This window comes from Malaclemys terrapin, chromosome 10 (genome assembly GCF_027887155.1).
Source record: "Malaclemys terrapin pileata isolate rMalTer1 chromosome 10, rMalTer1.hap1, whole genome shotgun sequence".
Lineage (NCBI taxonomy): Eukaryota > Metazoa > Chordata > Testudines > Emydidae > Malaclemys > Malaclemys terrapin.
This window is the reverse complement of record NC_071514.1, coordinates 3,707,975-3,970,078: the sequence shown is the minus strand read 5'-3', so window position 1 is coordinate 3,970,078 and position 262,104 is coordinate 3,707,975. Positions and strand designations below refer to the sequence as shown.

The 262,104-nt window shown below is 45.6% G+C and overlaps 2 protein-coding genes across 5 annotated transcripts; one reads left to right on the top strand and one right to left on the bottom strand.

Annotated features, from left to right (window-relative positions):
• The first annotated feature begins 56,584 nt into the window (after positions 1–56,584).
• Positions 56,585–182,421, top strand: CORO2B (coronin 2B). Of its 3 annotated transcripts, XM_054042036.1 has the most exons (13): positions 56,585–56,797; positions 59,595–59,689; positions 120,081–120,281; positions 153,064–153,180; positions 165,155–165,304; positions 166,551–166,715; positions 167,672–167,788; positions 169,899–170,003; positions 174,988–175,084; positions 177,027–177,139; positions 178,606–178,696; positions 179,551–179,690; positions 180,892–182,421. In XM_054042036.1, the coding sequence occupies exons 3-13, from the start codon at positions 120,081–120,083 to the stop codon at positions 181,021–181,023; spliced, it is 1,428 nt and encodes a 475-aa protein (XP_053898011.1). In that variant the 5' UTR covers positions 56,585–56,797; positions 59,595–59,689; the 3' UTR covers positions 181,024–182,421. The 3 variants fall into 3 exon arrangements, with proteins under 3 accessions (XP_053898011.1, XP_053898010.1, XP_053898009.1); XM_054042035.1 differs by lacking the exon at positions 59,595–59,689; XM_054042034.1 differs by lacking the exons at positions 56,585–56,797; positions 59,595–59,689 and adding an exon at positions 119,324–119,393.
• A 13,970-nt stretch (positions 182,422–196,391) lies between these two features.
• Positions 196,392–222,557, bottom strand: ANP32A (acidic nuclear phosphoprotein 32 family member A). 2 transcript variants are annotated; one of them, XM_054041730.1, is made up of 7 exons: positions 222,159–222,557; positions 203,218–203,367; positions 202,934–203,056; positions 200,870–201,068; positions 199,150–199,247; positions 197,948–198,008; positions 196,392–197,730 (listed from the first exon to the last, which is right to left on the bottom strand). In XM_054041730.1, the coding sequence occupies exons 1-7, from the start codon at positions 222,540–222,542 to the stop codon at positions 197,669–197,671; spliced, it is 1,077 nt and encodes a 358-aa protein (XP_053897705.1). In that variant the 5' UTR covers positions 222,543–222,557; the 3' UTR covers positions 196,392–197,668. The 2 variants fall into 2 exon arrangements, with proteins under 2 accessions (XP_053897705.1, XP_053897704.1); XM_054041729.1 differs by lacking the exon at positions 222,159–222,557 and adding an exon at positions 219,240–219,311.
• Between the last annotated feature and the right edge of the window lie 39,547 nt (positions 222,558–262,104).

The following is a 262,104-nucleotide window of genomic DNA, read 5'->3' as shown; positions in this document are numbered from 1 at the left end:
AATTCCTAACAAAGAGAATGTATAGACAAATGCTGGATGCTGCAATATAAAGCTACTTATAAATGATGAGGGCCACGTTTCCCTCCCTTTCTTTTGATACCAATTAATTGTGGGTCTCTAGTCTTCGTTTGTCATGCCCTCCCGTCCAACGCTCTCTCTCACTCTAATGAGCGTGACCCGTGTCTAGGGAGCAATGAATTGACCTCTGAACTGGCCCTGTCAAACTTTCCCCACCGCTCCACTATTTTTCTAGGATTCGTAGAAATGCAGTTGGATGTGGAGATCCTTGGCTAGGAGCTGAGATGACTGTGTCAATCCGAGACATTTTCCATTCTTTTAGACTTGTAAAACACTTGAAAATTGCTATAATCAAAGCCAGACCCATTGCCCTTGAAGACCATTTATTTAAACCCTCTTGACTGTTCACCAAAGCATGTGGCAGCGGCTGCCTCTAAAGAGGATTTACAGGTGGATTGATTTTGGCATGTGAGCGCTCACTCATCAGAGAGCGAAGCCTTGGAGGCTAACCTGGGGAAGTCACAAAGGAGAAATAAAGACACCGGAGGGGGCTTTCCAAGTGAAACATCTTTTCCAGGGATTCCAGATCCTTCAGGACTTGGTGCGTTCCACAGCACTTTAGATCTACAGCTTTTCTTTATGGGAAATGGAATCCGGACAGTTTGGGAAGATTGTTACATGGCATGGGTGAGTTGTGAAGGATGCTGGTGCTCCTCCGAAGGCAGACATGATTCCTGGGATGCTAATGCCACAAAAGCCACGTACATTAGCACGTCCTGTTAAAACACTGGCTAATTGGGGCTTGAGCCACACAAGAAAAAAAAATGTCGAGGAAATAAAACAGAGGACTGGGTTCAAACTTGAAAAGCATGCAGCAAAATCAAACAAGCACTGCTGCAATACAGCAGCTTAATCACACTGTGCGGATGCAACATGTTTAATTTCCTCTGCTTTAACTGTACTTCTTGGCCGCTGCTGACGGCAGGTGGAAAATGTCTCTTCCTACGTGCTAGACTGAGCCCCCATTGCGGATGAAGCAGAGCCGGTGGGGCAGAAGGAGCTGAGGGCAGACATGCATGTGACAGAAGATCTGTCACAGAGAACTTTGAAAGGCAGAAGCAGAAGGTTGAAATGTATATGGAAGAGGGGAAACCAGTTCAGAGATTTAGGCAAATGGGAGACCTGGTCAGAGCTGAGGGGAAGGGAAATTATCATGTGGAGGCATTTTCAACAAAAGCACTCAAAATATATAGGCAAATTCTTTGATCACGCGGTTACACTAAACGGTGCATCTTTGGCTTGGAGACAACAGGCCAACATCGCCCCTGCTCTAAATCTAGTGAAGATACTGGAGTCACACCAATGTCCGACACAGATTTCATTCATGTGTGCAAGTCTGCACGTGCGACTCAAACACTGCACAGCGACTGCAGTATCTCAGAGAGGTACATTGAGATTAAAATCAATCTTGCTACTAATTGGCAAAGGAAGGAGGCTGACTTCATCCATGTTGACACTCAGCTCCCGATGTGGCTAATCAGTGCCTTATGGTGTTTGCACAGACGGCAGTCGGGTAGAATTCTTTTCATGATGGACATTTTAAAGCAAATACGTTTCCTTCCAGTTTCCTAGGTGTTTATTTTGGTTATGCTTCTAGTTGGAGTTTCCATGCCAGTTTGGATGATTCTGGAGAGGAGGTTTTGTATTTGCAGCAGGTTCCAGTGTAACTGGAAGTGATTAAGTGTCTCTAGTTCAGTTATTAATCCTGTCAGTCCTATTTTTACTTAATATGGCAGCAACTGCAGGCACAAGGTAGACTCACAATATCCTGACTGATACATTTCTCTTCAAAGAATTTTTTTTGCAAATCACAGCAAAATATGCAGAAACAGGCCAAGATTTTTCGGACTGATTCAGGGCAGGAAAATCATCTTCATAATATATTTAATCTTTTATATGAACAAACCTTATTCTATGGGTTATTGTTTTTTTCAGCACCGATATTTCTCCCTGGTACATTTTTTTCCAGTCCCATTCCATCCATTTTTCAGTGGTAGATGGAATTTATAGTTGGCTTGTTGAATTATTTTTCCCTCTTCCCCAAACCAAAATGTCAAATCAATTTTCAAAGCAAAAAACAACAGGTTGCATCAAATAAAGAATTTCAACAGAGGCAAGAAGTCAGGATAAACGAGCAGTTTTGGAATGCATCTAACTCAGCCCTTTAGAATAGCTGCTAGCAAAACTCTATTTCCCCTGGACCGCAGTTTGACAGGGCTGCCCTGGGTGCCAAATCATACGTGTTACAATGTGATTATTCATATCGTCTTCCAGACCTTCAACGGGTAGTCATTAAACTTCATTCTGCTCTCGCAGGGCCCAGATGAAATCTTTGCCGAATGCCAGATTAAATCCGTGCCACATGCCAGGAGAATTTGAAGTGTAAATTAATCTGCCCTGATCTAAAAAACAGGGTTCCCAAATGATTGGAGGTGCTTTTATTGTATTAACATCTTGCACACTTTCAAATTCAGCACCTGGGGGAGGGGTTTTGTTTTTGTTTTATGAGCGAATGCAGTGACTACACACTCACTTAAGCAATGATTTTCGTGGACACTTTTCAAGTGACACTCATGGGCCGCTCAGGAGGTCAGTAGGAGCACTGAACAGGCGAGCCGTGCGATTCACTGCATAGCATTGTATCACAAGAAGCTGGTTGGAAGGTTTAGAATTATTCATCATTTAGGCTCAAGTCGCCCTGCCCGTGTCCTGCCCCAGAAGCTCGTCTGGGAACGGGGCAGTAGCTGAGGGGCAAAGAGACAGGGATCCTCTCAGACTGAGGAGCTCAGGCAGCGCTGGACCAGACGAGCCACAACAAGCAGATGGCCTCAGGGGCGATAGTACTGCCCACCTCCAAATCAGCAGTCAGACCCCCCCAGAATCATGGGACTGGCCCCACAACCAGGAGGTTGTTTTTTAAAAAAGATTATAGGGTGTGGTTTGCTCGGTCATGTGAGATACACCAGCTCCCCCACTTTTACTCCAAGTCAGGCGAGTCCGGCCCTGGTGCAGGAGCTCTCCTGGGTTAACAATGTGGAACTTCCCGCATCCCCCGAAGTCCCAACATCCCAATTCATTCTGCATCCCCCTCCCCCCTGCCCAGCAATTAATTATACACCTTCCCAGCCCACTCCTCAGTTCTGCCTCCGGCTTCACACCTGCCCCTCGGCTCCCCGTGCAGCTCTGCGCCTCCCCTCTCCCAGGCCTGGTGGGGGGAGCAGCTGCTGCAGGGTCCTTTTCTCCCCCTTCCTGGGCTTGGGAGCAGCTCCCTGGGTTCATCACCCCTGCCCCATTCCCATGCCTGGTGTTGCAGGGAGGGGGAGGGAAGGAAGGCGTAGACTGACCCACTGGTCCTAGACCGATAACATTTTAAGTGTCTACATTACAAGTTTTTGTAAGGATTACTTAGTAGAGCTGTCTGAATTTTCTGTATTGAATTCTGACATCTTTCATCAAAATTTTAAATATCATTGAGAAAAAAACAAAACTTTGCAATTTCAATAAAAAATGCTGCATTTCAAAATTTCAACCAAAAAGGAAATGTTTACAAAAATGTACCAACTCTGTTAATGCTTGCAAATGAGAAGTTTGACACTAGTGCTAATTATTATCCAGAGCTATTTGACAAAGAGTAATCAACCTGTTCTAATGATTGTTGATTAGAACAACCCATCATAGAAATTGTGCAAAAACACTGTCTCTCTCCCAAAGAAACAGAGCTCACCAGAGCATTAGAATAATAGTTTTCCTACCTTCTCACAATAAAATGTTTCTTTATTGAGAAATAAAACACACTTTATCCATGTGGCTAGAGAAAGAACGTTAGTGTAGTGCCTTGAGACAGTTAAAGACAGCTGCAGTGACCTAGAAGACAAAACACCGCAGACATCATTAGTAGTAACCAGCCTATTTATCTACATTGATGGCATCTTCGGGGTGAAATTTGCTCTTCTACAAAGGGGCGTTTTTAGGAGTATTTCTAGATTAATACCCCAAGCCCAGACCTAGCTGATTGTATCAATTTAATACACTATATAAGTCATATGGCCGGAATGACTTTTGCAGTCACCTGAGTGTTCTCACTCTCTGCTCAAAGTGCTACCCATATGCCAATGGCAAATTTGAAGCAGATTTTGTTATGTCTAATTGAAATGCCAAATACACAGAACCTCAGCTTTTCTGATGCTTACCAGTATCAGTGCTGTGAATAAAAATCGAAATAAAGAAATGGCAGCAGATCCCAAAGGACCTGCACTGTAATAAGGAGTTTGGGGCAAACTCTAATTTTCACTGTGCTGATGTTTTTTGTTGCAACTTCCTTTCCATATATCATTGAACCCCAAGTCAGAAGCAGCGGGTTGGCAAAAGCCTATCACCAGTTGCATGGGACCCACCTCCTCCATCTGGATGAGATTTGCCTCACTACTGAAATTTGGAAGTTTATAAAAGGACTTTACACTCACAATCTACGACATCACACCAGTTAAAAAAAGGGCATGGTTGTATGAAAGGCAAAGGAACGCTGTTGGCTTGAGATCTGTTGATACTTTGGAGCTCCATTCACCTTTCTTCAGGCCCCCTGACGAGGCCCATGAATGATTTATTCCTAACAGTGACCTTCATTACTAGAGCTACTAGTAGCAGCCGGGATCACATCATCTTGAGTGAACTAATCCCTCCCCTGGCACAAGAGACTAGCTCCCATCATGAATAATCCTTGCACGTCAGGCGGACGCTTCAGTCCATCTTTATTCAGCAAAGCATGTTTTACTTTACATACGTGCTTAAATGCCAGTGAATTCAGCACATACTTGAAAATTTAAGCAAGTGCTTAGAGCCGAGATTTTTAAAGGTATTTAGGCATTGCTGTTCATTAGGCTCATTAACTGCCTAAGTCACTTTTGAAAATGAGACTTAGGCATTGCAATGCAAAATGCAGCAATACCTAAATGTATTTACAAATCTGGGCCTAAGTGGTTTGCTGTATCAGGGTCTTATTTGAAAGTCCTTTGCCAGGGATTTAGAAAAATATTTTTACAACACCTAATATTTGAGCCCCCCAAAATTGCAGAGTTTTTCCATTTAAATCTGGATTTCATATTGAATCGGGATTCAAGAAAACACGCGATGGAGCAATTCTCCCTACAAGTGGCACCATTTATATTTGATTATTCGAATGGATTTTTCCAATGAGTGGCTAAAAGAAGAGTCTATTTTCTTCGTATTACACTGACGGATAAACAAAGAGGCTGCCTAGGCAAACAAGCCACGTCTCGATACCAAGGATTTCATTCCAGGACGGAGCCTTGACAACTTCCTCTTGTTCTGCAAGAAACAGTAAAAATATTTGCAAAGCTTTGTGGCATCCTGAGGGCTTGGCTCACGGGCACGGAGGACGTTGCTTGCAGAGCATGGTAGATTTAAGAGACTAAAGTGTGAACTTCTGGTCAGGATGAATTTTGCAGCAGTGCTGGCAGCATTACCCAGAACACGATACACTGCTGATATGTTGACTGCTGGGGGAAAAGGACAGTTGGGAAACAACAACTTTGCAAAGAGCTGTGTATGGTGAGGAGTGGGTGGTTTTCTGAATCCAAGCCTGCACTACCATTTCTCTTCCTGTCCCATCAGTGAGAATACCAGGATTGCAAACAAGCAATGTTCTGTTCAGAGAGGCAAGGATTTTTTGGGTAGAATTCCTAGACAGGGTGAAGGGGCAGAAGCCATGCAGAGGGCTCTACACTAAAGACCAAGGTAAATAGTATGGTGCAATATTCCCAAGTGGTAAGGCACACCATGAATGGCACAAAGAAGCAGGTACAAATCCAGACCCTGGCCTGGAAGGTATTGAGTTAGCTTGATTTTCAAAGGTGTTGAGCAGCCAGAGCTCCCGTGTGATTCAGCGGCAGGTGCCAGCGCTCATGGGCGCTCGGCCCGTTTTGAAAACGAGGGCTTTATTATTTAGAGCTACCCGGGAGCACAAAGCTTAGAAGTGGGGACAGCCAACTAGCTTCTGCTATAAATCAATCACCAGTGAAAACAGCCGAGAAGTAGCTGCTTTCCTACAGGCCAGTGAATAAAAGACTACAGGCAGGTGTGTTAACAAAAGGAACCTCCAGCTCTTTAGCCCTCAGTCGCCACATGCTTTGCGTGTAGACTCTGGACCCCTTTCAGGAAAGCAGCTCTCTACAGACAAGCTTGCCATGAATGGAGTTTCACTATATCCCTCTGGAAATGTGGGCTGGCCCTTTAGGAGATTTGGGACCAGCCTTTTCCTCAGGTCACAGTTGATGGGTTTGGGCTGAGTAACAAGGCATCCTGAGATGGTAGCCTAGGAGGCATTCAGGGTCTAAGAAAGGCCATAGAGAGGGATCTCCAGAGATGCCCAGAGTTTGGGGTGAACCCAGCGGACAAATCAGGAAGCTGAGACAGATAATGGGGCCTGAAGCCCCAGGACCAGGGTAAGTGAGGCAAGACCTCAGCTGAGAGGCTCTTAGAAGATGCTCAGGTCAGAGAGGAAGGAGCTCTCCACACCACCCACACGGAAAGGCCTGGAGCAAAACTCACTGGAAATGTCAGGCAGCAGAACCTGGCGGGGGGGGGGACGGGACGTGGGAGAAGAGTGTATGATCCACAAAGGGCTGAAGAAACTGTGGAGAGGGAGAAAGCCCTGTTTCGATTTAACTTGCCATTTGAACTGTGGTGCTGTAATAATAAACCAGATCCTCAAGAGCAGACATTATTGGATTTGCATGTGTGCCGGGGTACTGTTATTGGGCAACTCAAGAAAGGGAAACCGAGGCAGTGACAGGGTCTGATGCAAGACTGGGTAACACCCTGTTACACCATTTCACTGTAAAGGGGGTTGCAGTGCATTATAATTAGAGCCATCAAATCCACAGAACCCTGCAGAGAGCTTGGGGTCTGTCTTGGGCCAGTCTCTGATTACAAGAGGCAGCGTCCTCCCAGTACCAGACAGGTATTTATTTGCCCAGCTGTCAAGCCTTCTGGGTCACCTATGATTGAAAGGAAATGGAAACATGAAAAAGGAACTCAACTTTCCCTAGTACAAAAGCCAGTTTCTATCCCTTCCACCAGAGGATTTCTTGATTTTGACATTTGGTTCTGATTGGGAACAAACCCCAAGATTTTCAGCATTTTCCCTGAAATGGAGCTATCGTCTCTGCCCAGCTCTGCTGGGATCGCTGCCCTGGAGCTGCAGATCCTGGAAGCCCTGAATGCTCAGGCTGCCAAAGAGACACCAGCTTGCGCTTGCAGGGTTTGGCTCCCAGGTGAGTTGTTGAGGTGCCGGGAACCCGGAAGCCCAGGTTCCCCAGAAAGCTGGCAGAACAGCCTGAAGCCAGGCAGGCAGGATTCCATCGGACGCCTGTGCCGCTTCTGGTGGCACTTCATCAAAATCAACAGGGTCGTTTTGATTTTGATTAATCAGCAAATTCGACAAACTGTTTTGTTGACATGTTCCCAACGAGATCCAGTGTCGGTGAAATTTGGGGAGTGCTCCAAAGCCTTCTCTTGCTGACCTTTCCCCAATCCTGAGGCCGGCCCTGTACGTATCCATGTGGTCATGCTGAACAGGAACCCCAAAATGCTAACGCTCCAATAACTGATCTGAACAGCAGCGAGCAAATAATCTGCATGTAAGACACCACTGTGGAAGGTTTAGGCACATAACTTTGGCATTTCACGTGTATGCACAGACACACTGTGTACACAACATTGTACACAACACAGTGTACATCTTTGATTATGTATAGGGCTTCTGATTCTTGGTTTTAAACAAATACACACCAATACAGCATCCCTAGAGTTCAAAAAGAAAAGTGAAACTGGTGCTTATCCAATACAACTCTGGAAAAACATCAGAAACTGTTACTCGTATATACAGCCTTGTCTACACAGGGCAATAATGTGGACCCTGGGGGTGGTATTTTTAAAGCACATTTAGGTGTTGCGCATTAATTGGTCCATGTACCCTGCTGCTGTGCACTAAAGGTTCCCTAGTGCACTTTAAACACAGTGCTGTTTGAAACAGTGCTACGTGAAAGAGACAGACTGTTGTAACAAGCAAAGAGCAATCTACTATCATGTGTAAGGTAAGAGAAAGCCCAGAAAATCCTGATTTTTGGATAAAAACTAAAACATTACTAAAAATAGCCCCCCCAAATGAAATTAATAATCCCTGAAAAATAGAAGCCCTAATTGTGTAGAACTGTCAACGGCATCCTAAAGTGTCTGACTTGCACCGCTGTAAAAGAATAGCGCCGCTCAGGTGAGGCTAAGAAATCTAGGATGGAGCGGGAGGGGAGAACATAGGGACTAGAAATCAGACCTTAGACACAGAGCTCACTGGCAAAGGTACAATCTTTCCAGAGCATTTGGGAGGCCCTAGTGGGTGCCTACGTAAGACCACATAGTTATAGGCCAGCTCGGTGCACCACTTGAGTATGCTGAATTGGTGATGTGGTCTTAAATAAATAGATCACATTAATTCAGGTCAGCTCCACCCCAGGCTGACCATGGTTACCTGGCTGCTGTGGTGTAGGTGTTGCCCCAGTGGTGGGGCTTCACAGGTGGTGTTTGGAGGAGGCGAGGGTAGCAGCCTGATTGGTCAGTTTGAGGACAGTGTCTGCTCCCTGCATGAGGCGTGGCCTGGGGGAAGCGGGTGCTGGTGTCTGGCATTACTGATGGGGCAGAGGAACAACTCCAGAGCCACAAACCTGAGTGAGAAGGAAAGGGCAGAGTTATGCAGGCCCCTGAAGATGGTGTCGCACGGAAGGGGGAGCAGTGGAGGGTTCAAAGAGGAACTGGGCTGTGCAGACTGCCCAGCTAGGGAGATGCTCTTGGCTTGTAAGTTTTGAGAAAGATACAGTGGCCTGAGCAGAAGACAGGCTAGAACGCCTCCATTCTAATCCTGGTGCCGATGCTAGCGCCTTCTGTCCCCTGGGCACCTCTCTGCCTTGGTTTCCCCATCTGTAAAACATGGCTCAGATTTCTCACCCCACAGCAGTGTCAGGAGAGGAAAAGCGCCAAGGATGAGACTGGGAGTCTACTCCAATGTGCTACCTTAAAGCAGACGGCACTCAGCAGGACCCTCCCCTGGCCATTCATTGCTGTGGCACAGAGACACGTTGGAAAGAGTCGGTGCAGACCCACCGATTCTCGCCAACTCTCGGCACACCGCGGTCTCTGAGAAAGTCACCCTATGTGCTGATAACTTCTACAATAGGCTTGAAATTCGACGAAGGTTTCTGACCGTCAGAGGGGTGAAATATTGGAAAGGCCTTCCGAGGGAAACGGTGGGGGCGAGGGACCTGTCTGGTTTTAAGATTAAATTAGATAAATTTATGGAGGGAATGGTTTAATGGTAAAACATATTAGCTGAGGAATACCGAGCAATAGCAGGTAAATAGTATAATGGCTAACAAGGGTCAGGCTGGAGACTCTTGCCTACATGCTCGGGGTCTTACTGATCGCAATATTTGGGGTTGGGAAGGAATTTTCCTCCAGGGTAGATTGGCTGAGGCCCTGGAGGTTTTTCGCCTTCCTCCGCAGCCTGGGGCAGGGATCGCTAGCAGGAGGGTTCTCTGCCAATTGAAGTCACCAAGACACAGGATTTGGGGACTTCATCAGCAGAGTCAAGGGAAGGGTAGGGACGGTTTTGTGGCCTGCGTTGTGCAGGGGGTCAGACCAGATGATCATAATGGTCCCTTCTGGCCTTAAAGTCTATGAGTCTATGAGTCTAATACTAGAATTGAAAACCAGATAGATATTCACAGCAACAAACAGTGACAGCAACACGAGATTAATGATCATTGTAACAAAGGGGAAGAACAGGTCCCTGCTGCACTCCGCTGGCAGGGCGCTAGGCTTGCCACACATGCTCGGACAGCAAACTGCACACTTAGAGTGGAGTGCGCTTACACAACCGCTCAGCTACGTCCTTTCAGCTGTGAAAGTCTGTGCACGTGCCAGCCTGATGCTAATGTGCTGGGAGTGGAGATTTCCCAGCGCTAGCCACAGCTGCACTTTGGGGACTGCGCCCATCCCACAGTCCTTCCTCATGGGATGGGCTGCCTGCAGCACCATGACCTCGGGCAGAGACGCAGGGCGTGAAGTGAATTTGAGTTTGACACATTGATTTATGCTTACTTCTGCGCTGGCACAAGCATCTGGAGCATCTTGATGTGATTACAAAAAAGTGTTTTGAATCCAAACAAAGAGGCTCTCAGAAAACGAATGCCGCATGTGCCTCCTTCCTGGAGAGCAGTTCACGACAAACAAAGAGCAGGGAAATTGCCTTGGCTATTTGCACATGTATGTTTTAGAGGAAGAGTAAGTCCCCCGCAGGTAAGAGCCAGGAGTACAGGATGCAGCTTCTTGGACTCAATCTTTGTCCTTTTTAGCAACAAGGATTTTGTTTTCGGCGCATGGCATCATTCACCTTCCACTGGAAGTCCTAGGAGTTGGGCACCCGGCTCCCATTTGGGCCTTTGAAAAAATCTCCCTGCTAGGTCTCTGTAGAGGCACCTGAGACTCACTTGAGGCAGCATGTCACAGGGAAGGGGCCCACATCATGCTCTTGGGGAGCCTTGACTTTATTCATTCTCACTTTGTCGCTTCCCTCAATCTCCAGTAGAATTAACCCAGGCTGAAGGTACATGGGTGTCTTTTGTGTCGGGATAAGCGTAAGAGTCTTGACTTGCAATGCCGTGTCAGGGCCCGCATGGGAGATCTGTCTTCACGCCGGCTCTCACCTGGGCGTTGTCCCCAACCCTCTTCCCGTCCACACACACAAACCCTCTCACTGAGTTTAGTGCAGCTTTCATCCTGGGCTAGCTGGCACAGCTGGGGATACAGGCCAGCGCCTGGGTGGTGCTTTCCCACAGGCTGGTACCCGGCTCACTTTAGCCTGGATCCTCACTGCAAACTCCTTGAATGCTGACAGTCCTCCAATGCCTTCCCACAATGCCGCAACCCTCCTCTCCCCTCCCCCGAGCTCCTGTGTCTCCTGAAGGACAGACAAGTTCTCACCATTCACTGGGAAAGAATTGGAGCCGCTCAGCTTGCTCCAGCACAAGGGACCGTGGGATATGGCCCCAGAAGTCCAAACACACCCCAGGGAAGCAGAGCACAACAAGGACTCAGTAACATGGCTGCTGGCACCTGGGCTAGGCCAAGCCGGGTGCTCAGACTTGGTATCCCCTCCCATCCAGCTACTGCCTGATCTTAATCCAGAGACGACGATGATTCTAGTTTGATCAATCTCTGGTACAAGCAAAGTTCACTCATCTCTTCTTGCTCCTTCACTGAAGTCAGGTCACTTTCCAACCTTGTCTGTTTCCTCTCACTCAATCTCCCTGTACAGAGATAAGCAAATTGCATACTGGCCCCACAGCCAACATCTGTCTCAGACTTTCTATCTTCTCTTGGGGCTTCACAAATTGCCACCAGAGATCTGGAGGAGTCATGAGTTTACCTCCCTATTGATCATTAGCTACCCAAGCCTGAGAGACAATTAACCACGTCAGCGAACATGGTGGCCAAATCCTGCTTCGTGCTATGTGAGTGATATGGGGTCAGGAGGTAAGAAAGAGCTTCTCTGGACAAAGCTCAGTTAACTGGGGGAGGGGGGGTATGCTACATAATGCTCAAGATTTAGGGCCTACTACTCAGAGGTGCTGAGTAGTGTTGTGACAATTGGGCCTAGAATTTTTGCCTGCTTGGGAACGGAGGATTAAAAGTAGGTCATGTTGTTTTCAAAAATGAATGTTACAAACATGTGCAAGAGAACCAGACAGACAAATTGAATTAGTCCAAACAAAAAGACCTAACTGAACGGCTCAAAGGACTGGGCTGAAGTTGGACTGAATAAATAAGAAAATGTGGGAACGAAGTTACCTGTGCCAAGTTTGGCTTTATGGCAGTGGGTTTAATTAGTGAATTAAATAGTGAGAAGATGAAGTAGGCCAGCCACTTTCCACCTCATCCCCTTCGTTGGGGTTCTTGAAAGGAGACTTTGAAGAACTCCCATCTTATCTTCCCGCATCCCGGGACAGAGGAAGCAGACCACACTGAAGGATTTTCTTCCTGAGAGGAGGGCCACCAGGTCTTGCTCTTGTTTATTCCTCACCTTTATACACCAGTCACCAGCTCAACCCTCGCAATTCAACATTTTAGAGAAATGTAGCAACTTCAAAGAGGGCAGAATATTTTCCAGAGCAGAAGAATGCGCCAAGATTTCTGTGGTGAAAAAGCAAAACAATAGAAATATGGTTTTTATTTTTTTGCTCCAGTGCAGAGATTCACTGAGCTACCTGGAAATAACCCAAGTGGCTAGAAGATTGGAGTTCTGTCTGAGGAGAACATAAGAATGACCTTACTGGGTCAGACCAATGGTCCATCTAGCCCAGTATCTGGTCTCCTGACAGTAGCTAGTGCCACGGAACAGGGCAATTACTGAGTGAGCATTACTGTCTTCCAGTCCCAGCATCTAGCAGTCAAAGGCTTTGCCATCTTGGCTAATAGTCATTGATGGACCTATCCTCCAGAAACTTATCTAGTTCTTTTTTTGAACCCAGTAGGAATTTCATGAGAGGTGTCTGGGAAATAAAACACTCACGGCCCTGGCACACCACCAGCCCTCCTTTCACCACCTGATGCCATGAGGAGAGTTAAACTAAAATGTTCTAAGCACCAAACTCTGCCTGAGCGAGTGATGGAGCAGTAACTGGTGCTTCTAGCCTAGCAAACCTGTACCTTTAGCAAACTCAATTTTTAATATTTTCATACTTTTAATGGATATCAATGTTTATTTTTAAACATCAGAGGGGTAGCCATGTTAGTCTGAATCTGTAAAAAGCAACAGAGGGTCCTGTGGCACCTTTAAGACTAACAGAAGTATTGGGAGCATAAGCTTTCGTGGGTGAATGCCCACTTTGTCAGGCTTGCGTCTGATGAAGTGGGCATTCACCCATGAAAGCTTATGCTCCAATACTTCTGTTGGTCTTAAAGGTGCCACAGGACCCTCTGTTATTTTTAAACATTTTTTCAATTTTAAATTTTCACAGCTGTGGGAAATTGGGAGGAACAGACAATTTAATGACAGCAGACACTGAGAATAAAAAAATTAAAGCTTTGTAACCATTAATATACAAATCGTCAACATCACCTGTCAAACTATACAACGTAATTAGCCTTAAATCAAACTCTATGTTCTCAAGCAGCATTTTTCCTACTTTGCCTGTCTGCACATTCCGATGACTACCGATGGAAATATTTGTGATTGGTTTGTCTGTGTACAGTAAAAACCCAACATCTACTGCTAAAAATCGAATCTTTCCGAGGGTAACTAGCCGTAGCATTGCTATTTTGGAGAGCAGTGTTGACAAGGGTGTTTCCATTCAGTGCATTAGTAACCTGGAACTGGGAGGCTACCTGTACTGTGGGCTGTGTATTTCCATACAACTGGAGGCTTCACAGGAGCAACTGGAAATGATTCCGTGGATTTTAAGGCCAGAAGGGACCATTAGGATCATTCCTAATACCCAGGCTAGTCAACCTCAGCAAATCTCACAAGCTTGCTCAGAGCATCAAATCAAAGTCCGGATAGAAGTCTATAAAAAGTGCTGCACACTGCTTAGAAAATTCAGCCTTCCTCCGCAAAAAGCTGTCTCTAGGAAAACATTTGGCTGATGGTGGAACAACCAGGTCTAAAGCTCACTGAGTATCCTGGCTGTGCCATGAAGTGTCTCACTGATCTGAGACATGAACACAGCAGCAAAGACTTTCCCTGGGACCAACAACAGCACAAGAACCTCTCTAGTTGCTACACTCTGCCTTATTGCCTTATTTGAACAGAGCAGTCCAAAGGGTTTTCACATGGTCTTGCTGTCAGGGGAAACTTCTTCCTGGGTGGGAGATGTTTAGTTCATCCGTCTCCTGTTAACTGCATCTGCCGGGGCAAAGACTGCACTACAGTATCTGCAAGGAGTCTGCAACTGGCTGGTTGCACGGGGATAACGCCTCCTCCTCTCTCCAGCTATTAAAACATATTAAAAGGCAGCCAAAGTACGTCAATACGCTCCTGACATTACTTTACTAGGTATGCAATTGCTGCCACTTCCAGAGGGACGCAATGGGATTGCAAATTGCCCACGTGATGGCGGCCGGGAAGGTTTCCAGGAGACTATTGCGGTGTGGTCTCTATTCTAGAAGAGTCTGAGAGCCCATCACCCTCACAGATGCTGCAGTGCAGTCTGAATCCCTGGAAGCTGAAACTGAAGAGGGAGATCAAGATGCTAAACATCTCAAATTGAGGAACACGTTTCCCTGGAAACAGACCCATGCAACCCCCACCCCCACCGGCAATTCTATCTCTCTCCTTTCGTATTTCCTTTGATCTCAGAGGGAAAGAGGAAGGTGTTAATGGGGGAAATTACTGGATACCAATCTCCATTGCTCAGGCACCTGTGGTGGTCACTGACAAGCTCTGCACCCCACTCTGCTGGGATGGCCATGGGATCATCAGTGAGACTTCAACACAAACAGGATTCTGGGAACAATTGACTAGCAGGAGGCACCAAAGGCACCCGTTCCCCTCTAGATGATTTGCACTGCATGGCTGTATTTAGGGAAATCCATCTCCCTCTGAGACAAGTGAATGCCATTCGTCAGCTTTACCAATGGAACCCTACAGCCAGCCATATACAAGAAACCCACAGATCACCACAGCTACTTTCATAGATCCAGGAGCCACCCCAAACACACCAAGACATCAGTTCTCTACAGCCAGACACGTAGATACCACAAAATGTGCTCTGAGGAGACAGTCCAGATATACACCTTAGCACACTTAAAACCTGCTTCATCAAACAAGGACCCTCCACCAGAGAAGTAGATCGCATCATGGAATGAGCTACCCAAATACCCCAAAAGAACCTGCTACAATATAGAAATCAAACCCCCTCCAGCCACACACTCCTAGTTGTCACCCACCACCCCATATGGGTCCCGGTGTGGGGTATCAAACAACTACAACCCATACTCAATGGGGAACTCATCCTGAAAGAAAATCTTGCCTGAACCCACACTTCTGGCCTTCAGACAACCCTCCCCTCCCAACCTCTCCAAGCTCATCAGAAGCAAGCCCCCAGAGACCAGGACACCAACTCAAAGTGGCACCAGACGCTGCAAGAACAACAGATGCAAAACATGCTGACAAATTTCCACTGCTACACGGATCAAACGCACCTTTCACGCTCCATGGGTCCTATATGTGCCTATCACAACCTGTGGCGTACCTCATCCAGTGCACTGAGTGCCCCAACGACAATTATGTGGGTGAAACCAGACAATCACTAGGCACTTGAATAAACACACACAGGAAAATAAGACAAAACCCCCCACACACATACACACACTATCACCTGTGGGTGAGCGCTTTCCACTGAGCCATCAGCCTAGATGTGACCTATCAGTCCTCACCCTCAAGGAAACCTGCGCAACACTTTCAAAAGATTATCCTGGGAGTTTAAAATTCATAACTCTGTTAGACACTAAAAATCTGGACTGAACAGAGACACTGGATTAACGGTTTATTACAACAATCTGTAACCCATTAACCCCCTCTATTTGTCCTGTGACTGCATAGGTGGTAATAGGCCACTCGACCTCAAACGGTCCCTGTGATGAGGTCTACAAACCCCACACTGGGCCACAAGGGGCTACGGGATTATTTTGGGCCCATCCTGCCCCACCTGCAGCAAAGGCGCCATCTGGTGGAGGAATGACAAGGCAGGGAAACAGCTCATTTGGGGGCAGATCTGGAAGAGAGCAGACCTGCAACCCATGGCTCCAACAGCATAACTGCTGACATAACTGCCCCAAAGGGCCCTCCCTGAGGCAAGGGAGGACCCATCCCCCTCTCCTCTGCATTTGGACATTGGTAATCCCCTCTTATGTTGTTGGTTTGGACTTGCCAGCAGGGGAAAACCTTGGACTGACCTGGCGGTGGGGCGGGGAGAGAGGGGAGACAGGAAGTGGCCCAGGGAGGGCAGTTTTAAGCAGCCTTGGTTGCCAGATCATTGGTAGCCCCAAAGGGCCCTGTGTCAGAGCCCAGTGGAGAGGGAGGGCCTGGGCTCCCCTACCAACAACCCTCCTGCCGGTCATGGGTTGTGGCCCTGACCACTAGGCCATGCTTCCCGACCAAGCCCCAAGTGAGAACCATTACAGCCCCTTGGAATAGGTGCTAACGACGTATGCTAGGTCTGTTCACCTTGCATTTAGCGGTGATGCTCTGGGTACCGTTCCCAACCTGACGAAGAGCTCTGTGTAGCTCGAATGTTGATCTCTCACACACACAAAAGTTGTCCAATAAAAAGACATTACCTCACCCACCTTGTGTGTCTATTTCACAGAAAAATCAGCCTTGCTTTTGTCCATCAGTGTTGGGCAAGTAGCATCAGCAGGTGCTTGAGAGAGGAATTCAGCGAAAGGGAATTACAATGCGGTCATCTCATTCTCATCCTAATAAAGAGCCTTTATACCTCAGCAACGCAGGCAAAGTAAAACCAATACTAACGGTCATAGCCAATAAGTCAGCCATCGGAGCAAGGAGTCGCAGCCAGTTTTGTGTATCTTCTTTACAGGCCTTTTGTAATAGGCACGTTTTTAACTTGCTGTTATGAACAATGCTTGAGGGCTGCCCTCTGCCAGGAGCTGTGCTTGGGACTCCATAGGATTTGGTGGTTGGTGGAGGGTGGGCTCCACATGGCTTGGTTACCTGGGTAAATTGTAGAGGGAGCCAATAGATAATGGGCGAGGCCCTGGGAATTTGCACAAGTGAGGTCTGGATGAAATAGAGTAGCGATCCCAAGATTTGGCCCTATGAGGTTACAATGAAGCCTTCTAGGGAAAAGGGGACAATTTAATCTGCTCCTTGTGGGCAATTTTTTCTTTAGGGTTTTTGTTTTTTGTTTTTTTTTGGTGTGTGAAAGTGCTGGACACTACTACAGCCACGGGTGCCAGATAAGAGACATCAATAACCCAGGATAGTGATTAGAGAGAAGCTTAGATTACTGTTAAATTGCTCTCCATTGTTTGCAGGTGCGGAAGGGGGAGCTGGCAAGTTTGCATGTGGGTGACCCAGGATAAAATTCCTGTCTGAATTCTGGAGTTTGTTTAAATAAATAATGAAGAAGCAAGGAAAAAAGGCTGAGAATAAAAAGGAAGAGAAACAGAACAAAATTGCAATTTACAGTGCTTTTCTCAGAAATATTTGGCAGAGACGACATTACATAAGGATGTGCTTAGAACATGAATCACCACAAAGGGATGTGGATGATCCGAGTCTGATATCAGAAACATCTCTCTAACAGATGCCATTAGAATCCACCAGAGGTTTGACTAAAGTCTGCATGGCTTGGGAATTGCGTGTTAGACATTCTTAGCGTGCAGGGCTGGACATAAGTGCTTTTGACATCAGAATATGAAAGAGACAGTCAGCCACTTAAAAATACAAAGCATGTGGTTTAAAAAAAAGCCTCTAGTTTTGCACTTATCATTTATTGCAGGCAAAAGCGATAGAATTTAGACATCGGACTCCCTAACTGCAGCCCCATGTTGGATGTGCCGATATCATCACTTGCATCAACACCATCTACTGCAGCAGCAGAGTTACTGGTGCAAAATCAGAGGCCAGGTAAAGGCCCCTTTCAAAATGTGGCCTTGGGCTTGTCTACACTTAAAATTCTGCAGCCGTGCCACTGCAGCGCTTCAGTGAAGACGCTCCCTACGCCAATGGGACGGGTTCTCCCCAGGAGGCGGTAGCTAGGTCGACGGGATCTCTTGTCAACCTAGGGCTGTCTACACCAGGGCGTAGGTCATTTAACTGCATCGCTCAGTGGTGGGGATTTTTCACACTCTTGAAGGACATCGTAACTATACTGACCTAGATCCCTAGTGTAGGCCAGGCCTTAGCGATTCTTCAAGAGAAACTTGGCTAGGACTAGTCATGCACCCTACATAGGGCTATGTTCAAAGTACTTCTCTGCAGAGCAGCGTACAATGGGATATGAAGTGGGCAATTTCCAGCATGGCAGGAAGAACATCTGCTAATGAGAATGTCATCTGCTAGTGCTGGCAGGGTTAGAGATTAGGGAGGCTCAGTTTAGCTTATTAAAATCACCCAGTTCTACTTGGATGGCCTGGAATTTCACTAAGAACCAGCCAGCTTTAGTTTCCCACTGGCAAGAAACTCCTTTAATGCGACTCAGGTCCAGGCCCTGTCATTTTAGACCAACTGGCTAAGCGGCAGTTCTGCAGAAAAGGACCTGGGGATTACAGTGGATGAGAAGCTGGATACGAGTCAGCAGTGGGCCCTTGTTGCCAAGAAGGCTAATGGCATATTGGGCTGTATTAGTAGTAGCATTGCCAGCAGATCGAGGGAAGTGATTATTCCCCTCTGTTTGGCACTGGTGAGGCCTCATCTGGAGTATTGTGTCCAGTTTTGGGGCCCCCACTACAGAAGGGATGTGGACAAATTGGAGAGAGCCCAGCAGAGGCAACAAAAATGATTAGGGGGCTGGAGCACATGACTTATGAGGAGAGGCTGAGGGAACTGGGATTGTTTAGTCTCCAGAAGAAAAGAGTGAGGGGGGGATTTGATAGCTGCTTTCAACTACCTGAAGGGGGTTCCAAAGAGGATGGAGCTCGGCTGTTCTCAGTGGTGGCAGATGACAGAACAAGGAGTAATGATCTCAAGTCGCAGTGGGGGAGGTCTAGGTTGGATATTAGGAAACACTGTTTCACCAGGAGGGTGGTGAAGCACTGGAATGGATTACCTAGGGAGGTGGTGGAATCTCCATCCTTAGAGGTTTTTAAGGCCCGGCTTGACAAAGCCCTGGCTGGGATGCTTTAGTTTGAGTTGGTCCTGCTCTGAGCAAGGGGTTGGACTAGATGACTCCTGAGGTCTCTTCCAACCCTGATATTCTATGATTTTACAGCATGGCTGCATCTCAAGCCACAGGGACACCCAGGTCCAGCAATTGTAAACCCCAGTTGGGACGCTCAAGGGCAGGCTTGGAAATCCAGAGTCCACAAGCACGGGTGCCGCAGCCCCAGATTCACCACGCAGCATGGACATATTTAGTCTTTACTCTCAGGTAGAGGGTCACCTGGAACCTGGCGGATTTCCCCAGTTTTGGGCTGGTGGCTGAGAGGCAGGACCTGGTTAGAAGCCCGGCTTGCAGCGAGTCCCCACCGGTCCATTGCTCCCCTATTGTGCATCATCCCAGCAGGGTCTTGCTCTCTGCATTCAGGCCCCCTCCTACCAGCAGGGGAAGCCCAAAGGAGAGCGAGCACTGGGCATAGAGAGCAGCACAGCCCTTGATTTCGAGGCAGCTGGCAGGGAGCACAAGACTTGCTGACTGCTTGGGCAGGACAGTCAGATACTTTCCGTGCTTATTGAAGGGAAGGAAGGAGACGGACTGGAGAGGGGAAGCAGACCTCATGAAGAGCCATGAGCTTCTCCGGAGGAGTATGGTGGACCTCAGAAGCTCTGCGGAGAGGCTCATGGACATCATGTTTACTCACCTTCTCTTAGCACTAGTAGTTTTATCCCAGAGGATCTGACTTCTGCCTGCACGGGAAGGTAGGAGCTACAAGTGAACCCAGCACCAGACGGTTTCCTGGATCAGTTGACGAGAGATGCACGGTACACAGGCCACAGCAGCCCCCTTGCAAGCCGTTCTCGAAGGAATCCGAGCGGACCCCATAGTGCAGTGCGCAATGTTAAGTGAGATCTACACCTCCTTCTGCATCTGTGACTGCTCCACCCACCCTCCGGAAACTACCAGTCTGACATTAGCACCACGGCTACTGAGTAGGGGTCTGTGAGTAGTGGAGGTTTTGGTTTACTAGTAATTTGGGCCCAGTCAAGTCTTTCATTTGACCTGAATCTGAAGTTTTCATTTCAATTGGGAGCTTTTTTACAAAAAAAAAAAATTAAAAGGTAATTTTGAAGCCAGAATATTTTGTTCTGAGAAAGTCAAAACAAAACATTTCAACTGAAACAATTCGCTGAAGTCCACACAAATCCGTGAAATGTCTCCATTGACCTAAATCTGCATTTTTTGGCCACATAAAAAAGTGTTCAAGCAACCTGGCTCAGCTCCCCTGCTGGGTTCTATAAACGCTGCCAGGCAGGAGCAGGGAGGGGAGGTGGTGAGTGAGGAAACTCTCTGGGATGGTCCCTTGCTAGCCAATGGCTCCAGCTTCAGGTGAATGGGAAAGGAACAAAGGCTGAGCAGTGCGCAGGGTATGCAGGACACAGAAGCCAGACTGTCCATTGGCCGTTGTCTCTTGCCACCAGCTGTTTGGCAGGAGGGCATGGAAGTCACCAAATAACTGATGTCCATCAGCTCTCTGCATGGGGCAACTACATTGGTACCATAAGCCCATGGGTAGTGCTACCTTGATGCAAAGACGTCCAATTGGAGCAAAATCTACAGTGACAATGCACAGACGGACTGGATAAAACAGTTCTTACAATGCAGCCCTTACCCCTCTGCTGAGGGAAAGCCCATTTGATGGTATTTGGTAGTTTCCAGTTACACTGCTGGATGGCGCACTGTATTTCTATCTAAATTAAGCGTGCACTGTTTGGCTGAAGCATCTCCAAGCCATTGATTTTTCCTCCCGGAGAATTCTGTTTTCTCCATTAGCATGCAGCTGGGCTTTTCAAGCCCCTGTTTTTAACCAGGTCAGTTGCACTGACATACTGTCTGCTTCTCAGGCGGACCTACGCTTGGCTGGAACCAAATCTCTGGCTTCACCTCTGCTCTGGATCAGCAAAGGATTTGTTCGCCAACTCCATCTAGCTAGAAATCTAACAATGTTCAGACTCACAGGCACTGCCGTTCCTCCAACAAGCTCACAGCACCCCTGGGAGGGACGTATTTCTCATTACACGTTTGGATAAACTGAGGCACCAAGAAGCATTGCCTAGTAAGTCAATGGCAAAGCCAGGAATAGACATTACAAAATTACATCTCTGTGGCTCCTGCTGTAACCACCAGGTGCTACTTCCTATCTGCAGGTGTGAACCCATCTGATGTTCTGTTAAACTGGCAAATCCATCCTTAAATTACCTGCCTCTCAAAAAGTCATCTGACTTCAGAAGCTACCCTTTAAAAAACTGGGTTACATATTTAGTCAGGGTATTTGTTTGTTAATATTTCTGGAACCCTTCTGCCAGGTGGTGTAGCAGCATCAAGAACCGGGTTCAATATTTAGGTGTTCCTTTTAACATTAAGAACATAAGAACGGCCAGACTGAGTCAGACCAAAGGTCCATCTAGCCCAGTATCCTGTCTACCAACAGTGGCCAATGCCAGGTGCCCCCGAGGGAGTGAACCTAACAGGTAATGATCAAGTGATCTCTCTCCTGCCATCCATCTCCACCCTCTGGCAAACAGAGGCTAGGGACACCATTCCTTACCCAGCCTGGCTAATAGCCATTAATGGACTTAACCACCATTAAGAAACAGAACCAGCTTAAACCCCCCCCACCCAGAAATCCAGGAAAGTTAACGACCACCCGGGCACCTTTCAGAAGCAGTGCTTCCCCCCGTACAAGCACTGAGTTGGTGTATAACAAAAGAAATTTTTTAGTGAGAGATGAGGGAACAGCATTAATTTGGGAAAACACCCACCATGATTCAAAATTACACCAACAATGAGTAAACATCCATCCCACAGTATCTTGGGCAGCAGCCCCTTGCCTCAGTTTCCCACCTTTCATTGTGAAAATTCAATGGATCAATGGCCCTTTAACACCACTCCCCCTTGCCTCCCCATTCCCTGCTTTCTCTGCTGTACCCCGATCATGGTCTGTTGTCTGATGCCAGAAACGTCTCGGAGTCCAGGGATGTGTGCACTTGGGTTCACCTTCCGGCCCACTCAAGAGAACGGGCCAGGAGTGATGTCTCAGCCTTTGCTCACCGCCGATGCTGCTGTCTGTAGCTGCAATGCAGCGTTCCAAGCGTCCACCAGTTTGCCCAGTCCCTAATGGTTTCCCTGGTTAATGGGGAACCTCGCAGCTGCTGCCACCTCTTCTGCTGTCTCTTTCACTGCAACACCGTCCCCACACTTAGGCCCAAGCCTCAGTCCCCCCGAGACCGACTCAGTGATTTCAGCTCTAGCGATCACTGGGGAAAAACAAGAACTCTCACTTCAGTCTAATCAGCTCTGTCTTTAAACACTGGCATCAAATGGCATCTAGGACCCACGCCACCACATAGGAACACCTGCCCGCCCCTCTGACTTTCACTTGGATTTGGCTTAGTGAGCGAGGTTATAGATAGGGGACACCCAGAGAGTCATGCAACAAGGATGAGATTTCATTACCCCTGCATCTGGGACTTGAGTGAATTTTAACCCCAAAAAACAGCCCCGAACAATCACTTTGGCAAAGCTGGTCTGTCTGCCGATCACCTAGGCAAAGTACCGCGCAAATCCGATCTGTTCTTGAGGTCTTTCCCCCCTGTTCAATAGGTAGCAGGTGAGAGCTCGTTCAGATCGCTGGCTTGCATTTGTACAAAGCTTTGGAAATAGAAATTGCTTCATGAATTCTCAGGGCCAGATTCAACCCAGAATTACACCCTGCATCCCCATCAAACTCAGCTGAGCCGCACGGGGCAAAACTTGGGACAAAGCCCCAATTCCCCACCCCAAGCTGATCAGCAATGTTATTTAGGAGTTATACCGCAAAGGTGCCACAAGATGGCAGTGCCTCAAGTCTTTTTTTGAGCAGCTGTCTGATAGATCCAGGGTTTGTAGACTGATTGAATGCAGCAGTTGTGGGGTGTGGGGCGGGGGGGGGGGGGTGGTAGCCTGTGTGTATGTGTGAGTGAGGGGGTAACCTGTGTGTATTTTCTCTCTTCTGGGCCCGCTCTTGAATTCACTTTTCAATATCACCAGCACAATTCAAGGTTGAGCGTACAAGAGTTTGCTCACTCTTCATGAACATGTGCACAGCCCTCTCAACACAAAGATCTGGGGTACCAGGAGCTGACAGAATCCACACTCAGGGGAGAAAATGGATGGTCTGAAACACTTCATAGCAGATCTGGAGTGAAGTAATTTGTCTAATTCCAAGGCGCCGCCCTGCCCATGACATCAGTGGCATGGAGAATGCCATTAGAGGATGGAACTCGGCTGTTCTCAGTGGTGGCAGATGATAGAACAAGGAGCAATGGTCTCAAGTTGCAGTGGGGGAGGTCTAGTTGGATAATAGGAAAAACTATTTCACTAGGAAGGTGGTGAAGCACTGGAATGGGTTACCTAGGGAGGTGGTGGAATCTCCATCCTTAGAGGTTTTTAAGGCACAGCTTGACGAAGCCCTGGCTGGGATGATTTAGTTGGGAATTGGTCCTGCTTTGAGCAGGGGGTTGGACTAGATGACCTCTTGAGGTCTCTTCCAACCCTAATCTTCTATGATTCTATGTCAGGAGCTAATGTCTAACAGATTGGGGCCATGCTGTGAGATGTCCTGGCAGGCAGCTTTTGATCATACAGAGGGTGTAACATCTTACTGACCTCCCCACCCCGCGCCCGATGGGATCAGTGGGTCACTATGGCCTGTAGTTCAGAGTTAGATCAATCCCTGGGTTGAGACACCGTGCCTCGTGCATAGGCCAGCTTTGAAAATAGCTGGGGTGGAGTGGGGTGGTGGTGAAATTATTCCTTCAAAATGCTTTATGGACCAAGTGGTGGGTTTTTTTAAACAAAAACTTTGCAAAAAAAAATGTTAAAGATTCACAAGGGGGAGGTGGTCAAAGACCAAAGGTTTGAGTTTGACCCTCCGTTCCTCCCCATGAATGCAATAAAATGCATCCCCTCCCCTTTTCTCCTTTAATTTATTTTTACCACCTTAATTTAAGACTTCCCCAACTTTGGAAAAGTTACATAGCAGCAAAAAGAAAAAAGGTGGAATGTCCCCCTCCCTCGGTATATATAACACACTCCTGCCATTTTCCCAGCGGCCTGGGGGGCACCCAACAGTTATGGCTAACCAGGCATTTGGATAAACAGAAATGTCATTAATTAACATAGGGCTACCCGGAGGGCACACTGCGGATTAGGATAACTAGGATTTCTGGACAAAGGGAATTAGATAATTGGAATTACAATATAATTCCAACTATTACATTTTGTGGCAAAAGCCAGGTAAGAAGAAAAGGGGCGGGGGGGATTTAAAATTCTGAAGTGTTGAAATGTCATTTAGAAAGCGTTCAAACCACTTCCAATCTGCCAAAATGAGAACAGCTTCACACAGCCGGTTTTCCATTGGTAGCCAGCTCTAATGATAACAATCTACTCTTCAGGGTTGTCCTGCCCACCCTCAGGAGGCATTTCAAGGGACTGGAAAGGGAAGAGGTGGGCAACTAGAACTCAGTCTGGAGTTCCCCAAGCCCTCTCTGGTGAGGCTGCTGCAGCCGGACGCACCTTTAATGCCACCTGCTCTGGAGGGTACAGGTAAGGAGCGAGCTGAATCTGAGCCTCAGATGTTAATCTCTCCTCTGCCAGGAGCCTTTGGAGAGTCTGGGTCCAAATTTGGCAAGTTAGGCCCGTCTTGATTCTTGTCCCTTCCTGGGCTCTACAGCCAGTGCCTCTAGGGCAGTGACAAAGTTTAGCTGTTGTGGTAGCAGAGGGGGGAGGAGGAAACCGAACACGGAACGGGGTGGGGGGGTGAAGAGGACATCCCTCCATCCAAGGTACTTCTCCAGCGTCCATTACCATCATATTGGAATGCCTCTGCCTTTAGTCTCACGGCACCCCCCCGGTGAGGAAAGGAAGTAATCTCCATTATACAGACAGCTTACAAAGGCCTGTGGAGACTAAAAGGACCTTCCCAAGGTCCCATAGGAAGCCTGTGGTAGAACAGGGAATGGGACCCAGGTCTCAAGTCCCAGGCTAGCGCCCTCACCACTAAACCATCCTTCCTCTCTCGACATGTGGCTTTCTGCAGCACCAGAGAGGACACAGCACTGCCTGCCCCAGGGCTTTGTCTCCATGCCCTAGAGAAGACCTAGGTGACTCCCATCAGGACTGGTGGGTAAGTGAGTTGCCTCAGGGAGAAACAAGGACACCCAGTGGACAACACTTGGCAAAGCATCCCTGACCGTGGGATCTGCGCCTCGCAGCTCCAGAGACATTTTTAGCACAAAGCGGGGATTAGTGGCAGCGTCCGTCACTCCAAGAGCTGGAAATCTAGTCAACACCCATCTTCTTACGTGCTGCAAGCCACGTGTGGGGCATGAAGGAGCTGAGCTGGCAAGCACGGGCCCAGATGGAGGCCAGCCTGATGCTCGCCCCCAAGCACAGCGTGCTAAAGAAAATTCCTCTCTCAGCGTCCCTTGGAGGAATCCGACTCTTAATGGGAAAGATAAACTATTCACAGCGTGTGCTTTCCATTAACAACACTGCCCTGGGACCCCGGCCCTGGCCAGCCACGCGGTTCGGCGTCAGCTGATCTATTTACCATCAAATCTTTAAGCCGAGCTTCCCATAGTAGGGTCTGGTGTCTGGGGTTTTATGAACCGACAGCCCCACTCATGCAAAGCGCCTCCCGGTGTGTCAGGAGAAACGGTTTGCCCACCAGAGTCTGTAGATCAAAGCCCGACCAAAAAGGTGCAGGGAGAGGAAGTATTTGACAAGGCTTCTGTTTGGAGGTTGCTGGTTAAGATTCAGCAGCTGCGGCTCCAGATGAATTCAGACAACTTGTTGAAGAGCTGAGTGACTGCACATTAAACTACCCCCTACCAGCAAGCTCATTAACCATCAATTAACAGTTGGTGATTAGCATTTAAGCTGCAAGCCCGGGCTAGAACACTCCGATGTGGAGAGAGGGAGAGGACCATTCCGTATATTTCAATGGATCTATTAAAGTCATGCTCCATTCTCCTCATCCCAGAGGCAGGCGCTCGGTTGTGCTTGGCCACTTGGATTCAAGGAGATTTTCTCCAGAAGCTGCTCAGTTGACTCTGTTTGAGTTGGTTCTCTTCTGACGTCTCCGCTGCAGACACAGGGTCCCCACAGCCACTGCTGCTGACAAACGTTTCTGCTGGGTCTTTTATCAGTCTGACTCCCCGGCTCTCTGACCTGTGACCGTGGATGGAGTGAGGCAGCAACTCCTAGCTAGCGATGCCCCTAGTCGCAGGACTTTGCTGTAGGGAAGATACTCACACAGGGATACCCCGCTATGTCTCCTGATCATTAACATCAGAACGTCCAGACTGGGTCAGACCAGTGGTCGATCTAGCCCAGTATCCTGTCTTCCAACAGTGGCTGGTGCCAGATGCTTCAGAGAGAAAGAACGGTACAGGCAGTGGTGCAAATATGGCAGTCCGGTCTGGCATGCCGTACCAGTAAGATATTTACAGCCGGTACCGCACACCGCAAAGACACAGGAGGAGCCCGAGCCCAGCCCTTCCACGCAGCTGCGTCTCCTGCCTGGGGTCTGTACAGCAGAAGTCTCCGGCACAGCGGGAGGAGGACAGTCAGAGCCCTCCCTCCCCCAGGTAACGTGTGGGATGGATATGGATCATGGGGAGGAGACGGGAGTGCGCGGGTGGGGGGCCCAGGCTAGGGGCAGGGAGAAGTCACATGGGGGGGGGGTCAGGTGGGGAAATCACATGCCCCCCTCCTTTGTGTCCCTCCCATGAGTGCAGCATACCGGCAAGAAATTATTTCTACTTGCACCACTGAGTACAGGGCAATTATCAAGTGATCCATCCCCTGGTGTCCTGTTCCAGCTTCTAGCAGTCAGAGGTTTAGGGTCAGCCAGAGCATGGGATTGCATCCCCGACCATCTTGACTAATAGCACTGAGTGACCCGTCTTCCATGAACTCATCTAATTCTTTTGTGAACCCAGTTACACTTTTGGCCTTCACAACATCCCCTGGCAACGAGTTCCACAGGTTGACATAGTTCAGAATGAATACGGAAATCTCATTTAGAAATGAAACAGACCGCTTTTTACAGCGGGAGAAGGGTATTTAGAGAGTTCTCTCGGGTGGGGGGTGACAAGATAATGAGCATATACAGCAAAGGGTTAACCGCGTAGCAGAGATTTCAGAAAGCCCCATGGCTCGGCTGTTTAATGGATTTATTATATTTCTTAGGACGACTGGTGAGCTATTTCCTCAATACCTGCCAGTGCGTTTCTGCTGATATGATTCAGGTCTGGCTTGCCATCCCTTTACTAAGAGGTCCATGGATGTGAACCTAGAATGGTCTCCGCGGCTTCTCCATGTTAGCTGGTCCTGCCATACACATCGTGGGAAAGGCCCAGAATGAAGAGTCGGGTTACTAACAAGTGCGTGGCTGAGCAACTAAACCCCAGGTCCTATGTCTACATGGCACTAGTTCATGCAGGTGGGACTCCAAGTTTGGAAACCAGAGTGCCAGGGCTTGGGGCAGCACATATTTTGCTGAAAACCTTAACCTGTGTTTGCTTATCCAGCCAAGCATCAGTGGTGTTCAAATGGAATATTCCTACAGGAACAAAAACCGATCCGTTGACGGTGGAAGGGATGGTCTATTTATAGTCTCCTGCCCCATGTCCAAAATCTGTTGGCTTTGAAGGTGGACTGCAGGGCCATATTTGTTCCCCCTGGCCCTTGAGGGACAATTAGGGGTTGCCAAGGCGTCCCTTCTGCTCCAGGTAGGTTCTGATACTGTGCTCATCACCACAGTGTCTGAGGTGCTGTTAGTTGTATTCTGGGATTAGGATTTTATTAAGCCCCGCTGTTTAGGGGAAAGTGAGACCCCGCCAAAGCTGTGCATTTGGAGATGTATTGGTGGGGTGCTCAGAGCCTGTTTCTAATTGTCAGACGTCAAAAGGAAATGGCATTCCAACAATAATTAGGTCCAAATTCTGCTCTCAGATTTAAGGGCACAAATTCCATTCGGCTTCAATGGCTGCTGCAGACAAATTGTATGTTCCCACCAACTCATGAACAACAACTAGAAGCAGAGCTCAACCACACCGTGGCACTGATGGATACGCTGTGCTGTGCGATGAAAGTGCTAGAATGTAATTTCTCTCTTTCATCTAGAAATGACAGTGCAAAGGCGCCCGACTCCAGGCACTGCTGGAGTGTGTCATTTTACGGCACTGTGTAAGCCGTGTCTGGACTGGACTGGAGAGCTGTTGGAGCAGTGTAGTGTTGTGGGAGTTCTGTGCTTTAATTAAAGAACCCAGCACCATTGTACTATGAATAGTTGGACACTAGAGGGCACCCTCTGCTTCCCAAACACTAAAGGACGACACACATCCCCTTAGAAGTCAGCTTGTCCGCAGACAAAGGGTGAGGCTGTTTAGACAAAGGCGGCTTTTGGGAGGGTGGGAAGGCAGTGCCCAGAGCCCCAGAGAAAGAGAGAGCGTGAGCCCCCAGTAAGGAAGCCTAGACCAGCCCTAGAACTGGTCAAACAGACAAACGTGGTCACTACCAGAAGCACCAGGCTCAGTTTGCTCCGGTTTTGCCATCAGGGCACCAGTTGGGAATTGTGAACGTTTTGTAAATGTCAGACGAAGTATTTAGCCATTCTGAAATTCACGCAGGCCAAGGCGGTTATCCACTGGCGGAGCAGAAAGAGAATCGTCAGATAGGGTGACCAGATGTCCTGATTTTATGGGGACAGTCTCAAACCGAGGGTTGTGAGTTCAATCCTTGAGGGGGCCATTTAGGGATCTGGGGCAAAAATCTGTCTGGGGGATTGGTCCTGCTTTGAGCAGGGCGTTGGACTGGATGACCTCCTGAGGTCCCTTCCAACCCTGAGATTCTATGATTTTGGGGGTCTTTTTCTTATATAGGCTCCTATTACCCCCCACCCCCATCCCGATTTTTCACATTTGCTGTCTGGTCACCCTATCGTCAGACTTAGTTGACTCACCACACAACTCGACAAAGAGTCAACGCAAACAGCTCACAAGTACTCCCGAAGCCAAACAGGACTCAACTGTTGGACAAATGTTCTCACTCGTGTTTTTAAAAGTTGGGCTCAGGTGGCAAATGACTGGCTAACACGGAGAGGGCCTGCTTCTGTAACAAGTGTTATTACCCAAGTAGCCTGAATGTGTCTAGTAAAGACCCTAGAACATCCCTGTTAACGGCCTCCATTCCCTGCCCAGAGTTCCTCCTGAGGGCCATCAGTGGAGTTCACAGGAACATGGGAATTGCCAAGACCGGAGCAGACCTGCTCCATCCAGCCCCATACCAGCTGACAAAGGCCAGTGCCAACTGCCTCAGGGCATCCATTGACAACTGCAGGAAGCGGCTCATAACCAGTGATGCAAACAGCTCCTTGGCTCCAAGAGCAGGGCTGGCTTCCCCAAGCCGCTGGTCAGTCACATGAGCTCACCGCAGCCGCAGAGGACACCGGATCTTTCATACTTTTCCTCCCAACAGCTTGTTCAATTCCCAGACCAGGGGCGAGAGTAACATCCAGCTGCCTGCCCTACGGGAGAACGGTGGGAGCTACACAGCCTGAGTCATTTAACACTGGACTGGGGAAGGAACTAGAGAGCTGGTGATGAGGGTGAGGGAAAAGCCCTATAGGCAAATCAAATATATGGGGCAGGATGTGGTGGAGGAATCAGTGCTGCTGGGGCCTGGAGATTTGCCAGTAGTCACGTCCCAACTTTCACGGCTATGTGTGAGTAACTCATAGGGTCCTATTGCACTGTCCCTGGTGCAGGTGCGCAAGGACATGGGTGGGGGACACAAGGAGGTTTCCCCCCCAATATGCTTCCTCCCTCCCCCTGCCCCCACTCACACAATCACGGCCACAGCACCCTCCCACGCACCCGGCCAGCTCCATGTTGGGACATCTGCCTCCTCAAAGGGGGCTTGAAGGCAGTGAAGCCAGAGCTGACCAGCCACACGAGGGAGAGCAAGCTGTATTCTACTAGGCCGAGTAGGCCAAAGGCCCCCAGTTGAATCTTGAGCAGTGCCCTTTTCTTCCATAACCCAATGTGACTGGTTAACCCCCCATCCCCAAAACACTGCTTCTCTGGCATGGCAAGCCACCACCATTCCCATGGATGGCAGTGGAGTGGAGAGGAGTACCTTACAGGACTAGACCCTTCATACTTTTGGTTTAGGGACTACTACAAACGTGGAGCTGAATTTTGGTAGAATTCTACATAACATAAGAATGGCCAGACCGGGTCAGACCAAAGGTCCATCTAGTCCAGTATCCTGTCTACTGACAGTGGCCAATGCCAGGTGCCCCAGAGGGAGTGAACAGAACAGGTAACCATCAAGTGATCCATCCTCTGTCACCCATTCCCAGCTTCTGGCAAACAGAGGCTAGGGACACTTCACAGATGTTCAGAACACAATTTTTAGTATATGACACACAACTCCTTACAACTACCAAGCTCTTCCATTCACATCTTCTTTTACAGCTCCTTTCCATAACTCCCCGAACAGTCGCTATTGTTATTTCATCAGCACCGTTTTCCAGCTACCAACAGGTGCTTTTCCAAGACACAGGATCCCGTTCTGAGTGACAGGACTGTATTTGTGAGGTATAGCAGAGATCCTGCCGGTGAACATGAAAGTTTCAGAGGAGAAGGTGACCTGGGTCACTGTTCACAAGAACCTCCTCCCGTGCAACACGCAATGAAAACATGGCTCATTTTTAGAGAGCCTGCATCTCCCATTGACCTCAGTGAGACTGGAAAGTGCTCATATCTCAGGGGGTGGTGGGAGGGGAGTTCCAAGTTTCCCTTTAACGTGGATTGGGCCATGCTGCCAGACATTCATAGACTAACCAAAAGCTAGAGTTGGATAACACGTCTTAAATCATACAAGCCAGCCACATCCCACCCAAATCCAGGATTCCCGTCAAGGCTCAGCTACAGTGCTTCTTTCTACGTTCTTCTGGCATCCAGGAACAGCTCACAAGTCAAGCCCCCTGTCGTTGTTACACTGCAGCCGTAGCTCTGTTTCCAAGTTAGATTTATACCTTTTCCCAGCAGGAGACCTTACTCGGCGATGTTTGAGTCTGGACCCATTTAATCAAACACCAGCCATTTTGGGCAGTCTTCACAGCAGGTCAGGACTGAATGGGCCCAATAAGTTACCCTCAAATGCCCACAGACGGTTAGTCTGACATGTGAGTGGTAACTTGGGGAACCTTGCACTGCCCCAGTACGTGGTCCTTGTATCTCTCACATTCAGCGTCAAGGCAGCGGGTCAGTATTGCACCTTTCACTAGGATTCCAAGAGCAGAACTCTCATAGCTACCTAGGTACTTACACGGGCCCTGGTCCCCAGATTATCTAAGGCCCTATCGGGAGGGAACAGACCCGCAGATACTAGTGAGGGGTGCATCCTGTAAACCTGCAGAGACAGAAGAGTTCACCTGTCTCTGTATAAAACTGGGTGACAGAATTTAACAGACCGAGGTAGTAGCTACACAATCTTTGTTCTAGCAAGAGGGAGGGGCTTTTCCCAAGCAAAATACAGGGATCACCATAAAAAAAAAAATCAGCATTGTTCAGCATTCCTGGAATTCTCCTGCACAGTTAGAATACTTGCTAAGGGTGCTATCCATGTGTGGCCTTTGAATGAGAATTGCTGAGGAGAGAGGTATGCAAAAGCAAGCACCTCTTCAAACCCCAGGGCCAGGGCCGGCTTTAGGAAGTGCGGGGCCCGATTCGAACAGTTTCGACGGGGCCCCGGCAGGGATGACTAAAAAAAAAACCACGTAAAAAAACACGTGGGGGCGTGTACTTACCGGGCGGCGCTCCTAGTCTTCGGGTCTTTCACTCGCTCCGGGTCTTCGGCGGCACTGAAGGACCTCCTGCCGAAGTGCTGCCGAAGACCCGGAGCGAGTGAAGGGCCCGCTGCCGAAGTGCCGCCGAAGACCCGGAGCGCCACCGGGTGAGTAAAAATTAAAAAGGAGCCTCTAGCCAGGGAAGGGATTCTCGGCTACTTCTTTCTCCCCTCCCCTCCAGCGGCCCTGCCACTGGGCGCGGGGCCCTCTTAGGCGCGGGGCCCGATTCGGGGGAATTGGTGGAATTGGCCTAAAGCCGGCTCTGCCCAGGGCAGTGGCGTAACAGTGCTGGGAGGAGGCAAGAGCAAAAGCTATTGTTCTGACCAGACGCTGCAGAGCAGTGAAGCCAGGAGAGGGCTGCAGTGGGTGGAAACCCAGAGTACAATTTCTCCAGTCAACAGGGTGATTTTATTCTGGCTATACGCAGACAGAAGCTGGATGCTATCGAGCTGTTTTTATCCACCCTGGAGCAGTTTGAGGTGTTTGTACTCTCCTCCGTCACTGAAGTATTTGTTGAGGAACTGCATCTCACGTTTGGACTAAAGAGCTTTCAAAGATTTTTACTGAAAGTTTAAATTTAGCAACATTTAAGTTTTACAAAAATTCTGCTCCCATTTCACTTGGCCGAGGAGTTGGAAAGGTAAAATTCCCTTCTCACCATGAATGAACTGGGAACTACATTGGGAAATTAAGGTTTGGAATCTCCGGTGGTTGAAGTCAATCGATCTACACTGACTTCAATGGAGCTACACCGGTTTACATGAGCAAAGGAACCAGCTCTGTGCATTTTATTGCCAGCTGGTATTTCCTGCAGACGGTGACCATCTTACTGAGGAGAGGAAGCAGATAAGAGGAAAACCACTAACACTCCAGACCTCAAATTTAAACCTATGTTGTCAGGACTCACAACAATGGGAGGGGCTCTGAGCCCGATGCTGGAAATCAGCCCACCTCAAGCCTAGCAGCCCCTGGCCAATGGGATTTCTGGTGACCAGCATCTGATCTGTCCTCTAGAGCTAGGGTGACCAGACAGCAAGTGTGAAAAATCAGGACGGGGGCTGGGGTTAATAGGAGCCCATATAAGAAAAAGACCCAAAAATCGGGACTCTCCCTATAAAATCGGGACATCTGGTCACCCTATCTAGAGCAGTGTTTCCCAAACTTGGGACGCCGCTTGTGTAGGGAAAGCCCCTGGTGGGCCGGGCCGGTTTGTTTACCTGCCGCGTCCGCAGGTCCAGCCGATCGCAGCTCCCAGTGGCCGCGGTTCGCTGCTCCAGACCAATGGGAGCTGCGGGAAGCGGTGCAGGCCAAGGGACGTACTGGCCGCCGCTTCCTGCAGCTCCCATTGGCCCGGAGCAGCGAACTGCGGCCAGTGGGAGCCACGATTGGCCGAACCTGCGGACGCGGCAGGTAAACAAACCGGTCCAGCCCTCCAGGGGCTTTCCCTACACAAGCGACGTCCCAAGTTTGGGAAAGACTGCCCTAGACAACCAGTATGCCTAGTTTGTAAACCACCCACACCTGGCTCTCCAGATCATCTATAGCATTACAAAAAAACCATGAAAGGGTAGGAGGATATTATTGCAACACCACTGGTAATGGATGACCAGAGGAAACGGTTAGTAACACCTGAACAAGTGAAGGAGAGGTGGAAACACCATTTTGAGTCTCTTTACGGTGGAGCTGCCAACTTGTGATCCTAATGCAATGCCTAAGGCAAACATAACAGAGGAGGAGGGGAGGAGAAATGCAGTCCAGGAAATGAAGAATGGGAAGGCAGCAGGACCTGATGAAGTGATGGGGGACCTGTGAAAGTCCTGAGTGCCAGAGGCATAAACAGAGTGGTTAAAGCCATATGGTGAGAGAAGACTGGGATCAGGATAGACTTGCACCAATAAGTAATAAGGGAAGCATCCAGGATTGTGGAAATTAGAGGGATAAAGCTATTGTTGCATGGAATGAAATGCTTGAACACATCTTGGAAACTGGGATTAGGAGAGTTGTGGACAAGAACAAGAACAGTTCTGCTTTAGAGAAAGATGAGAAGTTTCCACCGATGCCATGTTTGTAATTCAGCAGGGGATAGAGAAGCAGTACCAACACAATAGCTTCTGGGCTTTTACAGACTAGAAGAGGCATATGATAAGCAGATGGAAAGATGCTCACACCAGTGCTGAGGAAAAATGGAGTGTCTGAGGATTTACTATCTATGGTGAATGAACTACATAGGTCACCCAAAACAGTGACCCAAATACAGTACGTTTTGAAATGACAAGCCCCTTTGAAGGGAAAACAATCGAACTGCCCCGGGGTCAGCCCTCAGCCCATTGCTGTTTAGGGTGTTGATGGATTATGGCAGCAGAAAGAAAGGTGAGACGCCGCTGTATGCGGATGACAAGGAATAAGGGCATCTTCGAAAGAGGATGTGGAGGAAATAGGAAGCCAGTGGTATGACCAGCTAAGCAGGCATGAGATGAAATTGAGCATGATTAAGATTGAGGTCTTGTGGGTTTGTAGAAGTGCCACAGGGAAACTGGCCACAGAGATTAATGGAGATTAAACAGGACTGCCTAGTACCTGGATTGGCTGGGTTACGGTAGAGAGCGAGCTTGAATGTGAGATGCAATCCAGACTGGGAGTGCTGGAAGAGGTGTGGAACAACATCTCAGGTGTTGTGAATGACAAGCCTTTGCCACTGAGACTAAAAACCCAACTGTACAGAACAATAGCATGCCCCGCAGTGCACAAAGTGCAGACGCTTGGGCAGTAAAGAGACAGCAGGTTCAATGCCAACGGGTGTGTGAGATGAGACGTCTTCGTGCAATAAGAAGAGTTACATGAAGGGACAGAATGCCAAATGAAAGCATTAAGATGGAAGTCAAAGTCCATTGTAGCTGACAAATCCAGGAAGCATGACTTGCTGGTTCAGTCACGTACAGAGGATGAATTAAGAAGCCCTGGTGAAGATAGCATGGAAGGGGAGGATGGTAGAAAAGACTCAGAGGAAAACCAAGGAAGCAGTGGATGGATGGCATCAAAGAAGATAAGCAAGTGGACTTTAGTGCTGCCTTAGACAGATGAAGATGGTGCATGTTTGCACAGTGACCCAACCCCAGATGATGGTATAAGGAGGAGAAGTTGTCAGGCCTCACAAAGTCAATCTGGATACTGTGGATATACAGAATCTCAAGAAAGTGGAGACACGGTGATGGGAACAGGCAGGCATGGGAGAAGCTGTGCTGGCAGCTTTGCATAGCAACCCTGGCACCAGAGTGAATGTCTCAAAGTTAAAAAAAGCTTTTCCTTTAGGTATCCTGATCTCCAGCTGCGGAATGTGCCACGGTATAAACTCAGCTGGACCGTTCCTGCCCAATCGACCTGGCACATCACGAAAACACTTCTAAGAATTGTTATGATCCAATTAGTCCCAGCAAAAAAATTCTATAAATACAAACATCCAGACATGCTGCTTCTGTGTCTGCAATTTATGCACAATTCTGTAAGGGAAAATGACACTTCTGTGGATAAGTGGCATGCAGATGTTGCCACGCTTATATGCCCAATCTTTAGGTAGACAAAGATCGCTCTTTTTCTGGGGTTCAAGCAATCGCATAATTCTGAATGGCTGAGTTGTGTGATATTGCATTTAAGAGACCCAGCACTCAATACCACGCAGGATTTTAGACAGCAATTTGGCAGGAAAGTCGATTGACAGCTAACTGATATGCCAACAGCTCAGCACATAAGACAGCTAGTGATTAATGCCAGTCATTCACTGTTTGCCAGTTCAGATTCCCATACTCCCAGGGAGGCCATCCATCCAGACTGGCACGGAAAACAAAGGGACAATGTTGCTACACTTTGCAGATGAACGTAGCATGGCTTTGGGAGGCGCCCAAGAGAAGCAGTAGAATGAGGAATGCAGATCGCTACGGGTTGCTTGCTCAGCCGATGCAGAAAAGCTGGAATCAGCCACGTACGGCAGGCTCCATGGAGACTGTTTGCCAAAGCAGTAACCAGGGTGTGAAACAATCCCCGGGTTACTGCTTTGGGGCCTCTGGAGGTGTTTTGTCCAACCCACTAGAGCAAAGGGCAGGGGGGAATGGAATCCCCAACTTCCTGCTTGTGGAGCTCAAGAGGAACAGGGGGCCTCGTTCCCGAATCCCTTTACAGCCCAACAGTTTCAAATGGGAGTGCCTAAAATGAGGCACCCACATCCATATTTAGGCAGCTAAACAAGAGCATGTCTACACATGAAAGTGAATCTGGAATAAGGTAGGGTTGAATTTAAAGCAGATTAACTATTCCTGATTTATTCCAGAATAAGGGTCCACATGTAGCTAAGAGTGCCCACACATACGGCTTGTCTTCACTATAGGGGTAAGTCAACTTAAGTTACTCTACTCCAGCTATGTGAATAACGTAGCTGGAGTCGATGTAGCTTAGGTCAACTTACCCCGGTGTCTTCACTGTGTGGAGTCAACAGGAGACACTCTCCGGTCGACTTCCCTTCCTCTTCTTGTTCCCATGATGTACCATGGTCAACCGAAGAGCGCACTGCAGTTGATTTAGCAGGTCTTCACTAAACCCACTAAATCGACACCTGCTGCATCGATTGCAGCAGTGTCGATCTCCCCCTTAGTGAAGACCAGCCCATAGAGTTAGTCGGGAATAACTCCCCATGTAGACAAGCCCTAATAGGCCTGATTTTCAGAATCACTGAGCCCACACATGTCTACTACCGAGATCAGTTCAGGGAAGACACAGGGAGAATATGGCCACTTTATGTTCTTTCCCTGCCCAAAGATTTAGTGCTATCCGAGGCAGGTGATTGAGAGAGACTCTCTCCTTGAATAGGAAATAATGAACAACTTGACATGAAGTCACATTTTCTTTTTTGTGACCAACAGTGTTGATATAACCCCCAGGTCTGAAGAGCTCTGTGTAGCTTGAAAGCTTGCACTTTCCAACAGAAGTTGGTCCAATAAAAGTCATTACCTCACCCACATTGTCTTTGATAGAAGTAGTAGTTCTTCATGGAAGAAGATTATATATATGGTTCTTAATCCTCATACCAGCAGCCACTAGTATTACTGATGTAGATGGCCTTGTTGGGAGTAGGGCCATAAAAACACAGCACACCCAAAACATCAAATGAAACACTCTGAAGGACATTTTAAAGTCTTTTTCCCCCCAGGGACAAAGAGAATCCCCAGTCCTCCTCCTGCAAACTTATGAGAAAAACCGAAGAACCTCATTGGGTTTTCCACCCGACTTAGCCCAAAGTTCACAAATTACAGCATTTACTGGGTGTTCTGATAAATAAGAGAAAGAACTTTTTGGCCTGAGGGCCACATCTGGGTATAGAAATTTTATGGCGGGCCATGAATGCTCATGAAATTGGGGGTTGGGATGCAGGAGGGGGTGAGGGCTCCGGCTGGGGGTATGGGCTCTGGGGTGGGGCCAGAAATGAGGAATTCAGGGTGTGGAAGGGAGCTCCGGATTAGGGTAGGGGGTTGGGATGCGGGGATGGGAGCGAGGGCTCTGGCTGCAGGGGCAGGCTCTGGGTTGGGGCCAGGGATGAGGGGATCGGGGTGCAGGAGGGTGTTCCAGGCTGGGACCGAGGGGTTTGGAGGGCAGGAGGGGGATCAGGGCTGGGGCAGAGGGTTGAAGTATGGGGAGCAGGGATCAGGGGTGAAAGCTCTGGGCAGCACTTACCTCAAGCAGCTCCCGTAAACAGTGTCATGTTCCCCCTCCAGCTCCTACACAGGGGCGCGGCCAGGCAGCTCTGCGTGCTGCCCCGTCTGCAGGCACCACTCCCACAGCTCCCATTGGCCAGGGTTCCCAACCAATGGGAGCTGTGGGGGGCGGCGCTTAGGGCAGGGGCAGCGTGCAGAGCCCCTTGGCTGCCCCTACGCCTAGGAGCCGGAGGGGGGACATGCCGCTGTCTCTGAAAGCCGTGCAGAAAGCTCCTGACCCTGCTCCCCAGCAGGAGCTCGAGGGCTGGATTAAAAGGTCCGACAGGCTGAACATGGCCCGCAGGCTGTAGTTTGCCCACCTCTGAGTCAGAACCAGGCCCACTGCCAACAGCTGGCACTTTTGTGGGAATTGTGGAAAACAAAATGAGGCAAAATCCTTCCTGGCTGGGATGTGAAGAAGATACAAGAAAAGATTGTGTCTCCTGGACGCAGGCTCCATAATGAGCTAGAGCAGTATCTCCACCAGCATTTCTCTGGCTAGTAACCTGCGCCCGATGAACAAGAACTAGTAGCCACTAGTACTGCTGCCAACTCAACTTCAAAGAAAAGAAGCATTCTTCAGGCAACTCCTCTGAGAGTTCTGGTTAAACCTCTCTTTATGGTCACCTGTTTTGCTCTCTCTAGAGCTAAACCTAGGAAACAAAGAACCCTTAACAGGTAACCAGCAGCTGAGGTCACTTTGGTTACAGACACAGCTTAAGGCTCCAGTTCAGGACAGCACTTAAGCACGTGCTGAGTTAACCACATGTTTAAGTCCCATTGAAGTCACTGACACTTGAGAACATGCTTAATTGTTTTCCTGAACAGGGGCCTTGGAGCGTGGGTTCTCGAAGGTAAATGAGCACCCCATATTGGGAAGTGGAGGCAAGTCCAAGCTAGAGGGGACAGGAGGTATCATAGGACCCCTGCATAGATAGGGGAGAACTGTTGTGTCTTTTGCTCTTTACACAACAAAGATTAGACACAGGCACAATGGGGCACCAATATGAAATACACCCAGCCACCACCGACCTACGCACGCTCTACTGCCCTAGCTGATTTCTACATGGCTTCTACCACAGAACACATGAGCACCACTAGAGGACTCACAAACGGTTTCAAGGGATACTGCTCTAGTCCTATAAACCCCACTCTTTTAAATAGACTGTCACATGGGACCTCTTCAGCTACCCAGTGAGCAGCACTGTCTAGCCTTCTGCCATGGTCTCTCAGCCACAAACACACAGTCTGTTTCTTTTCCACCACACATACCTCCAGCCCTGTTCCCCAAGCAGGGCCAGCCATGACACAGGGATGCAGCAGATGGCACCTTTCGTGCAGTTTCTCTCCTCCACCGGCTCACACCTCTGAGCTCCACCTGCTGCCTGTTCCTCCCGGTGATACCTCCTCCCAAGTACTGAGCCAACTGTCTCGTTAGCCCAGCAATTACTCTCAGGGGTCAGTAATCCCCACTAGGAACTGGTTGATTGGCTCCAATTAAGACTGCAGCCTTCTCTGCAAGCAGCAGCAACTTCAGTGACCAGGTTGCTAGAACTAGCACTCTGTTACATAGCCCCTTGCAGGCCTACTATCCATACTCCCCACCCCCCCACCACCTCCTTCGTTAGCACAGAGCTGAGGCTGCCACGGGTATCCTGTGCCCTTCCAGAGCGTGAGATTCAGCAAAACTCACCCTCTGAGCGCCAGGAAATACAGAGTGAAGGTGCACACCAAGGCACCGTCAGCTCCGCCCTCTTTGCACGATGCCCCGCAATACCCAGACTCAGATAGTCCCGTGACTCTGGGATCAGGCCCACTGGCTAATGCCGTCTCTTCGCTACAGCCCAGCTTATGTTTAGGGGAGCTGCACTGCAGACTGCCCTACACTCAACACTCCTACTCCACAGGAACAGTGCTGCACCTGCTAGATTTGACAACCCCTTACGGCTGGCCTGGGGTGCCATTTGACACCTGGAGCCCATCAGGAAACCCACACACCTTGCTGCGGACTGTCAGACCACCCCTGTGAACTGCTGCTGACAGCCCACAGAACTCAGCACTGCGACAAAGCATATATATATATATATGGAGATATACCGACCTCATAGAGCTGGAAAGGACCCTGAAAGGCCATGGAGTCCAGCCCCCTGCCTTCACTAACAGGACCAAGTACTGATTTTGCTCCAGATCTCTAAGTGGCCCCCTCAAGTTGTGAACTCACAACCCTGGGTTTAGGAGGCTAATGCTCAAACCACTGAGCTATCCCTCCCCGCATCTCTCGCTACACATGCACCTCTGGCCTTCAATCACACAAACTGGGGGGGCCGGGCGTCAGGGGTAGGGCCCTCCCAAATCTCCTCATCTCACAATCACAGCTCTGCCAAGCTGCTCCAGCAGATCCCTCCACCCTTCCATGCAGGCCCGGGTTAACCACTGTGCACCCCGTGAGCTTGCACCGGGTTCCCGATTTCCGCTTTGGGCCCGTTGTTGCCACCTGAGGCGTTTTTCACTGGCCCGGCTGTTTCTTTCTCTTGCATGGTCGGTGGCAATGTGCTGGGGGTGTTTTTTCACGTGTAACTTTGGACGGTTACATGTGGGAAACCCAGCACATGGCAGCCATCCAAACCCCATTGCTGTGTGCCCATGGCTGCTTCATTACAGCACGCAGGTCACACGGACAGCACCGGGTCCCGCTCTGCCTGCTGGGGCCTCAGTGCCGACGGGGCAATGAAGGCGCCTGCTCCTCTCTGTGCTGGAAAGCAGGATGGTTCTGAGGTCACCAGCAGGGGACGAGGGGAGGGGAGGCAGAGGCTCCTGGGAGGGGACAGGAGGGGGACTCCCTGGGATAAGGCTCCTGGGAGAGGGTGGGAGGGGGTCAGGCTGCTGAAGCTGGGGAGAGAAAAGAAGGGTTTGGATGGTATGGGGGGGAGAGGGGCCAGTTTTTCTGCCTCTCAGAGGAGGCAACCCTATTTGGACCCTGGCCAGTTTGGCCTGGCTGCCACCTCTTCCCGCTCCCATCGTGAATCAATGAATTGTGATGGGGGGACTGGCAGGCCAAAATTCAGTGTGGGGCGTTCGTTGTGACCTCACACACGGGGTTGCAGTGCTGCTCAGGTTTGGTGCCCGAGACAGCTGGGCCTCTTCTTGGTGCTCTCCTAGATGGCCACGGCCATCCAAACCCCATAAGAATAGGGAGGCTTCTAGGAGAGGTTCAATTTCTCAGGTCCCTTATGGAAGCTGGGGGGGAATTTCCATAATCAGAGGGTCCCACATTCTCTGGTCCTGAATACAGCTACACTGAATACAGTAAATACATCTGGAGGGCAGGCAGATAATTCCCAGTGGTTATTGCCGGCTCCAGGGGGCAGAGTTAAGGTTGTGTTGGCGTGTGCCCCGACTCTTCATTGCCTGGTTTTCAGAGGTTTGAGTTTTGCTGAACTCTGTGTTCTGGAATGGCACAAAATATCACCTGGCACCCTTAGTGCCGGCTCAACAAAGATTTGTGTGTCAGTGAGTTGTAATGATTATTGTGTGACTCTGGGGTTGAGTTGTCCTGCTTTAGAGAGAGAGCTAAAACCCCACCAGTTGATCTACTGTGCTTTCTAAAGTTAAACCTCACTGCGCTTTTAGAAATTGTTTTCCACAGGCAGGAACTGAAATCTCTGTGATTTCCTTAGCATTTTGGAATTCATTTCTACAGTGCATTCAGTTCATACTTGGAACGAGTCGAAACAGCTCTAAGTTCTCCTCCGAGCTCCCTGGCTATTAGCCAGTTCTAATTTGAACCAGATGACAACAGGGAGTTAGTAAGATGGGACGTTCGTTCTTGCTAGGGTGACCAGATGTCCCAATTTTATAGGGACAGTTGCGATTTTTGGATCTTTTTCTTATATAGGCACCTATTACCCACCACCCCCGTCCCAATTGTTTACACTTGCTGTCTGGTCACCCTAGTTCTTGCTAACAACATTTTAAAATCAAAACATCTTGCTTTCAAGCAGAAGGGTTTGGTCGATTGGTTTGTTTTCCGTGCAATTACAAGCATCAAGTTCCCTCAAGGAGACAATAGGTATTTGGCATGAACCCCCAGAAATGAAGATGGCAGTCATGCTCTGGGCTTGTCCACACACCAGCTGGAACTGAAATAACTAACTTTGTTACAATTCACAGCTGTAGTTGTTTAGGTGCAAGGCTCGCTGTAGCCACTTGTCTTGGATTCTGAGTGCTGTATTTCGATTCAACTTAAATCAGTAAAAAATGGACTAAAGTTGATTGAGCTAAGTGTTGGCTTTTTGACAAAGATTGGGTGCTGTATCAGTCTAGCAACTGAAGCATCTTCTCTAGGGACTACGGTCTGCCTTGGAAGGGGCAAGGAACTGAATGATAGGAAAGACACTGAGTCCCTACGTTAATCCTAAGAAATAAAGACACAGCAACACACAAATAAATACATCACACAAGGAGATAATTGTTTCTCACAATTCTCCTACCCCAGGCAATACGAAGAGTCATAGTCAAATGATCTGCTGATACTTCCTGCATCTGAGTATTGGACCAATGGAGCTGGATCTGTGCTCACATCAGAGCAAGTCAGGTGTTATTTCTCTAACATCACTTCAGTGACCCTGGGGTAAAACCGGTGCGAAGTGACATCAGCATCCGGCCCATAAACATCTGAACATTTCCCAGTCATGTGAGTATGGGTGGCATGGAAACAAACCACGAGTCAACTGACAGAGCCAATTGTTTCAGCATGACAACATTTGCAACAACGAAATAGAAGAAAGTTCCATTTTGAGATTCTAGAGAGTGGGCCATCCAAACTCACCCAGGAGTCGTCTTGCCATGAGAACTTCCTGGTGGCACAATAATTACGTGTTACCTGGTTGCTTGGCTATTATTCTCATATGTTTACACATACACCAAAATCCCTGTCGCTAAGGGTATGACAGACATTTGAATTTCCATGAGCTAGATTAGACCAAAAAGCAAACAACTGACGGATGGATCGATCCGAAGAAATTATCCCAGTTGCTGTGATTCAGGGAGGTTTGTGCTATTATTCCTCTCGGAAGATGGGGTAGCCCATGGTGATATATTGCACTGACTGTGTCTGCAGCATTGCACACAGTGGATCTCTTGGGCACGACAGCTCCAAGCCACGCTGCGAAGCCAGGCTCCGCAGAGACAGCCTCCCACGCCACTCCAAGCAGGCAGGCTCTGAGAACACTGATCAATACGCGGTAAGTGCTCACATCCACCAAGACAGCCTCTTCCCTTCATCTGGATAAATAGCACTGCTAAGAAACAGCACAAGGGCCTGAAATGCAAAACGCTTCTTGGCTGGGCTCCAGATGCAGGGATTCTAGGAGACCCTGGGGGGAGGAGAGGGAGGAAGAGAGGGCACACTGAGTGGGTTTATTTCTTGGGTTAATTATTATTACAAAGCCTACGAGCAGGGTGTGGCGGAGCAGCCTCGGACCCCCACAAGGCTCTGTTGACCTGCAACTTTTGCCCACACAGTGACTGCGGTTACAGGGACCATGGAGGTAGCTACTGCTGTTGGGCCACGGCTTTCATGAGCGCTAGATGTCCAAACGGGGCGTGGGGGGGAGGGATGCACAGTGCGCTGCCCAAACTTTACCATGGTGCCCCCCAGTCCCCGATGCAGGCGATCCCATCCCTCCCCCACCCCGACACTCCTCCAGTTACCCTTTCCCTCCCAGCCCAGCCTCCGGCAGTTGTTCCTCAGGGCAGCAGAGGTGGTGTCAGGCAGGTGGTCCTGCAGTTTCCAGCTGGGGTGCTCAGACTGGGGGGCTGGGGTGGGGCGCCAGCCGAGGGGTGACTGGCCATTGGTTCTCGCTGGGAGTGGAACGTGGGCTTCCCTTGCTAGTTTGGAATTTGGAAGGACAGGGCTGCAAGTGCCTTGCTACCAGCTCAGGGCTGGGGACAGAGCTGCTCTGACCCCTCTCCTCCTTGCGTGCTGCAGGATCGCACCGGATCTCCGGGAGCAGCCGCAGGCTGGGTCCCAGCAGAACATTTAAGGAGCAGAGCCGGGCTAAGCATTTTGGGGCTGACCTGTGAAATGTTTGCCCGCAAGGTGCTGCAATTGGGGAGGGTGAGCGAGGCAATTCTTGGGGGCAAAGGCCCCGATTCAGCAAAGCACTTAGGGGCACGCTTAAGCCCCGTTCAATTTGGTGGAAACTGGGCATGCGTTTAAGGGATTTGCTGAATTGGGGCCACACCGGCTTGATGCAGAAGTGCATGTGAAGAGGGCTGGGGCTGTCAGGGGGAAGGGTGGAAGAGGAGCCCAGCTTTCATTTTATCTCCGTGAGGAAAAGGGCTAGAAACAGCCTTTACTGGAAGCTTGAATTCTCCACACACAGCCCAGGGCAGGCTGAGGGCCTGCGTGAGCCACCAGCTGGCAGAGAAGGCAGCAAGCTAAAGCATTCCTTTGCAGAACCCTGGAATGCCCGGAATTCAGATGAGGATCTCTCAGCCCCGCTCTGCAAAGTTAATTTGCAGATAACACCCCTGGCTTGTTCAAAGCTCCCTGGCCAACAAAATGCACTAGTCACAATTCCAGGAAGAAAGGCTCCCAATCCAAGCATCTGGCCCCGGAGCTCCTGAGGAAGTGATTATTTGTTCGATTTGGAGAAGCGCATGGTTTTTTTTTTTTTTGGGGGGGGGGGGGGGGAGATTGTCAGTCATTCCCAGTTTCACAAAGAGAGGGCAAATGTCACCAACAAATCATACAGCAAAATATGAACGAAAAGCCGCTGCTCCGGAGTGCTGAGAAATTCAGTTATCGCATCTGTGGTAGGAGGGAGGGGAATGCTGCCTTTTCCTGGCCCAATGGCTATCCATTGTCGTTCATAGTTATTCATGAGGACAATGAATAGCTGTTGGGTTAGAGGAATGACTGGATAGCCTGGTGGTTAGGCCTGTTCCTCAAGGATTTTGGAGACTCAAGTTCAAGACCACGGCACGGCAGAATATCCTACCGCCCAGCGTCTAGGGCATTCTCTTGCCATGTGGAAGAGCCAATTCCAATGCTTTTCCACATCAGGCAGAGGGGGAAATTGAGCCCCACATCCCAGGTGAGTTCCCTAGCTATTTGACTAAAGCGCACAAGTAAGGCCCCACCTCTTCCTCTCCGGACATTTGGTGAGTCTAGTCTGCCGTTGCTTGTGTCAAAATGCCCAAAATTGCAACACAAAACTTCAGGTAGAGACAAAACGTTTTGTTCCAACCTGACCCCATTTCCCCCCCTGACTTTTCAACCCTCCCAATATTTTGAAAAAAAAAAATTGTTTTCACTGTAACCAATTTTTTTCAGAATTGCTAGTGCATCAAAAAATCCATTATTTGCCCTGCTTTCGTGGTTACCGGGCAAGGTCCTCGTTCCTTCGTTGTGAAGCAACCCAAACCATGTCTGCCTTTTGGTTGTGTGTGTGTGTGTGTGTGTGTGTGTGTACACAACACGTAGCACCCGGCTGGGGCCCACAATACAAATCAGATGGGCCTTCTTTGCTTTGTAAAGTGAAATTCTCCAATAGCACTGGCGGGCATTGATCCTGATGGTCCCGGCGTGGTGCACCGTAGAGATCACCGCACGCCATCACGAGTAGAAGCTATTCCCATGCATACGGCTAAGCATTAGGCACAGTCTTTTACATGGCAAGGAGCAGGCCAGAGACCTCCCACTCACCTACTCCCCGGGAGGAGGGGACGGGTATGGAATGGGCATGCCAGAGGAGACACGGACCTGGATGGGATCCTCGGTATGCCAAGTTAGGCTGACAAAGGGCATGCACAGCTAAGGGCTATCTTCTGCTGCTAGGCAGGTGATGGGCCAAGGGACACGCGTAGCTAAGTAGGCAGGAGCCGCGAGGTGGATGCTCAGCAGGACGCCAGGATCATGTTTCCTGCATTGTCCATCCTGCTGACCGCTGCCTACCTTGTGCGTGTGTCTGGCGCCCCACCCCAGCCCTGCGCAGGACCAACCCTGGTGCGACATTCATCCTCAAACCTATTCGCTGCTTGAACCTCACAGCGCCCCCTGGAACGGGCAAGGGGACGCTCGTCCCTATTTGAGAGAGCAGGGAAGGGACGCAGAAAGGGCAAAATCATTCTCGCCTTGCTCAGGCCTGAGGGCGCTGGCCTCTCTCACAGGCCTCGTCAGTGTATTAAGGACTGCGGAGGTTGTGCCGAAGCCAGGGTTCCAACTCAAGATTCAAAGCCCTGCTTGCAGTTGCCCTGTGGTGCTCCCTCCATCTTCTCATTAACCACTCCTTAAAACTGGCTTCCCCTGGGAGCCCTTGCAGGGACTACCTGCAAAGACATAACCCCAACCTCTGAAAAGAACCGCGGGCCACCTGCCTGTTGGCCCCTCTGCCTATGCACCATATGTTTGAACAGATCTGCCTGTATCTATTGCAAATTGTAAACTCCTTCTACATTTGTACAGCCCCAAGCACGCTCTGGGGTGCTATAAATAAGGCGAAGAATTATGGACACAAGAGGCACAGATCATAGGTTTCTTGGGGCGACCGGTCCCCATTTTACAGCAAACTTCTTATTTTGAAAAGCTTCAGGCAACAACAGCTCGACAAACCTAAATGCAGCCTTGCAATCTAGACTGCAATCTTCCTTTGCCGAAGACATTCTTCAGCAATGATCCAAACCACCAAAGCTTATGCTGGGGTCTCCATTCAGCTCTCCAAAACAAGTCCAAAACAAGTCCAGAAGAGGGAGCTCTATTCAACACAACAGCCACTTCATTCCAGAAACATTACAGCACCATATTGCTCAGCGAGTCAGAAGCGATTATTTAGCACAACCTAGTCTGAGGAGATTTTGTGTCATTGCAGATTTCTGCTTAGGCATGGCTCTCCGAGTCACCACCGGGAGACACGCTGCAGATGCCAGAAATAGGATCCCACCCGGCAACAGCACTTACAAGTGCAGTTCAGGACTCCCAACCTAAAAAATCTTCACAGTAAACCTAGTTATGTGCAGTTCAATCTGGTCTTTGCAATCAAAGATTACATGCAAAAAGAGGACTGAATTCCCATGATGCTATTGGAGATCCCAAGACAGATACAAAGATAGTTGTATCCCCTAAAACAGCCAAACCTCCGCAAAACACTTCCATAATTTTAAGATGACAACATTTATACTGAGCTCCGTGGGTGTCATTAACAAGGGAAATTTACTGCCTGCTGCAGCATTTCCAATACTTGAGGCCAAATTCTGATCTCATTTTCACTAGTGTAATTTTGGAGTAACTCCATCGTAGTTCGCATCGCTACTCCGGATTTACACTGGTAGAGGAGAGAGACCAGAATTTGACTCTTAGGTAGGTAATTTAACTCCTGCAGTTTATGTTTTCCATAGTGCCCATTATGGGTGTGAATACTGTACCTACACATGTCATTAAAGGACACCTCATATGCCGCTGGGAGCAGGTGGAACTCAGTTAGTTCGGTTCTCCAAGGCCTATGCAAACCATGCCTCCAGTCTCACTTCGGCTGGGTTGGCAGCCCTTGAGTTACAGTCTCCATTTGGGGGTCGAACGAAATCCATGCAGCCCCCCCAAAGCAAAACTCAAATAAAGTTCTGTGGATCTATGTACTGGAATTGTTCCCACCCAAATCCCCCTAAAACCAGCTCCGGTCTTTCTGTTCTAATTAGTACAGCAGCAGCAGCCCAAGGGGGACTGGGCCCCTGACTGGGGCTCCTATGGGTTTCAATAATACAAATAAATACAAGAATAATAAAAGTCCCTACAAGGAACCTGGCTTAAATTTGGGGTTTGCTGGGTTTGCATAGCTCTGACTGGAAGCTGCTGCATTTGCACCCAGTGCAATTAGAAGCCCCCTGGCTATTTAATGGAAGTCACTTTGAGTCTCAGGAAGGGAGGATTTTCTCCCAGCCTGAATGTCAGTTAAAGCTAATACCTCGGCTGTGACCGCAAGGATGAGTCTGGCTGGGCTCATCCTCCCCCCCTGAGCAGCAGGACCTGTACAAACGTGCAGCAACGCACAGATGTTTTCCCACGTGCCCTGACGTTGTAGGACCCTGCACACCGCCCGTTCAGTGTACCCAGAAGGGTGCTGTGTCCCGATGCCCGGAGCCAGCACTCCACTATTCTGTGCAGTGAATTCCCCTTGTTCTAGTAAGCTCAGGCCCACGGCGGTTTTCTGTGCAGCTGTACGTTGTCCCCTTCCTCCCTCAGGGAAGGAACGTCTCTTCAGAGTGCAGCAGCTGCGAGTTGCCACGGTTTGCCCTGCGAACCGGGTGGCTATGTTGCAGGCCTCGCTTTGTTCACAACAGGCCAGGAAGTGTCACTGGCTGACTGAGCTCAGACTCAAGGCTGCTTATTTGGCTGGAATCAGAAAGAGCCAAGCACTTTAGATCATGCGCCAGGGAAAGCTAGAGATAGGCCTAATTGGCGCAAACACTGGTACCACACAACGGTGAGCATTGTGTCTGTGGGGGAAGCTTGGGAGGGGCTGCTGAACAGAGAGGAGGGGCTCCTCAGAAGCATCCATCAGGCTTCCTGTTTACAAGGACTTAGCTGGCTCCGGCTTCACTGTCTGCACTGAACCTCTGTATTCTATTAATAATTCTACTGAAGCTGCAGCCATTCCAGAGCCGGGAAGTTTTCAGGCACACACCAAACAATAGCAATGATCATTTGCGGCGAGCTGTGCAATGTTGAATAATTATGTAGGGAGTTGTTGTTTTTTTCCCCCCACGCCACTGCGGCCCATTTACTGTCATTCTGCCTCTGCACACTGTCCCTATTCACTGCACCAAGAGGAAGGAAGGCGCTGGGTTGTCTCAACCAGTTAAGTGGTAATAATTAATTCCAGCAGATCGATCTCAAATACACCCAGGGAGCAGCTGAGAAGAAATTCTGATAGCCAGCATTTCCACATCTAGGCCATCAGGGTGCAGCAGGATTGACAGCACCAGGAACTCTGCAGCAGAAGACGTGGGGTAGATCCCTCTGAACGTCCAAGAAGAGGTCTCAGTGATGGAGCAAAGGAGCTGGTCCACTTTGAACAAGCTGCAGAGCAGACGGACTCAGCGCGCTGGGGCTTTTCATGTCAGTCGGACCATTTCATGTAATGTCTGTAAATAAAAGCTAACAACTCTCCTTCAAATTGCCCCTCAAGCCCCATTTCTTTCACCACTTCTGATCAGCTGCAAGTCTCAGCTCGCACCCATATGCTTCGTGCTCCTGGCTGTCTGGCGTACATAGTTTAGCCATCCAGTTTAGACCATAAGCTCTAAGAGACGGACCTTGGGTGGGATCCTGGTATTTGCTCCAGCTTCTTTATGGGATTCTGGCAGGTAACAGGGGCTCTACCCCCACTCCACATCCAGTGAGGGAGAATTCCCCTAGTGCAGGGGGCTACCAGAAACAGCCATATACAGGGCCCCATTCTCAAGCTTTGGCACAGGAGGTGGAAGGGGCATTTCTGGCCGCCACAGAGCAACTCCTGCTTCTGTTCTCTGTGCCGGGGACCACCCGGGGCCTCCGAAAGGCCAAGCATAGAGATTCTGATCTTGGCACAGACACCAGCTCTCCGGGTCGCTTTGGGCCAGTCAGTTAACACGTCTGCAAAATGGGGTTAAGAACACTGATTTACACCCATGGGGTAGCTAGTTAGCAGCTGGACGTAGCTCTCTTCATTGCCACAGATTTTTTCCAACGGTGTGAAACGGTGGCTTTGCTCACCCCTAGCCAACAGGCCCTTTTGAGAAGTCAGCTGCTTATGCCAGTCCTCTCTGCTTCTTGTTCCCTAAATCCGGGGGCAGGTGAAGGCCCAGGGCAGGAGTAGTCACCAGCTTCCAACTGGTCTAAAGAAGGAACAGCCAGAGATGAGCCAGAGGCGAGTTTAGAGTTGCCAACCCTCCAGGATTGTCATGGAATCTCCAGGAATTAAAGATTATGTCGTGTGATGAGACCTCCAGGAATACATCCAACCAAAACTGGCAAGCCTAGACGAGTTATGCCCAGATCAGAGAGCACTGCCGGCTGCGGGCAGGGTGCAGAGGCACAAGGGTTCCTCTAGCACTTTCTCTCGCTGTATAGTTGCAGACTGGTGGTTTCAAGAGAGCAGGAATGGAAGGAGCTCGCTCAGTTCCTAATCCAGCCAGATGACCTGCACGGGTGGCTCCCGTGTCCCTGCAAGGACTGCTTCAAAAGAGTCCCATTCCCATCTATGGAGAATTAGGGGGCCACCTGCACTGATCAGCTGGCAAGAGCTGGACCAGTAGTATGAACTTGCCACAATGTTTGGAAGCAGCATAGGGTTTATTGATTCTGTGTGAAGGGCAGTGGTCTTCCACCTCAGGCCAAACCAGCCTTCCTTCCGCTGGATCAAACTGCCACAAACCAGATCTTTCATGGCTCGTACCCGTCAGAAAGCCACAGATCCAGCCCCTTCCTCAGGATCAGGCCAGACGTGGATTAATCCCCCTTGCTAATGTTATAGATGCCCAATTCTATTTGCTGTGGCACTTCCACTGTTTGTTTCTGGTACTAGCCCTGTTTCCCTCTCAGGCATTTCCATTCATAAACAGACTGAGGAGTGTTTTATTGTTTGGTTAATTAAGAACTCCCCGCTTCTTATAAGACATTGTAAGAGGCTGTTTTATCCCTGCCTGGCTTATTAAGCAGTCTAATTCCCCTGTCTTGTTAACAAAAGTGTTTTTAGTTTTAAACTTAATCTTGGTTTGCAATGATCCTTGCATTTAGCCTGCCAGCTTATAGGGGGAAATGGGGGTATTTGTTTAAAAGAGGTCATTTGTAGATAGTTGAGAAATTAAAGGTGGCTTGCTCTAGTGGTAATTAACTGTACATTAAATCATTAACCTTTCTCATGATTTCAAATCCATCTCACAGAACTTGTTTTATTTTTGCAAGCAGTGTTGCTTTTAGAAGAGTGTCAGAGGACGAACATTTTTTTTTTTATTCCCTTGGTACTCATGTTATCAGAGCCAATAATATTTTATGGGAAGCATCAGCACTGGGAAGATAACTGTGGTCTGTTCATCAGACTCTTGGCTGTATGATCTCCTTATAAAAAGGAAATCCTTTGTTTCCTGGCAGACTGCTTTTCTTTAAGGGGAAGTGGAAATACACATTCTTTGCCTGAAGCGTTTTTAATTCAGTAGCAATAAAATAATTTCATATAGTGTCTAGTGTAGTAACTGGATAATTCTGAGAGTAAGCCACAGAACACTCTGCATTCTTGTAATTAGTTAGGAAACAGTCAGTGAAAGTTAGTGTTTCCAGTTACTACCTCTTCCACGTCAGAGCCACTTGAAAGATTTGACCAAAAAGCCCTACAGTCATTTAGACACCTTAGCGGGGTAATATGTATAGTGGTTAAACCAGGACCTGGGATATGGTTACATAGATTCTAGTCCTGAGTCTCCCCCTGTATCCTAGCGCCTCAATTTACTCATCTGTAAAATAGGACTAATGATCCCAAATCATTGCTTCGTGCTGACAGGTATCAATCTATGACCAGATTATGGATTTCCTCAGATGTATTCCTTATTGTATGAAAGTCTTCTCTACTGTTTTACTCTCTGGTTTGACTGCAGATGTGCAGAATTAAAAATGTGTTGCAACACATTAGCTAAGTCAGACAGTTTTGAACACACCCAGAGCAAAATCCTGCCTGTTTTGGTTTGCGTTGTGATGTAAATACACACACACTTTCATCAGTTTTCAAAGTTCACTGTCGCAGCCTTTATGGTTCCCCCCAAATGACACCTCAACCTCTCACTTGCTAAGATGTAAACAATCATGTAATTCACCTTGGTCAAAACAGTGAGTTTCTTTGAGGGGTCGGGGAGTTTCACTGAGAAATTGATTTTGACAAAAAAAATGGTGAGACTCAAAATCTGGTAAAATTCAGCCAGCTCTGCCTGTGAGCTATAGGGGCCGAACCAAACCTCTCACCCAGCCCCATTCCTCCCCATGCCAAGTCCGTGTGGTTTTCATAGGGTCACATGGTTTATTTTGGAGGGAAAAGAGAAGTCGTTTCTTCTCCCACAGGAAGCTAAGCATGCAGGCAAACAGCACTGCGGCCAGGGGGTGGCACTTCTTTATTCCAGCACTTAATTTGGAAGCTGCATCCCAGAGTGTATTTTCACATCCCTGTGAAGTTTGTCTCAGCCCTCCAGTGTGTTGGCGGTTTTGGAGAACATACCGAAGCGGAGAGGTTGATACAAGAAGTGGGGCAGTGCCCTGAAAATATTGGCTTCACCTCAATGAGAATCTGCTGAATAAATCCAGCAGGTGCCTCCTGAAGCAGCATGCCCTGGATTCCTGGGGGGATGGAGAAGAGTGGGACAGAGAACTTACTCCTCCACCCAAAAAAAAGTTGGCGTAAATCACTAACTGCCAGGCTGGGCAATGGATCCAATCCTGCAAAGAGCTGGGTCACTCCGCTCAGCATTTCCTTAAAGACGGGGGCCAGAATGCTTTTTTTTCCCCCTGCAGAGGGGAGGGGGGAATTGAATTCTTCTTACGCAGGCACTGATCCTACTAAGGCTCTCTCCCCGGAGCAGCCCTTGCTTAGAAAAATCAGTCATTTGCAAAGTCCTGTTTGCGCCTGTTGTTAAGAGCTGCTCCCATGATCAGGGATTTGCGGGAACAGCCCTCAGCGGAGTCACGAAGCCACGTATAGAACTTGAACCTGCAAGCTCTTGCTCACACACAGTAACCTCTATGCAAGCCAGGAACCAACAGGAGTATCTGCATGATTAAGGGGGTTTAGCATGGCACCCTATCATGTCTAGTAAAAAAACCTACACACACCGTTCTGAAGAAAAGTCTCTGGTCCTGTTGGAAACGGATGAGAGAGACTAGGAGGCAGGATTGAAGAGGAAGGTTGTTTTTAGAAAAAAAGGGATAAGTATTGAGGGTTCCCATTCATAAGTACAGGGCTGTTCAAGACAGCCCTGTTTCCAAAGCTTGTATTGACGCATAGTAATTCCTATTTAAAACAAACCAAGTTTGCTTTGGTTGTGTCTTTGCATTGGTGTCACTGTGGCATCACAAAGAATGGATTTTTACAGAACTCTTTAGTAAGGTATAAGGGGTCAGACTCACCCCTGCAGCGCCTCCTGCTGGTCATCTGGGGAATAAGCTCAATCCAGCCTGGAGCGCCCTCTGCAGGCCAGTGATCCACCTTGCCGTTCACCCTGGCCCCCCATTTCCCTCCCAGGACCCCAGTGCCCCTTGCTCTGGGTGCTGCCCCCTGGCAGTACCCACACATGCTGGGTCTCCCCCGCCCACTAACTCCACCTCACCTCACCTCAGAATAAGGCTACTGCCAGTCACCAACTAGCCCCCACTCCCTGGGGCAGACTGCAGTATCAGCCACTCATCACAGGCAAGGTTGGGTTTGGACCCGCTGCCTTTGCCTACCCCTGGGCTGCCCTCTGCAACCCCCAGTACCCGTTAGCCTTCTGCTAGGCCACAGCCTGGGGCTTTCCAGGCTGGAGCTCCCCAGCCTTTCCCCAGCCCTGCTCCACCCAGGTACTCTATCTCTGCTCCCTGCAGCCAGGCCCTTCTCTCTCTGAGTGCAGAGAGAGACTACTGAGTCTCTGGCTGCCCTGGCCTTTATAGGGCCAGCTGGGTCTGTTTGGGGCATGGCCACAGCTGAGGCTGTTTCCCCAATCAGCCCGGCTTTCCCTGCCCCAGCCTTCTCCCAGGGCTATTTCAGGCCCTTCCAGGCAGGAGTGGGTGTCCATCCTGCTACATAAGGGTTTCCACCAGCTAAGGCATTTAAGCTCAGCTTGGATCAAACACTACAGAACATAGGCCATTGCGTTGGGGGGGGAAAGGGGAACAGACCTGATGACATAAAAGGCTCTAGCTTCTGCTTTCAGTCTTTACACACTTCCAATTTTATAAAATAGTTTCAGATAGTTGCATGAATGAGACTGTGTATTTGGAAGAAACAAGAGGGAACAAGGCATGCTCTAACTACTGCAATATCCATCATGAATAAAAAAACTATACTGTTGTAGCATAGCAAATAACTACACAAATGCCTTTTAAACAAACAGATATCAACCACCAATTCTAGCCTTTATAGAGGATCACCATCCTAGTACTTCAGCGAATAGGTCTGCTGTACACTTCTGCTCCCTGCCTTAATAGGTATCTCTTCACTTAAAAATACCCAGGTATTTAGCAGAATAATAAACACAAATGGACATTTAGCTGGGTGAGTTTTATACAGTGCTATTTATTGCCTCTTTCTCTCACCCCCACCCTGCAATCGCTATCTCAGCTGCTTGTGTGGTTGACACCTGTGGCTTGTTAACAACGTGGCAGAGTGCTAGGGGCAAACACAACTGTCTACATTGCCATTTCATTTGTGGTTTTTCTCCTAATCTTTGCATAACTCCTACAACAGATGCTCTTGCAGCGCGATCACCTTTAAAATCTTTTAGTGTCTCCCACGTGCACTAAATACAAATTCAGAAGACCAAGTATCAAAATGGTTATTAATCCTCTTAGTCATGACTACTGCTACTACGCCAACGTATAAAGACCCCCCCAGCCAGGATCAGGCCTCTTTGTGCTGAACTCCGAACAAACGCACGGATAGAGCTAGCCCCTGAATTTTGAGCAAGGAACTGTGAGGTGGCATACCAAGGGGGCGGAGGTTTGCTCACGCCTAGTGGAAGGGATCAGTGCTGGAGGAGGCATCTAAACAGATGGGAAGGCTTTTAAAAGGGAAACAAGCTGCTCTTTCCTTTGATGACTCACATTTGGTTTGGATACCAGGCAAATGTTCCCATTTAGCGGTGGGAGGTCAGATGTTCAAACCCTGGCCCCAACTCTTTCTCTAGTTTTGTCATGTTCTCAGTCTGCAGAAGCCTTCTGCTGCGCTGCAATGGTTGTCTTAAACACACGCAGGAAACTTACTCTTCAGATGAAGTGACTTTTCTTATTGATGGAACCCTCTGTTCTTTCCCCCTTCTCTATACCAACTGCTCATTGTGCTGGGTTGTAAAGGGTGTGGGCGTGGACCCCTTTGCTAACTTTTGTGGGAGGAAAAAGCAGTGGTATGACTTCCCTGTGGTGTCTAACGATTCCAGCAGTTCCTTACAGCAAACGAGTGAGCTGGGCACTTATGAAAATCAGACCATGCAGTTCTACTTCCAATGGATTTGTGTAGATGCACGTACTTTGCAGAAATCATCCAGGTACTTGCCCATTGCCCCTGGGGGTTTATGGATTCTAATTTGAGAGTCTCTTCTGTATACAAGAGCAGCCTTGTAAGGCTGTCACGGAAATCTTCCCAATTCTGGCACAAAGGCCCAGGTCAATGGGAGGTAGGCACCTAAATACCTTTGTGGATCTAGGCCAAAATCAACTTAACCATCCTTTCTGATGACTGTATGAGAACAAAACTTAATGATCTGTAGCATGACTATCCAAAACTATTTTGCAGACCCTTGCAATGCTGCACATGAGGTGTCAGGCTCTTGGTACGATGTTCATAAACAAGCATTTTTGTTGTCTGAGTGACTGTAGCTCCAAACCATAACTCTGTCTCTTATTGATCACTATGAGCTTTACATAAATCACAAGCCACCCGTTAAGGTGGCCATGTGAGAACTGACTGTCACAGTTAACGATGTCTGGTCACAGACATTGGTTATTGCTTTCATCCATCTGTGTTCTGAATCAAATCTAAGTAGCAAAAAAAAAAAAAAAAAAGGGGGATGCCTAAAAGGTAGGGTTGGCAGAATTCAGGGTTTTTTAGATATAATTTTGAGGGATGATATACATTTTTAAGCACTTTTAAATTTTTGATTTAAATTTTCAGAGTTGCAGTCAGACAATTATTACTTAATGACAGTCGACTGAGATTCAAAAAGTTAAGGGGTATAACTGCTGAATTGTCAACCTCACATATCAAAACATGCCAAGTAAATATCTTAAAACCAAACTCTAAGTTCTCAAACAGCATTTGTCTTACTTTGCCTCTCTGTAACTTTTGATGATTAATGGCTGGAAATATTCGTTAGCTGCTTTGTGTGTGTATGGGGTGAAATCGACATTTACCCATTAAAAATGGAATCCTTCCAAGCCTCCTAACAGGCCATAACAATACAATCCTCGCATTTAATCTACTGCATTAATAATGAAATGGGGACATGACTTTCTTTGAGTCAGTTTAGTGTCTGTGGCATGTGCTTGACTTACCCTTCCATGCATCTGTTCATAAGGGGCCCATTGTGCCAGTAGCGTAGAGACCCAGGGGCGGGCATGAAACGATCGCCACAAACCATCTTTTGGAAAAAGAACAGGAGTACTTGTGGCACCTTAGAGCCTAACAAATTTATTGTTATTTATTTAACAAATCTCTAAGGTGCCACAAGTACTCCTGTAAAAAGCAACAGAGGGTCCTGTGGCACCTTTGAGACTAACAGAAGTATTGGGAGCATAAGCTTTCGTGGGTAAGAACCTCACTTCTTCAGATGCAAGACAAGTACTCCTGTTCTTTTTGGGGATACAGACTAACACGGCTGCTACTCTGAAACCTGTCATCTTTTGGAAGTTCAGCAGGTATCTCCCCGTGTCCTGCCCCCTGCCCTTGGGAAGTTTTGTGCTCTTCACAGAGTTAAAGAAAGGACCTTTCCCCCTCGAAGCTGAACGGCAGCGTGTTCCCTCCTGGACTGTGCACCACCACGATCAATCGCTGCTTCTTCCCCCCCCCCACACACTCCCTTCAGTCTCCTTGGCTCTCCCCCTCCCTTCCTGTCTGCAGAGAAGGAGGCTCATGCATTATAAATGCACACGCTGACATCACTGCAGCCATCAGTGCAAGGACAGCTTCATCAGCCTGCCTGGGAGGGAGGCGGCGAAGGAGGAGGGCTGGTCCCCAGCTCTTCCTGTAACCACTGACGCCGATTCCTCTGCAGGGGGAGAGAGGAAAAAAAACCCTCAACAACCCCACCCCAGCCGCGGCTTCACTCAGGCAAAGCGTCCCCTGCCTGGTTTGCTTTGCCTGCTTCCACCGGGGCCCCACCGTTCCTGCATGACTGTCACCAAGGTAAGCGCAGCTGGGGCGTCTCTTGCCCGGGGCGCGGGGCGGCTCCCTGCGCTGCAGTGGGGACCCGGCTGCCGGCTGGCCCAGCAATGCCAGGGGGCGCAGGGAGGGCGGTCGTTATTCCAGCCCCAAGGAGCCGCTTTGCGCCCGCACCCCTCGATTGCTCCCTCGCCTAATGAGCTTCATGCCTGCTGCATTTTTAACCCTTGGAGAGCTGGCAGCCAGGGAGCCCGGGGGGGGGGGGGGCTCCCTGGCTTTCCCGCAGGGAAGACCCTCACATGGGCTTGGCTCTTGCTTCCCTTCCTGGCTGAAGAACGGGGATGAGAGGTCACTTGAGAGGCTTCTGCGTGTGGCGAGCAGGGGGGGGCTACAACCACCCATTGTGGGGCAACTCCGCCGGCCCCCTGCAGAGCTCACCCCAGGAGCCGGTCCTGGCCCAGCGCATGTCCTTGGCAGGCCCCTCACCGGTATCTACAGGTGGCCACCAGGTTGTTTGCGGAGAAGCGAACCTCAGTGGGGGGGGAGCTGAACTGGGACATTGTAAAGAACTGTTTCATCAGGAGACCCTGGGCGATGTCATGGGCTCGCTCTCTGCACCCATCTCGGCAGGAAAAAGCAAACCTGCTCTAATGGAAAAGAGCAGGGAAGTGCCATGGGCCGGAAGTTAATTTTCTTTAATGTAAAGCTTTGCAATCTTCTATTTATCTGAGGTCCTTTCGGATCTCTCTTTGGTCATAAAGTGGGGTCTCTGGTTTCCCACATTACTGTTCTAACGGGGACCAGGGTGGCTTTCTTGGCATTTTACTTTCATATCTATAGTGACAGTACCTGCAGTGCCGAATACTAGGGATCCAAGTACTTTTATTTCCCATTCACCTTGGTCCTTGGGTCTGGGATTGAGGAAATAAATATAATTTAGTTTTTGTAGGGAGGATTCAGGTGAAAAGATCTAGTTGGTGCGGTTGCTTTGTGTCAAATCGGCGTTTGTGTCTAGCGTTGTCAGCACAGGTAGCCTTGTCCGCTAAGGCCATGACTCGACAAGTGAGCAGCCGTGCATCACACACGTTAGCGGGCCAAACACCTGCTTGGCCCAACTGCACCAAGTCACTCCTTGTCTTTGATCTGTGGAGTTAGCTGAGCTGATGCACGAATGTCAAAAGACACAGAAATCCTATACAGTGAAAAGTCTTAGCAGCTACCCAAAAGCCAGAATAATCAGTTGTAGAAGGGAGATGGCCTTTAATAGTTGGGGAGGAAGGAAGTATACTAGTAAGTGTAGAGGCATGTTAAAGTGGTTGTCTCTACAGAGCGTTGCCAGTTGGAATCATACTACAGGATTTTGCTACATGGTTTGTTCCATGGTATTGGTTTGTGCTCCATTAATCAAAAAGCTGTAATATAGTGAAATTGTTCAGGGCAATCCCATGACTGGAAAATCAAGATACAGTTAATGCAAAGACTTACACTCAGTAGGTACAAATGCACAACGGGGCTTCTGGTAAGGAGGTGGGGAATAACTGCTACTACAGGCTTTGTAAACTTGAGCTTTGAGCTACCGAACTACGTTTGACAAGCCAAAGACTCTAGAGAGTAAGGAGGCAACAGGCACACAGTTCAGATCAACATTTGTTTAACAGCTGAGGAATGAACTGACTTCTTCATGGTGTGTGGGCAGGTGTCAGAGGCCAAGCGAAGCTGTTGCCCTTTGTTCCATTGATGCGACGCAGGTTAGTGGAGCGTGGCTTTGAATTAATGAAAGGCTGGGGTAGTGACCAAGCTTCCTACGGCTGTTGTTTTTCTGCATACGGAGCAGAAGCAAATGGGAATGAAAGATGGGGTGACTCCTATGTGGGTGACAGCCTTGCCTGGGGTTCAGTGAGGTCTTATTGTTATACTGCCAGAATGCCGCTTGCTACTTTTCATGCAGAATGTCCTTGGCCTTTCTGTTCAGAGAGATGCATTGCTGATGGATTTTATTTCTACAGCATAAAGGTATTTAGAGACATACAGAGCTCCCGGCCCCAAAAGTTTACACTCTAAATCGAAGACTAAACACAACTCCCAGTATTGACATGGGCCTAGATGCACTAGGTTGGACAAGCCACGTCACTTTCTCCTAACCTAACAGGAGAGTGATCTGCTGAGAACCAACTATTCTTCCAGACGCTGAACAGTGGTGCCAACGCTTGCATGAGTTTCTTGTGAGTCTCTCAGTATATAGTGTGATTCGTAAAGTCTCTGCTCCTGGAGTGGGATGAATATCTCAGCATCTTAACTTTCATTTGGAACAACAAAAGTATATTTCTAGCCCTTGTGGCTGTAGAGAAAAGCTTGAAAATGTGAACCTGTAAGTTAAGAAAAAACTCCACATTTATTTCTGAAATAAATAAATTTTTAAGCCAAGAAGTTGTTTTTATGGGGGCTCGAATAATGTCTTTTGAATGCTTGGAGTTGGCAAAACAGATTCAATCACAACTGAGTGGAGTGAAGGCCTGGCTGGTGCACGTTCCTCAGAATTACAGAAAACAAAACTTCCAGGCCCATAGATAGAGCACTCCTTTATTTCTGTCTATTGAAATAAATGGTAAACTAGAAGTCAAAGTAAAATACAAATATGATACAGCAGCCCTTGGGGTGCTTTAAATAAAGCATGTTCCATATTTGATTTGATTTTTGTTGTTGTTGTTTTCCCTTTCCATATCTTGTGTCCCTATAACATGAAGGGTTATAACTCCAAGGAAAATTCCCAACTAAAGCCCTGAACCTGCTGTCAGATTTACACATGGGTCTTTCCATGCAGATCCCAGTGCAGGAACTCAGTGCTTGAAGCTGCTACACTCGTTCCATGCTACGGCACATCCAGCCTTTCCGATATCCAAGTACACCTTCTGCAGGGTAAGAAGCCGGGCAACATTTTTCAGCTGAAATTTTTTCCCGCCAAACTATGCAGACTTGGGTTGACCAAGACATTTTGTGTCTTTTTATTGACTTTTGCCATATTGGTTTGGCTTAAAAAAATTCTAAAAAACAGTAAATGTTTTATTTTGAAAATGTCAGAAGAAAATATCTTGCTTTTCCCCCCAATTAAAATACATTCACAATTTACTTCAATTCAACTTAAAAAAAAAGTAAAGAATTTTTTTTTAAAAAGATCAAGACCAAAACATTGTTTGTCTCAAAATGAATTAGTTTTCAACTTTTCAGCTTGCCAGAGTTTTTTAAGTTAATTCTCTGTCCCCTTATCCCGGCCCCAACAATTTATTTTCAGAACCGCAATTGAACCGAAAAAAATTAATTATTTGCCCAGCTCTAGCAAGGAGTTGGATTTCATCCATGCTGTGTGCCATGAATGCAATATTGGTGTGTATCAACACAGCGCGGTGCACACTACTGAGCCAGTCCAGGGAGAACTAGCATAGTGGCACGATGTATGATGAGACTTCATGTGTTCGTTTTCAAAAGCACTTGCTTTTTATACAAAAAATAAAACCAACCACCATCCAACACACAAAGACTAAGCTAGCAACCATACAGGAAATCCTCTGTAAACACATACTCTTCTCTCTCTCTATGGATGAGTGTTGCCTTCTAACAAAGATACGAAGTATGTAACTGTCACTATAGCACATGACCATGTGCTGTAAGGATGTCCTCTAGATACCTGTCATGCTTCTTGTAGGAAAGAAATGTGATGGCAGGGTGAATGGTGGTGGCTTCTCTCAAAGGAGATCAGCACTTGGATCTAAGCTGTCAGGCATTAGTAGGGGCCTGTCCCCCTGGAAAAGGCTTGGGTTGTTTTCCTTACCACTACAAGGTGGTGTGTTCAGTCAGACGTGGAAAGGAGGGGCAGTTCTCACAGAACAGCGTGCCCTCTGGACAATTTGAGTGGTGTTGATTACTTCCGAAGGGAGTCTCTTCCAATCTGTCTGCTGTGATGCAAGGACTCGGGGTGGGTGTTCGTGAATGGGAGTTAAGTTAGGTCTGAGAAGGCTCCTGAGAGTATCCTGGACATGGGTGAGGCGAATAAGTCCTGAAAAATAACTCCTATACATTCTTAAGCACTGAGCAACTCTGTTACTGTAGGTCTGTCAGGTATTCAGCATAGGGGTGGGCATGCTGCCCCCTTGTCAGTCAGACACAGAGTGCCTTCACTCCAAGTCAGAAGGCGAAATCCTTCTCTTAAAGGTGGGAAGTGTACCATGGGGCCTCAAAATTGTGACGCAGGATCTCCTTGCCACAAGCATTGAGCCCCACATTTTCAAATGTGAGTGCCTAAACCTAGGCACCTACCTCAACGCTGCCTGAGAGGTTGAGTCCTCACAATCCCCAGTGACAGAAGAGTGTCATTTGGTGAATTCCCCTAACTTCAGTGGTTGCTGTGGGTGTTCATCAGCTTTAAAAATCAGGCCACTTTTAATATGGTGCCTACATGTGGACCAATGGGTCTAATTTTCAAAGGCCTTAGGCACCTAGATACCTTTGAAAATCTGACCCTAAGTGCCTAGCTTCAGCATCCTTTTGAAAATGTAGACCAGAGTTTCCAAAATACAGCTGAAGAACTTACTGTCTCAGAGCTTGTGGGGGTTTTGGTATATTGTGGTGTTTGTTAAATCTTAAGACCAAATACTGAAAGGCTCTTAGATGTGCTAGACTAGCATGAAATGCTTTTGTTATGGTGCCGGTCTGTGTGTGTGTGCGTGTCTGTGAAATACCTGAAACAACCTGGACGTCGGCCTTGTCTGAAACAGCCCTCTGTCCTTCTCACAATAAAAGAGCCAAATGGCCCATAACAAATTCAGATAAATGCATTCTCACAGCTTGAGCCCTCATCCTGTATGCCGACTTTCTGGCCAAGGAGAACTTGGTCAAAGTATAACCAGGGAAGGGAAGAACTGACTCAAATGTAGAGAGAACCCAAGAACCACACCCAAACTCCAAGTAAACCTTTTTGGGGGCTTGGAAAACCTTCCCTCTCTCTCCCACCTCCATTATTTTTCTGCCCACTTAACACCATAGTGAAAATTCCAGCTGAAAATGTTCGGCTGGTTCCAACTGGCAATGAGTCTTTGGAACACAGAATTATTGTCCTAGTGGTTCCTGTTTCTCCAATAGAAGCCACCAGACACCAGCAGAAATCAAGAGAGATCAGCTAAGGGATTCTAATGGAAATTACTATTTAACCTAGGGATGAGTCTCAGTCCTCCTGGCTCCAGCCAGACCAGGAAGATGACTTGCAAATATATCAATAGCAAGGCTTTGCTTATGCTATTCTTCAGCTCAGTTCTGGAAACTCAAGGGGTTGGTAAAAGTTTTGGACCCAAATCTCTGAACTTTTGATGTTTGCCCATCACGCGTGTGTGAATTTTAGATGCCTGTTTCAGAAGGGCTCATAACTTCATGAGTGTTTCATAGAAACTCAGACTGACCAGTAATCATTGCCTTTGGGGGATGTTGCCTGATGCCACAGCAGTAAGATTAGATAAAGGAAAATTTGGTGCAAATTAAAGCCTGGTGTACAAATTCTTCCCTGGAGTAACCCCATGGCGGGCTGATGATACTACACAATCTTATAAATTGGGTTTGAGTACTGTTATCTTTAAGACTTTGCACTTAGCCTGCTCTATATTTTTCCAAAGTCTGTTATAAATATTAACTTATCAACTTTATCAAAATGATGCTTCACTAGCTTCTAAAGAAGACTAAACAGACTGCTGGGGAAAGGATTCCTCCCTGAATTTTTAACCTGGAGGGTCCCATCAGCTGCATTTGTAGTGGAAGGAGCTTCCCTCACTTCCAATACAAATTGACAGTTGCACTTTGTAAAAGAATGTAATCTTTTAAAAAAAGCAATTAAAGTAAGAACTTTAATCCGGCCTGGTCTATTACCATTGCTTTGAAGTTTAAGGTCTGAATATTAAACATTAAAACAAGTCATTAACATAAATGTCCATATCTTCATTTGAACAGTAAAAACTGTCTTCCCCACCTCCCTAATACGTTTATCCATTTTTCAACACGCTCAGGTCTGTGACAGCAGAATTACATACTGACAAAACGAATGGGGTCAGTCTATACAGTTACTCTTTGCACACAGGCCAAGCCTACCTGGATTCAGCAGTGCAGAGAAGCATGCGGCTCACTAATCCCAGAAAGGAGGTTATGTCCAGGGTGGAGGTTAGGCTCAGCTTGGTGAGGGAGAGATATGATGAATCCTTCACAGCCAAACCACTGTGCACCAAGGAGCAGGCAGAAAAATTATTCCTCTTACACTGGTTCAAGACTAAGAGGCATATGCACCAAGCCATGTTGTCCAGTTATACATGTATGTATCACAAGTGCCACCCGTCTGGTCTCATAACCATTATTCTGACCAAATCTTCCCTTGTGTGGAATTGGCCAGTTCTCCAAGATAATGCATTGGAAGAGTGAGCACGTGGCTGACTGCTGGTCAGTCTGTGTTAATTCGGGAAGTACCTTTCAAATATATGGGGTAGGTGAAGCCATCCTTATCTTCAGTCTTCAGCTGCTTACCTAGGAACAGAATAGTAGCTTTGCATCAAAAATGGAACTGCCCCTTGCAATCTTTCCCTAGTGAACTTATGTACATCCAGAAGATCTCATCTATATGGGACTTCATCTTGACAGATAAAGAGAAACTGCATACTGAACTAAAAATTAGTGGTTGCTTAGGTGCAGGTGATTAGGACTTGATTATATTGGTTGTGTGCAAGCAGAATAACGTCCAAACCACTAATTGGTGCTTTAAAAGGGCCAATTTCACAAAGCTGAAAACAATGGAGCCAAATAAGGTGGGAGAAAGAACTTGAATACACAAAGTGAACAACTGGGAACTGTTTAAAAACATTTTTTAAATGCTCCAAAATTCACAAAAATCTTCTAGAAGGAAGACTACAGCAGTTAAAAATGAACCAGGTTTTTTTTGGGGGGGGTGGGGTGGGGGGAGGAAGGGGAGTGAAAGCAGCTATAAATAAATTTTTATAATATATAAAACACAAATGGAAAAAAGGAGATGTTAATAGCAATGAATATAGATTAGAAGCTAGGAATTGTAGAAGACTGATATGGGAAGCAAAAAGGCACAAGGAGTGATCAATGGCCAGAAAAGTTAAGTACAGTAAGAAGGAGTTTAAGTACATGGAGAACAATGGGAATCCTAACAATAGTATTGGTCCATTACTAGGTGAAAATTGTAGAATTGTCAATAATGCAGAAAAAGCAGAAGCATTCAATGAATTGCTTCTGAATTTGGGGAGAAAGGCTGATAATGTATTTGTAGAAGATGACGATAATGAAATACTGTCAGAATGAAAAGTAACTCAGTAGGATGTTTAGTAGCTGCTAAATTAGACATTTTTTAAATCAGCAGGTCTATTTAACCTGTATCCAAGGATCCTACAAGAGCTGGCCGAGGTGCTCTCTGGACAATTAATATTGATTTTTCAATAAGTCTTGGAACCCTGGGGAAGTTCCAGAGGATTAGAAGAAAGCTAGTATACTACTATTTTAAAAACATAAACAGGATGACCCCTGTCACTAGAGACCTGTCAGCCTGACATTGAACCCCAGGCAAAATAATGGAATAATCGATATGGGATTTGATTAATAAAGAATTGAAGAAGGGTAATACAATTAATGCAAAAAAACATGGATTTATGGAAAACAGACCCTGTCAAACTAACTTGATATTTCTTATGAGATTACACATTTGATTGATAATGGTAATAGTGTTGATGTAATATATTTAGACTTCTATAAGGATTTTGACTTGGTACCATCTAACATTTGTATTTAAGAAAATAGAATGTTTCAAATTTAACATGGCACATATTAAATGCATTAAACACTGGCCAGCTGATAGGTCTCAAAATTAATTTTAAATAAGAATCATCATCTATTTTAGTAACTATTTTGTGTTAACCCAAAGAAGTCAAACATGCCAAGTAAAAGATATGAGAGAATAACTTGCTGTAGTCTAATATGATCAAATACTAATTACAATGGAACCCACTTATGAGCTGAGATACAATTATGTTATTCTGGTGGTAGGAACAGGACTCTCTAAAAGAGAATTATACTGTAGTTTGTAATCTAGTTAAATGCAGTTCTAGAGTGACTGGGGCAAATTATGGTCTTATGGAAAAGGTGATACAGGATTCAATTAGTGATCATAAAGGATAGGAACATAATTAATGCCGGTCAACCTGGTTTTATGGAAAATAGGTTTTGTCAAATAAATTGATTCTGGTCTTTGTGTGATAAAGGTGACTGTAAACTTCTGTAAGATGTTTTGACTTAGTACTCTGAGACATTCTGATTATTGATAGTGTATAGTGCTTTTATTTTAAAGCGCACTCTGAATAGGTCACAAATTGGCTGACAGATGTCAGAATAGTTGTCCATGGGGAATCCTCATCAAATGGAGGTGGGTTTTTTTGTTGTCTAACTCTTTATTAAGGCAAAGTTACAATAAAACATTAAACATGCTAAATCATACATTGCTTGTTCTGGATCAGTTTATACTCCCAAATCCTGACTACAGAGTCTGACTTGCTGGGTGGAGAACCCACCTCTGAATATGCTAGAAAGGGTAACCACATTTCTAAATAACTGTCCTCTTTTTGGTGCAACTCTTGTGTACCTACTTGGTGTGAAAACTTTTCTATTACAAGAATGGTCCATATTTTACTATACCACAATTCCATAGGAGGAAAGGGTCACATTTTTCCAGTATGTGTAACACAGAGTCTAAGTGCTAACAATGAAAAATAAATTAATTTGTTTCTCTGTTTAAAATGCCGAGCCTTTACTAGAGCATTGATGAGCAGCTCAGGGGATTTCTAGGAAGCTGGCATTTTGTCAAAGATGGTTCTCTTTAATAATTTCTTCACAATTTTTGCATTTTCCCATGAATCTTAAATCTCATTCCCCTGCAGTATACTATTAACCAATTTAGTTAAAATAGGTACCAAAACTGACTTGAGAATTCTACAATATTCCCCAGGAAACCCCTGGACTTATATTGGATTTTAAATTCTTAAATACCTTTTCAACTTCCTTTGCAGCAATTTGCCTATCAAGAGCTGCCTTGGCATCCTCTGAAAGCCGAGGCAGTTTCATACTTCTCAAATATTTATTTACAAGTTCGGGATTTAGATGTTCTGAGCCTACAAAATATGGAAAAAATTGAAAAAATTAGCAAAGTTTTCAGAGATCTGTCTGATGCCAGTTACTAAATCTCACTTTTTATTTCTAATCAGAGTGATGTCTGTCTTATCCTATTTCTTTTTTAACTTTCTGGCTAAAAGCCTATTGGCTCTATTGCCCTGTTCATAATATGTTTGTTTACTATAGCTAAGTGTTTGCTCAGCTTTACCTGTTTGTAACAAGTTAATCGTCCCTCTTACCTCAATTATTTTCTCGCACACACTTTTAGATCCCGGAGGTTTGTCTACCTGTCAAAGCAGGAAGTTCTTTAACCAAACTGTCTTCTTCAAGGAGTTCTCACTTTTTCAAGAGCTGATGCTTTATTTATGAGGTCCCCCCTCATTACCACCCGGCCATAATCCCAGAGAACACTTTTACTGATCACTTCCTTCTAAATGTTTCTGGAAATTTTCTTCCAGCTCTTGAATTCTAAGAGGATCGTACAACAAAGCTCTATTCAAGGGCGGGCTCTTTTGTTTTTCCAATGAGTCCCAATCTTCTGATCTAACATATGTAGGGGCATGGTTATAAACATCAAGACTAGCTTTTTTTTTTTTTGACCAAACTAGACAAGGTCCTAGAAACAAAAAAGAATATAAATTCTGAATAAGATCCAGGAGTAGCAGAATATGTATATCCCCTGACATCCGGATTTATCTCCCGCCAGATGTCCACTAGATCCTCATTTTCTAAGTGATGCAACAAATTTGCCCTTGCTCCTCCCAAATGCCTTCTGTGTACATTCGATCAATCCAAAGAAGGATTAAGCACCTCGTTAAATCCCCCCTGGAATATCCCCTTCCCTAACAGCTCCTAAATCCCTAAAAAAACTGATTAAAAAAACAACAACTTGCTCTTGATTGGGAGCATATACATTGTCAAAGGTGAGACGTTTACCTTTCAAGGACCCCTTAATTAAAATGTATCTGCCCCCTGATCAGAGTTGTGCTGAAACATAAAGAGATGTGTTTAGCAAAGAGTATTGTGAGCCCTCTTCAATTAGATTGCTCTAGTAAGACACGTGGTAGCTGTGTCCAAGAAGTCATCAGTTATTTGTCACTTTTCTTCATGTGTGTTTCCTGTAAATAAATCTTACGAGGAAAATCCTCTGTGAGCTGAATACCCTTTTCCTTTTTGTTGGGTTGCTCATCCCCTTTAGTTAATGGTCATGACATTAACAAACTCACCCATGGGTACCATGTCTGCCCTCACCCTTTCTTGAAAGCAGCAAGACCTCCCCAGCCAGATGCCAGGTCTCCATTACAGTTGTACCTCTTCCTTAAATCAGATGGTTGGGAAAGAGTTCCCATCACACACACAGTCATTTTAGAACTCCCACATCTACTGCTTTTCCTCTTTTAACACCTATATTGTACCGGATACTGAGTCTGATTTACTGTACATTCTTAAATGGAGCTCCAGCACTTAATAGAATCCTTTCTTTTAAAGCATGTAACAATATTTAACATCTGTTCCGTTCTCTTATCCCCGTGTCCCTCCCTATGCTTCCCCTCACTGTCCCCTGCTCCCCTTTCGCTGTGGGAACTGGGCTCTCCTTACGTCCGCCAGGGCGTCTTAGTTCCCTGTGGGAGGTGATAGAGATAAACAACCCCTGCTGGAAGTTTTATGTATAAACTAGACTTCCCCATTTCACAATGCTTGTGATAGTCATTATGGAAGGGTCATGATGGAAAATTTAAAAAATAAATGAATTCAAAGACTGTATAACAATTTCATAATGTTAGATAGTATAAGATGTTTGATAAGATTCGATAAGGCTTGGTTCTTAAATATATTATAATTATACAATATATGTTGCATTTGTATATATTATGGTTAGATTCTCCTCTATATTGTCTGGATAAGAACCAGTGGTGGTTCAGATCTCTCTCTTGTTTCCCTCAGTATTTTATTTGTCTTGATAGTGTAGACAGACTATATAGTAGTTAAGTATCAGGGGGTAGCCGTGTTAGTCTGTATCCACAAAAACAACGAGGAGTCCGGTGGCACCTTAAAGACTAACAGATTTATTTGGGCATAAGCTTTTGTGGGTAAAAAAACCCCACTTCTTCAGATGCATCTGAATAGTAGCATATATAGTAGTTAGTGGCAGCAGGGACGTGACTTTCCCCTAGGTATGCTGCATTGGTGAGACCAATACTGCAATATTGCATCCACTTCTGGTGTCAACATTTTTAAAAGGATGTTGAAAAATTGGAGAGGGTGCAGAAAAGAGCCACAACCGTGATTCAAGGACTAGAGGAAATGCCTGTTTGGCTTATAAAAAATAAAAATAAAAAACCTGAAAGGTGACTTGATTAGTGGGTAAGTACCTTCATGGGGAGAAAAAATACTGGGATCTAAGGGGAACTTTAATCTAGCAGCAAGAACCAATTGTAACCCACTACACTTGGATTACACAAGTACCCACTATAACTCCATTTTACTGCAGGAATAGTGAGCAGGTTCAGTCTGGTTTGACAGGAGAAGTCCCATCCGTGGATGACACCACAAGAGAAATCTGCAAATGTGGACAGTTCTGGATGCCCATACCCTGAGTTGCTCCAGTCTGGAATAAAGATTCTGCAATGTAGTAACGCTGGTCAGAATTAAAAAAACAAAAGCTTTGTTTACAAGAGGACAATTTGAGGGTTAAGACTCCTCAAATCTAAACGCAATCTTATTCCACAAATACAGTACTGTGGAAACGGTATCAAACATACAGATTTCTTCAGTATCAAAGTGTATCCGGGCCACAAATCCTACGCATTTAAAACGCACACCACTGCTTTGGCATTTGTCACCACACAGGCCTGAGCTGAACACACAGCAAGCACCCAGCTCTTTGAATAGGCCGCTATCCTTCTTCTTGTGGTTATAGTCTTGTGGAAATTAGTAAAAGCAGGCCTGTGAGCATCAGCCCTCAGGGTAGAGATCTTCACCTTCCCCGACAGTCCTATAAAATGTTTACCAGTCATTTGGGGGTACTCAAGACAAATCAGACTCCTGAAAGGGGTACAGTAGTTGGGGAAAGGTTGAGAGTCACTGGTCTAGCTCGCCCTCTGTGCATAACTAGACTGATCCTCCTTATCACCGTTGTAACAGAAGAACCATGGATTGTTTGCAATAGATTCCTCAGCAGCGGAGGGTGTTTCCTGAAATTTCGGAGAGCTATCCTGTTTTGTTGAGTGCTGCCTCTTTGGAGTGGCAGGTCCTTCCATTAACTTAACTGTGGCTCCTTCAAGTTGAGTTGTACGGTTTTCCATTTTCTTTGAGTCTCCCGCAGCAGAACTTGAGCCGCGGTTAGCTTCTATGGTATGGCATGAGCTGCTAGGCTTAGACTGTTGTTTTTTTCCCCCAGCTGCATAATCCTTCTTTGCTCTGTCTTCTTCAAAGTGGTGGATTTTGTACAGCAATTGGAGAGTCGGATACCTCGGAAATAGCAGTAGTATCCAAATGGTCCCTCAGATGGAGATGTGTAATCAGGGACTCATCCCAACATCTATGAATAAATTGCTTTACTGGCTGTACGTTAAGGTTTTCTTGAATGCATGTCTTCTGCTCCATTCCCCTTCTCAAATAGCTGTTTAATCTCCCCAAATACTCAGAAGGTATTTCCATGGACTTCTGAAAGGTCTCTAGGAATTGCACATACACTTCAACACTGCTGGAAACAGGGCCATTATTCTTTCCCAGCTCTGTCAAACAAACATTGTTCCGCAGGGTAGATTTCCCTCAATTGAAATCTTCATTCGCTGGAGGTGACAAGCTTTCTATTAACTTCCTTTGCCTTCGCTTGGAAGACAATTCAGGATCATCTAGTAGCTGTTGTATTTCTAGCTTCCAGGTATCAAAATCTACCTCACCACTGCAGCATTACCTGTCTGGTTAGTATTAATTGTACTGTCCTCTGGAATTGCTCCTGCTATTAACGAGTTGCCATCTTTTGGATACCTGTCATCAGAAGTATTAGGGGAATTTCTCACTATAATGGGAATTACATTCCATTTACCATTCAGTTTAACCTCTTTACATTCTTTTCTTACCATTTGAGCTGCACACTTCTCACTCCATTCTCAAGTTGCAGTACAGGCGAGTCTTATCTTACCCTCATTTAACATGCGCAAATTCAGCTTTGCGCGGTTGGCAAAAACCAAAAAAAACAAAACCAAAAAAGAAAAATAACAATTTAAATCCTGTACCTGTAGTGCGGGCGATTCCGCCCGCCATTACACTCAATGGAATTTTGACTATACGCGATTTTTGCTTTACGCGCTGACAGCGGAACATAACCCCCGGGTAAGATGAGACTCGCCTGTACCTAGGTGGTAGCTTATATTCTCTTAAGTCTGGTTACTGTCTCTGAAAGCCTGGGTCCATTCCTCATTTGTACCAGTAGGGTGAATCCCGCTCAATCTCACTGAGCTGTCTGGATGAAGCTGATAAAGCCAGCAAGTTCCATGGTCACAACAATATACAGTCTTCAACTGCAGGATGGTGCTGTCCCTGTTTGGGTGCCACAATTTTTAAACGTATGTCGCCTACTACACCAGTGGTTCTCAAACTTTTTTTTTCGCGGACCACTTGAAAATTGCTGAGGGTCTCAGCGGACCATTTAATGATCTTTCCAAATGTTGTTTGTACCGTTAGCTAACTATTGTAAAGTGCTTTGGATAAAAGCACTATATAAAAAAAATTAATAATTAACATTTTTGTTCTACAAATAAAAGCACACAACTCCTATTTTAGTATCAGTAGTCTTAACTTTCTAGTGCGATGGATGTGCCCGGTCTCCCCCGCCACAGCAGCCCCCGAGCTGGGGCTGGGAAGGAGGGGGGGTCTCTCCCCCGCCACGGCAGCCCCCGAGTTGGGGCTGGGAAGGGGGGGGTCTCTGCCTGACAGCTGCAGCCATGGAGCTGGGGAAAGTCGCCACTTTCTTTAGCCGCCGCAGCCCTGCATGTCCCAAATTCCCCCCACCCACTCTTCTCACCTTACTGCCCCCTCCCACCTACCCCTACTCCCCCCAAGGCCACCACCTCACCTTACATGTGCGTCTTCTCCAGGGTCCAGGCACCTAATCAGTGGAGCCATGCCTGCGCAGCTCCACTAATTAGGTGGGGGGCCCTTCATTGTCTCGTACGGCCACCCAGGCACGCACCTTAGAGGACCACCTGAATGGAGCTCGCGGACCACAGTTTGAGAACCTCTGTACTACACTTTGAGCACGCAAGTGCTCATATTAATTCCGTTTTACTGCAGAAATAGTGAGCAGGTTCAGTCTGGTTTGACAGCAGAAATCCCACCTCTGGATAACACATGATAAATATGCATATTTTGGACAGCCATATGTGCCCATTCCCTGAGTTGCGTCAGTTTGGAATAAGGACACCACAATGTAATAAAGCTGCTCAGATTAAAAAACAAAAACTTTTTTCTAATGAGAGAACAATTTGAGGATTAACTCAGACTCCTCACATCTCCATGCACTCTTACCATCACAGCCGTACAGCAAATACTACACAAACCAAAACAAACAAAAAAAGTATCAAGCATACAGATTTCTTCAGTACCAAAAGGTACACAGGCCACAAACCCTATGCATTTAAAACATGCACCACTGATTTGGCATTAGTGTCACCCCACAGTCCCGAGCTGAACAAGCAGCAAGCACCCAGTTCTCGTGGTTATCTGCTTGCTGCAATTAATAAAAAGAGGCCTGTGAACACCAGCCCTCTGGGCAAAGATTTCCACCCTCCCTCTGGTACGCCTGTCTCCCTCTGGGTCTGCTGGAACTAACTGAAGAGTTTGGTGCCCTTTTTTCTTTATACTTGGGAATGGAATTGCCCCCTCCACACCTTTGGAGATGTCCTACTGAGCATGCTCCAAGGGTTTGTGTCCTTTCCCCCCCTTTTTTGTTTTCCTGCTAGTCCCCACTGGAATCAGTGGACAGCTGCTCTACTCTTCTGGGGGGAAAAAACCCAAACTAAAACCAAGCTGACTACTAGTGTTTAAAAGGAGCAGCCGCTGAAGCCCGGGTTACACAAAGACCGAATGTTAAAGCCAGACAAATTCAAAGTTAGAAATAAGGCACTAATTTGAACAATGAGGGTGATTATCCATTAGAACAAACCATCAAAGGAACTGGTGGACTCTCTGTCTCTTGATAGCTTCCAATCAAGATGGCCGCTTTCAGGAAAACATGTTTCAGCCCTGCACAAGTTATTGAGCTCAATACGGGGGGTAACTGGGTGAAATTTAATGGCCTGTTAGATAGAAGGTCAGGCTAGATGGTCCCTCCTGGCTTTAAACTCAATGAATCTTACGCCTCCAAGTCCTGAGTGGCTCCAGGGGAATTCTTAAGGCCTACAAGTGTCCATTGACACCAGTATATCTCACCCACTATTTTAACATTTGTTTGGCTAAGTTATGCAATATTGAACATGTCAACTAACTTAGATTCTGCTTCCTGTTTTGGCTGATAGAAGCAAAACATATGTTGAAGTGAACAGCCAGGTCCTCTCTCACAATAATGGTTATTTTCAAAATGGAATGGGGAATAATCATAGAATCTCAGGGTTGGAAGGGACCTCAGGAGGTATCTAGTCCAGCCCCCTGCTCAAAGCAGGACCAATCCCCAACTAAATCATCCCAACCAGGGCTTTGTCAAGCCTGACCTTAAAAACCTCTAAGGAAGGAGATTCCACCACCACCCTCCTAGTGAAATAGTTTTTCTAATATCCAACCTAAATCTCCCCCACTGCAACTTGAGACCATTGCTCCTTGTTCTGTCATCTGGTACCACTGAGAACAGTCTAGATCCATACTCTTTGGAACCCCCTTTCAGATAGTTGAAAGTAGCTATCAAATCCCCCCTCATTCTTCTCTTCTGCAGACTAAACAATCCCAGTTGCCAGCCTCTCCTCATAAGTCATGTGCTCCAGCCCCCTAATAATTTTTGTTGCCCTCCGCCGGACTCTTTCCAATTTTTCCACATCCTTCTTGTAGTATGGGGCCCAAAACTGGACACAGTACTCCAGATGAGGCCTCACCAATGCCAAATAGAGGGGAATGATGACATTCCTCGATCTGCTGGCAATGCTCCTAGCATCTTTGCAAGCAGATATATACTTGCCTTTATTTTCTGGGGAGAGAAGTCAGTCGGTATCACCAGTGGTCGCAATGCTGGTAGCTGTTGTTGAACCATCTCTGGATTATGACAGGGCACCAGCATGGACAGCACATCAGATAGACTGGTATTTTTACCAACATGATATCTAACCCTGCTCTGAGTAGGTGTTGTCAACGCTACTGCTTAGGACTCCAGGCATCTGCTGGCGTTTGTTTATGTTAGCACCAGTGGAGCTGCAACGGGGGACTCTTCTCCAGTAAAAAGGTTACTATAGATTAGGGTTGCCATATTTAAGCAGTGAAAAAGGAGGACACTCCACTGGGGCCCCTTCCCCGCCCCCATTCCAACCCCTTCCCCAAAATCCCCGCCCCAACTCCGCCCCCTCCCCTGAGCACCCCGCATTCCCCCTCCTCCCTCCCGCCCCCTGGGCCCCGCCGCAGTGGAGAGTGGCGGGAGCCGGGAAAGTTGGAGCCTGGGGAGGAGGCGGCTGCATGCTCGGATGCCGCCGCCGCCTCCGTGCCCCGGCAGATCGGGGGAGTTGTTAGTTTTGGCTTTGCTGCAGCCACTCACACTCGGGGTCCCCTTACCCTGCCTCCCTATTTTCCCGGATATGTTCGGCTTTTTGGAAATTCCTCCCGGATGGGGGTTTGAGGACCAAAAAGCTGGACATGTCCGGGAAAATCCGGACATATGGTAACCCTACTATAGATGGAACCAAAGTCTCTGTTTTAAGAGTGGGCCCATTTGGTTTGTATGTGCTGCCTGGTTCTGTTAACTGAATTCTGGCACTGCCGTTGGCTGTTCTGTGGGATTGCTGAAGAGTTTATAACTGCTCTTGAATGAATTGCTTTGGCTGTTTGTTCATAAATTGTGCAAAGCGGGTTGCTAGTATTGGGACTGGAAACTACAAATGCTATGCACTTTAGTTTTTTGACTAACTGTTTTGCAGCATATGACCTGCTGAGATCATATGAAGGGACATGTTGTTCCCAAGGGAAGGAGGGAATCAGATTTCTTTACTAAGCAGAATTATAAAGATGAAAATCAGAGCTTCTCTTTCAACAGAGAATAAAATACAAAATCAAACCCCTTCTCCTAACAGGTAGGAGCACCCACCACTCTCTGCTTCTCTGAAGTGCTCACAATCTTTCAGGATCAGGCCCTGAGAAATTGCTATGAATCAAAAAAAAAAAAATGGAAATGCTGCATTTCCAAATGTGTTTGTCAAAGGTGATTCATCTTGCTTATCTTTTTTAATGGATTTTGTTTGAGTCAGTAGCATTAATTCTATGCTTTAATATTCTAGTTTTGTAGGCAGAAGGCTCTCTATCTGTAATGTGTACAATACAGAATGCAACAGAGGGTGGGATTTTGGGTTGGGGGGGTTTAAAGAAAAATCTTTCCAAGTGAATAATAATTCAATTCATTATGCAGTTAGAGAATCTGAAATAGTAGAATTATGGATTCCTGTCTTTCTAGTCAGTGTGTAATTACTGAAATCTGGCAGAAGGCAGAATCTACGTGATGGAGCCAGCTGCTGCATTCCCCCACAAATCTGTGAATCGGATCTTTCACTTACTGGAAATGTACTAGGAGCCTGCTTGGTTCCAAGAAATCTTTTACTCCTTTGTTCCTCACAAAGCCATTAGAAAGCTTTTTTCAATGCAGCTTTCAATCAACAAGAACAAAAATGTTCAATAGCGGGTTAGAATTCTGTCTACCGACCCTTGATTGCAATTGTGAAAGTCTTGGTGTAAGCTCTTCCCAGGGAGAAACGTTGATGGAGAGATGAGTCTCAAAGTCTGGGGGCCCAGTGTGTTGGAATAGGACTTGCTAAGGTGGCTGGCTGCTTCTCCTTCAGGCCCTCATGGGCCACGAGATTAAAATACAAATTAGAGCTCAAGACAGGCACCAAACTTCAGACTTACACCCCACTGAAAGGAGGGGCATGGGTTTGGATCAGGACACCCAGAGCTGCATCTAGTCTGCTGGTTCCGGACCTAGACTGCAGACCAAGTTGGGTAAACAATATTTTCTGGTACCAACAGAAATCTCTCAGGGACTGCTAGTGAGAATCTGGACCCAGACAAGGCAGCGTCATTGTGGGCAGCCATGGCTTGGATGTAGCAGGTCTGTGACCTCTATTGACCTCTAATTCTACTGCATGAAAACGTGACCCAGTTCCTTTGACACAAGGAATTTAGAAAACGCAGGTCTGTTGGAAGACTGTGTTCTCTCCAGGAAGAGCAGGAAGCGTGCTGTGCTTTTCAGAGTCCCTCAGACTCCCGCACTAGAGGGAAATCTCCATCCCAATCTGTATGCTCGGCAGAGATGGATAATGGGGCAGCCAAATTCCACAGTTCCCTTTTAAGCAAAACACTCGGCCAGCTTCCAGGCCTCAGTACAGGTGGGAAAGCCATTGCCAGAGCGAAGCCGTGGAAAAGCGTGTGTGGTTTCATCACCACTGGCAGCAGCTTGCCTGCTGTCGCTTGTCCTACCTGACTGCGCTAATAGGAAAATGGCTCCGATCACCACTGCTGTGCTAGAATTGAGGCAGCGCAGGGAATAATTGCCCCGGACAGTCAGTCTCCTGGCCAAAGGCTGCTGAGGAGGACACAGCCTCGTTTGAGTCTAGCTCGTGAGAACTGTTGCCAGTGGCGGGGAGGGAGGGATTTAAAAGACCAGGACCCTGTATGTGACCCGCTCGTGTCGTTACTGCCGGTTTGCGCTAACATGCACCAACCCAGACAGCACCACCACCACCTGTCTGTATTACTGAGGTAGCTCCTCTCCTGCTGATGGCGTCGCTGTTACAAAACGACTTCCCTTTCTCCCAGAGGCAGGAAGCGCAGACGCTCTCCTGAATTTCCTCAGCCAGGGGATTTTCCATCTAGGAGGTTCCATACCCTTCCGGAGCTTTCTCTGGGCAGACCAAGACAGGCCTGCTCAGCCAGCCAGCCCAGGAATTATTCTAGCTCGGTGACTGAGGGACTCGTGAAGACAGGTCACTGGAGTGTGTTGTGGCATGCCAGTCACTGAACGTTTCTGGTTAAGAGAAGTGTTTATAGCGGTGTGGGCTAGAAGTCCGTCATGATTCTGGATGGTGCTTGTACAGGAACTCCTCACTTAAAGTCGTCCCGGTTAATGTTGTTTCGTTGTTCCGTTGCTGATCAATTAGGGAACATGCTCGTTTAAAGTTGCGCAATGCTCCCTTCTAACGTCGTTTGGCAGCCGCTTGCTTTGTCTACGGCTTGCAGGAAGAGCAGCCCGTTGCAGCTAGCTGGTGGGGGCTTGGAACCAGGGTGGGCCGGCAGCCCCCCATCAGCTCCTCGCTCCCGTAAGTTCCCTGTGCAGCGGCTGCCGGCAGTTCAGCTGTGTCCCTCCCCCCACTGCCATGTGCTGCTCCTGCCCTCTGCCTTGGAGCTGCTCCCAGAGACTCCCGCTTGCTGTGTGTGGGGGGGAGGGAAGGAAGAGGGGGGCTAATGTCAGGGTGTCCCCCTCCCCGCTTACCCCATCTTCCATAGAGCAAGGGGGACAGACCAGGACGGAGGGAGCTTGCAGCAGCTGCCTCTCAGCAAGTTGATCTGACTGCCCCCCTCAGAACCCCTGACCCATCCAACCCCCCCTCCCCGCTCCTTGTCCCCTGACTGCCCCGACCCCTATCCACCCCCCCGCCCCCTGACAGGCCCCCCGGGGCTCCCACCCCCTATCCAACCGCCCTCTGCTCCTCGTCCCCTGAGCACCCCCTCCCAGGACCCTCCACCCCTAACTGCCCCCTGGGATCCCACCCCCTTATCCAACCCCCCCCATTCCCTGTCCCCTGACTGCCCTCCCGACCCCTATCCATATCACCGCCCCCTGACAGGCCCCCCGGGGCTCCCACTCCCAACCCTCCCTGTTCTCCATCCCCTGACTGCCCCCCCCAGAACCTCCACTCCATCCAACCGTCCCCTCCTCCCTGACTGCCCCCTAGTACCCCCCGCTCCCTTACCCAACCCCCTCGCTCCCCGCCCCCTTACAAGCAGCAGGAGCTCGCAGCCGCGACACCTGGCCAGAACCAGCTGCGCTCCCAGCTGCCCAGCGGGAGCGGCGGGCCAGAGCACGGGGAGGGGGGTCAGCGGGAGAGGGGCCAAGGACTAGGCCGGAAGCTCGGGGGCCGGGCAGGATGGTCCCGTGGGCCAGATGTGGCCCGCGGGCCGTAGTTTGCCCGTCTCTGTCCCAGACAGCTTACAATATAAGACGAGAGGCAGGAGGTCATGCAGAAGGTAACAGTTCCATTATGGTTAGGACTGTAGCAAGCAGCATTTATGGAGCACTAATTGCCTAGCCACTGTCAAGGAGTTTGTTTTGGCAAAGATGAGTTGTAAGGACAGCTCTGAAGGAGGCTGGTGTAATGGATTTCTACAGGGAACTCCTCCCCAAGGAAATTAAGCACATCAGAAGATGCTTCTTTACCAGGACAAAGCTGAAGTGCACCTAAAAGCTGGATTGGAGGACTAGGCTGCAAGGGAGGGGGCAGGGGGCTCTTAGTGCAGCTGTTTAACAATATTTCTATGGTATGAAAACTGCTGTAGTCAGCATGAGGGAGATTCTGTGATGGCTGAGGACTTGTATGACACTGTTTATCTAAATAGGCCGTTGTCCTAAGCTAACCAGGGCACTAAACCCACCAGGGTAGGATGGCTTTATCGTCAAAACACAATGCTGTGGGTACTGACAGCCTGAATATTAACCATGTGGCATCAGTAGTGGTTTAACCCTGAACAAAACAGTCATCTTAATTAAACTGAGCTAGGCCCTTGACAGCAGACGCTAGCTCCTTCTGTATGTGGCTGTCACTGAGGGGCAGCCAGCGAGCAATGTGGGGAGTGTATGGTACGACCTTAGGAATGCCCCCCGGGAGCAGTGATGCATGGGAGCAGAACAACTGTCTCCAGCTGCTGAGTCTGTAGCATCTGCAGTGAGCTCAGGGATTCAAGGTGAAATAGATCTGCAGAAGGCAGCATGAGTTTCTCCTAGAAGCTTGGGAAGGGAAGACTCTCAGCTCTCCTGTGGCCTGCGTTTCTAGTAATAGTAACTTCCTGAAAAATGTAAACTCCCGGAAAATTGCAGTTATGTTCTTCCCGCAATAGAGCACTTATCCAGCCAACATGGCAAGTGTCTTTAAAATACAACAAAAAGAGAACCAAAAAACCCAACCTGTTATGCTGTTTTAGTTTCTTTCCCTAAGCAACGTTAATAAGACTGATAGCTATCAATCCAGGGGTTATTTAAAGGGTTTCATTGGACCTCTTTACACAGTTGGTTAAGTTTAAAGCTTTCTGTGCCTCTGTTTACTTATCTGCCAAATGGGGACAAGTGACCAGGGCCACATAACATTTGAATGGCAAAGCTTGGAGGAAAAATCTGGTCTTCTGACTCCGTCTTGTGTGCCATCTCTTGGGCTATGCTGTACCTTCCACTTCACATCATCTTGCGGTGAGCATGCCAGCCCATAGTCCTTTCTTCATTATTGCAGTTGTGTAGAACTCCATCCTCTCACCTGACCTATAGAGGGGTTCAGGTTGATCTGGATTTGGTCTTTATGGCTCATGCCCATTTCCTATAATAGACCAAACCAGAACACTGGATAAGGACCCCCTCTGAACTTTTGGGGATGCTCAGACTTGAATGTTGGTCTGTTCTCTGCCACTTGGGCCCATCTCTAGTTTTGAGTCTTCTCCTTGAGTAAACAATTAAGGAGTGGAATCAGTTAAAATACATGAGTACAGTGGGTCTTGAACTTTGTAAAAGATTCTTGCAAGGACCCATTATCCCTCTCCACCCCCCATAGCACCTAATCCCTCTCCCCCAGCTTGGTTCTCAAAGTTTAGTTTTGTAGAACACTAGGTCACAGTTCAGGAACTACTGATATAAGTGAAGTATGCAGGAACCTCTTCTCCCTGGGAGTCCCACTTTCACCTGCCTATGTGTTGCTACCCTGTAGCTTGTTAGTGCATATGGTTACACCTGCTTAGTAATATTGTTCCATCATGTGAGGGATTCTGGTTCTCTTCCAATTGTCACATAACCTCTGCTGTGCTGTTGTAATAAACCAGAAGCATCTAAAACCTACTTTGCCCCTGTTCCTAAATGTACTAAATCTAATCCAAGAAATAGAGCCTCCTCCATCTTTATTGCCTGCATGTTTGGCAGATACAGCATGAATTTTCCTTTTCTTATACGGACGCTCCCCGACTTACGCAAGTGTCCGGAACTTACGGAACTTTTTCCGTAAGTGCAGATTTCCGTAACTCAGGTTTGCGTAACCCGGGGAGCGTCTGTATTTAAAAAGAACTCTTACATCAGTGCGTTAAATGTACTCATAATGGTGATATATGGCAGCTCAGTCTGCAACCGCTAGATTTCCCCCCTCATCCGTGAGCCGAAACTGCATTGTGGGGCTCTGCATGCTGAATTAACACAAGTGTTTCCGTAACCACGATATACTGGGAAAAACCTCGCACTCAGGATCTCACCACAGCCCAGCTTGGTGTGCTGGTCTAGTGACAGTGCTCAGCTGATCTAGAAAACACACTACTATTCAATTTTTTTCCCTCTCGCAGTAGGGTAAGTTACCCATTTTCTTTCCCTCACTGATGTGAATAGCTCCACTGACTTCAGCACAAGCCAAGTGGGTTTTTTCAGACGGGAGTACAGATATTGTGTTGGGTTTTTTTAGTAGATGGGAAGATTTTATCTACTTGCGGGTAAAGGATTCTTCCTTACTGTCCGCATTGTTTCCTGCTGGATCAGGCTGGATGGGGGCAGGGTTAGCAATACTTTCAATCTATAACTGCTAATAATTGCACATGGTCTCACCCCAAAAGCCCCTGTTCAGGAAATCATTGTAAAAGTGTCATCTGAGTGTCAGGATTCTCCCGCGGGGGAGGCTGCCGTATACAGGGCCTCCTTATGCACTCTGCTGCAAATGCTTCCTGCCTAACTGTGCTCAAAGGCAGGCGGATGGCAAAATTAATCCACTGACTGTTAGAGGTGCATCTGTTTTATAGTGTAACCATGGAAACCAGACTCCAGAGCATCCTGATTAACTGCCATTAGCCTAATACAACAGGGTTAATCTAGCAGCCCGCCTCTGAAGAGCTCTGATGCTGAAACTTGCCTAAGCAGCTGGCTGGGAGGGAGAAAATAACCAAGTATACTGACTACAGACTTTAAGGTGACCCTCTCAGCATCTTATAATGAGACGCTCACTTCTCTTACCCCTTACAATAAACAAATGCTCATCTCTTCATTTGGGTCCTGGCTGAGAACTAGGAAACTCAGAACAGCCGTTCTTCTGGGAGAAGCACATATTTCCTTCTGGGAACGGACTCTTCCAGCCCTGCTTTGTCCCCCTGAGATCTGACATCAAGGCGTGGGATTCAGAAGGCCCGGCAAGGTTTGCTGCTTGCCTTGGCATCTTTGCTTTTTGCCTGCTTTAAAGTAGTTCAATGTCTGAGCGGGATATGTGGAAAGCGTGAGGATGGCCAAAGCACTAATGAGGTATGGCTTGTAGTGTGATGATTGAATCTGCCAGTCCTTTGATGCCAGTGGATTATAGACAAACAGGACTCAACTATGGTATTAATGACACTTCCTTCACAAGACAATTCAAATCTATAAACTAATCAAGTAATCTAAGTTACAGCAAATGGGCAGAAACAAAAATAGCTTTGAAAAACCACCTCACAGTGAATTCCACCTCTGAAACCCAGGTTTATTTTTCACTTATCATATTTCTCGGACTCTAAACAGGTCCTCTTCTGTTTAAATGCCAAGGGAGCCGATGCGAAGAGATTATAAATAGTACTTCTGCCACTATATCTGCAAGTCTGTATCTGCTAGTTCCTCAGTGGAATTTACAGCTTTGTCACGAACTCTGAACAGTGTCTTACAATCAAAGCTAGAGATTTAATGGCAGGCAGGAGTCAGCTGCATTTACTAGACTTCACATATTTTATGCAACTATAAATCATCTAAACTTTCTCTTGCCCCAATTTGCAAATGACAATGAGGACATTGAGAATTTGTGTAGGAAAGGCTAACTGGAGGGCTTAGTTCACCAAAGAGGAAGTTATTCATTTTGGAGGGACATGAGATCATCCCTACCTTAAGGAGGGCTATTGTTGCAGGGCCGGCTCCAGGGTTTTGGCCGCCCCAAGCAGCCAAACAAAACAAAACAACAACAAAAAAAGCCGTGATCGCGATCTGCGGAGGCAATTCGGTGGAAGGTCCTTCGCTCCGAGCAGGAGTGAGGGACTGTCCGCCGAATTGCCGCACGTGCCGCCCCTCTCCGGAGGGGCCACCCCAAGCACCTGCTTGGTAAGCTGGTGCCTGGAGCCGGCCCTGTATTGTTGGCAAGAGGAAATTTTCTAATAGCTCTCTTCCCAGAGAGAACATTGGAATCGTAGAAATGTAGGGCTGTAAGGAACCTCTAGGTCCTCTAGTTCCTCACCCTGCACTGAAGCAGGCCCAAGTACATGTAGACCATTCCTGCCAGATTTGTCTAACCTGTTCTTAAAAACCTCCAATGGTGGGGATTCCACTACCTCCCGTGGAAGCATATTTCAGCGCTTAACCATCATTATAGTTAGACAGTTTTGGCTGAAATCCAACCTAAATCTCCCTTTCTGAAGATCAAGCTGATTACTTATTGCCTTACCTTCAGTGGCCGTGGAGCACAATTGATCCCCATCCTTTTTAGAACAGCCCTTAACATATTTGCAGACTGTTCTCAGGTTCCCCCTCAGACTTCTTTTCTCAAGACTAAATATGTCCAATTTAACTTTTCCTCATGGATCAGGTTTTCTAAACCTTTTAATCATTTTTGTAGCTCTCCACTGGATTCAGATTTGTCCATGTATTAAAGTGTGATGCCCAGACCTGGACACAGTACTGCACCGAATAGAGTGGGGTAGTCATCTCCCATGTCTTACATACGATACCCTTCTGCTCCCAGACAGCAACCAAACTGCTCTGGCCCTGTAGCTCCTTTTAACTGAGCCCGCTGGGCTGTGATTGGCTGCTTCCCTGCAGCCTTTCTAGGCAGGCCTGGAGGACCCACCTTCACTGCTCCTTTTGCTGGGATGGGTTGAGGTAGGACCGCAAAGTCTGCAGCAGGGGGGCCTGGTAAACCCTGTCACACAGACCCAGGACAGACCCCTGCAGGACCTTGCTAGATAAGTCCTCTGAGGTTGGCAGGGAACCATTTATTACTGTGATTTGAATATAGTCATTCAACCAGTTATGCACCCACCTTATAGTAATTTCATCTAGACCACACCTCTCTAATTTATTTATGAGAATGTACTCGTTCAGTTTGAAAGCTCCACTGACCTATTGTTTCAAATATAATAAAAAGCTTAAGTCCAAGCCAGAGATGGGGCAGAACGGAGATGGCTGTTCTTCCTGGCACTGAAAAAGAACAAGTCCAAGGCATAGTACGGTACACGCTCACAGCACTTGCTCTGAGCTAGATTTGGACTATGATCATTTGGTAGAACTTGAGGGTAGTGGAGGCCAGTGAGCGTGACAACACAGTAAAGATTGGGATTTTCAAAAGCCCTCAGTGTTGGCCAAACTCTTATCCCGCTGGAGAGGGATCTCTAAATATATCAGGGGAAGAAGAGGTGAACAGTCGGAGGGAGAAGAGCTGCTGAAGCTAAAGGATAATGTTGGCACCAGGACAAATGAGAATAAATTGGTCCTGAATAAATTTAGGCTGGAAACTAGGTTTCGAACCATCAGAAGAGTGAAGGTCAGGGGCAGCCTCCCAGTGGGAGTAGTGGGGGCAAACAAGCTAACTAGTGTTAAGATGGAACTTGATAAGTTTAGGAGCAGGATTATATGACTGGGGTTCCTGGGATAGTGGGGCACTGGACTCTGATCCAAGAAGTCCCTTCCAGTCCTATGTTCTGAAATCTATGGTAAAACTACCATTGATTCCAAGTTAAGCCAACACTGAGGACTTTTGAAAACCTCACCCGAAGTATCTAAGCTGGAGCTGTATCTATTGCTAGTATGCAGGAAATCCACTTACTAACTGCTGACTGGAGACAAAGTAGAGTTTGACTGCACCATGTTGCCTGGTAGGGTGTGAGCCAGAGAACTGTGTGTGGCTTTTTGGCTTTTTTCTTAAATGGACATAACATGTTTCAGACTTGCTCTCCTCTTTCCTTTGTACAAAGCACTTTGGAATCTGCTACGGGAATATTAAAGTCAATATTTAAATAGGAATGCTAGAGAAGGCTTAGCATGCTGGTAGGGCTCAAAGTGGAATAGGGGGAGGGATAGCTCAGTGGTTTGAGCATTGACCTGTTAAACCCACGGTTGTGAGTTCAATCCTTGAGGGGGCCATTTACAGGTCTGGGGCAAAATCAGTACTTAGTCCTGCTAGTAAAGGCAGGGGGCTGGACTCAATGACCTTTCAAAATCCATTCCAATTCTAGGCAATAGGATAGCTCCAAAAAAAAAAAGATATTTTTCTACAGCAGTTTTGTTGTTTTTGTTTAACACAAAGCAAAATAAATGGAGTCCCATGTTACAGGTTAGGACGGTGTTTTCCAGAGTAGGAGATGGGACGCCCTGGGAGATACCAAAGTAGTCCAGTGAAGCAGATGTGGGGTGGGGGGGGGAGTGGTGGCAGGAGAATTATGCCATATAACAAAGGCTGTCATGACCTCTAAGCCAATTTAAAAAAATCTGCTCACTAGCTCCTTTGATTAAAAATATGGTGGTTCCAGGAGAAAGGATTAGGGACCCAATTTTATGGGGCTCCAGGGGCTTCTGTATAGATTCTTTAGGTTAATCTTTCTATCTACCCAATGGGACTCAGTGCTCAGTCTAGAAGATACCATCAGAGATGCTTAGTTTTGCAGTTCTCAAACTGTGGATTTGTGTCTCCAGAGGTAACATGCTTGTTAACAGCAAAAATGCTTTTAAATAAATTAATATAGAGAGGTGAGAAATAACAGACCTTAACCCTACTGTCCCTCTGCAAATTTGTGTACACAGAGTCAATCCCTTACCTCTCTCTAAAAGTGCAAAGTTTCAAAAAGTTCAATGAATAGAAGATTGGTGGTGGTGAGGAATAGATCTGGACAAGGAGAAGAAATCTGGAGATAAATGTGAGAAGGGAGGAACAGGCAGTAGAAACAAAAGTGAAAGTGATTGAGCAGCATATTCCAGAATGCACTTTTATGTAGAAATCCATGATTGAATTGAGTCTTCCTGACTAGTGAAAATCTACCCTGCTGGTGTCTATCCGCTTTATACCAAAGGTTGCAGGTTATTTATTTTGGATATACTGGAAACGTAAGCTAGGCGATACTGTAGGTAAAAGAGACTTTTTTATACTGCATGGCCCAACACTTCCTTATTTTAGTTTCACGCTTACCCTCCTGACTGGTCCAAAACTCCTGAGACCCAAACTGAAACGCTGAGATAGCAGAGCCAGGGGCAAGATGAACCTTTTAATAGTCCCCAGCAGCTTAAACTTCAAGGTCACTAAAAAGCAATGTCAGAGCTAGTGGCCTTAATGGCTCTAGTCTGGCGTTGTGGGCGGTACCCAAGCCCATTTGAAGCAGGGGCATCAGAGGACCGGACGGAGCACACACGAAGATCTCGGCATTGCTCAGAGTTGGTTCTGTTCTGTTCCTGGCACTGAAGGGGAAAGCCCATCTAACTTAGCTGGTAGTGAAGAATAAGAATATATGAGACTAATACTGTGCATAGGCTGTGCTAAAATTCCTTTTGTTCCTGCTCCCCTTATGCTATTTTCCAACTGCTAAATAGAAACACTTTGCTTTAAGGAGGCTATTGGTCACTATGTCACTGGTCACAGGTTTCCGAAGGGAGGAAAAATGGGTGCCCAACCCCTAGCTTGGCCTGCAGGGTGATAAGTAGTTGGTACACACGGCTCAGCGTACCCAGTCTGAGGATGGAAGCATTGCAAGAATCCACTCCCAGACAGATAAGGGCAAGGAGCCCCAAGACCTGTGCTGTTGGGCTAGACTTGGACTGAACCAGTTTGGTGGATGCTTCTGAACTCCGGCGCATTTGAGGCTGGCGGATGACAATACCCAAGGCTGGGATTTTCACAGCACTGAGTGTTGTGCTGTAGCCAAAAGGGCAGTCAGAGCAGAATGGGGGCAGAGGTGTCACTGTGACAGATTCTCGAGAACCTCTCGCCTTGCTGAGTGCACTCCTCTGCCAGTGGCTTCAATGTGCTAAGTCCTATGAATGGTACAGAGTAATGATGGGTTTTTACTCCGAAGTGTTCCTCTTCAAATTACATGAAAGGAGCAATAAGACTATTAAACTTCTGGTCCTTCTCCCCTAGAATTGACACTACAAATGGAAGGTGTAGTCTAGAGAAGTTAAAACAAAGCATGAATGTTGTGCAGTTAGCCTCTCCTAGAGCTTTTCAAAATGTGCAGGACACAAATGAGTGCAGCACGCAACAGCCATTTACCCGCTCCCACCAACCCCCAAAGAATCATGGAATCTTAGAATATCAGGGTTGGAAGGGACCTCAGGAGGTCATCTAGTCCAACCCCCTGCTCAAAGCAGGACCAACCTCAACTAAATCAAAATCACAAGAGTACAAGCTTTGTAGAAATAAACACTGAAGCTGACTCGGGAATTTATCAAAACCAAAACTTTTTGTGGGAACGTTATGTTTTGACACAACTTTCTCGGGCCCAAGAGGTACATGAAGGAGTCACGCGGCCTGGGGAAGACCAAGGTTCACGTCTGTGCTCTGCCTGATTCGGAGCCTGGGGGTCTCATGCCCGGTGAGTCCCATACCACCAGGCTGTCCTGGGGTGCGTCTCTTTCTCCTTTTCATGGGAAAAATTTCCACAAGGTCTCTGTTGTTGTTGCACATCAGAATGAGAACAAATGCTGAAGCATCAACCTTTTTCACAAAAACAGAAATGTTTTCATGCCAGCCCTGCTGAATAGTATTTCCTGGGCAAATGGACAAAGGCAATGGAAAAGGGGCTGGCAAACTCAGTTTGGCAGCAATAACTGGTTGCCTTCATAGAAAATAGGTTGGCCTAGGTTTTATTGGCTTGGGAGTAGCTGGCTACTGATTTGGGGGCCCCGGGGGAGCTTCCCTCTTCCTCTAGACTGGTGCTGTGTCAGTCCATCTGTATGTTAGCCTCCACCAGTACAAAGTTTAGGGCACAGTAGCTGTCCTGGTCTCTTCCATGAACGTTACACTGTACAGTCAGTCTGTTTGACAATATGATTGTACGGAGCAGGGGGAAAAAAGACTGTCTGATGTGGGGAGTAATGATCACACTTACATTTAAAAGCTCCTTCCGAGCTGTCAGCGGGATTGAAAGCATTTACTGTCAGTCATTAGTAATGCAGGATGAACCGCAGGAAGCAGACACATTGTGCAGGAGCAGCTCGGGGGCCATGTGGTGGGGAGAGGAATGCTCCTGCACCTCCTTCCCGGCATTTCTCCTTTACATCCTCCACGTCCTTTGGCGCTTCCTCCCCTTGCAGCCCCATGACACCTCCATCAGCCGAGGTCCCCTGCCTTTGTCGCTCCAGGGGTTTCTGAGGAGTGAGGGGAGGCCCCATCGGAAGGACTGATCACGGGCACAAAGCAAGCCAACAACTGGAAATCAAGCCCCGGTCTCCTGGGTGGCACTGAAGAGAGTCCCTCAGGCACTGGGCTGGCTGACCGTGGTTTTGCCTGTATGTGATGTTGTGGTAGCTGTGTCGGTCCCAGGATATTAGAGAGACAAGGTGGGTGAGGTGATATCTTTTATTGGGCCAGCTTCTGTTGGGAAGAGGGACAAGCTTTCGAGCTGCATGGAGCTCTTCTTCAGGGCTGGGAAAGGCACTCCGAGCATCACAGCTCAGTACAAGGTGGAACAGATTGTTTAACATAAGTGGTTAAGCACAGGCACTGACTTTTCTTTTTGCCCGTGGGTGCTCCTCTCCGCGCCCCCCCTCCCTCGGTTCGAGCAGCGGGCAAGGCCTTGGGGACAAGGTGGAGCGGGGGTGGGGCCTCGGGGAGGAGCACAGGTGAGGCCTCTGGGGGGGGGGAAGGGGCTGAGCAGTGGCAGGGCCTCGGGGTGGCGCACCCCCTATTTTTTTTTTTTAGTGGGTGCTTGAGCCCTGGAGCACCCACGGAATCGGCGCCTATCGTGAACACGTTTCAAAGGGCTATTCAAGGTGAAGTGGCCTGTTACCAGCTCTCCAGTCCATGAAGACTATTTTTAAAGAAAAAGACAACTTTTTTATTAGTGGCAAAATCAAAGCCTCCGGGACAAGCCACGTGCCTGAACGGGGGCTGTCGGCAGCCCCTGGTGGGCTGAGGAACGCTGAACAGCATGGACTATCTCTGCTCTGCAGGCAGGCCTTCTCTCATCTCATGAGTCCCTGCACCTGGCACTCCCTCTCTACTGGGGACAGGCCTTGTCAGTGGCTGCCTGCTGTCGGCACTGGTGACCAGGGCCGGTTGGGAGCCCTGTATTGTTGTGGCCGTGGTTCCTCCTCTCCCTTGCAAGGGATTAGACGGCAAGGGAGCAGTAGACACTCCAACCTCGGAGGTCCGTTTGCTCTTAAGGGATGGGCACCCTGTCCGTTCCTGTACCACCCAGCTGTGCGCCCCTATAACCCTACTCCCAAAAGGGGAGGACCCTGCCTTGGTCACAGGAGCCACTTCCTGGCAGAGGTCAAAGTGAAAGGAGGGGAGAGTGAGTAGCTGGCCAGCTCTGGAAAAAGGAAACCCCTTCTCCCAGAGCGGGGGGCACCCACACCCCCATGACCACAGCACACAAGCCTGTCGGTACGACAGCAAGAGTTGTCTATTTGTGGGCATGCAGGTGAAGGGTGGCTAGACCTCTGCATGCTGCAAACCAGGGTCTATCTCCGTCTCTTCCATCAGTTAGGGAAGGAAGGAGGCTTCTTTGGAAACAAGACTTCAGCTGGAGAGAGTAAAGCCAACTGTGGCAGAAAGATGACGCCCAAACTGCGCTGGTTCGATTCTTCATCTCCTGTGGGTCCAGGAGAACACCCTGTCCTCTTCCCCTCCCTGGCCCCGCAGTTCCTCAAAAGGTTTTCTGTCCTATTGCCCCCTGCTGGGGCAAAGCATTCAACCCCACCATGCCATTGGTTCTCCCCTTCCTCTCAGCCTCTTGACTGACAGTGCATCACTCCTGGGTGGCGCATGAGCCTGGGGTTTGTATGTGCAAGCGAGGGAATGAGGGAGGAAGACCTGCGGGCTCGCAGTCGGAAGCAGCTTGCAAATACCGACTGAAATAGGGAGCAAGTCTGGTGAAGCATTCAGGGTCGGGTAAGGGCAGACTGGTGTCATGTGACAGATCTTATATGTGCTTTGTAAATGAGATTATTCCACTGCATGCTGCTTGCATGAAGGGCTGTGCGGAGACTGGTTTAAACAAGGCAGGAGGCAGCTGCAAATTGTGATGTCTCCATATTCAGGAACATTGAGAAAACTGTTATTAAACGACAGGCCTTGAACTTGCAGCTCTCTGCGGGTAGATCAATGCCGCTTTGGCTGCACGGCGACTGCAGGACTGGCCCTAAGTGCAATGCTCCGAAGAGGTGCACCCATACCCTACTCTAGAGGATGTTATTAGTCTAGTGTGTGTCATTGCAAGAACTATCCTGCCAGATTTTCTTCCCCAACACTTCTGTTATAGTTTATAATGTTGAAGCACAAATGCAGATCTGCAATGGAGAGCCTGGACAAGAAGCTCAGAAGTGTCTGGCTGGCTCCCTGTGATGGCTGGGAGAATCGTTTCTGAGGCTGAGAGCAAGAGCTGGTTTGTGATGTCTTGGATTGAGCTCTTACTTGGATGCGTTGGTGCTTAAACCGGGTCGTCTGGGCATGAATGCGTGCGCCTTAGCCCTGCCGAGAGTCCCGGGAGAGAGCGTAACGACCTGTCATTTTCCTATGACTCTGCTAGACTTCTCTCCTGGTGAGGGCTGCTCTGAGTCTGAGAGCGTCTGCTCTGACTCATGTACCAAGGCACTGGCGCCGCAATATGTCATCCCCTGGATAATAACGAACCATGGCTGGTCTACACTGGTGGGGGGGTCGATCCAAGATATGCAACGTCAGCCACGCGAATAGCGTAGCTGAAGTTGAAGTATCTTGGATCGAATTACCTGGCGTCCAGACGGCGCGGGATCGACGGCCGCGGCTCCCCCGTCGACTGCGCTACCGCCGCTCGCTCTGGTGGAGTTCCGCAGTCGACAGTGAGCACGTTTGGGGATCGATATATTGCGTCTTAACGGATAAATCGATTGCTACCCGCCGACGTACCCCTGTGTAAAACCTGTTTGATACCCCATTTCTCTCACTTGTTCCCCCAACTCCTTTATACAGGGCGCTTGCTTGTAAAAATGTAAATTGGAAAAAGAGAGACTTTGGGTTGAAGGGGTGCGGGGTACAGAGAGAGCACATAGTGTGGGGAAAGAAGAGTACAGCAGGGAAAAGGTGGGGAGGGAGAAGATGTGCGCTCCTCTGAGGAAAGAAAGAGAAGTAAAGGGTGGAAGTTATAACAAGAGACACATGCCATCTTTTCAGCAAGGTATTGAAGCATGGGCATAACTTCAAGTATGCAAGTCATTCCCTTGGAACCTACAGGTCTAGTACTGGGGTTGCCACCTTTCTAATGGCTGGTAACTGGACCCTCTCTTCCCACCCAGGACCCCAGCCCTGCGCTGCCTCTTCTCCCCCAGATAAAAACAATGCACACGAGGACTTGTCAAATGGCACCCGGACACGCAAGCTGAAACCTGGCCTATCCGGGTGAAAACCGGACAGGTGGCAACCCAAGGTGTGTCACCTGGGTGAATCAGGGCCACGGTAAACTGCACTTTTAAAGATGAAAAGATGGCTGATGTTACAGTTAATTACAATGCACATCTGTTTTATTCCTCTAAATAGCAGGGGTATAATAGGTGTTCGGTAAGCTTCTCCAGCCCTGCTACCTGTTACATTTTAAATGCCAAGATGAGATCTGCCAGGCCGTCCTTTACAGATTGATCTCAGGTCTGACTTCAGAATAAAGTAGTTTCTGATGCAATTCAGTATCTGCATCTCTTAATTTCTTGAGAATGACCACGTTAGACCCCAAATTGTATTTAAATGATTGTGCAATTGTGAGGCACCAACAGAAGCCCAGAGCCCTGTTCCCGTAGAGCCAGCCCTCTCAAATTAGTAGGTTGAAAAGTGGCAGCCTTGCTAATTACATGGGCTTGAATGTTTTGTTATGCAAGTGGCTGTCCCACAAATGTCCTAGTCAAAGGCCAGCTCATCTCCTCAGGGAGACCATGTCGCTATCAGGCCCTGGGCTATGCCTGTGGGCAATGCCTAGCTCAAGTCTGGGAACATCCACAGCTGGTGAAAATGGCAATTGTCAACTTTACTAAAGAGGTCTTCCCTTCTCTTCTATCTCTAGTTCCCCAGGGCAGATCAGCAATGGATGTGAACTGGCATAGTTGTATTGACTGCATTGGAATCATGCCAAGTTACTTTCTGCTGCTTATTTGACATGAGCCTCTCGAATAGCATCCTACTTGTTATGTCTATATAGGCAAAGCCCCATCTGCCCCTGCGGTAGTTTTCTTCTGGGTTCCATGCCTGACCTTTCTCCAGCACTTACTTGGTTTCTTGGCTGTATTAAATTGCTGCTCTGAATACTGAATTTTATGCAGATAAGCAAATTGGTTTGCACAACTTTCTCCAGCAGGAGCCTCTCCATACTGCTCCGGTGCTGACACGATGGTTGTGAAATAATCCGTCTGGAATGGTCGGCTGGTTGTGTCAAGCCAAGTTAAATTTTTGCCTCCCCAAAGCTTTTTTGATCAGCTTATAATATAAACATAGAACAAAGTCAGCCAGAAGTGGCTTTTCATGATTTGTTTTGAATGCGGTTCCAGTCCATGGCAAGCAGTGAAGCTGACAAGGTCCATGCCCACTTGGCATGCGGACAAGACTACTGACTTGCTTTAGGGTTGAATGTGGTCTGATACAAGCAGGAGGGGAAGGGTTTTGTTCAGCCTGCCTGTGACAAAGATTGCGCTCCAGTGGCTTTTGGCAGGCTGCTGTTCTGTGCTCTGTATGGTGTACAAAGCCATTGTCTCAGCTTAGATTCAGTTTAATAAAATCAGCTTTTATATGAAACATGACTTGATTTTTTTATCCCACGCCAGCTTTAAATGGGGATTAAACCCCAGGGAAGAACAGGAAAATACCCTTCTTTCCCATAAAAACAACAAGGAGTCCGGTGCCACCTTAAAGACTAACAGATTTATTTGGGCATAAGCTTTCATGAGTAAAAAACCATCAAGAAGTGGGGTTTTTTACCCACGAAAGCTTATGCCCAAATAAATCGGTTAGTCTTTAAGGTGCCACCGGACTCCTTGTTGTTTTTGCGGATACAGACTAACATGGCTACCCCTCTGATACTTGGCTTCTTTCCCATGAGATTTATTTTTCTCACCCAAATCTCTGTCAATTCCCATGCTGGATACTCTAGTTCTTTGTCTCATGGTCTTTCAAACTGCCCTTTTTTAAGCAACTCCAGTTGGTCTTCACCACTTCACTGGCGAAGTTAATTGCAGAATGCAAAACATGCTGAAGGGTACCTGTGTGCTGTACTGCGAGACTTAAGGAGCGCAGGAAATGGAGCTACTGCGTGCAACTTTGTGATCGCCCCTGCCGTCACAAGTCCAAGAACATTCTTTCATTTGCCATCTGGTTGTGGAGCCTTCAGAGTGCAGTTGGATCATGTTTTCAAGCTTTTCCCCGCTCTCATGAAGGCTAGAAACGTACCTTTTCTTTTAAATGACCACTGAGATTTTCATGTAACTGGCTTAAGAGGCTGGGGCTCCAAGTGAAATATCCAATATTGTGAGTTGGGATAAAGTCCCAAGCACTGGCAATGCTGTGTTTGGAACTACAAAATCTTATCGCTTCTACTCTTGTGAACGGAAGGGAACATTTACAGTCTTCCACAGACAGTAGCCAGGGAATACAGAGTGCCATCTGCAAAACAGATTAGGCCCTGGCTTCCTCAGAGTTTGGGGGTGTTTCGATTTCCCTCTTGATTTCATAACCTCTCTAAACTAAACTAAAAGAATGAGGCGTCTGGTGTGCCACTAGGCCAGTGGTACTAGGTCAATAAACGCTGGTTCCATGTTAGAAAGCCGAGGAATTTTGTCTGATCTCAAGCTTTTCAGCTTGGCTGGATCCAATGACTTCTTTTTTGGGTGTGGTCTGCCGTGGGATCATTTTTTATATCTTGAGATGTTATATATAATATCCGATTATGAGGACACTAAAAATTTAGCACTAAGTCTCTCTTCTCATCCAACCCATAGGAATCCAAAAAATTGTCAGACTTAAAACTTTCTTTCAGATGTGTCTGACTCTGTGATATGAAAACGAGCATGCCAGAGTCTTAGTCATTCCCTCCAAAATGCACTCCAGACAGTCTCCTCTTGCAAAAAATTCATTTGGAGAAAAAGGTAACTTGTCCAGCTCTAAATTTATACAGTGAGCAATGTACAAATGATGACTGTATATAAAATAGCACTTTCTCACCTAATGAATCTATATGACTTCCTGCAGTAGAGTAGATTTCCCCTAGTGTTGAGGAAGGAAAACTGGTCATTGACATGGAAACAAGACTTCAGCGGGAGAGAGTAAAGCCAACTCTTAAAATATGGAAACTTCAATTCTGACTAAATTGTAGTGTATCGGAATAGGGGAGTAGTCTTTTAAATAGTTCGTGAGCCTTCTAGTGGTGCTCACTGTGTTCTGTGATTTGGAAGGCACCAGAAACCAATCAGAGCAGCGGTGTGTATGTCTCTGTCGCTAGGCCTGACATGTTTGTGCATATTTAGTACACTAGGTTATGTGTGACCCTCATGTGCCTGGGCAGTTTCTGCCTATTGTTTTCTTATGTAAAGAGCAAAGGTCTCGCAATGTGCCACACCATTACATTATCCTGTCTTGCATTCTGACAAATAGAGCATTAAAACTTCAGTCCTTCCCGCTTCCCTGATCTGCCTCCTACACCTCCAACTTGCTCCCTTCTCTCCGTTCCGTTTAAGAGGATGGCCATTGTGGAGGATGCTTGGGATAGTACGAAATGTCTCCATTAAAGCCAATTCATTACTCACATGCTACAACCAGCTAAATATTGTTGAGTACTTTATCAGAAGCAGCAGTGTACTTGCCTACCACAGACTTTAGTTATGGTCACCACTTCTGTTTTCTAGACCGGTCTGGGAATCAAAATATTTTTTTTCTCTTCTTGGTCCTACTGCAATCTCCTTAAGGGTGGTGTTTTTTGTGCTCAAGGTTTGGATCTGAGTCGCTACTAAATAAAAACAGTATAGCGGGAGGAAAGACGATCTTGTGACTAAAGAATGGGGAGTGAAAAGATTTGGGTTCTCTTTTAAACAGATTTCCTAAGGGACTTTAGGCAAATCACTGTCTTCTTTATGTCTGATCCTGCTCCCTAGATCTGTGCTTGGAGGAACACTCCTTTCGTGCATCTCCTCCTGCCCCATTGCTGCAGGACCACGCTGGGGAGGGATGTGGATGTAGATTGTCCCTCCTCTAGTCCTGGGCAGAATCCCCAGAGGCCTGTTACCTCTTCCACCCCAGGGACAGGTCTCACCAGGGGGAGTCTCTGGCTTTGGGGTACTGAAGCTGAGGGGGTTCTGCTGGAATTCAAAACCTGGATGGCCCTGACCTCCCATTGTTTCACTATTGGAGCGTTAGCCCCTGCGTTTTCTTCTATGGGGTGGGTCAAGCCCTAACTGGGCGACGTCAGGATCATCAGACTTACTGTCCCAGAGCCCCCTGTAGTGGGCCGTTCAGTCCGAGGAGGTAATCGAGCCTTCTCTTCTCCCATCTGTTCACACAGGTTTCAGTTTTAATTAATCTCAAGATCCTCAGATGGAAAGATTGGTTGGAATCTAAGCAGCCCAGACCTGAAGACAGTGACTCAATCAAATCCGGCCTGAAAGGGTGTTCTGGCTTTCAGCATTTCCATGAGCATTTGGGGTCTGAAAGTGGAATGTTCCCTCACAGCTGGACTCCATTGAGCCAGTACCTTAAGAGTGATGGTTCTTAAACTCTTCAATTCTGCCATTTGATCAATACTTTCTCTAGGACTGTAGATGTTACCAGGAATTATAAACTATCGATTAATCTGAACTGTTCTTTTTTTTATAGCTGTATATAATTTTAATGGAAACCTTGACTTCCCATTATAGACAGATTATTTTGTAATAAGGCATGCTGTTTTGTCTGAATCATAAATCCTAGCGGGTTTTTGAAGAGGCAAATATGTAACTACAATACATATCTCTTAATGGCCATTAGTCCCTCTCCCCACCCCACTCCACTCCACTCCACTCCACTCTCTCAAGGACTGTCCATACCAGGTATATAACTCTTTATTGTCAGTACTGATGAGAGCAGTATGTGTAATAAACCCAGCCATCATTTTTTTTTAAGAGGGCAATGACCTGAGAATGGATTTGTTTTCTTTGCAGTTTGCATTCTGCCTTGAGCTGCTCATCAAAGAGAAAAGCACTCCAGTCACATGGCTGGAAATGTGCTCAGTAAGCCATGAAAATCAACATGTTTAATTTATGCAAACCAACTTTTTTAACCACTTATTGCCCTTGATGCAAAGGGCCACAAAGTGTTTTGTATAGCTAGAGCTCTTCACAGATGCTGGGGCAGTGATTCTCATCCTGCAAAAGACTCCTATAATTAAGAGCCTTCAGGTTTTGAATGTTTGAATCCATAACGGAATGGGCAGCAACTTCACAGTTTTTAAAAATGATGCTTGATTATGACTGTTTTTAAAGGCTGCCCTTTTTGTTTCTGGTGAATGCCGATCATACTAAAATCCGCCGGTGGAGAGCACCACCTTTGCTGCATTCTTAGACTTAATGGATTGATTTGGGGCGGGGTTGGGGAGTTTAACAACCAGTCCTCTGACTCTTCATAAGTACCTCATCTGTATGTCCACCTACTCCATCCTACTTACCACTTTAAACCAATGTAATCTAACCTTACCACCTGGGGCTGGAAGCTTTGCAAGACCAAAGTGTTGCTGGCAGGGGGACTATTTAAAATTATAAAGGAGAGCTACAAATCTTCGCAAAGATACTAAAGGAGCGGGTCAATTGTAATGAGAGCACAAGTCATGCATGTACACTTTTAAAGTTGAGAACATGCATAAGTGTTCCATTACTTCCTGCTATCAGTCCGGTTACTTTCTGGACAGATCAATATGCAGTTTAATTAGATGCATATGAGTCAGATAATATATACTGTACATAAGTGGTTCCATTTGCTAATGGTTTAAAGCATGAAAGTTATTTGTTAGAACGACTTTGTTCTTTAAAGGAGGGTGGGTGGTAATGTGTAATTACAACAAAAAGCAGTAGTTTAAAAGCTGTCAGTCTGAATCAAATAAGACAGTGGGATTAGAGTGATTGCTCTCTGCTGATAGCTCTTGGGTAGGCAGATCCAACTTCAACTGTTCTGTAAGAGCTTGCAAGCTTTTGCTTGAGTCCCCTGTTGATACGAGTGATTCATCTAATGTAAAACTTCCCTGTGAAGAACATTTATAAAGGGGTACAGTTCAGGCCTGATCCTAAGAGGTTCTGCGCCTCAGGAGCGCCTGGGCACCAGTGGCATTTGCTGGTGTTCGGCAGCTCTCTGGAACAGACTCCTATGGCTGTGTAGTGCACTACTCAGAAATCATTGGGCCAAAACATACAGGCCACTGGCCAGAGGATTATAGAGGATTTTTTTCATTCCCTTTCTGATGATTCTTAGGCTATTCCTTAACTCAAGGCCATGAACTTTCTGCATCCAATACACCAGTTAGACTTACAATCCACATCTGTGTGTGTAACTCCTTGGGCTGAAAATATGCTTATTTCCTGTTACTTAAATCAAAAGCCACCGGTTTTAGCTAGGGTTTTAGTGTGGCAACAATCAGTGAATGCAAGGAATTGACTCAGCCTGGAAAAAGGGCAACATTCTCTCAGATCCACACAGTGAATTTTAATTTAAATACGTTGCATTCCCTCTCTGGACAGCCTTCTTGTTGAGTGAATGAGAGACCTGCGCACTTAGAGCAGAATGTCTGAGCTGAGATCTGAGACACATGAGAGAGGGGAAGCCACCTGCCTTTATAAATGAATAGGAATGAAAACATACTGTGTCCCTTCTTAGCTATTTCCTACTTCTCTGCATTACAATTCTGTGGTTGCACAACCTTCCTTTATTGTGACACTTTCTTGAATCAGAATTAAAAACAAAGTAGAAAGAGAACTTGGTGCAATGTCTCGAATAACAAACTACCTGATGCACAGCTAAGAACCCATGTCCCATGACTATCCTTGTACCTATGTGACTTGAGCCATCGCTTCTCCCCTGACTTTGCCTGAGGGGTGGATGGGCAGATTGGGGCATATTTGGGGCTGGGGGGAGAATGAGGCTTGTCTGTGTCTGTCTCCTGTTTAAAAGGTCAGGGCTCAAGGTCTCAGACAGATCTGCCCCTAATTTCTTGTACATGATTTAGACAAGCAAATCCCTGATACATAAGTGGTGATTGTGTTGTACGTGCCTTAAGCATACCCTGTTATACTCTGGGCCCCATCTGAGTAGGTAGAATCAACAAACCATGCCATAGCCATATAATGGAATCGTAGCCTTGTAAAGGTGAGTCCACTTTTTCAAAAACACCTAAATGCTATTTTCAAAAAAGACTTAAACACTCTTAAGTCCCATTGAGTTTCACTGAGACTTAGGCTCCTATGGGCCAGACTTTAAAAGATTGCCCCCTTTAAAAGTACTAAGAGGCCTAAAGATGCAAAATAAAGGGAATTTCAAAGGTGAAATCAATGGGAGTTAAAGTGCTTAAACTACTTCAGAGCTACATGGGGTTTTCAAAGTGCCTGTCTGCACCTTTAGGGACCTAGATACCTTTGAAAATCTGGCCTTTAGGAGCTTACATCTCTTTTGAAAATGGGACTTGACAGAAAAACCCACGGTGTCCCCACACGGTGAATACTGTGTCCATTTCTGGTTGCCCCATCTCAAAAAAGGGTCTGGTGGAACTGGAAAAAGTTCGAGAGGGGCAACAAAGATTAGTAAGGGTTTGGAATGGCTCCCATATGAGAAGAGACTAAAAAAGTTAGGGCTGTTCAACTTAGAAAAAAGGGATGACTAAGCCAGGAGATATGCTAGAGGTCCATAAAATCATGAATGGTGTGGAAAAAAGGGACTAGAAAAGTGTTGTTTAACCTGTCACACAATGCAAAAACCAGGGGTCACCCAATAAATTAAAGCAGAAGGCTTAATGGGGAGAGATAGCTCAGTGGTTTGAGCAGTGGCCTGAACTGTAAGTTCAATCCTTGAGGTGGCCACTTAGGGATCTGGGGCAAAATGAGTACTTGGTCCTACTAGTGAAGGCAGGGGGGCTGGACTCAATGACTGTTCAGGGTCCCTTACAGTTCTGTGAGATAGGTATATCTCCATATATTAAGACAAAATAGTTTTTCACACAACTAACCTGTGGAACTCATTGCCATGGGATGTTGTGATGGCCAAAAGTATACCTGGGTTAGGAAAAGAATTAGATAAGTTCATGGAAGACAGGTCCATTAATGGCTATTAGCCCAGGTGGTTAGGGATGTGACTCTAAACCTCTGACTGCCAGAAGATAGGGGTGGATCTCTCCAAAATTACCCTGCCTGTACACTCTCCCTGAAACTGTTGGAGACAGGATACTGGGTTAGATGGACCGATGGTCTGACCCAGTACGGCAGCTCTTACGTTACCCAAGGTCGCAGCATGATCATGTCACAACAAGCCCCTGATACAGTATATAGGCTATAATTTATAACTGCCTGATTGCCAGCTAATGGACTCTCGTGTCTTTAAAGTTAGCGTAATGTGGCTCTGATCTCTAGCAGGCCTTTTTATCATAAAAATAAATGAGTAGCTATCTGGAAACTTTAACTGACATTCGTGAAGATAACTGCTTCACTAACCAGGTCCGTTTACTCTTCCTTTTTAGCAAAAGAGAAATTACTAAAATTAGAGTGAAGGTCTGACCTTAAAAGCAGAAATTCTGGAAAATGTCAGGCTTAAGGCTGGATATGTAGATCTGTGCCCTGGCTATATCAACAGCGCTGAGTGAATAACCAGCTGATTTTTCAGATCATTGGCAACTTTGAAAAGTTTAAAAAAAAGTTTTCAGGTCTGACTGGAAATTCATTTTTTTTTAATTTCTGGTGAATCACGGTTAAAACATTCTGGGTTGAATAAAATGTTTCATTTAGATTTTGAGCATTTTTTAACTTTTTTTTTTTTTTTTAATTCAGAAAGAAAATCTCAAAAGTTGTTTCGAACCAAAAATTTGTAACATTTTGTTAGTAAATGTCAAAATAAAACATCTCGGTTTTTTTGGTTATTTTTCTAAATGAACAATTCAGCAAAACTGAAACAAATTCACAATGTTTTATTGTCTCCTAACTGGCATTTTCCACCAAACAAAGTGTGGGCCAAAAAGTTCTTCCAGCTCTATATGTCCTATCTTTTCACAGCGCTAGAAACTGACATGGAATTGTGCATGTAGATTTTCCGAAACTTTCCATGGCTTGATGGTGTTTAACTTAAATGTGTACATTTGGAGGTTGGACTAGATGACCTCCTGAGGTCCCTTCCAACCCTGATATTCTGTGATTCTGTGATTACAGAAAAGTGATGTTCTTTGCTGCTGAATTGTAATGAAGCTGAGGAATCAGATGTGCCTATGTATTAAATCTTTTTGAGCTAACTTCATTAGCTCCAAATACTTTAATGTGAGCAAAAGGAATTTACAAGGTTGGATTGTGAAGCATCACATGTGTGAAAGATTCTGTATGAAATGAAGCTGATCTAGATCTTTCAAAAACTTCATCTGAACCTAGTTTCAGACTTTCACATGTGCCAAACTTCCCTTCACGCACACGTACAATGTTTTAATTAAATGCACAACACTAAATGTTCTCAATTATTTTGGTATTTGGAAAATCCTCTTAAATAGCTAATACAGTGAAATGGGAAAATTTGGGTTGCCTTGGATTCAGATACTTTTAACAGATTTTGCAGCATCAAGACACAGGTAATTTCATGAGCACCTCTGATAGCCTTGCATATCCGTCACAACCTCCTCCTGGTTGAAGACTTCAAAGGAAGACACCACAATGATAGTGAATCTAGAAATACCTCTCAATAGGTTGTTGAAGTTTAAATTATATCTTGTACTGCAAGAGGAAAACAGAAGTGGAGGATAGTTAATTATCCTAGCATAAATAATCATGGTAAAAAGTTAATATTCAGACTCTATTATGACCTCAGTTAAGTGTGCAAATTTGGCCCTTAATTTTGGTTGTCTGGCTCTAGCAAATGTAGATGTGACTGGATGAGATTCCTGTAAAGCATGCTTGTTCCCTTACTTAGCCATGTTTATGATGGGAGGAGACTTCCTTTTATTTGGCTGTAGTTTGCAGACAATACTACCTGTACGGCTCATAAAATGGAAGCTTTTATTACAGCAACATGAACTTAAGTCTTCCAGGTTAACATGAAAAGAGACCATGACTGGAACATTTCTGCAAATACATGTTGTCTTCATTATCTCCTTGCATTGACTAATTAGGAACAGCGCCCATCTACATTTGTAATAGCACGATAAGTGTTAAGTACTTAACAGTTTCCTTGGTTGGAATGTTTAAGAGTAAACGTTATGTGGTGTACACTCAACAAGTGACAGCTCTTCAAAGCTGTTATAAATCTAGGGCTGTATGTGCTCTATGCTTAATGTTTTCAAAGGTGCCTAAGGACCAAACGGAAATTTGAATCCTAACTCACTGAGGCCTTGGCTTCACTGGTAAGGTGCGTTTTCTGCCTCTGGGATAAATAACACATGGACACTGTCCTGAGGTAAAAACACAGCAAACGCTGGGCACTTTAGTTTTCTCATGAAGTAAATTTGCCAAAGTCAACCCCTGGAGGCGGTATTAGGCTATTTATCTCACAGAAAAACTTGAGTGCCTGATCTGCTCTGTGTTGGTATCTCCGGCTGATGCATGTTACTTACCCCAAGGTATAAAAACACACACTTTTGTTTTTAAAGCAGTGGGAACATGGCCTGTTAAGCAATACATGATCTAGTCTAGCGTGATAACCTAGAGAGTGTCTGCGACTCTGAAACCTGTAATTTGAAAATGACTTCTGGAAACCTGTTTTGATTCTCAGTCCTGGCCTTTTGGGGGATGTCTACACAGCAAAACCCGTGGCAGGCCCGTGCCGGCTGACTTGGGCTGCTGAGTTGTTTTATTGATGTGTAGAAATCCGGGCTCAGGATGGAGCCCGGGCTCTGGGAGCCTCCCACCTTGCATAGTTCTAGAGCCCAGGCCCAAGCCTGGAAGTCTACACAGCAATGAAACAGCCCTGTGAGCCCGAGTCGGCCGGCACGGGCCAGCCATTGGTTTTTCTTTGCTGTGTAGACATACCCTATGTCCCTAGAAAACTAGGGGCTGGGAGTGCTGTGACCATAGCATTTGCCCACTGAGTGGGGAGTGTGCAGACATGCCAAACCCACGAAAAAAACGCAGAAATTGGGCATGTTTTTGGCTTAATTGGCTTGTGAGTTGCTTGTTGGCTAGCTTTTGGCTTGTTGCTTCCTTTTTTTGATCGACTCCCGGCAAGCGGGGGCAAGGGGGGGAGAGAGTCAGGGGTGCACAGCAGGCCCACCACAGTCCCAGACTGCAGGCTGGGGGGATTTGGTCACAGAGTGTTGGGGTTCTTAGGGATTGGCTTGTTTTGGCCTTGTTTTGAAATGGGATTAGCTTGATGATTGGCTTATTGTGAAAGTCGGGGTGTTTATTTACCGCGTGAAAGTTGGCAACTGTGGGAGTGTGGCCTACTGAGAAACTGCACTGACTGGCTCCCAGAAGAGTCCTGTCTGGGTTTTCTCTAATCAGGAAGACTGGTTCCCCTCAGGGTCCTGATATGGGACTTATAAAGTAAGGAATACTGGGGGTAACTTCAGAAAAGGATGTGAAGAACATCTCTTCCTTCTCCAGGGCCGGAAGGGGGGAACATGGAAGAAAGTACTCCACTTCCTAGAAATGGCACTTTTTTTTTTAAAGTGGTCTGTTTGTTGCCTGATCAGAAACTAGTACAGACCTTTCTCTTTTTGCATGATAAATTTTTCATTACCTTAATGGATGATCAATATTCTAAATGTCAAACACAGACAACACTGACCTTTCTGATGGAAAAGTACTCTGTGCAGTCAACATTTTAACTTTGTGCTGGAGAGGAGAGATGGCTATAACCCCACGTGAACCTTTCTGCTGAAAAAACTCTCAAACAAACCAGTTAGAAAAGTTCCTCAATTTCCTTGGGAATACCTAGCATCAACAGAAATGCAGAGTTGTGTATCTGTCCGGTACCTGTCAGCAAACTCTTGGGCTAGATGCATTAATAATTTAAATGATATATAGATTCTTAAAGTGCTTTTTGGGGGAGTACAACTGTGTGTGGGGTCGGCTGAATCCCAGGAGCCGGAAGGCTTTCTGTAGAAAGTGTTTTTGGAGTAGCTTCAAAACTGGCCAGTGGTGACTGAGCTTGGTGAGATGTCTCGTTCCCCAGCCCTTGCTCCTTCCACATGACCCTCTGCTGTTTTTTGTATAACTCTGTTTTCTGTTTAGCATCTGCTAATTAAAGAAAGGCCACAGTAAATATTGCCCTTTCCTCTGGCAAGCTATGCAGTACCGATCTATATGTTGCTAGAAACTAAGAAACTAGAAACTAGAAACTTATTGTCTGAACAGCCGGAGACTAATATATTAAAAATCGATTTTATGTGGGTAGCACGTGGCTTTGACCAATGACCCTTAAATAAAGGTGAATCAATAGGCAGTGAAAGAAATAGAAAATATTGGCAACCGGGCGGTATATCTAGTGCATTTATACACAATGGGGCTTGGAGGATGTCTACTGGGCGCACCCTGGTGTTTTTATATAGGTTCCCTTTGCTAGATTCTTCCTGAGGAAAAGGGGGTTCTCTTCTGTGTCCAGAGAGGTGTCCTTGTTATAGGACTCTGTTTTGCATGGCTTGAATTTTAGGCCTGGTGAGTAATGATTAGAGATGATTGAATTTACTTTTTCTTTTCTTTCTAGGACAGAACATTGATTTTTCTGATTGGAAAATAAAAACCTAAAAATTTAATTTTTGAACAGAAATTCTGAAACAAATTTTTCTATTTTGACTTGAAGTGTTGTCAGTTGGGGCATTTTTGGATTGTGCTTTCCTCCCTTTCACCCCCCCCCCCCCTTCCTTTGCAAATAGGAATATAAGAATGCCCATACTGGGTCAGTAGGCAGTCTTCCATCAATGGCCGGTGCAAGATGCTTCAGAGGGAATGAACAGAGCAGGGCAATTATCAAGTGATCCATCCCCTGTCATCCACTCCCAGTTTCTGGCAGTCAGAGATTTAGGGACACCCAGATCATGGGATTACATCCCTGACCATCTTGGCTAATAGCCATTGAATTTATCTAATTCTTTGTTGCACCCTAGTTGTACTTTTGGCCTTCATCGTATCCCCTAGCAATGAATTCCACAGGTTGACTGTGCATTGTGTGAAGTAGTACTTCCTTATGTTTGTTTTAAACCTGCTGCCCGTTAATTTCATTGGCTGACCTGTTGTTCTTGTGTTATGTAAAGGGGTAAATAACACCTCCCTAGTCGCTTTTTCCACACCATTTGTGATTTTATAGACCTCTATCATATCCCCCTTTAGTAGTTTCTTTTCTAAGCTGAACAGTTCCAGTCTTTTTAATCTCTTCTCATATCGAAGCTGTCTCCGATACGTCGCCTAAAAAGAATGCCTCAGGTGAGGGAATCTCCCTCCCAGCCTTTGCAGTGAATACCGATGCAAAGAATTCATTTAGCATCTCCACAACAGCTTTGTCTTCCTTTAGTACCTCAATCGTCCAATGGCCCCACTGATTGTTTGGCAGGCTTTCTGCTATTCCTTTTTATGTCTTTTGCTAGTTGCTCTTCGATGTCATTTTTGGCCTGCCTAATTATACTTGACTTGTCAGAGTTTGTGCTCCTTTCTCTTTTTCTCAGGCAGACTTAGAATAATAGAATATCAGGGTTGGAAGGGACCTCAGGAGGTCATCTAGTCTAACCCCCTGCTCAGAGTAGGACCAACCCCAGACAGATTTTTGCCCCAGATCCCTAAATGGCCCCCTCAAGGATTGAACTCACAACCCTGGTTTAGCAGGCCAATGCTCAAACCATTGAGTTATCCCTCCCCCCAGCACAGTATTCTACTTCCTCTTTTAAAGTATGTCGTTTTGTCTCTAACTGCGTCTTTCAGTTTGGTTGTTTACTGTCCATACTGACATTTTTAGGGTTGTTTTGCTGTGGGCTTTTCTTTTAAATTTTATTTGGAGTATACAGATAGTTTGAGCCTCTATAATGATGATTTTAAAAAGTTTCCATGCAGCTTGCAGGCATTTCACCCTTATTACTGTTCCTTTTAATTTCTGATTAGCTAGCTTTCTCATTTTTTTGTGTGGAAGAAAGAGAGAGGGAAGTATTTAATTAAAAAAACAAGAGGGGAGAAAAAATGCCCAACCAGAAATCTTTATGTCAAAAAAACCCCAAAGGGTACTACATTTTAAGATGAAATGAAAATGTCATTTAAATCAAAACAAAAATGTACCTTTTGCTCTAGAAATGAAGCCCTGCAGAAAACTCAACATGTTCTCGAAAAAAAATCAGACACTTTTCATGCATAAATTATTCAGTGGAAGAGTTTGGCTTTTTCCAACCATCTCTAAGGTCTTATTTAGGATTTTGAAGCAACAAACTGGAGCGAGTCAGGATAAAAGAACATGGTTTCATCAAGTAACCATTCTCTGTGACATGGTAACGAGCTAAAACTGCTGTTTGGAAATGCCATGAACCCTTCTATGTTTCATCAGAGTGTTGGTTTGACTGTGCCAACAATAACTTTTTTTTTTCTTTCAAAATGAGACAAATTTGAGGAATAACGAATTCTCTATGTGCACTGGAAGAATTAGAAGATTATCATCAAAAAACCTCTCTTACCCAGAGCTGAAAATGACTGTTTCATACAGGCTGAGCAACGAAGAGTGAGGAAGAGGCTTTTACAGTACATTCTCTAAGAGCTTGTCTGATTGAAGCAGATTAAAAGGGCCTGTATATTGTTATTTAAAAGGATTACTGTCCACTCTTCTGTGGTGATTGCATGTTCTAGTGCTGTGTGGATTTTTGCAAGTGCTCTCCTTAACGACTGTTGCCAAGGCTCCCGACTATTCAAAAGATCCAATTATAATAAATAAAAATTGAGACACGGTGCGCCCTGCTGTTCCTGTTTGGGAAAAGCTGGAGCTGCCATAGACTGGAACATCTGAAAAGGGCCCAAGCATTTTTTTTTTTTAAGCCATTAAATGTGACTGCACTGCAGTTATCAGGAGATGGTGTCTCCTAGGATTTTCCGTATTCTGCCTTCTGCTGTACTGTGACATACAGCTTTAATCTCTGTCCTACTATCCCCCTCTTTTCTGATGGTCTGATATACTGTAGCCTCTCTTTGAGTTTTGTGTGACCTTTCATTACCTCAGTACAGCTCAGCCCAAATTTAATTTCTTCACTAATTGACTGGAGGCAAAAAGACAGAAAATCGAGCGTTTATATTGTCTTCGTTACCTCCAGAAGTAGATCTAGGCTCCAGCACGTCCTTTTAAAATAGGAATAGTGATTTATTCTCTTGCAAGAGGAGAATGCCAGCCAGGGAAATCAAACTTTCCTTCAAGCACATGATCCAAGAGAACACCAGACTAGAGCAACACAGAACGTGGCCAGATACCCACTCCCATTTTTTTTCAGCACAGATGCCTCCCTCAAACAATTTACTTTGTACACTTACTGCCCTGCTCACTTACTCATCCTAGCCTCCTCATGCAGCCACCACTGGACAGTCGTTAAAGAGCGCCATAACCACTTCCACACACTGAGCAGAAGGCATTGTTCATGCCTGTTTCTCATATTTGATTGAACAGCAATACAAATATTGGGAGAAACTTACGTTCTTTGTGTATGAAGTGAGAGGAGAGAGACCCTTCCTCCCACCTTCACCTCTAGCTCATGACCATTCTCACATGGATCTGTCCTGCGATGTGCTGAACACCTCTTGCATTTCCCAAAGCCAGTGAGAGTCGAGGGCACTCAGCACCTTGCGAGGTCTCGTCCTAGCACAGTATCCTAAATCTCGCTGCTCTTCAGAAGCATTCTGAAGCCTTCAGGATGGTTACACTGTGATGTAATCAGCTGACAATTCTTTTAAACTTCCACTGCAGGACATTTTGATTTAAAAAAACCAACAGCCTAGAATGCTATAGCATTAACATAGCACACACTGAATGTCTTAAAAGCTGGCTAACTGACAGGTGTCAAAAGGTAATTGTAAACATGGAATCCTCATCAAACAAGTGTTTCTAATGCGGTTCCTCGGGGATCTGTTCTTGGCCCTATGCTATTTAACACTTTTATTAATGACCTGGAAGTAAACATAAAATGATCACTGATAAAGTTTCCAGATGACCCAAAAATTGACGCGGGGTAGATAGCGAAGAGGACAGGTCATGTGATAGAGTGATCCGGATCGCTTGGTAAACTGGGTGCAAGAAAACAATGAGTTTTAATACGGCTCAATGTAAGTATATACATCTAGGAACAAAGAAAGAGACTGTACTTCCAGGATGGGGGACTGTAGCCTGGGACGCAGTGATTCTGAAAAAGCTATGGGGGTTATAGTGGATAATCAGCTGAATATGAGCTCTCAATGTGACGCTGTGGCTAAAAGGGCTAATGCGATTCTTGGATGTATAAATAGGGGATTTCTGGTAGGAGTAGAGAGGAGATTTTACTCTGTGTTGGCACTGGTGTGACCACTGCTGGGATGTGTCCAGTTCTAGTGTCCACAGTTCAAGAAAGGGGTTGATAAATTGGAGAGGGTTCAGAGAAGAGCCATGAAAATGATTAAAAGATTAGAAAACCTGCCAAATAGTGATAGATTCCAGGAACTCAATCTGTTTAGTTTAAGAGAGAGAAAGGTAAGGGGTCACTTGATTATCGTTTGTGAGTGCCTGTATGGGGAACAGATATTTGATGGTGAGCTTTTCAGTCTAGCAGACGAAAGGTATAACATGATCCAGTGGCTGAAGTTGAAGCGAGACAAATTCAGGCAGGAAGTAAGGCGTACATTTTTAACTGTGAGAGTAGCTAAACGTTGGTATAATTTATCGAGAGTCATGGTGGATTCTTCATCACTGACCATTTTTAAATCAAGAAGAGGATGTTTTTCTAAAAGCTACAGGAATTATGCTGGGCAAGTTCTATTGTCTATGTTACACAGGAGGTCAGAGTAGAATCGATGATCAGTGGTCCCTTCCGGCCTTAGAATCTATTAATCTATGCTAGGGCCCTAACCTGGCAATGGAGTGTATGGGAAATCATTTGCTAGTCAACCTGTATTCAAACACAGGGCTCTTATTCCCATCCCCAATCCATTTCTGCTCTTATGAGTTGGGGCACTAGTAGAACAAGTTAATGATCCTTTACTACAGGTCATGTCAGCTGCAGCATCCTGGCCTGAAATTGCAAAACCCAAACTCCCTGCTCTAGAGCCGTCCCCTAATATGATCTTTTTGGGGTTCAGTACAGGAAAGACCCAACATACTTCCTGGAGACAATTTATTATTCCTCTACTTTTCTCTTTCTTCCAAAGAAATATTTGCATGTAATGCTCACCTTACATGGATCGCGTTTTGTAGTGTATGACTGGTTTAATATTTAGAAACCTGCTGACTGCAACTCACTTAGCCCCATTATTAAATCTCAAACCATTTTTATCTAAATCTCAAATTTAAAATTACTAATATGTGTAAATCTTGGTAAGAAAAATCACTTACTCTGCTATTCACTAGGTAATGCAAAACTTTGGTGCTGGAAAGCAAAGTATTTTAAGGAAACATCTTATGTCTTACAGAAGCATCTGGTTCTAAGCAAGATGAAACTAGAATATACAGAATAATTCAAAATTACTGCAAAGTCAGATGTCCAATGTATAAATACTGCTGCTGTGCCAGTAAGATGGCTTAATTCTTCGTGATTGTCAAAAATATCTTTTTTGTATTTTATGTATCTTTACTGAGATCTAACTCCCATATAACCTCATCGATCTGTTGCAAATTTGCCTCTGCAGTTTGTGCTATTGTTCTAAATCCTATGGAGTCCAATTCTCATTCAAGATACCAAGGTGCAGGTCCCATTGGGAAACGGCATTAGGAGTTGTGCAATACACATGAGGATGAAATAAGCCCCACTGTCTCTTTTGCTTCATCTTGTAGCTAGAATAACAATGAAGATGTATTTGGGCAGGCATTGGTAGTGGCATTTGTCTCCTTTATATTAAATATTCTTGTTATGACCCACGGATTTTTGTGCTTTTCCTTACTCTCTGTGAAGTTAAAAGAATTATGTTCTTTATCTCTTGAGCGATTGGACAAATGGTGCTGTCTGAAGACCACATTCTGCTGGCAACGTCTCACATTTTAATGTTTTCCCAATTGCTATAAAAACAGTTCATCTCCACACACTATAACCTGAGTAGAACTTGCTGCGCTGTCAAGATTATAGCTTGGCTGTGACCACTGAGGCAGTCATGAGAGAGTCCAGAAGCAACACTCCTCATCCCAGGGGAAGTGGGGGGAGACGGGGGAAGAGTCAGGGATGTTTTGAAGCTCCGTAGCTTGGTCATTGTTGCCAGGGCCTGGTTCCAAGCGTGTCTGCAGTGCTATTGGTGCCACCCGTGGTTATTACTATGTACTCCTGTGGAGCAGTTTACATAATTAGCTGCATACTGGACATTTTTAAGTCTGAAAATTTTTGCAAAACTCTACTTCAGGGTCACTTGGCATTGCTGTTACAAATAGTTGTTCAGCTGCTTGAGATTAGATTACTATGGAAGGTCATAGCCAAGCTAAATTTGTTCACATATTTCTATTTTTTGTATTGATTTAGGGCACTCTTTGTAGATTCACTGATTAGAAAGCCATGAAGGGACCATTGTGATGATCTAGTCTGACCTCCTGTAGAACACAGGCCCGACGACTTTCCTGAATCCCTGTTCAAACAGGGCTGTATCTCTGAGTTTTAGTTCAGTGGGAAGGATTGTTTTGTTATTTAGTGGCTGCTAAACCCCTTTCACTCCATTGGATGTAATTTCATGCACTGAAATGCTGCAAGCTGGATATAGGCAGGAAGACCAAATACGATGCAGTATCTCGACCCTGCTGCCGTAGGCAGCGAGTTCTATGGGCCCGTGGTGCCTGGGCACCAGGAATATTCCTGGTCTGGGGCCCGGCTCCAGCACTATTTGAGGCCGGGTCTCTCCCTCGGCCCTACCTTGCGCCCCCGGACACTCCCCCGGGTGATTTAAAATGGCCCCCACCCCCCACTGGCAGTGCAGTGGAGCCGAGCGGCTTCCTGCCTGCTCGCTCTACATGGCTGCTGGCCCCTCTCTGTGGCCCCTGGGCAGGGTGGGTCGGATCTGTCCCCACACGCTGCTCCCGCCCCAAGCACCCCTGCGGCCAATAGGAAGCTGCAGGGGCAGTGCCTGGGGGTAGCAGTGCGCGGAGGCCCCCCGGCTCGCCCTACCTAGGAGCCCTAGGTAAGCGCCACACCCTCCCAGAGCCTGCACCCAAACTTTGTCCCAGAGCCTGCACCCCTCACCCCCTCCTGCACCCCCACGCCCTGCCCCAGCCCAGAGCCTGCACCCAGCATCCAAACTCCCTCCCAGAGCCTGCACCTCCTCCCGTCCCCAAACTCCCTCCCAGAGCCTGCACCCCTTACCCCCTTCTGCACCCCTGCCCCAGCCTGCATCCAGCACCCAAACTCCATCCCAGAGCCTGCACCCTGCACCCCTCCTGCACCCCAATCCCGTGCCTCAGCCCAGGGCCTGCACCCCAGACCCCCTCCCCCACCCAAACTCCTCCCAGAACCTTAGGCAGGTGGGGCGGGCGGAGTTTGGGGGAGTGGAATTGGGGGGGGTGGACTGTGGGTGTTGTGAGCACCACCAAAATTTCTACAAACCTGCCACCCCTGCCTGCTGCTCACCAAGGTATCATTGGCTCTTTGCCAAGTAGCATCAGATTTTTAGGGCCTTCTCTAGCAGTTTCGGTTTGGGGCAGAAATTGGTGATGTGGAGTCAGGTCATTTCTTCGTGTAACTTTGTTTGTTTCTTGGGGCACAGGTGGTGGTGGCGGTCTACTAGGGTTGACAACTTTCTAATCACACAAAACGGAGCAACCTGCCCCGCCCCCGCTCCTTCTCTGAGGCTCCGCCCCTTCTTGCTCTATCTCCCCCCCCCCCATCGCTCGCTCTTCCCCACCCTCCCTCACTTTCACTGGGCTGGGGTAGGGGTTTGGGGTGCGTGAGGGGGTGAGGGCTCTGGCTGGGGGTGCAGGCTCTGGGCTGGGACTGGGGATGAGGGGTTTGGAGTGTAGGAGGGGGCTCTGGGCTGGGGTCGAGAGGTTCAGAGTGCAGGAGGGAGTGTGGGCTCCAGCTGGGGGGTGGGGCCAGGGATGAGGGGTTTGGGATGTGGGAAGGGGACTCTGGGCTGGGGCAAATGTTTGGGATACATGGGGGGGGTGCAGGGTCTTGGCGGCGCTTACCACAGCTCCGAGGAAGCAGCCACCAGGTCCCTGCGGCCTCTAGGTGCATGGGCGGCCAGGCAGCTCTGCGTGGTGCACGCTGCCTTCGCACCAGCAGATGCTGCATCCTGCAGCTCCCATTGGTCATGGTTCCCAGCCAATGGGAGTTGCGGAGCCGGCACTGGGAGCGGGGGCAACACGTGGAGCCTCCCTGGCCACCCCAATGCCTAGGGGCCACAGGGACCTGGCAGCCGCTTCCGGGAGCTGCGCAGAGCCAGGGCAGGTAGGGAGTCTGCCTTAGCCCCGGGCCCCTGCTGCGCCACCAGCCGGACTTTTAACGGCTGACCGGAGCCGCCAGGGTCCCCTTTTGACCGGGTGTTTCAGTTGAAAACCGGACACCTGGCAACCCTATGGTCTACGCACAGACAATTTCCCCCTGGCTGGAACAGCCAGTAAAGCACAGCTGCCCTGTCCCCAGGTGCAGCTGTCTTGTGCCTCTTTCTATCTTCGGGGCCTCACATAAGTCTTGCTGCCTCACAAACTCTGTGCCTTTTGCACTCCTGGCAAACTCCTAAGCCTGGGCCCCGCAGGGTTTGGAAAGGAGACTTGGCCACTGGCTGTCTTTGTATGCAACTCTGCATATAATGCAAAGAAGGCTCAGAAAGGGCTTATGGCTTGGAGACCGTGCTTTAACTCACCCAATGACCTTAACAACCCATCGGTTGTGGCTACTGCCCACATCTCTACCTTTCCCATCCTAGGGGCTTATGTGTCACTGACCCCTAGTGGGCAAGAGACAGTTGTTTGCCGTACCCATTTTGTCCCCTTTGCTGCCTCTACTCCAGTGCGCTGTCTGTGCACAGGGGAACAAGCCAAGGCAGGGGTGTCCTACCCAGAAGCACCCATGAGGCAGCGCAGGAATCTGGGGTGACCTGCCCATGAGAGGAGCTGAGATTCTCTGAATGAAGACGTTGCAGGTTCTCGCTGGGCACTGAAGTCTGCTTACGAAAGCATGTAACTGATGAACAAACGAGAGAATGGGTGGAATGAGGCTCACCCTGCTGCTCTGTGCCGGTACAGCTTGACTTCTATTTTCTGCTTCATGTGGCGATTGCATGAGGGGAGGACAACTTGGAGAGATAATTAGAGGAAAAAGAGCAAACGTGTCTCAGGTCCGCAATGTATTATTCATCGCCAGACCTACTGCATTACCCTGTTGAAATGCGAATAATTAGGACGATTTCTCACTTCCATCAGCTGCACTGCTGAATCCTGCTTCCAGGGAAGCCATTCCTACGGGGATGAAGGTCCGCAGCGCCACAGCCTCTGCTTAGGGGCCAGTCCAGCCGGGTGCTGAGCAACTCCCCTCCCATTGAAATCTGTGGGAGCAGCGGGTGCTTGGAATCTTTCAGGAGTGGACCCTTAGTTTATAACAGTTGCAGGACTTAAACAAGCCAATTTTGTGATGTACTTTTATTTTAGGGCCAGATCCTGTTCCAACTGAAGTTAATGGCAAAACTCCTCCATTGGTGATGGGCGCTGTGCCAGGCCCTTTATTTGGAAGGCGTAAATCAAGTAAAATAACTTGTTCAAAAAAGTAAAACTGTTACTTTAAATAATAATAATTTTTTTAAAAAGTAGAAAGTACCCTCATGCGATTCTGTGCAGATGGAAGAGCCCAAACTCCTCCTCCTCTTCCTCAAGTGGTGGCTTCCTTTGGTTGCTCCCCCACCAGCAGATGTGATGCAGCCCTCACATCTGAAACCCAGGTGTTAGTGATTCCTCTCGGCCCTTTCTCCAGGGCAGGAGGTGGGTGGGAAATGGTTTTCCTGTCTTGTGAGAATTTGACATTGTGAAAAATTTTCCGATCTCGAATTGGGCCGGAAAGTCAAAACTTCAGCTTTTCACAAACTGAAAACCCAAAAAATGTTTAGGTTCGGGTCAATGGAAATGTTTTTTGCTTCGATTTTGCACTTTTTTCCTTTCGGTTGTGTAAATTTACTAAAATTTCTAAACGAAAAGTTGTTTCGATTGTCAAAAAAAACCCTGACCCTCTGGTTCGACAACCTTGAAACTCTTTTACCAAAAAATGTTTCGAGTTGGGTGGCTTATTGAACCTGGCACTGTTTTGTGACATTTCAGTTTTGACAAATCTGGTTGGGTTTGGGCGGGGGTTTGTCAAAAAAAAAAAAAAAAAATTCCCAACCAACTGTACCCTCCAACTTTCCAGCAGTAATAGCAGAGAAGGGATTTGCTAAGGACTGATGGGAAATGGGGACTCCACTGGCCCAGAGGATTTCTCCAGAACTAGAAGCAGCCTGTGTGGTAGGCCCCAGTGTGATGCTGCATATCAAATGGTCCTTCTGTTGGCTGGGGGTTAACAGTCCCTCTTTGCTCAGCAGTGGTGCTGAGACAAGACTGGGTGGAGCTGTAGTTTTCTAGGTTTTTCACGACTCCTTCACCAGCTTTCTGTGTGTTGAGCATGTCCGTGAGGAAGAAGATCAGGTCAGCCAGAGGGCAAAGGTCCTACCGGAGCAATGGCCCCCCAAAGGTGCTTTGGCCCCAAGCTTCCCAGCCACGGCTCTAGCAGCTCCTTGTTTTTCTCTGTCATCTAAAGCCGCCGGGCTGCCCTGTCTAATTCTGTCACAGGAAGTGGTGCACCTGGGAGGTCTCTTCTCAAAGCTCTCTCTCCTCCTGTCACCCGAAGAAAGGTTCGCCGAGATTCAGGTCCTGAGCAATTTCAGGGCTCGGCTCACCAGCACTTGCAGTTATAGGTAGGATGCTCTCTACGGAAATAGCACCATTTATGCTCTGCGGTAACATAGTACATCAGCAAATTCAAGCGCTTCTTACTGTTTCCTATGTCCCTACTGTTCCTTCTGTTTCTTACGGCGAAGGCTCCTTAGGGGCGCAAAAAGGCAGGAAAATGAGCGAGAGCACTTCTTGTATTGCCACTGACTAGGCAACTTCAGCAAACCCATGTATTTCTATTAATCTCTCCATTCATCTTAACAGGAATAGAGATGGAGTTTTGTATCCTTCGGGGTCTTGCTTGTTAAGTGACTCTTGGAAGAGTGAGAGCCCTTGACCCCTTCCACTTAGGGTGGCATCAAGTTCCTGTCAGAGCTCTAGCAGGATTTAGAAAAAAACTTGCAAGGCTCTCCACTTCTTCCCTTTATCCTGAAACTACATTCATAGCAGGCGATGCCTTTCAGACTGCTCTGTGTGTCCTAGACAGAGCATAGCCAGGTCCTCTTCTCCCTCAGAGATGAGAATCTGGGCTTTGGGACTTGCATTCGGGATAAAGAAAGAGGAAAAGCCATGTGCTAGCCCATACTGTTAATCCCCAGAAGAATTCCCTCCAGCCCTGCAAGTCTTACATCAGACACCTGCCAAATGGTCACGACCACAGTTGGAAATCAAGGCCTGCAGCAGGGTGGGGCTGAAAAAGGAACTCACTGTTCTGAGTCTGGAAAGAGGAAACAGCCCACAAGTCCAGGAATTCTCAGTTCCCAGGGATCCTGACATTTTTCCTGTTTGTACCATGGGGCTGCGATCAGGAGAAAGGTGAGAAGCACTTGAGTGACTGCCGTGTCTGACACTTCCAAGTGTAAAGTCCTTGTAGCTGACCTTGGTAGAGGGGCCGTCCCCAGGATATTGAATCTTCCATCTTGCACTATGATCTCAAAACACTCTTGCTTTCACTGGAGATAGTTAGATGGAAAATAGCCTTTTTGCCCCCAAATAAAAAAAATGAATGGAATCGTGTTTTCCCCCCTACACTTCTTTGTAGCAAATACTTACTATTTTCCAGCAAGCTTGACCCAAGCCGTTTGCAGCTGCTCTTCGAATGTGTATAACGCAAAGCATGGTAGCCGAATAGTTGCAAACAAAGATCTAGCAGATGCCTCATTGTCATACTGTATTGAACTTCCAACTTTAAAAAACAATCAAACTGCAAATACTGGTTACATATGGCTCTTAGAGGTAATTTTAGAAAGAAGACAGAGCAGTTGATCATCTTAATTTCAATATGTTCTGAAAAAGATTCCCAAACTTACCAATGTCTTGCAAGCATGTGTCTGTCTTGCACTTGGGCATAGCTTAACTCCCACTCCTTCCATACACCCCCATAATTTGCATTTTGAAAAGCTTATGTGTATGTCACCCTGTCCCCTGAAAATGGAATGGAACAAACCTGGCACTGTTACGTTTTAGAATTCACTTCTGTGAGTCGCCTCTGGGTGAGTATTTCCTCCATCCAGGTGAAAACACTTGCATAAAGATCGTGGGAAGAGTTGGTTACACTATGGTAGCTCACTAAACCAGCGAAAGCATTTACTCTCAGATTTTTGGGGTAAAATGTTAATACCAGGAAGACAAACCACAATTTTCAGGTTGAGACCAGAACACCTCAATGTGCATGAATTACAGAAATGCAATTAGTGCTGCAATGCAGGTCTTACTTTCCCGGAAAGTTCCAGATGGGAAAGCTTAATCTGCCAGAGTAATCTATTGAAGGACCAGGACTGGAGAAGCAAAGTATTTAAAACTGACTTTCCAGCCAGCCTTTAGCATCTCGCATTAATCATGGAGCAAAACAATGACAAAAGCATACTACTGCTTATGCAAGACGGTCATGGAGGAAAGAATGGCTTTTAATATTTTACTGTTTGTTAACGTGGATAAGGCTGCACTCAACTCTTTGTGTCACAAATCAGCTATAGTACAACACTCCTGTAAAGGATTTGGGATAGCTGACTTACAATTAAATTTGTTTGTCTGAAAGAATAACAGCTCAGATCAAAACGATTTGGGACTGATTCTACGCTCATGCAAATTGGAGGTAACTCCATTGGCCTTACATGGGTGCAACACTGGTGTAAGAGGAGAATCGCTCTCTGAATTCCAGAACAGCTGCAGAAGGTACGCTTGTACTTCACGGTAAGTGGAGTCCAATAAGTGGAGAAATAAAATGCAAGACGTTAGAGTTCACTAATGAAAGATTTTGTGATGTGCACACTTCAAAATTAAAGTCAACAGCAATCCCTCATGTGTTACCTCTTCGAAATAACTTTGTTGCCCAGAACACGTAGCTCATGATAGCAAACCAAACCAAGCAGAAACAAGCTGAACAAGTTCATAGAATTGAGTAATACATGTAAAAAGAGTAACTCCCCCAGGTTGGAGACTGTCGGACCCTCAGCCCTGATCCTGCCCCTCTAGCTTTTACACACACACACACACACACACACACACAGAGTCAGGGTTACTCACATGAGGAAGAGGGCATGGGGGGCCCCGGGGAGATGTTTCACTTCTTTCACACACTAATGATAATGATAGCTTGATGTGAAAGAAAACGCGTACAATTTTCCCCAGAAACCTTGTAAATACCAGACTTAAGATACATCAAATAAATCTTGTTTGAAAGGAGTCCACAGACAGCTGCCACATATACTGCTGAAGAACTGTGTTTCAAAATGGTATTGCTGTTATGGGCATATTGGCTAGTTTCTCTTGCTTCTCTTACACTTTTAGCTGCTATTATTTTATTGTTCCTATAGCACCTAGCAACCCCAGGTCCCTATTGTGCTATGTGATATACAAACACAGTCCTATCACTAACTGCTATGTACAGAGGGGAGAAAACCTGAGGCCCAGGGAGATGAAGTGACTTGCCCAAGGTCATCCAGCAGGGGCAGAGCCAGAAATAGATCTCACAACTCTAGGTTTCCAGTCCTGCATCTGAGCCACTAGACTACACTAATATTATGGAACACCATGGTTGAAGCCCTGGCCTTCTTGAAGGCAGTGGGAATTTTACTTTTGATTTCAGTGCAGACAGGATTTCACCCCATAATTGCCTTCATGTCTGCCCAGGTATCCCTGCCTGAGAACTTGGAGAACACACTGGCATGGGAACTTGGGCTAAAGCACTCCTCTCCTTTGGGAAACATCTGGGTATCCTGCACCAGGTCAGCACACTTGGTTTTAACAACTGGAAAGGGGAGGACAAAACTTGGGAGGGAGGAGAGAGCTAGAAATCATGTCATCAGCGGTTCTTGACATTGCTCGTGTTGATAGGAGCTAAAATGCTATGCAAATGTAACTTGTAGTGTATTTTTGCTATTTTTCCCTAGCATTAAAAAAACCCTCTAATTTTATAAACCTCCTGATCTTAGGAATTTTTTTGGTGACCCCAAACACCTTTAAGTGGGTTTTTTCCCTTGTCTTGGTCTGTCCTAACTCGTCTGGGAGCCTCCCTCCCCACGCATTCTGACTGTCACCCATTTCTAACATCTCTCTTCCTGTTCTGAAACTCAAGCCGCATCATAATGGGCTATGTAGCTGAGTGGGCTGGTGGCCTTTAAATCTTGAAGGTCTGTTTGTGCTGGCTGTTTGAGATGCACTTCCTTCCTTCCAGAAAGCTTCACCCCCACAATTCTTCCAGGCGAGGTTGGCTTGATGTGTGAGACTTAGTCAAGTCTCCCACATGAAAGGATTAGCTGTTTAAGGCACCACTGTTTCTCCTCTGCCCCAAAAACAAACATTCAACCAGAAAAAAGTTCAGTCCAGAGAATCCCCTGTGTCAGGGAGTTGATAGCAGCAGTGATCATTGTACCACACAGTGCTAGGGTTACCATATTTAAAAAATAAAAAAAAGAGGACACTCCACGGGTCCTGGCCCCACCCCTTTCCCAACCCCTTCCCTGCCCATTCCCCGCCCCTTGCCCAAAGTCCCCGCCCTAACTCCACCTCCCCCCTCCCAGCCACGCGAAAAGGGCTGCCCAAGCACTACCAGCTTCACGGTTTGCCGGGCAGCCCCCAGACCCTGCACCCCCGGCCAGCGCTTCCCCAGCGCAGCTGGAGCCCGGGAGGGGAAGCGCCCAGCTGGGGGCGCAGGGTCTGGAGGCTGCCCGGCAAACCGTGAAGCCGGTAACGCTCAGGCTTAGGGCAGCCCCCATGCCTCCGGACCCTGCGCCCCCGGCCGGGCACTTCCCCTCCCGGGCTCCAGCTGCTCTGCTCCTCCCAACTCTTCGGCTCTGCTTAAGAGCCGAGCTGCCGGAGCGCTCCGGCTTCGGGCAGCCCCCTTGCCTCCGGACCCTGCGCCCACGGAGCCCGGGAGGGGAAGTGCCCGGCCGGGGGCGCAGGGTCCGGAGGCAAGGGGGCTGCCCAAAGCCAGTAGCACTCGTGCAGCTTGGCTCTTAAACAGAGCCGAAGAGTCAGGGGAGGAGCAGAGCAGCCGCGGGAGAGGAAGTGCCCGGCTGGCGGTATTTTTCCCGGACATGTTCGGCTTTTTGGCAATTCCCCCCGGACGGGGGTTTGAGGACCAAAAAGCCGGACATGTCCGGGAAAAAATGGACGTGTGGTAACCCTACACAGTGCAGCTCTTCTCAACAAAACAGTGTGAAGCAATTTCCAGATATTTCACTTCTTGGCTCTGTGCAGCACAGAAGCGTTTGAGCTACTTGACATTGTTTACAGGAAATACTTACTGAGGATGAAGGAGAGGAACGCTTGAACTCTCCAGTGAAATATGCACTCGGGCTTATGGCTTCCTCTCATTATGGTTGGACCAGAGCAGAGGCTTGGCTACCTTTCTGTGGGGGGAAAAAATAACAGGGACATAAAACCAGAAATCTAACGATGCTGAAATCCTGAAAACGAACATTATCTCACTCTTCTTTTTTTTTGTTTTGAGTCCCAATTGTATAGGACATCACTAAACAGCTTATATACAAAATACACACTAGACTATAACAGGGTTCAAAAAATAACTCGATAAGTTCATGGAGGATAGGTCCATCAATGGCTATTAGCCGGATGGGCAGTGATGGTGTCCCTAGCCTCTGTTTGTCAGAAGCTGGGAATGGGTGACAGGGGCTGGATCACTTGATGATTCCCTGTTCTGTTCATTCCCTCTAGGGCATCTGGCATTGGCCACTGTCGGAAGACAGGATACTGGGCTAGATGGACCTTTGGTCTGGCCCAGCGTGGCCATTCTTATGTTGACCAGAAAAAAAGCAGAGACTTCTTATTTTCTGTGGAAAGACCAGGATGAAGGAAAGCAAAATCTCACACTAACTGTACACTATCAATTGTCAAAAGGTGAATAAAGCACCTATCATTTTGGTGCTGTGATTGGATGAGTCTCGTACAGAATCTGGCTTGATTTTCTTTGGCCAAGAATGGAGTAGTATGGGCTGGTATTATACACTTCTAGTAATTATAGCGTTTGCCTGGCAGCAAATGCTATAGATATGTAGCTAATGCTACAGAACAGACCATTCGTGTGAGTTATACCAAGGTAGGAAGTGTGTGGAAGGGCTCATCTTAAAAACAGCCTCGCTTTGTCAAACGAAAGCGTCCAATTGCACGTGTCTCCCTGTTTAGGTGCTCACTTAAATTCATCTGTCAGTAGATGCTAGTCCGTCTTGGAGAATATAAGCTGCTTTGAGTCCCTAAGCATGAAATTGTCAGTGTGTGATAGAGATTTAAGTGCTTAAGCCACTTTACAATGGTGTAAGCGCTCATGCTTTTCTAAATGTTTAAAATGCCTTAACTCCTTATAGCGTAAGGCTTTATTGTGGTACCAGCACTTGTGCTACCATACGGACTTTTCTTTAATAAACTTAGGAAAATAACCACGCACACAAACCCTACTAATGTAGCAATGTTTGCACAGGTCAGACCATATTTTATTTTTCTTCTTTTTGTGCATATATCAAACTCTAAACAACAGTGGGCACAAGCACAAATGAGTGCACGGTGCTCTGGTTTGTATCTGAACATGTTTAGCATGATTGTATGCGCTCTTTTGGGGAAACTGTATGCAAATAGGTCTCCGGACTCTTCTCTGGTGCATACAGTTACAGCCGCTGTGTGGATGACCGAGGTAAATGTTCCAGCAATGCTAACGGGGTTGTGCTGCATGTATGTAAAGTAGCATACTATACTTTCCAGTTAATCCTGTAGCTTGAAAAGTGACTTTTTAAAAATCTACTTTTGGAAGTAATACATGGGACTAGACAGAAATTCACTTTTTTCCAGTTTGTGGGCTTTATACACGTAACAGCACCTTGAATATAGTCAATTTAAGGGCTTCCCCTGCATTGTTAGTTGTGGGTCTTTCACACAAATGGGAAAAATGAGAAAAAAGGACTAGTATTAAAATTAAAAGGAAGACCCAAGGACAATAGTGGTGTCCACAAGGTGGGGGTGTGCCTGGAAACTGACTTTAACCCTTTTTTTATCCTAGACAGAGTAGATGTCAAGACCCTGGATCTTTAATTCTACATCATAGATCCCTATCTTTCAGTTCTTTGGTATCCCAAATGCCCACTGACTTCCAGGTGTGTTCACTTTTGTACAAGGAATATGTATTTTTAAAGTAGAAAGATGGCTGTTCATCGTTTCACTGAGTACTTTGAGGAGAGATACTATATAAATGTAAAACTATTGTATTTGCAGTCAGGCTTTGATTAATTGCAGCTCGCGGCTTTTTTTTAGTGATGTCATTAGCTTGGGAATAGTTCTCTGTACATTTGCGAAGAGTAGGCGAATGAGACAGCTCGTTAACACAAAGTATGGCTCGCCTGCTGGTTAGCTACCCAGTTTTCTTTTAATCTTCAGATGACAATCCAAATGTTCCAAGCTTTGCTTTCTTTGCTTTAAAAGAAATCTTTGGAACACTTTCCCAACATCCCTTGCAAGTTCTTTTCCTAGATATTTGTAGAAGGAGAGAGAGAAATTTCCCGACTACAACTCTGGATTTAAATTTTTGCCTTTCATGTAGAGATACATCTGAACTGTAAAGTTCACCAGAGGATCTGAACCTGTCCAGAGTGTTTGGTGATTTGTAACCAGGGTCTGGCTTAAACCCCATTATCTCCTAATGACAAGGAGGGGGGACTTCAACTACTCAGTGGTTTTTTTCCTGTGACCATGCAGGTTAAGTGTAGAAGTCACTTGTGGCATTTGTTTCTCTTTCCTTATGAAGACTGGACTATTGTAAAAATCTTCGTACATTTGCTCCACAGATGTCATGGCGTCCGCAGTATCGCAGTTCAAAGTTTCGAAATGTCTATGGGAAAGTGGCAAACCGAGAGCACTGCTTTGATGGGATTCCAATTACCAAGAATGTTCATGACAACCACTTCTGTGCTGTTAATGCCAAGTTCCTCGCCATAGTAACGGAGAGTGCTGGCGGAGGGTCCTTTCTTGTCATTCCACTGGAACAAGTAAGTAATTTTTCCTTAACAAACCTGATTGAAGTTCAGTGGTAATCTTAAAACACAGCTGTTAAAACACACGTTCTATCCCAGGAATCTCTTTAATACCATTGTGACAGGCTGAAATCTCTGGTATTTTTTTCTTTTTAAGTGTGGCTTTCTTGTTTAGAGAAGTGAGACTTTAAAGCCGGTTTAATGAATTGTATCTTTCTTCTGTATCGTTTAGGAATAAATAAAACATTTGTATGCAAACAGGTCTTCGCTATAATGGCCCTTTGTATCTTTTAGTCCATGTCTGCATTAAGATTGCAATGCTGAGGTCTTCATCAAGCATTACTAAGTCCTCACTAATAACGGGCAAATAATCCATTGAAGTAGACAGGAGATTACCTCAGCAACAACCCAATGGATTTGGCCCTAAAGCCTAGCACTCTTCCAACGGAGCTGCTGCTAATGCTACTACATAGGAGCCACGCCAGGAAACGTGTCTTTCCGAAATCACAAATGTCAGTTGTCTCTCAGCTGTGTTGTGCCTGGTAATGTGGAGTGGTGGATGTAACGTTAGCCACGGGAGTTGGTAGCTACTGACCCCTGTCATGTCACGGTACACTGTTGACTTTTGTCACTTTGACCGGATCTTTCTAATTGCACAAAACTGAACACTGTTGCCCCGCCCCCTGCCCCGCCTCTTCTCTGAGGCTCCGCCCATGCTCAAACCATTCCCCTCCCCCCTTCCTCTGTTGCCCGCTCTCCCCCACCCTCACTCAGTTGCTCATATTCACTGGGCTGGGGCAGGGGGTTGGGGTGTGGTAGGTGTTGAGGGCATCAGCTGGGGGTGCAGGCTCTGGGATGGGGCTGGGGATGAGGGGTTTGGAGTTCAGGGGGGGATCTGGGCTGGTGGCTGTGAGGGTGTGGGGTGTGGGAAGAGGTATAGGCTCTGGGCTGGGGGTGCAGACTCTTGGCTGGGGATGAGGGGTTTGGGGTACAAGAGGGGGCTCTGGGCTGAGGGGTTCGGAGTGTGGGACGGGGCTCCGGAGTGAGGCAGGGGGTTGGGGTATGGGAGGGGGTATGGGCTCTGGGCTGGAGGTGTGGGCTTTGGGGTGGGGTCAGAAATGAGGGGTTCAGGGTGCAGGAGGGGGATCCAGGCTGGGGCAGGGAGTTGGGGTGCAGGTGGGGGTGCGGGTTCTGAGATGGAGTTTGGGTGTGGGAAGGGGCTCAGGGCTGGTGCAGGGAGTTCGGGTGTGGGAGGGGGTGAGGGCTCCGGCTGGAGGTGTGAGCTCTGCAGTGGAGCTGGGAATGATGGGTTTGGGGTGCAAGAGGGTGCTCCAGGCTGGGGCTGAGAGGTTCAGAGTGCGGGAGGGGGTTCCAAGCTGGGGCAGGAGATTGGGGTGCAGGTGGGGGTGCGGGTTCTGAGAGGGAGTTTGGGTGTGGGAGGGGGCTCAGGGCTGGTGCAGGGAGTTGGGATGTGGGATGGGGTGCGGGCTCCGGGTGGTGCTTACCTCAGGGGGCTCCCCGGAAGTTGCGACATGTCCCTCGGCTCCTAGGCAGAGGTGCTGCCAGGCAGCTATGTGTGCTTACTCTACGCACAGGTGCCACCCCTGCAGCTCCCATTGGCCACGGTTCCCGGCCAATGGGAGCTGCAGAGCCGGCGCTTGGGGCGGGGTGGGGGCAGCACAGAGAGTCCCTGTGGCTGTCCCTCCACCTAGGACCCAAAGGACATGTCGTTGCTTCCGGGGAACCGCACAGAGCCAGGTAGGGAGTCTGCCAGCCCCGCGCCAACCGAACTTTTAACAGCCTGGTCAGCGGTAGTGACCAGAGCCACCAAGGTCCCTTTTCAACCGGGCGTTCTGGTCAAACACCTGGCAACCCTAGTTTGGGGTGGATACGTATCCACGCTGCTCCTTTTTCTCACCCGTATTCCCTTAACCCCATGTGCCTTGCAGCTACAGTGCCCAGTTCACAAGGCTCCATGGGGCAGTACCTTGTTAGGTACCTCTGTCGTTCTTCTAAACTCAATAGGTTTCTTTGGATGTGCTCTTCAAGTTTAAAGAGGGCAATAAAACTGATATAAAATTTAAGAGCTACACTATATCTTTACTCCTTTTCCTCTTCTCTATGAAATTCAGACCATAAAGCCTTTTCCGTGGGTTTCTGTAAATGACAGTTCTGAAAATTTAATTGGCCCTTTTAAGCTGGTGCCCTGAATCAGTCACAGCTGGGCAATCGGATGGGCATCAATCTCATCTGTCTCTTCCATGGACAAAACTGAGGCTCCCTTTCTCACTCTGAAGGATCCCAACTCCACATGGACTCAGGTCTTTTCAGACAGGGTTGAATCCTTCATATAGATTTAATGGAGAGGAAAAATTGACCCAGAGTCTCTGTAGTGGAAACTTTGGTGACAGTTTTGAGTATTCCTTTCGATTCTCCCTAGGTTTCGATGACTTAACTACTTGGCTTCATTATTCCTGCTGCCAAATCTTCACAGCATAGTCTGGTGGAGAGATTACTGTGCCTTTATAACACTCTGTTTGTCATCCTCCCGATAGCGTCTACTCGCCTTCTCCAATCTGTTCCACGTTCTGCTTGTCACTTTCACATCACGGTGGTTAAGCCTTTATTTTGTGCTCTGACAGCTCCCACTTAAACTGAAGATTTATTTTAAGTTTTTATCACCTACCCTTAGAACCTTATGAGCAATCAACCTGCAGGAGTATTTATAGTGCACAGTGTTCGAATGTTCAGCTTGTAGTGATCTGATGTACAACATGGCCTCTTTTGGTACCGATTTACCCATTACATGTTGTAAGCGTCATCCTTTGTTTGGTGGCACTCCTCTTCTAATGACTGGCAAGCTATGGCTTGCTTAAAAGCAAATCCAATCCATGCTTTTGTTTTCCCCTTAATTGTATTGCGATGTGGTCTATAGCTGGCTCTTATCTATGTAAAGCACTACTATATGTGTGAAGAATGGCGCCTACATTTAATAAATAATAAACCGATTGGAGTAGTCACCTTTTTTCTGCAGATAACCTTGCACTTTATCTTCCCCCCTTGAGACTTGCTTCAGCTGTTCACAGGAGTTTGAAAATAAACTACTTCATGCAATTTTAAACTCCTGGTCATTCAGCAGATTCTTCAGAAATGGACCGATGGGAATATACTATGTTGTGTAAAAAGTAATGTCTGTCACCAGTGGTCATTCCTGGTTGAACAGCCATTGCTTGGCTGACTCACTGCTCTCAGCCTTTGCTGTGCCTCTTGGAAGAATTTATTGTATGGCTGCAACTTCGCAGCTAAACTCACTAAACATTACTGTAAGGGTACGGACTCACCCCTGCGGCGCCCCCTACTGGTTACTCCGGGGAATCAGCTCGTCCAGCATCTGGAGCGCCCTCTGCAGGCCGGTGATCTGCCTTATCCCTACTTCTGGCACCTGTGTCCCTCCCAGGACCCCTGGTGCCCCTTGCTCTGGGTTGCTGCCCCCTGGCAGTACCCCACAGATCTAGGGTCCCCCCCCCGGGGAACCCCCACCCACTAGCTCCACCTTGCCTCAGCACTAGGCCACTGCCAGTCACCAACTAGCCCCCGCTCCCTGGGGCAGATTGCAGTATAGGCCACTCATCACTGGCAAGGGGGGTTTGGACCTGCTGCCTTGGCCTAGCCCTGGGCTGCCCTCTGCAACCCCCAGTACCCCTTGGCCTTCTTCTAGGCCGCAGCCTGGGGCTTTCCAGGCTGGAGCTCCCCAACTCCTCAGCCTTTCCCCAGCCCTGCTCTACTACAGGTATCCTGTCTAGCTCCCTGCAGCCAGGCCCTTCTCTCTCTCAAGGCAGAGAGAGACTCTGGCTTGAGCTCCTGGCTCCCAGCCTTTATAGGGCCTGCTGAGGCTGTTTGGAGCGTGGCCCCAGCTGCAGCCACTTCCCCTAATCAGCTCCGCCTTCACACTGCCTACTCCCTGGGCTATCTCAGGCCCTTCCAGGCAGGAGCAGGTGTCCACCCTGCTACACCTACCTTTGGTTGGAATGCAATTCCTTACACTTTTGCATGTGCAGCATTGACAGGTAGTAGTTGGCTAGTGACATGAACAGCTCAACTTTCAATTACCGGGAAGAGACTTAATAAATCTTACACTTTAATCTTGTTTGCTTTGCCTCCATCAGAAGAGTAGCTCAACCTTGACCTAATATGCACTGGGCTAAATCAAGTGCCCAGGGTGAAGAAGACTTGGTAAAATTTTTAACAGTATCAGGAGATAGCCGTGTTAGTCTGTATCTACAAAAACAACAAGGAGTCCGGTGGCACCTTAAAGACTAACAGATTTATTTGGGCATAAGCTTTCGTGGGTGCCACCGGACTCCTTGTTATTCTTACAAGTGTGTCTCACCCTCACAGGGGCGTGGTACTCCGGCTGGAGGAATGGTAGGTGCCCAGCAAGATGCTACCTTGCGTGCTTTCAGCTCCAGCATATACTGACCAGGGATGCGTTACTCTTTTCTAAGGAGTGAGGATGGGCGTGTTGCTGTCCTGTGTGACTTGCCTGCTCTGCAGTGCTCCGAGGCATCCTATCTTGCATCATTAGGATGGCTCTTGTGACAAACACGCTGCCAGTCCCCTGTTCTGCTTTCCTATCTACAACACCTAGTGCAACTTCTACTGGAGAGGCAGGGTTTTGCCTTTAAGCTCAGGAAACAGACTTGTGACAGATTGAACTGAAATGCAAAAGAAGGGAGGTATGGGGGAGGGGGGAGATCTATACTTAATGTATGCTTTTAAAATAACCATTTTATAATGCCTGTAGTTCCTACAAAGTCAAAGGATTCATTATACGGAAACCCTACGGATTCTTGCTGCATGATCAATAAGCTTCAGGCTGGACAGGTTCCAAAATCTCCTTGTCCTTGTAAATGAGTGCAGGTCAGGATCATGAACATTGATTGAACACCTCTTTAGCGTTCTGCTAAGAGCTACCCTCAGTCTTGGAATAACTCAACTGACATCATTTTACCCCAACGTTCAGTTTGTCCCAAGTACTTTGGGGAGGAGTTGATTAAATAAACTGGGTGAAGGTTTCTGGCTTTTGGCATAATGAACATAACACTCAGCTGTGTATATTGTACAAGGATAGAAAGCTTCCTGGCCAGCCAGCCATTGGGATGTAGTGGTACCTGAATATTGTGGCCGGCTGTAAGAACAGATCACATCTGAATTCTTGCATCACTGCTTTCCTAAGCCTATCAGTCTGTTTTTTTTTTTTTTAAATGACTCCAGTAAACTTTCCAGGTCTCTTGTGAATTTGTCTTTAATTTCTTGCGTAGAATCAATTGCAGATGGAGGAAACTGTAATCAGCATTTTAATTACAGTGCACAGCTTGAATCTTATTAATATTCTAAAAACAAGTAGCTGGAGCTAAACAGTGTTAGGCCAGAGATGGAGACGAATGTATTTTTCCTGTTCTATTCAGTGTTTCAGCTACTGAATCTTTTTAGCCTATAATTATGAATATGCCAACCCATACTCCAATAATGTTGAGCCGCTGTAAACCTGTAGCTGTTAAGCCTTTGTTGCTAACACATCACTTTTTATTTCTGGTAAATCCAACATGGGAGCAATGGATTAGGAACAGACAGTACACTAAATTAGTTGCAGTCGATACCTGGAGGAATCATCACCAAAGATTTAGAAGACCTCATGAATATTAAATATCGAGACAGTCATTTAATTCATTCTTATCAGAACAGAGCTTGGTGAAATGTTGAAAACTGAATACGGACTCCTTGGTGCAATGTTATAATTTCATCATTTTTAAAAATAGAATCTGATTAGTTCATTAAGAGTAAATCAATTTTTTCTGGAAATAAGCAGCCTGCTAATTAGTGTTCATCCATATTTAGTGAAACATAATCAAGGTAACCTAGATACGGCAGATCTACTCCAGGATTTCATTTGCTCCTAACTTTCCTTTTCTTTTCTGCTCACTGTTCTGCATTAGAAAATGTTTTTAAAGCAACAGTACATTTGCATATTTTGGGCCATATGTTCCCATTGTTGCATACCAGAAATCACCCCAACTTGCTATAAAACCTGCCTGCATGTTCTAAGCATGAGCCAAGCCCACCTGCTTCGTACTCACCAAACCAACTTGAAACACAGAAAAGGTCCAGTGTAGAATATCTGCAAAAGACTTGCCAGCTCCCTGAAGAGGGTGTGGCCAGATGCACCAAAGAAGTCAAGACAAAGGCAAATCAAAACCGAAACCCTGAAAACAAACCAAAAAAATTGTTTAGATTCAAATTGAATGGTTTTTTTTTTTTTTTTTTTTTTTGATGAAAAATTTCTGATGGTATTTTGGCGGGGTGGCCAAAAAGGAATTTGTCATTTAAGTTTTTTTTCATGAAACCTCATTTTTGGACCAGTCTTGTCTTTGCTACAGATTGTGTTATGTAGCAATGCAGGAGCCTTGGTTTTGCTCTTCAGTGGGTGCCCCCAGGTGCTAAAATCTGAGCCGTAAAAAAAAAATCAGAGGGCACTTTTGAAAATTTTGACCTTGACTTCTCTCAGCCTCACACAGAACCAGAAATGAAGGCACTACTCATGCCCTGTCCAGGGTTTCCCTACTATCCAGCTAAAATTACCCCGACCACCTGAGTACTATCATAGTTGGCTAGAATTGCTCTTCTGTCTTGGTGGGTAGGATGATGCTATTCATCGCCCATCCAAATTGGGATTAAACTGCTGCGTGTTCAGTCAAAAACTGCACTTCAACTTGTTACTTAGCACAAAATATGTGGTCCCAGATCCCTTCTATAGCTGCAGCAGCCCATTCCATTGCCCTCCATCTTCTCCTTGGTAATCATCAGTGGGTCTCCATGGCCCCTTTGCCCCTCCTCAGAAGGAATCACTCTTTCCTCTTCAGAAACCCATCCTTGGGGTCTCCCTCCATTGGTCTCTCCGCTCGCTTCCTGCGACTTCCATCTCAAAAGCCCCAATCAAACTCATCTAACAAATGGAAATGAAAAGAAACTAAGCTTGTAAAGAGACCCAGACTTCCTTGTCAGATGTTTGCAACCTCAGTAGTGGCCAAGTTCAAAATTTGCTGCTGCCTAAAATAAAAACTCTTAGATCTTCTGACAGGACATAACTAAGAGCGGGGGAGAGGTAGCCTAATAGTTTAACTGTAGACGGTCAGGCTAAGACCTTGGAGGACTCAATAAATAAATTTACAGAACTTTTCATGTAGACTAGACAAATCTATTTGCACTCTTGAGTGTTTGTGTCATAAGAATGTGAATGTTTAGCTGCTTCTAGAGGGTTGTTTACATTGGAAAGCAATAACACAGGATTACATTTTCTTTCAGTAGATATCTCCTTCCTGCGATCTATCTTCTCCTCGTGTTGCCATGTCCTTCCATCTGTCTCTTAAACCCAACCGCCCCGGCTCCCCCCGGCTCCTACATCCCGTTTTGCATCCTCTCACCTCACACCTCTCCACATTGCTGCATCATCAAACCGATGAGGATTGCAGTGTTGTGGACCCTACAGAACCAGGCTCTCCCACCACTATAAAACTGTGCTGTCTTTTTTTTTTTCCAGAGTGGGTGTGGGAGCGCCCATGATCTTTGGTGCTGGAGCTAAAAGGAAAAGAAAAACTAAGCAGAAAGGCTGCCCACTCATCCACATTACCGTCCAGCACTGACACAAGAATTACTTCAGTTGAAGAGGAGCGATACGGAGAACGTCTGTGTGCCCTGACTCACCAATAGCCCTATCACTGTCTCTGTTAGCAGGAGCAGAATAAACACGGGCAGACAAAGCTCATTGTAGCCATGACCACAGTCCAGAGGAATTGGGTGGGGAACTCTGCACATGAAAACAATTCAGGAAAATGAGCCAGTCGTTTGCTATCTAAAAGCAATGGGTAGAAATGCACTTTGGTTCATTTTCACTTCCAGGCACAGTCTTTGCAATAAATTGCAGCTTGGACCACAGTCTTGTTAATATAATAGACCTATTTTCTCTGTGCCGTGAAGATGCATGCACTGTTATTTCATTTGCACCTAGACATATTCAAGACACTGGTTGAGCTCTCTCTCGCTCTCTCTCTCTCTATATATATACTGTATTTACTTTGGAAAGATATTACACGTTTAGATGCATCTTTAACATTTTCAAATAAATTCTCTCTCATTACATGGCAATCATATTAAAGTAATGTCAATTACTCCTTTTATTGCAAAAACAACAAGGAGTCTGGTGGCACCTTAAAGACTAACAGATTTATTAGGGCATAAGCTTTCGTGAGTAAAAACCTCACTTCTTCGGATGCATGCAGGTTTTTACTCACGAAAGCTTATGCCCTAATAAATCTGTTAGTCTTTAAGGTGCCACCAGACTCCTTGTTGTTTTTGTAGATACAGACTAACACGGCTACCCCCTTTTATTGCCGTGCATGCTAAAATCCTGGAAAGCTTTCTTTTTAAAAACACGAAAACAACTCCCTCCTCCCTCCTCCCCCGTTTTCTTGAGCTCACCTTATTTCTCTATGTTGTGTAACATAGGATTTGTGTGCGACTGCCCTCTGCTGGACTGTCAAACCTGTTTGTGTGTTTTTGGGGGGGAGCTCATTTACAGAACCGAACCTTTAATACTGCTAGTAACTTAAGGAGATTCTTCTTTATTTCATGCTGTATGTCTCCTTCTTCCAAAAAAACAAAAAGTGTTTGCAACCTTACCAGTAAGTAGGACAAGTAATGGGGTGGAAATGAAATTGCTCAACTTACAGGAAAGCTGCGTGAAAGGTTCCATTTTTACTATCTGCACAAAAGTGAAACATCGGAGTTGGTGCCTCCTGGAGGTTGTTTTTTTGGGGGGTGAGGGGGGGACTTAATTGTGCGATGTGTGAGACTTTGTGATTGGCTCTCTTGCAACTAAAATACCAATATTTTCCCCAGTGCCGTAGCATGTTTGTTAAGTGAGATATGGATGTGTTGGATATTAAACAGGGTTAAGCGCTGTCGCTCTAATGAGTAATGCAGCTGACTTCTTCACAATCCTCTAAGGAATAACTGTTTCAAGGGATATGTTTGGATTCTGGTTGAGAGCGGGCCAGGAAAGGACAACTTCCAATAAAGATTCTGAATGCGTGGTTTGGCTGTGACCTGGTTCGGCTTGATTCCTTGAGCTCTTTCAGGAAGTCTCAAGCTTTCTCTGGCAGATTGCTTTTTAGGGCTAAACAAGTAGTGTTCATTTTACCAATATTTAAAAAAATGACTTAAGTCCCACTTCAGCAAAGCCCTGAAGCATATGCTTAACTCCCGTTGACTTGAGTATTTACAGTTAAGCATGTGCTTAAGTTAGTATTGCTCACAAATCAAGAATCAGGCCCCCAAAGTCACAGGATTGGCTTTAAAATCCTGCGATTTTACAAATAATAAAATTGGGGGTTTATTTACCTTCTGGCTTTTTGAGCCTGTAGGGGCATTTGGTTCAAGTTTTCTCCGCAACCATGAGGGCTAGGGAAATGTTTTTGAAATGAAAGCTGAGATTCTCATAAAACCCGGTGACCCCAGAAGCTGGGGTGCTAAGAGAAAAGCCAAAGGTCCCGAGACTTGTGACAGAATCAAAAGTGGTGGCAACATTTGTAATGTTTCACTGAAGTGTTTTCGTCTGTTCCGGCTTTTGTTAGGAAAGGGTGGTGCAAACCTGTGCATTTTAGAGTTAAGGCTACATAGCAGCTTCCATTTTAACCCCTCTTTTACAATCTCATCATTTTAGCAAATCTGAGGCATGCTCAGTCTCCAGTCAGAGGTGGATAGGTTTGAAATTTGGAGCACATTGTGATTCAGTCCTTCCCAGTTGCTGCATTCTGGGCAGCCACTCAGGTTAATTGCCCTGCTTTCTCTGTCCAGTCTTGCAGCCACCTCGGTTTGTCCTTGAGGCCCTGCAGAAGCTCCAGTTTTCAGACATTCCCGTGAATTTGCATCATACCAGGGAGTAGAATATTGCTCACAGCCATTGCTGCAGGAACTCAGGCCACGTCTACACTACAGCCCTATATCGGTATAACTACATTGCTCAGGAGTGTGAAAAATCCACAGCCCTGAGCGGTGTAATTACACCGACGTAACCACCAGGGTAGACAGCGCTATGTTGGCGGGAGAGCTTTTCCCATCGACACAGCTACCGCCTCTCGCGGGGGTGGATTAACCATACAGATGGGAGAAGTTCTCTTGTCAGCGTAGGAGCAGCTTCACTTAAGTGCTACAGTGGTGCACCTCTTACCAATGCAGCGGTTTAAGTGTGGACCTGCCCTCAGTGCCTCTGGTCAGCCGCAAGGAAGAACTAGTGCAGTGTTCTGTCTTACTTCTGACACAGTATGAAGAGCTGCGTAGAGAGAGCCATTTGCAATGCACAGCACGGGTTTTGGTGGTCCTTCCAACACCTGGGAGCTACGTTACATCTTCATAAGCACCATCTACTGTCACCTTGTCTTATTAGAGAGACAAGGTGGGCAAGGTAATGTTGGTCCACTAAAAGATATTACCTCCCCCACCTTGTCTCTCTAATAGCCCGGGACTGACCCGGCTACAACAACACACCACACAACCTGGTCTTATTAACTATTTACATATAAAAAGACACAGCGCACTCTTATAACACATGCATTGTGAAAGAACCCAACTTTCCTGCATTTGTTAGAGAAAAATGTTTCTTGTGCAGCCATAAATCCTCAAAAGCTGAACTAATCTGTCTCGAACTTGTCTGGTTTTGTAGATTTCCTTCAGACCTAAGGCAGAAAATTGGTGTGCACATTCTGAAGTTAGGAACAAGAATGTTTATGTATATAAAGCAGGATTTTTTGGGGAGGTTGTTTGTGTTCCCTTTAGATTTTAAACTCTGAAGCACTTTAGTTTGATCTAAGGACTGTGAAAGTTGACCAAACCTTACAATATATTCCAGGAGGCCCAGGTCACTAATGCCCAGAAAAGCAGGAGGTGGTGATAGGGAATTCTCGGAGACACCTAATACAGACAGAACATGGGCTGCTAGCCAGGCAGTCCTGCTTTCTGACCTCTAAAACTGGCTGATCAGAGCAAACACGGATGGTGCTTCACAAATACATCACGTCAGCCACACAGCAAAGAGAAATAAGTATCACCATGTGTATTTGCTGACTCAGAACTGAGGCCGAGAAAAGAAAGTCAAGGGCCAGATTTTTAAACGTATTTAGGCACCTAAATCCCATTTGATTTGGGAGCTAGGTGTTTAAACACCTTCAAAAACCTGGCCCTCGTGACAAGGCTGTAGTGTAGACCAAAGCTTAATGTCGGTATAACTACTTCGCTCAGGGGTGTGGAAAATCCACACCTCTGAGCAATACAGTTATATTGTCCTAACTCCCGGTGTAGACAGCACTATGTGAACAGCAGGCTTCTCCCGTTGACATAGCTGCCAGCTCTCGGGGAGGTGGAACACCTACGCCAATGGGAGAAGCTCTCCTGTTAGCGTAGGTGGCAACTTCGGTAAGCGCTACAACGGCACAGCTGTAACAGGGTGGCTGCCCCTCTGCTGTGCTGCAGGTGTAGAAAAGCCCGAAGTGTTGCAGAATAACGCATGGAGCTAGAACCTAGGTCTCCGGTCTCCCACTCTTACACCTAATCCACTAGATTCCCGTGCCCCCAGGCAAAGAGAGCAACAAGAAGCAGAATAAATGATTAAAAACTGAAGCTGTTTACAACATGCAAAGTCTTGCATGTCTCCTACCATCAAATCCAGTGTTAATGTGTATTAATGATTGTGTACAACATCAAAGTGCCTCCAATGGATTTCTGCTGTGACCCACATAAATACCCAGGAATAAAAAATGTCAAATCAAGGGAGACCATAATGAAATGCAGTTGATACTTTGCCCTGCCCCATTCTGCTCCCTATAAAAAGTAGCCCATTGTGCGGAGGCAGAAGAATGGAAAATACCTTGCCTGCGGCTATTAACTGAAATAGGGAGGTGTTTATATTCTTCTCTGGCTGTGCGTACTTAACTCTGATTACCAATAATGAGCACTGCACATGCACACAGAGAGAAGACTGTGCCCTGTGTTAACATCCTTGGAAGGACAGATGGGGAGAATGGAAGCCAGGCATAATGGGCCACTCTGTACCTTCCCCATGGAGAACAGTTGTTTCTAAAAGCTTTTTGTGTGACTCTCCGAAGAGTTAGAAACCAGCTCTTCCCCAGAGTCCTGTGGCTGTTAGTCACATGGTGTTATGACCACAAGTAATCTGATGGTGTCATGGCACCGAATGGCATTTCCAATGGGTGGGGATGAATTGGCTACGCCAGGCTGAATAACATGGTGTAGCTGTGGGCATGACATTTCACGGGACTGGCCTGATGATCGTCTCAATGGTTCATCTTTTCGCTGCCTTACTGCAGCTAACAATAGATGCTTGTTTCGGCACAGCTGGGAAAGAATAAGGTCCGTCAGTACTTAGGTCTTTTGCTGTTGTGCTTTATATAAAAGTAGACAGGCACAGGAGTGTGCGTGCCGGTCTGAGCTCTGGCTAAATGGTTCCGATGATATGTCGGTCAGTGGGTGCAGAGCTCGGACCCGGGGAGGGAAGGATTCTTGCAGTGATTTAGAAAAGGCTTTGTGGAAGAACTGTGTGACTGGTATCCTGCTAGCTCTGTAATAGGATGGCATTTTTGTTCCGTGAGCTCTTTAAGGGAGAGAAGACGTTTAGTTTATGCTAGTGGAAAATCTTTATCTGACAGAACTCTGTAATTCCAGGCAAAGGATTGAGAGCATGAAAAGAAAAAAAATCTTTAATAACGGCAAAACGAAAATCCAAGAATCTTGTTCAAACCAACAAAAGCAAAGATTTCCAGTGGGCGTGCCAGGGGAAACAAGCCAGGCTGTCTCCACTGGACAAACTCCATCCTTGCTGTCCCAGATGCTGTCCCAGATGCAGTCCCATCAGCGTCAGCAATGGTAGGGGCTCTTGCAGGGACAGGCCCTGCCAATAACCAGCCAGTGGCTAGTCTGCTCTAGCACTCCCTCCAATTGAGTTGCAAATGTCGGCAATAGGAAAGAAAGGTTATGGGGCAAATCTAGTGTAGACAAGCCCTTGAACAATGCTGCAAGTAGCTCGTTGGGACAGGGATTGTGAAGAACCCCGCTTGGGGGTGGGCTTGTGGCATTCGCTGTTACAGTAGAAACGTTTAATAAGCAGTGCCAACGGCCTGTAATTTTATCTGACTGTTACCAAGTGCAAGCTAAACTTCAAGCAATTGTCTGACACTAACATGGACTTCGTTAGCTAGAGCTGAGTTGCATCAACTGTGCAAGCAATTAGCCACAAGCTGGAGTCTTTGTTTTCTGCCAGTGGGTTCCTGCAGCACCTCGGGGGTGTGGCTGTCTGAGTTGTGCAGGGTGCACTATTACGGAGTGGGCAGACTGGCAGGAGGAGCCACTCCCCAGAAACTGGCAGGGGATTGATGTAAACAGAAGTCCAAACTCGTCAGATGACGTCTTACACTTAGGCACCAAGAAGAACGATGGGCCCTGTTGGCTGGTTGATTGTAACAGACGGGCAGTACAAAACTGGGGGATTCTCTTCTGCAATCCACACTGCAGGTCAGAAAAGTAACAATCCGTGCTGGCTTAGTGCAGAAATGCTCGCCCAGCACGTCAGCAAGCCCCAGGATGGAGAGGCTAATGCACGGCTTCCCTCTGATGTGCTGGTAAAGGCCAGGGCCGAGCAGAAATGCAGATATGTTCCTGGTTGCATTTCATGGCACCCAAATTAAAAACGAGGCAAGCGGGAAGTAGAGGAGAGAGCTGAAAGCAAAGCTGGGCGGTAGCAAAATCCTGAATTGAATCCTGGGTTCATCTCTAGTTCAGAGACTTCCTGAAGGGGAGTGCAAAGAAGCTGGAAGAAGCTTTGCCCTGGGCCTGCGCCTTCTCCTTACAAAGGATAGACGAAGACGCCGCTTAAACGAATGTCACACAGAAGGTCCTGCTGACATTGCTCTTGCCTCTGCATGCAGCTGGGGCAGGTAGTGGGGCCTCGCTGTAGGCGGACGCGGCTGCAAGTTGCTGGGGAGAGGAAGCGGCTAGGCTCAGGTTTGCTTGCCTGGCTCCGGTGTGATACAGGAGGTAGCACAGAACTGCAGCAAACCCAGCTGGAGATCAGAAAACAGCCGTGAGACTGTGACAGTCTTTAATGCAATCCCAGGAGAGTTGGGGCAGTTGTCCAGGAAGATGGAAGAGGGGTATCTCTGGTTTGGGGAGGAGGGATGGATGAAAGGAGATGGGACCTGTAATGGAAAGTGCCTCCCTCAACTGCCATCCCATACTAGGAGGGACAGACGCCAAAACAAGATGACGTACGGCACCAAGGGGGTAAGCCGTAGTGATGGTCAAACCCTCAGGAGTCTTGGAGTTGAACTCATGTGGCCATCTGACCGTTTGAACGCTTATCTGCACCAAACCTCATGAAGCAGCAGTACTTGCCTGGGTCCCTCTCAAGAACAGACTTTCTTGCAAGACTATCAGCAACTGGCTTCGGTCCTGCCTGGATACCGGTGCTTCCTCCGCAGTGATTATAATTCCTGTGGCCTGTGAGAACCCTCCACTTCCAGCCACTTTGTCTCTTCTTTCTGGCCTAATGTGTTATGTGCCCATTTGACCGCCAGGTTTTTCAGCCTCTTCTGGTCGCTTGTCATCCCAAACAAAGAAGGGGAAGCCCCAGGGTTAATGTGCTTCCCCCTCCATGGGAGCCTCCATTGGACTAGTATTTCCTTTGGATGGAAGCTGGATCCAAAGTGGGTTGTTCTTTCACAGCATAGCCCTTGAGATAAACGCCTTGCTCTGGAATTGGCTTCTATTGAATTAGCTAATTAGTATTAATTTGTATTACTGTAGCACGTAGGAGCTCTAATCCTTGCCCAGGACCCCTTTGTGCTAGGCGCTGTACAAACACAGAACAGAAAGACAGCCCCTGCCCCAAAGAGCTTACAATTAGAGCCCTGCACAGGTACAAAATTAGATCTGCGGGTGCAAATATAAAATGGATATCTGCAGAGTTGCAGGGCTCTAGCGACAATGAGCAGGGCCATGGCCAGCAACCGGGCCAGGAACCACAGCGGCGAAAGCAGCAGCATGTTGGGCCACAGCTCACAGGAGCCAGCGCCCAGCCCAGGCAGCTTCTCCGGCCTGGCAGTACCATTCCCCACCCTGCCCACTGGGATGGGCACCAGGCTCGCCAGCGGCTGTCCCGGGTCACGCTAGAGTGTGGAAGCGGCTGTCACACTCCCAGACAGTAGTCCCTTCCATGCAGCGGTGTGCGTCTCCTGTCTGGTCTGAGTACCTGTGTGCTGAAACCTGCCCAACCCTGCTTGGCTGAGGCTGGGGGTAAGGGGTGAACTGGATTGGAAAAGGATGCACAACCATCTGTTTACACTGACGCTGTGAGTGATGGACCAAGGAGGCTGTTTGGAATCTGGATGAGGTTTAGGCTAGTTTGGTTTTCAGGCTGAATTGAGGATGGGGTCAGAATCTGACACCCCAAAAAACTCCCCTCTTGTGGGAAAATTAGCTCTTTCTGGTTCTGGCTCCATTTGAAGTCTTCTCAATGCGTAATGACCTCTTGCTGCATGCATGAAATGTGACTTAGAGAAATCAAACAGCTTGTTATCCCGCCCCCCTCACTGAAGTCTCAATGAACCTTTCTGTGCAGGTCATTCTTGCATTACTCCAGCAAGTACCCCCTTTATTCGGGGGCCCAAACACTGTGGTGTAATTAAGATCCTCCGCACTGGGATGTGTGTGGCTCCTTAAGGGCAATGACTGTTATGTCAGGGAATTTCACGGGGCTTGCCGTCCAGAAATGTATGAAGGCGCTAATCCTTCCCAGTCCAAAGTAAGTTCAAGGAAACAGGTGTCCAGAAGGGACAGATGGCTCACGCAGCAACTCAGGACATCTATGCTGGCAATTTGGCCACATTCAGCAGGTGTGAAAGCCAAGAACAGGCCTAGATGCAGCTGCTTGAAAACTGAATCCAGTTCATATCTGGGCCCCACATTTGCCTGGCATGCCCTCTATGTGACCGTAACTGTTAACGCTCTCTTGCTTCGGGGCCAAGCGAGAAGTGGAACAAAGGTTACGGCATGGAAACTTGTTGGCTTTGTGCCATCGGCAGCAAAGAACTATTTAAATCCCTGTTTAGGTCAGCGTGGCGGCTCTGGCTGGTGCCTCCGAAGAGAGGGGTGGGTAGTTTTTCTACAGCCGCTGGGAAGGTTGAAATACAATATAAAGGGTGTCTTAGCTACATTTCTGGCAACTGAGTGTAGCTGAGGCCTAGCGCTAGACCAGAGATTCTCAGGCACAGATCCATTATCCATGTCTGCAACAGCTGCTCACCCAGCCAAGAGGTCCGTGTACTTAAGGAAAGCTTGGGGCAACTCCTATCCTTTTGGCTTGAAATGTCTTTGCAGCAGCTGGTTGACTTGCACACCCATGGCCTGAAGGACTTTCCTTTGTGCTTCTCCGTCCAGCTCAGCCTGGCTGACCTCTGCAGGACATGTTGCTAGGAATGAATTTCCCCAAGGATCTTTACTGTGTTTCAGAGATTGGTAATTCTCTGGTAGGCACCTCCCAGCTGCCAGAAATAAAACAAGCCCTGTTTTGATGAGGTGATGCTGCATAGCGCTGTAACCTTGCTCAAGTAGCCTGGTACTGACTCAGCAGATAGACCTGGGCCCTCAACCATGGCAATCTGCCTGCAATTTATTTAACTCACTGCACACTCAGCTTTTCCCCCTCAGAGCTCCACAAACAAGCTGCCTTGTTCAGGCCCCACTAGATTCTCCTTTCCCTTTAACTTGTGCAAATCATCTTCCATAATCTAGACTTGCACCAATGTATAGGAGGACTTTATTGCATTTATGCCATCTGTTGTTCAAATAGCCTGCAAATTTGAGATGCTTGAACACTGAATACCAAGGTGCCACAGAATAGAGGTTAACGTAGCCCCAGCTACAAGGTGCCTGTTCAGAGATTTGATGGTTGTCTGTGGTAGTAACACAAACAGAGTGCCAGAAATGTGACAGAACACATTACATCTTTGGCCTTTTGAACCCACACTTATGTAGGTCTCTCGGGGAGAACTCGGAAGCCTTGGAACGGTTGCATGTTCTTCCATCAGAAGACCAGAGAGGATGGCTCAAAGTCAGAACCAAGTGCCCCAGTGCTGGTGTTGAAGTCAACACCAGTGATTTAAGAATTTATTGTAGACATTGAGCAAAGTGATTGAGCATGCCCTCAACGTCCTTTTAGAAATGGCATAAAGGCTTGTTCTTGCTCAAACGGAACGTAAAATTCCATGGTTCCAACTGCATATGCCGGTTTTCTGTCTGAAGTCAATAGCTGCCTAAATACTAACACTCTTCACAATCGGGATTAGTAATGAAGGTGTCCACGCTAAGCGTGGGGGCTCAGATACTTGTATTTACTGAGTGATACTAGCAGAATTGTGACGTGGCGTGAACTTATTTTCTGGGCAACACTTAAATCTCCTTTAATTCTGTATCCACAAGCAATTGTAGACACAGGACTGAGGATGGAAATGACCTTGGATGCCTACCCAATTGTGCTTCCAGGGCTAGGAGCTAGACATGTAGGGACACAAGCATTCAAACTCGAGTACAATGTAGCCTAGAACAGTGCTTCTCAAAGTGGTGGTCCGCGGACCGGTGCAAGTCCGCGAGCCATCGGCTGCCGGTCCGTGGCGAGTTTCCTCATAAGAGCGTCGAATAGGATAATAATATGGCACCGGTCCCTGGCACATTGGAAAAAAAATTGCCAGTCCCCCACATCAGATAGCTTGAGAAGCACTGGCCTAGAAGACAGAGCACTGGACTGAGATTCGGGAGACCTGGGGTTTGTTCCTGGCTCTGCTGCTGGGCAGGTTACTTCACCTCTCGGTGCTTCAGCTTCCCCATCTGAAAAACGAGGCCAATGATACTGACTCCCCTCGTAAAGTGCTTTGAGATCCATGAAAGAAAAGTGCTATAAGAGCTGGCTATTATCATAAATGTTGCATTTTGATTCATCATAAAGTCACACATGTATGTAGACAATGACCAGAAAGGGGCCTGGCTTTTTCTCAATGGTGTTGAGCAGCGGGTCAGTGTTTTCTGAGTGTATTCAGCAATTCTGTATGTGGGCGCCTAATTTGAGGAACTCAAGTTGAAAAACGTTGGTACTGAATTTTAGCATTGGATCCAGCAGATGCGAAAGAAGAGGTCAGGTTGAAAACTTAGCTTCTTGTGTAAACAGAAGCTTTGAAAAGGAAAATCAAATATTATGCCCAATTCCTTTGTTGTATTTACAGGTTAATGTGTCTGGGTCGAATTGTAAGAGGAGTTAAAACTATACAGGACATAATCTGCAGGTTTGCACATCACTCTAGCACTGTGAAAATAAAATGCTGTTAAATGTAACATTGTCCCATAGGGGCGGATAGTATGTGGGTTGCCAGTGTTTATTTGTTTAGTTACATACCGCAGCCTACAGTTGTGATAACTCAAATACTTGCACCCTCTGCTGGTTAAACCATGTCACCTTTAGGAAAGAATGGCTTTTCTTTACCAGTCAAGATAGATTTTTTCCCCATTATGTACGGAATGCAGTTTAACAGGGATTTTGTTTGGCTTTTTGTCTTTTTCAATAACAAGCTTGATCTTGGCTACTGTTCTGGAATAAATGTAAATACCAGTTCAGCAATGCTTTGTGTCTTTAATTTGTGCAACACTTTCATCTATCTAAAGCTTATGCATTTGTTGCTATATTTTAGATCAGACATCTCTTATGCTTTGTAGACCTACCCTGCAGTGATTAGTAAATAAGAAATGTCCTGCAGTGGAAGGGAAGTAAGAAAAAACAATTGTCCGCATGGGGGGGGGGGGTGTAGTGGGGTGGTTACCTCGCTCCTGCCCTGAAGGGCTTAAAGCAGCCCTGGGGGAAGGTTGTGGCTGGGAGCTGCTAAGCTGGGCTGATTGGGAAACAGCTGCAGCTGGGCCACATCCCAGTCAGGCCTCAGCTGGCCCTATATAAAAAGGCTGTGAGCCAGTGGCCAAGCAATCTCTCTCAGTGTTCAGAGAGAGAAGGGCCTGGCTGCAGGGAGCTAGAGACAGGGTGCCTGGGTGGATCAGGGCTGGGGAGCTCCAGCCTGGAAAGCCCCAGGCTGCGGCCTAGCGGAAGGCCAAGGGGTACCGGGGGTTGCAGAGGGCAGCCCAGGGGTAGGCCACGGCAGCAGGTCCAAACCCAACCTTGCCTGTGATGAGTGGCCTATACTGCAGTCTGCCCCAGGGAGCGGGGGCTAGTTGGTGACTGGCAGTGGTCTTATTCTGAGGTGAGGTAGGGATAGTGGGTGGGGGTTCCCTGGGGAGGGGAGACCCTAGTACTGAGAGGTGTACTGCCAGGGGGCAGCACCCCAGATAAAAGGGCCGGGGTCTGGGAGGGACACAGGGGCCGGAGGACAGGCAGACCATTGGCCTGCAGGGGGTGCTCCAATGCTGAAATGAGCTAATTCCCGGAGACGACCAGCAGGAGGTGCCGCAGGGGTGAGTCAGCCCCTCTATAGGGGCTTTCTTGCTGGCTACCCAGGAAAGTTCAGGTAGTTAATATATTAGAAAAGGGCGAGGCAGAAGATGTAATATCTGTGGCTAACCTAACTCTCCTTATAGCCACGCAAGTGTGGTGACTGGCACTTAAATCTTATCCATGTCCAGAAGTCTCATGAAATGTCTGTTTCTTTCAGCTATTTATCGCTAACATATTTTTACAGAGGATTCAGTTCTGTATGTGCTGATGGAGTATTTTTATAAGGGAAGTATAAGGGTGATGCGAGGTGTGCCTTAAAAATGTTCAGGTGAACAAAAACCCAAACATAGACATGTGCAACTTTGCCCCATTGTAACTAAGGAATCTGGCAAAGAGGCCTAGAGTTGTTATAATAACTATATTCCTCAGAAACATTAATTTAACATTCTACATTAACATTGAGAAGCATTAATTTAAGCCATGATCTATATCCCTCTGAGGTAGATTGGTATTAGTCTCATTGTACAGTTGAGGAAACTGAGTCACAGAAACATAAGTGTTTTATTCAAGGGGAGAGTTGGTGGCAGAGCCAGAAATGAAATCTTGACTGTCAGCCCCCTGCTCTCATCACTAGACCATGCTCCCATCCAACTGGAATAAGTAGATCAAAATAGTGTAAAAAATTCAATGGGATTCTTCTGCATTTAGCTACAGGATGTTTGAGCAGGATGTCTGAGTATGGAGACATTACATCTAAAATACCATAAAAGGCGGAGGCTGGGGGCGGAGGGAAATATTCCTAGACAGTGTCTGTTAGCTGATCTGACATGTGTGAAATGAGCTTGTTACATGCAGAATGGCAGGGCACTGTGGGGGGTGTCAACAGGATTTAGCTAGCTGTGTCTCTTGTCATTCTGTCCTTTTCTTCACTGGAATTTTGCAAGTACTCTTGCTAGGGCAAATTCTGACAGGGAGAAATGTGTAGGTGGCTGCTGGAAAACCTAGACCTAGTGGGGGGAGCATAGGCTCTAGAAAAATTGCAGAGAGGCTACTGAAGAGGAGCAGGAATAGCTGGTGTGGTTTTCCTACATACTTCCCCGGAGCAAGCAAAGCCACTGATGTGCACCCCCTTGTGGAGATTATTCATTCCCCTTCCATGACCAATCTGTGCAATCGGGTAGCTGCCATTCAGAATACAAGTTCACAATGCTACTCTAAGGTTCCGGGCGCTGTGGAATTCTGCCTGTCTGGAGACTGGGGGTGGGGGGTGGGGAGGGTTTCTGTAGTGAACAAGAACTTGGTCTTGGGAGAAGTCTATTTTGCTCAGTTGGCAAAGACAGGTGAAGGGAATGTTGTGTTTGACTTGTGACCACTTCTATTTATTTTCCAGAGAGCAGACACTACATGAGATTCAGTTGCGTTAGTGATGTCATGATACTGTGTCACATACATGCGACTCCAAAAAAGTCCACAGAATGCAATAGACAGCAACTAAGTAATTAAAAACAAATGCCCATCTATATTCATGCGGCTGATTCAATGCATGTTTACTTCCATTGACCGTTTAAAGATTAGATATATTTTGCTGCATTTGGCATAACAGAGCTCACTACTAATCTCATTTGTCTTTCTCTATTTAAATGTTCTAAGTGATATTAATCAGAGCTATGGTTTTGCTTTGTTTTGTTTTTTCAAAGTGACAATTCCAACTTTTGTGGCATTATTCTGGGTGATTTTTATCCCTGAAATTCTAGTTTGTCCCTACTAACATGGCAAAATAGCTGTCCTCACTTCAAAGCCATGTGAGAATGACTTTAATTTTTTTTTATTTTTGGCTGCAAAGCCATCTTTGCTTGAAAATGAAAACTTTTTCTGCTGCAGAATGGGTTAGTTTTTTTTAACTGAGTGATCGTATTCTCGAGGAGAAATTCACAACGTTTGGCAAACTTTTTGAGAAAACAGAACAATCTCTTGCATTTTTAACTAGTCTTTGCTTTTGAATATTCACCAGTTCCGTTGTGTCTGGTCTGCAAACCTCCCAATAATCAGCCACCGCAGGAATCCTTACAAGACTAGAATTGACATTCACGTGGACAATGAAATGTTTGCAGTGTACAACGAACTTTTCATTTGTTTGGCTTCCTGCAAGTCGCTACTTCTGCCTGAGTCACCTTCTAATTGGGTCAGGCAGATTGACCCAGATGGATGAGCCTGCAGGTGCTTTGAATTTCCTTGGCCTTGGCTGACTTCATCCAAGTATGATTCAGATCATGTGATTGACACAGAATCATGATCCTCAACTCTTAGAGGCTAAATGTAGAACGTGCAAATATGTAATAAAGCCGCCCCCCGCCCCCCTTCCCAGGGTAAAAACAGTGGTGGAGAAGCTTGCAATAATTTTGGTGTTAGGTATTTTTAAAGGAACTAATGCTGCCTGTAGCCTCAATACATAAATCTGCATTTCTCATGTCAGTTATTTACATCATGGAAATTATGCAACAAACCTCAGGGGAAGGTCTGGGGAAAGGTCTAAAATACAGGCTACCTTTGAGCTGAAAAAATTAACTGTTGCAGAGCTGTGACCTTGTCTTGTGACTAATTCCTGATGTTTTGGAGGAAAGGCGCCAAAAAACCCCTTATGGTGCAACAGAACATGGGGGAGGGAAGAGCTCCCTGTCCCCATTTGTTGAGCAGCTTGTGCCCTGAATATTCCCTGTTCATCCCCAAAAGGAGCAGAGCCCCCCCCCCAGACTTGCTTCTCTGCCCCACCCTCACTTATTGTCTACATGAAGTGCTGGGGAGAACAGGGACCAAAGCACCAGCAGAGTGCACCGAGCACGCAGCTCCTGCACCAGGCTCCAATTTCCTGCATTCGTGTCTGAGATGGGCACCTAGATGGAGAGCAGCTGGACCCGGACAAGACGGGGGACGCTTCTGGGAAGAGAAATGTTGTGAAGAGCTCTTTGTATTAACAGCTCCCATCAAAGGCACCCTGCCTTCCAACCTGTTCCCAGTCTTGGGCTCCACACTGCAGCAGCAAAACACTCCCTGCCATTTGCAGCTGGACAGCAGAGATGTGGCTGCTTCGCTCCAGGCATCTGCAGCGTTTATGCTGGGCTGCTGTCATTCTCTGCCTAGGCACAACACTCAGAGCCCTGAGGAAACTCCAGTTTACTCAGGATGCAGCCGCCTGATGGCTGAGCGACACACGTCCTTGGAAATGCACCGTTATGCTACACAGCTCTCCCTGCAGTAGGGAGCCAATGCAGTGCGGAGTCAAGGTGACTGCCCTGATCTTCAGAACTCTGCATGGAATTAATCCTGGAGACATGATCTCTGCAACCAAATCATCCCACGGCAGCTGGGGCGACTAACTACAAACCAACAGGAGAAGCCTGTGACTCCTGGAGACAAGACTTTCACCAGAGCTGCAGCAAGAACATGGACCTAATATTCTCTGTTGAAAATTCTGTTGCCTGCTAGGCCCCATTGTTCTTGTTATTATCCCGCCTTCTGGTATCTAGTTTGGCACTTTAATTAGACCAAATTTAGATTCACTTGGCCATGTAAGCTGTATATGCCTATCAGCCACATGGTTGCAGTGGGTGGCTCCTTTATAAATACCTAGATAGGGACCCTCAAAAGATGCACCAAGCAGTCACCTTGTGTATAATCAAAGCTCACGTTGCCCAACTCTACACTCGAAGGAAGCTTGTTTTCCTCCATGCGAGTGCAGCAGCCATTGCGAAGCAGGGAAGGAAATGGATTACTCAGCAGAACCACCCTTCTGGTCGTAACTGCTAAATGCAGAGCCATTCATTTCCCTGCCCATTAAGTGGCAGCTGGCCTGTTCACATTGCCTGATGCCTCCTGTTCAGATGGCACCGGGCATAGTGATGAACTGCTCTCTCAATGGACTATCCACAAACTGACCACTCCTGGGCCGCGCGTAGAGGGAGCATTAATATCTGCTAAAAGGATTGTGCCTGAGAATGCAAACCCGTCTGTAAGTGGAGGGGACGTCCCCCTGACTGAGTAGGGGATGCAGCCCGTTAGTATGAGGGGTTAATCACGCACCTTTTAAACTGGTGCAGCTCTCTGATGCAGACAAGGCCTTCTTCAATAAGACAGTATAAAAATCTATTTACTCTTTTAACCCAGCCACTGAGGAGGATGTATGTACTGAAGTATTTTCATCATCCCTCCCCCCATTGCCGAGTCGTAACTTTACTAACAAATAAAAATGGTAAGTAGAAATTATCAACAATTAATGGGAAAATGTACACTTGGGGAAGAAAGGAATTTGGAGTCATTCTCTCCAGGGTGTTTTTTTTTTGTTTTTTTTATTCCTATTATTTTTGCCTGGCTTCTCTTCTTGGTTTGTGCACAAGCTTTCAATGCATTGGAACTAATGCTGGACAAATTTCACGGCAGTGGGAGTTGCCTGAGTTTTAGAAAGAGGTGGAAAAGTGGTTCATCACTGTTACTGACTCTGTACAGAAAGCAAATAGGAATTGGGGATATAAGCAACTTGTTTTATTTACAGGCATGTTAGTGGAAAGCAAAATTCTCATGAATATTCATGATTTTTTTTATACCAGAAATGACTTATTCAAGCCCTGTTCCTAAAACAATCGTTGCCCAGTTGGGGAAGCAACGTGTGGCTAACACACAACACAACTTGCTGATGGACTGAGGCTGGGTGAATAAATGCAGCCCCTCTTTGCAAGCACTAGAGGGCATGAGGAAAAGGAGGAAAGTGAAAAGGCAAAGTCATAGCTGTCAACTTGCAGCGTGACTTCAATAAAGCATGTTGTGGCAATCTTCCTGACGGCTTGCTTCCTGCAGTCAAAACAACACATTCCCATATTCACATGGGAGGGAGGAGCCTTGGTTAAAAGACAGCGTGAAACTTTGAAGCTTGCTTTTGAGTCACAGGATCTGAAGCTCTGACAAACTCCCTTCAAATGAGTCCAACGCTGATAATGTCAAAATAGGATTTCCAGTGCAGACTACCAACTGAAACTTGCATGTCAGCCCCCAACACTTCCAACAAACCTTTGAAGCCTCAGACTGCTTAAGAGTGAAGCTTCAAAGAAAAAGTGCTTTGTGATGGGCCTAGGGCCTCTGTCTGTGTACGCTCGCCTTCCTTTTTCTGCTGTACATTTATACCAGAAAGCTCTAGGCAGGTGACAGTTGCCTGTACAGTAGCCGCATATTCAAGCTACTGACTGTAGAAAAAATATGTGAACTGTACAGACTTGGGCTATTAGCTAACGATTTGATTATTAGAGCAGCATTGTAAAGGGGCTGGAAACGGGTGAGATTTGACGATGCCCATTAAAGTTGTTGGTGAACTGGAACTCCTCAAAAGGGCCTGTCTTAAGGCATGTGCAGCTTTCACTGGGCGTATTTACGCAGAGACTGTCCATTGAAACTGTACGTGTAGTATTGGAATAATTACAAAACTCTGTTTTGCCCTTGTCAGTGTTCTAAAGGCATTGCAATTAGTAACCATTTCCAAAGCAAAGATTCTATCTCATTAGTCAAGAGGCAAAATGACTGACTTAGGCAAACTGAAAAATTAATTGTCCTCTTCCTCTTCTTCCCCGCCCCAAGACATAATAAAAATGAATTCCTTCTCTCCAAAATGATGCTGTTTAATTGCTCTGGTTCCCAGGCAAAAAAATGTGTTTGAATGCTTAACGCTACTGAAGAATTACTCCTTCAAGTCCCTGTGACGACAAATGTAAAAGCGTACAGGAGCCTACAGGCAAAATCTTACTCAATAGAGTGCTCCCTGTGTTCTTGTGCTTCCACACTTAAAGCTCGGTGACCCAAATATGATTTCCCTTTAAGTAGCCCAGGGGTTATAGATACAACTTCCTCGTATGATTAGAATTACACTAGGGCTTAAACCACTGATGCTGACAAGGTTTCCCTTAGAATGACGAGTGGGAAATTACAGCAAAGGAAATTGCTGATTTGTATTTATCAGCATTAACCAAACAAGCTTCATGTATCCGTTTATTTTCAATCGTTGCAGAGCACAGGTTCTGAGTGTGTCAGACGCTCCTCTTTCACCAGCATTGTGACTGAGAGCAAAAGTGTTGCTAAATCAGATTCTGCCTTTGTTAATATTTCACACATACACAACTGCTGTCAAAATGTCTCTGGGAGGGGGCATATTTTGATGGAGAAGGCAAATGGGCTGCACCAGTTTCAGGGGATAACAATCAGATCCTATGTTCTGGCTTTGTGAAATACCAGCATTATTTTGTTTTAATAAAAAAAAAAAAAAATTCTTGCACTGTAGTGGTCTAGTAACCAAACTGTGCTTTTTGTCCTCCAGAAAGCCTAATGAATTTTGATAAAGAACACCAAGTCTGCTTTGCAAAGACAATTATCCAGCTAGTTGCTCAAAATTAGCGATTGCTTATTAAAGTACACAGTTACAAGATCTGTCCTCTTGCAGTTTAACAGCAGCTGCCTACATTTGTATTTCTTGTAAGCTTTGAAAGAGTGATCTTCAGGCAGTGTGCTGGTAATGTCATGCTAATGCAAATATGAAAACAGGAAGTTAGATTATCCAATGTGGGGTTGGTAAGTGATGTCTGTTACAGCACTTTATAAATAATAACCCATAAAATTGTGCTTTGCCTTCAAGTAGTTCACAGCGAGATGATAGGCAGGCAAAAAGGAAGGTCTGCACTGATCCTACTGTATGTTACTAGCATGCATTACACAGCTCCATGCCCACTAATGATGTTGATTTTTCTGTATCTTGCAAATCTATTGCTCTGCACTCACAAGCACACAGAGTCCTTTACTGTGCTCTCAGAGCTCAGACCCCAGCCCGGCTGCCAAGAGAGCTCATCAAATAAAATATGTTTTTGTGGAAAATGTCAAAGAAGGGGGGGGAAATCTTTTTTTTTTTAATTTTTCATGGAGAATTTATTCCCCACCTCCCCCACTGGAAATTCAAAAAATCCAAATATATTTCAGTTTGGAAATGTTTCTGTGGTGCCTCATGGGAATTATAGTTCAGGTGCCTCATGCTGCCATGCTCCTCCATAGGCTGGCATCCCTGGTTGGACTACATCTCCCACCATGCATCAGTCTCCCGAGGTCTGAGTCATTGTGGACACAGGCCACAGCAAGTTCCTTGTTGTTTAGCAGCGTGGTCTCTCTCTCTCTCGTGTGTTAGGCTGACTTGACGGAAGTAACTCCAGGTTGAATCACTCAAATGAACTCTACAGTGTGGACACACCAGAAATGAGAGAGGAAAGGGGAAAAAACACATTCAGAAGGGTGGTTCCTTATCACAGAATAAAAACAGGCCATTTCTTCATTTTACAACATTTCAGTGACGTAAAGGGACAAAACCAGTGGATCACACCTACTAGCAGAGGGGCTTCCTTGGATGCAGCCCTCACAGCTCCCCCAGTAGGGCTTTGCCAAAGGTGTGGCCAAGAACAGTGCTGCTCTCGGTCTGTTCTCAGCTGATGCAACGGAACCTGGGGCTGTTTCATTCAAGCACAAATTGGAGCAACAGGTTGCTGGTCCTAGAATATAGAGGCACAAAGTCATCTTCCTGCAGCCTCCTCTGTCCCCCTGTTCCAGCACTGAGCCTGGTTTGTCTGGAATGGCCTACTGGGGCCATCGAGCATTGCACAGAAAGAGAGGAAATGGATCGTGTATCCTCGATGTTTGTCTTAAGATCACTGACTTTGACAACAAAGGCAAAGATCTGGGGGGAAGATTCACCAAGCTGCAATGACTTCATCTCCATTCTTCATCTTAAATCTTTGTTGCCTTTATATTCTCTATGATGGCAAAAAAAATAAATATCTGAGCTGGGTTCTCACACCATTGTATCAGTGGAGTCTCTCCTGACACGACTCAGTTTACACTGGGAAGAGAATCAGGACCTTCATTTTTACTCTAACTGGGAAAACTGGTGGGAAGGGGGGGCAATCAAGCAGTTCACTTTTTCTGGTACACCTAGAAGGCTCCAGCAGTTGCCAACGTGTTTAGTGCCTTTATAACCCAGGAAGAGAGAGAGCAGTAATTTAGGAAAGCAAACAGGTGGCTTGGCTACTGTCCACCATCAGCACTTTTCAAACACTCCCAGCGCCCGTCTGGAGGCCTGACAATGCCATGGGGAAAATGTCCAAAGGTTTACTTGGTTTTGGTCCTAAAAATCTGAACAGATTTCTAATAGCACTAATGAACTCAGATCACAGTTCCCTGGGAATTAACCATCCTTAATTCTCCCAGTCATTGGTTAATCCCTAGGAAATATCCAGTACATTGATCATTATTGCTTAATTAAAATGGAATTACCAGACAGTCAGAATGGTAAGTACAGGTATGGGCTTAAGAAAGCATATTAGCTTAATGGATAGTGGGAGTCCATGAAATGGCTGAGTTTGACCCATTAGATCTGCTCTGGTAGTTCAGAGGCAGCAGCATAAAATTAAGACCTTTGGAGTAATCCAAGTGACCCACAATCAGAAACACCTAATTCGAATCTACCCTAAAGGAACAGGAGTTTAGCCCTGTATCTTTCAACAATTCCATCCTCTCTTTTTTTTTTTTTTTTTTTTTTAAATCCTCACCTGCCACAATGGAAATTGGGCCTAATGTAGGTTAAATTCACTTTGGCTGCTGTCAGTCACTGGAGTAAAAATGAAGCGTGTGCCATATGGTCAGGGAATTTGCCTAACATGCCCTAATTAATAAGAGGCTCATAAGTCAGAAATCAATGTAGCATTGAGTGCTCATCGTAGGCAAGCTAAAAAGGGGTATAATCCTGTGGCTGTTATGTTCATGGAAATGAATGAATGTTTATAAAGGATTTAATTAAAGGGCAAAGGGAAATTGCTGAAAATGTCCCTATTATTGCGACAGTGATGTATCTGAATGTGTCCATTTGTTCCTGTATTGAAAGTAATGAGCAAATGCAGAATTTTTTTCTCTTTACCTTGGTAACTGAAAATGACACATCATAAACACTCCTGTGTTGCAAGACTAGCTTAACTCTGGCCTTATATGTAGGCTTGGCAGAATTGAATTTTGATAGTTTTTATAATCCATGTTTCTTTTTAAGCATTTTCTGTTTTTATCGGATTTTTTTTTTAATTTTGACAGTTGTGGGAAATGGGGGGGGGGAGTATAAACAATAATTATTTAATGACACACGTTGAGATTCAAAAAGTTAAAGCTTTTGTAACGATTAAAACACAAGTTGTCAATATCAATTGACAAAATATACAAAGTAAATATCCTTAAATCAAGCTCTAAGAAATTCTCAAGCAGTGTTTTTCTTACTTGGTCTCGCTTCACATTTCATTTCTCATCGTGGAAATAATTTTTCTTTGGCTGATGTGTGTGCAGTGAAATTGAGGTTTACTAACATTTACAGATAAAAATCGAATCCTGATGAGCCTGCTGATGTGGTGTTTTGGAATGATCGGTTCATTGAAACCATATTGTTGAATTCAGTTAAAACCTTCATTGAATTAAACAAACAGAACACAAAGTGTTAAAACGTCCTTTGGAAACAAGAAAGCAGACACTGGAAATAAGCTGATTGCAATGCACTAATCACTGTGGTTTTTAATTTGACCGTTTCTGCTGTCCTAATTTCTGTTTTGAAGAGAGGTTTGTTCACATGATGCAGGTTACTACCATCTCCTACTGCATTCTAAAAAAATCAAATCAAATCTGAAATAACGTTGAACATCAGGCATTGGGTAAAGGAAATAGGGACCAGTACACCAGCTGGAAATTATCGCTGTGAGGTATGGACATTATATATTAGCTTCTTTTTCCTACCTTCCCCTATGTTCTTGTCTGTCTTTCTACATCTGCAGAGTTATTATTGGAGCTGGCTGAAAATCGCTTTTTTTCAAAATGCTTTTCCAACAAAAAATGGTTTTTGGATTAAATGGAAACTTTTGCAAGCATTTCTGTTTTCTGTTGAATTTTTCAGGTTTTTGCCCAGTCACGTGCGTAAGTGCTGCGTCTGAGTGCTCAAACATCTTCCTGATACATCACCAGTAAATGACTGGATGTCTTGTGCTTCTTTTCCAGATGACTTTTTGTGTAGTAAATCGGCCAAATTTGCTGATATTTCGGTGCCCTTGCATTTTGCATTCCAGTTCAACGCAGTATTTTCTATCAGAAATGCCCATCCTTTCCTTTAGGTGCCCTGAATAATGACTAATAGCAATCATTGGTATTGCTGGTGCATGTGTTAAATCTTTGGGGATAGAATCTTCGTACAGTGGTTGGCATCCTGTTACCTGATTGAGGCTCTCTAGGTTCTACTGAAATACACATGATAAAACCTCTAGAAATGCCCATTCATACTCTACCCTAAAGCGAGCTGAAGGGATTGTTCCGTGTATGACAGAATTTCTCTTGGCTGGTGATGGTAGGAAATCAATATACAGTATTAGCTGCTGCTTTTACCGGGGTTTTGTTCCTAGAATAAAGCAGACATTCCAGTCTGTCTCTTGGACCCCAGGCAAGACTTGTTATAACCGGTATCTGTGTTCCTTTCCATAGCCACAGTGGCTGTGATGTAGTAGAAGCAGTGACACCATCACAGCAAGAGCCAAGAATCCCCGGTAATTAACAGACTAGCTCAGTGGGGACAAATTAATTCAAATAATCTCCCCAGGAGGCAATGTCTGAAAAGCAAACTCCTACATCTGGCATGTCAGTATCTGACCGCTCACAGTCGTCCACACTCCCAGGGAATCCCGTCAAACCAAAACAAGGCGATCTACATGGTAGCCCTGGCTGAAACACTATACCATTCTTCCCTCCCCTTGTGTTACAATGGATTACAAAATACTCACCAGTATTTGCGGAACTATTACAGTAGGAGGCTATGAATCTGCTTCACAGATGTTTGCTTTACTGGTAGATTACCGAAACCAAGGACTTACCCATGTGCATTTCTTTGTTCACATTAAATGAAGCCAGGAGCTAAATACTTTAAGGTCAGTGCTGAAAATGCTATTAAATATTTAGTGTATTTAGCATTCTGACCTATCTTGTTTTCAAACCTTAAAAAAGCTTGACACCACCTCCTAGTGGACACAAGAAACTCATAACTAAGATCTGACATTTCAGTGTGGCTTTACAAAAAGGAGAGAACAAAGGAAGGAGAAATGTCTGCAAGTCTTATGCCCTAATTAAGAGACCAAACAAACAATCCCTCGGCTGCTGTACACAGACAGTTTTAGACAGAGCAGCATGTAGAATAGTTTTATACACTCAGGAAGCGAAGACTGGGGAATTTTCTACAATTCCACTGAGGAGAAGAAACTAACACGAGACTGATGTGCATTAACAGATCTGTGTGCTGTAGTCACCAAGTGAACTGTGCATTTTAAAAATCTTTCAGCTTTCTCTCTGCAAATAGAGGAAAAACACAGGGTTATGCAAATAACTGACTTTTGGGTTTAGTGGATGGAGCAAGAAGTTGGGTGCGGGGGATCTGTTTGTGTCAAAACAAAAAAAAATCATTTTTAAAAAAATGTTTCCTTTAATTTTTGATGTTTTTAAACCTTTTTTTTAGAATGGTTTTAAAAAATGTAATTGAGTGAGTTTCTAAAATGAAAAGTCAGATTTTCTTTCAGAATGCTGAAATGAACCATTTTGACATTTATGAAACTTTTTATTTGACAGAATTTGCAAAAATTGACCCAAATTCATGAATTGTTTTGGTCATCCAGAATCTGCATTTTTCCACAAAAAAATAAACAAAACCCCCTCCAAAATTCAGGTTTGCACAAGAAAATTTTGCCCATCTCCAGAAAAAAAAAGATGATTCCTAAAAGTTTTCCTAAAAGAATTTTTGATCCCAGTGGAGAGAAATCACATCTCTAAGGTGCAAAGCGCTTACTACACTTTCAGTGTTCCTATTTTCTAAGCTACTACATATGGTTGTCTAGAATTAAAAAAAAAAAAAAATCATGCCATGCTCAATATGACTTCAGAAGTTTGGGGAGAAGGAAGGCCCTCAAGAGCCAATTAGCAATTTCGTGTTTGTACCCTCATGCTATCATCAATGTTCCTCACCAGAAATGTCTATTGTAAATTGTTTCCTTTTCCCCAAAGAGTTTAGTAACTTCCACAGGGAGTTGAGAACTCAGGCATTAAACGAGTGGATTTTATTTTTATTTGTTATTTTCCACTTATGATGCAACTAGTAGCCTACCTCTAGGAGCATTTACAATTATATAAATAAAAGCATTAGTCCGTCAGCCTTCTCCTAAGTAGTGCAAGCCCATCAGCGAAACAAACCCTGAAGCCTCTTCACACAATTCCATTAGAAAGAGAGTAGCTAAAGCAAATACAAAGTGTTCCACTGCAGGATCGAAGGATGTTGTATAGCTAAAGGGAAAGGCATTTGTTGTATTGGTTTCTTTATTTACGAATAGTTCAGCAATAGTTGCTGGGCATGTCCTAGAATGGAAAGAATAAGAATCTTTTCCTCTGGAAAGCAAGAAGTATAAAATTGTGGCACTGACCTCAGCATGGTTGATATTTGGTCTACCATGAAATATAAGTGGTTCAGGTCATTACAGCAAGCATCTCTTTTTGTATCTCAGATACATATTTGTCCTCATGGTAATGGTGTTTGAACTGACTCTACCCTGTAATGCATTTACCCTTTCAATTTACCCTGGCGATTCACCCCCCACCTAATTAAATTAAACTCCTGCATCAAACAGAAAATGTCAAACTCTTTCCCTATGTCTTTCACTGTAACTGTAATACATCTGCATGTTGTAGGAGAGTTTGAACGCAAAGAAAGCTTTCTTTCTCCTCCTTTGTTTCGAGCTAGTTCTCTGTAGTACCTTTTGATCATTGTAGAGATGCCATGCTGTAAAATTGCTAGGAGTTGTTGGTAATATCCTGAGGAAATCAACATCGTTTAGATTTGTTTTGCACATTTAACCAGGCACGTACAAACCACAGAGAAGTAGAAGAAAATGAAATCTGATCTCTGAAGCAAGCCACAGAAAGAGAGCTGAGTTACTAAAAAGCGTGTCCTCTTTGCTGACGTTTGAGTTATGCAAATGAGCTGTGCATTCTCTCTTAACATGAGTTTACTTCTTAAGATGACTAGAATTGTTGCTGATCCTGTTGATTTCTCCCTTACAGACCGGTCGGATCGAACCAAACTACCCAAAAGTCTGCGGTCACCAGGGCAACGTGCTTGACATCAAGTGGAATCCTTTTATTGAAAACATCATAGCTTCTTGCTCAGAAGACACCTCGGTGAGTAAAAATGATTTGAGCTGATGCCTCCTTTGACATAAAAACTTCAGCGGGAGCAGAATGTGAACATCCTGCATTCCTCTCAAAGGGTGGTAAAAGCGCTTTGTCAAGCTTATAGGGTTATCATAGGCTCCATCTGTCTGGAGTGAGTCATACCATGCTCACTTTATTGGCATGTAATTTTTGGCTCCTGTCGTGGGCTTGGGGGAAGGTACCAACAATGAAGCAATAGAGGAATTTGTGCTGTTAGGGATCTAATACTACAGGGTTGGGACACTGGCTATCTTGCAAAGTGTGTATGTGGGTGAGAGAGAGAGATTTATTTTTAAAGGTTAAATAGTCACATATACAAAAATTTGAAGTGACTGGATGACTAGCAATATACCCCAACCGTGACTCTTAGCAGGTGTTTTGTTAGTTACGCCATCTTGATTTGGATTTTTCCAAAGGGTTTTTGTCACTCTGGTTTCTCGTCCTTTCTCTGAGGGGCAGAACCTGGTTCGTGATCCTTAAGGAAGGATTTGATGAACAGCTTGCGCGAATGGGCTGTAATCCCAGGGGGCCATATGGAAGAAGGTCCAGAAAAGAGAGGGGAGGAGATAATTATACAGCTTGGGTGGAGGGAGGATGTGAGAAAGGAGGGAGCAGAGACAGATGAGCAAAAAGGCAGGAGGCAACAAAACAACTTGAATTGGTGTCACAAAAGTAGTGACTGCCCCTTCCCAATCTCTTCATCCATCACTGGGGTCATCAGTGACCAAGGTGACCCAGGGGACACAGCCTCCTTCTCCCGCACACAAACACTTGGCCTCGTGCATTTTCCCCCCACTGTATAAAATGCAGGTAGTGCTGCAAGCTAAGGACAGGTCAGGGGAACGGCCCCAGTAACCACAAGGAGGGAGGGCGGGGGTCACTTTGGAAGAAACAAATACTTGAGACACGAATCAACCACAAGCTATTTCCAAACCTTGGAATGATTTCTAGGGACTTCTGCTTCAGCCTGCTGAGAAGTGGGGTTCAGGCCAAGCCGCTGGCTGTGTGTGAGAGAAGGGGATGTTCCCTGCTCGCATGGTCTGTGGCGATTTCTGAACTCTCCTTTTCTGTTCACAAGAGCTCCTATTCAGATGTCTTCCCCCACCATCACCCTTCCTGTCTCTCCCTAGCTCAGAAAGTCCCTGCGTTGAAGCATCCACATTCATCATCCATCTATAGATATTACGAACAGCAGGTATCCTCCGCCTCTTGTGAGAAACGTTAAGGGGGAAGGAAGAGGAAAGGGTATTCTCCTGTTTCAAACCTCTTACCCTATTTCCCCCTTCTCAGGAGAGCTCCTCCTTCCCCAACCTAACAGATTCTGCCAGCACAGGGAGGGTCCTGAGCCAAAGGCAGACCACTCTGCCCCTCCCGTAAAGCCCTAACCGAACTCCTATGTCTGACTTGACTTTGTCAAGGTCATCAGCATCCTCGCAAGGGGAGGTGTGGCTTCAGTGTGTGGCTGGCGCAGTCCAGCCGGGACCACCTGGCAAAGTCCCCCGGGTCTCCACACTAGGCGGCTGAAAGAGGAGCGGGGCCCATGTTCCATGCAGGCTGGTGGGAAGAAGAGACTGATAGTTGTTAAGACTGCTCACGGAAACTGGCATGTGCCGGAAGGAGGGGGATGGCAGATCTAGGGGAAGCACGTCTGTTCTACGGGTAAAAGCTTGAGTGAATTAGAAGGTTCTGGAGCCGTGTGCTGCGGTTTCCGTGGCTTGTGTTAGCATTTCTGTTGTCTTTCTTTATGCCCCCTACAAAACAGACACGGGTGTTTAAGTGCTTCTGATTTTAACTGTGAAATTTTAAATGACACATTTATGCAGCTTACAACGAGCTCTGACCTGGTGTTTTATGTAAATCTGTAGCTGTTGTCTGGCTGAATCCAGTTCCCTCTGCTACACTGTGATGTCATTTATCGTTGTAGTAGTGTTCTTTTTATAGCCCATGCTGCAGATAAGCAGTAGGGCTGTGAACAAGGATGTCTTGTTTCCACCCAACAGCTATTATTAATCCTTCTTACTATCAAAGACCACAGGGGCTGCAACTATTCTAGTGTCTAGAGAAATATCAAGTAAGGGGGGGGGGGGAAAGGTAGTCTTACAACGTGGTGAAGACTGAGTCAGACCGTCTTTATTTGGCTGCTGTTTGCCTCCACTTCTTTGTTTTCTGGATACTAACATTTCCCTCTGGAATAGTGCATTGCACTAAAAAGCTGCCTTTGTACAAAGTAGTGTGTGAAAGCTTAGCAGAGCAGAAATGGGAATTTGTGGTGACCCAGTTCTTACTGGTTACAGTTCTGCCTCAATAGATCTTATAACATTTCTGTATATTAGAGAGACAAGGTCGGTGAAGGAATATCTTTTATTGGGCCAACTTGCGTTGGTGAAAAAGACAAGCTTTCGAGCTACACAGAGCTCTTCTTAGTTCTGAAAAATGGGGGAGAAAATCAGGAAATGAAAGGTTAGACCCACAAAACTGAAAGGAGGAAGGTGCTGGTGGTGCTTTAGACCCTTTCTCTCCTTCTCTGGCCCAATGATTCTTCAGTATTTTGTATAAATTGGAACCGTTTCAATGGGAGAGCTTGAGGGGGAATACCCAATAGCCCAGTGGTTAGGGTTCCCATCCCAGTTCCAGAGCAGGGAGTTAAACTTGGGTTCCCACATTCCCTGGTGAGGCCTCTAACCTCTAGGCTACTGCAGTGTAAAGGGGCTACTGTCAGCGACTCCTCCTAATCCAACCTGAACAATCCAAGGTTTTAATAATGTTGAATCGATTCATTTAGACCCTTCTGGAAAAATACTTCATTTTGTCTGAAACAATTTGGTGAAATCAACACAAGATGGTGAAGTGTTGTGGTCAACCCATTTTGGGAGGGGGGCGGATGGGGAAAAGTCAGCCTAAAATGCCAGCTCTAATGCGAAGTTCCAAATGTCCATTCTATGTGCTCTGCAAATGCCGCTTGTTGTTGATGCAGGAGCACTATTTGTTGTAATCACGTGCATTTGTCACCCACTGGTTGTTCTATTTCATGAACTTCCTTTGTCACAATACAATTTTAATTTGCAGGGTGCTTTACAAACACAGACAATATGCTGGAGGTCCAAGTCAAACCTAATGTAAGTAGGTGTTAAAGGCTACGTATGGCAATTTCCTTGCGTCCTGGTTCTCTAGCCACTTAAAAAAATATACTGAAATTGCACCACTCCTACTGCTGAATTACCTAATAAATTGTATTTGTCCTATGTTCAGTTTCTGAACTGCCTACTTTCATGTCAGAGTGACCTCATTCTGGGATAGATGGGCAACTAGGAAGCTGCCTAAAACATGAATGTTATAAGCAGGCGACTGCAAAAATGTTAATTGTAGGATCCTATTACAGTAACATTAAAGATGACCTAACTATACCATAAACAGGAGGGCAAACTTGCTACCACGTTGCAAATTACCAGACACAGCCTGTCAGCGGCATGGGTGCTTGGTGCCCCCTATCAGAGCACCAAAGTTTCCTTTAGAGGGGGGAGAGACACCCATTCCTTCTTGGGGTCTGATCACAGCCTGAGAGAGACTTCAGAATGTTTAAAAGCTGGCTGACCTTTATGGTGTATATCCCTTTCCCAGAACTCCCACAGTTGCTACTCCACCCCAGAGCTCTCTTAATGATTGGTTTAATCAGAGGAGAAGATATACACCTCTGTAAACATCTCTCCAGAGGCTAGTAAAAGAACAAACCAACCCCCGCACCAGTAGAACAGGTGCATGTTGTGCAATAGGCAGGTAATACACTGCAGAGTCGCATTTTGTTTTTGTTACTTGTTCATGACGTGAACACCTGTCACAGGTTGACAGTTCTCTTGATCTACTGTGTGGCAGGCTTCCAATTCTTAGACTGTTCTCGTTATCCAGATTGCTAGCTAAGGAAATGAGGAGGCGAATGTGTTATATGTCCAAAGAACATCCCAACGTTTCAGAAAATGAGGCCATTGGAACAACGCTCACCCTAAGTATTTGCAATGCAGTAACCACTTTAGCTTCCCATTTGGACTCCTTACCAAAGAGGGAAGACCATTTGCAGTTATGACCACTGAGATTCTGGGATGCAATCCAGACCAGTGAGGAGTTCTCACCACCTGCCTTGCAATCTTGGGTGCCTCACAATGCTTTGCTGCTGTAGCTGCTAACGGGGGCTCCTCACAAACAGCATGCAGGTCACACCCCAAGTGCCTGGATATAGCTGCAGCCCTGGTCCAGTAGCAGTGATCCCAGCAGCCTGTCGGCAGCACACCAGTCACACTCTGGCTTGCACCAGCCTTGGTGACTTCTTGCAAGGTGGCCCCAAGACAGTCTCAGTCCCAGATTTTCCCAAACCATATGTTCTGCACTGTCTAGCTTTCTCCTGGACAGGTCCGTTATTAAGATCCATTGCCCCTTTAAAGAATCAATATTCAACCACAACAAGGAGTCTGGTGGTACCTTAAAGACTAACAGATTTATTTGGGCATAAGCTTTCGTGAGTAAAAACCTCACTTCTTTGGATGCATAGAGTGAAAGCAATATTCAACCGTTTCTCCTTTAGGTCCACTTACCTACCACAACACTGGGTTGGTTTAGGTTAAAAATAAAACAGGTTTATTAACAAAAGAAGATGGGGCTTTAAGTGAATTCATGTGTAAGAGATTATGTTACAAATGGTTACAAGCAAATTGAAGTGAAAACACGGGTCTAAAAGTCTAAAATTTAATCTAGCAAGGTTTGGATTGAGGATTTGTTCAAAATGGCTGTTCTCACCCATGGTCATCCAGCATGGTGACAGACCTCTCCTTGGTCAGGATCTCTCCCAGAGCCCCAAGGGTGCTGGTTCCTTTGTCTTCATATGGGAAAGAGAGAGAACTTGGGGTCTTCTGCCCCTTTCAAAGGTTCAGTGGAGTATATAAGAAGTTGATGCTTCTGAAGGTTACCCCTCAATGCAAAGTTTATTCAGACAGTGAGGAAGGTGACATGCAGTCTGGTGGTAAAGTAGGTGCCCTGCTCTTTCATAGAATAACAGGGTTGGAAGGGACCTCAGGAGGTCCTGCTCAAAGCAGGCCCAATCCCCAGAGAGATTTTTGCCCCAGATCCCTAAACAGCCCCCTCAATAATTGAACTCACAACCCTGGGTTTAGCAGGCCAGTGCTCAAACCACTGAGCTATCTCTCTCTCCCCCCACCCCCCCCCACCTGTGTTTGCTGACATGCAAATTTGCTTTGTCTCCTGCCATCTTCAGTACCCCATTTACTATAAACACACATTCCTTTGTCCAGAAGAGATAGGGTTGCCAACCCTCCAGGATGGTCCTGGAGTCTCCAGGAATTAAAGATTAATCTTTAATTAAAGGTTATGTCATGTGATGAAATCTCCAGGAATACGTCCAGCCAAAACTAGCAACCCTAAGGATAGACCTGCTAAACAACTTTTGCCAAGGCAGGACTGTGTGATTTTGTGTGCTAATAACATCATACAGGAGGATTTCATAACTTTATATATAATGTTGCTACACGTATTTCACCATGATATAACTGATCAGCGAGTTAATAGCTTTCAAATGATACCACACAAGGCACATTTTGTACAAAGATGATTATAATGGTGTGAATACAGGGGTGCTTTTGGTCAATCCACCTTCTACAGCAGGGGTCGGCAACCTTTCAGAAGTGGTGTGCCGAGTCTTCAGTTATTCACTGTAATTTAAGGTTTCGCCTGCCAGTCATACATTTGAACGTTTTTAGAAGGTCTCTTTCTAGAAGTCTATAATATAGAACTAAACTATTGTTGTATGGAAAGTAAATAAGGGTTTAAAATGTTTAAGACGCTTCATTTAAAATTAAATTAAAATGCAGAGCCCCCCGGACCAGTGGCCAGGACCCAGGCAGTGTGAGTGCCACTGAAAATCAGCTCGCGTGCCGCCTTCGGCACCCGTGCCATAGGTGCCTACCCCTGCGCTACAGTATGTTAGAAAATCTGAACTGACTTTGAAGATCTGGGGCTTTAGTGTAAATGAGAATCAAGCCTCAGATGTCCCAGATAACGGGAGCCACGACATTAGCTGGCAGCCCAAAAAGGACAGAGGTGAGCATGGGGGAGGGGAGGCACATGGAGTCATGTGCCCTTCTTCCCCCCCCCCCTTTTGCTGCTTGGCTTGTACTGAGCATGCTCAGTAACATCTGCTGAAGCTGCCACCCTCACTCTGGTGCCCCCCTCTCCCCCAATCCGCAAGTACAGGTCATCTCTGCCAAAGGAAGACACTTCGGCCATTACCATTTTGTGACTGAACTTCATGGAGTTATTCTTCCAATATTTACTGAAGTTGGTGGGCTCTTTTATCTATTTCACTAGCATAAACAACGTGTATTCCTTCCAGTTAGTCAGCTTGGCGTCGTGAACACTTGCAGTCCGTTATTTAAAGATAAACACTCCCTCTCTCTTTAACACAAACATGCATTGAAATGTGCAAATCCTGCCCCCCTCCTGCGCATTTTAAAGGGGAGCCTAAAGGATGTTCAAGCTCTGCACAATTGACTCACTAATCCACATTACTTTGGTACCTGTAAGTACCATTTCTTCTGTAGCTTGCCAGGAGTCAGATTCTGCTCTCAGATCCACTGTTGTAAATCTGGGGTAACCCCGTTAACCTGGATATTCAGTGGTGTAAAAGTCAGAATTTGGCCCAGCAGGTTCAGTCTCTGGAATTTAGCATAATCACTGGTATACTCATGGGACGTGAGATTAAAATGCCAGCAGGCTCAACCGGCCTAAAGTCAAGTTTTCCCTCTGGACCTTTCCCATGATTAGCACAAACACTTTTCTTTTGCTGCTTTTTATAAAGTATCTAGGGGTTTTTATGAATGTTGGAAGCACGTCAGTTAATTTGCCAATTCCTCTCTGGTTTAAACACCAGGGGCCTGATTCCAATCTCCCTTGCGCTGGTGTAAATCTGGAGTAACTCCATTTAAAGCAGTGGAGTGACACTGCTCTACAACTGGTATAAATGAAGGGGCAAGGCAGGCCTATGTGTGTCTGTTTATATCAATACCTGACCAGCCACGCTGGAGGGGGAGACCCTCTTCATATCTTGTCCGTTCTAGTAGCTGATTTCTTTAATACTCAGTAGCTTGGATTTTGTGGTATACAGATGTCTCTCTCGCTTGCTTTCTTCGTACTGCAAATCTCCACTGGTTCTTAGGATCATCTATTTGATTCAAATTAGGTTTTTCGAGTCTCCTATATATTGTCCTCATCTTTCAATTAGTCTTTCATTCTCTATGTACCATCTCATTTGGTGCAATCCAGAGATCAATGCCTTCTGCATCTTAAAGTAGAAAACATCCAGGTCACGGCTTAAAACCAGCTGTAAAACCATATGTTTTGTGTGGATCTTCCACTGCGGATCAGCAAACTAACAAGTTCGGGGCTATACTCCAGTGTCCTCTCTCCTCTCAGACAGTCAGTCCTGTTTGATAGGCTGTAGTACTGACCCTCCAGGTGGCATGCTCCATTCTTCTTTATATTACACTTGTGCCACCTTTGGAAAATAGCTTCTCCCACAAATTCGCCCACCCCTAAGATGCACCATTTCAGTCCTAGCAGAGATGATGATTTTTACAGCTTCATTTTTGTCAGCCTGCAAGTAGCCTGAGCGTTTTTGTAACCATCTCTCTGACTCGTATGTTACGCATTCCATCAGGCACAGATAAAACAGGCTTCTTGCAAATATTATATCCAGTGCATTGGATCAGCTTTGTCCGTAACAATCTGAAAAATTGCCTCTTGAAGATTCAAACACTGTCCCATTAGCTTGAGAATAGCTCTCCACCAAACTCATTATCAAATGGGTCCCCAGAATACCACTGTCTTCTCCCCTTAGCTCCTCTAATTGCTTATTGTTCACCCTGAATGCTCTCGAGTGATGCCAAATACCAGAATTCTCCGAAATGTAACTAACTCTCTTTTTTAAAAACAAAACAAAACATCCTTTGACTTGCTCTCCCTCCTGCTCTCTTTCACCACTACTGCCCTATTTATCATGCTGTCCCTTCTCCAGTTCACTCAGCCTCCAGCTCGTACAGCTGGTCCTCCTTTCTGCTCTCACTCCCTCTGGGCCTAAATCCAGCCACATGTCATGAGTGAGACTCTCATTCCTTGATCTTTCTGAGCATATTAACTTGTCTTTCTAAATCTGAAATCTGATCTCAGTTCTGCAGCTAAATAAGGGTGATGCTCTTAGTTTTTTTGTGAGCCTTGTCTCATCGGGTCTTCCCATGAATGAAGCAAAATGCAGGGCTATTTCAGAAAGATGCATTCCTTGCTTTCATTCTTGCCTCATTTAGATCTTTTAAAATAAAAAGAAGCCCATTTATTTCCTTGTTCCTCCTCCCGAATCAGGGTGGCAAAAAGGCACTTTTTCTTTTCTGAGTTCTTGCGATACCTTCTTGATGACTAAATTTAAGGAATAAAACTGCATGATTTCGCAACAAATGCATCTTGTTAGCAGAGCTTGCACTTGCAGGGAACTTCAGGAAAACAAACAGAACAAAATGTTCCTCTCTTTACTTTTGTGTTGATAACACTGTGTCGGAGAAAAACAGAGTTCTCACTTTTTGTTTGGGTACAGCAAGTCAGATGCTTTATTAACTCTCACAATTGTGCAGAGGGAGAGAGCTAAGCAGGTCACCTGAGACCTGCTTAGCTCTCTCCCTCTGCACAATTGTGAGAGCTAATAAAGCATCTGACTTGCTGTACCCAAACAAAAAGCGAGAACTCTGTTTTTCTCCGACAACTGGCAATAAACTTTGCCATCCATGCAGTGTGTGTACAGTAAATGACAGCTGTGTTTTGCTGCCTATCTACCAAAGGAGTAAATATTTCTCATTCTTTGCCTTGTTCTAAGGATGTATCCGAACTCCAGGGAACTGATGCAGGAAGTTGTGAACGATGTATTAAACAAAATCTCCCCAGGGCTGAGAAAGAAATGCAGGCCATAGGGTGACCAGACAGCAAATCTTAAAAATTGGAACGGGTGGGGGGTAATAGGAGCCTGTGTAAGAAAAAGACCCAAAAATCGGGACCGTCCCTATAAAATCAGGACATCTGGTCACCCTAGCAGGCCACATGATGCTGCAGTTGCTGTGTGCTGTACAAAAAGAAGCACAGTTTCTTGTTATACCTGCCAAGATGCAACTGGGTGGGAAAAACTCCCACCAGCCCGTGTTATCTCAAGGTGAAAAATAGTGGCAATACTTCTAGTGCTTTTTAAATAAAGTATTTTCCCTCCATAAAGGTGAGTCCAAGCGTCCAGCTGTTTTCAGGGGAGAGTCTCACTCCAAACAATCTCAACAAAGCCTTCTGTTGAACCAGTGAAATAGCCTCTAACATCCCAGCTAAACTTTAGAATAATTTATTTCTAATCTCTCTCTTGAGTTTGTGTTTGTCCTACTTGACAGATCTCCCCCGCCCCAATCCCCAAAGATACGTTGCCTGTTTTATAGTCAGAGGCCAGCTAAAATGGCTGCTTGTATTTGAACTGCTCATCCCAATCAAGTAATAGGAAAACTCACCTAGACTTCACTGAGAATAGGCCTGCTGAACCCTTTGGTGTTGGTCAGAGTAGTGGCTTTGGAAGACGGTGACTCCTTTACTCCAACGAAACTTCCCCAGAGCTAGAAGAGGAGACACCAACCCGTGGTCTTCTCTGGTTCTGGTGTCTGTTCAGCACATCTCTACCGCTATCGGCTCAATTCAATGGGGCATGACAAGCGATACATGTGTTGGCAGAGTGCAGGGAAAAGCCAGCGGTGTCTGTCAGGAATCAGAGCTACATGCTGTGGTTGGGGGTTGATCTGGTGTCCATTTATCATTACTGTCCATTCCAGAGCTGCTGGTCGTCTGGATAATATAGAAAGAAAAACTACATTGAAACACCAAACTGCCTTCCTAGACTCTTACAGTGGAGGCAAAAAGCAAACTAAATTGATTATACAATGCATGTGATGTTACCTGGCTGTTTTAATGGGAACCTCTTAATTTTGCTGTAATATGGAGTTGCTATGAGAAATACAGCTTTGCACATGGGATGAAAACCTTCAATAGGAGAGGTCTGTGGTCGGGGGGGGAAATAACTAGAGTGCAGTGATTTAGCCTGCTGATCTGAACTATGCGAGTGTATGTGCAAGACCTGCTCTCATGACTCTGAAAACCCAGAGATTCCAATCACATGTACAAAGCTACATGAGTTTCAGTATGTCCACGCCTTCAGCTATCCATGCAAGGTGGGTAGATAGCATGATGGTGCTGAACATGCCAGTAGGAATTAACCAAATGATCTAGGTCTGCACATCTTGATAAGTTGTCCCCTGAGCACCCCAGACAATGGCAATGCTCTGCAAAAAAGAGAAATCAAAAGACTTTCAAGTAAACTGGAAAACCTAAAAACCAAGAGACTGATACAAGGGTCAGATTCACACGAGTGACCTGCAATAAAGAGGAAAGAACTTCTATGCCGTTTTAACTGAGGAGGAAGGGAGAAGCCTTCGGATCACCTATTCTCTCTCTATGCATTGTCTCTTTTATACCGCAGACACTCCTAACGGGGATTTTATCCCCAAGTGCTATGGAGGCCAATGCGGGGTGAGATTGTCAAAAGCACTGAGCACTGGCCTAGCTCTACTGCCATTAAAGTCAATGGCGCTTTCACAGCCATTGGTGGCCCCTTTTTAATGACGTCCACAGAAACACAAATCCCGGTACGATGTAATAAACTCTCCACATGGTTTTCCTTTGGTACAGAAGTTTAATGGGCCAAACTCACCCCTCCAGCTCCGCTGAAGTCTGCGGTGTTACAGCCGAGGTGAATTTGTTCTAGTGTGTGTACGTTTACTCCTCTTCACAAGGTTAGAGGCAGCCGAGCCAGCGCCTGCCTTTATATTTTGATATGATCATATAAAGAAACAATCATTCATTTTGTTAAGTTAGTGATTGAAAGGTGGATTTAATGAACTATAGAACTTCGGATCAAGGATGCCACTCTGTTATATCAGACCAGTATTGGGAGTGGCTCGTATATTTGAACCTAAACAGTGTGAACCACAAGGGTCCCTTTTAGTTAAAACTGAGTTACAAATGTCAGGTGGCAAAACAAGTACATCACATAACAACCTGATCTACTTTGCTACCAGCATGTCTGATGCCTGCTAATACGCTGTCCTTTATCGTGCACTGCTAGCATGACTTTAACAGAGGAGTATATTCAGTTATTTCTATTAAGTAATTAGTATCTTTTCTAAGGGGACCAAGTCTTGAAGTCCTTAGTACTGATTCCTTAAGAAGGTCATCTGAGACAAATTGGATTGATTTTTCCTTCCTGTTGCATGTGTTTGTGCAGATAGGGGGATGGTGTGTTTTTTAACTGCTGTTTTTAGAGTATTCTATTTCCCGCCTCTTTCAAGAACTGGCTTGTCTTTTGCTGTCAATTATGGGCAGAACTCTGAAAGTGGTGTGCTATTAGCTCTTCGATAGCTCCATTGCATTCAATGGGATTCCTGTGTTATCGCCCATTATTTACAGGACTAGATCTTGCATGTGGTCTTCATTGAAGAGAATCCGGTATTGGCTGCTTCCCAGGGCCAGAAAACTATTGGGGAGTGGAGAGGGGATGAAGGAGAAGGAAGGAGGGAACAAACATGCACATGGGCATGAAGGGATGACACAAAAGTGTTGCCATTGGGCACATTCGGGTCTATTTTTAATTCGCTTCTGGCATCTGGCGACCAAGTTGATGAAGGAACCACAGATGGAATTTAGTCAATGAAGATTCCCCCACACGCCAAGTGGAGAGAACAAGATCCTTATAAGCCTCTAAAATAAGGACAAAGGTTTTTCCTCCCAATAACTCTTGCTCATCCTGTCCTTTCAGGTCCGGATATGGGAAATCCCAGAGGGCGGCTTGAAGCGGAACATGACAGAAGCTGTTCTAGAACTCTACGGCCACAGCCGACGGGTCGGCCTCGTTGAGTGGCACCCGACCACCAACAATATCTTGTTCAGTGCAGGATACGACTATAAGGTGAACTTTTCTGGAGGATTTCTACTAAATCCTCAGCTGTAGTTGGAGACTAGCATTTATTAAGGCCATGTGTGGCTTTAAAGGGTAAAATCGCGGATGGCCTCACTGTTTGTTTGGCAGCAGTTTCTGTAATCGTCACAGTTTATCCTCAGATCTTTCTTCCAATCTCTCTCTCTCTACTTTAGAAGTGTCAGTACACGAAATGGAAATCCATTTGAGATCAGAGGTTCTTTTGCTGATGGTTTAGAGTATTTCTCTGCGTATGCCTTTAACCTTCGTGGGAACTCCCTACTGTCTAAATAATATTCCATGTCATATCTGTGTCAGATTATAGCTTCCCCAATTCATGTTGTGTCCTACCTAGTCTTAATGACTTGCTTGCTTCATAATGGTTATGTAAAACAAAAGTACAAGAGTATAGCTAGCACTGAAATCTTCAGGTTTTTTCTCTAATGGATTTTTGAAAGGATTCTTCTATGTTGTCCAGTCGTCACAGATCATTCCTGTTTCTAACACTAAGGTGCGGATCTACTCTGAAAAGCAACTGTAAAAATGGCCTCACGGGTTCCATGTGTATTGTCTCCCTGACTCCATAGCAGTTTTGCTCACTTCATAGATAAGATGTAATGAGGGGCATCATTTGGACTGTAAAACACTTACTCCTGGCAGTCGTACGTCATACCAACGGAACCCAGGTTGAGTTTGCAGGGCTGGCCATTAGAAGAATCACAAGGGTTTTTTTTATTTATAATCTGAGCCAAGGTTGGCATGAAATTCAATGCGATAATGAACATGAAACCCCATGGTGACATTTTCAGTCATTTCTGAGAGTAGGCTTGAGCCAGAGAGATTCTTTATGTTCCTCCATGTAACACAAAAGATGGCATTAAGAAGTGGGTACAGTTATCACAGTCTATCCTGCCAGTGGCAATAACTGCAGGGAGTGCAAGAGAGAGGCTTGCTTCTCAAGTGCCGGGTTCTGATAACTTTATTCACATTAAAGCAAAGGGACCACTTGTGAAATGAGATGACATATGAGTGGGAGAACTGGAATTTGGCCCCAAATTAGCAGTACATTTAAAATACCGAGCCAGAAGTTTGGAAAACGTGGCCTTGCATGCCTGTGCATTTCCAGGCAGTCTGTACCCTGGAGTTATGACTGTGTCCGTCCCCCATCCGCCCCTCCACCCCACTCCCAACTAGCAGCAGCATCAGTGCTAACTTAATTCTGCCCCATTTCCCTCAGGTTCTGATCTGGAACCTGGACATTGGAGAGCCCGTGAAGATGATAGATTGTCATACAGATGTCATTCTCTGCATGTCCTTCAATACCGACGGCAGCCTGCTGTCTACCACCTGCAAAGACAAGAAGCTGCGAGTCATTGAGCCGCGTTCGGGCAAAGTCCTTCAGGTGAAGAGCTGATTTCTCAAGAGTCAGTCCTAAGCACCAGTCACAAGAAGTAAATCCATTATTTTTGACAAATACAAATTTGACCCTAGGCTTTAAAGAGTGGCTTTATTTGGGATTTCCCATTTGAGTGCATTCCTCCCCTAATGTGCAACCGGGGCAGAGTTAGGGGCAAGGGGAAGTCGCCCTTTAAGCCTAACATACAGTAAGGTAAACACTCCTTGTACAATATTGAATTGTCACAAAATACGTCTGATATTCAGGACGCAACAACGTGTCACAAATGTCAGCCTCTGAATCTAGCGCTCTGCATTCAGAGAATGTTGCTGTTTCTTATCATTATTACAATAGAAAGGATTCAGCACTATCCTAGTCAGAGATACAGGGCTTCTAATCTTTCATTAATCAAAGGTTTCTGGGAAATAGTAGAGTGTTCTGGGAAGCCACAGAGCAAGTTTTGGAAGAAAAGCTTAATTGTCCTTGTCAATTGTGGATTATTCTAAAAAGCTCAGGGAAGGCTCGGTTTTATTTTTACAAAACAGCATTTTGCCTTTCCATTCCAGATAGCATGAACCCCCATTTTCACCGGTGCAGTCTGAGCCATAGCTGGTTAATATGAAAGTTGCATTTTGCAGTAAAGGAGTAAGAGGAACAGTGGAGGTGGAAAGTCGGGTTAGCCCAGCTTGCTATGAAGTGGTTCTATTGGGACAAGAATGGAGCCTTTCCCCATAGACAGTGTAGAGATTATACGAGGAGGAAGGGACCTACCTGTGGGATATGGGAGCAGAAACACCAGGAACTCAGTTCCTAACATGGGGGAGAATTCTCCCTTGAGTATCGCTCTCCTTGAAATTCTACAGCTGGCATTTTCACTGATCTATACTAAGCACCATGCGTAGGAAGACATCTGAAATGTATAGCTGTTCACTGCACGTAGCACAGACAATGTCTTCTTCCAGGAAGCCAGCTGTAAGAACCATCGTGTGAACCGGGTGGTCTTTCTAGGTAACGTGAAGCGACTTCTAACGACTGGAGTCTCAAGGTGGAATACGAGGCAGATTGCGCTCTGGGACCAGGTCAGCAAATAGATCGCTGGAAGCCGTTCCTTCCCAAGAAGGGAGCATGATTGGTGGGCTCAAGTAGAGGTCTCAGAGATAGGCGATCTGGGCTCTGCTCTAGCAGTGTGAGTATGGTACGAGTAGACCTACCCAAGCGAGCTTTGATCTAGCTCGCTTGGGTCCTAAAGCAGGGAAGCTGTGCTAGTGCATGCTTCTGTGCGGGCTGCGCAAGCCCCCCTGCAGTGTGGAGGAACAGCCCGTGTGTCGCAGTTTCCCGGCTCCAGGACCCACTCTAGCTAGATTAAAGCTAGCTCCGCTGTAATATCGCCTGTGATCATAGCGTAGATAGACCCTATGTCTGAGGAGTCTATAGCCCCTGCTCTGCTGCAAGCATAGGGTGATTATAGGCAAGGCACCTACTCACGCCATGCGACAGTTTATCCGTCTGCACGTTGAGAAAACCTGCCTAGCTTGCAACAGTTTTATGCAACTGCATTCACTCGCGTTTGGGAAGTGCTCTGAGAAGCACGGCTGGGACGTGCTGTGGATCAGTCATGTGGAGCTGTCAAAGCGGCCGACAGGTGCATAGGCACCCAACTCCCACGGAGACCTAACTCAATTCTCATGGACTTTCCAGTGAAGTTGGGGGCCCAGCTCCTTCGGGTCTCTTTGAATAGCCCAGCCTTTTGTATTGTATTGCACTGTAATACAGGGAGAGCAGCAGATACATATACCGCAGATTCTTTATTCCGTCCTGTTTCCTAGCAGATTCTACAAAGGTCTTTAGGTAACTTTTAAAAACTCTGCTGGTTGCTATGGAGATCTGACTAGACATGATACGTTGGGGAATCTGAATTCACAAGATTAATTAAAGCAGATGCAAATTTACCAGATTCATCCCAGCAAACATTCGTACTCTCCCCTCTGACTCCATGCATGATATTCTGGACCAACAGTGTTTCAGGCTGCAGACATGCCTGGCCCTGTTCACTTGGGTGGTAGAAGCTGCAGATAGTGGAAAGCTGATGTCCCCTCACTCAGGCTGGGCTGGGGGGAGATGACTGATTACTCCAGTCCTGTCAGCTTGCCAGTGAACACCATAGACACCTACTTGGCTGTGACTGCTACAGGGGCAGGGTGAGGAAACAGACGTATGTGGGTGGGGCGGCTGATCTGTTCAGGAGGAATCTTGTATAAACTCAAGGACAAAGGGAGAAACCAGATCCCTTTGTGACATCTAAAACTGAAAACAAGGATGTCTGGGTTCCCCATTAAATCCAAGAGGCCAGTACGCACTCCCCGGGCGGCTGGGCAGCCTCACCATCACCGGATCTTCCTATAGTCTGGTGGGGTTTGTGTTTAAAAACCAAACAGAGCTGTTGAGCAGTTCTCTGGCTTCTCTCCGGAAGGCATCTCAGCTCAATAGAGCGTCATAGCCCAGATGGCGGCATTGGGCACAGCAGCCATGGAGTCAAAGCTCCAGAGAGGATGCAGCATTCTTCCCCCACTGCATCCGGCCCTTCTCCCTGTAGGCAGTGTGCTCCCTGGAGGGTGTGGCTTGGTGAGCACATTGCACTGTGCCTCGCCCTGGTCCGTGGGGGCGTGGGGGCAGAAGAGAGAGCTCCTTGCACCCTCCTCTGTTTTCCTTCCCCACCCCCCTCGCTCCGTGCGTTCGGCCCAGGCACAATCTGCCCCAAATTGCTCCTTAAAATATACACAGGCCTCCAGCCTCCCTGAAATGCAGCCACACAGAAATGGCTCCGGGGCGGGGGGAAGGGGTGTGACTGCACCCCATTACAACCCTTACCCTGAGAGCCCCAGAACCCACTCAGCCCTACAGGGTGACCCACGCAGTGCCCTGCAGAGAGGTGACCTGAAGTGGACATCCTCCTTATTCTGCGTGTACATGACCAGATCTGCTAGCCCTCTCTCCCTCCCACCTCTGGCTTGTGGGACATGGAAATCCCGTGGCACCCTTTGGGAGGGACAGTGGGTTTGCTTCAGCTTTTCTGGGACAAAACCCGTCCCTCACCCTGCTGCCCCTGTCGCTCCTTTGTGGGTTTTGCTTTCATGTTCCATGCAACCTCTAACCCTTGCTGACTCATAAAGCCATGTTCTCTTTGTTCAGGAAGACCTGGCCATGCCCCTCATAGAGGAGGAGATCGATGGGCTGTCGGGGCTCTTGTTTCCTTTCTACGATGCTGATACGCACATGTTGTATTTGGCTGGAAAGGTGCGTTGGCTTTACTGAGGGTAACAGGCCATATACTGCGTATCCTGCTGTTCTCAAGACTGATGTGGCTCTTGCAAACTTGAGAATAAATCATCTCCCAAATAACCCATTCGAGAACGCAAGCAAAGGGGCACCTCTCCGATGAGCAGAGCATGGGGTTATTTTGGGCTTTTCATAAATAACTATTACAATTAAACAGTCGGGGCTAGATGCTGATATTGCTTTCACCAGTGCAAATTTGGAGCAACTCCATTGAAGACTTTGGATTTATACTAATGTAACAGGAACCAGCCTTTGTCCATTGACTTTCTTTTAAAGGTCCTTGATTATTTTGCACTTCACTGGTGTTGCTTGTGTTGTAAAGTCCAAATACCGCCACTACAGAAACCTCTCTGGTGGAGCACACTTCTCTAATGGTCCCCCAAAAGCACCCGTGTACCCTGGAGGGTGTGGCTTGGTGCACACATGCACACACTTCTCTGCAATCACACTAGCTTGTGCACAAAGCTCCACCAAAGTGAAAGGACCTGCAGATACTGTAGTGCATTTAGGAGGCCCTTAAGAAAGTAAACACATTTATTTCCTATGGACTGCATGTAGGACTCCCTCTCAAGTCAGTTTATGGCCCTGAGTACAGAAGCACCAGGTATACTTTGCCATCGGTGTTCATAAAGGCCACAATCAAGAAAGAAGGCCGTAGTGGTTAAAAAACTGACCTGGGTTAGAGGGAAGTGATAAGGGAAGCAAAGGGGTACAAGAAGTAATCTATGGCCAGTGGAGTTAAGGATAATAACAAGGAGTCTAAGTATATTAGGAACAAAAAGAATCCTAATCCTGGTCCTGGTCCATAGCTAGGTGGAAATGGTGGAATTATCAATAATGCAGGAGAGGCAGAAGTGTTTAATCAATATTTCTGTTCTGTATTGGGGGGGAGGGGCAGGAAATGATGTAGTCAGATCACATAATGATGACACTTTCCATTCCACTAGTGCAGGGGTGGCCAACCTGTGGCTCCGGAGCCACGTGCGGCTCTTCATAGGTTAATATGCGGCTCCTCGCATAGGCGCTGACTCCGGGGCTAGAGCTATAGAGGCTAACTTTCCAATGTGCCGGGGAGTGCTCAACCCCCTGCTCTGCCCCAGGGCCTGCCCCCACTCCACCCTTTCCCCCGAGCCTGCCATGCCCTTGCTCTTCCCCCCCTCCCCACCAGAGCCTCCTGCGCGCCACGTAACAGCTGATCGCGGTGGGCGGGAGGCGCTGATCGGCGGGGCTGACGGCGGGCAGGAGGCGCTGCAGGTTGGAGTCGGGGGAGCTGATGGGGGGCTGCTGACGTATTCCTGTGGCTCTTTGGCAATGTACATTGGTAAATTCTGGCTCCTTCTCCGGCTCAGGTTGGCCACCCCTGTGCTAGTGTCTCAGGAGGATGTTAAACAGCAACTACTGAAGTTAGGCACTTTTTAAATCAGCAGGTCCAGATAAGTTGCATCCAAGAGTTTTTTGTTTTTTTTTAAAGCGGGCTGAGGAGCTCACTAGACTGTTAATGTGGATTTTTTTCCCCAATAAGTCTTGGAAAACTGAGGAAATTTCAAAAGACTGGAAGCAAGTTAATGTTGTGCCAATATTTTAAAAGGGTCGATGGGACGACCTGAGTAGTTATAGGCCTGTCAGTCTGACATTGATAATGGAGCAGCTGATATGGGACTTGAATAATAAAAAAATTAAAGTGGGGTTATACAGTTAATGCCAATCAACATGAGTTTATGGAAAACAGACCCTGTAAAACTAACTTGATATCTTTTTTTTATTAGATTACAGTTTTGGTTGATAATGGCAATAGTATTAGTGTAATATTTGAGGATTCTCTCAGGCATTTCACTTGGTACAGCACGACACTTGGATTGAAAAAATAGAATGATACAAAATTACTACAGCACACATTAAATGGATTCAAAACTGGCTAACTGATAGGTTTCAAAATGTAACTGCAAAGAGGGAATCATCATCGAGTGGGTGCATTTCTAGGAGGGTCCCACGTGGATGAGTTCTTGGCCTGATGCTACTTAATATTTTTATCAAATGACCTGAAGAAAACATAAAATCATCACTGAAAAAGTTTGCACGTGACAAAAAATTTGGGTTGTGATCATTAATGAAGAGGATGGGTTACGGATACAGAGAGATCTGGATTGCTTGGTAAGCCAGGTGCAAGCAAACAATATGCTTAATATGGCTAAATGTAAATGTATGCGTCTAGGAACAAGGAATGTAGGCCATATGTCTAGGGGACTCAATCCTGGAAAGCAGGGACTCTAAAAAGGATTTAGAGGTTGTGGTGGATAATCAGCTGAACATGAGCTCCCAGTACGGTGCTGTGGCCAAAAGGGTTAATGCGATCCTTGGATGCATAAACAGGGGCATCTCGAGTAGGAGTAGAGAGGGTTTTTTACCTCTGTATTTGGCACTGGTGTAACTGCTGCTGGAATATTGAGTCCAGTTCTGGTGCCCACAATTCAAGAAGGATGCTGATAAATTGGAGAGGGTTCAGAGAAGAGGCATGAGCTTGATTAAAGGATTAGAAAACATGTCTTATATTCAAGGAGCTCAATCTATTTGCGTTAACAAAAAGAAAGCTGAAGTGTGACTTAGTCTATAAATACCTACACGGTGAACATAAGAATGGCCACACTGGGTCAGACCAAAGGTCCATCTAGCCCAGTATCCTGTCTTCTGACAGTGGCCAATGCCAGGTGCCCCAGAGGGAATGAACAGAACAAGTAATCATCAAGTGATCCATCCCCTCTCGCCCATTCCCAGCTTCTGGCAAACAGAGGCTAGGGACACCATCTCTGCCCATCCTGGCTAATAGCCATTGATGGATCTATCCTCCATGAATTTATCTAGTTCTTTTTTGAACCCTGTTATAGTCTTGGCCTTCACAACATCCTCTGGCAAGGAGTTCCACAGGTTGACTGTGCGTTGTGTGCTGCCTATTAATTTCATTTGGTGGCCCCTAGTTCTTGTGTTATGAGAAGGAGTAAATAACACTTCCTTATTTACTTTCTCCACACCAGTATTGATATCATATCCCTCCTTAGTCGTCTATTTTCCAAGCTGAAAAGTCCCGGTTTTATTAATCTCTCCTCGTATGGAAGCCGTTCCATACCCCTAATAATTTTTGTTGCCCTTTTCTGAACCTTTTCCGATTCCAATATATCTTTTTTGAGAGGGGGCGACTACATCTGCATGCAGTAATTCAAGATTTGGGCGTACCATAGAGGCAATATGATATTTTCTGTTTTATTATCTATCCCTTTCTTAATGATTCCCAACATTCTGTTTGCTTTTTTTTGACTGCCGCGGCACATTGAGTGGATGTTTCAGAGAACTATCCACAATGACTTCAAGATCTCTTTCTTGAGTGGTAACAGCTAATTTAGACCCCATCATTTTATATGTATCGTTGGGATTATGTTTTCCAATGTGCATTACTTTGCATTTATCAACATTGAATTTCATCTGCCATTTTGTTGCTCAGTCAGCCAGTTCTGAGAGATCCTTTTGTAGCTCTTTGCAGTCTGCCTGGGACTTAACTATCTTGAGTTGTTTTGTATCATCTGCAAATTTTGCCACCTCACTGTTTACTCCTTTTTCCAGATCATTTATGAATATGTTAAGTGGGACTGGGACCAGTATAACTATTTGCCTCTCTCCATTCTGAAAACTGACATTTATTTCTACCCTTTATTTCCTATCTTTTAACCAGTTACCAATCCATGAAAGGACCTTCCCTCTTATCCCATGACTGCTTTCTTTGCTTAAGAGCCTTTGGTGAGGGACCAAATATTTGCTAACGGGCTCTTCAGTCTAGCAGAGAAAAGTATAACATGAACCAAGGGCTGGAAGCTGAAAATAGATAAATTCAGATTGGAAATAAGACATACATTTTTAACAAGGGTAATTAACTGTTAGACCAATGCACCAAAGGTTGTGATGGATTGTCTGTCACTGACAATTTTTAAATCAACGTAGTTCAAAGGGAACTATTTTGGGAGAATTCTATTGTCTGTTGTACAGGAGCTCAGACTACATGATCACAGTGATTCCTTCTGGCCTTGGAATCTATGAAGCTATTAGCATAAATTTAGTGCAATGGAGTCCTGCCCATTCAGTGCAGCTCCACTGACTTTCGCTTCATTCTAAAATTAGTTTATTTCTGTACTGGAATATTTCCTTTAGCATTCCTGGGCAACACAACATCCTAGTACATTTTTTAGTACTTTATCCTCCTTCCATTGTGAGAGAACTAGATTAGATATGCAACTCGTATATGATACGGAACTCTTTGCCAGAGGATGTTGTGAAGGCCAGGACTGTAACAGGGTTCAAAAAAGAACTAGATAAGTTCCTGAAGGACAGATCCATCAATAGCTATTAGCCAGGATGGGCAGGGATGGTGTCCCCTAGCCTTTGTTTGCCAGAACCTGGGAATGGGTGACAGGGAATGGATCACTTGGTGATCACTTGATTTTCTGTTCATTCCCTCTAAAACACTTGGCACTGGCCACTATCGGAAGACAGGACACTGGGCTAGATGGACCTTTGCTCGGACCCAGTCTTGCCGTTCTACATTCTTTAACCCAAGGGTAGAAAAACTAATTCCATAAAGTGTGAGGGAGAAATGGGAGTGACGGGGATAAAATTGCTAGTCTTCTTGTGAGTCTTCGTCCCCAAACGCCATTAAAGAGACCACATCTGTTCCTTCTACTGCTACTACTCCAAGAACCCAGACGCAGTATATGAAATGCTGTAGGTTTGGTTTGAGACTCTGTTCTACAATGGCTAACTAGCATTGTCGTCTCTGTATATTTAACCTAGAACTTGGCAGTGATGCACAACATGATGTTCTTTTTACATATCTTTTTATTTACCTACAGCTTTTACCCTGAAATGTTAAACTGATCTGCCTTTATCCCCCCTGCCTCAGGGCGACGGGAACATCCGATACTATGAAATCAGCACAGAAAAGCCCTATCTGAATTATCTCATGGAGTTTCGCTCTCCTGCCCCACAGAAAGGACTGGGTAAGAGCTTTTGGCATGTCAATAGGCCGCCTCTTTGAACATTAATATTAAAAAAAGCCAGCAGACTGAAATAGTATAATTAAATTTTGCTGATAAATGTATTTTGCATAATAACCTCCCGTGCTCTCTGCACTGTGCTGACTCTCGCTGTTCAAATATGTTCTGTGTCATTAGGTAGCTGATGACTTGCTGGAAAATTAATTCAGAATTCCAATGTTCTTTATGTGGCATTTAATATTTTTGTGTATTTCTTCCTGGGTAATGGTGCAGTGTGACTCTGATGTATCTTACTGAGGGCCCAGTTCCAAGAAAATGCATGTGCAGTTTCACCTGACGTGCAGTGATCGGCTGCCTAAACTTTAACAAGTGACCTGAGCCAGTGATATATGGGACGTTCCCTGGGTAAAATGCTCTTCCCTTCCCACCCTCGCTGCAAAATCCATCTGGCCCGTTCCCCGCCCCTCTTTGCCAACACAGGGCTCTGATCTGCACATCTGCACCACTCTCAGCTCTCCTCCCCTTCCCAGCACCTCCAGGAGACCCCTGCATGTGGCTTCCCTCCCTGGAAGCAGTTCTCCGCAGCAGCAGGGGTGACTGGTGGATTCTGGCTGTGGGGTGGCGGGCCGGGTGAGGACAGGATCAGCTCTGGTTGGTGGCATGGGGGGCAGGTCCCATTTGGGCTCTTGGAGTAGGCAGGTTTCCCTCATGGCTGGCCCCCAGGGGTGTGGGTAGGGTTGCTTGTGGGATGGGGCTCCCCCGGTGGGTGTAGAGGGTCAGAGGGAGAAGAAAGGGGCTATTCACATTCCAGGCTGCAGGTGGACAGGAAGGCCCAGGTGGGGAGGATGCCTAGGGTGGAAGTATTTCCCTCCTCGCACACCCCCACGGGCAGGACACAGACCTAGCATGCCCTGGAATTAGGCAGGAGGGAGGCCCAGCTACCCAGTTCTGCGGTGTCCCACAGCCCCAAGAGGGCAGGGACAGGCGTGAGCAGCTCAGCTGCTGATTTGGAATCAGCTCTTTGGCGCTGGCGCAGGCCTGCAAGCTCAGGGAAAGCTGATGACGCCGAGGGACGGGATATTAAAGGAGGTCGCTCTCTGCTTCGCAGCTCAGTTCAGTGCTGTGGTAATACCCTGCACTCTAGACATGATCACGAAACAAATCTCTGTGCCCTTATTTAACTTCAGCCCTTTCCCCAGTGCTGCCTGCAGGCTCCAGTGGGCAGTGCTTGCGTGGTGGTTTCTGTACTTGTCTGGCAAAGCTTTCCTATCCGGGATAACACTTTCCACATGCTAGTGGTCTCTTCCCCCACTTGCCAGCTGCAGCTTCTGCAAAGTATATACGTACCCTGGGCCTGATTGGGAAAGATGCAGCATGCCCTCAACTTGCACTGATGTCACCACCTCACAGAATTGGGTCCTGTGTTTCTTCCTCTATCTTATACACATAATGCCTCCCTCCCCCCCCCCGCTATGAGTCATCTGCAGCGATAGGACCCCGAGAGCACCAAAGCACGGGCCACTGCTACTCGAGCTAAAGAAGTAACTCCATGTAGCCGGTAGCAGTGGTAGGCTGGTATCCATTGGGGAGTTGCAAGGCACACCTTCTCACTTAGCTTTGGGTTTAAGCAAAACAGAGAATCCCATTCTCGCGGAACACACTGACTGCTTTTCTTGACTTGTAAAGCGCTGACAATTTACGGTAGGAAACGAGGGTTCTCTCGGCAGCAGCTTTGAAACGTAGCTACGCTGTCAGAACTTTTCCCATCGACATGATGCCTAATTGGATCTATATACTGCTACTGTATCCTAAGCCAGCTAGCATGGGGCGAGTAAGATTGGTTCCTTTCTCACGGACCAATTTGTAGAGCAAGAGCTTTTGAATATTCCAGTGCTTTGTTGGCATGAAAGGACAGACCCTTGCTCACATGTGAACTCTCTAATAGGTGTGATGCCAAAGCACGGGCTGGATGTGTCTGCATGTGAGGTGTTCAGATTCTATAAACTGGTTACCTTAAAGGGTCTGATTGAGCCAATCTCTATGATCGTGCCAAGGAGGGTGAGTACATGTCAGCACTGTTCCTACTCCCGTATGGAACTCCAATGCTCTGATGCGTTATCTCTGCCCAACACATTCAAAGCACAGAGTTGGAAACACTCGGTGTGCCGGGAGAATTCTATTTCTGTTACTCGGGTACATCAAAGACTGCCGTATTCTCTATTAAAATGATGCACAGGGAAGGAGCTGGGAGACTCAGTCACTGAACTTTTACCTTTTGAGACCACACTAGGAATCCTGCTCTGACTTGCCCAGAGCAGAATCATTTGGATGAAATACAGTAAATGTCAAAAGGACCTTGGCAAACTGTATCTAGTGAATTAAGCCCCTGATGGTTTATATCACTGTCCACAACAACCACACATCTTACATTCTGTACTCTGACCATGCTAGACATTTTCCTGAGTTGCATCTCAAACATCATGGGGTTGCTTTTTCCTGGCTGTGGATAACATCTGTCTTCTTCGATGGGTAGATCTCTCTGTGACCTCTCATTTATATCAATTACACATTTTAGATCCAAACTCACATCTTGCTAAAAACTGCTTTTCTAACGTACAGCAATGCTAAGTCTGAACTCTGTGCTTATGGAAAGTTCTTTAAAGAACTGACGCCAGCATTTTTTCTAACTTCTGCTGCCATCATTTTGCGTGAAATTAACTGGGTCTTTTGAAATGTGTGACAAAGGACTGTCCCACATCTAGGGTTAGAGACCCATCCCAAGTTCAACTCACATCTCCGTGTGTTGGGAGCAGTATTCAGTGCTGGCTTTTCCTGCTTTGTCCAACTGTATGAAATCTGAAACAAAGCTACGAGCCATGTTCAGGTTTAGGACTGAGTCAGTGTTTTTCCAAAGAGAGGTGACTCAATAGAGCTTCATTCTCATTGCCCTGAATTTGCTAATCTACAGCAAGCAGAAATGTGGAGAGGAGGGGAAAGGCAAATTACCCTTGTGGACAACTTTCCTTGGTGTTTTCCCCTGGGCTGTTCTTCTTTATGCCGTATGTGGCCAGAGCGGGTGCTCCTTGACTTAACTGGCTCGTGCTTTGAAATGGGAACTACACTATGGAACCGTATGATTTGTGCACTTAGCGTTCCCTGAGCGGTCTGTGCAGCAGCAGGGAGCGCCCTCTCCAACAGGTCAGAGGCGGTGCCCTTCCAAAGCCCCCCAGTTCAGCTGGATAATATTGATTAGTCTGTCTACAGCTCAAATGCTCAGTACTGCTGGAGTATAATTTTCTTTCAGAACATGAATTTAATAGGCAGGGGCTAGGACTCTTTATTTCCCATTTAAAGTTAATGGTGAAAAGGCAGTTAAGTATTTTTCCTGGGATGCTATTGAATGGCTACGTTACCGTTGGCCGGGGTTGTAAGAAAACTGTTGCTTATGGCACTTTGCAACGCATAGTTACAATTGGGAACAAATGTTATGAAGACAGCTACTCTTTATTCTTCCTCACTTCCAGTCAGAAACATACCAAGAGGATATTTACCCGATGACTCCAGGTATAGAACCAGCCCTGACACCAGACGAATGGCTGAGTGGAATGAACAGAGGTAAAAGAATGAACACTGCATGAGCATCTAGTGCACGTCTATTGGACATGTAAACAGAATTGATCTCTGAGCCTCACTGTGAAATGTGTCTAAATCCATACTCATCCTTGGGCACTTTCCATACTTTGCATTGGCCACCAGATGATGTGATGGTGGGTGCATAGGTGCTGTGTGTGTATGTACTTCGTGTACATAAACCCACGGGAACCATTTTAGAGCTAGTAAGCTGTGGGGGGGGAGAGAGGGGTAAGGAGGTCGTTGAATGCTTTTGAGCTCCATCTATAAGTAAGTTTTATTTGTGTTAAAGTAGTGCCTAGTTGCTCCAACTGAAAATATAGGCCTTGTGTGAGCATGGGAAAAGTGTGTGTGTATGTGAGTGTGTGTGAGAGAGAGAGATTCAAGCTAGTTACATGCTCTGAAGCACCACTTAGGCTGGTCTCTTTAGCATTGTATTACCAAGTGGTGTTTCAAATCTTTTTAGCTAACCCGATTAAAAAAACCAACCAACCGTGGCTTTTTTTCTAGTCTGGACAAGGCCATAGTGAGAAAGTTCATGTCCCAAAAAGTTGGGAGTCCTATTTAGACAAGACAAAGGATGGGAAGGGAAAGAGGTACGGGGCGGGGGGCAGTGACTTGCCAGGGTTGCACAGCTGATCAGTAGAAGAGCTGGATTAGAACCCAGGTCTCCTGACTGTCAGTCCAAGGCCTGTCCAGTCCAGTCACCATGAAAACACACTGTTGTAGCAACTGACCGGTAGTGAATGTTAAGGTAGGACGATAGGGGAGGGATATATACACATGTCCTGTAGCGGAGCATGTGTTAACATCCTCCTTTATTTTACCATCTCACGTAGATCCCATCTTGATGTCTTTGAAGGAGGGCTATAAGAAGGCATCCAAAGTTGTCTTTAAGGCACCAATAAGAGAGAAAAAAAGTGTTGTCGTCAATGGAATAGATTTGTTAGAAAACGTGCCCCCCAGGACAGAGAATGAGGTAAGCAATGGGTGTTGACTTATGGCTTTGAATGGCCAAGATCTCAGCCATGTGCTTCAAGCTTATGCAGTGCAAAACCTCTCTTGGAAATAGTAAGAAAACAGCTGGTAAGGTCTGCTGAATTTTCTGATCCTACTGAATACCACGGAGGCCTGATTTTATGCCGCAGATGTCATTCTGTACTGCAGTAACACCTAGCTGACCCGGTCGAGGACTAGGACAAGCACTGAACAAGGTGGTCCTGCTCCAGAGAGTTTTCAATCTACGTCTTCCCATTAATTTCAGTAGAAAATAGTAGAGACTGTGTTTTACCCCAATTGTCATAATTGTCGCCACTCCTAGCCTCCCTGGACCACAGAGTGCATTGAACTATTCCGGTGTCCCTTCTGCCAGCTTGGCTTCCATGTGCCATCCTAGTTTCTGGCATCAGTGACTTTCACTGTATTTTCCATGTAGATGGTGTAACTTATAAACAGTTCTTTGTACAGTATTGTAATAAGTTTGTAATCATCTAGGAACTGCAGGGTTGTTATTAAGATGCACAACATAGCCACCTGGAACTTCACACCAACAGTGGGGGACTGAACTCTGACCCTCCGCCTCTGAAACCAGACTCCTAGCAACTTAACTAAATAAAAATCTCCATCTGTTATCAATATAGGGCACATGACCATAGATGAGGTCATGACTTTCTCTGACAGAGAGCAACTGCACACATCCAAGATTGTAGCATATAAACACATCAATTTGTGCATCTCTACTTTTGTTCCCAAGCCATGAAAATCTATGTGTGTGTTTCCCTGGATCAAACTTCAACCCACAGGACTTTGCTGAGGTTTAAGCAGAGAGCATACAAAATGAACTGGATTAATTTCCTAACAGTTTTTAATAAACGATTGTTCTCTGTGCTACACTTAAAAGCTGTGGGGAAACATTTACACTGAATCCAATATTGAATTTCTTTTCACAAACTGAGCTGTTGAGCCATACGATGTGAATTAACTAAGTTACCATGAAAATGGACAGGGCACATCAATGGAGTATTGCAGGTAAACGGATCTTTCAAAAGGAACAGTGTAATGACATGAATTGAAGGCAGGTTCTCTGACAGTTGGCAGGAAAGGCATGAAGCCATCGGGGAAAGCAGATATTATAAATGTTAACACAATGTTGTACACCTATTTTTTTTCTTTCTTTTAAGCTCCTCAGAATGTTCTTTCGACAACAAGACGAGATCCGACGGTTGAAAGATGAGCTTTCGCAGAAAGACATAAGAATTCGACAACTACAGCTGGAGTTGAAAAACCTACGTAACAGCCCGAAGAATAATTAATTAACCTCAAGGGACATTTTATAAATAAACTTTCTTTGTTTATACTTGCTCTTTTATTTTACTGTATCCACTTACACAGAATATGAGCCAGAAGTCAAATGACCTGCCAAGAGTCCACGTGCTAACTGGAAATATGTCCTTGTAGTCTTATCTAGCACTAAAAAGAAAGACCTGTACACTATAACCGAAAATAACTGCATGAAAAGGAAGCTGGGTATGTATTTATATCCCAGCATTTTTCGTGGAGTAAGTAGAAGAGCAATTTTTCTCTATATCTAAAGACTACGGAACTAACCAATAGGGCACAACTTAGATTTAACTTGAAATGGAGAGAGAATGAAAAGAGAATACAGGGTGTCCTTAAGAAAGCAATATGGTTTATTGCTATTAACTTTTTCCTATGCAAAGCCTGACAAAGAATGCACACAGCCTACAAAACTGGAATTTTAATTCATTTAACTATGACCTAAAATATAGGGCTTAATTCACAAATGTTCTCTCCAAATCCTCTCGCCCTGGCCTTTGTCAGGAGGTTCAGGAAAACCTGCCCTTTGCCCTGGCACTTGTTGCAAGTTTCCTTTTCTGGGGAAAGGTGGCAAAATTTGAAGTCAGGGTCTTAGAAATTGGCCTGATGGTCAAATGTTCAAGTCCCTTGGTCAATTGCTACACTCCTATAAGACCTTAATTTGTCACTTTCTTAGGTTTATCTGTATGGAAACCAGTCACTCTCCTTAGCGGGATGGGGGCTGGTTGTATATACGGTTTGTTTGTTTTTTTAAACGATCCTAGGTTTCCTAAATGTAGTGGGTTTATCTTCCCTGATCTGCTAATAGGGACCTTAAAGTCCTACTTCCTCCTGGAAACATAGTGGTGATAACACTGCCATAATGGTATGCAAATGACAAGCAGCAAAGGAACTTGCCATTGCTCTCTTCCCATAACTGTCTTAGAACACCCTCTTGTTCAGTAGTAAATGTTGCCAAGTTAGTGGTAACCTCTCCTGTGGAACCCTGGTTCAAAGACGTTTGATGTCTGGGAACTCGGTATGTCATCTGTGTGTCTGTTCTGCATATCTGTTCCTACCGATAGAACTGCAGAGGGTTTAAACTGCACAATAAATTATATATACCCAATATATGTACACAATGACATTTTTGTGAATTAGGCCCATAATACAGGGAAAGACACCAAAATACTGCTAGTTTACCTATATATATTTTCACTTAAATCAAGTAGGACTATCCCTAGCAGCATCAGTGCAACAAGTTTTTTCCCCCCGTTACTTTACATTGTGCTCTGCACCTAATGCTTCTCCTCCCTTACATTAAAAGTGCTGTCATTCGCTATTATTTATGTTACCACAAAAGTGATGAAATAAAATGTTTTCAAGATACCAAACCTTGCGAGTGGCAAAGTCTCCTTTGAGTTTTCATTTGTAGCAACAAGATGTTTGGCGCGAGCAACTAGTTCTTTCAAAATTTAGAACGAGTCAGGTTTAGAGGAGCAAAATCCAGCTATGCTATCGAATGTCATGCTCCAGGAGACAGACATGGAATAAGCTTTCAAGAACTACCTCTGGGCATGCAGCTGCAGGGAGCTGAGGGTTTGCTAACTCACGCAGCCTAACCAGAGAAGTTTAATAAGAACGTAAGACTTTCTCCCCAAAACTGTACAGCCTCTGGACCCCTACTAAAAAGATGAGGCTGGAGGATTTTTAACGGCACACAAGGCAGTTAAGCACCCAATTCCCTGTGTTGTACACCAAAACGAAGGGATTCAAGGACTATCAGAATTATATTTCAATCCAATGAACCTGCCCTCTGGAGAGCCACTGAGGAGACAGTTAATATCTTACACCTGTTGCTAACTTTATGCACGTGACTTGTCTAAGTAGTTGATTATCCCTGTTAACTGGATGAGCAGATGATAAAGTGCCTGCAAAACTGTGTCCACCTAATAGAAGTGGACTTGAGGCCACTTGCCAAATTAGGCCCTTATAAGGCATTGAGAGAGAACCTGAGTCTTTCCCAAGCACACTGACTTACCATTTGGCAGCTGGGTCTACCAGTTGATTGCTCCTTGGAGTCGTTTATTCTGAATGCTTAAATAAGCATGTGGTTAAGGAGAGGCTGCACCAATGGAGTTAATTAAAAGAAAAGGTGCAGGTGGACTCAGAGGGGCTTTGGAAGCTACGTAGCGTTAGGCAGCCATTTCATGAAGGAAGGGTGTGCTGTGGAGTATGCAAATAACATTCCAAGGTGCTCCAGATTCTGCAACCCCCAGGAGGGGCTCAAACCAGAAAGATTGAGGCAAGTGTTTAGGACAGCTGAATGTGTAATAAGTCTGGGCTGACCTGCTATTTGCTGGTTTACCTAGGGCTAGAGCCAACCCATGTTAGCCAGGCCAGTGGTGCGGACGCTACTGCTAGCAGAGATTGAAGCAAACACTCTGGCTGCAGAACTTGTCCACTCTTGACCTTTAGGGCCAGGACAATTGCATTTTGTTACCTTCTGCCTAGGGTTACCCCTGGCTTGGTGTTGATGCAGGCCCTTGAGGTGCTCTGTTTAATTTGAATCTCTATGATTCTGGGGGCCGAGAGGTGGTAGTTGCCTCAGTTTTTCCCCTCCAGCGCAGAGCTGCGTTCAGGTTGGATTTTAAAGCTTGTGAGAGAGGCTATTGTGGAGCCGGAAGACCAAGGCCACCACACCATTAATACATGCCTGGGGGCCCCCCCTCCATCATGCTCCCTCCCTCAGAGAAGAAGCTGGCACTGCTATCAAAAGCCCCACGGCTCTCCTGCAAGGTCACTTGCAGCTTGCTCTGGCCACACACCCTGGGAAAGGAAAGGGACCTGCTCCTCCATCTTCAGCTGACCTGCGTTTCTCAGCTGCCTGACAGGCTCACGTGGGCCTGTGCTAACCCTCCAACCCAGCCTGGTAAGTGATTGTTTGGGACATGGAGGCTAGCAGGGTTGCCTCTCCTGTGCTTGGGGTCAGGGCCGGCTCCAGGCACCAGCCAACCAAGCATGTGTTTGGGGCGGCACCTTATAAGGGGCGGCCACTGTTGGGGTGGCGGGGGGCGCTCACGGTGTTTTTGTTCACGGGGCGGCGCTCGTGGTTTTTTTTTAATTTTATTTCAGCGGTGTGGTGCTGGGGGGGGCAGGGATTTGGGTGACCCAGCCCGGTGCTCGGGGGGGGGGGGGGGGAAGAGACGTGGGGGTTTGGCCGGCGCAGCGTTGGGGGGATGGGGGGGTGGGGGTTTGGCCAGCGTGGCGCTCCGCGGATTTGGGCGGCCCAGCACGGCGCTCGGGGGGGGGGGGGGGGGGGGGCAGGGGTTTGGGCGGCTCGGAGGGAGGGGTTGGCCAGCACGGTGCTCGGGGGGGCGGGGGGTTGGGTGGCCCGGCGAGGTTTTGGCGGCCCGGCACTCGGGGCTTTGAGCAGTCCGGGGGTTCGTGGCGGTACAGGGGTTTGGCCGGCCACGGAGTGGCATGCAAGGGGCGGGGGTTTCGGCGGTGCGGGGGTGGGGAAGGTCGGTGGCTTGCCTGGGGCAGCAAAAATGTTAGAGCCGGCCCTGCTTGGGGTCTAGCCCCCTCCCTCACCGCGGCGACTGGTCTGGGGCAGGTAAGCGGGGGTGGTGAATGTCTACCAAAACCCCCAGGCCCCATGGTGGATGGGGTGGCGGTGGGGGAGCCTTTGCCGAAGGCCTGGGCCACTGAGGGGGGAGCCTGTCTGTCTTTGCAGGAGCAGAAAGCGAGAAATGGGGGGGATGGGCAGGCCCCATGGGGGGGTGGGGAGGTGGCCCAAAAGTTGAGGGTGCCCCTCTGTACTGCTGGGCAGAAGGTGAAGGCAGAGGACGAAGGGGTGAAGTGCTGAGGCAAATGGAGGCCAAACCTGACTAAAACAGTAGGAGAAAAACAACTTACTGTGCCGGTGTGAATCTGCAGCGCTCGGGTTGCTCTAGACGATGGCGGTTTGGGTAAGACCTCGCTCTCAAACCTCCGCTTCTCCTGCTTCCCTGACGCGTCGAGCTGGTCTCCTATGCCCCTAGTCAACTCTGCCGCCTTCCCTGCTCCAGGGGCCTACGCAGTCGCTGGCCTGCGCTTTTAAATCCCTCTTCAACGCTCAATTCCGTCTAATCTCCCCTTCCCGCTGACCTCCGGCTCACCACTCCCACCCGCCTGCTGGCCTCTGCTCCCTCAGGCTGTGCAGAAACTTACCTAAAGCAAAACACGCCTCTGGAGAACGCGCACACACCGCAGGGGCTTGGCTCTTTCAATCAATCAATGGAGGCAGGCATACCTTAAGTCCCTTCCCCAACCAGCTGTCACCCTTTCCTGTGATTTACACTGTGACTTGCTATCTCATTGGTAAAATGTAGAGCTGGTCCTAGTCTTCAGCTTTTATTTATTTTTGCTGTTGTTGAAAAATAGCCTCCCCCCTCCCCCAGGGAAACTTGGTAAATTAAAAAAAAAATTGAAGTTTCCTGGTTTTCATTTTTTTTCCCCAAAAATGGTTATCAATTTTATATTTATTGGACACAGCATTTTCATCTGAAAAGTGGGCTTTTGGCAAACAAGTTTGAAAACAACCTCAGTTAAAAAAAATAAAAAGGGAAATGGATCCATTTTGAAACTCTTGAAATGGAAACAACTTTGAATTTTTTCCTGGTTTCCTTGGTTTTAGAGCTGCTCTAGTACAATGCTACGTCCACCTGCAGTGCTTTAAAAATAACCAATGAGTCCCTTCCAATGGAAATGACTGAAGGTACATTTATACTTATTTCAGTTCACGACCGACTAGGGCATATATACCAACCTTTCGAAGGAAAAAAATCTTGCTTACGCAAGTCTTAAATCACTTTAACTTCTGTTTTTTCTTGATTTCTTAACTACGTATAAAACTTTCTACAGAATGGAAATTCTCCTTTATCTTTTTAGCAGTTATTTATGTCTCAATATTAGGCTTATGCAAATGTTTCTTTAAAAAAAAATTCTCATGTGTAAGATGAGAGAGCTGTTCTCCAAAGCCTCTTGCATCAACATGTATTCAGCCCAATTATGGCTGGTGTTTCAGTGATGATTAATGAGTTGATTAGCATTTCTGCCAACATCAGCACAAATACTTTTGTTTTGCAACCATTATGTTATTAGTGAGACTAGCTGGAGATGGTCTTTGTAATCCAGTGGCTTTTTACAATTATGTATATGTGCAGGATTTATGTTTCTAATGCCTTGCAGGCCTAGATGTAGGTTTTGTAAAAGTGCAGGACTAGAAAGTTCTTACACCTGTGTTGTTTTTTATCAGAAATTGCCCAGCAGGTGGCAGTCTGTACAATATCTCCATTCTGCTTTCGCAAGTCTTTATTCAGTCTCCTATACTTCAGCATTGACTTATGAATCCCATAGGAATACTGTGTAATTTATTTTCATTTCTATTTTACATACTAAGAATGTAAATGCTTGAAACAAAGCAAGCTTCACTGATAACCCTGGAATCAAGTGCACTGGATTACCTGCCTTTTTCTTTTATATAACCAAGACAACTGTAACCAGAGCTGCTAGAGATCAAAGGCACTGATAGAATCGTTTCAGTTGGGAGCAAATTTGTGTTCAAGGAAGTGAGATTAATAGTGGGGGTAGAGCAAGGTATAATGCTGGGCAAGGTCTGAGTGTCATTCAGTCAACATTTGCAATTAGCTTTTTACTCCTATTCTCAGACTCATTAGCAAAAATCATCTATGGTGGCTAGGTGTGTGATGAGCATAATAATGTCTACATGGATTCAGAAAAGGCCCCCAGACTGACTTTCACTTAGTCCTGACCAAAGGTAAGTTTTGAGCCCAAAGCACCAGTTAAGGGAGTTAAAATGGATTAACGTACGTTTGAATGGCCTGCCTTTGCACGAGGGTGTCTGCTCACATGGAATATGCCTGAGTAGATCTTCCTTGCAGTAAATACTGGAACAAGCAGTAGGGGCGGTAAGTTTTGTATGAAACTTTGAGAGTTGAGGGGCTGATGGATCCTACTCTGAGATTATAACAGCAGGGAAAAGATCCTGGATTTTACATGGGGAAAAGGATATTTTTAGTGGTGAGTCACCACAGGAAAAAGTCTGATTCCAAGAAGAATGGGCTGTGGAATAAGGAGGAAAACACCCAGATCACTGAAGATCCTCCTCTTAGTAAAAGGCAGGAGTTGTTTTCTAGCCCAAGAGAATTGAAGATTCTTTTCCTTTCTCTGAGCAGGCAGGCAGGCCCTCCTGTATAAGACATCCACATGGAGGAGGTAAGTGGTGTGGACCGTGGCAGTGAGAAAGGGTCAGTAGGAAATAACAGCAGGGCACTATTGGTTCCAGGATTTTTTGTTTCAAGCACCAAAGTAAAGGCTGGGACTTGCAAGCACTCTCCTGGCATAAATCTGCAAGGTTTCATCATCTGATGCTAAACTATAAGGATCTAAGCCATCGAGGGATCTATTCTGCTTGGAAACGGAAGACTGTGTCAAGGATTTGATAGCTGCTTTCAACTACCTGAAAGGGGGTCCCAAAGAGGATGGATCTAGACTGTTCTCGATGGTACCAGATGACAGAACAAGGAGTAATGGTCTCAAGTTGCAAGTGGGGGAGGTCTAGGTTGGATATTAGGAAAAACTTTTTCACTAGGAGGGTGGTGAAGCACTGGAATGGATTACCTAGGGAGGTGGTGAAATCTCCTTCCTTAGAGGTTTTTAAGGTCAGGCTTGACAGAATTGGGGATTGGTCCTGCTTTGAGCAGGGGCTTGGACTAGATGACCTCCTGAGGTCCCTTCCAACCCTGATAGTCTATGATGTGGCAGCACATAAATTCAAATTAGAAATACAGCCCTCCTGTCTAACAGTGAGGGTAATCCACCACAGGAACAATTTCTATTAGATGAGCTGTCACAAGTCTAAGGTGATTCACTGTTGGCTTTTTGAGTCTACAGTGAGATCAAAGCAAATACACCAAGTGTCACGTTCCCCAAATATCTAGTAGTGAGACTTTCAAAGCTACAGAGGAGAGTTTTGTGACCAAGTACCACTGAAAGTCAATGGGAGTTGGGCACCTAACTTTGTCTTTGCCCATCTCCCCTCTAAGGTTCTAGCATGAAAGCTTTAATTATGACCACCTATGTGCCAACACTAACCTTGCCGTTGGCACAGATTGTTATGCCAGAAATATCCAGCTGGTGAACTTAGCCAGTATCAACCTAGATGTTCCATTCAGGTCCTGATGATCTCCATACATGCCAGAGGCCATTCAATACGAATAAAGAATGAAATGTTGACTATGAAGTGCAGTTCTGGTCACCCCAGCTCAAAAAAGATGTATTAGAATTGGAAGAAGTACAGAGAAGGGCAACAAAAGTGACTGGCAGGGAAATGGAACAGCTTCTATACGAGAGATTATGATGACTGGGACTGGTCAGCTTAGAGGGATATAGCAGAGGGGCATAAAGTCATGAATGGCCTGGAGAAAAAGTGGTGTTTACCTCTTCCCACAATGTAAGAACCAGGGGTCACCTAATGAAATTAACATGCAGAAGGTTTAAAACAAATATACAAAGTACTTCTTTCCACAACGCACAGTCACCCTGTAGAACTCATGCCATTGTGAAGGCCAAAAGTAAAACTGGGTTCAAAAAAAGAATTAGATAAGTCCCTGGAGGATAGGTCCACCAATGGCTATTAGCGAAGATGGTCAGGGATGCAACCCCGTGCTCTGTCTGTGACTGACTGCCAGAAGTTGGGACTGGACAACAGACAATGGATCATGCGATAAATTGCCCTGCTTGGTTCATTCCCTCTGAAGCATCTGGCACTGGCTAGTATCAAGAGACAGGATACTGGATTAGATTGGCCATATTTGGTCAGGCCAATGGGCCTTCTTATGTTCTTAGCTCAGAAATGTACTTCTTTCTTTAAAAGTTATGGTAAAAGTAGTGGCTGCAGAATAATTGGATATGCAATTGTTTGACTCCTGGGTGCATCTTGCGGGAGTTTAGGGGTTTTCTATCAACTGACACGGCTCAGTTTAGTAAGCTGGTGAGGCTGAAGGGCACTACCTCTCTGTTATTTATATACTACAGTATGGCGAAGTATAATGGAAAATAAAAATCATAACAAAAATTGTACATGTTGCCAAAAATTCATTACCAGTTTTTATTGGCCTGGCAATATAAGGAATAAAACAAAGATTCAATAAAACTGCTGTTACTTTTCCTGTAACAAAATGTTTAGACAAAACACTTCTTAGGGGAAAGCAATAAACGCCAAACTAAATACAACGGTAGTCAAAATACTATTAGAAAAACAACAGGGACTTATTGGGAGAAGTAGAGAGAGGAAAACAATCTTCAAGTTCACTAGCAAAAAGGGCACAGAACTGTAGCTTGTTAACTACAGACATTGTACTAAAGGTTGCTGGTACTCTTTTTAACAGCTTGATGCCCACTAACAGGTGTCTTGTGATATTAGATGGTGAGGGTTGGGTCTCTGCTACCCTCATCTAAAACACGGCTCTTTAAAAAAAAAAAGAAATGTTACCCATTTACAGTTGTGGTTGCTACAATAAGATATCCATCCCCCTTTCCTTCAAACAGCTCTTATGAATAATAAGAGTCGTCCTGTGTTAGAATGACTCATCTCGAAGCCAAGGGCCTTGGCAAATGAAACTGTATACACACGATTGCTCTGCCCACTATTAACAGGGAAACGTTCAGTAGCGCGCAGCAAAGCCCCACCACTGTTCTGGGTGGGAAGTGGGAAGAGGACTGCTTCCAACTACATTTCAGAGGCCATTTGTACAGGCAGAATGTAAGCTCCCGACCTGGAATGGGGCCAGGATATCAGAGCTAGGAGTGACCCTATTCAGAACGGCCATGAAATAGCAGGAACTTTACACACTCAGAGCCTTGCAGATGATTTTGCACTGAGACACGGAAGCAAGAAGGGGCTGCTGGAATCTCAGATTTCCCAATATGCATCAGCCACAACAGTTGTTAGAGCCATTTCTGCTTCAACCTTTACAATTAAACATCTGGTATTGACCCACAGTAGCTGACGCCGATAGCTAGCTATTGTCTTTGGCTTCCACAGCTTGATGTGCTTAGGGGCTCAGGGAGAGGCAAGAGTCACTGGCCACTGGTAAATATTGGAGTAAACCTGCTTTAGAAAGGGTTGTGTTCAATCAGAAATACAATCAAAGATGCAGAATTGTAAGCTCTTCAGGGATTGGGCTGTCCTTTACTGTTTGTGGCATCCAGAGACTACTCTCATACAAATAACTACACAGTCCTCCATTCAATGCTGTCCAAACACTGATTAAAGTCTTCCCCATCAGTGCTGAAATGGCCACTGCTAGCCCATCAAACTTCTGACTGCAAGGTCAATGCTCATGTGATGCACCTCTCAAATATATTATTTAAATGATAGGTCTAGTGTAAGCATGAAAATCAATAGTTAAAAGATTATGGCCAGCATAAAGCTGGAAAAATGGCTAGGCATTCACACATTAGGATGGAGATCTCCATGCAATTGGATAACTAAATAAGTAAAAGTGATTCTCAGGTATTAAAGAAAAATTTTCAATGCTGTTCCTCAATTTTGTGGGCTGTGAACATCCACCGTCTTACTTAATGTACTGAATTGCTTATCAATCCTGACTTCTTAGAAATCTTAAGCAACTAAGTTTCAGCATAGAATGATCCATTTCAATTGAAGTGCAAGATTTAAAAACAGCTATTTTTAGAGATGTCACAAATCTGCAGAAATGCCTTTTTTGCCAAGTACGTGAGGTTATACAATTGTCCTGCACACAAACCAAACTAGTGGACAGAGATTTTCTACTTTTTGGCCAAAATGCTATGCTGTCAGAGTATGCAGGTTCAGGCCCTGGGGCATCACTAAACAGAGAAGACTTTAACGATAAGGGTGATTAACTATTGAACAAACTATCAGGGAAAATGATAGATTCTCCATCTGTTGATGTCTTCAAATCAAGACTAGATGCCTTTATAGAAGATAGGCTTTAGCCAAAACAAGTTCTTGGGCTCAATACAGGGGTAACTCTGAAATTTAATGGCCTGTGATATGCAAGTCAGACTAGATGGAATGGTTCCTTCTGGCATTAGTAATTCAGCCACAAGAACGCATTATCAAAAACCAAGGGAATGCTCCTTGGAGGATACCAGAAATATGAATGACCAAGTCATTCTACTATTAAGCCACCACACAAAATGTCGTGATTGCTGTATTTTAATTGGTGCATGCTGTAGTTCGGTCAACATCACCTTGGTCAAGACTTGCAGACTTCATTTTCTTTCCATGCACTACAGAACCTAAAACTAAATACTAGTAATGCTGGGTAGTTAAGGATTTCATAAAAATAAAGTTAATCAGCAGTACTGCTGGATGGACGAGTGCAGCAAGTAAATATTCCACTCAAAGACCCTACTGCAGAGGCTTATAAATGGTCAGTTTAATTAGCACAGTGAATCTTGGGATAAATAGTCAACCCTGAAGCTTTTTAAGAATTAGATTTGTATAGGTGTTGATAGAGTAGATGAATTATTTTCATGGCTATTTTGTTTTCCTGCCAATGGGAAAATCAGGGTTGTTGTTTTTTTTTTTTAAACTGAAATCTTGATTGTGCCATACCCTGGCCAGACACAGATACACTTTGCAATTATCCATTTAGAAAAGAAAATTCAGAAAGGATGACTCTTTTAAAGTCCCTGCTATACTGCACATGACATTAGAGATTTAAAACTAAATAATGCAATAACATGGCCACATGCAGAGAAGTGATCAATGAAAGAGATCCTTATCTGATGCAAGATATGGACCATAGCTTTTCCACTGACATTGGGTCAAGTCAGAAGAAACTATGATAAAATCTATTCTGCTACCATCTACAGTAGAACCTCAGAGTTACAAACACGTCAGGAATGGAGGTTGTTCGTAACTCTGAACAAAATATTATGGTGTTTCTTTCAAAAAAGTTTACAACTGAACATTGGACTTAATACAGATTTGAAACTTTATTATGCAAACGAAAAATGCTGCTTTCCCTTTATTTTTTTAGTAGTTTACATTTAACACAGTACTGTATTAGATTTTTTTAAAAAATCTCTCTCTGCTGCTGCCTGACTGTGTACTTCCAGTTCCAAATGAATTATGTGGCTGACTGGTGAGTTCGTAACTCTGAGGTTCTATTATACTCCGGGTCAGTCCAACGGCCATGAAGTCAGTTAAGATTTTCTTTTATGTAACATTAACAAAATAACTTACATAAACAAGGACTAGATTTAACTGCCAAAAGCAAGGAAATTCAACACCGAGGCTATGATGCAATCTCAAGCGCCTAGTGCAATAGTTAGGACTACATTTTCAGAAAGCATTTGCAGACTGAATTTTCTGTTGCAGAGATGATTCTGGGCATGAAATAAAGTACTTGCACTTCTAAGCACCTCAAGTGCAACCACAATTAGGCAGAGGTATTCTTCAAAAGAAGGATGCAATGCACTGTGGATGGAAATTGTGCCCACGAAAAGGACAGCTGGGCTTTTCGAGGACCTGGCCGAATACGCAAGAGACAATACTGAATTGCAAAACACTGAAGGAACTCCTGGATATGGCGAGTTTCCAGGTTTACTTTTGGCAATGAAGTTTAAGCCAAACAGAACACCCTTGACAAAGTTCAATCAGGAATAAGAACTATCAAGTAGTTATCCCACATAGCAAAATAAGTACTTGTGCTAGGAGTCACCCATGACTGTTCAAACCAGTGGGATGAAGGCAATCCCCAATCTAATTTTATGCAAGATTCTTTGTATTAGACAAGCTCGTTTCTACTCGTAGTGCACAAGATGCAAGGACAGAGCAATAGAGCCAAATTCTCTCTCCCGTCATATTTACAACAATACGATCTAGCAATGCAGTAAGAGAGAGTACAAATCAGACAATGGTAAGACCTGTAGGGGGCACCGTGACATTTTAGAGTCCAATAGTCCTGTAAAACAGTGAATTCTGGGGTGATTAAATCCTTTAGTACCTGGAATTGAGAGATCCAAGTGTTAAGCAAACTAGAATGGTGTGCTCCTGGATGCAGGCTTACTGGAACATAACTACCACTGATGTTGACTTCAATGAGAATTGTTGCATCATGACTGTAGAACCAGGCCTTATATTAGCACTTACTGGCCAAATTCCAGATTGCTTGAGTGAAATGGTTAACAGAACAGGAAGTTCTTAAATCACTTGCCATTTATTAACCTGCTCAAGGAGTGTTAAAAATTAGGCCCCCAAACAAGTGACCTGATTTTTCAAAAATCCTGAGCCCACACTGCCTCCCATTGGCACAGGGGCTGCTGGGTGATCTGCACTTGGAAAATCAGGCCACTTAGGGTGCCTAAATAAGGATTTAGAAACCTAACTTTGGGCACCCGCATTTGAAAATCTGCGCTTAAGAACTGGCTCCAATTCACCAGACCAATGTTACATAAGTAACCCAAGCCCCTGAGCTGTGCATAAAGGCCCAGAGATGCGGAAAAACAGTCATGTACAATTCACGGAGATTGAAGTGTCTGTTCTATGTTTCAAGCAAGTCTGCTTCTGCAAAATATGGACGAGAGAAAATAACTAACTATCTGCGAGAGGAGTGAGAAACTGGAATGGAGCCTCATTAGATATTTGCACGGCTCCTGTTGCTAAATTTACACAATTACAGCACATGCAATGGTCAGTCACCCTTTACTTCCTAAATACCTGAAGCAGAGACTGCCTGTTTATAAGCAGTAAAGATATTGGGCCACATTCATCATCAGCCTAGCTCTACTGGGGGTGACTTCAGTGGATTTACACCAGTATGCAGGGAACTAGGCCCAGAGTCTTCTGTGGAGTTAGGGTAGGGATGAATATGGGCTAGTGGACTAAACTCTGTATCCTGGAAGAACTAACTGGGAACAAAGCGAGGGCAGAATTTGGCTAGTTAGGTGTGTCTCAAAAGCAGGCCTAAGTTTTACTCTTAGGCCTGGTCTACACTAGGGGCTTGGTCTACACGTGGGGTTGATCTAACATAGCTGAAGTCAACGTACTTAGATCTATTTACCGTGGTGTCTTCACTGCGGTGAGTCAACTGCGGCCGCTCCCCTGTCGACTCCGCCTGCGCCTCTCGACGGAGGAGGAGTACAGGAGTTGACGGGAGAGCACTCGGGGGTCGATTTATCGTGTCTAAACTAGACACGATAAATCGACCCCCACTGGATCGATCGCTGCCCACCGATCCGGTGGGTAGTGTAGACATACCCTTAGTGTGAAGTATTCTCCATATGGTGTGTATATTTGAGGTACATAAAGAAAAACAAGTCCATGTAAACTCTTTGAAGACGGAAGATGCTTGTGTGACACTCATTTGATGACCTGGAAAGCGTTCGTGATGGTGAGTTAAAAGATAGTGATGTCCCAACTACAGAGCTGACCCAGCAGTCCTTATCTAAGGAACAGTCACTGAAACCAATAGGAACTCTGTCTTGTTCACAGGAACTGCAAGATTGAACCCTATTAAAGATGCTAAGTGTTTAGTAGGGAAGATTCAACAATTGAAAAAAACTTAAGATCTGAGTGACATGAAACTTCAGGTCTCATCTCCACCAGGAGAACTTCAGGTACACATGGTATTTCCCTGTTGAAATCCGTTATAGTAAACCAGGGGGAGGAGATGGGGGGCCAAGGACGATCCTGCTAGCAAAGTCTGGTAAAAGTCTATTTACTGCATTTATATATAAAATATTCACAAAACAAACCACCACAAACATTTTACTAAGTTTGCCAAAATCATCCACTAGGATCTGGCTACCAAATGCTCCATTCACTGGCCAAACTGCTGTCTTTATAAGATAAGGACACTGCAAGATATAATACAGTGAACTCCAAGACAATGTCACAATACATTTCAGACAGATCTTCTACCCTTCGACTTTAATGGGTGCAGTCCCAGACTAAGAAAGCGGTTGGGTCCCCCTTCCCTCCCGCGCTGTGGTGGAAAGCTTTTGGTTTTTCTTTAAACAGACCTCAACAATTAACAAGTAACTGGAAATGCAATGCTTGGTGCACAGGAACGTTATTTCATGTGCCAAGTAATAACCTCAGTAGATGTTTACTTTATGGGTGTATATATGCAATGTACATCCTCTGGCATCACGAATCACTGGGAATTTCTTACCTCTGCAATGATTTCTTAAAAATTAATTTACTTTCCAAGAGAACAAAGTTTGGTAGGTGCACACAGACTACTAGTGGAACAAACAAAACTGACTTACGTCCCATCACCCTTTATAAACTCTGCTTCTGTATAACTCCCACAAGTCTGTTCCATCATGAAACAGCCGAGAGGAAGGCAATTAGCTTTAGAAGAATGGTGTAAAGTTAACAGACCAAATTCTGTTTTACTGGTGCAAGGCCATATTTATACTAGGGAACTTGACACAAGTATCCCCACCGATTGTCTTGATCTGGTTTTAGAGACAGCAGCTGTAGTGGAGATAAGGCTCTGGAGGCGTCCGGTGTTTTGTTAGTTAGACCCAACAACTGCTCTGGCTGCAAGAATCTGGCCCTTAAACTTACCAATTTTACTTAAAGTATATAGATTACCCCAGCGTCTGTCACATTCCCTTCTGCATTCACGTACTTTAAGAAACACCTTACAAACAAATGCTGCAAATAGTGTCGTTGCCTACCTGCAAATATGCCGTTATACGTAAAGCAACTGGCACATTCTTAAAGGTGACTAGAGTGCGTGTGCTCTTCTGTAGCTTGCATCATTCTATGTGTATCCCTTTTATGAACATTGTACGCCAAATATTTATGGTACAGAACCCCTTCCCAACAAAGGAAAGCCAGATTTTCCTTTGGATCTTCAATAAAAACAAAAGAGGACTTCTAGGAACCTTCACCTCATTCATTAGCAAGCAAAAACCACACCAAAGTTGCTAATGATTGGCCTAGCAACTGACATGTAGAGCCCTGGTAACTAAAACAATCTCTGTTGGACTTGGATTAATATGGCTAGGACAGACCACTGATGGGAAAAATTAACATGCTAAAATGTAAGAGTCACCCTGTCGGCAACTTAAAAATAAACAAACATTCTGAAATAAAGATAGCATACCTTCATTTGCATTAAAGCGAAAATATCCCCTTGCTTTCACCCAACCATGGCTTAGAGCAATTTTATAGAAGAAAATGTATGAAGCGACTACTAAAAATACCAGGGAATTCAACAGAATGTTATCGTTTAAGGTATGCAGTTCATTCCCAGTGGCCCATTTTACTCAAATAAGCCACAAAAAAAAATTGTATAAAAAGATTTATTGAAATTCATCAATGACAAACAGACATAAAACTCAAAAGTTTGGCTCTTCTGGGGAAAAAAAAACTTGCAAATGTATTTATACAGATGAAATATTGACTAGGAAATACAAGTCACTTCTAAAGCTATTTTAAAGAGGGATATGAAAGTAAAACTGTACATTCACTAGGTATTTTCAGTCATTTTACTGACTTCCACTAGGTAAGAAAATACAATTTTGTATTAGTATTTCGTGCTTGCGTGTATGAAAAGAAACCTTCTACACTACATGCTGTACTGTCTCCTGTATTTAGGTTTGTAAAAATTTTCAAAGTATATAGCACAAGTGGAAGTCGTTTCTCATCACTTCAAATTGACTAAGGGTCGTTATATATTACAGACCAAAATAGTACACACCTTATTTAAAAGGGTTGAAACATTTTTTTATTACAATTTTCAAATTCATTTCACTAGTAACTCAGGAATTAGGAACACTTTTTTATATATATTTATATATATATTTAAATGCCTGCCATTTTCAGTGTATTGGCTGTACCCCAGGCCAAAAAAAAAAAAAAAAAATAGAAAGGAAAAAAACCCCCAAAACACAACACACAGAGGGGGATTGCAAAGTAGTCACCCCATAAACCAGATCCAAAGGAACTCAACAAAAGGAAAAACAAAAAACACATTTGGTCACTATTTACAAACAGCAAAATAAGAGTTACCTACAGAAGCAGGGAAAGCATTGGCTGAAAATGGCAGTCATTCACAAACAGGCAACAAAGAAATCACTTTATCAATATGCCATTCTCACTCCTGTTGCTGTGGACTGGATGCTTTGCCTAGATCTGCAGCATCCCCCCCCAAAAAATGCTTACAATATGCTTAGTGACTGGCAGAGATGGTAAATCCCAACAACCAGAGATATTTAGCCGTCTCAAAACAGACTGTATGCCTACTTTGGATATCCTCTAGTGATCTTAAGTTTAAGATGTCAAACTATCCACTCCAATAATAAGAAACAAATTGCCACTTGGTTTATACTTACTATTGCATTTACAGTCAGGAACTAAAAGGGACAAAAAAATTTTAAAAATGAAAAGTAGGAGTGGCAGTAAAAATAGTATTTTCCCTCGCCCACCCAAAACACTTTTCCCTCTCATTCCCACAGCAACATTACAATCAGAAAAAAATAAGTTGGGGGGGGAGGGAGGGGAGAAGAATACAGGGTAAAAACAGTCAAATCACAATAGGAAACTTTCAAAATAGGTTATTCAGTTTAATCATCTTCATCACCCTCGTCTTCGGGTTCTCGTTTTCTCTTCTGCCCCTTTTCTTCTTCTGCAAAATAAACATGGACTGGGTTATGCGTGTCCCTTGATGTACTATCATAGCATAATCGTAAAAACAAACAATTCATACAAATGGCTATATTAGGAAATGGCTACATTAGGAAATGGCTTAGTACCACAGCAATATATATTCAGATACAGTTCTGCTTTTAAAAACAGTACATTACTACTTTTGTTCTGTACTAAAGTTTGTATTATTGCCATACCAATTTCTTCTTCTTCTTCATCATCATCTACTTCACCATCATTATAACCTTCTTCATCTTCCTACAGAAAGATTAACAAAAAGAGTTTTGTTCAACACCTTTCCCAATCGACAAACTTCAACAGTATTTTGAAATTGAGCAAATCCCTTGAAAGGTGTCTTTCCCCCCGCATAAGTGTGCACATTTATTCCCTAAAATACCTTCCTACACTGGATTCTGGCCCACTCTTCACAGCAGGACTCAAGAGTAGTCATATTACCCAATTTCATCTAAAATTTGGCCTCCTCTCAAAGAAGAAACCGATCTTCTCACTGCATGGTTTTAAAAGCCACACTGATATGTAAACACAAAAATTCAAGTCGAGTTCAGTGAAATCAATGGCAAGACTAATTTCAATGGGATCAGGGCCCGTTTGTGGAAATGGGACACTAAGCTTAGTTCTAAGCATTCCAAAGTTACACACTTAAACACAGGACCTCACCACTTCTGTTACTACTTTAACAGTAGGAGGGAAAGCTGTGTGAGAGAGAGAGAGAAGGGGGTGGGGCAGGGGGAAGAAAAGTCAGTTGTAGGAACCACACACTGTGCTGAATTCTGTTTTCCATTTTACCCATTCAACCTCTCGGAGGTTAGACTTAGGAAAGAATCTCTGTACTATAAAAATTGGCACCTTTTTATTTTTAGATAAAGACCATGGACAAACACCCCCACCCCGAGTCTGAAGCCAACAGTACTTTGTTTTCTACTTTCAGGCCAATCTTATTCTCAAACATTCTGACTGAAATCTTATTTATATCCGTATCATTGTGCAAAAGTCTGGGCTCAGTTTTCCTTTAAGCATCTGCTTTTTGAGACATAGGTTCTTTCTCTCAATTGTTCACAGAGACTTCGACTCCAGCTTTTACTAGTCTGAGTGTGAGAAAAGTGGCTAGCTCTGGACACATTAATGACAGAGCTGCTGAAAGTTACATCTGTTTTCAACATGATCCCAAGAAGCTGAATGATTTATTCCTGGTCACTAGATGGCAGCTGGCTCACAGGCAGATGCTCTTCAAAACCTATCCCCATGTATTTTCATTGCGTCTTAGATGGAAGAAAAAAAAAAAATGTGGGCACTTAAAAACAAAGGTTGTGATGTGGTTTACATTTCTATGCAGGTATTCAGACCTGCCACAGATGTTCCCCCTGCCACGAATCCTTACCTCCTCTTCCCCGCTCACATCCTCCTCTTCTCCTTCCTCCTCCTCCTCATCTTCCTCTTCATCTTCTACTACTTGAGCATCTTCGTCATACTCCTCTTCTACACAAGCAAGCAAGACTATCAACTCAGTTAACTGTCTACAGGAAGCTTAGTTTTCAAACATTACCAGCCAAATCCTGCCTTCCCACTGATGTAAAAGGCACACACACAAGGACTGCTTGAAGGCAGAATCTAGCTTGTTGCCTTTTTCCAGGTGCAAGGTACAAGGCCAGAGTGAATCCTGCACAGAGTGGTGCAATGGTGGCTTAAAGCCACCTGTGTGCCTCTCAGATCCTGAGCTGTTGGGGGAACATGGGTGGCCCGGGAGTAAGTCAGAGCAGACCAGGGGCTACTCTGATTTACAGCAGCTTCCCTACTGCTGCCAGTGGGCTTCCCAGCACCACGGAATGACCAGAACCCTCTATCCCCCCACTCGCTCCTTACACCTGGTGGTGGCGGGGAGGAAGGGGAGGGAAAGAGCTGCACATAGCAACCCTGTCCAGTCCCAGTGATGGGAAAGTTCCCCCAGAGGCTGCTCAATCCTCGCTAGGCTGCAAGTGCAATGCGAAGGGGGCCATAATCCAGTCACTGGTATGGATTTTTGAGAAGGAAGATAAAGCATTTTCACTCAGGCCTGCATTTATACTGTGCCGGAGAGAGATTTTGTCCCCACTGAACCTCTGCGTTGGGTCTGTCAGCGCACCCTTCTGCCAGGCACTGCTGCAGTGTTTACCGGATCACAACACAACAAATTCTGCACTCGAGGAGAAAGTGCAAGTCCAGCTATTCTGTGTGCTTTGCTTTTCAGCTTGGTTTGAAGAGTCTAGCAAATTCCCCAAACCCAGCCTGACATTGGTCCAACTGGTAAGCCAGATGCCTCTGAATGCAGGCTGTCGGGGTGAAGCAGAATGGCACAATATACCCCAAGAGAACTGGCAGGTTAGTTTTCCTAACATTCCTAAAGTTACTCTCTGCTTCTGCAGTGTCTTTGACAGCGCTGGCCCCAAGCAAAGTTCAGCATGTGCCTTCTCTGCTCCTTTGACCTATCTCAGCCGTTTTTACTTTGTTATTGCTCATTCAATGTCAAACTTTCCTATTAACCGACACGACAGCCTCACTCACTGGCCCCTAATCCGGCTGCTATCTTCCATTCTCAGTCTCCCTTCCCCTCCCCCTTTCTGAGGGTCTGTCCTCTCAATCTTTAATAGCTAAATGTGCTTTGCTTCTGTCCCTGCCACAGCTTTCTCAACTGGAAATGGGGAAAATGCCTTATTACTGCCTAACTGTAAAAGGCTTGGAAGATGGAGAGCAATACGTATGTCCTTTCTGTTTCGCTGATCAGTTTCTCCCTCCTGTCACCTTCCCCTCAGTTTTGCCTCTTCCTATTCGCTGCCTATGTGCTTGTCTCATTCTCTCTCCTGGCCAGACCTCGCAGCACTCTCTGACTGAAGATAAGGGTGTGCATCTCTTTTAGGCCCTGCCTGGGCTATCCAAGTCTAGTTTTTCCTCGGTCTACGGAGGGGCCACAGGTACATTCATATCTACGTAAGCCAGGGAACTGGGTGCTGGGAGAACCCTTCTCTCACCAACAAGTCAGGTGAATGGGTTGCTTTTGCAGAAGAAAGGAGCATGCACATCAGCTGGCTATAATCTAAATACGCTAAATGGAGCTAGTAACATACCATCTTCATCCTCCTCTTCATCATCTAGGCCCTCCACATAGCCCTCTGCATCGGAATCTGGGGCTTCTTTGTCATCCCGGTCATAACCGTCGAGATACGTGAGTTGTGGGAGGAGCTTGAACACATTTTCTCTGTAGTCGTTCAAGTTGGTTACCTCGCAATTGAAAAGATCTAAACTCTTCAAGTTTTCTAATTTTTTCTGTAAGTAAAAATGGAGGCTCCATCAGAGACCTGTCTTGGGAAGACTTTAAAAACTGAAGGGCAGCCAGTTAACACCCAAAAGGTACATATCTCGGCAAGCAACTTCTAAGGATAAAAGGGAGTGTTTTAAATCAGTACTCTTTGTTCACAGATCTCAAAGCACTTTACAAAGCTCTGTAGCAATACTGCCATGTTACAAAGGGGAAACTGAGGCATAGAACGGGGTAAAGTCTCTGACCCAATGTCACACAGAGGCCAGTGCCTACATAACCACCAACAGCTTGATGAAAACCGGGGGGGGGAAGAGAGCAGAAGGGGTTTCGGCTTATGTTCAGCTGCACAGAATTTTTAGGTGGGAAAAGGAAGCAATGCCACTTACAAACTAAACGCAATAAAAGAGAAGTGTGGTGGCTTAAGGGTTTGCCTTGGATGTTCTGAAAGGTTTCCCTCTAAGAGCTTAGTAGGAAGGCTGTAGAGCAATGTTCTCCTATGAAATTGTGAAGGTTTATTAGTTTAGAGCCCTGAGATCACAAGCAGGAGGCAGAGGCTCATGGCCACCCTGCCCGTCGTGTAGAGCTAGCGATGGATCGCAGCGACACAGGAGACGCCTCAGGAGCTTGAGATTTTCATGGAAAGATTAACGGGGTAAAAAGGCGATAAAGCCTGCCCTAGCCCTTGATTTTGCAGCCTGATTCCTAAGCACCACAGTATTATCGGGCAAGATGTGAAGGGCACCAGCTGTGTTCTGAAACTGTAATCTGATCCACTTTTAACCCAATGGTTGAGGGGTCATGAAAACAAGAGATTTAAAGGAGTCCAACAGGAAAAGAGGGGGTAGTTATGAGATCATGCGGCCAGGGCTATGCACCAGCTATGCCAACGGGATTGCTCAGGGGGAGTCGTGCTTCTGTTAGTAGAAGCCAGCCCTGAACAGGGGTAGAAAATGGAAGAGTCGGGAATGGCCCACAGGTTTCCAAACCAGGGACCTGTTAGCAGAACTGTGTCCGGTGGAGGAGTGGGGCTGAGGGACCAAAATACTGTAAAATAAAAAATGGCTTTGTTATTCTCTCCTGATGAGCAAGATTGTTCCCACTTTTAAAGAGTACAGAAATGACTGGCAGCTGCCTTTCACACTTCCAGAGCAGAAGTGGGACATTGATAGGTGCACGGCTAATGTGAGGACACCCTTACTGTCAGTCTCAGGGCTCTTGATTAATTCCAGATGGGCAGTCCTGGAGACTGCAGCCCCTCCTCTCGTCTCAGGACAAGTGGAGTACAGTGAGCCACCTGTGCGTACATCCCCCCATCCAATCTCAGCCACGGCTTGACGGTATCATTTGTAGAGCGGAGAACGTAGCCATGGTAACCTTGGCCCTTCCAGTTCTTGGGTTTTCTTTATGCAACAAGTGCGCTAATTAGTATCAAACACAAATGGGGGGAGGGAAGAGGACTGTGATGTCACCAAATGCCCACCAGAAACTGGATGAAGCCCACCAACACAACTCATGGAATAGCCCAGTGAACAGCCACCACAGAGCAACTTTCGATTGCTATTGTCTGCACTAGACTTGCACTATCAGCCTCAGGACTCCATATCCCACTACAAATTCCCCTAGGCCACACCCATTCTCCGCCCCAATGTGAATGTGTACTGACTATCTGATGAGGACGGGCCACTAGAGGGAGGCGTTACCACACACACACAGCCAATATATTACAGCCTGCCTCAGTTAGGCCCAAGTGTCAGATGTGAACAACCTCACATTCTATTTGGGGTGTCAGCTTGTAAGGGACCTGTGGTCACATACATATCTAGGGGTTTTAACTACACTTAAAGCACTTTTTGCTGTCGCATTAACTCACCAGAGGTTCTATTGTACTGAGATCTTTTATTTTGTTGCCGCTTAGGTTTAGATGCGTGAGGTTTGGACACTTTTCTGCCAATACTTCCAGTCCTCCTGAGATTCTGTTATCGCTTAGTTCGAGCTAGAAGTCAGACCAAAAAATAAAAATTAAAGAGATTTTAAAACAAACGCAACTGAACTCGTTAGAGGAAGCTCTTACGTGAATGTCTATTTCGCACTTAATATATTGCAAGAAAAAATATAAAGAGAGAGAAATACAACATGTGGCACGTCTTTATTTACCTTCTTAAGTTTGTTTAACTTTGGTAAGTTTGCAACTGAGCTTAGGCCTACGTTGATTGTACTTAAGAATTCCAGCTCTTCAAACTCATCTGTGAGTCCTTCAATTTTGCCTTCATTTGACCTACAGTTGTCAAGAACGAGTTCTTTAACCTGGAAAAGACAAAATTCAAATGTGTTAAAATGTTTATCCTACAGTCAGATACACATAAATGTTTAAACAGTTAATTCACAAGCAAAGCACAATAAAAAAAAACTTAAGCTATGGAACCGAATACAACAGTTTGTTGTTCTACTTTGCAACTGCACTGGATGGTTATTTCCAGCTTCTGCCATGCAGTGTTGTTTACAATGCTAGCTTAACATCTCACGATGGATTTTAGCTACATTTCACAAACACGGTTATTAGAGAGAGACAAATGAAGCAAACCTGAACATAGATGGCATTCTGCAACTGGCTTAGAGCCAGTTCTATTGCATTAAAGCTAGTTTACATGATTTACTAGTAGTTCCTAACAACTGTTCATCAAAGTTACTGCTAAAGACATTTTAACAATAGCTTGGAATATTCAAGACTTCATTAAAAAGAGCCTACAGCTCTGATAACTTCTTGCCTGTCAATGCAATACATCAGTCATTTAAAAGACCATTTTCTGCATTAAGAAATTATCTCAATTTATCATAACAAGCTATTCAAAGAAGTAAACTTTAATTTTAGGCCGCTGGCTGTGGAGATAGATATTTTCTGAGAAGTGAAACAGGTTGACGAATACTATGCAAAGCTACATCTTAGGGAGTGCCTGACTTTCCATGGCACTGGTAATCCTAACTCCACTACGTACTCTTGGAAGTCTCCCGCCCAGTATTCTGTGGGCTTCAGAGTTCTAAGGCGAGGTCTTCCCCACAGAGATGGGTTTTTCTTGAAGAGTTTATAAGGCAGGCTTCAGATGTTTCTGGAACGGGAAGGGGTAGTGGATAGAGCCTGATTCTCCTTCTGCACTCACCTGAGCATGTACGGATCCTGTATCTTCTGTCTCACCCTCCCCTTCCCCCATACTGTAGAGAAAGAGCGGGCATGGAGGGGAACAGAGGGAGGAGGAAAAGGAGGATGCAGGATTTGCCCATGTGGTTGACCCTGCCCCATTCAGCAAACCCTGGGATAAATTACTGTATGGGAGCTCTTTGCTGATGATCAGACCTTAGGAAAGTGCCACCTTCAAACAACACAGCTCGATGCTCAAGCAAGGAAGCAACCCTTTAAGACGAAAAAGCCCCACCACAGTGATCAAAGAATAAAAACAGTTCATTGTTAACCAAAATCCTCACGCAGTCTTACCACACTCAGTACATCCCTGGTAGAAACACTAGCAGGATACACAGCACGAGCGGTGACCCACTACAGTAAATCCTCCCCCATTTTGCCAGAATAAAGAGTGCAAATACTCCCCTATCAACAGGCAAGTTATGAGAGCAAGTTCTCCCACACTGAGAGAAGAATACACCTCTATGGCTGCATTACAGAGCCCTGCATGATATAGGTTGTCAAGGGGGTACCAGAGACCATTGACACTCAGGGAGGGGGAAAGGCTGGAGGCAGAGCAGTGTTCCAAAACTCCGCAATAGTCAGGTCCCCCTACTGTGACAGATCGTCAGAGAAATCTGGAGAATCTTTTGTTTTAAAAGCAAAGGGGACAGGACCCAAGAGAGTTTGCAAGAACCACAGAGTTAGCAAGATGAGGAAACCTTCCTTTGCATACATGAGGCAGTTAATATGCAAATAGTTTCTTTTTTTGAAAATGGTTATTGCAGTAATCCCATAGCAGGAGATTCAAGTCAATGTGGTGTGATTTGATGGGTGCATCAAACAGCTTTACTAGATATTTAACTCCATTTTATGTTGAATCACAGTCTCCATTCTTGCAATGAAATCCATGGGCTGAATTCCAGGGGGCTCCATGCAGGTGAAGGGAGATCCAAGATAGTATAGGTTCACAAGTGATGCACATAATCAGAGTTCCAACAGGAAATGCAATCTCCAGGTTTCTTTTCCCAACTCCCCCCTCCCAGGAGAACAATGAGCAAGTGTCCTTGTACAAGTTTTGCAAAAGAATCCACACACAGACCAGAAGACTATTAATAAAGTTTTATGTATTATTTCCTATATAAATGTCTCACTTTAAAAAAAAAACAAAAAACAAACACTTCTTCTGAAATTAAGGCAGGAGCAACAAACAAACCCAGAAGTATTCAATAGGCATATCCTTTTGCCACAATACTTCAAGATACCAGGTGGGGCCTGGTTAGTACCTGGATGAGACAAATCCAGGGGTAGAAGACTCCCAAAACAACCAGACTCCCGCATAAAGCAGTGACGGAAGCTCTGCTCTAACACAGGGCTAGAGTACTGGTCAGTACAGACTCTGAGTGGTTTGACGTGCCAACTTGCAGATGAGAAGTACTGTAAAAAACGGAGGTTGTAGTCAACTGTGCTCATTTAAAAATAATCACATAAGCACTTTTAAAAAAAATTCACGCCAGTGACTGGTTCAAATTTGAATCTGAGTAGCTACACCCTTCCAGCCTACCTAGTTCCTCCTGCAGTTTCAAACTAATCTTCACTTCCTGTCCTAAACTAGAGAAGTTTCTACATTTAGTTCACAAATGCACATACTTTTCAAACGGCTCTACTTACTCAAACCCAAGCAAGAAACTCTTACATTCACACCCCTCGGTTTTCCCTTTATCGGATCATGTCCTTGCTGAGCAGGGCAGAGGGCCTCTGCCTGCCCCATTTATCCCCTGCAGCCTGCCCGCCCACTGGGCACTAAGTGGCTTTGGAATCCACCTTTCAAAGGAATCTCTCCTATCCCTCTAACCGTGAGAGCAAAGGAAAGGGCTAATGTGCTGAGCATGGGGCTGCAAAGCGGACCAAGAGTAAAGACTCTCCGTGAGGTCCGTTTGGATCTAATTATCCGAAGGCTATTAAACTGCGGGCGGTGACAGGCATGACACAGCCTTGCACTCCCAGGTGAGTTCAGGCAGAGAGAGAGCGCCCACAGCTCCAAGAGCTGGCACCAAGGTTAGGGGTGAGATCTGGCCTGCAACCCACTTAAAGGGAAAATGGTGTTTAAGTCTGAAGCTGAGCAAGAGAGACAGAGAGAAGGACTCTCTAGTCTCTTCCCTCAGCAGTGAAGGGAGGGGATAGGGAAGGAAAGACACATCAGAAATGGCAGCAGAGGAGCTGGCCGGCCTCCAGCTTAGTTTGGGATTTTGGTCCTTTTCTCCGAGAGAGAAATTTCATTCAACGAATTTTGTTAGTGCGACATTACAGTGGCAAAGTTAAAAATCATTCTGAAATTCAAAAGTGAAGGATCCCACAACAGAGCTGGCTTCACCACATTAAATATACACGAATAGCAAATACCACAGGTGTACAATGGGACCAAGGTAACATGGCTGCAAGAAACCATACACTGTGAACTTCCTGACTTCACTTTGTTTTCAGTGCACAAACTTAATTTTGCATTAGTTTTTCATCTGCACTTTTACACACAGCAGCTGATACAACCAGCCTGCAAATTTTCCCCCGGGTGTTATATACCCCATGTTAGTTTACTCTCCTCCTGCCCACATATACTTCCTCCTCTCTTCCCCTTTCTTTCTTACTTTGCCTCTCCTTTTATCTTTCCCTTCTCTAGAGCTTATCCCTTTTTGTTAGAGTCCACACAGCTGAGGAGGTCTGACAGTGACCTCCCATCCTCAAGAGGGCCCTGTTTGGGAAGACATATCCTATTGCCCAACTAGACCAAAAAAGACAATCACCATTGGAACCCCAAGGTGTTGGGCACTGCATACTCCCTCCCCCGCCAGGCTAATGGGACTTCCATGTGGACGAGGGCAGGGTGTAAGATTGGACACTGTATAGATATTTACATACAGTGACAAAAGGCAGGTTTACTGAGAAGTTTCATGGAAGGGCAAATAAGACCCCACTCCCATTAGAAGTATCTGACTAGACTAACTATCTAAAGGCATGACGGAGATTTGCAGGCTTTTTGCACTGGATTATTTTCTCAAAGACACTGGGTAGTTTTGTGGAAACTGGTCTCAGACAGAGCACGCCTATCACACTTCCCACTGAACATGCCGAGGGGGTCACTGAGCTCTTTGTTTTCACACACACAGGACTTCTCCCCTTTTGTTTCACCCCAATAAAACACAGCAGATAAGCATTTCTGGATGGATGTAGTATTCACCACTCAGACCCTAACCCCCTTTACAGGGCTCGTTATACACGTCAGAACGTGATGAATGGGCCCTAACCATTATGAATTAAGAACGTGAGAGTCTGCCATATCATATTTGAACCAATACTGTCTTACGGGAGCCCTGCAGTTCAGTCAAGCTAAGGAAGACACTATCGCTGATGAGAGGTACAAGCTACCCAGCGTTTCTCGAAATGTGGCTACCAAGGGCTTTTTGTGCATCCATACCCTCCTGGGCAGTGACTGAGGGGGAGGAGGGGCAAAGCAGTGTTAGACATACAAATGTCACTTTTCACAGAAACAGAAAAAAGAAGCAGCAACCAAACAGAAGCTGCAACAACAACAACAAAAAGACAAGAACATGCAAAGCACATTATTTGTTTCTATTCTGTTTAGGTCCAGTAAAGAATAAGAGTCGACTGTACATTATTTTTGAGTCTCCAATAAAAATGTACATAAATAAATTATAATGATTTGGACATGTCTATGTGCATATTTATTTGTTTTTCCTAAAAGTTAATTAAGTATTTTAGGAAAAACCTGTCAGCAGCCACCAGCAAGAGTAGGTGGCCACAGTCTGAGGCCACCAAAAAGTTTCTTGTGAGACCCCCTGAGCTAGACTATGGAAGTAAGTTTCCAGAGCTCATTTTTACATGGCCGTGTAAAAGGATGGGAGGCCCCCCAGTGCTCAAAGTCATCTAGGCTCCAAGTGTTCTGTTCACTGCATGATGCATAAGCAAAGCAAACTACTGGCGGTAGTGGGCTCCACAAGAATCTAGACAGAAGGAAAGATACAAGTTGTGCAATACTGTTCTAAGAGATCACATCACATTTCCGCCCTCCTAAGTGTCCCATAACTGCATACCATCAGCACTCATCAGCCCATGCACCGCACAGAAAAGTGAGCATGCCACATGCTCTCTGCCCAAAAATAGTTGATGTGTTCTGGGAAACAATGCAAGAACAGCACGCTGCAGGCAGTTGTGACCACCAAAGAGAACACTATCCGTCACCATCTCTGTATCGAAGAGGGTTCCTGTCCATAAGCCAGTCTCGTATGGCCACTCCACTGCCAGAGCAGGTGAGTCTCACACCTAAACTGCGGCAAAGGAACCTGCAATAAGCCCAGTGGAGAGGCGGACAGACAGACTGGTTCATTGGGATCTATGGTGAGGATCGTTAAAGCCTCTGCCTGCAATGCAAGGTGGTGCATTTGGGGGCGGGGCAATGACTGCAGCATGGTTGGGACGGTCTGGTCAAGGTGTGCAGAGCCCTAACTGGTTCTCGTCTCTACGTCCCAGGGGTCTGCTCTGGGTGATCATTTCCCTATTCTTCCACTCGGTGGCCCGCCAAACCGCCACCTGCTGCGCCAGGTGCTTCCTGGTGGTACACGTACTGCTGTCTGTGTGTTACTCTGTGGTTTGCGAGTGTCAAGGCTTCCTTTTGTGTGGTGTTCCAAGAACCATAAATAGGTCACTGCTCCCTCCTCACCTGACTCCTTACTTATTTCTGTGGCCGCTCCAGTTTCTATCTCTGGTGTTGGCAGACTCTTCCAGACGGATATCACCTTGATGTCTGTCCACTTTGCATGCCTAACTATGGATTACAGTGTGTCCTGTATCTCTCCGTGCCTTTGATTACATCACCCCTTGCAGTACTCCTTGCAGTACATGTTTGATAACCAACAGAATCCAGAGTTTTCTCATACAGATACTGTATTAAGCTGTATTCATCACTGCTTATGCAGCATTAACGTACCCCATGCTCTGCACTGTGGAACGATGCTCATTTCTGAGTTAACGACAGCCCATTGTATGCACACAGGTATTGTATTCCATGGGGACACTCATACGCAACTTTCATTACACATTCTCTGCACAGTTTACCTGGCACGATTTTTCTCCTTGCTCGCTTTTCTGCCTAGGTGACAGAGACCCTAAGATAGGTCAGTTTACTTTTCTGAAAAACGAATATACTTTGTCATACTAATTTACACACATGCACATCACTATTTTCCAATGGGTTTATGACATGGTGGGTTTTTTACATTAAGTCTACATATATATTACAGTAAGTACAAAGTTACTGCTCCAAAGAGCCTACAGTTTCACTCCTCCAAGCACAGCGCAATGGTTCAAAGGCAAGTAGGCACTGCCAGTGATTAAATCCCTGAACTGTAATCCATGACAGATCATCAAGACTAGAAGAGCGACATAAATGATATTACAAAAACCACACCGTTAAAGCTCAGTTTTTAACAGGTTAAATAGCAAATTTACTAGTAGAAAGCCAAGGATCAAATTCAGCCACACCAGTCCACTGACATTGGAGGTAGGGACCTCGTAGATTATCAGGGCATCACACAAAGTAAATCCCACCCTGTATATTTCGCTCCCTTGGGACAGAAAATGGCCACCATTCCACATGGCCATGCTACCCGCAGAGTAAGGGGAATCACATTCACTCGGTACCACAAAGCTCTTGGCCAGTGTCTGGTCTACTGAAATTAGCAATTGCATTATGTCCCTTCCTGTCCCCCACTGCCTAATCTCAGTGCCAGGTGCTCCCTTCTCCCCATCCATAAGGAGAGGGGAAAAGGTCTGTGACAAATGGGAGCTTGCTCAGTTCTTTAGATACATCTGCAGAAACTCTATTTCTCCCCCAAATGCGGGAGCACGTCCCTCTGAGCTTTTGAGCCTGGCAAGAAGTCCTACCCCTGCATCACTCATAATTAATGATGGACACCCATCCTTTTAGGCTGTCAAATCAGATTTCTTTCTAGCTCCAGCACTTAATTCCAGATCAGTGATCCTGTGGGCTGGGGACCTTCTGGCAGAAACCTACCAGTTTGTTCACCCCAACTTATGTTACTCCAATAAACTGTTCTCTGGCACAATCTGTCATCGCAAGCAAGAGCAATTATCCTTTAACATATTCCATGCAAAAGGACACAATACACTCCACACTGGAAGTTTTGGTATGCTGGGGAAGGGCGAATCCTGTTAAACTGTCCATGAGTGTAATGAAAGTAGGACAGCCCATCACTGGCACTTCGCAGAAAAATCAGGGGAAAGAAAAACTGATGGTGAAGAGCTTTACATTCTCAGTGTTTACAAGACGATCTTCTCCCTCAAAGTTACTTTTGCCACCCGCTGGCAGAAAGGATTCAATTCTTAGGGATGTTCACTTCAGATACTATCTGGAATGTGGCATCAAGACATGCTCGAGTGCTCAGCCTATGAAACAGGCTGCACTAAAGTTGCAGCTGCTGTGAAGCTTTGCAAACTCGTGGTGCAATTATGCAAACCTCTGCACTTCCTGCTCTAAACCAGCAACCAAAATGAAACCAAGAGAGGTTTGGAAAGGTTGTTTTCTCTTTTAATCAGTAACTGTAAGCAGCATACATGCCATTTGGAAAGTACTGGGCATTTAGAGGTGGATCCTCAGAGGTGCATTAGCTCTGCTTGACACACCCAAGGAGAGGTGGCAGAGGAGCAATATACCACCCTTATACACCTTTGGGGGCAGCCAGGACCCTGTGTGGCCCCCAGGTCAAGTTAGCCCAGTAACTATTCTATGTCAACTAGGACCCACCTCCTAGCGACTGTTCTGCCATTCCAGGATTGCCAGAGCTCAGCATACGCTGGCCACGTTCCTCTCCCATCTCTGGCATTGCACCTATATGGAGGGAGATGGGGTGGGGGGGATAATAGGTCGCCTGGCATTGAATGTGCTGGCTTTATGCCACTAGGGATTCCCCTATAATGGGAGTACTTGTGGCACCTTAGAGACTAACAAATTTATTAGAGCATAAGCTTTCGTGGGCTACAGCCCACTTCTTCGGATGCATATGCTCTAATAAATTTGTTAGTCTCTAAGGTGCCACAAGTACTCCTGTTCTTTTTGAGGATACAGACTAACACGGCTGCTACCCTGAAACCTATAATGGGGTAATCCTCAACTACTCCTTTAGCACTGCTCTGTCTCTCACAGGAGACACAGCCTAGGCCGGACTAAATCTGAATTTTTTCTAACCTACATTTCAACAGATACAGGAAGGGTTCTGATACTTGGAACCTCCCCCAAAACACAGACTTTTTAAATATAACCACACACACACACACACACACACACGCCTGCCCCCTCCACCTCCCCAACATGAGCATGTTACTAAAGATTTGTTTTTTATCTGAGTCAGGATAAACCTAGTAATTTTGATATTTCAACCACCAGGCCTTACTCCAGGCCTTTGACAAGATGAAACAAACTGGTTTCACTCACCTACTTATCAGCAAATATCACAAGCGTTTTAAACAAACGATTAAGAAAACTGGCTGTGGGAGTGCCACTTACCTAGCACGGAGCCTGGTCAATGTTATGCAACACAAACGCAGAGAACGCCACATATCGGGACGGGACACTTCCCTTCTGGGAAACCACACAGCACACACCCCTCCCATCCTGAGCTATGAACAACACATGTAGCAGCTGAGACAGCGTCTCCTGGTCTCAGGAAGAGGGGACATTCTGAATGGGCCAAATGTATAACTTTAGAACGGGGATCGGCAACCTTTCAGAAGTGGTGTGCCCAGTCTTCAGTTATTCACTCTGATTTAAGGTTTCCCGTGCCAGTCATACATGTTAACGTTTTTAGAAGGTCTCTTTCTATAAGTCTATAATATAGAACTAAGCTATTGTATGAAAAGTAAATAAGGTTTTTAAAATGTTTAAGAAGCTTCATTTAAAATTAAATTAAAATGCAGAGCTCCCCCCCCCCCCCGGACTGGTGGCCAGGACCAGGGCAGTGTGAGTGCCACTGAAAATCAGCTCGCGTGCTGCCTTCGGCACACGTGCCATAGGTTGCCTACCCCTGCTTTAGAACTCTGGGAGGTATTCAGTTACCACATTATGGAAACTGTGTATGAACAGAGAGAGCATCCCAAAGGCATCTTCACTATGGTTAAATGTCCTACTAACTTCAAAGGTGCCCTTTAAAAAGACAGGTACAAATCCTATCCAAGATGGAGATCACCAACATACAAGGCCTGATTTAATATATGCACTTTTGGTGCTGCCAAGTTCATGAATGCTGCCATGTTCATGAAATCACAGACAGCACTGGAAATAAAAACGACCCATTCACATCTCAAGTTATTTTATTCACTTGGCACCTGTATTCATTGAGTTGGAATTCTGAATCTTTGCACAAATGTCATATGAAATACAACACTGGACTTTAAAAGCTTCTATCTGGGGTGGTCTTTGAATGGTGCAGCCCCATCAAACTTCAATATGCTAACACCTACACATCCTTTTGCTTGGAAGCTCCCTGTACTGTTTACTTAGTCCCAAACTACTACAACCAACAATTTCAGCATGTGCATATTTGAAGAGCTCACTAACTTTTGTATCATGTTGGCACAGTTCTCTGCTTACTTCGCCCAAGTTGTGAGTACGTGTGTGTGCACAGAGACCCCAACATTACCTTCTAGTGCACTTTTAACAAGTTTTTTTATATTAATACCATAATGTTTAGCCACAATGAAATATTTGAGCATTACAAGTTCATTAGTAGGAAAAAGCAGTTTGTCAGTTACTAGATCAACTAAAATAAAAATACAATATACCAACACCTTAGCTCTAAACAATTATCCCAAATCTTAACCAGCCTAGCATTTTGTTCTTGAATTAATTCATTGTGAATATGGAAGGAGGGCCATAGAAAGTGAGCTAATGATTCAGATTGAATGACTAGTCAGCAGGCGTAGGATTTATAGGTTACCATTTTCTGTTGCCTGCCAACAGCCTGCAGGGGCATCCTGGCAAGGCCCACTCTCCCCTGGCCACACCCAATGCACGGGGCCAGAAGAACGTGTGGAGGAAGAATCACTAGATCAACTCTACCAAAATTGTTCCTATACATAGGGGAAATAATTCTTCACTAGCCAGTTGAATTGGATTTAAGGTTGTGCCATCACTCTGGTCCATTATCAGTAAATTTCCACTCTATAACATTCTGTATAGTGTGTCACCATCAGCCCAGAAACCAACAAATACATAGAGAGTCAAAGACAAGATGTTAGAACTATGTTCCTATAGTGGAGTTATAAGAAAGTTTCAAATGAAATAGGAAAGTGGTGGGAGGGAGGGAGGAAGAAAGAAAGCTAATGGTATACACCCTATAATCAAAATTGCGGAGACTAACTACATAGCACCTCCAATCCAAAACTTCTAGAAGAAGAAAAAAAAAAAAAAAAAAAAGAGGGATCTATGACTTTAGTAAAACTTACATATATTTTTAAGAATCATGTCACATGAAAGCATGCTTCCAATTGAAACATCTCAGTGACTACCTGTACATACACAAGACTATGCACCATGCTAGTCAATAAGTCAAAGAATACTTCTAAAAATGTAGCAAGACCCTTTTATTCAAGGGCATCTACAGGCAGGTTTTTCTAGTTTGTTTGTTTCTTTTATAAAATTACCTACAGACCAGCACAAATGCCTTAGAACAGCGCTACTCAGACTGAGGGTTATGAACCACAAATGGCTCATTAATCCCTCTCCTGCAGCTCTTTGCAGCACATGATATTAAACCTGTGTGATTTAATTATTAATCTAAATTATTAACCAATCAGGAAGCTTTTACTATGTTATTAACCAATTATAGAATACTTGGTCAGTCCTTTTGCTGTGAGAATTATATATATGTAAATGAAACAATGAATTCACATGACTGTGGCTCTTTTGGGTAATACTGATCGCAAATTTGGCTCTGAACCACTGAGGTCTGATCACACTTCGTTTGAGGGGGCCTGGCCTAAACAGTGATAGGGAAGTGATTAAATTGCTTGACTTTCAAAACAAATGCACCCGCCTCCCCCTTTTTGGCGCCATTTTGAGGTTTGCTTCCCTCTCCTTTTCCTGGACGCAGGATGTCCTAGTGGATAGAGCACTGACTGGGCCTCAGGCGACCTCATCTCTATCCCTGGCTCTGCCAATGGCCTGCTGGGTGACCTTGGGAAAGTCACTTCTCCTATCTGTAAGATAGGGATAATGATGCTTACCTCCTTTGTAAAGCATTTTGAGAGCTACCAGTGGAAAACGCTATAGAAAAGCTAGATATTGTTAAATGACCTCAGCGCCACACAGTAAACACACATTCAAATACCTTGTGCACATCATAGCTAGTTTTAAAATAGTTTAATTCCAAGTTAACATTTAGCTAGACTGCTGTACACATTCTGTGGTCATTCAGTACTGGAGCAATCGTATCTGCTACTCTCATAAATTTAGCATGAAATTTATTTCCTGCCTTAAGTCAAATAAAAGCTTCCTAAGAATGTTAGCACATTAATCACTAATATTAAATCAATATCTTGTCTGAAAAGTTGTTAGGTACTGAGTACCGTGTAAGTGAAATGTCCCACTAGATTTACTAGAATCTAGCAGGAAAGAGAGAGGAGAGCAAGGTTAGTGAGTTAGGCAAGAGGCAGAAAATAAGAGTTTATAAATGTTGTTTGAAGAATGGTAGGGTGAAAGGATGGCAGAGGAAGAAAATGAAAATGGTTTGTATGTTACAGTAATAACAAGTTAATAGTCAAGTAACAACCAGCAACTCCAGCTAGGCCCATCGGCAGAGAGTAACTGCTCACTGTTCTCGTTGGGGAGCAACCACACCTGACTATATACATTTAATTTTACCTGGCCAAGGTGTTTAATCACACAGTCTACTGAGACCTGCCACAGCAAAAAAAGTCTCAATGTTAGAGCTGGCATAACCGGACGCTGTTACCTCCCAGTCCGTTCACATGGAATTCCAAACACGCTTCTTCCCACACCAGAGATTCTGGCTGGGAAACCAGCTGAGTTCATAGCACCACTCATATCTAAAGCTTTACATTGTTTAAATCATTTGAAACGTAAGTAGTTACATTTTTATGGGTCCAATTCTTACCTTTCTCCAGCCTCTACAGTTCCATTAGAGGTGGAATTAGTAAATAGAGTCCATATTTATGATTATTCCTAACTGAGGTGCACTACATACAGTATATCAGTTTTTAAAAGGCAGCCATCATCCTTTACACTACAAATTCAGTACCTTTAAAGATGTACATATTTGTAGACAATACAGTCCTTAGGAATTCAAGATGAATGAAGAGGGGAAGAATAGTGTACTGGAGGCCCTGAACTATTACCTCTAACGTTGCATTTTGAAGGTCCATATGGTTAAGCTCAAAATATTGGCACATCTTGGTGCATAAGTAGGGCAGCGTAGCAGATGACAGATACTGCCCATTGATTTTCAAGATTCTGTGTGTGCAGATCTGGCTGTAGGACAAGTTATCAGATTCAGGCTTAAGTCAATCATATTACATAGGCCCTCAAGAATCCGTACTAGTTAGCTGTTCTTCCTGCTGTGTGTCTTTTTTCAGCTTCTGGTGTCTTTTTTTTCAATAATTATTTCTTCATGTGACATAATGCAATTCTTTATACCATTATAGGGTGGCTTGTTAACGAAAGCTCGCTATTTTTGTTCTGATAACTTTATCAAGAGAACAGTTTTTCAAGTTGATGTTTTCTTGTTCTGTACACACATGAATCATCCTACACCTTACATAAATATGATTGCATTTGAGATACTGATAGCCGCAGGGGAATTTTGAACAGTTGAGGGTGAAATGTTAGGATTAAACCACACAATAAACATCTAGAAAATCCATCAGATAATGACAACATCATGGACAGATTAGAAAGCTAGGCAGCAAGGTTTTATCTTGTATGTACATAGACCCCTTCACACGCTGACAACTTGGTCAAGTTTAAAAAGGAAAAAAAAAAAGATTTCTAGACCACTCACTATGGATTGCACACACAAATTCTGTACCTGTATATGTTCATTCTCATCCATGATTCTAGATCAAATGAGGTACATATTTGCCTAACTATGTTTCCTTCATACCTACCTGTTTCCACTATCCGTTGTTCCAACACAAACAATTTATTCACTTTACTAAAACACCCCTTCTGGGGATCCAGCAGTATAGATGTAGAGATATATAGCCCCAATATAAACTTTTGAGAACTTAGCAGAATACCAGCAGGTCACAAATTCAGAGAGGCTGCTGGTAGCTGCATAAAATAGTTAGAGGACCTTTCATTTTTTATTTGTTAAGCACAAGAGAGATAAAATTTAAATGAAGACACTAACTTGGATTATTACAATGCTTTTACAAGAATGCAAATTTTTAAAGAGACACCAACTGAAGCCATTTACTATTATTGCAATTAACATAGTAATCATAAAGGACTAGAGGGGAAAGTTATATTTTGGTTTACCTTCTGTATTTCATAGGACTTTATAAGTAGTCATTTTCACTGTTTTCCCTTTTGTTTGTGTAGGTTTTCCACACAACAGAAGAGAACAGACATAAATAAAATTAAACAGAAGTTTCTGGCAGGGGAATCAGAAGCATGTGAAGAAAGTGAAGTAACCTTCAACATTTATTTTAATTGACTAAATTTCAAGCGAATAGTGTCCCATTTAGAACAAGCATTAAGTCTTTGGACTAAAGTAATCAACAATCTCTCTCTAAAGCATAAAAAAAAAAGACATTTTAGCAGAATTTCAAAGACACATGCAAGATCTGTGTTGCATAGCCAGACAGACAACGTTAAACTGATAATTTGCTTTACAGCCTTTATATTTAGCCACTGAATTAGGCTATGTACAATCCAAATAAACAAGAGGACCCAAAAATCTGCCCACAAAAGCGTCTTCTATGTAGTTCAGTAGTTACATTGCCATCTGATGGCTCTCTAGTAACCTGTGTGAAATAATCTCTTCTAAGTCCAAGTGAACAGGTGTTTACATCAGAAAACGACTATCATAAGTAAGACAAGCTTAGAGTGTATGTGTACAGCACATGAACTACTTTCTCAATATTAAACATAGTGGATACAGAAGGAGAAAATTCCAGTAGGAAAAACTGCATAACCACCAACTGTACAATACATAGAAAAATATAATTTCAGGTACTATCAATCTGGCACCTTTCATTAGCCCTAAATTCATGTTAAACACACACACACACACACAAAAAAAGGGGGGGGGGAAATGGGGCTCCTATGCATTCCACCATATTTAATACATTTGCATTATATATTTTTGTTAATTAATATGTATGCTAAACCTACAGAATTATAAGATTTAACATCTCAAAGTAACCAGCTCTGTTACACAGTATTAAGCAGTATTCCAAATAAGAATTATACTACATCTCTCTACAGCCTACAGAATATTAACATAAACCCACAAAGGTAATGAAATTCTGATATAATGCTTCACTACTACGCCCCTTGATTTGCAAAATCTCAACCCTGGCAAGGGGCTGATGTAAGTTAAATACCACATGGGTTGCAATACCAAGGCACAAATGGCTCAAAAGCTTCAGCTAAATCTACTTTGGTTTTGTAAAGTGAAGGCCAGTTTTTCAGAGTATATTTCTTTTAATGGTACTTTTAAAAATACACCTCTACCCCGATATAATGCGATCCGATATAACACGAATTCAGATATAACGAGGTAAAGCAGCGCTCCGGGAGGGGCGGGGCTGCGCACTCCGGCGGATCAAAGCAAGTTCGATATAATGCGGTTTCTACCTTTAACGCGGTAAGATTTTTTTGGCTCCCGAGGACAGCGTTATATCGGGGTAGAGGTGTAATAATAATCCCAACAGAACAACGTGACCAGATACTGCTAAAATATGGATTATAGTGCAAATATGTACTGGAAACCATTAACCTGCCAGAGAGTTACTGAAGATACTGCATCATCTTTACCTATGTAAAGAAGAGCTCACAGACTAATACAATATCAAATGTAATGTCATTGTTCTGTCTATATTGAAACATGCACAATCTACATGAAGTAGTGGATGGGCCCAAGCAATAATCACTTTTAAAATTCAGTCACCACTTTACCTAGTGCCCAAAGGCACAGGCTCACTCAATTTGATTGAAAAAGGGTTTTTTGAAGAGTGGCAGGCCCCAAATTGTACACTTGATTTTTCCATGACATGAGGACCTATATGCACATGAACTGGCCACATTCTAATGGGTGCCTTCGGATTTGGTTGGTAAAACAGCAATGCTCACAAGCATTATTCCCCCTAGTTATCTTTAAAATAAATATGCATAGTGAAATTTAGAACAATTTTAATTATAGCATTTGCTATGTGAGTTCATTCTCAGAGTCAAAAGACTTTAAACAGGTGACAAAGTAACATGCATCCGAAGAAGTGAGGTTTTTACTCACGAAAGCTTATGCCCAAATAAATCTGTTAGTCTTTAAGGTGCCACCAGACTCCTTGTTGTTTATGTTAGATAACTAACATTTTATGACTGACAGGGTTTCTTTACCCACCAAATCTCCGAGTTACAGAATTGCAAAAACAATAAGGAGTCCGGTGGCCCCATAGAGACTAACAGATTTATTTGGGCATAAGCTTTCGTGGGTAAAAAACCCCCACTTCTTCAGATGCAACATTGTCCCAATCAAAGGCCTATTAATGCTACTCTCCATTAATCAAAAGCACAGGGAGAAAAGTAAACCAAATTTGGTTTAAAAACTATTGTTGCTAAAACGTCCCACTTAGCAGTCTGGAGAAAAATGGGGAGCACGAAGAAAAGTGCAGATAAGCCTCAAGCGGCGCTCGCGGTTACTGCTACATAATCCATGAAAAAACCGAGACCTACCTTCCCGCAGGGCCCTGCCCAGGAAGAAGGCATATTCCCAACTCATCAATAATGCGCTCCCCTCCCTTTGGAAGCTGCTGCAGGCATTTTAAAGCCATCAAAAAAAAAAAAAAAAAAAAACACTATGCAAACGACCTTCTATGTCTGCTTGCTTCTTCCAGCTCCGGGGAAGCCACCTCTATCGGGATTTGGACAACGAACAACAAAGTGGCATTAATGCCCGCGCTGACGACGGGGAGACGCAGCCAGGTGCTACTGGCGAGAGCGCGACTGACTTTCCAGTCTCCTCCGAACGTTAGCCACCACGCCGCAGAATGCTCGCGAACACAACGTTCCATTTCGAGCTACCAACGCTCCATTTAAAGATACAGGCTCCTCCACGCTGCCAAGAGACGCCTTTGCAGGGAAACAAACAAGGACTGGGATTCTCCTCTCTGCAGGCAGACGCGCACACCCCAACACCCGGCCTCCCTCCCTGGAGGCCCCCCGCCACCTCCGCCACTTTGGGTTCGAACAGACCGTTGGTACCTTGCTGGGAACCGTGCTAAAAGATTTTTATCTTCTTTAAAAACAGCCTCCTCCCCTCCCCCCCCCACCTCAGTGACAACAACAGTGACAAAATGGCAGACCTGAATGCTGGCAGTCATGTTACACACACACACAGAGCGAGCCCTGAATGCGCGCTCATTGCTTCAGCCGCTTAATCGTTACGATTCTGCATCCAGGACCTGCCCTATAACAAAACATTAAGCTTTCCTCCTCCCCCACCAAATAATCACTATTATTAGGAAACTGCAGATCTAGATAAGCTTCTCATTTTATAGTTTGTTACAAATACTAACATTTAAAGCAACTCCTCCCCGCCCCCCGCACACACACACACACACACACGCTCCCTCCAGGACGTAACAAACAAGGAATGTTTGCTAACTGCATCAATGGTGCCTGTAAGAATTCCCTCCTTTATTGTAGTCGCACGGATCCTAAAGAATAAATCGCCTTGGTTTCATACCCCAGCCTTTTTCTCCTTTGCAGCTCGACGGAAAAAAACATGGCGTCTTGTCCTACTTCAGGCTTACTGTGGTGCTGCCAACGCGAGGATACAAAGTTGGGAATGATTTCATGGGGTGGAGGGAGGGAGGGAGGAATATTTCATCTCCCCGGCAGAGATGTAGGGACGGAGGCCCCTCATTAGGAAGCTCCTTCGTTTGCTCTTTGTCCCCTTTGCACAGCTCTCACAAACAACAAGCCCTCGTGTGCTGCGCTAGCTGGCACATACACACACAGGGCAACACAAGGGAGCACTGGCAGCCCCACTCATGCAGCAACCTGCACACACACACACACACACCACTTTTTATTAATAGGTGCTGCTGCTCAAGGCAAGGGGTCTGACCCACTAGCCAGCTCAATACAACGGAAACTCCCCCCTCCGGCTCCATCCCCAATACTTTTTTAAGTTTAAAAAGGAGGTTACGTAAATCTGCCCAGCTTTGTCCGTCAGACATTTTACTCGCGATAGGAAAACCGTGGGGGCAGTTTCCACCCTCTTCCCTCCCTCCCTCGGAGACGTATACTTTTTGATTTCTGGAGAGGTATGTTTTCATTCGGTCCTATCTACGCCCAGCGCCTTCCAACCAAAACAGCCTAGAAGTCTGTAGGAGGCAGGCGAATCGTTTGGAGAACACCTCCCCTTCCCCCCCCCAAATATCAAACTATGTTAGTATTTAAGCCATTATGTAATGACCTCTTCTGCCTGGGCTTCTAAAAAAATCCCTGGCCAGATGGGGGGATCCGTTTTTTTTGGGGGGGGGTTCCCCCCCGAGACTGGCTATTTACTCTGTGTGTTACACTAAAGTTCCCAAGGCGGCCAGGCTAGGAAAAGGCGCTTGCACCGATCCCATACACCGATGACTACACAGGAGAGACGAGACCGGTCACCTTTGCGCAGCACAAAACACCAAATTCCCGTCACAGGAGAGTCTAACACACACATACACCCCCAAACCTTAATTTCTCCTTGGGTGCATCTGGCAAGAGGTTAGGGGGTCTTCCCAAATTGGGTTTCCCCCACCCCTCTCGCCGTTCTGTTGCAATCCCTGCAGGATCAGGAGGAGACAAACAGAAAAACGAGGAGAGGTAACTAGATTTTCTCTTGTCTGCATAATTTGTACCCAACCAGCCATGGACTATTTTTGTCCTGACAAACTTTCTTGTTCTCGTTTATTCAGTGAGACGCTGAACAACAACCTAAGTCCAGCCCCAAAGGAAAAAAAAACATCCAGTCTTTTTGTGTGTGTGGATGGAGAGGGGGTGGAGAGTGGATTTATTTGGGCAATTTTTTTTATTAAAAGCTTGCGATACTGTCAGCTGGATCAGATTTTAAAAACCCGTGAACATTTGTTTTAAAATCCTATTTTTTGTCTTCTCAGCATCTGGAGAGGGAGAGAGAGAGAAAGGGCGCGTTCATGAGGACTACAAAGTTACAAATATGGCTCCCCAGTCTCTCTTGCCTGATCACTGCAAAGAAATGAAGACGCACTTTAAACTAAACCATTTCCAACTCACTCACAGTCCCTCCCTGCCCAGCACCCAGTGCAAATATTTGCAAACTAAACCAGCCAGAGAGAACCACCAACTTATTTTCATTTAATGCATTGCAAGCCCCTTTAATGCATTTCACACCAGCAGACTCGGGCAGCGTATAGTTTTCCCCTAGACCATAACGCGTGCGCCTTTGGGCACCCCAAATTGGGTGCACGGAGACATACACACACCGGTAGGCACCTCAAGGGCAACAGCGGCTTCAGCAGCAGCTGGCACGGGCGTTACCTAGGACCACTGCACCCCTACATTTTGTAATAAGGTTAATGCACCCCCCAAAATGTGGGATGGATTTTTTTTTTTTGCATTGCTTACATCTGAGGGCGTCCTGTTCCGCAGCTCTAAGTGGATCCTTTTCTTCATGTCCATGTCCCTGGTTAGCAGGAGTCTCTCGCTTTGCTCAGCTCCTCTTTTGTATTGACACCAGTGGAGACCCCCCCAAAGCCAGCGCGGTGAGGGACTTTGAGGGCTCAACCAGCTCCGCTTGGAATCCCGAGCCCCAGCACCGCGGCTAACACTAACCTGATAACAGCGGAGGCGGGCACTCCCGGGGGCTCCGCCGTGATTGACACCTGGATCGGCCAACCGCGACGCCGCAGCTGGCGGCCGGAGCCAATGGGGCGGGCAAGGGGCGGCGGGAGCCAATAGGGGAGCGGCGGAGCCGGCCAGGGGACAGCCCGAGTCCGAGCGGAGGAGCATTCGGTGCTGGTGGCGGATGGGGAAGGAGCGGCGGCGGCTCCATGGTGGGGACGTGGTGCCCAGCGCTCCCCCCCCCCCGGGCCTGGGGGAGGTGCTGTGGGGGCCGTGGGGCGCGGAGCGGGGCTAGAGGGGGAGGGGCGCGGCGCGGCGCGGCGCGCGGCCCTGAGGCGCGGCGGGTGGTGGTGAGAGAAATGGCGCGCGGGCCGCCGGGGGGAGGGGGCTGGGGGGAGAAGTGGGCGCGACGGGGTGGGGAGGCGCTTGGAAGGGGCGGGCGGCTGAGGGACAACGGCGCGCGGGGCCGAGGGCGGGGGGGGGGATGTTCTGGGGTCAGGAGGCACGTGGGACTGGGGGGGGAGAGCGGTGGGTTCTGCGGTTGGGGGGGTGTGGAGGGGGTCAGGGTTTGGGGGTGGGGGGCTCTGGGTAGGGGGGCTGGGGGTTGTGCGGTTAGGGCGTGTGTGGGGATAGTTTGGGGGGCTGTAGGGTGTGTGTGGGTGAGGTCAGGGGTGTGTGGAGGGGGACTGAGGGTTGGGAGCTGTATTGGTATGGGGGGTGTGGTGGGGGAGCTGTAGGGGTATGGGGGGCTGTGGCTTGGGGTGTATGGAGGGAGACTAATGGTTGGGGGGAGTTGTGGCTCGGGGTGTGTGGAGGGGGACTGAGGATTGGGGGGAGCTGTAGGGGTATGGGGGGCTGTGGCTCGGGGTGTGTGGAGGGGGACTGAGGGTGGGGGTGTGTGGCTTGGGTATGGGGTGACTGAGGGTTGGGGGAGCTGTAGGGGTATGGGGGCTGTGGCTTGGGGTGTGTGGAGGGGGACTGAGTTGGGGGAATGGTAGGGGTGGGGGGCGGTGGGTTCTGCGGTTAGGGTGTGTGTGGGGATAGTTTGGGGGGCTGTAGGGGATGTTTGGGTGAGGTCAGGGGTGTGTGGAGGGGGACTGAGGGTTGGGAGCTGTATTGGTATGGGGGGCTGTGGCTTGGCGTGTGTGGAGGGGGACTGAGGGTTGGGGGAGGTGTGGCTCAGGGGGTGTGGAAGGATACCCAGAGCTGGAGGGAGATGAGGGTGGGGTGTGGTGCAGGAGGGAGAATGAGGGGAGAAAGGGTGGCTGTTGGAGGCCAAGCCCTATCAGAGGGGGGTTGGATATGGAGGCCAGCAGGGAATGGTGCATTGGGTGGGGGGGGGGGAGAAGACAGACATTACTCACTGGATGTATGGGCTGCAGCCCTGGCATGGTCAGGCTCAGCTCTCTATCCCCCTAGCTTGGTGGGGAGCTGTGCAGAGGAGCACAGTGTTGGTGCTGTGAGAGACATAGAAGGGCCTTTTTCTGTGGTTCCCCTAGCCGGAGGGGGTGCATGTGCCTGCTGCATCAACTTTAGATAGACTGCCCCAGCCCATCCTCATGCTGCCCAAGATGCCTCTTACTGTATCCTCTCATTTCTCTCTCATCCCTGCTGCCCCAGCTTTCTCCATACCACCGCATACACTGAGCCAAGGCAGGGGCACCTGCTAAACACAAAGATACTATAGTTAAGATATGTGGCTCCCACATACATCTACCTGGATGGGACTCTTGTCTGTGCAAGCCACAGAAGCTGCTAGTTCTGAAGGCAGCATTTCGTGACTGAGGTGTCAAACACTGAAAAAAACACATAGGGGAAGAACCTGTTGTTTGTAAATCAAACAAATCCCAAAATGGGCAGTGTTCTCTTTAGACGGCTCTGGGTCACTGTGGAGACACTTCTGTAGTCTAGTCTTACAAATGAAGGATTGTCACAAGGAAGACCTTGCAGTCTTATTTCAAAATGCTTTGTTGATTGTAGTATGTCCTGTTGTCAGATGAAGAGGTGGAGGAGGTCCTAGGGTGCCAATAAGGTATTTCTTTACCTTTTGCCAGGCACATTTCTGAAATGAGGTCCCAAATATGTGTTGGCAAGGCTAACTGTCTGCATCAAATACTGGCTCCACCGGTATTTAGCTCGTGAAACCCCACACTCACTTGCCTCTGCGTATGACTGGATTTAGGGTGACCAGATGTCCCAATTTTATAGGGACAGTCCCGATTTTTGCGTCTTTTTCTTATATAGACTCCTATTACCTTCCACCCCCTGTCCCGATTTTTCACATTTGCTGTCTGGTAACCCTAGATGGACTTATCAGGGACAGGGGCCATTTTCACTTGGATCAGTGTGCAACACTCAATCTGGCACTTCATGCCTCAATCACCTGGTGAGATTCCAACTTGCCGATTGGTTAAGCACCTTTTACCATTCATTGAGACTTAAAGCTTCAGTATACTCTTATTTTATCTCTTCCCCCCCCCTCCCACCCCCCGGGTAGGAAGAAGCCCTATTCCCATGGACTAGTTTTAAATGTTCAGCACCACCAAAAATGGATCTAGTGGTGTTGCCATCTGTTGCCTGGCTGAAGGCTGTTTCAGCCTCAATTTTCGTAGCTTGGAGATGATTTTGTGTTGATCAAAGCAAAAGTGTGCTGAGCTCCAGGGCAAGGATGGTCTGTAATAACCACCACATAATGACTTTTAGAGATTATCAATGCACCTCCTAAATGAGTTGCTTGGCTCTCCTGACTGAAGGAAAATTGCAGCAAGACCCAGTTAGGAGGGGACTAGTCTTTCATCAAAGCTCAGGAGGGTTGTTTTTATTCCTGAGCTTCGTAGGCTCTGAAATAATATGCATTTAACTAGATTGACCTGAAAAAGTACCTGGGGAAGGCCACATGTTTAAAGCATAACTTTAAAAGAAACAAAACAAATTCATAGTTAATTGCCTTGAAGTGGTCAGAACTATTTTTTCCCTCTTTCTAGAGTTTATGTAATGATTATATCACAAGACTAAGAGCCTCTACTCCTGATTTTTTTTTTCTTCTGTTTTATGACTTGATCTGACCTTGGAAGAGTCATTTTATTTACCTTTATGGCAGTTTCCACAATGACTAAAGTTATGTACATTTTTTTAAAAAAAGTTAATGTTTGTAAAGAAGTTTAGGTTTATTGGATGAAGAAGGATACATGAATTGAATTTTATTTTAAAAGTGGCCAAATACCCCCTTCAGACATTGTGAACAAAACTGTCTCTTAGTCTGGGACTTTGTGCCAAGTTTTGTTCTGCAATGAATTTTGATCGCTAAGTTATAAGCCTCTCTAAAGCAGAGTTGCTCATGGAAATAAAATATTTTAGAACCTTAATTAGAGCTGTACCATATAAATATTTTTTTTGAAAGAATACAAATATATTTTCTTTTACCAAGCACTTTGACAAAAGCTATGATGAAAATTGCTTTGTAAAAACTAGGTATTATTACTTCCAGATGATAAAATCATATAAGAAAGTACAAACTTCCTTTCTGTACGTGTCAATAAAGTTGTTTCAAATGTTTAAAATCAACCAAAAAAATTAACTGCTATGTAAGTGTGATTACATAAAAATTCAGTGAGAAACAAATGAAATTCCTTGAGTCCCCCGTCCCCCCCCCCACACACACTTCCTCTTATTACAAGGATTTCATAAGTTTTGAAAAGCAGAGCACAGAGTTTAATTTTTGACAGTTTCTCCCAGCACGGAACAAGGGCCCAAACCTGAAAGAGAGCACACTTTCACAACTGTTAATGCATTTCAGACAACAGGAAGATCTAGCTTTGTAAACAGAAGCTGAATTTTGATGTTATGCCTTAGTATTGTCACTGTAATCAAATTTAAGTTAGTTTTAATATAACTGTTTTATTTGTTTGGCTCCCCATGTATGGTTATTACCTGGCAATAAATAACTTTCATGGTTAAGCCGGTTGCCTCTCTCGCGCTCTCTCTGCAGCAATGCTTCTCGTACCTAAGCAAAAGATCCCTGCAGCGCCCAAAAATCCCATGGGGTTTGCTCATCAAGTGCGTTACTACCAGAACAATTGTAACATGAAAGTGGGGATAGGGATGTGCTGAACCTGGGACATATGAGGGTGGCAGCTTGAAAGTGCTGCTCGACCCACCCTGCTCAGGTGTACTCTATTCTGGTGTGGTGCCCAGGGCATATGAGAGTGGCAGCTTGAAAGTGCTGCTCGACCCACCCTGCTGACCCAGGCACATATAAGGGGTCAGGTTGGGAGTGCCAATTAATCCGGTCTCGGACATGCGGTGTCTGTGTGTGTGAGTTTGCCTGATTCTGGAGCTGGAAGAACCCAGCCCTGGGAAACCTAGGTCCTGCAGGATAGCTCCACTGGGAGGGAACTTGCAGAAGCGAGGAGTAGAGCTCCGTATGAGAACACAATAACAAGCAGTACATTGATAGAATTACAGAACCCCTCTCCCCCAAAGAGTAACCCTAATAAATGAGCATACCCCAAGGTAATAGGCAAATCTGGTAACACTTGTGAGCACGTGGTTTATAAATGCAATGTATTCTGATGGTGTTTGGGTACCTATGCCTTCACCTAATGGATGTTCAGCTGTGGAGGTTAACATTCATTTTTTTCTTTGCGACATGAGCATTGTGCTGGGCTTTGTGTGGAGTGTGAGTGCTTTCTTTATACCATGTCAAACCAGGAGTAAGGAATATACCCTGACTCCAGTGTTTGAATGCTGTTTGGCATGCCTTACGTAATAGTGTGTCAGCCTCTGGCCAAGAGAAAAGCCCTCTTTTCTGTTAACTGTTTCTCATTTATGCTGGTCTGGACACACAATACATAGAAGGCATAAAACTATAGTGTAATTATATGTACTACTCAAAATTTCATACTGCTCTCATTACTTGTCTGTAGTGCACAACTCATGCTACTTCTGGCCACAGTACATGGTGTGAGTGAATTGATTTCTGTGGCAAGAGACTTACGTGTTTTTAGTGTAGACTGGACCTTGTCTTTTCAATTGTACAATATCTGAAACACATTAATGGTGCTTAGAAAATACATAACCTCATGAGAACAAGGGAAGGAATCAAATACTACCAATTTTTTTCCAATCTGCCAAAGCAGTTCACCAATATCTCATAAATCCCCATAGCCTGTGTGTCAGTTTTTAAACTAAGCCTGAGATTTCATTTTTATATATTTAAATATATGGCAGTCTTTCCTGCAGAAGCTGATTATTCTAAATACATTATAGTATGTGTATTGCAGATTTTACTTAGATGCAAGATATAGTGTGCTTTTTTGTACAAAACTCTTCAAAGTATAAACTTAATGAATACTCTTAAAAGTCCCTTTGGCAGTCAAGCCCATCTTAACTTAGATGGCAAATATCCAAGTGACTTTGTTCTGAAGTGATCACAGATGAGTGTTTTTTCAGTAGCAGTGATCACAGATAATTCATGTAATGACTATAAGCACATTTCTGTACAAAGATTAACAAATAATTAAATAGCTTCTTGGTTAGCCAATAGCAGGAGTCCTGTCTTTTACCACATAAAGCATATATTTTTGTAGCTAGTCTCTGATTATTCATACCATTGCTTTACCAGTAGTCCCCCTCTTACTAAGTTGTCACTCCCCAGGATCCACCTGTTTCTGTATAAAACATTACAGATTGCAATGGTGAAAGAGTAGGAAGTAGTTTAACTGCTATATTTAAATTCAGAGCAGCACCAGACCCTGCCAGAACAACAGACATCAAACCTGCAGACATATCTCCACTGCTATGATGATTAATACCCCCCATAACATATCTTTCAAGATCCATGGGTCTTACACATTCCTATGACGTGTACCTCATCCAATGCATCAAGTGCCCCAACAAAAACTATGCCCTTGAATGAACTCATACAGAAAAACGATAAAATATAAAAACACCCTATCCCCCATGGATGAACACTTTTCACAAAACAAACTCCGTATCTGACTTCTCCGTCCTTGTCCTCAAGCCTACACAACAGCTTCAAAAGGCAAGCTGGGAACTTAAATTCATAACTCTGCTGGACACTAAAAATCCTGGACTTCGAGACACTGCTTTTCATTACAATGTATAACACACACTGCCGTCTACTAACCTTCCTTTGTCCTGCAAAAGTGTTAAGTACCCATTTCATTTTAAGTGGTCTACCATGTGTGAACCCCTTCTGCTTAATAATCTGTCCCACCTTGTATTTAGCTGTGACACTGGGGTTACCTTCTGCAGACTTGAGGAAGAGCTCTGTGAAGCTTGCAAGCTTGTCCCTGTCAGCAACAGAAGTTACTCCAAAAAAAGATATTACCCCACCCACCTTGTGTGTGTCTCAGATTTATATATATAATATTTAGTTATTAAATAGGTATTGTAAGGTTAAAATATTTACACAATTCCTTTTTTATTGGTAAGATTAAATGAGAAAAACTTAATAGTAATAGATTTTTAAAGACTACTGCAATCATGTAGTCTGACCTGCGCAACCCAAGCCACGCAACCTCTCCGGTAGTTTCTGCATCAAGTCCATAACTTTCTCCTTCAAGCAGTGTCCCTAGGGACTCTTGAGGTGTGGATGCATCTCATGTACCTTCAATCAGAGATTTTTCAGCAGCAGTGCTCATTTGGCCTGGGCATGTGCCCTAGCCTTCTTAATGTTCCATACCGAGGATATATAAGGCTGTGACAGATGGACTGCCCTAAATTCCTTCTCAACCACCTCTCGGTGAGACAAAGCATTTTGTAGTGCTTGCCTGCACAGTTATTCATCTTAGCTAGTCTTTAGTACTTAATTTTAAATGTGTTTTATTCTTTATAGTTTGTGTAGTAAGTGTTTACTTTAGTTTTTGAGGGTTCTTTCTCGTTTTGGCTGGGGCTTTGCCTCTCATACACCCTCACCTCCGTACAGAGGGGCTGTCTCTAGAGAAGCCTGTTTTTTCTTTGGGCATGTTTAAGTAACCAGGCTTCAAACATTGCCTCCCGTGCTGGGAATCCTTTCCAGTTAGGGATGGCTACTAGCATTGTATCCGCTGCTTCAGGGATATGCACATCCATTTGAAGTGCAAGACCTGTGCAAGCTTCAAGAGTCACTCCAGAAGGGCCGGGGAGATAAAACTTCAGCTTTTTGCAATGGAGTGCTCACTTTGTCCTGCTTCAGATCCAGACCCAGAGACCCACCTGGGACATTGGCCTCTGAACGACCATATCACTCTGACAGTGCAGCTCATTTGCCTTCTAGGTCTTTGAGAGACAGACTTTCAAGTGAAATGAGGAAAGTCTCTTGCTAGATCTTCTCAGAGACACCATGTTCTTAAGACACCTTCTTAAAGGAGACCCCACGTCCCTTAAAGGTTTCTCCAAGTGAAAGCCTTCATCAAAGTCACGCAGTGCTGAAGCTCTTGGTACCTCTGAAGCCTGAATGAGGTGCTTCTGAAACACTTGGTACCACCCTCATCTGCTGCTGCCTCTTCATTACCGAGAGCATCAGGACAGCAAGAGGCAGAGCATCCCATGCATCCCTTGGTACTGCATGCTTCAGTGTCTAGGACTCATCAAATGTCTGTGTAGATTTACACAGTACCACAGGACCTATTTTTCTCCAATGAACCTGAGTCGTCTTTACTGAGCTCAAGACTCCTGGTACCAAAACCTGAGTTATCCCTAGTACCTCCCCTATCACCCGTATTGCCTGCCTCGGAAGTGATTCGGTCTGACATACAGCCAAATACTCCTCCTTTGGGTGCTCTGTTGGAATACAAAGAAGAGAGTTCTTCAGACTCTCTCTAATCTCAGTACAGGGCTACACTGACTGACTGCCGACCTTTGATTACGAAGCACCTGGAACATCAAAAGACACTTCCAGGCTTTTACTACCACGACCTGCCAACCATCCTCCCTGATATAACTAGTACTGGCTGCCTCCCCTATTCCCCTACAGTCCTCCCTAGTGGGCATACTCAGCTGCCTACCGACAACAATTTTTTAGGGTACCAACTACTCATGTGGACTGTACCAGACAGCACACTCCAGTTCTCTCTGTCCCACCACATCATTCTTCTCTACAGGAGGGGACCATTAAAAAACAAGAAGGAAGAGCTGATGAGGGGACAACTCATCAGACTAATATAGCCTCATCTTCCCCAGATGAGGCTGTCATGCCCCTACCAACTCATGTGGACAACTTCAAGCCATTTCAGGAGTTGATGAAAAGAGTGGCAGATGCTCTCAAGATTCCATTAGAAATAGTTCAAGAGACCAGCATAAATTGCCTGATATTGTACGTACACCATTGTCAGCATGGGCGGCCTTGCTTATAAATGAGGTGCTCTTAGAACCTGCCAAAATGATCTGGCAGAGTCCTGCTATTGCTCCCCACTCCTGACATCTAAAAGAGCAGATAAAATATATTACGTTCTACTAGGGGTTTGGAAGTTTTAGTTTTTTGTCCTGCCCCTAATTCCTTGGTCATGGATACTGTGAATGAACATAGTAGGCAAAAGCATTGAAAGGTATTCCCACGTGATAAAGACCAGAACCACTTAAAGTTTTTTGGCCATAAAAGTTATTTATCTGCAACCCTGTAATACCAGATAGACAATTATCAGGTGATTCTGGCAAAATACAACCACATCAGTTGCACAAAATATCTTCGCTAATATGGCTGCTTGCTCCATTTCCATAGCTGTAGTTAGGTGTAAAGTCTCATGACTCTAGTCCTCAGGATTTCCCCAAGAAGTCCAAAGCACAGTAGAGGACCTTCCCTTTATTGGTTTGAAATTGTTTAGTGATTCCACAGACAACTCTGTATTTTCTGAAGGACTCCTGGGTGACCCTTCTTTTATTGGGCATATATACACCTGTGAATAAAAAGAGATTTAGTCTGTCTCATGCTTTAGCATCCTGACCCTTCTGTCCGCCCACCTTTTGGGGATTGTCTTCCCATTTTCACATTGAATGGGAGCAGGTTATCACTGACAGATGGATTTTGGAGGCTATAACATCAGGGTACTCCATATTGCCTTCTTACCCTCTTCCCCAATTTTTTTTTCAGGAATCCATCTCATGGACCTCTTCTGAACCAAGAGGTTTTATCCTTTAGCACTGGAGTTGTGGAACTACTTCCCACTCAGTACAGGGGAAGAGGATTTTAATCCAAGTACTTGGTTTCTAAAAAGAAGGCTGGGTGGAGACCGATTCTAGAATTAAGAGGGCTAAATACTTTTGTCAAAGTACAGAAATTCAAGATGTTGACACTTGGAGCTATCATTCCACTCCTGGATTTGGGTAACTATTTTGTGACCCTCCACCTTCAAGAGGCGTACTTTCATGTCAATACGCTCTTCTCCCAAAAGGTTCTAATGCTTTGGGGTAGGTCAGGACAGTAACCAATATTGAGTCCTTCCCTTTGGACTGTCTACCACCCTCAAAAAGGTAATAAGCACTGCATAGCTTCACCAGTGGTGGGTAATTGTCTTCCCTTATCTCAACAATTGGCTTCTCAAGGCCATTCCTATACCAAAGTCAGAATCAGAACTGCTGTAACCTGGGCCATGGCTCTATTTAACAGGCTTGGTCTTCAGCTCAACACCATGAAGATCCTTCCTCTTACCTGTGCAAAGGATAGAGTTCCTAGGGCCCACTCTCAATGCCACATGACAGATCAGAGGACAGATTCCTCACTTCTCACACTTAATTGCACAAATTCAATTGGGCCATCAGATCCCTGCCAGATTCTATATGCAACTCCTTGGGCACATAGCAGCAGGTACTTTGTCACACTACACTAAAAAAGTGTCAATGTCCATGCAAAAACTTTCCAGCTGGGTTTCTGTCTATATCCTCTCTTGCTATACAGCCATTAACATACTATGCCCACCTAGGGTTGTAGTTCTGGTATAGTTTTACCAGATCTCAGTCCATGTCCACTCTTCCTATTGTAGAGATTTGCCAGGGTGCTACATGGGCTTCAATCCACACTTTCTCAAGACAATTCTGTAGTTGATGCTTCTCAGGTAGATGCTGCTTTTGACTCTGCAGTTTAATAGCCCTAAAACAAGTTCCAATCTCCCACCTCCTTCAGGTGATACTGCTTGGGAGTCACCTCAAGCGGAGCACCCATTGGAACACTACTCGAAGGAGAGGTTACTTACCTTGTACAGTAATGAGTTCTTTGAGATGTGTCCCCCTATGGATGTTCCACTATCTGCCCCCCTTCCCCGGTGCTTCAGAGCCTCATCTCCTTGTGGCTTTGCAGTGGAGAAAGAACTGAGTGCGGCCCATCCATCACAGTCCTATATATCCTCAGCATGGGTCACGAGAATGGCTGAGGGCACATTCGTGGACTGAACAAGCATTGGTGATGAAAATCTCCAACTGAATGCACATGGTCACCTCAAGTAGACCAACCATAGCAGGACACATCTCAAAAAACTTGTTACTGTACAAGGTAAGTAACCTGTCCTCTGAACAATAGCATGTCTTTTAGAAAGTTACTTGGGCTTGGTATAAAGATTTAAAGTGATGGAGACTGTGTGACTTTTCATGATCTAATTTGCTTTTCACCATTTATTTTGCATTTGATTCAGCCTGGGCAAAGGAAATAGATGGGTCCATTTCATTCTTCAGAGTCCTCTGCCCAACGTTGTTGTGTGGGGTGTCCCAGAAGGGCACACATGGGAACCAGGGATGTGGGGGGTGCTGCAGCACCCTGCGGTCCTGGCTGCCGGCCTCAGCTGGGGCGGGAGGGAGTGGACAGTGGTAAGGGGGCCTGCTTTCAGCACTCCCACTATTAAAAATGTTCCAGCACCACTGGAAGGGCAGAGGGATATTGACAGTTTAAAAGAATTATGAATCCATTTGTATTCCTGTTGCGCTGAGCCCTTTTAGAAAGAAAATGTTTATTCTGTGTAAAATGTATAAACACTTAGTCAAAAAGCCAAACTGGGTTCGGTTAAACCAGTGTAAATCTTGAGTAACTTAACATTAATCTGGGAAATGTGGTGAAACGGTAAGGTAGTAATTTGACGATTATGTAAAAGTAAGTTTCTAGAGGAAGACTGCTTTTTGTGAATTATTTAACTCTTACTAAAGAAGACTGAGAAACTTCAGAGAGACTTAAAAGCTAGGCATATGAGTAACAAAATAGATGAAATTCACAGGTCCTCTTTAAAGCCCAATCCCAGTCGTCTTGAGGTCAATGGACAAAACTCATTTTCTGTGACTATTTGTCTTACTAAAGCTTGGTCACTCAGATTCTCGCAGAAGGCCAAAACATAAGGCGCATGAGAATGGCCGAAGCAAAAGGAGCTTTAATAGTTAACTAACATTTAAAATCTGGACAATGTTTAGGACTATTTGCCCAGCTCCATTCATTTGGAAGAAGAACCACAATTTAATTTTCCTACTGATTAGTTCTTGATCTAGTAAAGCAGGTTCTTTAAAGGAGCAGAGTATAATCGTCACCTTCCCTCAAAATAACAAGAAACACCGCCTTCTGTAGAGAGGCAGTTGCTGTACTCCACTTGCTGCACTGTAAGTAGTGAAGATAAAAGTGAGGACAGTTCTTGGGCAGGGGACTACAGGAGGAATGTGATTCACAGGATTCAGCTAGTACTATAATTACTAGGGCAGCTGCTGAAGTAACTCCAGCCAGTACTCAATAAAATCTGTGCTGTGTTCATTACTCTTTCACTTATAGTACAGGTGAGTCTCATCTTACGCTGGGATTACGTTCCGCTGTCAGCGTGTAAGCGAAAATCGCGTATAGTCAAAATTACATTGAGTGTAATGGCGGGTGGAATCGCCCGCACTACAGGTACAGTATTTAAATTGTTGTTTTTCTCTTTTTGTTTTTGTTTTTGCCAACCGCGCAAAGCTGAATTTGCGCATGTTAAATGCGCGTAAGATGAGACTCGCCCGTATAAGCCATAATGATGGGAGCAGAGGTAGTGTAATGTTTTGTTCTAATTGCCAACTTCAGACATGGCTTAAGCAGGTACAGTTCCCTTTGCACCAGATGTGAATTTGGCACCAAAACCTTACAGGACTTTTTCAGATGTTTATACTGGAATAGGACTATGTGATTAAAATCAAATCTTCTTAAATGCAGGATCACCAAGGCATTAGTCTGTCTCTCATTAATAATATATACCACTTTGTCTTCAAAACTCACTCTTCCAACACACCTGTGAGATGTAAGTAAAATTCCACTCTTTTAATCCTTTGTGGAAGTGACTAGCTCGAGGTCATACAGTAGGTTAGTGTCAGAGGCTGGGGTTGAATTCAGGAATTCTTAGATTTTAAGGCCAGAAGGGATTTCTAATATCTAGCCTGAACACCTGCATAACATGGACAATAAATTCACCCATGCAGTAAGGGGAATTGTTCTCCCCTGACTGCCAGTCTTGTGTACAGACCAGTAGAGAAGGACCCTTCCCCTCTCATTTCATTCATTCCCTTCCAAGGATCTCATGTTTCAGTTTTACTATTAATAATATTTTTACTCTTCCAACTTTGGGTTTCTTCATGTCTTTGTTTTGATAGAAGAGAAGATATTACATTACTGTTATTCACTGTTCTCTCATATGGGAAAATGTGGGTTTTTTTTATCTGTTCTTGCTTAGTAGACTTAGCAAAGGCTTTGGGGGGTTACTCTGAGAAAGAGGTATTCTAAATGGAGGATCAGTTATAGAATCCATCATGAGCTAACTGAACCTTAGACATGTACTGACTCTGCTCCCATTCAAGTCCATGGCAAAACTCTCATTGACTTCAGAACAAGAGTTTGGGTCCTAGAGCGAAGGTCCTAGAAATGCAGCTCCAATGTAGTGTGTCATGATTCTGCATAAGAAAATCTCTCAAACTCTTTGTGCTTCACTATAAGAAGGGCGGTGATGAGCTATTACGCTAATCTGAAACTACGACATGTCTGAGTATTGTTTGTACTTACATTTGGAGTCTGCCTTAATTGCACCAAGTTGTGCATTCTGCATCTTTTCTTTGTCACTGGTACAGTTGGAATCACATTCTTTGCACAGAATGACCAGCCTGGATCAACTGAAACATCAATTCTTCAAGTACTATCCACGTGGATCCCATTCACGGTGCATGTGTGGGTCAGGAAACTTTAGTGTCTGTTGGGGCCCCACATGCACACTGTGTGTCCTCATGCCCCCACTATCTGAGGGCATGAAAAGGAGAAGAGTAGGGCTGGTCAAAATTTTCATATGATTTTTTAATTTAAAAGATTTTGAAAAATGCCAATGTTTCCACAAAATGCATATTTTCCAAAATTTATATTTTTTTAAAATAAAATTCCACATGAGAAAAAAATCTTTTTCATTTTTCTTTTTTTCTCTTCCCTTCCCCTTTTCAAGGAAAGAAGTGGATGAGAGGGAGGTCTTTTAACTGAATATTTTCAATAAAAAGTTAAAAAAAAACCCAATAAGTGAAAAATAATTCCATCTTGAAGCCTGCCGAGCAAAAATAATTCCCAACTCTTTTGTGAAACTCATTTTCCAGCTATCTCGAACATGCAGACCCAAACACTTCTCTCAGCTTTCTGGCAGTGTGTCAGGATGCAATGGTTGTTTCTCTGAAATAGTTTTCTCAAAAAACCCCACAATGGTTAGATTTTAGTTCCAGGAGTGTAGTAGGGTTAGAATAGTTGTTTAAATAGTTTCTACCCTGTTGGCCATTTTTTCTCTCATCGCCCAATCTTTTGGTTGATGCAAAGACTTTGGGGCTTAAACCTTGCCTCTGTGATGACAGCCTGATGTCAGTCACTGATGACCTCACAAAGTGCAGCTTCTATTTTGGAAAAAGTCATGTCCCTAGAGATGTTTGCTGAGCCTTTTCCAACAGGACCGACTGAGCCAGAGACAACTGTTTGAAGCTCCATCTTCTGTAGCAATCACATTGTAAACAGTTTTCACAAGGCCTGTGAGTAGGGCAGTAATATTTCATCCATTTTATGGATAGGATATTGAGGAACGAGAGGTTGAATGACTTGACGAACATCATTCCCCTCTCTGTCCCTGGCTTCTGTATGGAGCCCAAGAATCTTAACTTCCTGCTCTGCTAAGTAGAATGCAACAGAGGGTCCTGTGGCACCTTTAAGACTAACAGAAGTATTGGGAGCATAAGCTTTCATGGGTAAGAACCTCACTTCTTCAGATGCAAGAAGTGAGGTTCTTACCCACGAAAGCTTATGCTCCCAATACTTCTGTTAGTCTTAAAGGTGCCACAGGGCCCTCTGTTGCTTTTTACAGATTCAGACTAACACAGCTACCCCTCTGATGCTAAGTAGAATGTCTCCTGCGGTAATATTTAATCTTACAAATAAATTTGCATGCTAGCTGATTTTACTTATTTTGTGAACATGTGGTTTTATTTCCATTGACTATATTACATGTCATCTCCCATTTGAATGCTTGTTTATTAAGTAAATGCAGCCACTTTTTCAGATGATTAGGAAGAAAACAACTAAAGAGAGAAGCTACTTGTATAGATAAACTGAAATCCTGACTAACTAGTGCTAAAACATGAAGATAGTTTCTAGCTGAAGCAAGGGAATCCATGAAAAAAGTACAAGCTGTAGCCAAGAGGTTGCTGCTAAAAACAGACTGAAGAATGAAAAACATAATGAAGAGCTGAAAAAAAGGTGAAAAGATAGTAGGTATTGAGAGAGAAATACAGGAGAAGCAATTCATTCTAGTTAGAATCGGCAGGCTCCAGTGTGTCTGCAACATTAATGTCATAGTGGTGGAAGCAGAATATTATCTAAGGCAGAGGTGGGCAAACTACGGCCCGCGGGCCACATCCGGCCCACAGGACAGTCCTGCCTGGCCCTTGAGCCCCCAGCCGGGAACCCTAGCCCCCGGCCCCTCCCCTGCTGTCCCCCCGCAGCCTCAGCTCGCTGTGCCACCAGCGCTCTGGGCAGTGGGACTGTGGGCTCCTGCCGGGCAATGTGGCTGTGAGAGCCACCAGCCTGCCCCAGTGCTCTAGACTGTGCAGCGGTGTGGCTGGCTCCGGCCAGGCGGTGCGGCTGCCAGTCCTGGTGATCTGAGTGGCATGGTAAGGGAGCGGGGGGAGGGGGGCGGTGGATAAGGGGCAGAGGGTCCCGGGGAGCGGACAGGGAGCAGGGGGTGGTTGGATGGGGGGGGACGTCAGGGGACGGGGAACAGGGAGGGTTGGATAGGCATGGGAGTCCCGGTGGGCCTGTCAGGGGGCGGGGGTGTGGATAGGGGTTGGGGCAGACAGGGGACAGAGAGCAGGGAGGGTTGGATGGGTCGGTGGTTCTGAGGGGGGCAGTCAGGGGGCAGGAAGTGGGAGGGGGCGGATAGGGGATGGGGGCAAGGCTGTTTGGGGAGGCACAGCCTTCCCTACCCGGCCCTCCATGCAGTTTCTGAATCCCGATGTGGCCCTCAGGCCAAAAAGTTTGCTCACCCTGATCTAGGGATAAATATAGTGGGCTAATGCCAAAGAGGAATGAGCATATACCAACCTCCCCTCCTGCTGTCACTGAAGTTAATGGGAGTTTTTCTATTGGCTTCATCAGGGGCAGACATAGGTCCCAACTCTTTAGAAATCATGTAACTATAATTCAGATTTCACAGTAAAGGTAAAGAATGCTTGGTTAGACATGTTTCCTGGTTGTTATAGGCCAGACCTATAGCGGTCAGATCTAGCTCACATCTTTGATTAAACTGTATTACACTAAAAGTGTTTGAGGACCCTAAGAGAGCTGGGTTCTTAGGTGCCCCTCCCCCTCCGCTGTGGGTAGGGAAGATCTAACGGGCAGCAAGACGGGGAGTCTTACAAGGTACCCACACCCTGCATACCATAAAGCTGTGTTTCACAAGTGTTCCAAGTGTACTAGTGCAGAGACCGCTTTAGGCAGGAGGGAAGGACTTAATTCTGAGCAGTCACAGGTGGTACGGTAGCTTAAGACTGCAGCAGAGACCACTGGGGAAAGGATTCGGATGGCTGTGGAATTCCCCATTTACTCAGGCTGTGTGTGAAGACCTTGCTTTGTAACATTTGCTCTATATACATCACTCTGGGGGAAAGTACCACAGATATGTTTTGTTTACAAGGTCATAATTGGACAATTATTTACTTGGTCACATTTATAAAGCATGTATCCAGTGCGCTGGGTGTTGTACAAAAATGTTTAAAAACAACTGAAGTATCTCTGAGTGATATAAACTGGAAAAAATCCAGATGTATTTTTACTGTGTAGGAATATATTGAAGCGGAGGTGATTTACCTGCTTGGTTTTTTTCTAGGTAAATGTATTGCATTGTAAGGTTGTCTCGTAAATGTCACATTCCACCCCCCACCCTCCCATGGCTTAAGTGGGAGTTAAGTGGAACATAAGTCTTTTGCTAGACTTCAGCACAGGGGTAAATTTCATAAGACTATTGTGAGCTCCATTTTCTTATTCTTCTGTTTCCTTAAGGCAAGTCTGCTGGGTTAGCAAAGTGGTAACAGCGCGTGCACTACTCAATTTGATACAGAGCCAGTCTTTATTCTGGAGTGGTTGGTCTTGCAACATCCATACCCAAAAGATTCTCTTGGTAAGTAATTTCAGACAAAGAAATTTAATGCAGTGCTCAATTGTAGTACTGTCCAAGTCAAAGGTAAAACTGTTGTCATCTTCAATGAGTGTGATCGGGCCCTTCATCTAGACCAAAGTCATGTATACGATTTGTGTAGATGGTTTTAAGAAAATCCAGTCTCTAACGTATATCTGAGTTACAAAGTCAAAATAAAATGTTCACAACAAAAATGTATTTATGTAATGGCCTCAAGAGAAGTCCCAAGAGGGTGTCTTGCAGTTAAAAAGCAAAACTGTCTTTAGCTTTAAAAATGAGGATGGCTCCAGAATTCAACTGGAAGCCGATTCAACCATCATGCAACAAATTATTGAAAGCTCTTGCTGCCATTATTTCGATAGTGTGATTAGTGCATCCCACCTAATCAGGAGAGTCAGACCTCAGTGAAGAAGTAGGGACGTGATGAAAGAAGCTATATCTTGCTAATACAGAGGGCTTTGTAACTGAATAAGAAAACTTGCAAAATAATCAATACAAAATTTTATTGGAAGCCAGTGAAAGACTTTTAAAACAGGGGCAATGTGCTGAAACAACTCAGTAAGAGCTGCGGACAGTTCTGTCCTGTTAGTACTGTAACCTGTGAATAAAGATATGAAATAATCAAGCTTTGAAGCAACAATAGTATTAACCAGCAGTTGAACCTGCTGAAAGGGGGTATCCATCTGATAGTTTCAAAGATGCTAGTCCGAAGCTCTCATGACAGAGGTAAGACACTTACCAAAAATACACAAGGTCCGTGTAGCACCCAGGCTTTCTACAAAGGATGTGGTAAAAGGGAATTATTGAAACGGTTGCCAAGAGAAGGAGCAAATACCTAGGAGTGGCTGACAGTGGCTGACAGTTGGTTTTGCCTTAATTCAGTATCCTAGTTTTGTCACATGCAAGACTGATCATCGTGAAGGAGGTTGGTCAGGACTGGGACAGCACTGTGGTAGATCTGTGTCAAATTGGGAGTCACTCACAACAATGGAGATCCAGGTTCTACTGCTGAATGATAAACCTCAAAGGGAACATAAAGACACTGAAGAGTAAGTGTCTCAGAATGGCTCATTGAGGCATGAAAGTACACAGGCCAAATGGCTGGGATCCAAACTCTCCCATCAGCAGCATCACAGATTGTTGTGACAGGTCAGAGTCAAGGAGTGGCAAGGTTGTGCTCAGCAGAGCCGCACAATGGCTTGTTATCAAATTAAAAGAATTCCAGGGTGGACATTGCCATGTGATTGTAGAAAGGTCCAAACAGAGACCTTCACTCTATTTATTAAATCATTAGCCATGGCAAGTACAGTTGTTCTGCTGTGGTCCAATCCCTGGAAAATGAAAAGGAGGAATATTATTATATCTTGTCCCTTTAGACCTGACAAAACCAGAACCCAGAATTGAATTTTGGATGTTAAATACAGAATTTTAAATATTCAAAAAGATTTTGTCACTTGCTAAGCCTAAAGAGAATATAACCAAAAAAGAAAGACACATCAACAAGTTGATCTGACTCTTCATATGTATTTCCTAACATAAATATAGTACTTTACTTGGGATTTTCCCCCAATAAAGATCCTTTGCACCTGTTTCAATTTAAATTTATATTAGTGAAGGTCTGACTACTTTTACTTCAAAGAAATGCTATGACAAAATTTAGGAAACTGACCAAGTCAAATCCCTTTTACAGACCATTCACAGCATGCCTTCACCTATGCAGCATGCAAATAAGACACCAGCATTGTACAATCACAATTTGAAATTCATTGCTTACCTAGATACAAATTGGGCTTAATTAGGCATGCAAAACACATTGTTGCACACATAATAATGATACAGAGGTTTGATAAGTTAGCCCTTTGTGTTTATAGTCTCAGTTTCTGGATCAGACTTTTTAGATAACAGCTGTTCAGAATATCTGCTTTTACTCAGCATTCAGTATGCACTCTGAGTGAAACTTAATACGCAAACTTTTACACTGCAGTGTCTGCTTGGATATAAGCTAGAGAAATGTTCAGAGGCTCAAAAATATCCTTGCTGCTTTAATGCTGCATTGCTCTGACTTTGAAAATTCTCAGAGGTTACAACATCCTGTGTATATTTAAAAGCCAAACAGTAAAAAAGGAATTGAATGAAACACATTCCCCATCCTTTCCTCTGTAGTCTATGAATATCACATTAGACATTCTGGAAATAAGCTGTAATAATATTTTGATCTGATGTCTTCATTACAGACAATTTTCCTGTTTTTACTGAACTCTTTAAAATATCTGCTCTCCCAGTTCTTGTTATACATATTTGGGTTCTTTACACCTTAATTATGGGACTGAAGGTCTAAAACTAAAATAATGGAAATATATAAAGAATGGATGTTCATAATTTATTAAAATACAGTCTTAAAAGTTCTTCTGGTAGTTTGTTTAGTTCTAGAAATCATGCAAAGTTAGGGGAAATGTTGCATGCATCCTCATCTTTAAACACCTAAATACCTTTGAAAATCTGGCCCTCTGTGTTTAAAACAGAACCTTTCGTTTTTTCCTCTCCCCCCTCTAAACATAGAATAATCCTAGCAGAGTAAACAGACTGTGTACAGGGGTGCTCTAAAAGTGTTGGGAGACGGAATGCTCCCTTACAGGCGATGGAGTGCTACAGCCTCTAGGCTATGGTGGTTTCCATGGCTGATGCTCCATGGGGAGGGTCTTACTAGGTCTGGTTCCACTGTGTTCAAGGCCTTCTGCATGTATGATTGGATCTGGAAGATGCCATCGTTTGCCCCCAAGTCACTATAGGACTTCAGATTTCTTCGTAACTAAGTAACAGTTTATTTGGGTTGGAATCAGATTGATGTTGGTTGTACTACCACCTGATTTAAGTTATTTCATGCTTGTTAGCTCCATAGCAACATTTGGCTTTTGATATTGTCACAGCAATTATTGCTGGATTTCTACAGTTAACTATATTTAGGGTTGGCTATATTTTTTAATGTCAGTTGTTAATATTACTGTTTATTTTTAAACATTTTTTTATTTTTATCTACTTTAAATGTTCACGGTTGTGCAAAATTTTGGGGTTTAAGCATTTGCTATTTTAAATGTTACAGTTATGGTCAAATTGGTGGGAGGGGGAGTAGACAATAATGACAGTAGACTTTGAGATTAAAAAAGCTGAAGCTTTATAACTGTTAAAACATATCACAGGTCAAAGTATACAAAATAAAAAACCTTACATTAAACTCCAAAAAAATTCTCAAAAAAACTTTTTCTTACTTTGCCTATCTGTACCTTTTGATTAGTTATCAAGAGAGTAGTCATCAGTGGTTCACAGTCATTCTGGAAGGACATAACAAGTGGGGTCCTGCAGGGATCAGTTCTGGATCCGGTTCCGTTCAAAATCTTCATCAATGATTTAGATAATGGCATACAGAGTACACTTATAAAGTTTGCAGACAATACCAAGCTGGGAGGGGTTGCAAGTGTTTTGGAGGGTAGGATTAAAATTCAAAATTATCTGGACAAATTGGAGAAATGGTATGAAATTCAATAAGGACCAATGCAAAGTACTCCACTTAGGAAGGACCAATCAGTTGCATACATACAAAATGGGAAATGACTGCCTAGAAAGGAGTACTGTGGAAAGGGATCTGGAGGTCATAGTGGACCACAAGCTAAATACCAATCAACAGTGTAACACTGTTGCAAAAAAAGTGAACATCATTCTGGAATGTATTAGCAGGAGCATTGTAAGCAAGACACAAGAAGTAATTCTTCCACTCTACTCTGTGCTGATTAGGCCTCAACTGGAGTATTTTGTCCAGTTCTGGGTGCCACATTTCAGGAAAAATGTGGACAAATTGGAGAGAGTCCAGAGAAGAGCAACTAAAATGATTAAAGGTCTAGAAAACATGACCTATGAGAGAAGATTGAACAAATTGGGTTTGTTTAGTCTAGAAAAGAGAAGACTGAGAGGGGACATAACAGTTTTCAAGTACGTAAAAGGTTGTTACAAGGAGGAGGGAGAAAAATTGTTTTTCTTAACCTCTGAAGATAGGACAAGAAGCAATGGGCTTAAATTGCAGCAAGGGAGGTTTAGGTTGGACATTAGGAAAAACTTCCTAACTGTCAGGGTGGTTAAGCACTGGAATAAATTGCCTAGGGAGGTTGTGGAATCTCCATCATTGGAGATTTTTAAGAGGAGGTTAGAGAAACACCTGTCAGGGATGGTCTAGATAATACTTAGTCCTGCCATGAGTGTAGGGGACTGGACTAGATGACCTCTCGAGGTCCCTTCCAGTCCTATGATTCTGATGACCACCCCGGAAATATTTTCTGTCAATTTGGGTGTGTACAGTGAAATCAACACTTACTGATTTTAAAAATCAAATCATTCCAAGCTTAACTATATTTCAGAGGATGTTCTGCATCTGTATAGTACCTGCCCATGTGGACTTCAGAGTTGCTAAAGATTGTCATTTGAGTGTAAAGATAATATCTTATCTTTGGGTATTCATTTTATAAGTTAGAAAGATAGTAATTTTGACATATTGGAATGGTAATTACCTAGATGTGGGGTACAGAAGCTAGCTGGTTGGTCCTACCAAGTGGAGACTTTGGTCACCAGTAAGTGTTGGGTTTCCACAAGAACCAGCGACCCATCCTTTTTGGCTTACTCTTGGCTTCAGTTGTTTTAATTCTTCATCTTCCTTTTAGGAATGCCCACAGTAAATTTTTACCCAGCTTCTGCATCTCTGAGCCAAAGCCTGGGAGCAGGTTTAGAGATTTGTAAAACTAAGATTAATGGGATAAATTTCAGCAAAGGAAAATGTAGTCTGAATATCAGGAAAACTGTCATATAAGTGAGGCCTCTTCAACCATCCATGAGTTACAGAGATCTAATAGTCCATTTAATGCTTGATATATTTAAAACTAAAAACATCAACATTGTAGGGAACATCCTGTATTGGCAGGGGGATGGAATAGGGGCCAATCCAACTCCCACTGAAGTCAACAGAAAAGTTTCCCCTTGATGAATAAATAGAGATGATTCCACTGCGTTCAGGGCCTTCTGCATGTATTATTGGGTGTGGGAGGTCTGCAAGTCACTATAGGACTCTCCACATATCTTCACAATTAAGAAGCAGTTTATTTGGGTTGGAATCAGATTGATGTGGGTGGTACTACCACTTGATGGAAGTTATTTCATGCTTGTTAGCTCTATGGTGACATTTGGCTGTTGATATTGGAGATGAAAAAAAAATCTGGTTTCTATGGTTCTGTGATAATATGGCAACAGACTCTCTCACTAGGTTGTTTTTTTTTTTTTTTTTTTTTTTTTTTTTGCTAAAGGATTAAATATGTACTTGTTTGCTTTTTGATATGACCTTTCTATCAAGGCAGCAGATTGAAAATTAAATGTGTATTTAGACAGTGCTGAACTTTCAAATAACAACCACAAAACCATACGGCTTGTTTTCTTTTCTCTCTTATTTACTTTACTTTGTTTCAAGGTAAAGCATATGTGACTTGGCTGTCAGTGCAGCTGTAACTTAGCAATGAAATAAAATCAGTGCCTAATGTTATTTATATATATATATATATATATATATATATATATATAGTCAGACTTTCCACAAAACAATAAAAATCACCTTTTCTTTGTGTAGAGGAATGTGACTGTGTATTGACTGTAGCTTGTATTATTAAAATGACATTAACTTGTGCCCAATGTGATGAGGGAGATCATTGCTTGTATATGAAAGCGTTACTATTAGCCTTAAGATGATGTTTCTAATATTATAGACACCTGTTTTCATGGTCTTATAATTCCATGTCTTTGATTTTGGAACTCCCTACCTCTGGTTTGCTAGAGCCCAGATTTATTAATTTTCCAGGCAGGCTTCAAAACAAATCTCCTCTCAGGCCATTGGGCTGAGCTTTGGGTGATTATATTGAGCAGAACTTTTGTATTACTTTGTGTCTTAACCTATAGCATAGGTGCCCAGAGCACAGGATGGGTGCCTTTTGCTATGTTTTATTATAAATTGAAAGAAGTAAGGATAATAAAAAATGTTTGGTGTAATGTCTCAGAGTGGGAGGGATTATTTTTTTCACCAAATCTTGGTTGACGGAAGAGTACTTCACCTATTTATGAATGATCAGAATATTTAAAAAAAAATCTTTCTAGCACTTTCACAGCTTTTTGGCACTCATTTCTTCATTGTAGCAAATCATTCGTGGCAGATGAGTTGTTCCTCATCAGAACTTATTAATTTGTCTATTTTCAAATGTTTTATTATTAGAAACCCCCAAAGTATCATTATTTTCTTGGCTATTTCTTGAAAAGCTGCTTTTTCTGGTTGTGACTTGAAAAGGGAGGAAATAAGTTCGCAATGTTTCTCTTCCATACGATGTATAAAAGAGGCCTAAAAGGTGAGCTTAGAAAGAAATCACCTTGTTTTATTCCATTGAAATATCAAAACTGTAAAGTCTTGAATTTCCTTGTTTCTACTGGAAGTCTTCTTTTTCGGCCCTTAATTGAAGGGGCTAGGATTTTGAAGTCTCAACGAGGTCTGTGCCAGTAACTCTTCCTGTTTCGTGAAAATGTTAAAGATTTTCAAAGTATTCCTAATCTTCATCAGGACAAAATTGACTTTTTGAAATCTTTTGCAAAAGTGAGAGAGAGAGAGAGAGACACACACACACACACACAAGCTAATATCCTGGTGGTTAGGGCATTCACCAGGGAAACCCATGTTCAGACCAGAGACTTGAACCTGCGTCTCCCACATACCAGTTGATTGGTGTAACCACCAAGCTATAGGTCAGCCTTAAACTGTCTCTTTGGCTCAATAATTGGTTAATTATTTTTAAGAAGTGGCAATTGACAGAGGTTCATCCCAGAATAGCCCATAGCCTACTGGTTTGGGCTCTCACCTCAGATGTGGGTGACCTAGGTTTAAAGTAGAGCAGGGACTTGAACCTGTGTCTTCCACATCCCAGGTACCTTAATCCCTGAGCTATTGGATACATTCCCACGACAGGTTTCACTTTTGACAAATTAGCATTTTCTGACCAAAAAAAGTTGTCGAAAAATTCCCGACTAGCATTAGTCTCAACAAGGAAAATTTTTCTCCCAAGTAGTTTAGTTAACAAACACAAACAAAACCCAAAGAATTTGAAACCATCTGAATAAAAATCACTTCCACTTAATCAAGTTTTCCCTTCCATGGTACCTCTGATATCATCTCAGTCTCCAGTCACCGATAGTATTCAAGATCTGAGTTGCTAATGTAACAGAAACAAGCAGGAAAAAGGTTTCTTTTAAACAAAATAACTCCACTTGTTATACCGTTATGTAATTACCATAAAGAGGCAAAAAAGGGTTAAAAACATTTTTTTTCTTTGTAGGTCACCTTTAACACACATAGGAAACCCTTTGAGTCTTTCCCTTGAACAACTTTACTTCATTCATAATAGTTTCTCAGAGTCAATTTGCTCACTCTCAATTTAGCTTTAAATGTTTGCTTACCTGTTCTTCCAGGTGTGCGGTCAAAAGGGTATTCACGGTTACAAAATATTTAAGGGTCACATCTTGAGAGGTGCTAAGCACCTGCAACTCCACTCAACGACTCGCAGGATCAGCCCTAAATGTTCACATTTGAACTATTTGCCATGTCTGTTTGTCTAAGGTTTTAATTTAAAAATAAGACCATTGAATGGTTCCATTTAATGTTAATTATTGGCAAATTACAAGGAAATACTGAGGCCAAGTGTATATTTTGTCATCCTTAGGGTTTGTTTGTACACAGTGTTTGTACCTATATAACTTTCTATTTAGAAAACAGTATGGTTATTTGATTAGCTATCCTGATAAAAACACCTTTATACTGCTATAACTGCATCTATCTAGGGTGCTGCATGGATTTAACTATATCTGTTTCTAAACCAATGTAGTTAAATCAGTATAAAAATTGTGTGTAGACAAGCCCTTACTAAGACTAATTCTATAGAACAGCAGAGCTGCATAGTGCACATTCCCCACTGTGAAGAGATTTCAGTTGAAGGCAAACAGAAGAGATTAATAGAAATGTAGGGCTGGAAGGGATCTCAAGAGCCCTCTGCGCTGTGGCAGGACCAGAGCCCACCTGGATGCGAGAGAGACCTAGATGTACTGTGCTGAGGGATGCTACGCCTGAGGGCCACGAGAGCCTCCTATGCTGTGTTCAGATGCTCAATAAACCCTTCTGTTTTATGCTGGCTCAGAGTTACTGCAGTCTAAAGACCGGGGTTGCATTATTCCCGCTGGGAGTGGAGGACCCAGGGGTCCAGAGTGAGTGGACCCGCTGAGGGGGGCCCACAGCAAGAGACAGGCGTGCTTAAGGCTCAGAGAGGTGCGCTTCCAGGAGGCGGAGGGGCCTGCAGCTTAACCCCAAGGGAGAGTGGACCCCCGTAAAGGACTGTCACGCTGAAGGGGGTTCCTCCCAGGAACTGTATGGAGCCGAGAGAGAGCACAAGTCCTGTGAGACCGTGACAATATTAGGAGGTAACTGTCCCACTCTACTCAGCATCAGTGATGCCTCAGCTGTCTCCAGTTCTGGGTGACAAACTTTAGGAAAGATGTCCAGAGACGAGCTAAAAAAAGATGTAAGGTTTAGAAAAGCTGACCCATGAATAAAGGTTATTAAAAAAAAAACCTGAGCATGTTTAGTCTTGAGAAAAGAAGACCAAAAATGTTAAGGGCTGTTTAAAGAAAGCGGTGATCAATTGTTCTCCAGGTGCACTGAAGCTAGGACAAGAAGTAACTGGCTTACTCTTAATCTGAAGCAAGGGAGATTTAGGTTGAATATTAGGAAAAACTTTCTAACTCTAGCTCTGGACTAGGGGTCCAAGGGAGGCTATGGAATCCCCATCACTGGAGGTTTTTAGGAACAGGTTAGACAAACACCAGTGAGAGTCTCTGGGTTAGGCTTAAAGGGGCAAAAAACAAGGGAGATGTCATGCTAGGCGTCTACTACAGGCCACCTAACCAGGTGGAAGAGGTGGATGAGGCTTTTTTCAAGCAACTAACAAAATCATCCAAAGCCCAAGATTTGGTGGTGATGGGGGACTTCAACTATCCGGATATATGTTGGGAAAATAACACAGCGGGGAACAGACTATCCAACAAATTCTTGGACTGCATTGGAGACAACTTTTTATTTCAGAAGGTTGAAAAAGCTACTAGGGGGGAAGCTGTTCTAGACTTGATTTTAACAAATAGGGAGGAACTCGTTGAGAATGTGAAAGTAGAAGGCAGCCTGGGTGAAAGTGATCATGAAATCATAGACTTTGCAATTCTAAGGAAGGGTAGAAGGGAGAACAGCAAAATAGAGACAATGGATTTCAGGAAGGCAGATTTTGGGAAGCTCAGAGAGCTGATAGGTAAGGTCCCATGGGAATCAAGACTGAGGGGAAAAACAACTGAGGAGAGTTGGCAGTTTTTCAAAGGGACACTATTAAGGGCCCAAAAGCAAGCTATTCCGCTGGTTAGGAAAGATAGAAAATGTGCCAAAAGACCACCTTGGCTTAACCACGAGATCTTGCACGATCTAAAAAATAAAAAGGAGTCATATAAAAAATGGAAACTAGGACAGATTACAAAGGATGAATATAGGCAAACAACACAGGAATGCAGGGGCAAGATTAGAAAGGCAAAGGCACAAAATGAGCTCAAACTAGCTACGGGAATAAAAGGAAACAAGAAGACTTTTTATCAATACATTAGAAGCAAGAGGAAGACCAAAGACAGGGTAGGCCCACTGCTTAGTGAAGAGGGAGAAACAGTAACAGGAAACTTGGAAATGGCAGAGATGCTTAATGACTTCTTTGTTTCGGTCTTCACCGAGAAGTCTGAAGGAATGCCTAACATAGTGAATGCTAATGGGAAGGGGGTAGGTTTAGCGGATAAAATAAAAAAAGAACAAGTTAAACATCACTTAGAAAAGTTAGATGCCTGCAAGTCACCTGGGCCTGATGAAATGCATCCTAGAATACTCAAGGAGCTAATAGAGGAGGTATCTGAGCCTCTAGCTATTATCTTTGGAAAGTCATGGGAGACGGGAGAGATTCCAGAAGACTGGAAAAGGGCAAATATAGTGCCCATCTATAAAAAGGGAAATAAAAACAACCCAGGTAACTACAGACCAGTTAGTTTAACTTCTGTGCCAGGGAAGATAATGGAGCAAGTAATTAAGGAAATCGTCTGCCAACACTTGGAAGGTGGTAAGGTGATAGGGAATAGCCAGCATGGATTTGTGAAGAACAAATCATGTCAAACCAATCTGATAGCTTTCTTTGATAGGATAACGAGCCTTGTGGATAAGGGTGAAGCGGTGGATGTGGTATACCTAGACTTTAGTAAGGCATTTGATACGGTCTCGCATGATATTCTTATCGATAAACTAGGCAAATACAAATTAGATGGGGCTACTACAAGGTGGGTGCATAACTGGCTGGATAATCGTACTCAGAGAGTTGTTATTAATGGTTCCCAATCCTGCTGGAAAGGCGTAACGAGTGGGGTACCGCAGGGGTCTGTTTTGGGACCGGCTCTGTTCAATATCTTCATCAACGACTTAGATATTGGCATAGAAAGTACACTTATTAAGTTTGCGGATGATACCAAACTGGGAGGGATTGCATCTACTTTGGAGGACAGGGTCATAATTCAAAATGATCTGGACAAATTGGAGAAATGGTCTGAGTTAAACAGGATGAAGTTTAACAAAGACAAATGCAAAGTGCTCCACTTAGGAAGGAAAAATCAATTTCACACATACAGAATGGGAAAAGACTGTCTAGGAAGGAGTACGGCAGAAAGGGATCTAGGGGTTATAGTGGACCACAAGCTAAATATGAGTCAACAGTGTGATGCTGTTGCAAAAAAAGCAAACATGATTCTGGGATGCATTAACAGGTGTGTTGTGAGCAAGACACGAGAAGTCATTCTTCCGCTCTACTCTGCTCTGGTTAGGCCTCAGCTGGAGTATTGTGTCCAGTTCTGGGCGCCGCATTTTAAAAAAGATGTGGAGAAACTGGAAAGGGTCCAAAGAAGAGCAACAAGAATGATTAAAGGTCTTGAGAACATGACCTATGAAGGAAGGCTGAAAGAATTGGGTTTGTTTAGTATGGAAAAGAGAAGACTGAGAGGGGACATGATAGCAGTTTTCAGGTATATAAAAGGGTGTCATAAGGAGGAGGGAGAGAACTTGTTCACCTTAGCCTCTAAGGATAGAACCAGAAACAATGGGTTTAAACTGCAGCAAGGGAGGTCTAGATTGGACATTAGGAAAAAGTTCCTAACTGTCAGGGTGGTTAAACACTGGAACAAATTGCCTAGGGAGGTTGTGGAATCTCCGTCTCTGGAGATATTTAAGAGTAGGTTAGATAAATGTCTATTAGGGATGGTCTAGGCAGTATTTGGTCCTGCCATGCGGGCAGGGGACTGGACTCGATGACCTCTCGAGGTCCCTTCCAGTCCTATAATCTATGAATCTATGAATCTATGAATGATCTAGGTCTGCTTGGTCTCTCCCCAAGACAGCCGCCCCCTCCTTCCAGCTGACCATCCTATATCATCTCCCCCCACAGCTCCTCCCCCATCCTTTGGTCTTTGGTCCCAGGTAAACAGGCCACCTGGGCCTCCTCTCTTCTGTCCTTTGTTCCCCCACTGGCTGGAACTGGCTGGTCAGGTCACCAGGGTCCTCTCTCCTCAGCCTTTTGTCCTCCCACTGGCCAGAACTGGCTCTTGGTCACCAGGTCACTGGTCGCTAGGGTACCCAGTCTCCAGGCTGTTGTCCGGGGTCCCGACTGCTAGGCAAGGTCACACCTGGTCCTCTGCAACAACAAACCCTCTCTCCCATCACCTCGTTAAACATGCAGCACACAGGGAAAAATTAGACCCACACCGTATTCATGCCAAGCACTAAGAAAATCCCCCATTTCGTCACACATATTACACTTCTGTTAATACATCCCAGAACGATATTAGCATTTTTCACCGGCGCATTACATTGTTGGCTCAGATTAAATTTTTGATCCACAATAATTTCCAGATTCTTTTCAGCAGTACTACCACCTAAGCAGTTTTAGTCCCTATTTTGTAGTTGTGCATTTTGATTTTTCCTTCCTACGTGTAGCACTTTGCATGTGTTTTACTGAATTTCGTCTTGTTGATTTCAGACCAATTCTCTAATTTGTCAAGGTCGTTTTGAATTCTAATCCTGTCCTCTGAAGTGCTAGCAACCCCTTCCGGCCTAGTGTCATCCACAAATTTTATAAGTATACTTTCCACTCCATAATCCAAGTCATTAATGAAAATACTGAATAATACCAAACTCAGGACAGACCCTTAAGGGACTACATAAGTCCTCCCAGTTTGACAACAAACTATTGATAGCTACTTTGAGTATGGCCTTTAAACCAGTTATGCACCTACCTTATAGTAATTTCATCTAGATCACATTTGCTTATGCGAATGTCATATAGAACTCTATTAAAAGCCTTACTAAAATCAAGATATATCATGTCTACAGCTTCCCTCCTAGTCACTAGACCAGTGTTTCCCAAACTTGGGATGCCGCTTGTGTAGGAAAAGCCCCTGGTGGGCCGGGCCGGTTTGTTTACCTGCCATATCTGCAGGTTCGGCTGCTCGCAGCTCCCACTGGCCGTGGTTCGCTGCTCCAGACTAGTGGGAGCTGCTGGAAGTGGCATGGGCTGAGGGACGTACTGGCTGCTGCTTCCAGAAGCTCCCTTTGGCCTGGAGCAGCGAACCGCGGCCACTGGGAGCCGTGATTGGCCGAACCTGCGGATGTGGCAGGTAAACAAACTGGCCCGGCCCGCCAGGGGCTTTCCCTACACAAGCGGTGTCCCAAGTTTGGGAAACACTGCACTAGACCATTGTGAAAGACAGAAAATAGGTTGGTTTGGCATGATTTGTTCTTGAGAAATCAGGATAGTTTGCTGTTGTGCCTTTAATATTGTCTCTCTGAATAACTGCCAGTTCTCTTGAATTCCTTATTGCCTTAGATTTTCTTCCCAGGGGACTTTACCTACCTGTTCTGAGTTTGGCCTGCTTTTTTTGAAGTCCATTGTCCTTATTCTGGTGCTCTCACTCCTTCCTTTCCTTCAAATCATGAAATCTTTCTTGATCACTTTCACTCAAATTACCTTCAGATTCTTAAGCAATTCCTCACTGTTGGTCAGAATCAAGTCTAAAATAGCTGCCTCCTGGTTACTACTTCTACTTTCTGAAACAAGACGTTGTCCCCAACATATCCCAAGAACTTATTGGAGATTTTATTCACCATATTACTTTCTCAACAGACGTCCAGGTACTTAAAGCCCCCATTACTACAAAGGTCTTGTGTTTTGGATAGTTCTGGATATTTGTGTTCTGGATATTTCATGCCGCGTCCGCTGGTGTTTGTTTTAGAAATGCCTCATTCACTTCCTCCTCTTGAGATCTGTAGTAGACCCCAATCATGATGTCATCCCAGTTTTTTTCCTCTTTTTATCTTCACCTAGAGACTTTCAAGTGGTCTGCCTTTCATTTCCCTCTGGACCTCAGAACAAGTGTGTATATTTTTGATGTATAATACAATACAGATGCCCCTTGGGTTACGCAAACCTGACTTACGCAAATCTGCACTTGTGGAAAAAGTTCTGTAAGCTAGAAATAGGAGGGTGGGTTTTTTTGCGTAATGGTCGGGTATACGTTTCCAACTTACGCAAAATTTGAGTTATGCAAGGCATTCTGGAACAGAACGCTTGCGTAAGTCGGGGAGCATCTGTACCTCCTCTCTTTTCCCCCTGCCTGCCCTTCCTGAACAAGATATACTCATCTATACCAATAGTCTAGTAATGAGATTTATCCCACCAAGTCTCTGTAATGCCAATTAAGTCATAATTTAGCTTAGGTACTAGTTCTTCTTGTTTGTTCCCGATACTCTCTGCATTTTTTTATACACATCTAAGATGTTCAGCAGAGTCCTCCAGTTTTTCCTCTGACGGCTCCTGTGACCCTAATGCAGGGGTCGGCAACGTTTGGCACGCGGCTTGCCAGGATAAGCACCCTGGCGGGCCGGGCCAGTTTTATTTACCAGCTGACGCGGCAGGTTCGGCCAATCGCGGCCCCCACTGGCCGCGGTTCGCCGTCCCGGGCCAATGGGGGTGGCAAGAAGCCGTGGCCAGCACATCGCTCGCCTGCGCCGCTTTCCGCCACCCCCATTGGCCCGGGACGGCGAACCGCGATCGGCCGAACCTGCCACGTCAGCAGGTAAATAAAACTGGCCCGGCCCTCCAGGGTGCTTACCCTGGCGAGCCACGTGCCAAACGTTGCCGACCCCTGCCCTAATGTAATTTTTCACCCCTCCCCCCAAAAATCTAGCCCTCTGTTAAGATCACTTTTTTTATACTGATCTGTGGGCTTTTGTCACCTGCCCGCTTTGAATCTAGTTTAAAGCCCTCCTCACTAGATTGGCAAGTCAGTGTGTGGAGATGTTCTTCCCTTTCTTGGTCAAGTGGACCCCATTTCTTCCTAGCAGTCCTCCTTTCTGGAACAGCATTCTATGACTGAGGAAGCCAAAGGCTCCTGCCCACTCCATAAGGGCAGCCCTGGCAACCATCACCCTACATCGCCTCTTGGGCATCCCAGACCCTCTTCTTCAACTGTTGGGGTCTGCTCCTCTCCTCCTGTTGCCAGTAGAATCATAGAATCATAGACTATCAAGGTTAGCAGGGACTTCAGGAGGTCATCTAGTCCAACCCCCTGCTCAAAGCAGGACCAATCCCCAACTAAATCATCCCAGCCAGGGCTTCATCAAGCCTGACCTTAAAAACCTCTCTGGAAGGAATACAACATAATGGCTCTTGAGCTTGATGAACAGGGGACCTGGGTAGGGGATGGAGCACTGTCTACTGTCCAAGGTGGCCAGCAGCCACCTCCTCCCTGTACAGCAGCCCGTTCTTCTTCCTCCACTGTAGTTTTCTCTAGTAGGCTAGCATCCTCCATCCCAGATGACTCCATATGCATCCTGTTGATGAAGTCCTCGTGCTCCTGGATGCTACGCAGACAAGCCACTTCCTCCTGCACTTCTCTTACCTGCTTCCTGAAGAACTCCACTGACAGACACCTCTCACACCTGCTGCTTCCCCCACCTGACTTTCTTTGGAAGGGACACCCAGACTGCATTCCCAGCAAGTCATGACTAGAATCTGGGTAGAAGTGTCCAGGGTCAGGATGCCTATCTGGCCAGGGCCCCCAGAGGTGCTGGCTGAGAAAGAGCTAGCAGTGTTATTGGCAACATGCCATTTTCCTCCCATTGTGAGTTTTTCCTCATTAGAATACCTGTAATTTTAAAAAGCAAGCAAGCAAACAAACAAAAAACACACTACCTCCTTGCCTTCTTCCGCTGGTGAACTCAGCTGGCTAGCTATCTTTGCCTTCTTCCGCTGGTGAACTCAGCTGGCTAGCTATCTTAGTCTCCCAGCTGTTGTCTTCAGTTCAAGAAAAGGACAAAACAGTTTAGGAAAAGAAAGGATTAGAAAAGGTTTGGTTAGGAGAACAAGGGTTCATTGAAAAAGTTGGTCTTAAAAGAAGGTATCTGGCAGACAGGAATTAGGAAATTGTTCCAGTTGTGAGGGACACCATGGAAAAAGGTGAAAAGCCAACGGTGGGATATTGTGAAGAGCAGTTACCATAGTAGTTGTGGTTCTTTGAGATGACTGCCTGCATGGATCTACACTGGACATTGTGCTCCTCTTAACACGTGAGCTTGGAATGTTTGAATGGTGGAGTCTATTGGGGCAATGCTGTCCAAAAGTTCCAAGCTTGCTCACCCAAAGACATGCACCTCCCTTGCAGTGGAGATCTAGGCAGGCAATCATCTTGAAGAAGAATCTGATCTAACATTTGTGTGCCATGCCCATCACTGTGGTGTCTGAGCAGCCAGCAGATAAAGATGAAGGAAGGAAAGAGGAGAAAGGTTTGGGATTCTTCATTGATTCTTCTTCACTGATTTGGATCATTCCTTTATAAAAATTTCTAACTTGAAAATGGCAATGGAATCCAGTGACCTGTGTATTGGTGCCCTCGGGATGGAAGCAGTACGCTACAAGAGGTATGCTACATCCCACCTTTGGATGGGGAAGAAGACAGCTCTTAAGACAAAGTCATATGGCATAACAAGTAGGCATGCTACCTATATACATCCAGAACAGAGCTCAACCTTGTTAAAAGAAAACTAGACCATCTGTGGAGCCTGATCCCTGAAGAAGGGAGGCTTTCTGTTGCAATGATGACCATCCTTCCTCCAGGACTATTCTTGCTCAGCATGGGAAAGTTAACATTATTACATGCAATAGCCTATGGCATGGCACTTAGGGCTGGTCTACACTAACACTGTAAGTTGATCTAAGCTATGCTAGTTAAGTTACGTAACTGAAATCGACGTAACTTAGGTCAACTTACAGCTGTGTGTACACCGCGCTACGTCGACTCCACCTCTTGGGACATGGATGAGAGAGCGCTTTCCCATCAATTTAGCATGTCTTTACTAGACCTGCTAAATCAACGTTGCTGCATTGATGGCAGCAGAGCTGATTTAGCCGGTAGCGTAGACATGGCTTTACACTAAAAGTAATTACAAATCAGTGCTCAGCTACTTCCATTTGTTTGACAGGGGAAGGATGGTCCAGGACTTAGGTCACTAGCCCAGGATTTAGAAGACTTCAGTTCAATTCCCTGCTCTGCCATAGACTTCCTTTGTGTGACCTTGGCCAAGTCAAGCTGCTCTGTGCCTGTGTTCCCTATCTGTAAAATAGGGATAATAGTACTTCCCTCCCCAATAGGGGTGTTGGGAGATTAAAGATTATTAGGTGCTGAGATACCATAACGATGAGTGCCAGATAGGTGCCTAAGATAGATAGTTCCATTAACCAGTCTATTTTACTCTGCTGCCATCTACCATTGGGAATAGTCTGGATAAGTCCCTGGGAAGAGAGGCACTTGAAACTGCTGAAGTCAGATTAATCTCTAAATGTTGCTCATCTTTATGGGAATTCTCTCTCTCTCTAACTTTCTCTATACACATGTAGTTCCATTGACTTCAGTGGAACTACTAACATGCATAAAACAGCTACATAAGTGTTTGCAGGATCAGGGCCTTAAACCAGTTAATAAGAACACAGTTTTAACCTATCCTTGGAATGATAACTTCTGGATATAATTAAACTGTCCAAAATTCTTTGTAAAAACAGAGCCTAAATTCCCTCTAAAGATTTACAATGGTTGTAACTTAAAATTAATTTTAATTCAGTAAACAAACAGCGGTGTTATCTTAGCCAAACTTCTCTCTAATTAAATATTTACTGTATGTATGTATCTGGTGACTTAACCAGGAAGCTGGAAGTGCTGATGCAAGGATCTCTAAAATGGCATATCTTGTATTTCTGCAGACTGACAATCCTGACCTTGGCTGGCTGACCCTCCACCTCCCACTCTTCACTTTGTTCTGGCTACTCTCACCCTGGCAGTGTCACTGTAAGACTTTGAACCCTGAAACTCTCTTGGCTTGTATAGATTTCATTTCCAAAAATCTCTTGACAGGTGAAAATGTCTGTCTTTGAAGTTGTCTTGAGAGGCAGATTCCCTTTTGGTCTGCAGCTTGCCATATGAGACTCTGCCTTTATTGTGTTAATGGTTCTGTTTGGTTTATAAGCCTTTTGCCCCTGTTTTCCCTTAAAATATCGCTCATTAACAAAGGGGACTTTTAAAATTATTCTTGTACTTTTTTTAAAATTGATTATTCTTTGTAGGCTGGCTCACAGACCCTTGATCTTTTGATATTATCTAACTGAAAGGGAAGTCTTTAAAACCATTTTCTGACTCCCCCTAGAGGATTTCTTTCACAACCTGGAAATAACACTACAGTGTGAGAGAAACGGAGCATTCAGTCACTTTTTCTGCACAGCTGGGTCTCAGTGCAGATTATATCTTTTTCAGTATCCAGAGAATGCTTATTTCTGTCAGCTCCCAGTAATGACTCCCTGATTCTATTCCCTCTTTAAATATAAAAGCTTTTTGTCCATTTTTCCTCAGACACCATAAGGGTCCAGTAGTCTCTGCCAACCAAATATTCCATCACTGCCTAAAGGTTTCCCATTCTTGTAATTCTACTGATCCCTGCAGATCAAGCTAGAAATCCTAATATCTTTCTGATGCCTCATCTCCACTTATAATATGCATGAACATTTGACTAACTGTTGTAAATAATTTCTCATCTTCTTAAGGATGTGATAAATTTTTCCTCTTATCAAGGACCACAAACTGTATTTGTTGGAGATGAATCAGTATCTTTTACTATACACCATATAATGCTTTGGCCAATACAGAAATATCTACTAGAAAAGTCACGAAAAGTGTTATACCCTTTCTAGCAAACAATACCTAAATGGGGTTCTTGTTAGAAAGGGTCTAACATAATCTCCATGTCCAGAGGGAATCTCAGAGGATCTGTTCTTTTTACATATAATTTAAGTGCATGATTTGTGGCCCTGCTTAGGGTGACCAGATGTCTCGATTTTATAGGGACAGTTCTGATTTTTGGGTCTTTTTCTTATATAGGCTCCTATTATCCCCCACCCCCATCCCAATTTTTCACTTTTGCTGTCTGGTCACCCTAGCCCTGCTTAACAATACAATACCACTCATTTGCTGTAAGAAGGATCTATTAGAGGAACATTGTTAGCTTAATATGAACAAAAAAGATCTGTTTTTTTTACTATCTCCTTTAAGTACAAAATGCACCCAAACTCTGCTCAGCAAACCACGGTGTGATAAGGTGAGTGAATCGACGCTGAAAGAAAGCTGGACTAATGACTGTACTAGTCCATTTTCTCCAGTTGAGGTTGGTGACACCCATCCCTAGACCACTCTCTCTTTCCTAAAGGAAATTTTTTTATTGATTATGAGTAGCAATATTACAATAGTATGTAGAGGCCCCAGTGTGGAGGCTCAGATTTTTAAAGGTCACAAGTGCCTAAATTCCTTTTGAAATGAGATTTAGGCTCTGATTCAGGTGTTGCAACACTGAGTACAACACTTGAATTCCTGTAAAAATTTGAGCCATGGTGAGAGACAGACTTGCTTGCCTTAAAAGCTCATATCTAAGTTCTACTGAAAGTCTGGAACAACCATTTTAGTTTGTTTAGCAGCTGCCATCCATGAAAGATCTACATCCCTTTTTTCCAGGTGCTTACATACTTTGATCACATTAGGGATAGAGAGGGAAATAACCTTGAAAAAATTATGATGGAAGGAATGGTGGAGAGTCACTGTAGCAGAGGACAACTAGCGAGGAGATGGATGGATGATGTGCGACAGATCACTGGAACGTCAGCTGCTTAGTGCTGGAAGTTAGCGAAGGATCACGAAGGCTTCTGAAAATTCTAGGATGTCATTAAAAGAACAGGAGTACTTGTGGCACCTTAGAGACTAACAAATTTATTAGAGCATAAGCTTTCGTGGGCTACAGCCCACTTCTTCAGATGCATATGCTCTAATAAATTTGTTAGTCTCTAAGGTGCCACAAGTACTCCTGTTCTTCTTTTTGCGGATACAGACTAACACGGCTGCTACTCTGAAACCATACATAAATAAATAGATTTACTTAGCCCTCAGAAAGGAAATTCAGAGATGAAGAACCTCCCTATTTAAATAAAGTTAAGCACGTAATATTAATATAAAAGCCAGGAATTTCAAAGCCACAGTTAACATTCTTAAATTTATGTTGTGTTGTATTTCTCTCCCTCTTCTTCCACAACAGCATGGGCCATAGACAGTAGCAGATTTAACTTTGTTTGTTTTGTATCATGGCTTTTACCTCATTTAAACAAATCTTTGCCAATGATTATAGGCTGCAGTGCCAATGCACAGAACTGAGTTTTGCAGATTTTATTGGATTCAATTAAATTTTATTAAAATGCACTGTTTATGTGTAGGTTGTGGGTTTTTTGGATCACTTGGCAAAACCCCCACAAAAACATACAGATGAAATAGCACATGGAGAATTAGGAGAATCAATATGTGGTTTGCCTGAAGTCTTTCTCAAGGACACATGCCTAATCAATAACAGCAGGCCACAATGTTACAATTGAAATAGGTATTTTTAGTCTTACATTCTGATTTAAAATGGCTGTATTTCTCAATCCTAACTGCAACAGATTCTGGCTTAAACATACTTCATGTATGCATTCCTCTACCATCCACAGGTGATCCCTAAAATGCCTCAATTTTAGAGTATGTCTACACACCAACTTGACACCTGCATCTGGCCTGTGCCAGCCTACTCAGGCTTGCAGGCCTGTTTCATTACTGTGCAGACTTCCAGGCTCAGGCTGGAGCCAAAGCTCCGGCAGCCTGCGAGGTGGGAGGCTCTGGGACCCTGAGCTCCAGCCAGAGCTAGCAAATCTACACAGCAATGAAACACCCCAGCAGCGAGGACCTGAGTCAGCTGGCACGGGCCAGCCGCGGATGGCTAGTTGCTGTGTAGACATACCCTTACTTTCTTACAGAGATCTGTACCCTTCTGATATAGAAAAAAAACAAAAGTAAAAATATTGAGGTATCATTAAAGTGCTGTTTTTTTAAAGTAAATTCTAAGGTAAGGCTGAAATATACAATAGCTACACCTAAGCCTCCTGGAACACATCTGATGAAAGCCATTGTGCCGTACTATAGATCTCCATCTAAGATCAATCAGGGCCTTTCTTTTTGCAGGTGTGAGTTTTGCATGTGCAATAAATTATGCTCACTGTACTGGTCCTATAGCAAATTGCATGTAAAATGCATGAATGAATTGCTGGTTTTGAAAGACAGGCCCTGAGATGTTGGTTGTGACTGATGTGCATCAAGCTGGCTGGAGGGCACTGCTGTTACCCTCAGGGATGAAAATTCTTCAAGTTGTGGGTGTGTGTGTGTACGTACAGGGACAGTGACAAGTGGAGTCAGATGCCTAGTGTGTGTGTACAAAGGGCTATGTGCTGCCCGGGAAAGGGGGTGGAAGGGCTGCTGCCCTGTGTGTGTGAGAGAGAGCAGGAGGGGGCACTAGTGCCTGGGGAGTGTGCATGAGTGGGGCAAAGGGGAACAATGCGTGGTGGTGGTGGGGGGGGCTGAGAGGTGGCTGATGGCCCCTGGTGTGAGAGAAGGGATAGAGAATGGGCTGTGTGTGTGAGGCTGGGAGGGCAGGGGACGATGCTGATGCCCAGTGTGTATGTGTGTGTGGCAGGTATACTGCCTGTGGGGAGTGAAAGGAGGGGGTACTCTGGGGGTGCATGGGCAGGGGGCTGATGCCTAGGGGGTGCACTGCTTGAAGGGGGATGGTGCTCCAGGTGTGTGGGGTGAGTACAGCTGGGGGAAGGAGGGAGGCTGGTGCCGTGTGTGTGTGTAGGGGTGAGCTGGTGACCAGGGTGTGTGTTTGTGTGTGTGTGGGGGGGGGGGTGGTGGTCGGGGCCCTGTGTGTGTGGAGGCAGTCTGGTATGTGTGTGGACACCTGGTATGTGTGAGGGGCAGGGCTGGCAGCCTGTGTGCGTGGAGGCAGCCGGGTGCATGTGGGGGCACCTGTGTGTAGGTGTTGGTGGGGCAGGGCTGGTACCAAGTGTGTGGTGCCTGGTATGTGTGTGTGGGGTGGTGATCTATAGGGGGAGCTAGTGTGTGTGGGGGGGCACAGGGCTGGTGCGGGGGGGGGCTAGTGTGTGTGTGGGGGCACAGGACTGGTGCGGGGGGGAGCTAGTGTGTGTGTGTGGGGGGGGTCCACAGGACTGGTGGGGGGGGCTAGTGTGTGTGTGGGGGGGGCAGCGCCCTGTGGGGGAGCTAGTGTGTGTGTGTGTGGGGGGGGGCACAGGGCTGGTGCCGGGGAGGGGGGGCGGCGCCCTGTGGGGGAGCTAGTGTGTCTGTGTGGGGGGGGGGGCACAGGGCTGGTGTGTGGGGGGGCGGCGCCCTGTGGGGGAGCTAGTGTGTCTGTGTGGGGGGGGGGCACAGGGCTGGTGTGTGGGGGGGCGGCGCCCTGTGGGGGAGCTAGTGTGTCTGTGTGTGGGGGGGGCACAGGGCTGGTGCCGGGGAGGGGGGGCGGCGCCCTGTGGGGGAGCTAGTGTGTCTGTGTGTGGGGGGGGCACAGGGCTGGTGCCGGGGAGGGGGGGCGGCGCCCTGTGGGGGAGCTAGTGTGTCTGTGTGTGGGGGGGCACAGGGCTGGTGCCGGGGAGGGGGGGCGGCGCCCTGTGGGGGAGCTAGTGTGTCTGTGTGTGGGGGGGGCACAGGGCTGGTGTGGGGGGGGGCGGCGCCCTGTGGGGGAGCTAGTGTGTCTGTGTGGGGGGGGCACAGGGCTGGTGCCGGGGAGGGGGGGCGGCGCCCTGTGGGGGAGCTAGTGTGTCTGTGTGTGGGGGGGGGCACAGGGCTGGTGTGGGGGGGGGGCGGCGCCCTGTGGGGGAGCTAGTGTGTCTGTGTGGGGGGGGGCACAGGGCTGGTGCCGGGGAGGGGGGGCGGCGCCCTGTGGGGGAGCTAGTGTGTCTGTGTGGGGGGGCACAGGGCTGGTGTGTGGGGGGGCGGCGCCCTGTGGGGGAGCTAGTGTGTCTGTGTGGGGGGGGGCACAGGGCTGGTGTGTGGGGGGGCGGCGCCCTGTGGGGGAGCTAGTGTGTCTGTGTGGGGGGGGGCACAGGGCTGGTGCCGGGGAGGGGGGGCGGCGCCCTGTGGGGGAGCTAGTGTGTCTGTGTGGGGGGGCACAGGGCTGGTGTGTGGGGGGGCGGCGCCCTGTGGGGGAGCTAGTGTGTCTGTGTGGGGGGGGGCACAGGGCTGGTGTGTGGGGGGGCGGCGCCCTGTGGGGGAGCTAGTGTGTCTGTGTGGGGGGGCACAGGGCTGGTGCCGGGGAGGGGGGGCAGCGCCCTGTGGGGGAGCTAGTGTGTCTGTGTGGGGGGGGGCACAGGGCTGGTGTGTGGGGGGGCGGCGCCCTGTGGGGGAGCTAGTGTGTCTGTGTGGGGGGGGGCACAGGGCTGGTGCCGGGGAGGGGG

What these genes read in the sequence shown, in the direction of transcription:
- CORO2B (XM_054042034.1), top strand. An exon ending in TTGTCATTCCACTGGAACAA is followed by an intron (nt 120,282 to 153,063) that starts GTAAGTAATTTT and finishes TCTCCCTTACAG; the next exon opens with ACCGGTCGGATCGAACCAAA. An exon ending in CTATGATCGTGCCAAGGAGG is followed by an intron (nt 177,140 to 178,605) that starts GTGAGTACATGT and finishes CCTCACTTCCAG; the next exon opens with TCAGAAACATACCAAGAGGA.
- ANP32A (XM_054041730.1), bottom strand. Translation starts at nt 222,542, where the DNA reads ATGCTCCTCCGCTCGGACTCGGGCTGTCCCCTGGCCGGCTCCGCCGCT. An exon ending in ATGTGAGCGGGGAAGAGGAG is followed by an intron (nt 198,009 to 199,149) that starts GTAAGGATTCGT and finishes ATCTTTCTGTAG; the next exon opens with GAAGATGAAGAAGGTTATAA. An exon ending in TGAAGAAGAAGAAGAAATTG is followed by an intron (nt 197,731 to 197,947) that starts GTATGGCAATAA and finishes TTTATTTTGCAG; the next exon opens with AAGAAGAAAAGGGGCAGAAG.